The 271,677-nt window shown below is 40.8% G+C and overlaps 5 protein-coding genes and 3 long non-coding RNA genes across 9 annotated transcripts; 3 read left to right on the top strand and 5 right to left on the bottom strand.

The window, feature by feature from the left end:
• Positions 1-16,243: 16,243 nt before the first annotated feature.
• On the bottom strand, positions 16,244-51,189 carry PPA2 (inorganic pyrophosphatase 2). Its single transcript, XM_082760088.1, has 12 exons — positions 50,899-51,189; positions 49,137-49,201; positions 47,414-47,458; positions 39,534-39,587; positions 37,148-37,267; positions 34,708-34,794; positions 33,330-33,456; positions 25,731-25,858; positions 23,836-23,921; positions 22,387-22,456; positions 17,459-17,498; positions 16,244-16,414 (listed from the first exon to the last, which is right to left on the bottom strand). The coding sequence occupies exons 1-12, from the start codon at positions 51,041-51,043 to the stop codon at positions 16,386-16,388; spliced, it is 996 nt and encodes a 331-aa protein (XP_082616214.1). The 5' UTR covers positions 51,044-51,189; the 3' UTR covers positions 16,244-16,385.
• An 8,568-nt stretch (positions 51,190-59,757) lies between these two features.
• On the top strand, positions 59,758-93,467 carry ARHGEF38 (Rho guanine nucleotide exchange factor 38; the record flags this gene model as incomplete). The annotated part of the gene is made up of 14 exons (XM_082759405.1): positions 59,758-60,040; positions 68,509-68,696; positions 71,321-71,444; positions 75,174-75,321; positions 78,351-78,368; positions 82,126-82,325; positions 82,835-82,968; positions 84,607-84,711; positions 85,904-86,026; positions 88,490-88,810; positions 90,450-90,590; positions 91,780-91,978; positions 92,156-92,412; positions 93,282-93,467. The coding sequence occupies exons 1-14, from the start codon at positions 59,863-59,865 to the stop codon at positions 93,465-93,467; spliced, it is 2,322 nt and encodes a 773-aa protein (XP_082615531.1). The 5' UTR covers positions 59,758-59,862.
• Positions 64,941-80,549, bottom strand: LOC309877726. Its single transcript, XR_014317419.1, has 4 exons — positions 80,135-80,549; positions 78,947-79,088; positions 69,883-70,035; positions 64,941-66,041 (listed from the first exon to the last, which is right to left on the bottom strand). It is a non-coding gene; the product is annotated as an uncharacterized lncRNA (long non-coding RNA).
• Positions 93,468-97,522: 4,055 nt separating the features above from the next.
• On the bottom strand, positions 97,523-100,004 carry LOC309877727. The gene is made up of 3 exons (XR_014317420.1): positions 99,474-100,004; positions 98,686-98,818; positions 97,523-97,643 (listed from the first exon to the last, which is right to left on the bottom strand). It is a non-coding gene; the product is annotated as an uncharacterized lncRNA (long non-coding RNA).
• Positions 100,005-101,719: 1,715 nt separating this feature from the next.
• On the bottom strand, positions 101,720-117,626 carry INTS12 (integrator complex subunit 12). The gene is made up of 7 exons (XM_082760187.1): positions 117,453-117,626; positions 111,239-111,402; positions 109,081-109,233; positions 108,420-108,607; positions 104,817-104,976; positions 104,000-104,152; positions 101,720-103,080 (listed from the first exon to the last, which is right to left on the bottom strand). Exons 2-7 carry the CDS (start codon positions 111,392-111,394, stop codon positions 102,499-102,501), a joined length of 1,392 nt encoding a protein of 463 aa, XP_082616313.1. The 5' UTR covers positions 111,395-111,402; positions 117,453-117,626; the 3' UTR covers positions 101,720-102,498.
• Positions 117,627-117,715: 89 nt separating this feature from the next.
• Positions 117,716-187,600, top strand: GSTCD (glutathione S-transferase C-terminal domain containing). Its single transcript, XM_082758647.1, has 13 exons — positions 117,716-117,741; positions 118,307-118,441; positions 125,133-125,564; positions 127,897-128,355; positions 132,512-132,766; positions 133,450-133,543; positions 171,990-172,105; positions 172,754-172,798; positions 174,528-174,656; positions 178,111-178,244; positions 180,076-180,106; positions 184,199-184,268; positions 186,523-187,600. The coding sequence occupies exons 3-13, from the start codon at positions 125,154-125,156 to the stop codon at positions 186,657-186,659; spliced, it is 1,881 nt and encodes a 626-aa protein (XP_082614773.1). The 5' UTR covers positions 117,716-117,741; positions 118,307-118,441; positions 125,133-125,153; the 3' UTR covers positions 186,660-187,600.
• An 18,564-nt stretch (positions 187,601-206,164) lies between these two features.
• NPNT (nephronectin) lies at positions 206,165-254,593 on the top strand. 2 transcript variants are annotated; one of them, XM_082759771.1, is made up of 13 exons: positions 206,165-206,425; positions 207,387-207,487; positions 215,444-215,494; positions 222,731-222,823; positions 229,474-229,593; positions 230,267-230,386; positions 235,131-235,265; positions 236,287-236,409; positions 238,277-238,696; positions 246,447-246,542; positions 246,939-247,037; positions 250,070-250,326; positions 253,247-254,593. In XM_082759771.1, exons 1-13 carry the CDS (start codon positions 206,355-206,357, stop codon positions 253,340-253,342), a joined length of 1,782 nt encoding a protein of 593 aa, XP_082615897.1. In that variant the 5' UTR covers positions 206,165-206,354; the 3' UTR covers positions 253,343-254,593. The 2 variants fall into 2 exon arrangements, with proteins under 2 accessions (XP_082615897.1, XP_082615898.1); XM_082759772.1 differs by lacking the exon at positions 215,444-215,494.
• On the bottom strand, positions 251,356-253,298 carry LOC309877905. Its single transcript, XR_014317449.1, has 3 exons — positions 253,188-253,298; positions 252,953-253,044; positions 251,356-251,603 (listed from the first exon to the last, which is right to left on the bottom strand). It is a non-coding gene; the product is annotated as an uncharacterized lncRNA (long non-coding RNA).
• Positions 254,594-271,677: the final 17,084 nt, after the last annotated feature.

Raw genomic sequence — 271,677 nt, 5'->3', positions numbered from 1 at the left:
CAGGGACACGAGACACAGCCCAGGCCTCCTGGCAGAGAGCTCCTACAGCTCGTCCTGGGCCTTCAGGAGCTTATTAAGCCCTGGTTAATGAAGCACATCCTCAGGCTAAGAACAAGCACCCCCAGTCCTACTCTCAGAGCAGGACTCGCTTCCTTCAGCCCACAAATAGGGAGGCATTTAGCTGAAAGGTGGTAGATTAGGCCTGAAATCTGCTTCCTTTCTGGAGTCAATCCAAAATGTACCATTCTTAGTCCCCAAGAAAGCATCCTCAGGCTTGAGCTAACAGCATCCCCGAGCCTGGGCTTTCTCCTCTTCCAAGGGCTGCTCATGCGTTTATCACGAGGTGGGCAGGAGCACGAAACCCTAAAGCTTTGCTTTCTGCTTCAGATACTGGGACTACAACTCCAGCTCTCCCAGGCTGCAAGATTAACCCAGTGGGATGGATTGAAACTGCTTCCACCTCCCTGGGAGAGTCCTTTGCAAGGCGTGAGGTGGGGAATCCAAGCCCCCAGCCCAAGGAAGAGCTTGGAGTTGCTGCACCCTCACCCTTACCTTGTACCACAATCCCCTTTCTCCTATTAAATTTTGCATGTTGGTCCTGCTGGGAACTGCCTAGGTACAGCTGGCCTTTCAGGAGAGGAATCACACTGCCAGAGCACCACAGCACCCATCTGTGAGCAGGCCATGAGGAACTACAGCCCTGCTAAATCCCACGTGCCCAGTTGCTCTACAAGCCGATGCAGCACCCACTCTGAGTTGCAAACATGTGGGAAGGGCAGGAGGCAACACAGACAGCTGTTAGCCTCCCCAAATGCACACTTCAACTCCTGCACGTTGGGATTTCTGGCCAGTTAAGCCTCTTAACGCTTTCCAGGCACGCTCATAGTTCAGCCTCCCCCTTTTTAAAGCAAGCTTTAAGCTTGCCTCAGCTGAGATCTGTAGGAACCCAGTGTTACATTCAAACACGCTGAAGCTTCATCAAAGCCCGATGCAAAACCCAACTCACCTCATTAACTGGTTCCTCCCTACAGGCCGCTAAGATCTACCTTCAAAAGCGTCCTCTCCCCTCTTTGTCTCTGTTTTGGAACCTGCCATCAGAGGCAGCTGGCCTCTGCTGCAGCACCCTGGGAAGGGAATGCCCCACAGCTGTGGAGAGCAGGGAAGCAACCAGCCCCCGAAGCCAGCCCCGCTGCCAGAGCCGCCCACTGGGCTCAGCTGGGAGCTCCCAGCCAGCACAGGGAGCAGAGAGCAGGCCCTGGTGTGAGCACGTTGCTGCAGAGCTGCACCGCCCTGCCAAACCCTCAGCAGCTTCACCGGGGTGCTCTCCTCCCCGGCACTGCCTGGGTTTTCCACCTCCGAACTCGAAATCCTGCTCCCTGAAAAAAAGTTCTGTCTCGTAGGCACGCCAATTTGTCTTGAAAAAGTGGAAATGCCAGAAGCTGCTTTTGCGTTCCTCCTGGTTAATTGGATTTAGCTGGGCGGGGAGGAAGGGAGCTCTCACCGCTGGTTTGGCTGCCTGCTTTGCGAGGCTGTAATTCCCATTTTCTCTGGCACTATCCAACCCGGCCACCCCCTGCCCAGCAGCCATCTCCCGTTCCTGCAGTCCAGACTGCTGCTGTGGCTCCACGGCAGGCTGGCTGAGCTTTCTGTCTGGGACACAGAAGCATAATTATACTAATTATGAGAGAGAAAAGATAATAGATACAGAAGTTCTTTTCCCTAATCAGCTCTAGGTCAAAGCTCTACCTGCAGCTAACGAGGAAATAATCTATTAATGAGCCCACATCAGGAACCAGCACAGCCACAGCAGCACAAACATGGAAAGCCATAATTTGTGGTAAATGGGTTAGAGATACATTGAAAAAATGGTAGGGTCTTGGGTTTATTTAACTAAAGGCATTATTATCTTGAAACTAAATCACCTCAGTGCTTGGTCTTAGCTTAGAAAGGAAGTAGGCACCCATCCAGAGCAGGGAATGTGAAATATACCCAGAAACTTCCCAGATTAGGGGCTGCCAGCTGTTGAGCAGGTGCTGCAAGCCCAGAGCTACCTCAGAAGATGCCAAGGCGTTATCCCAGCCACTGGGAGAGCTGCTCTCTCCTTATTTCTCTTGCTCAGCATGCTGCTTGTTCGAGAGAAAGGTGCCATCGGTTCTGGAAGGACAGCAAGGCGTAGGGCACCAGGACTGCAGGTGTCAGACCACCCCCGGCACCTCAGAGCACTCCAGATGAACTGGCCTGTCTTTTCCTGCACCAATATTTCTTTGAATTGCTTTACGTGCGAGTGGACACTGAGAAATCAAATGTTAGGCCCAAGGAAACATCAGTGCGGGCTTTGTACGTGCTGGATTTTTACCTAGAGCCACCCTTTATGAAAGATTTCATTTCCAAAGCTAATGGGGAGCAGCTATCCCAAAGCAAGACAAGGCAGCAGCCCTTGTCTTCTATGAAGGAAAGCCTGACAACCTCACGGCAAAGACAGAGGTCATGGCTGTTTTGTTCACCACCACAGTTAAGAGCTGGGAGACAAAGAAGGAAAGCATTCACCCTAATGAAATCGGTAGGTTGAGTTGCGGGAAGAGGGAGAAGCAGCTTACACCCCAAACAGGATAAACCAGCTCGTGCTGGCTTACATGAAACACCCGCAACAACAATGCCAACACTGTGTGTCAGAGCACTGAGCCAGCAGAGCGTGAGATCAAATTGCTGGTGGGTAATCGAGCAGCCCTCCGGGACAGACCGTGCTTGTCTTCAGGGAGCTGGGAGTCGCCGACTGATTCTTCAAGGTGTCTCACCCTTACAGCACAGTTTTCTTTATAAAAACTTCCAACGCCAGAAGGAGGGTAAGGGACAAGCATGACAGAGAATCCCATCTCTTTTTAAATGCATCTTTTTAGGCTATGGCTATCGTACTCCTCTCAATGTGTAGAAGCTGGTGCAAGGCAGCACTCTCCTCCCGAGTCCCTTCCTCCTGACCCTGCTGCCTCCACTTCTGTCATCTTCCAGACGCCCATCGCATGCTGAAATGGCCTTGGCTGCTGCACGTGTGAGTAGAGACCCCACCCAGGAACGACTTGCTGTTGTTGCACACAGAATTTGAACAGGTTGGCAGTGCACCTGGTCTGGCTAGATCTGGCACTTCCACTTCGCCCCGGCCCCGTGCTTGTATTTCTGTAACGCAGCAACAATTCACCCACGGTTCTGATCTCAAATAGGATTCTTGCCTAGACGCAGCAGAAGTCCACTTTTATTTATCTGATCAGTTACAGAGCACAGCTGCCTGCTGCTCAGCTGTTGGGGAGGTTTGAAAGGCACCAAAAACCAAGGTACAGGCAGAGCTAGGGTTTTGATTTGAAAGCTGGAGGAGCAGGGAAAGTGATTGTTAGCCTTAAAAACCTGAACACAAAAGCCAAGTGTTCTCTTTCAAGAAATGCATGTTATTTCCTGCCTTTTTATTTGTGATTAGAATTATTTTTGTGTTGATAATGTTGGAGTCAGAGGGCTTTCAATGATGCTGACCACGCAAAGCAGATTTTAATCTGAACAACACGCAGATTCACGCCAGAAATAGACATATGAGCCTCCAAGTAAAGGAAGCCTATAGGATATTCTCAGAGTCAAATGTTTCAGGATTGGTTCCACTGATCCTGCAAACAGCCCCTTTACTGACCACGGCAAAAAAAAAATAAATAAATAAACCATAGCAATTATAACCAGGGTTTCTGAAGAAGTCCTAACACTTACACAGGCCATGGTTTTTGGCTTCTTAGAGTGACAGTTAAGCAGAGGACACAAAAAAGTATCCGCGCCCACTTCCCCCATTGCATCACTGCATTTCCCCTGCCCTGTTTATTTAAGTTGCAATCTTCTTTGTCCCTGTCTGAGCTTCTTTGACACTCTCTGGCCTCCTGCAAGCAGCTCTGATCCTCTCCGACGTTCTCTGGCACACTCTGAACTTCTCTTCCTTTGTCTTCCCAGACATTTTTTCTGACCTCAACAAAGGTCAGACAAGAGAAAGCCCGACAAGGTCAGAGAAGAGATGGTCACAGCTGGTCAGAAGAGGGTGTAAGAGAAGGTGAGATTAAAAAAAGAAGCCACCAGAAAAGACAAAAGACATCATCATAGGTCAGAGAAGGTCAGATAACACGGGGAAAAAGGTCACGGGGCAGAGGGGAGAAGGTCAGCGAGTAAGAATTTTATTTGCATACTTCAATAAATATTTTTCAGTGTTATTAGTCACAAAAAAAAAAAAAAAAAGGAAAACACTACAATTTAAGGTGGTGTTATTAAGCAGTCACTTGCATTGAAATGGGGAAAAAAAGATGTAGCATTTTTTAAAAAGGAAAAATATCTTCCAAATCGGTCACTTCCGAACACCCATTCTTTCCCGACAGCAACTTACTGTAGCTCCCACAATCTGTGAATGCCAAGGATGCACTTAGACTTCTGCAATTTCATTATTTCAGTTTTTGATATTCTTAGCTTACAACCCTGACGAGCCACTGTGCAGCTAACAAGTCGAAAAGTTGAGGATTACAGTTGCAGGACAAGCAATGAGCCCAGCTGTTCAACACATCCAAGAAAGGCTGTGACAGGTCACGACGGAGGATTTTCCTGCTGTTGTCTAATACCTGCAACAGCTGAAAACCCAGCTGCTCAGTATGAACATTTCAGAATTCCCCCATGGAAAAGTTTTTGCTTGTTTTAAGAAGAAAAAGCTGCAAGGCTCACAACCAACTTGTCCAGGATCTCTCAGATGCACATAATCCCACTCCTCTTCTACTAAAACATAGGGTTCTGTGAAAGTAGTCGAGTAGGCATGTTGTAACAGCCCCCAGACATAATCAAAGCTGTTTTAAGTATATTCAACACAAGGTACTGACGCCTTGGAGCATTTCCAGAGCAGCAGAGAAATATTGTAGCTGGTAGTGAAGAAGAGCTTCTCCTTCTGCCCTGCCACAGAAGCAGCCAAGGCCACCCTGAAGTGGTGGGGCAGCAGCTCCCTGCCCGACTGCCAGCCCAGCCCTGCCAGCCCTTTAGGATAGCCTTTGCCTGACAGAAGACACTCAACTGTAGCTGGGGTTTGACTTCCTACACTCGTTTCCTCCTTCTCTGTCATCAAGTGAAAAAAGGCTCATGTCCCAATGGCTCCAAGGCTTTGAGATTCACACTTTCTCCAGGAGTTGCTTCACCACATCCAGCCACGAGCACCTCTCCCGTCCCTCTCCCATGTGTTCAGAGGAGCCAAAGCAGCAGCAGAACTCCATCAGTCACCCCCCTGCCTGCTTCTCCCTCCTCTGCCTGTTTTTTTCCATTGTGTTGGATTAAGTTTTGAGAAAGCACAATACTGGGTCTGCTTCAGAAGTGCTGCTGGTTATCAGGTAAGTGCCACCACCAATTTGCTGCAGGCTCCCAGCAATGGCTCCTTTTAGAAGCAGCATCCACTTTGGGCACAGTAGTTTCGAACAGGCTTGAGAGCAGTCCCTACATCTAGGTCAGGACTTCCCAAACTGTGGTGTGCACGCCTTACGTGAGGTGCAAAGCGAGTTCAAAGTGATAGGTGATAAAACCAGGCCCGCCTACAGTCGTTTCTCCGGAGGAAATGGAGACAAGTAAATACTGCCCATGCAGCTGAACGTCTCTTCCTGTGACTGCCAGCAGCCCTACACCTGCCACCACGTCCTTTCGTGTAAGAAAAAGAATGCTGAAGGTGGAAACAAGCAACCCTTGAGCCCTTACTCGTTTGCACAAGGCTTCTTCGTGCTTTGCCCTGCAAGCCTGGGTTTTCAGGGAGGGTGCTTTGTGGCACATGAAGGGATTTCACTGTTTCCAGTGTCTTCTGAATGTTACAACATTCAACCAAGCGTCCTGCAGCAGGGCAAGAAAGGCAATGCCACAACTGCCACGTGCACGCCCGCATCCCTAGGAAGCAGCACGCTTCCAGGAAGGCAGCCCTCTGAGCTGCCGCGCTGCCCCACTTCCCCTTTCTCGTCCCTGTCTCCGTGCACGCAGAGAGAAGCTCTGTGGTTGCTCTTCTGCAAGGCAAGAAGCGAGGAAAGGGAAGGAGGAGGACTGCCAGAGAAGGCAGCTGCTGAGCTGCCCCTGCTGATGGCAGACAACAGCGTGGGGCGGCCGTCTCGGCCCCTCTGCGTGGGTCTCGGCCCCGCCGAAGCGCGGCGCCGGGAAGCCGTGGCAGTTTCTCACTGCAGATCGAGCTTCTGATGTAGGTGTTCAGCCCAGAGTCACCCAAAGGTCACCAAATGACTCAGTCTGCAATAAAAGCTGAAAGTCCTCATGCTGTAAATCTGTCACTTGCCATAACCCCTGAATCACGTATAGAAATCAACATCCGTAATAAGTCTCGGGAATCAGGTTTCATAAAGCAGGGCCGCACTTCCAGCTTGGAATTTGCGATGCAAGAGACAAGTTTCCAACTACTTCAAGAGGGAAAAAAATCAACTTAGACTTAAGCCCACTGTTTGCTTTGGATAACACTTTCATTTCAACTTAATCTTTATGTTTTGGGGGAGGGGGGAGACATATTTCAAGGTTTAAACTTATTTCCACGTGCCTGCATCACTGAGCCATGCTTTCCAGAAGACTTTCAGATGTAATCACCTTAATGAAGAAAACATTGTCTGTTCTCACTCATTACAAGAAATTGGACCAAGTCACTAACTACAGGCCAAAAGGAAGAAAGAAAAATCGGAAAACCGTGGTAAATGCATTACCAAACATTACAACTCCTGCAAATGTGGAAGTCCTCCTTCCGCTCCTCCTGACGCTCCCAACTACTGCTTTCCTCCTTGGGTCAGCGCCTGCATCAGACAGGATCTTCTCCTGAGAAGACGCTAACGAGGAAAATAAGACAAGATGACTTGAGGGCTTCATGGCCTGAGAAGTAAATCAATCAACTGCTCCCCCTCACCTTGTCCTCTTTTCAGGAGCGGCTGGTGCCTACAGGATCTGCCAAGGAACCGCAGCGTGTTCCCCCTCCCCTCGCTCTGTGTGCCCAGACAAGCCCAGCCCCAACGCCCCCTCCAACAAATCTGTGTGCTCCAGAAATGAGCGTGCGAGTCCTCACGTTGTCTGAATGGTCACCGTCCCCAGCCTCAAAGACAAAGCTGCCTGCGGTCTCTATTTCTGCCTCATGCCACGTGGCAGATTCATCTTCCCTCTCTGCAAGTTCCTCAGCTTTTCACTCCTCATTACGTGCCCCATCCGTCGCCTTCTTGTCTCAACAGAGGCAGAACTCCCCCGAGGGCAGGCCATATTGAGTAAAACATGCATATGGGATGCAGAAGCTCCATCTTCTGTAGAAATCACTTGTGTTTGGATCATAGCACGACGTTAACTCTCTGTCATTCCTTTCCAAGATCATCTAGAGTGGGCCTAACTAGAAATAACAAGTTTGGAAGGGAGACAGGGCGGGGAGGAAGAAAAATGGCCAAGTGGTTGCCAGCAAACCATAAAAGAGTTGGTTGAACTTCTCCTTTCTGTGCTCCTCAGATGGTTCTCTTTTTCAGATGGAAAGGGGAACTATAAAAAGACAGACTCTTCTCATCCTCTTTCCAAACTGGCATCAAAGCTTTTTTAGATGGAGATCCAGGGTTTGAGATTGCTGTGAGGGCATTTCTGGTTTTGAAGGCTGAACGCTTACGCAAAGTCTGAGCTTCGTGGCCAGAGCCTGGCAGCAGTTAGCTGTGACTCACTGGAGAGGCAACCACCTGCTCGCTGGTGTTTAACACAAAGCAGAGAGATTTTAGCCCCGCTTTACAGCCCCGGTTCTGGCGCTGCCTACAAACAGGCCATTTCCCCTGGCTGCAGCACTGCAGAGATGTCCACCCCTACCCGCTCGCACCCCCCCTCGCTGTGACCACTTCCTCAAACTTACTGACCCGAAACGCCTGCTTATCTGTCCAGCAGCCATTTCCATCCGAACGTCCTCGGCCCACTTATGCAATCAAAACATCAAATCTTCACAAGCCTGATCTGAGAGGCAGAAACCTCACGAGGCGTTGGCTATAGGCAGGCACGGCACCCATAGCCCTTTTGGGGTTAGTCCACTCAAGTGCTTCAGCCTCACCTGTAAAATCTCTCTTCCAGGACTGCTGCTTAATGTAACACAGCTAAATAGTGCCCCGTTGAAAGAAAGCATGCAACATTTCCTTACTCCCCTGACACAAGGCAGGGAGTATGGAATGAAACCCTGGATATGCTTATCTTCCTGTCCCCTCCCTTTCCAGGGTTTCGGGTCCAGCTGGAACGCCTCTTGGAACCCCCTACCCTGCTGCACGAGGACCTAAGACAGGAATTAGAGCACAACTTCCAACAAGGGCAGATCTGCCTGAGTTTGTTTGGAAAAAAAAGAGGAAAAAAAAAAAGCAAGAGATCATTCAATTGATTATCGCAGCTGCTTTTTGCTGATAATACTATAATCCAGTTAATAAAGCTGCAATCAAGTCTAACTTGGCTCCACATCTGTCAGTGTAAATATTCTGCTGCTGCCGGCGTTAAACGTGTTAACATTCCGGCATATGGTCCAAACGCCACACTTTTACTGAAACATCGTCAGCTTCAATGAAGAGCCAAACGCAGAGACAGCAGCGTATACACCAGAATCCCTAATAAATGGGAAGCTGCTAAGAAACGTGGCTGGTTGTTGTGACCGTACGAGGAGCTCGACTAAAATGGCTACGGTCTTTCACCTCCTACTCACGGCGCCAGGTGTAAGGTGACAGCTCTCTGCCAACAGTGTGAAAGTGTTTTACAGCAACGCGGGGTCGGTCAGTCATCTCCAAATGCCAGCTCAAACTATTTGCAAAAACAATCAAGGGATAGTAGCTGAACTCACAGAGGGCAGTAACTCTTCCCAGCTTGGCTGCACATCAGAGAAATGTATCTTGGCTGCTCTCATTCATGGGAGCTCTAGGATTCAGCTGGCAGAAGGACACAATGGGTAATTTTCAGCCCGGGGAAAAGTCCTTCCCCAAGGTGAGTCACACTCCGGGTACTTTTATCTCCCTTGTGAATACAAGGCTTCGCTTTCTGGGCCTCAGCAACACGTGGTGTGCAGACAAGTGAGAGGTTAACAAACAGCAGCGTGGATGTAAAGTCCCAATATCCTACATCTGTACTATTTAAGGCATGCTAAATTCATCAGCTTTAGTCCTTCTTAAATAGCTGTCTCGTGTTGCAGACAGCCACCAGTGCTCCACACAACTCTGTCAAACAGTAACACCACGCTATTACGCAGCACAGGTTGAGGAGTCAGGGTGTCCCAGTAAGCTTCACCGCCCTCGCTGTCCTGGGGTAACCCACTCAAGCTCCCTCAAGAGCAGAGCAGGAACAGCATTTAGCTCTTCTCCCACCTTTCATCTGTAGCCTCCACTCAGAGCATTTTCTCTTTGAGGGGCTATGTATATATGAAGTACCTACTACAATGGTCTCTGATCGTGATGACAAGTCCTAATAGACACAGAAGATACAGCTGCAAAAATATTTTTTTGTTGTTGTTATTCGTATTCTGAAAAATGGTGTCTTTAAAAATCAGGAAAAATAGCTTCCTCATTGTTATAGGGAATTTTTCTGGGTACTCTCTATCTTTTGGTGGATGAGAAGACTGCAGTGCAACGTTGACTCAGAATGAAAATTTTTAAAATGTGAATTTTTAAATAGGAAAAGTTACAATTTGAAAATTACATGGAAAATTCAGAGAACAATAACCAATTCTATTGAAGACAACTGAAAATGAGTCAGCTACTTCTATTCACTTCACAACTAACCATCAGAAACAATTTTGCTGAACTTGTTTTTAATAAATCTATATTTAGAAAGGAATTAGGCTTTTAAGTTAAAAGAAAAAAACACGTAAGCTTTAAGCACCGGTATGCACATATCCATTAACTGCTGCGTTTAGCTTGGTTCCTTCCTGGTAAAGAGCACTTCCCCCCTTCCCCTCCCCTTCATTTTTCTCCCTTCTCTCAAAACCCCACTTCAGTTTTTACATGAGATCACAAGATCGTTTGGTGACAAACACCCCATGCGATGCGACTTGCAGGCATTACACTTTCAGGCAGCCCATGCGCATATTGGTATGATTCAGATTAGCTACACGACACCCAGAATGAGGAGCTCGCATGTCACAGAAACATCATTATGGTATTTTCAAGAATTGTGTCACCTCTTCCAAGAAGTGCGAATCGAAGAGAGACATCTAAGGCTCATTTGCATTTCAGTTAGAGGTCCCACAAACTATTCCAGCTCGAGATAGAGAGCTCAGTGAATCAGAACGCTACTTTTAGAAAGCAGAGTATCAAAACTGAGGAGAAACAACTGTAGGTAACCAAAACAATTTGTAGGTAACCGACCAGGACGTTCAGATGACACTTGGGTTCCACAGAAACACGAAGCCCCGAGCTTTTCTAGTATTATGACAGGAGGTGACATTTCCTTCCCCCAGCTTCCCTACCAGCTACTGCTTTCTTTTCACGTGCACTTCACAAGGAACCTTGCTCAGCTGCCCTGCTCTTACCCTGACTCCTTTTCTCCTGCAGGACTTCCCTTCCACACACACTCAGCTACAGAAACTTGCTTTGACGCGATTCCAAGACTCCTCATCTGCAAGCTTAGAGGCTTTACGCCGCCAACCTATGGGGTCAGAGAGACATCTGTTAGTAATAAGCCTTCCTTGATGTTTGAAGTTTTCACGCAATTAATGCCCACAACATTACTGTAACATAAATGGACACTGTCCCATTTGTAAACACAGGAGAGAGAGAGGTTTATGTGATTTGTCTGAGCCACAAAACTGTCCAAGAGCTAGCAATTCCTAAATTCTTGGTTCCCAAATTATCACATACAAGGAACAAATCCAGATAAAGGAAAGCACTAACGAGAGGCAAGAAGTTAAGTTTCATTGGACAGCTCTGCCAGGGGAACTCTGTCCTAACCTGGCCGTGCCTTCCCTCTCACCTCAGCTCTCCAGGGACTGCAGGCTGCCAAATGCCACTCTGCTAGACGTGACTTACACACAGCGCACACCAGCAGGATATTTTCACTTTGACTCCTAAACCAGCTTTGCTCCCAGGCCTCCTACGATTTAGAGTTAAAACGCCCAGAACTCCCAGGTGGTCATGCGTTACACTTCCAAATTGGTTTTCCTGCACTCCAGACACACGGCGCACAGGCCATTAGGGGACTTAAAGACCAGCTTAAGAATTGCATCTCGTCTCCTACAGAATTTGCAGGACCAAGATGCCAATTTACACCTTGAACTTTCACCACCATCGATGCTCCCCTTGCTCTTAAGATAATTACGCCATCAGCCAGCCCTCGGGCAGATCAGCCTGACTAGCAAAAAACACATCTTCAGCCAGGTTCTTCAGAAAGCACGTCAGCTTAGCTAATCTTTCTGCAGTAAACAAAGCTGAACGTGCCCTACAGTTTCCTAGACACTGATAAGAATTCTTCTCAATATTGGAGACGTGTCAGGTCTGTGTTTGGTAAAAAAAAAAAAAAAAAAAAAAAAAAACAAGACCAGAAACTTTTCTGTTTCATGGACAGCATAAAGATTATGCGGTCTGCCTGAGCCCACAAGACACACGGAAGAAAAGCAGAACTTGTGTGCAAGCCCACAAGAGACACTGAAGAAAAGCAGTATGCCAACCCAGGCTTCTGACAACAGATAGATGTTTACTCTCCAGCATATTTAAAATGTGAAATAGAAAATGCTTTGAAAAGAACACACACACAAACTGCAGACAGCAGCAGCAGGTAGCAGTCAGATGCACAGAGCAGACAAATCAGTTTCTTAATGTTTCAGCATCCCTGGTTCTAATATATGCACCAAAAATGAGCATAAAGCTGCTAAGTTACAGAATGCAGCCATTGCAATGACTGTACTTACTCTCTTCACCCTGAAACAGAAGCTGGAGAGAGCACCCAGTAATCTATCAGCACTGAGCATTGCACGCTAACCTAAGGTTCTCAGGTGTGAACATATTTTCATCTCTGGACAGAAAAAAAGAATTATTTCCAGGCAAACATACTAAAAATACAGGAGCAAACGACCAGAAGGAATGCAACTGAACATGCAAATTTGTGTATGCGCTGCAATAGCTGGGTAGTGCACAAGTACATATTCTTCCAAAGACAATAAACAAAAAAGTTACTATTAAACTTGGTGACATCTGTAAAGAATCTACAAGTCTTATGAGGATGTTCTGGGGGAAAAAGCTAAGAGGCTTTATTCAGGCTGTATTCTGGCACACAAGGCGTATTCTTCATGCACAAAGTAGCACAATCCTTTTTGGCTTCTACATGCTCCCCTTACAAAAAGAACCCCCCTTTTGACCCATGAAATAGCCAAAATTACCAAAAATCTTCCTTCTGACTTGGCATAATGAATTGCTGCTAAGATTGATCCAGTTAAAACGTATCGTATCAAGAATGAGGGAAAACATGCAGCACCATCTCAGTTCAGCCTCCAGCTCTACAACACCTAAAAGCTTTTGCCACAAGAATTACCTACGGATTACTAAAGCAGAAAAGAAAACAGGCGATGATGAAGTGGCAATCCACTGCAGTGAAGGTGGCTTTTCATGGTCTACCCTCTAGATGCCACCTGCAGATTCAGGAAGAGCACTGCATACACCCAGCACCCTGCTGCACAGAAACGTCAGCTGTGAGGAACTGGAGACGGTGTGTGCATTAGTCAGTCAACCTTTACTAAGCACCTAGGTCATCTCTGCATGACCCAAGAGAAAGTCAATTCAACAATAATTGCAATTGTTGCCTTCTATTGTTTTTCCCCACCCAGGGAACCAAAGATTAAATGCCAACTTCCAGGCGCTTCAGGGAAGCAATTCCAACTGCTGTGCTGGAGGTCGATGTCCTTCTTCCTTGGCATACACATCCTACCGACCCCTCCAGCCACATGAAATCAGCCCTGTTACGTACTGCTGCAGTATTTAGGCATAATTGTTTTAGAGCATTTCATTTCAGTCACTCATCTTCAGTGCTTTAGTCACTACTTGCATTTGCCTGAGCTTTCTAGGTCCGGCTTTCACTTCTGTTCTCCTCCAGCTAATTTTTCCCCTTTGTTCTCTAAATCCCTGACCTCTTATCCTCAGGGGGTAGGACCCAAGTTATCAAATCCGCTAAGAAATCACCTTAAACTTTATGGCAAAGGCAGAAAAAAAAATCTAGCTTCTACTGACTCGATATTGCTTTTGCCTTGGAACTCAACTAAAATTGGAAATACAACCCGTTAAAAAGATTCATTCTCAGCAAAAGGAAAGGGAAGCATGAAATAGTGCTTTGATCAGTTTAGGAAAGCTTCATGCCTAACTCTCAGGCGTTAATACAAATAGCAACCACAGACACGTTACGGTAAGGCACTGCCCTCACACAGCCTCTATGAGCAGGTCTCCTAAACGCACCTCGCAATTACTTTCTGCTCTTTTGTGGATTTTCAGAAGCTGGCTGTTGTTCCTAACAGCATGAAAATAACAGCAGCATTGACAACAGCATCCCGTTTTCACAATCCTATTATTTTCCCACTTTGAAGAGTAATGTCCACTACCTTCCACACAGGTAAAACTCAAGCCCCACTCTTGACTGGGGGCTCCATGTCAGTAAAAGACACTACTTCGAGCGGTAGCTGATGTTTTACCTATGTAAGAACCTTAATGGCAGTAAGAAAAAAGAGAAAAAAAAAAAAAAGTTACCTCTTATTTCTTTCCAAATCTGAAAGAAGAGGAAATTGAGATGCACAGTTGTCCTTGAAATGGTTATATACATGTGTATTACACATTCAGAACAGAAAATCCAGGCAGGCTGTATTTATTTCCTGGGGAAAAGGTTTCTCTTCAAGGCATCTTTCCAGGAGATGCTAGTATCAGATATGAACAAGTTCTTTTCATAAAACTAGTGAGAAGTGGACACTGCTATGCTAAGCTTCCCACTACAATGAAACTACTTTTAAATACAATATATTGGCATATAAATATGAACAAACAGAAGACCTAGCCTGTTAAAAAGCCAGTACAAGAGTTATTGCAGTCTTTTTTCCTAAAGAGATCTGAAAAATATACTTGTGTTTCTCTGTCCCAGCCCCAAATCATCTTATTAGCAGACATTTTCTCTACTTAATTACGCTTCATTTCTGAAACCCAAGTCAGTAACATTCAGTACATTTTAGCAGCAAGGTTACACGTAAGCGTACAACTTTTATTCCACTTGGGAAAAATCTTTAGAAAATGTACATAAGCAGATGTTGAAAGCAGTGTGAAGACAAGATGGTCATCTGTTTATATACTCTGTGGAAGAAATATTTTGATGTTTTCCAATTTATCGTAGTACTGAACATTTCGGTTAACCTTCCCAAGTACTCTGTATTGCTATTTTCTTGCACAAAGTCTAATCTGATCTGGACACTTATTTCTGCTTAATTCCTAACCACATGCCATCAGTACAATTAGACATTAAAAACACTGCTAAGATTATTTGAATTAAAACGTGAAGTAACTTCTGATCTACTTTTGTAGTTCAGCATGGGTGTGTTTGTAATCAATACCCATTTTTCACACGTACAGCTTTTCATTCTACATCTCAAAAATCAACAAGTAGTACAGCAGAGACCAATGTATAGGGAATTTAATTTGATTTTACACAGTGCCCTTCGTTGCCCAGCTGTCCCTAAGCACTTCACAGAACAACAAGCCTTCTAGATGTACCACCATAGACAAACACCGCAGCTGCTCTGCATTCTGAGAAGAGCTTACCTGTAACCAGATTCATTTCACACTGAGAGGCTGCACATGAACCCAAGACAGGGAAATGTTTACTTTATTAAAAAAAAAAAAAAAAAAAAAAAAAAAAAAGGACACTGTATCTGTAGGTATAATGTAGCACGGTACCTTAGAATTCTAAAGTACACAAATAGTACTGTAAATGTAACTGTAAAAAAAGGAAAAGTTCTAAGTATCTGAGGTTTATGCTGCATTTCTTGATACCACAGCTTGTACCTAAGCCATGTGTATAAAACAATGCCAACCTCTATGCAGATGGGAGAAATCCACCTATGCACAAATGCTGAGGCACAAACTGAGATTCTGAGATTTCCCAAGTGAATGGCGTTTACACACTGGACAACATTCTACAGCAAGTTCTCTAATCCAAGAAAATGATCTCCTAAAAATCAAAGAGATATTCCCAAAAGTGAAGGTTTCCTTACTAGTAACTTATTCTTTGTAAATAAAAAAGTTAGCCCTCTATGGTAAGCCACAGACTATGTTTTTCAGTTCTCTATCTCGCAGTTTCATCACGTCAGCAACATTAACGTTTTGTTTCAGTCATTGTTCAAGTCAGACAATGCTCACCTTTGGTCTCAGTAACAAGCTGGATAAAGCTGTCTGTCTATATTATCATTTCCTTTCTTTCTACTTAACAGTTGGCTTTTTGTTTTTGTGGTGGTTGTTGTATTTTTTAAAGAACACCGTGGATACAGACTGGTCAGATTTAACCCTGCAGTAAAAAACATGGCAGATATTTTTAACATGAAAACACAAAGCTCAGTTCTATACAATTTATTAATCTTGTCCCACTGAATGAGGAATTATCAAAAGCCTTCAGGCATACACAATTCTAAAAATGGCAGTTTTCCATAAGGAAAGTCCTTCCTGTGTGATGAAACACACAACTTATCAAAACAGGATGCAGTACACAGAGCACATGTGCATCCTTACTTCAATTGTTACAGCATTAGCCCTGCCTAGTTGAATTACTCTTTGGAGTGCAGTTGTATTTGTTTTGGTGTTTTTTTCTCAAAGCAAATATGCTTTGTCCATAACTGTGTGAAGCAAGCAGAGACAACTGGTCACAGAAACGAATACAACTCAGGAAATCGTGCATGGTTGCATGTTAAAGAACACGGTAAACCGCTAAGCCTATTACATAAAGATTATTGTCTACTTGAAAAGGATTACAGTCAGGGTGGCCACACAAGCCCTGAGATACCATTTAACACAGTCTTTTATGCACCTGATGACTGGATTATTCCAAAACCTGGAGAGCAAGGTTGAAGACACCTTATCTCCCATCTCCTTCGATACTACGCTCCGTGAGTGGCTCAGAGCAATCCTGGAGGTCTGAGATTCAGAAACAAACAAGCAAGCAAACCCTCCTCTTCCCCTTGCTCCACCCTACACAAAGACAGACATAGAAAGAAAGGAAACATTAATTTATAATGCCAATGTTTATTTACATGAGAAAAGGTTTACACAATTTGAAAAGTTGTCTCAGCCAACAATTAATGCATTTGCCTGTCTTCAAAAACAGGATGACTTAAGATTTGGAGACGTGGCTTCAGAACGCTTCAATGATCACTTGGGGAAAAAGTACCAGGAATCAACTAAAACAAAAAATACACATTGAGATGACATTAATTCTGTACAACCAGCCAGTCACAAACTCTTCAACAAGCAACATGCTGCCCTTTCAACCATCTCCCCACCTAACAATACTTCTGAGTGAGCTCTCTCCCCAGCCTATGGAAAGCATGTCCTCACAGTAACTTTAAGAGTCTGCTGAAACAACTTTGCAACAAGTTTCAACGCTGACTGAACCATCCCTGGAAAAAAATCAAAGATTTGTTCAGTTGTTTGTCAAAGGTCTGAGATGCAATACTTCAGTAAATAAATGCTATTTATTGACAAGCCATATAAGGGCAAATGGAATGCAACTTGCTTTCCCATGACATGGACTACACAGATGTTACTTTGCAAACAATTTGGAACTCGACTCACAACTAAGTTTCTCTTAGTGTTTCCATAACTCCTTCCATCTCAAAAAGTGCATATGTCTTCTCTATAGTTCCTGCCAGTGGAGAAATCTCTTTTCTTTCTTTTTTTTTTTTTTTTTTTTAAAGTAGTTAACAAAAATGGAATTCTAGGATGCATTCTTATTTCTTGAGTGAAAACACATGTTCTATTAAAATGAAAACTGGTCATAAAAGAAAAAAGAATCTTGTCTTTAAAAATCACACTTGAGAGCTGTGGTTATGTCACTTGTAGGAAAAGGGGCTGATTACCTGATTAGCTGGCTAGTGTGAAAAGCAACAAAAGTAAGACAAAGCAACCTTTCTCCTTTAGAGAGAATAAATGTCACACATCTACCTTCCATGATCAAAGTGATGAAAGAAATATTTAGTCTTCTCATCTCTTTATGTGAACTACACTTTCACTTATCCTTAAAATCAACCTCCTCCCACAAGGTTGTTTGTGGGAGGAATTTCTGTCCATGTAATATTTAACAGAGGACAGGCATCACAGTGACAAACCACTATCACCATGCTTACGTGCATAAAAACACCCTTTTCAACAGTACGGTTTCTATGTTAATTTCTATAACAAATGATTAGAGGAATCAAATGGCATTTGGGGAAAAAAGAATATACCTTCTGGGGAAACAGGATCTCCATTCACAGGCACTGGTGCCTACAAAACAAACAAGAAACATCATCAGTGTTTTGTTTCACTGGTAGCACCCAAACCCAAAGGTATTTTACTGCTGAAGCTAAGAGGTACCAATAAAAACAGATCTTTCTGTTGCCCTCACAGGAGAACTTTCTACTTTACAAACTTCTTTTTTTTTTTTTTATAGGTACTGTACAAATGCATTTGTTGCTCATAACTGACAGAATAATAATGAGTGGCAGATTAACACCTTATGTAACATAAAGGGGGCATTCCTACCGCATTGTCTTTGAGGATAACAGGATTTTCTGTTTACATACTGAAGAGTAAAGAAAATGCCTTTCCAATTATGTTACTCTATGTTTCATTATAAGGTACACGTAAGAGAATACACACACAATTTACATTACATGCCTGCAAACATTTTAAATCAATAGTTATACTCTTTTACAACGACATTTTAACAGAGGAAGAGTCAGTTCTGTGGAGAGCAACAAACTGTTTTAAAACATAAGTCTGTCATTCTCACTCCAGGTCCATTTTAAAGCAGGACACACCACTACTCAGTAACAGTACTACACAGCACAGCCTGTCATATTACCTATAGGACAAGATTAAAGGCAGCTTTAACACCAGCTGGAGGCATGTTCCACACAACAAGGCTGTAGCTGCTCTTACAGTAACCATCCTCCACTGCCCATCCCTCAGCTCCTCACAAACAGGCAAATTCTCCAACTAACTGATGGAGAAGAAAGAGCATCTGGGCACCAGGAACACCACAACACTCACCCACACAAATGAAATGAAAAACCGGGAGGACATTGGCTTTTTCCATGACAGAAACCCACCCAAATTCGGCTCACCCAAGCACACAACCCCTGGACTAGACACTCGGGCGAGCCACGCAACATGGAGTGCCACAGCAGTGTGTGCAAAGCTTCCGGAGAACAAAGCTGCAAAGCCAACACACCTTCTCTGCTGAAAAGCAGAAATTCCTGCCTTGACTAAGAGCACAAGAAGGTGTTGGGGAGCACTTTGCAGGATTTTGGAGGACCCACAAGCTGGGCATGGTTTCGCATTCACACCACGCTGAGGTGAAGTCTCGCAGGCCTGGCTGCCCCCAAGCAGGCGCAGGGCCCACTCTGCCGAGCAGCAAGTCAAACCCTCTGAGGAGAAAAGGGAACCTACAGCGTTCTTTTTCTGCCTTTACCCAGGGCAACTGTGTGCACAGACGGGTTACAGGGCCTGGTGTGACAGGATGTGTCCGTATGACAAATTAACCCAGGATTTCCAGCAGACCACCCCACCTCTTCCCAGCAAAAACCAAAGCTTTATCTCAGGAGAACCAGCAGGAGCTTGCCACTTCTGGGAGAACTGCTCAGAAAGCTTGAGATAAGGACTCAGCACCTTCCCACCAAGAACAGCTCAAAGCTTCACCCGACTGAACCGGGAGCCTCTTCACGACAGAACGCTTCCATCTGGGACACTGCTGGAGGATCCCCCCCCGCCCCGTTCATCTGTTTCACAACTTGGCACTGAACAGAAAATTCTGCTTCTACTAAATCCCAAATGGAAAAGCCCTCAAAGGACAAAAAAAAAAAAAAAACGTAGGGAGAAAGGCAGTTAACAGACTTCCCTGCTTAGATCCGAATTATTCTAAACACACTAGTAAGCACACATGTTCAAATTCTGCTGGAGATTTTTTAAATTACCAGGAAAAGCCAAATATTTTCCCTTGCAAGACATTTTTCTGCATTTCATCAAGAGAGATCTCATCGAGCAAAGCTTTCCTAGTTCCTTTTCTTTCCAGTATTATAAGGGAAGAATTATGTGATAAGTCTGAGAAACAGCACGCTACTAACTATATATAGATTGTCTTGGAGATTTTCCAATTTAAAGAGTCCTCAGCGGCTTCTTCACAGAGCAAGGGAGCAAGCGGTTCTCGGGATTAATGTTAAACAAAGGTTTGGCTGTCCTGGTCAGTTTTACAGATGGCAACACTTAAAAGCCTGAAATAAACAGTCCATCTTAGCACTAACACATGCAGCTACAAAGCTCTGTTCCTCCTGGGTTTAGTTTTCAACACGTACTAACAGCGAAGCTGAGAAAAGATGAAACAATTTTCAGATGCAAGGGAACACCAGAAATTTTCATCACCTAAAGTGTTACTACTCGATGGGTTTGTAGTTACAGGGGGCTGGTATAATTCTGGCTGGCTCAAACGTTCTGAATGTGTTCCCACATGCACGGATCATCTTCTGATCTCTCTGGGATTGACTAGACACAGCAACTTCAGCAGCCGCAGAATTATTCCTAGTTTGCCACCAATGCAGATGACAGCACACATGCCCCCTGTCTGCAAACTGAGTCAGTGGAGTGGAAATTCCCCAAAGCCAAACCATTCTAGTCCCACACCTGTAAAAATAATGAAAGGTCAAATAACAGCAAAATAAACCCTATTGGTTTGAACAGGGCTACCTCGGAAACTGCCCCATCAAAAATATCTGATATTCTGCATAGAGCACTGATCCTTCCCACGGTAAGCACTTGGTACGGATTTGTTTTCTATTTGGTTCTGAGTTCGAGTTCCCTTGCTCACCATAAAAAGTGGTTTACAACAATACTTTCTGCTTTTTGTTGTTGTTTTAAAATTCAATATACCTGATTTGGGGCAATTATTACCCACGCAAAAAATGTCGTAATAGCGTGACCCAGGAAACAGAAGTGTAGGGAACCTGCCCTCGCTGCACAAGTAACTCAGAAATTTTGCAGTAGGCAAAATATCTTTCTCACTGTAATTGCATACAAAATCTCTACCTCTGCTTTCATCTAGAAGTTAATAAATGGACTCAAATTAGAAGGAAAATGTATCTGCTTTTAGTTTCAAAACAAAACAAAACAACAACAAACAAAAAACCCACAACCAAAAAAAAAAACCCAGACACAGGCAGCTTTCATTTAAAATTACCACAGCCATTAAAATTCTGCAGCCAACGCTCACGTACTTTCACTTGTGTTTGAAAGACATGAGTGCCTGACAACCAAAGTGGGCAGAGTAGTGTACCAGACAAAAGGGTATCTGCTTAAAATGTGCAAGTCAACTTCCCCGCTTGTACTTAGAGCTTGACTGTCCACCATTCATGTTTCAAGAGCATTTTACTTTTCTTAGTTACCAGAGATTGGAAGCTGCGTGTAGTAACACCAGTATTTAAACCAGCATTGCAGCTTTTTTCCCTGTCTGAGAAGTACCAAGAGAAAGTAGCCTAAAAAGAAAAAAAAATACTTAGAAGAAACTGAAATGGAATGATGGCAAGGAGTATGTGGTGACTTCAAAAACCAGTATCACTTCAAGAAAAACAATGCTGAGGCACAAAAAGGCAGGAAGTGATAACATTTGATAAAAAGCCAAGCGTTCAAAATAAATAAGACATTAAAGTTTGATGCAGAGTACTTATTTTATAAACTGGTTTTACTATCCCCATCCTCCCAAAAAGGAAAAAGATTTATTTTTAATTAAGAGACAGAATAATGGATACTGCTAATTTGAACAGATAATTATTTACCTACATGCCTCAAAAGTACAAACAGCACAGAAATCAAACACAAATATTCCTTTGAAAGTTTGTCACCATCCAAACTAAAAGTACATTTGCACTTGAAATTTCAGCTGCATTTCAAACACGCATGAAACATTGTGGTAAATTTTGATATAAGAGGCAAGTATTTGCTTACAGCTGTGACAGACATGTCTAGAAACAGGTTTCAATTCCAAAATCAATTTTTCTTTCATTGAAAGCTTACAGTCCCATTATTCAACATGGGTCCAAACACATTTACAATTACAAGTGCATAAATGTACTTTTAAAGAAATGCTGAAAGCAAGTGAGCTGAGCAGAAGTTAGGTCTGACACTTCTTTATGACTCAAACTGACTTTTCTGCAGCTGATTTTTTTTTTTTGCAGTCTTATTTGTGGCAGAATCCCACTTGAGACAACATCCTTACTAGAAGTTTTTTGTTGGAACGTTACCTGCACAGAAAGATGCCGTCTCCTTTAATATCTGAACTTCCCCTATCAGTGTGATTACCAAGGCAAAATACTGACCATGTACAGCCCTCATCAGTTAGCTACCCAGGCAGATAAGCACATGTGCACAGTATTTGCCATGCTGACAGGGTCATGAGCACAGACAGAATCACAGCATATGTTAAAAAGGAAAAGAAAAATAGAAGAAAAGTAGTACTTGGGGGTACTTCTCTCCATGTAATTTCTGGTAACTTTGTTTAAATTCCATCATCCAAAACAGCAAATTTTAAAGTGGAAGAAATTCTTCCCCATAACATTTGCACATGAAAGCATCAGATCTGCAGGACATTTTTCTCGCCTGAACAGAAAACCTGCATGTTTTAATTTTATGTTAATTTGCAAAATATGACAGGCATTCTTTAAGAAGCATTCAAAAAAAGCACCCCCCCTCTTTTACAGCAATGCATTTAATTATGCAAGTAGACAAACAAAGGATCCCTTTAGTGATTAGGGACTACAGTCAGCTAGTCAATGAGTTCTAACACTGGGTGGTAACTCATGGCAACAGGGGAGACAGAGAAGACAGCAGGCTAGATACAAATAGCAGTCCATCTTGCTATTCAGGATCAGAAGAAACAGTGCTGCAGAGAAAAAAAAACACACCAGAACGGTAATGAACCTGCCAGAAAATACAATTGGACCACTGCAATAGAAGGTTTATATTATAATGCTTACACTTCCCTCACAACCTTTGTGCTTTTCCTTTTACTTTATAGCTTACATTTTTACTTAATTAAAGAGCATTTCAGTTGTGGAGCTCTGAGTCTTCTTTCCTTTTTATCACTTTTGAAAAAGGGTGGAAAAAATCTAAGTATTATCCTTACCGACTGCACGATTGATCGGGCATCCTCCTCACTGCAACAAAACGGGCTGCCACTCACCAGAACATTCGTGCTGAAAAATAAAATTAAAAAACATTTTATCCATCAGTGGAAAGCAGCAGCACACAATTAGTACCTATGGAAAAAAAAAAACACCTTCACATACAGAGCTCAGATATGGATCCCTGTCATGAAACAAGGAAGTAAAAGACGCAAAGTAACAAGTAATGCTGGAAGGGAATGAGTGTTTGGAGTGCTGTTCTTTGTTTCTTTGGGTTTGGGGTGGATTTTAGGCTATAAATTCTGTGCTAATGTAAGCAGTACTCACAGTTACTTCTGGCAGCTCACTTGGGTACAGTTCAGAGGACCACAGTTAATAAACTAAATCCCCTCAAAAAGTCAACAGCAAAATTAACATTTGTAGGAGTTGAACACCACCTAGATGGCTAGCAGGAATGGTATGAATATCCCCTTGTCTCTTGTGCTTTAAAGGATGGTTAGATTCTACAGCAAGCCACCCTCGTGTTACAGTAACCCGCCTGCAGCATTTAGCAAGAAAAATAAACAAACAAGCTAAAAAAAACACAGAGGGAACTCCAGGACTAAACACTTCACAGGTAAGTTTCCCTACAGACTATGGGTATGCATCCTTTCACACCAAAAGTGAGTTTGGTCATGAGCTTTTAGGGTTCTACACAATAAATGGCATGAAGTTTAGTTTCTCAAAGCAAGTTTTTAATTATTTTTAAATTGCATCAACATAAAGCTCCAAGTACCCCTGAAACAATCAGGACCCAAGTTTGAGTACTATCCTGCAGTGTTCTTGCAGTGCTGCAGCAGAACTACCAACCTCTGCAACTGTTCAGGTGTTCCAACACTTGCAAGTCACATTTTTCCAGCACAGTAGAAGAGGAAAGTGACTATCTGAACACAGCCTTCCCCACAGCCTTCGCCCTCTGGTTTAGCCGATGGTAATCCACATCCCTTGGAAAGCATCACGCAGACACCTGCACACTCTTCAGGGCCTCTGGTGCCAGAAATGCTGATGCAAGCCCCTCCAGAGAGCTTCATGAAGCCCACTTTCACGTAGATGAGGCCAAAAGCTCGTAATGAACACCGATGTGGCATTCCCGAAAACAATTAAATCACAGTGACAAGGTTTGCACGGGATTCTGAGATACCCCCCAAATAGTACCAAACAAACTGGGAAGTTTAAGTAATCTGTGTCACTTTTATATAACCAATATATTTTCTGAACTGCTTACCAGTATATCATCATCATACAAGGTATAATTACTCAGTGACACTCAATTATTAATTAATTATCAATTAAACACATGGGTATTCCTGTTACCTCAAAGTAAAACCAAAGCAGCTCATGCACAGCTGCCACGTGTTGAATACCAACAGTCTAGCACAACACAAAGAGGAAAGATGTGCCTGGATACTTACCATTTAATGGTGCCTCCATCAGCTTTTTTATGAAGCAAAGCTTTCCAGTATTCATGAGTGGATTTAATAATTTCAACAGCAAAATCCTAGTTTACATCAAGGAAAAAAAATATGATTTAAAAGGTTATTAAACAGAAAAAAAAGACATACCTAGTTTATTAACACATGCTGTTTCATGTGTTACTTTAAGGTGCCTCCTTCGAGGCCTCATTAAATTTCTGGAAAATCTAACACCATTTTTTTTTTTTTTATGAAAAGAAACAAACTTCACTATCTGTCAAATACACTGGCAACACATTCAGGACTTTTCCTCAGTGTGCAGCCAGAAAACAGGAAGCCTGCATGAAAAAATGAAGCCTGCACTCGACGCTAAACAGACACCTACAGCTGTAGAAAACTGTACCACGTCTGAAATGGGACAAAGTGTGAGCTGTGCTCTTCTGTTACATGTGCACATCAGGGTCAGAGTTAAGGTTTCCCCTCTAGTGGCAAGATCTGCATTTACTTCATTAATTGCCCAATCATATACTTAAGCATTTGCAACAACATAACATGTCAGCTGCTTAATAGCTTTTGCTTCCTTAAAAACAAAAGTAATGGGGGGACAACAACAAAAAAGCTTTAAAAAATAAAAATAAAAAAGAGCCCTCAGTGTCCAGATGATGATATCTAGACTGGCTTGCAAAAAGCTGCCAGCAGAACACTCACATTTCCTAACAAGGAGTGACTTGGCAAAGCGCCCCTGGAACATTGTGAACTTCACCAGAGCTGCTGGAGCACAGCCACAGCCGCCTCACCACATCCTGGGTCTCCAGAAACACTTGGGAATTATTCAAGTGCTCCCAACCAGCTATGTCAGGGCATTTAGTGCCTCGAGCCTGAATGGGATATACCCTGTTAAAGCTGTCACTACAGCAGAATTACAGAGCAGGAAAATTTGAAAGAGTAGTTCCTGGGAGAACAAGGGAGAGATCAGGTTAGCCATCCTTAGAGCTTTGTGTTTGATTGATTTAAAAGACAGCTTTAGTGCAGAGGGGAGTCGGGGCATCTCTTTAACCAGACAAAACATGCAAAGTTGTCTGTGCTGGTTAGAAGGCATTTTACAACTTTGATAGCACGCTGCAAGCTGAACTAGCTGACACATGAACATCAGTCATTAGGAACCTGTGATTCTTCGCCAAAAAAAAAAAAAAAAAAAGCCTACAGTGTACAATACATGATTTGCAAAGCATTTTGACACAGATCACACACAATTTCCTCTGGAAAAATCCTGACATTTTCCTCAGCAAGGTCTATCCCCAGGCCCACTTTCGAACACTGGCCATTTTTCCTGTAGGATGTTTAAAAAGCCATTCATTTTTTCTAAAAAAAAAAAAGGTTAAAATATGTTTTAGCCTTCAAGCCAAAAGCAGCTCAAGTGGTCTTAAACAGAATTACCAGGAAAAACTATACCTTGAACAAATACCAAATATGAAAAGATCTGCAGCCTATTGTCTACCTTGAACTGCATAGCCTTGAAAAACGTCCAGAGAATTTATCAATCAAGACTCAAAAAAAGTATCTGAAAAGACTGTCTGTTGATTCCTCTGACAGGAAGAATGAAAATGCTGTGACAAGCACTACAAACCTACAGATGCACATGGAAGTCCTGTCAGGACTGGGGCTGCATGTTTGTCTGTTTTTTTACTGACTTGAATACCGTATGTATTTTCCCTGGTAAAGTGCAAGACAGTACACGTTATTTATTCCTATCCCAACACATTGTATTAAAAGATGCTTCATTTAAAAATTCTTTTTGTTCAAGGTTCTCCTCCTTTCCAGATCCAAGAACCCTACAATGTATCAAAGAGGCCATAGGACAGAAAGACGCGTCTTTAATTTTGAATTATCTTCACCTTGCCTTTAAATTCTCCATCGAAAGCAAACCCATTTTCTGGTTTACCATCAGGAACTTTATATAACCGGAACCACTCGATCGTAGCCTCAAGGTAACCCGGCTTGTGCTTCCTGACATCATCAATATCTGCAGGTTTGAAAAAACAAAACAACAACAAAAAGGTCATTTTTACTCTCAGTTTCTGTGACATTAATTTTTCAAAGTCTCATAAAGGATTTGCAAGCAATTTGGTTTCACTGAGTACTTTCAAAGTCATTGGGGAACTCCACTTTATTACATTAACTGCCCATAGCTGATATTTTATGATTTTACCACCGCACTAACCAGGTAAACCAGTTGCCTCCTGCTCTTCATTAATTAAAACCCAAAGGGACAATGAATAAAAGGGCCATAGTTATGGCAGGAAAAGGAAGAAAGTTCCATATTTATAGACTTTCATCTCAATAGCTACCTCTTGCAATACTTAAGATTATTTCATAAGATTTTTTTTTCCCCAGCTACTGTAGGGTCTACAGGCATTTTTTGATAATGGAAGAACAGCAGAGAAAAACAATTTCAACACACGGGTTTTAAACCAGTATCTCAAAACTAAATACAGGCTCGACTTCTCAAAGTTGTATTAAAGGCATACCTCTGCTCTTTAATTCCAAATTCAGCCCATTAGATACACGGAAGTTAAGTGCCAAGAGCGTTAAGCACTAAGTTTGCTGATAACCCCGTGATATCTGCATCCGTGCACAGTGATAAGCGAGCTCTGCCTTTGCCTCCACAGTCCTCCTGTGCAAAGATGGAAGAGGAGACCAAGAGGAACTCAGGCCATGTCGGGGGCACCCCTGGGGGTGCAAGATTAAAAGCTTGTGGTAACACTGCTCAAGGGCTGTATTTTTTGAGGCAAAGGTTCACTCTGTGATCTCAAACATCTCCTGCTGCTGCACATATTCCATGTTACTTGGTCGTCCTGTGAGGAGGCTACCACCACTCCCAGCACCTGCAGTAAGGTGGTCCTCGACTGTCTGAGTATCAGCCCCCTGGCAAATGAATCCTCTGGCACTGGGCTTTTCCATGTAACCATGAGTGCAATCTTACCTGATTCTGCTACAATAAAGCATTTTGCCCTGTCTAGAAGCCAAGTACTTTCTGCAGCTGGTGTAACCCTTCTCTCTGCGTTTATTTCCCTCTAACAGTCATTTCTGACAGAAATGGGAGCTTTTTATTGCTGTGCTTTGTATGCGGTCCTCCGTTTATTTTATAACCTCACTCTGCTCAGGCCACCTTCTACAGTGCTCTTCTCCTTCTCTAGTGTTCTGCAAGTTACTTGCTCATTTCTCCCTTCCTGTTTTCTTAGCATCTCACCATCTCTTGCCACACTGCTTGCCTGTTTCATGCTATTCTCCAGTAGACAAGCCTTGCTCACTGACAGCTCCTGGTTGCCAGCGTGACTGCTGATGGATGGTCTTCTGTCTACCCAGCTCCCTTCACTGCTAGAGGTTTTCCAAAGGCGCTCAGTCCATGGGATTAACACCCAGCTGTGCCCTTTCCATCTTCATGTGCCTAAATGCCTCCTTAAAATCTAGTCTGAGCCCAAACAAGGATATTCAAGTATTTCTAGAGACCAGCACAAGACTTTTTACCTTCCCTTACACACCGCTCAACTCTGTAGAGGCTGCTGAGGGAGATGACTTGTGGACTGAACTGTGAGACCAAACATCCACAAGAAGACAGGCTGAGCACACTCACACATCTTGTAGATGCCACTCCCGAATTCCACTGGATCATACATTACCCACAGAATAAAGCAGAAAACCTTGAAGAACCCTACGTAAATTTTTGCTTCTGCACACACTTAATAGAGCTACGTGTTTATGGACTCGGAGTAAAACACAGTTTGAACTTGGCTGCTGGCCATCTGCCTGTAGAAGATTAGGGAGTTGCACTGGCAGAATCCCAGAAGAAAAAAAAAAAAGCAAGGGCACATAAGGCTGTGCTGGAGGCAGGTCTTTTAGCTGGAATGCAGATTTAAGAGTACAAGAAGCCTTTCACAGAGGTCGGTAGAGGAGACCAACAAAGAAGGAATGACTTCGAAAAGGGTGGTCTTGGTTGGAGCCAGGCTGCTTCTTTTGGACCCTAATAAAACTACAGCTCCAATTCCCATCAGTTGCAGGGCTCCAGTGCATCATCCAGTTCTCTCCAAGCAAGGGAACTGCCCTCCTCCCATCGAGCCCTCGTGATCTCCTTCTCTTGTGAGGTTTGAACTCACGATTTCAAGTACTTGCTGAAGAGACAGTATCTCCTCAAGTCTGCAAAGCAAAGCAGGCTGCCGCAGCAATTTCCTTGACTCCCAGTGGTGGATGAACTCCAGGTTTCTGTCTCCGGTCACTGCTTAAATTCAAGCATACTTTCTCAGACTGCTGCTCTTTTTTTCTGGTTCCTGTTCCAATAAACCTCTCACCTAACTGTGCTTCTCCATTCCTTTGGCTTGGCTATTTGCCTCCCATTCCCATAAAAAATTGTTCATCAAAAGTGCTTGACTGTCTTCTAAGTGACATTTGAGCCCCTCCCCATCTGGCATTCCTTATTTACAGGCTTTGTTTATCATTGTTAAAAGGACCCAACTAACAGAATAAGGCTTCAGGACAGGCTTTCATTACCTCCTTCAGACAGGGACAATCACCTCCAGGGTCAGAATGATCTCTGATTTCACGTTCTTACTACTGAAAATATAGGTCTGATTCAGTTTACCTAAGTCAGGAATAGTGCTGTAGCATTATATGGCCCCTGAAATACTGACTGCTATATATTCTGAGGGCTTAAGAAGAAGGACAGTGGTTGCTTATGTTTCCCTGGCTCCTTGCAAGCTGTTCTCCTTCACCCGCCATGCTTCACTTCGCTTTTCCTTATTATGATGGCCAGCTACAGGACACCAAATGAAGCTTAAGCTGCTGACAAAACAAAAAAAAAAGAAACTGCATTATAATGGGAGCTGGTGGGCAAGCAGCAGGAAAAAGCACAACCAAAAAAAAAAAAAAAAAAAATCAATCCTGTTGCTGTGGAGTCAGCACACAGCACAAAATACACGGAAAACAGCAGCTCTGCCATCACTCAACAGCTAGCTCTTCAGTTTATTAAAAGGCACCATAGAAAAGCTTAGAAGACAGCTTGAAAGACACTTTCTTTGAAAGCCAAAAAGCATCTTAGGGGCATCAAGTGGAAGAAGAGAAAAATATCTGAAGATAACAGAACAAGCAAAGAAAGGTAGAAGAAAATATAATGATAAGCAGTATAGTAATATACCGCACTCCTACCTATAGAAGCAGTTGTGCATTATGAGGAGGAAGAAACAAGTCGGAGTTAGATGTCCTCTCCACAGCACACACTGACCCTGACTGCTCGCCCTTCCTCAGAGCTTGTGCTCCCACTGATGCAAAGGAGGCTAAGCGTGCACGGAAGCAGCAAGCCCGTAGCTAGTGTAGTACGGTTTCATCTCTGCAGGCAAGCCCTCAGAGTGGCAGAGACCAGCAAGGTCAGGCTCCTGCAGGTCCATTTTCAACGTGTGTCTGCTAGCTCTGCGTGGCAATTCCTTTCTATTGCCTACATACAACCATAGATCCCATTTTTCCGGGCACCAAAGTTAAGCAACAAGGGTTAAAAAGAATTGGCTAATCACTTGAAGGGTTGCAGTTGAGGCTCAATAAGGAAAATCTCAAGAGGCTGGCACGAACAACTGCTGCTAGCTCTCTGTCAAGGGAGCGAGCCAATGCAAACGCGGCTCCCAATTCTATCAGGCTTTACAAAAGGGAGCGACAAAAGCATTTGTACAAAACTACCATTTTTAGTACAACAGATGCTGCTTCTTGCAAGCAAAGCTAAAACAACATGCTTGCAGCAAGCTTTCTAAACAAGGTCTGTGGGAAGGGAGGACATATGTTTTTAATAACATCTTATAAACATTTACAGGAAGCAGCAGCTACATTCCATATAAAGGCATTTGGTGTATTTTGTGCAGCGTGGTGTGAGGGAGTAGGAGGGGAGCCCCAGCACAGATAATTAATTCCTTTATATTTAATGCTTACACAAATCCACAACAAAGGTTTTCAGGGCCTCTGCTGCTGCTCTGCATATAAATACACTAATATGCAAGGCTATATAACAATATATGGGACAAAGAGTGCAAGAGACTTCTTCCCCCATTGAGGGTTTGATCACGTAAACTCAAAAAGCCAATCTGGAGTTGGACACTGGCAAAGAAGCACAGTTAACTATAGCAGAGCTGGCAGAAATCGCCAACTGCTGCTGAACATATTCAGGGTTCTTCCCAGTGAGCAGCAGTGGAAAATGGTTGCTAAAATCCCAGGCAGGTAAATCACCTCGGAAATGCCATCCAGCATTCGGGATTTGTCTGATTCACCTCAGGCAGGTAAAACGACCTTTTGAGAGTCAGACCTTCCAGTCTCCAGTCTTTCTGCTTCAACTGTGGGTCACCTGCAAAACCTCTTGTCTGACACGAAGATGCTGCGCTCATTTAGACCAAATTACAGCACCAAAATATTGCTCGCCCTTCCTGAGCCCAATCTTGCGAAGCGCATCAGATATGTATGCGAATTTCAATGCCTTAAATTCAATCCAAATTATGAGATAAGCAGACAGGCAGCCTTTCCAGTCCAAGAATCTGTTTTTTCTCTTGGCCAGTATGCTACATTAAAAAAAAAAAAAAAAAAAACAGGCCTATTACACTGCCAAGATTTAGTGTTTCAGTGTGCTGGGAGCTTTTAGGCCCTCTCCCAGACCCTGGTCTGAAGTTACTTTGCTGGCCATCTGGCTAGCAACTGCCTGAGCAGAAAGACAGCGCAGTGGTTTTCAGGCAGATACAAAGGCAGATCTTATTGAAACAGATAAATCTGAACATGTCCAGGTATCGGTCTAAAAGGAGGTTTCTCATCCAGACACCTGCACCTCATGCACAGCTTGTATCTGGAGATCGTCCCTGCACCCAGCCACATTAAGTGCTCTAACAAAAAGCAGGTTACCTTCCAAAAGTCAGCCCAAAGACACCAAGTCTCTGCTATTCCCACCGACGACACCGTTCCCACTCGAGGAGGTGCTGAGCACTGCCTATCATTCCTCCGGGTTGTCACTATAAACCAGAGTTTTTCATTGCTCTGCGTGAAAGAGGGAGTTCTAGGCAGGGTTTCCAATTTAAAACAGTATTTATCAATAAATGCCTGCAGGACACAGTGCAGCGGAGTGCGATGAATAAACAATGAGGGCTGCTCAGAAGTTGGGACCGCTCAGTTTTAAGTTCTGTGAAGGCTCAGAAAAATCAATTGCACTTACGAGAACGATCACAATCCCAGAAGGAGAATATACAGAGTACCTGGGGTGTGCTTAAAGCAGCAAGAGGAGTTAACACACTGCGCGGGCTCAGGATGGGGTTTGCAAGTAATCACCACTCTGCTGCCTCGGAATTATCTTTTCCAAATGTTCACTGGGGGCTGTGCACATACTGAGCTGAAAGCAAATGTGAGGATTCTCAGTCTGATTCAAAATGTTTAGCAAATGATATAAAAACGAGTGGACAGACAGTAGGCGACACTTAGCCTCATCTTTCCCTAGGAGGCCACTACCGTAACATAGCAGCACATCAATTATTGACGGAGATAGCGGTTTCTTCCGTCGCTGCTGTCTGTCCCTTCTTGCTGAAATAATTAACATCTTTGGGAAGGGGGGAAAAACAAGTATAAAGGGACATATTGTACTGCCTACTTCAACAGATTTGTTTGTTTTCAGAGCGAAGAAGGACTGCTGTTAAACACTAAGCAGATGAGGGAGGCTTTTTTTTTTTTTTTTTTTTTTTTAACAACTCCAACCCTTCAGGGAAATCGTTTTAAACTGGATAAATATTTCTCCCATGTTCTGAAGCTCGTGAGGGCAGCTCTTTTCTTCAGGTTTTGCGTCTATTCTTTGATAAGAAAGGATGCACACAACAACCACAGGAAAGGGTTTCATTAAAAATAATAATAATAGCGAGACTCTTACTCCCTTCCCAAACAAACCAAAGCTGTATCATAGCTAACACATCAGTCGTTACCTTAAGAAAAAAAAAAAAGAAAAAGCATACACAAACCAGGGCTTTCAAATGAAGTTACTTAACCCAGTGATAGAAACTGTCTCAGTTTTACCTCTACTTACTTGACTCCTTTTCCTTTTAAATTCTCTAATCCAGTTTTCTGATAAAACTCTCACAAATTATTAAGGAAAAATAGGTTAAGAGTAAGCAGAACACCACGCAGAAATAGGATGCTAACTGCTTATCTTTAAACCACTAATGCTTATACCACATTATGGAGATTTAAATTGAAACTAACATTAACAGCAAACTATTACTATTTCCTTAAGCTGAACTTACTAATTTCTGCCAAATTAAAGAATCATAAATTTTATATTTTAAACATGCATCAACCCAAGAGTTTCTTTTTCCTCACTGCTTCTTCTCCCCTTCCCTCCCTACAACTCAAGCATTCCTCGTGCCAAAGCCACCTGCAAGAAAACTGCATGAAGGGCCAGCCCAGTGATATGCTTTATGTTCAGAAACCAGGAAAAAGTTCCACTGGTTGAGAAACATAATTCCTCAAAAAACTACAGGATACCCCTCCTGCTAGGGAAAGGCCGTTCTGTGCCTTGGAGACACCTGCCAACAAAGAACAGGCTCTGACCATACACACCTAATGCTATATATGAGATTTTTGGTCTCATAACAATCATTAACTCTCAGACAAAGCTCACTTCATTATCGTGATTCCCAGTATGACTGTATTTGAGAAAGTGAACCTCTGTTTATCCAGAAAAGAGTTGCATTTTACCTGTGCTGTAAAAACCTAACTCCCTCCAGGTTTACCATAATTGTATCTTTTTCTGAAAAAAAAAAAAAAAAAAAAAAAAAAAAGGAATATACCTCCCACTCTATTCACACATAAGCATTTTACTTCTTGAATTCCATTTGGATATCAGAAGCAAGGTCACAGGGAGGACTGCACAGGATATTTCACCCTGCAAAGCTGGTCATCATCAGGGCCGATACTAGGGTGATCTGCTTCAGCAGCTTATGCTGCAAATTTCCAAGCTAAAAGGTGAAACCTAATCGCTCTTATTAGGCAACAATCCCTGGAAGTAACCCAGTTACAAATGACAAAATGTTGAAAATGTACAGCCCTTCTCAGAATGCAATACAACGCCCACAAATACAAAAGGAAAAAAACACTTTCAGCAAGGAAAACAGTGTAGTACGTCATCTGAGTGAGTAAATATGTACTACTACAAAGGAAGTAAGGCTAATTTTAAGAGGTCACTTTCTAAGGGAATTGTGTTTATGAAGTCAAAAGACTTTCTGCCTGACACGCCCTCTTGAAAATCCCAGTGAACCGTTAGAATGAAAACACACATGCCCTTTGCGAAGGAAATATCTGAATTTAAACAATGAAAAAAAATAAAAGTTTTTGCTTCTTGCCTATCTACCTTTTCTTTTCCTCCGTGGCCCAAATTCAGGTACAACTGTTGCAGTTGCTTACACAACTTGCTCTAAGATAGGTGGAACTACACTTACTGTGGATATTCTGGGCTTCCGGGTCATCCACACCGATGGCAATTATCTTCCAATCTGTCTCTCCTTCATCAACCATACCTAAAACACCCAACACCTTCACTTTAACAATCTCACCAGAAGAACGAACCTGCAAAAAGAACATAATTTCAAAAAGGTTTGGAAAATGCTACACGAAATTCGTCTTTTATGTTGCAGACAACATGGCTTGCTACCTGTTCAGCCAGCAGCTACCAGAATTACAAGATCAATCTGTAAACGTGATACACATCACCTTCATGTTAGCAGCCTTTCTCCTACCTTTTCTATTCTTAAACCTTCTCTTCTCCCATCAGCATTTAGTTAAGGATACAACACAAGCTACAATATTTGTCCTTCTCTTCTACCCTACGTCCCCACACACTTTCTTGATCATCGCCCCACTCTGCAAGTCAGAAACACCTCTTATTCATTTTCTAGTTCTTTCATGCCTGTTGATTCTCTGCTTTCTCAACTCTTGGTCATCGTCTGTCTCTTGGACACACACACACACAGAGGCACCCACCCACCCCCAAAACATGAGCACAACTCTTTTTTGCATTCTCCTGGGGACCTTTTTCACACCAGGTAATATTTCCTTTCAACTCTTTCTGTCTCCCCTCAAATTCAGCTTTAGGTTCCTTCACTCAAGTGAAGCCACCTTTGCTAAGGTCACCAGTTAAATTCCTTACATAGTTCAAGAGATCCCTCATCCAAACTCATTAATTTCATTTACCCTATCTTTGGTACTGCAGAGGATTCTTTGCTGCCTCCAGATACATGCAAGTTTCTTTCAGTGAGCTAAACCTTTCCTTTACACCTATTATTGGTGTTTGCTGTGCCTCTTTTTCATCCACCTACTCCTTATCTCGTAACTTCAACAGGTTCCTCTTCTCCTCTAAAGAGGGATCTGTTTCTTTTTGCACCCATGGGAGAACTCAAACCTACCCCCTATGCGGATTTGACCTTACAATCTTACGTGCATGACACTGACATATTTCTTCATCTTTCAGAATGCCAGTCTTATCTCTAGTACTGCTAGTAGGGGAAAAAGAAGTCTTTTTTTTTTCCTTCCTGCAAATCTTAACCCTCTCATCCTCCATCCAAAACAGCTATACAACTTCAGTGTATTCATCTCCAGCTTTCTCTTTTATCCAGCACCCAGACTTTACAAGATCCTTTTTTTTTTTTTTTTTTTAAACTGTTGTTTTTAAATCCACCATTTTCTTATCTATTCTTAGACCCTCTGCTCATATTGTAGTCACCCCAAGACTGACTACTGCCACCTTTTCTTGTTTCCCACCTGCCATTCTCTTTCAAAAGCTATTACCAAATCATTAAATTAATCTTGATAAAAACCAACCTTTGAACCGATCTCACAAACGTCAATAGGATCATTATCCCCACAACATCCTGTAATGTCATCTTTATGGTTTGGATCTTCCCAGGTCTGTCAAAGGAAAGAGAACTACGAGTTACCAACTGGTCTGCAGTTACAATTCACCTAACCACTAAATTACTGAGATTAATAAAAACACCAACAAAAATGTCAACTTGCTGAGAATGGACTTGCTCAACAAAAAAAAGAAAAAAAAAAGAAAAAGAAACAGACTCCAAACAAACCATGGACTGTAACAAATGGATCAACTGCATCAAAGACACAGAAGACACTTTATGATATTGCAGTGATCAAGTCAAAGGAGCCAGAACATGTATTTTTCTAATTACCAACACTTGTGGGATTAAATTAGGATATTCTACAACAACATTTTTACTATACTCTTTAGATACACCCACACTAACTTAAGTTGCTTTCGAAATCATCTAGACTCTGAGCTTACCAAGCTCCTGGGTATGGAATTGTCAGTATCCAACTGACTTTATGAAGTTCTGAATTTAGGTCTGAAACTTTTCTGAGTGTTTTTGCATACAAAGATGCGCACAAGCCCAAGAACTGCCAGCAGCTTGAGACCAAACAAGGTTCCCTGAGATATAAGTTCAAATCCCTGCTCTAAGCTTCATATGAGCAAGGAATCACAGCCAGCTTAGTATAACTTTATAAAAAGGCCAGTACGTGTTTTGTCTCTTACTTGCTTGGAACGAAAGACATCATTCTACAGTTGAGAAGTTTTTCTGGTAAGAATTTTATGACCATTGAGGTTTTGTGGAAAAGATGTTAGAAAACCATCTACAAGGAGCTATACTGCTAGCTCCAGCTGTCCACGGTCAAGCCTCCAACTCATACTCTTGTTCTTGAGAACTTGACTGATGCTACAACTGTGAAAAGCAAATGGTCAGGTATTTAGATAGCAGCATCATTACCAGAAAAAAATGACAGAAGTGGAGTCAAGAGAGAATTTCAGCCTAAAACTTATTTTTCCAATATTCTTCCAAAGCACTCATTTAAGGCTTCATTCTATCAGTGCCATTCTCTAGCCCAGCTGCACCTCTCCACCTGTAGTTTCTGTAAGAATGGAAGGGAAGCTAGCTAGGAACGGTAGTGTTATCTAGACAGCACAGCAATTCCTGCAACAATTACACTCCTAGAGTAATTTTTCTTCTCTGTTCCAGAACATAGAACAGCCGCCACAAATATGTATCAGCCCTAGCATATAGCTAAAAGAATTTCTGGCAACTGCTGACCCTGATGAAAAGTCCTCTTGAGATAGTGGAGACCCAGAACTGGATCAGGCCCAGGGTTTGTGATAGTAGCTAGTAAGAATCTGGAGTATTGTTTAGACTTGGACAAGTATAATGATCCAAGTGACCTTTTAAAGTCATTACAGGAAAAAAAAAAAAAAAAGGAAAGACAATTATCTCCAGCTGCATGACTGACAAGGTAGTAAAGGGAGCTGAATGTATCTCTTGGGGAATGTGTCATCAGTCCAAAATAACGCCCTTTGTGCAGGAAGATATTTAAGTGTTCAATTTGGCTTTGTACGAAGGCACAAACAAATTTCAAAATATTAAATGGAACTCTTGGTTCCCAACAATGCCTACTTGGAAACTCGGACTACTCAGACTGCTGACTGGATAAAGACTTCACTGTCCTCCTCCACCACCTACCTGGTATCTCCTCTTCAGGGAGGAAATATGGAAGCAGATTTTCAGGAGTAAACTTTCAGTGCTCATGCATTTAAGTGTAAAGAAATATTTTTTTTAGTTTCATCTTGATCATAAATACTACTTTCAATCCAATGTGTTATTCAGAGTAATGAAAAAAAAGTTTTAAAACTTTAATTATGTTAAAAATTTCAGACATTAATTGTTTTTTTCTCCAAGACTCAAAGTTTTGAAAGTGCCATGATCAGTAAAGTCTCCAAATTCAGAGCAAAGTTAACTAAGGCAGTTGAGGTTTAATCTAAAGAAAAAGTCCTTGTGTTCCTCTTTCTTAAAGATATTAAGAAATAATATCAATTAACATTCGTGCTGCAATACACGAAGATCCTAACTGAGTTTAAAAATGTCTTGCTTAAACAGGAAGGGGCTACTTGAACAAATATTCTGAATGCCAGACCACAACAGTTTATTTTTCACTATGGTATATGGATGCAGGCTAAAGACTCAAGATTTCTTCATCATTTAAATCCTTCCTGAAACTGAGCTTGTATTTATACCCACACCCAAATTCTGATCCAAATTTACAGACGAAATAAAGCTTTAGATAAAAAAAATCCTAATTTACAAATTATCAAAGAGAACCATCTCTCTTGCAACTGATTTGCATTCTGGCAGTACTCAAGATTTACAAGGCAATTTCCACAGAAGACAGAAAACTTTCACCATTATAACAAAAATGTTACCTGAGGGAGAGCACCGTAATTCCATATATAACCCTTGTGAGGAAAGATATTTGCCACATATCGGAGCTTGTCTTTCTTTGTATCTTGCTTAATGGGATTCAACGGCTCCTCGGTGGCAATCTAAACAGATCGTGAAAGACAGAGAGAAAGGAAGAAGTGTCAGATGGAAAGCAATTCATCCCGTACCCAACCAGTTAGCTCCATCTGGGAGCACGTGCTTGTTGTTCGAGGAGTATTAAAAGCATGATGGCCTCGCTCTAAGTCTCGAGAGCCATGTTCAAAAAGCTGCTTATTAAGGTTTTAAATAATGCTGTGAAGTATGCAAGAAAAATGAATCCAGAAGGGAAAGTCATAAATTTCTGAGGAGACTGTCCCAGTCAAACAGAAATGCTGAAAGAAACTTAAGTCAGAGGCTCCTGCGCCTGAACTTTGGTACAAATTCAACAAAGATACAAATGGTGAAAGTTCTTCAGACAACAGGGGCTTTGACAGCAGCAGGGGAATTGTTTCAGCGTCATCTCACCCACCCCCCATTCATTGCTCTCCTACTGCATACACCCCTTCTCTCCATCACCTCTCAGCAAACAAACGCTTTTTTAGTAGGGCCAAGCTCTGAGTTACCACAGGCCAACGTGTGCTGGCTTGGGCCAAGTTCAATTAGCATTAGAAGGTGCTTTGACTCCTGCAGTAGTGCTTCCAGAAGGACTGAGCTAATTATTGCAAAGCAGCTTATTACTGTCATCATCCCCCCAAAACCTCAAATACCAACCCGCTGCCATGAGTTACCTACCACACATTACCTACTTCACCTGAACTGTGCTTTTGCCACTCCTCACCACAACAAAACCCCTGTTGGCTTGACTCATCTGAACCAGCTCACATTTGTTACAGATTTTGAGCACACCCTGGCTCAGGCCATACCAGCTTGTGCTCGCGTCCATTTTAAAACACCCTTGTCATTTAGCTAGAATAATAGCAGCAAAGTCATCCCAAATGAATTCTTTTTCAGACCACACTGTCCTGTCAACAGCAGGCAGTTACTCTGTAAGTAACCCCCCCACATTTCTGTTTTCACACCTGATGCTGCATGCTTCCTACGTTAATGGTAAAGACTCTGAATATGCCACCTGGGGTTTTGGCAGAAGTGGAGCTCAGCACTGTTTTCTCTTGACAAGAACTGGTGCAAAGATTAACTGACAACGGTGGGCAGGGACCAACACAATTTCATAAAGAGCACCTTGAATAAAATCTACGGAAGGACAAGAGAAATGCAACACATTCAAGGTTTCATTTCCTACAGTCTCCACTCCAAGCGAGGGAATCTCAGCACAAAGACACAGATAAGAGCTGGTGCTGGCACCACGAGTCTGCACTGAAGGGCTGTCAGGCCACGATGACAAGGCAAGGCAACTCTGCCTTACTTAACACAGGAACCTTATGTATTGCACCTGGGCTCCTACCAAGCCAGAAAATGTCCAAGCCCTCTGATTTCTGAACCTCACAGGACAGCAAACCTTCCTACCCTCAATGAAACATGCCAAGAAAAGAAGGAGAGCAACATGTGCTTTAAGCAATGGCTTCAATGGCAAAGGGAAACTCTGAAAAATAGAGCTCAGCTTCTGCAATAAACCATCCTAAAATACAAGCTGATTACCCAAAGTAGCCCTACTTCTGGAATTAAAACTCAGGCAACAAACGCAGTTCAAATGCTACTCCAGCATCAGGGAAAGGAGAAAAAGTTCTGAACCAAGAGGCCAGGAGGCTCCTTGGTATTATTTTTAGTAGTCGACGTAGCTTAACAGCTCAACCACAAAATTCCTTGAAAGCATCTGGAAAGCATTTCTAAAACTATTACAAATGTTCAGGAAGATAAGAAACATCCTGGTGAGGTCTGTTGTTTCACCAACTCTACAAATGAAGCATTACTCAGCTTCTACATTACAAGAGCAGAGGAACAACCACTGGGCTCTCCTTTCAAAACATCTTCCAGCAGGAGCAGATACTTCAAACGAGCAAGGCCCTGATGTAGTTTTTGTCACAAGGAAACCTTTTTTCATTTGCCACTCCATTTGTCAGGACGTAGCCTATCACAATACCATTTATATGCTGGAAGTGAGGATTTAGAGCCTCTGAACCGAATGTTTTACAAGCGAGCAGCAGGACGACTAAGCAGCAGAGCCCTAGAGTGCTGGGCTGCAGGTGTGCTGCACTCTGCTGTCTGGGGCTGGCAGGAAGCAGTGCTCACCTGCAAAGGGGAAACAATTACAACCTCAGCACCTTATGTGTAAAGAGCAATCCACAGCGATTAAACTCTGAATACTGAACCCCACCACGCTGCTGTAACTTCCATCAGTGCCCATATATTCAAGGTATTTTTCTTATTTACCTCCATTTTTGCGTTCGTCCAGCGAGGCACTTCCACGACCATATTAAACAGGACCTAAAACAGAAACAGGGAAAGAACTGAAAATAAAACCCACACGGTAACTAGCATTTTGCAGTAAGAAATTCTCTCTCCTGCATTCAGCTGCAGCAAATCTCACTTATTCCAGCTGCTTTTACATAAAGTACACTTCACGTTCCTCACAATAATATTCAACCTCCCCAGTTCATCCTCCACCCCCGTTCACCTCTGAGAATGCAAACAAGGAGCAATGGAGACACACGTGATGCTTTTTATTCCAGTATCAGTATTACCCTTCTCACAGCGTTCAATAAGCCTGTGGAATGGTTTGGTTCAAGATGAAGCAGTGCTCAGAGCAATTGGCAAAAAGGATTGGACATTTCTATAGGAAAGAGTCAGCTCCCCTCAGGCACTGGTAAGGGCAGTGTCTGCCCCCACCACGGGGATTTATTTCTTCAGGTCTTCCTTTTGTCACCATACAAAAAACATAACCGCTGACAACCCTCAGTCCAATCTGGTTGACGTGAGGCCAAATGAATCCAGAAGTGATGGCAGAGAAAGGACATGGACACAGGCACTTCGTGTTCGCATAAGCCTTCTTCCCAGCAGAAACAGAATGAAAATTGTTTAAGAATTTTTAAAAAGACACGAGAAAAGCAATGTGTAACTGCTGCAAGCTCTCTTCTGAAGCTGTCAGGGCCAAGCACTAAGGAGGACAGAGTATTAATCAAAATGGGTAACTAGGCCAAACCACCCAGCAATGCCTATGACCTATTTTCTTCACAATTATTGAAATAACCCCAAATATCCCACTGCCTGGGACATCTCTCCATACAGAAAGAAAACTTGTGTTGGTATTAAAGGATGGCACCAGCTCAGGAAATACTAAATATGGTTTTGAAGATGTAAGTAGGAAAAATAAAATCAAACCAACTGAAGAATGGCGCTGACTGGAACTACACTGCAATGAAGGCTGTAGCAGACACTTAAATACTTGGATTTTCCTCTTTGTATCCTACAGCTGCAACCAATACACACAATTAGGAGGGTCAATGCCACAGTCAATTGACTAATGTCAATCCAATGGTTCTGTGATCTCCTCTCCCAACAGGAATGGGGCAAGCGAGAAAGCAGAGGAAAAATCCCAGCTGTCCCTCACGGTTCCCCCCATGAGATCCCACGCTACGCACAATCCTGATGGCAAATTCCAAGAAATTTGAATGCAACCTGCCATCCCTAAGTACTGCGCCCATATTGCAATTTGTGGTGTCTAAGCACGTAAGATGGAATCACTTTTCCCTATTTGGTCATAACCAACTGCATTAAACAAGAGGAAAGAACAAAAAGGAGAAAGGTGCTTCGGATCGCTTGCACGAGGCACACCTTGTGTACATAAGCACAGCTGAAGCAGACAAATGCTCAAAAAGAGAGCTCAAAGACGTCAACACTAAGGCAGCAGACCCAGAACAAAGTACCGTGCGTGCAGCAGCAGGTAAGGGCAAGGCTGGAAAAGAGCCAAATAAAGTTTGCACATCCATCTCAGAAGCATTTGGAAAAAGAAATGCACGGCACAGAAGCCAGTGCTGACAAGAAGCTCTCAGAGAACTGCCAGCGGGTCAAAGAATTGTTCTGACTGGCAGCTACAGGCAGAAACTTACAGACTGCTCCGGGAATTAAACACAACAGCTCTCTCCTTCACTGACTGAGGTTTTTGCTGGGAAGATGTGACTGCACATTTTCCTCACCGCGTCAAACACAACGACCTGTAAATGTTGTTTTGAACTTTAATTGGCCGAGAGCTACGCCAAGTCCTCACCAGAGCAATACCATGGGACTGGACAACAGCTGGACTGAAGTGCACACAATGCTCTTCCAAAACGAATCTCTTGGATTTAACCCAGCTTTAAGACCAGGCCTCCATAATTTGTGTTATCAGTCAAATGGGAATTGTCAAGAGTCTTAAATGTGACAGCCTGACAGATTAATTCGTATGCAAAAAAAAAAAAAAAAAAAAGGAAGTACTCTTTCTAATGCTAAGCTGCCACAGGCATTTACAAGAGATTAAGTAACTTCATGCAGTGCTTACATTAAAAAATAAAAAGTTTTATTTATAGGGTAATCACATTTTCACGGTGATGAGGCAGGATTCACTGGGGTGGAAAGGAGAGCACGTATTAGACAGTTTTGACAGATGGAAAGAGAGGAGTGTATTTCTCCAGGTTTTCTTTCCTCTGCTTTCCTATCTTGTTTCCCTCCTTGCCTAAATGTCATCCAGCATTTTCTTCCAGCACGCTGACTTCCCCAGGCCAGGCACCTCTTCCTGCTGTCCACTCGCACAGTTTCCCTCAAGTCCTTGCTGCAAAACTCCTCGCCCCCGCTGCAAACAGAAAGGTGTCGCCCATCACATCTCCACACATCAACTGCTTACACAATCCAGCGGTGAGTTTTGGCTGGTCAGTGCACCTGGAAATTGATCTTATCTTCAATCAGCAAAAGGAAAAAAACTTCACCTCACCAAAAAGCCAAGTGAGTGCTTCTACTCCCTCAAGCCATGGTGAGACTGCTCCAACAACCCACTTGACACACCTTCCAGTGACAGAAAGAGAAGTCCCCAAAGTTAATTTTTCATTAAGAAAACTGTTACTTTAGGAAATTTACCATTTAACTGCTTGCCAAAGTCCAAACTTCATCTAGATTCAGAAGAAGGGACAGAACTTGGGAGCTAGGAAAAGTGCCCTGAGAGAGCCTGGAGGGATGCCTCACCCAGGGTATTACATAGCTGGTTTGGTTTGGGGTTAATGCAAGCAGAAGACAGACATTTGTACTTTTGCCCTATTATAGCTGGAGGAGGTAGGGGGGGGAAAAAATCCATTTGGTCAACACAGAGAGGTCAAAAGTATACTTCCCAATTCCTAAAACTGAATATGAACAGGGAACGACATCAGAAAAAAGGAACTCACTCCAAATGGTATCCTTTATCTCCTAGGAAAGACAGCCTAACTGCACCACATGGCAAATCACGCAGAACATAAATAAAATGTTTGCTTTAGCAATTTTATTTTTTTTTTAAACAAGTTTTGGCAACTTAGTGCATTCCATTTGAATTAAACAATTTTTAACATAATTATTTTGGCTGATATTTCACACAGACAACAGAAACAAGGTTTGTTGTTTTTTTTTTTCTTTTTCTTTTTTTAAAAGAAAACCACAGGAAGATAAAAAAGATCTAGAAATACACTTCAGCATGCTCATGCAGCAAGTGTTGAGAAAAGCAAGGAAAATACAGCCTGTTGTACCCAGGTAAACTGTGAGTCACACTTCTCTCCGCTGTGACCAGTGGCCAAAAATAACTGCTGGCTCTGGCTGTACAGATTCTTATAGAAGACAGCTCATTTTGATGGCAGCTGCTTATTACCAACTTGAGCATCACGTGTCACTAAAAAAGCGATGAAGCACATTTCTGACACTGAATTTTTGCCCTTCTGGATTCCCATGCATCCATCTCAGGAACAGTTCTTTCTTACCTGACTTACGCTTTTCTTATTCAACTATTTCCTTCCTGAATCTTCCCAAGTTCCCCAGGTGGTATATTTGAGGGGAGGGGTTTAAACAGGACTGCAATAGGTAAAGCTCAACTCTGAACTTTCAGCTAATTTTAAGCAGAAGTGGAGCAAGGTATGGAGAGTGAGGAGAGTGACAAAACAAGAAGAGAGGAACAGAAAGTCAGCATAATCTCATTGTTAAAAGTCACGTTTTAAGGCCCGATTGCCATTCACCATCAGCCTTGCGCAACAGGGAGAAGCAGTAAGCTGAAGCTCACATTTCCTTCAGCCATTTTTATAGCAGAGTGCTTTAAAAAAAATCTGGAAGTATTAAGGCTGCATTTGGGGGTTGTTGACCCTCCTCTTGGAGAAACTGAACTCACGAGACAGAGAAAAGAAACAAAAATATATATTTTTTTTATTTTTTGCCTGCTCATTTGCAATGTTAGAGGGAGTCTCACCAGCCATTCACTACATAGGGCCCCTGAGGACTAACGAGAACTGAAAGGACAAGCTGCAGTCCAGCAGCAGTCTGAACAAAGGGCGATGTTTTCACGAACAGAAGTTTAAAAGAAGGGAAAAAAAAGGGGGGAAAAAAAAAAGGAGAAAAAGAAGGACTGACATGAAATACGAGAAATACATCTTGAGGGGCTTGCTTATAAAATGAGTGCCTGTCTCATAAGCATTCCTGGTATAAGGCTTGATGTCAGGCACACGCTGATTAGTGGACACATCTATCTACCTGCACAGCTACTCAGGGGAGAGCCTTGGCAAGGACGAAAACTAAACACAGACTTTCTCAAGTTTTAAGGAACCATTTCTTTCATGTTCAGCTCGATCAAATCGCTGATGCAGCCTTCACAGTAAACCAACACTACTCCGGTAGATTTTAAGTGGAGAGCTGAGTGAAGATTAACAAACACTGAGAAGTAATCTACAAGAACACAAAGCAAAATTTGCAGCTACTGGACAGATCCACAGAAAAAGGCTGGGTGGCTTCATGCATCAGGATGAAACCTTCACTGATCTGCAGTACTGAACACGCACAACAGACACGCTACAGCCCAGCTTACACGTACCCAAAAAGTGTCTAATGACTGAAGGCTACAGAAGCTGTAGTTCGGAGAGAATACAGAGTTTGCACCTGCACCATGTGGGAACGATGCCAGCTCTTCCCTCCTTACGGAACAAGCTGACTTTATCATAAGACCACTCTGCCACCACAGCTCTGAACTGCGTTCCCAGCATGCGGCCCTTCACCTGATCACTTCTTCAGCGTGCATGACCACTGCGATGACCACTTGTACCTCACCTGACTGCCTAATTTATCAAAAGCTCCTGCCTAACAGGAAAAGTTCAAGTCCACAGGGGCATTCCAGCACTGTGCAATCCACAGGACACAACAACCAACGCTGTCTTACTTCCTCCTATTCTTTATCAACTGCTCTGGTGGGTGTCTGCAAGTTTGGAGTATAATCTCTACAAGCTTGGACAGATTTCTTTTTCTAAGGCCAATATTTTAAATAAACCTTTGTATTAAGAACACCTGAGCCCGCTGAATGAGATAACGTGAATACTTTACCCAAGACATATACATGACAAGCGGATTAGAACCTCTTTCATTACAGCAGGGAAGCAACACTTCACATTTGTCTTGAAAAGAAAACCATGACCTCTTCAGACCTTCTTGCTGCCAGACATGGAAGACCACGGTCAACAATCTGCCTCTGACAGGTCTGAGTGTAACCACAGCAGAAACATCCAGCCCCTCAGACACAGAGGGGAAACTTTTGATGCCTTTCAGAGAGATTTGCTTGGACAGAGCGGATCCCAAGTGCTTGCTGTGCTGAAGACAAAGCAGAGATTCAGACTGCAAGCTGACAGCAAGTTTGAGACTGACCTTGAACAATTTTGAAGCTGAATATGATTTCTTCCAACTACAGTTTCTCCCCGAAAGTAACTTCTCTCGAGTCTTAACCCAAAAAAATCCATGAAACACAGAAGTTCAGTTGTCAACAGTGGCTGCAAAGCTAAATTTATTTGAGTTTGGAAGGTCACAAGTCTTAAAGATGCCACTTGGTTTCTAGGGCAAGAGGAACCATCACCTTTGAATTCTGTCCAAACTCAGCAAGGATCAACTGAACGTCCAGGAGTAGCAGTAGCTTTTGCATCCCTAGACCAGAGTACTGATTACAGTGCTTCAAAGATCTTTAGCCATCAGTACATGGCACTAAATTCCTCGTTTCCCTTTATGCCCTGACTAAGCCACATTCTCCCTGAATACAAGCACGCATCGATACATTTCTCACCAGGCCAAGGTGACCCAAGCTGCTCAAGAACCCGGCGTAAGACACAACACCTCCCTGAACACAAATACCCCTCTCTTTTCTCCCCACCTCCCGACGATAATGATGAAATGGGGTTTTCTAAATGTTTTGCTTTCCTTTATTTTACCATCTAAGACCAAGCGTGTTTGGAAAGCCTATAAACTGCACATTCGCTTGCATACTCACATGAGATGCCTGAAGACCGAAACTGAAGTAATAATACAATACCATGACTCTTTCTAACAAAATAAAGTATTAACTTTCATCCACTTAAGCGTAAGAACACAGCCAAATCATACTAAATAATGCTGAGTGTGTTAAATTTTTTGCCGATGTATTTAAGTAGAAGTAAACCCAATTAGTTAATGAGGGAAAGGCTGTGGATATGGTCTACCTAAATGTTGGTAAGGCTTCTGATGCTGTTCCTTACAGCATTCTTCTGGAGAAACGGCCTCAACTTGTGCCAGGGGAGGTTTAGGTTGGATATTAGAAAAAAATCTTCACTGAAAGGGTTGCAAAGCTTTGGAACAGGCTACCCTAGGGATGTAGCTGAGTCACCATCCCTGGAGGTAATTCAAAAGATATGCAGATGTGGTGCTTAGGGACATGGCTGAGTGGTAGACTCGGTGGTGCAAGGTTAATGGTTGGACTCGATGATTTTAAAAGGTCTTTTCCAACCCAAGTGATGCTATGATTCTATGATTTGCCTTTGCTCCTTTTCCACAGTTCTGTTAAACCACAGCCCAGAGTTCTCTCCTATCAGGAGTTATGTGAAGCAACTATGGTGTGATACACTAGCCCGGGAAAGAAGAGCTGCTCAGCTTCACAGGCTTTTGTTGTTGTTGTTGTTTATAGACTGATCGAGAGATCTGAAAAAGGGAACTAGAAACAGTTTTACACAAGCCATCATACTTCCCACCACACAGAGAGAAGCAGTTTGAGATGCTGCAGAGAACAGGCTCTGCATCTTTGCAACCAGCTGATACTGACACAGCATTTAAGGCCAGTAGTTGGGAATTCATGATGCCAGGCTGTTAAGAAAGGCTCTTGGGACATACTCTTTCTCCTCAACAACTCATCTATCAGGCATGATCCTACATCTCACGCAGCACTTAAATGGGCACCAAACAGCAGAAAAACTGAAGTGTTATGGAAGCACCAGAGATTGAAAGAATCATGAGGCAGAGGAAATGCACAGAGCAAGATTGTGTTGGGGACTGGCGTACGGTATGAGAAGCAGTGTGCCACACAGTAGTTGCAAAACTGTGGGAATGCAGACAGTTGGGACACTTCTTTCACATTAGAGGGGCAGTTACAGTTTTGCAACATGACTGGCAAACAGATACTGAGAAGATGGGGGGTGGGGGGGGGCAAGGCAAACACTGCAAAAAAAAATTGCTACATTTTGGAAAGGGCGTTTGCATAAACAATTCTTGTTTCACAGAGAAAGCTCGAACAGACCTGCCATGTTCTCTGGGCTTCTAGGCTCAGCTTTAGCACTTGGTTAATGCTGAACCATCAGCAGATGTGATTTTCTCTCTTTGGGCTTTCCAAACGAGCACTGAAAGTGACACACCCCCAGGTGTGAAAAGCAGATACCAATTCTCATTTCTGTCCTAACATACTTGCCATCTCTGAAGTTTTGTATACATACCAAAATTAAAGCCCAGCCAGAGCATAATGAATATTTCATTAATGGACGTTTTTCACTGCAAATGTTTTTGCAAAAGAAAGATTACATATCTATGCTGCAATAGTCATAATGAACCTTTCAGAGAGTGGTATAAAAGTGTTTGTCTTTGAGAACATCTTGATGAATAAAAGAATTCTGACATTTGAGGCCCATTCAAAGGGAGAATATTAAATCCCTTTAAGCCTAAAAGACTTGCATTTGAAGATATGTCAACTAAATTCAGTGAAAGATCACTTTGCAGAACAGCAAAATGATGTGAAGGAGAGAAAAGAGGGAGAGAAAAGGAGAACTTAGCTGTACCTCGCTCGCTGTAGTCTTTGACCTCTTTGCAGGAATCTCTTTATCCTGTAGGGAAAGTACGAATAAGGAGCATTAGAGAACAATATTGTATTCACGTAAATACAGACATTACTAGTTTTAAATGCAAATTGAACATCCTCTTTCAAGTATAAAGGCCTGAACTATAACTTTTAAAAACAGGTAGTTGGTCCTGTTTGACTGTGAATTATAACCTTCCCAGTGTTGGCAGAGGAAGATAAAAACGCACATGGACACATCCACTTTCTCCCAGCTACTTAATTTCAAGCAGCAGTTTAGGCATCAGCTGGTTAAAAACACATCAGTCACCCTTTTGTTCATTTGAAAAAGATAAAAAACGGAACAGAGAATGGAAAATGGGCTTGGAGTTACCCACTATAAAATTAAAGTCCACAATGCTTAGATCAGAGGAGGGAAAGAATGTAACACACAAGGCCTTACCTCCTCCTCCTGCAAAGAAAGCAAAATTTATACACACCTTCATGATGACTCCCATTCATGCTCCCCCCTTACGTCCCACAGAAAGCTCTTTCCTTGCTCACACAGCCAAAATCAAAGGCTCTATGCCTTCATCAGACATCGCTGTGCTGTAATTTAATCCACAGAGAAGCCACAGACCATAATCCGTCCCTCCAAACCTTAAACTCTGGGCTTGGGGTCAGCCACCACGTAACACATGGGTGAAGACGCCCATTGCTCTTCCATCAACAGCACCAACTGATCAGAGCATCTCGGTAATGACTCTGAACGAGGCTCACATCTTCCGCCAACTACCATGCTTAGATCGGCTGCTCAAAAAGGTTTCATCCATACTTTTAAGCTCTCAGTTTAAATAACTGAAGAGATTGGTTCATTACTTCAGAACTCTAAATCTAACCGCAGTACAGCTGCTGACCTTTCACACCAGTCATGTCACCCATAGTGTCCCAGCAACAAGTGAAGGAAAGGGCCCAAACCCTCCCAAAATGTTTGTGTAACGAGCAAACCATAATAAGCAAACCCAAGGCTAACCCAAAGACTGGCAGTTCCCACCGGTGACATATAAAGCAGGCGTTTCATTATTGCTATAATGAAACTCCAGGGAGTGTGGCTAACAAGACGTGAAAGTGCTCAGCTGCACCTCACGCCTTGTAATTCTCCAAAGGTGCGATTACCACTTCTCTCTTGGGCATTGTTGTTGGCTTCCAATTACGCTCCCCCTTTTGGGAATTAAAAAAAAAAATACACCACAAGCCACAAAAGTATGTGCTGTAGATGTCCTACAGCGGGGAAACGCATACATTTAATTGCAGTTGTAGGAAAATGCCATTTTTAAAAAGTAACAATAAAAAGTGAGTTCTAGAGCACAAACACAAGCCTTAAACATAGAGAAGAATTATCACAAAATACCACGAGGGTTTACCCCACCCTCAATAACCTGGAGTCTTAAGAAGACACCTAGGGTCATTCACACCCTTATTATTATTACTACATTTTATTACAAGTTACTGAACTCAGCTGAGAAAGTTGGCTGGAGTTATATTGCTTGTGTTACACAGGAAATCAGCCTGGATTAAAATGGCCCCTTCTGATGCTACAGATTTTGTGTCTCAAATGCTCTAAATATTCTTTTTTAAAAGTGCGTTTTTACCTAGCGAGTACCAACAAAGCAGTTATCATTTCAGAAATGACTTTTGTCGCAAGGCAAATATACAAATATACATACCTCTTTAGCTCCAGCAAAAAGTGGAATGTCATGAAATGGGGAAATATATTTACCATCTCCATTCTCTGAAAAACACAACGAAAAAGTAGCATTACAAATCTAAATGCATGCCGTAAGACACCTGCATTGCTAAGAACTGTTATGCATTACACAAGGATAAGGAGTGACACAATACATCAATTAAACTTCTTTTTTTCTGAATTGTAGTTCTAAAGAGCAAAAAATAAGCTCCGTGCAGGACAATGTATTTGACTGCTTGACAATGACTCATTAGAATGAGAATTATTGCTTCGGTATACAATGCCATACTTTTCTGTCCTTCCTACCTGGCAATACAAGCTATGTAAAAGTTGAGAAGATCCTTTCATTCTCTTTTCTCCTCCTCCCTGGCAATACAGAACCATTAACAGGTGGAGAAAAAAAAAAAAAAAAAAAAAAGATAAAAAAAAAAAAAGGTGTGGAGTTCCATAAGCAATCAGTGAATTTACCTGGGCTTTCCGGCAGTGCAGCCCCAGTAACTTCACTGCGTTTCTATTAAGCTAAATTTCACAAAGAGACAATTGTCCAACATATTAGGCCCAAGTCTAACCAAGAGAATACGTGACAGATAGGATAATTGCAGAGGCCCTAGAAATGAAACGATACCTTAAAAAAATGAAAAAGCTGACAATAACTTAGTGCTTAATGGGGATCTGGTCTACACCTTAGCCTTGTTCTCACTGTAGGGAGGAACAAAACGCACGCTTAAACATTTCAAATTACTCAGAAACTTTTCAATGTACCAAAAGCCGAAGTACTGCAACAAATCGATGCATAAACAGAAGCAGCAGCAGCAACACAAAGTACTAACACTAATCTCAAGGAGTTCCCCCTTGTTAGCACCCCTTGTCCCAGTAAATGGAAAAACAAAGGACTTCTTTTAGCCTTGGACCACCTCAACACGGAGGAACACGCGATGGTGCTTCTCACAGCCCCTGGCAGCCTCCCAGACGTTCCTCCTAAATAAAACAAAGTTTAGTGGTGGGCTGCTTGCTTTTACTGGGGAACGTGACTTTCTGCAGCACACGAAAGCTCCATGCCTCGCACGCAGGGTGCGTGACGCCAGCGGACGTCAGATGTAACTCCCGAGAAGCTAATGGCCCAAAGATGTACCGAGAGGGTGCTTGCGAAACCAGGGGCATTCCAACAGCCAGCTTTATGACCCAAATGCGTAACGCCGAGGCCGCACGCCACCAGATTTCCCTGGGCTTTGAGCAGCCCCCAGGGGGCTGCTCTCCCAGAGCCCCTTAGTGATGTTGGCCTAGGAGGTCCCTCACGACTTGAGCCCTGAGATTTTTTTGTTTTTGTTTTTTGTTTTTTTGACATTTCTGAGAGAGGACTGGCTTCGTCACAGGGTGCAGGGAATGCTACCACGCTGCTTGCTGAGCTGAGGCTGCCATGGCCCCCGCCAGCCAGGCTGCCACAGGCACCCCCAGCACCTCTCCACCTTCTGCGGGGCTTCAGGGGCCCGGCCACGCAGCACACAGCGGCCCTCAAGGCCCAGCAGCCCCTCTAGAAGGAAACCATGACGGGAAAAGCCCTTCTTTTCCACACAAAATCTCCCCCCTCACGCACGGGGCGATGCCTCCTCCAGCCTGAGGGGTCTCTGCGGGGAACCGCCGCCGCCTCTCCCCCACCGCGCCCCCCTCCCGAGGCGGGCTAGGATGGAAGGAAGGAAGGAAGGAGAGGGGGTTTTACGGAGCCCCGGGGCGCTGCTACTTACTAAAGTAGAGGCGGTAATCGGGCGAGTTGGGCCGCCCCCGCTGCTCCGTGCCGTAGCGGGCCATGGCGCTGAGGCAGCGGCGCGGCGGCCGCCCCCACCCCCGCGCCGCCCGCAGCAGCCGCCCCAGCCCCGGCAGCACACGCATGATGGCGGCGGCCGCCTCCCTCCCCTTCCTGCGGCCGCCGGGGCTGCGCCTGCCCCCTCGCCCCGCCTGGAAGCCCTGGCACGGCGGGGCAGGGAGCCTCCGGGGCCGGGAGCGGTGCCCTCCTGCCCCGCCGGCGAGCGGGGAGAGCTGCGGGCGAGCGGGGGGAGCCGCCCCCAGCCGCGCCGCCGCCTGAGGGGAGCCATGGCCCCGAGCCCCAAAATGGCGGCGCGGCCCCGCACCAGCCTTGTGGTGAAGGCGGGCGGAGGCGGCTTGTCCCCAAGGGGGGTTGCCGAGTCCAGACGCTCCCCCCCCCGTTTACTTTGGGATTTACCTTGGGAATTTGTCACGTTTCGCTGTGGGGCTGCTTGTTCCCAGCCTCAGGGAAGAGGGGGACACGGGGGAAGGCAGGGACACGAAATGAGGGGTGACCCTGGCAGGGGTGCCACCCTCACCTGAGGTGTGAGGACCACCCCCTGCCCGCTCCTTTGGAGAAGAAGCGTTCATTTCACAGAATCACAGAATTATCTAGGGTGGAAGAGACCTCAAGATCATCGAGTCCAACCTCTGACCTAACACTAACAAGTCCTCCACTAAACCATATCGCTAAGTTCAACATCTAAACGTCTTTTGAAGACCTCCAGGGATGGTGACTCCACCACTTCCCTGGGCAGCCCGTTCCAATGCCTCACAATCCTCTCAGTAAAGAAGCTCTTCCTAATATCCAACCTAAAATCCAACCTTTCTTCTCAGCACAAACAACTCTCACCGGGCCGTCCACAGATGAGCTCCGACAGGTAGATAATACTTTTATATTGAACCTCACAATCACACAAAATAGACTCTCGTCTGTATTCAGGTTGTAGTGGTTCTGAAGCTTGCCCCATTATGTGCAGTCCGATTCCTGCAATACTGGTGGCTTTGGACACCGGTCTCTTTCTGTTGATCCTTGAGGAGGGTTTCATATGTGTTTCGCCTACCAGTATGGGTTCTTGGAGCGTTGCTTCTCTTCATGGATTTTTCAAAAATCCCCGAAAAGGGGCAGAAATCACTGCATTCGTTTTACTGATGGAGAAACTGAGGCAGGCCAATTTTTGTTACTGTTGTCGCTCATACATCCCAAGCCAATGTCTTTGGTGATTGATACTAATTTTGAATTTCAACTCCGATTTGAATTATTGTGGAATATTTGTGTGGAAGATTTATTTTATATGGTATTTAAAACTTTATTGGGAATTTTTCATTTGCAGCATTAAGGCTCAGACAATCTCTTCCATCCAATTTAAAAGGTATATAACTTCTTTTGGTCTTTCTTTGTCCCCTTTACTGTTGGGTAGGTAAGGTTTTACAAGCATCAGGATTGTTCTGCGTGCGTCCTAAGGATCCAGCTTTATTTTACAATGGAGTGGGAGACTTCCCCGACAGCTTCCATCACTGCTCCTGCCTGTACTCCTTAAACCTGTTAGTAGCTACTCCAGACCTCAGAGTTGTTTGCTAGTGGGTGGGTTTTTCCCTACTGTAAGGGCTCTGGATAAAAAGTTATGGTCTCCTTCCTTCTCTTTTTCTGAGCCATTGTTTGCTAAATTTGTCACAACAGGCTTATCTCCAGGAGAACAGAATGGCAGGCCAATTATCCACCTCCACAGAAGCTGCTAAATAGTTGTTGGTGTTTTGCCAGAGGTGTTGGCATCTTTCATCCCTGAGTTCACCGAATGCAAGGTTTTCCTGAATGGGACACTTGGGGGTTGAAATTCTTCATGTGTCCGTTTGAAGTTCTTAATGTTTTGGGTTTGTAAGAGGGCAAATCATCAGTTTTTCACATGGGAAAAAAAAAAAAAAAAAAGAGAGAGAGAGAGAAACTTTCTCTATTTTAAAAACCCTATTCATCATTTTCTTTGAGTTGGCCTGCTGCTGAAACATGCAAGGATAAAAACAAATGTGTCATGGGCCTAGCCTTCCACCTCTGCTTGGGTCTGAGGAATGCGGGTTTCATTTATGGAAGTTCAGAGCTTTTGAAAATCATTTACTGAGTGCACATGCAGTATTCACAGTATTTTTATTCTTGCAAAGTTGGCAGTTGGTTGTAGTGTTATTCTAGGAGAAACCCAACATATATTTATTTACTCGTACAAGTTAGGAAGTGAAATATGCAGCTGTGGTCAAGAGTCAGTGTAAGATGCCCAAAGTCTGAGTGCAGAGCTCTCCTTTGCCTAGTGTGGTCTTATCTAAAGCTTTCTCATCTGTAATGGGAAATCATCTGTGAAACACTTGGAATTTATGAAATATAAATGAGCTCCAGTGCAAGCGCTTTCTAGGTGCATAAACAGATGCCATCCTGTTACCTAGCAAGGGTGGATGATATGGTGGAAAAACATGTACAAACCCTGTTAACGTTGTGAAAGCAGAGAACTTGATGTTTTAGTACTCTAAAATTCTCTTAATTAAATTTCCCTACAGAAATAATAACAATAAAGCCCTGAACAGATTTAACTGTGTTTCTCAGTATTATGCATGATGGTACACAGAACATGGCAGAAGTACACGCAGTACTCCTGAAGTCAGATTTAGGTGATATTGCAGCTTCCTTGTTAAAACAAATTCACTTCATACTCTTAAATCTATTGAACAAATACATGTTTTGGTTCTGGTATCTACATGACTCAAATTCTCTTAAATCACTATGGTTTTTACTACCAAGGTCGTTTTTCACTTCTTTGTATTCCCAAACATTTTATGTCCAAATACTTCAAGTATCGTTCCAATTGGGCCAGCAAAAGGTGTATATAGGGCCGATCCCGTTTATTGACCTTGAAACAGCTTCCACTGAAAGATGATGAAAATATTGCTATTTATTTCAATGGAATTAGAATCAGGTCCATCAGACTTAAGTAGGGCTTACATGGTACTTAGGTTTTATGCTTGCCCTCTGCACAGGGGTGAATCTCATTCCACCAGAATACCAGTGGAGTATAGCAAAGACTCAGCAGCAGTATAATCACCTAAGCCTGAAGGACACCCTTACTTTAAGTTTGTACTCTGCAGTGTACGTTTACGTTCCTTTCTTTCATGTATGTATTATGAAACTGTGCGTATGTTTTGCCAGTGAAAATGCCGTGCAAATTAAATGCAGAAAACAGTTTATTATGTTATAAATAATCATAAAAAGAACAATTTCCCTTCCTCCTGAATGAAAATCATTTTCATCCTTTCAGCTAATAAGGCTTTGAAGAATGTCGTTAGTACCACTATGTGCTATTTCAGTGTGTTTGCTCTTGACTGGAGATTACATCACTCTCATTAACTTTGCTGCAATGTAACTTCTATCTCCATTGCTTATAAAACCATTAATCTGAAGGAATTGATTCCTGCCAGCCTTCTGCTTTACTGCTACCTACGTGCAAAAGGCCTGCGCTCGTGGACCGCTGTCCTCGTGCTCCAGCCACCCTGGTGCAGCAGGTAACTTGTATGTGCTGGCAAATACCTGATGGCAGCAAAAGACTACATTGTCTAAATAAGATGAAGAAATTGTGTATTTCAGTAAATAGAGTGAGCCTTATCAGGTTACATCACTTTCCATCTCGCTGTGAAGAAAGACCCAAAAAAACTGGGACAGATTGTGAACTCACCTCAGCTACCCTATTGCTGATCATCAACATTTATGCAAAGTTATTTTTTAGTCATAATATTCACTATGAGGTATAGGAAGATGACAAGTTTTCAGCCTATTTTTTTCTGAATAATTTGTTTCTCCAAGCTGCTAGTTTTTTTGTTTGTTTGCTTGTTTGTTTGTTTGTTTAACCATGCTTTTTGTTAGGCTGCTTATAACAGAGCGTAGGATTCCCGTGGCAGATTACAGTCTCTGTGAGTGGGCAGGGTTGCCAGCTCAGGCAGCAGTGTCTAATTGCAGCGGGTGCTGATGGCCAAGGCCAGCTGGGCAGGCATGCCACTGCTCTGCCTGGACTTATGCCTAGAAAGCCAAGTCCTCGAGAGGTGAGGACACTGTGCCCGTGTCAAGCTTTGCTGGATGCGCTCGTTTCTCCCTTCCTAGACATCTGTACTGTGTTCGTGTTACGCCCTGTGAAGCAGGGATTTTCAGCTACTGTAACTTCCACCCAAACGTGTTCGCAAGTATTGACTGAAACTTGATTTAAGATTTTAAAAATTTATCTTTGTTTACTGCAGAGCAACTTGCCTGTTGCAAACGAGAAATCACCAAATGGTCTTCCTTCCTTTTAATTCGTTCTTCCACATAGGTGGATGTACACAAAAAGGGAGAAACAGACAGGGGAAAAAAAGGTTCTAATTAAGCTCAAAAAGCATTGCCAGGAAACGTGAAGTTCCAGTGCAAGGCTGCAAGTCTATCAGCGTTCAAAATAGGGACGTACAATGAAAATTATGTCTTCTTAAGGCTCCTTTCCCCTCTCAATTTTTGAATTGTCAGACGTAAGATTCTCAAAGGATTCCTCAGAAACTATTTCATCTTTGGTAATTTCTACACCCCCTATTTTACATTAAAACATAATAATGAAGATTCCTCCTCCTGTACTTTTATCCTCCTCGTTCGTTTTCTCGCCTTTCCTCATTAGCTTTGATATCACAGTGCCATCTATTTGATCAACGGAGTCAGGTTATTTCCCTTCGAAAACCACCGCGTGGCTGTAAGGATCCGATGGCACGCCGAGAGCAATTCAAGCCCTGCTGACCCGTGGAGGCGTACGCTTTATTAATTTCTCCTCCAAATATTTAGACAAAAAACACTAGAGGCAGGGCTAAAAGAAACGATGGCTGCACACCTGCTTCCAAAGACCTGTTTCTCTACTGGAATCACCAGTCTGGCAGGATCAGCAGGCGGAGGGAAGGTGACACTGCCACACAAAATAACTTTCCACCTACAAGACAGGCTTTCTTCTCGCTCTATACTGTGGAAAGGTGTTTGAAGTTTTTTTTCCCTATGTATATTTCAAAGTAATTTTGAATCATTCATTGTGAAAAATCAATGTGTAGGCTCCAGTTTTACCTAGCCTGAAGTCTTCCATTTTTATTGCTTTCATCCTCATCTGTCATTCTGCTCTTATCTTACAATTATAGCCACAGACAGATAGGGTGAACGTACTCGCAACTTCCCAGTGCTCAAAGTCCTCGGTGGGCCTTTCACGTGATTGCTCTTATCACTATCTAAGCCTCCGCGTTTTGTCTCTCAAAAGATATCTTTGCTATGGCTCAACGCGTGCAGGCAGAGCGACAAGAGGCGCGGGCTGGCTTTTGTATGCACCTAGGTGTGCTTGTGGGGAGAGCCTAATGGAGACATCCGTGCCTGTCACTGTCACCTTCCTCCCGTGGAGGGGGTGTGAGGGCTTTCTGCAGCAGTACCCTTGCACCCTGCTGATCCTCTGCTGGCTGTAATTGCGTCTGGGAAGAGGAGAGCGGATTCCAAGGATGCAGGGAATCAGGGACGAGGAGCACCTGTGGACTCGTGTCATTAAACACAGTGATTAATCTACCGTTAATGACAGCGATGGTTCTTCAGCAGCAGACGGGCCCAGAAGGGAATGGGGCCACACCATGCTCCATCCTGGAAGGTTTCTGGTATTGGCCGTGTGCTAATAACACATCCTCTGCTTCTCCCTCGGCAGCAGTTCTGTCTTACCAGCCCCGAAAGGGGCGCAGTGAAACTTTCCCTCTGCCCTTTTCCCTGATTTTCCCCCTGCCGTGGAAAGCGTGCGCTCTGCTGGGCGGTTTGGCCACCGGTGCTCCTGCAGCACACGCAGGCTTTGGACCCGGGCAGTTCTCAGGAAATCCTTGCTGGCTGGTGCCATCCCGGTGCAGCCCCATAAGGAGGCTCTGTACACAGAGCCTTTTGCTGGGAGCAAACCTGAAGGGGCACCGGGGGTCACTGCAGCAGCAGGGGTGAGCACGGCAGTCAGCCCGCGCCAGCACCGTGCCCGTGGGCTCCGGGATACCCGGCTACAAAGAAATGTTTTCTAACAGCTGTGAGGAGCTGCAGCAAGCAAAACAAACAGCTGTTTGCCTGCCTAATGGCCATCGGTCTCGATGGCGTTCCTGGTTCGTTTATAGCTCAGGATGGAGATAAAGGTTAGCACTGAGCACTTAACAATAACCTCCTCTGTGTGTCTACCGCAGTTGCTTGGGAACGCAACGCCGATGTTTTCCATGTTGACACCAGCACCTGTGCTGCCCCTCGAGTGGAGTGGCTTCCATGTAAATACCTCGTACGTGAGTGCTAACATCCACCGCCTTCCGATTTGCTTAGGAGACCCAACTCAGCCCAGCGCACAGGGGTCAAAGGGGTGTTTGCGGTAGTTGTAAAAGAGCATTTGGCCCGCGCAGGTGCCAGGTATTCCCTCTTGTCTTACAGATTAGTGACGCCGATAGAGCTCGGCCCTAAGCTGTCACCATGGCTGGAAGGGAACGGGAGGCACCTGCGGATCGCGAGGTGGTTGCCAGCCCCAGACGAGACTCCGCTGGCACAGTCCACTTGTCTAAGCTCTCCCTGGCATTAATGTGAGAACAGATAAACCAAGATGCGCGTTAAAACTCACCTGGAATATGACTTCAGGCGTGCTGTTTTCAGCCTTCTCCACGCTGAGGGGCACAGAGGAGATATTTTGAGGTTCCAGGAGGGACTCCACATTTCCAGTCTGTGTTGCACGCTAGCTCTGGGCTCCTGGCTGCCCCCGAAACACTGCTGGCGCCTGAGGGTGGGCAAACCATTGCAGGCACGAAGAGAACAGCAAACCACATCCCTGCTGAGTGAACACAAACCGTGTCAGCCCCTGTAGTGTGTGGTGGAGCTAGAGGAAGGCAGCTTTCTGCACGTGGGCAGGTTGCTGTTGTAATAAACACCTGAGCAAACTATCCTATCCTAACTTGGCTGCAACTCTGCATACGTGGCACAGAGCCTGCAAAGCCCAGAATTTCACAGAATTTCTTCTTCCACCTTCACCCAGCCAAAGCTTGTTCCCCACTTTTCCCCAAAAGCAGTCTTAACAAACATAATAAAGCCTCATAGAAATGATGGGATCTGTGTCTGCGGAGAAGCACAACACGGGCTTCTCCAAATGATGTGGCCATGCCGTGCCAAAGACACAAGATCCTAGCAGGGGGAAAGGGTTTTTCGGGCACGCTGCTCACATGTACCCCTGCCGCAGCTGCTGGCATTGCTGCGTGAGGAACTAAAGCAGGAGAGCGGATCCAGATGGAAAATAGCCCAGGGGGAAGGGAGGGGGCTTTCAGCCTGACCAGCTCCTCCATCCAGCTTCAGATGCTCCCTGCCATGAATAATGGGAACAAGATTCCCCCGGGGAGGGGGGCAGGCAGGGTGGTGGCTGTTTAAACCAGTTTTACCACCCCCATGGCTCGGGGAAGGAAAAACAAACCAGCTCAGGAAGTCCCCCTGTAAGGAAACGGGGCAGCTGATTCCCCTCAGCTCCCACCTTCATCTGTTTACTCGCTGCCAGAGACGTGACGCTTGTCACGGGGTGCTCCCCGGGCGCTCCTCTCCCCACCACTGCTGTGCCTCTCGGGGAGCTTTTGTGCTGCGTCTTGCAAAACCGAAGGGTTTCTCGGGGAGTAGCAAAGAGGAGAGGGGACGCAACGTGGGGACCGCCTACGCAGCTCGTGACTTTTCTGCACGAGCTCTTCCCGGTATCCCCGTCGCTGCTTTAGTCCTCTGCCAGGTTGTGTTCGGAGCGGACACTTTGTGCAGCACTGGCACGGCGCTGCAGCTGGACACAGTAAATTGCACAACAGCTTCCTCATCTCATAGAAACAAAGGGCTTTGATCAGGAGGCGGCATCCCAGCGAGCCCCTTCCCCAAAAAACACACCCTGGAGATGAGTTCACGGCGCCGCATTGCATCTTTGCTCCACTTTCTCCCACGTGGCCCTCGTGGGGACGCCGTGTGGCAGTGACATGCTCGGCCAGGGCTGCCAGGTGTCCGTGAGCATCATCGCGTGGCGGCGAGCGTGTGGCAGCCCCGCAGCAGGGCAGCTGTGCCGTGGGGAGCCCGCTGCCGAGAGCAGAGGGGGCTGCGGGGCCTGGCATCACCGCGATGGCTGCTGACGGCTGCTGGGGCTCTTGCCAGGATAAAGGCAGCCCGAGCTGAGATGCCAGCAGCTCCTGCTGTTTTGACACGAGCTTGATTAGACCGGCACGACGCGGCATCCCCAGGCAGCGCCTGAGTGCCAGGGGCCACTGCTAGCAAATAGGATAATAAGGGCTCTCCCGGGGGCTGAGCCAGGGGGAGTGAGTGCGAGCAGCTGTTTCGCTGCCATCAGAGCGCAGCAATTTGCCACGACAGCCCCTGCGGGGCTTGCACGTGCTTCGGTGTCCCCCGGGTGTGTGCAGGAACGTCCCCGCTCTGCCCCAGGGCCCGAAGCAGCATCCCTGCACCGCAGAGAGCCATGAGCACTGCAGCTTGGCTTGGGGCAAAGGTGTCCTCAGGGGTTGTGACCTCTCTGTGGCCAGATGTGGCCATGCCGTGCCAAAGACACAGCTCTGTGTTGGGATGCCGGTACCCGAGGAGTGTCCCCTGGAGCAGGGGAAAGGGGCCTGGCAGTGCCTGTGGCATGGGGCTGGCTCTCAAACCGGCCCCGCAAGGCTCGCACATACACCCGCTGAATGCAAACACCGCCCGGGGCGTCAGCTTCCCGGAGGTGGAGCCGCACCGGCACAGGTGGCAGGGCCGAGCCCGGGTCCCACAGCGCTTGGGGAGCCCTGCTCAGGACCCCACAGCACCTGCCTTGCCCTGGGCAGGCAGCCCGCCTCCCCCAAATCCCCCCCTCGCCCTCCTGCCCCAAGCCATGGCGAGCACAGAGGGCGCAGGGGGCCGGAGGAGGAATCTGGCCCTGCTGCGGCACAAGCTGTACATGGGGGAGAGGAGGAGGACGGAGCCCGTGGTGGAGAGCAGCGCGGCCGGGAAGCACGGCGCCCTGCGAAGGAGTCAGTCCGACCGGAGCGAGTACAGCCAGAAACTGCAAGGTACCCCCGGGGAGCCGAGCTGGGTGCTGCTGGCTGTGCTCCAGGCTGGCTCCAGCCTGGCCCTGATCAAGGGCACAGCCCTCTGTGCCCGCAGCAGGACCCAGCACTCGTCCCCTTTCCCCTCCAAATTTTTTAAAGCCCACCGTGCGTGCGGCACAGCAGATGAAACGCGGTCGAGGCCACGAGCGGGGTTTGGGCGTGCTCTGCAAAATGGGATCCTTCTCCTGCTCTCCAGCAAAACGCGTCTGCAGGTGGTGGTGTGAAAAGATGATGCCTCTCTGCCTTTTCCTTTTGCACGAAGCGGGGCACGCACTAAGTAATTCCAAGCACCAAGGGCAGTTGTTTCTTCCAGTTGAGATTATCAGGGTCTCTAATGTGCTTGTCTGCTGCTTGGAGTGCGCGAGCCTGAACCGAAATACGTCCAAATAGGTGCTTGGATGGGTATGCTGATTCAAATTATACCATTATGAGGAGCGTTTCTTTTCAAAGAGCCGAATTGTGCCTGGGCCAGAAATTGGCAAATTATGTCAGTGTTGGGCCTGTCAATCAAAAATTAAATGCACCGCCACAAATGGAGGAAAAGCATGGAAAATGCGCATAGCTATTTCTGGGAGAGCTTGGGAGCACAAACGGATGCATTTCTGTGGGTTTTCAGGGTCTCAAACAACAGGATCCCATCACAAATGCGGGGTTTGAGTCTTATTCCAATATAAACATTTATTACTAATACTGATATAACTGCCTGTGGCAATCACTCTTGTGGCAGTAATCCTTTATGGGGAAATAAAATAGGAAAATACTTTAGGTTACTGTATTATGGTTTTGATGCATTTAATTAGGAAGCAGTATTCCTTCAGAGAGACAATAAAAGCAGAAAATAAAATAATAAACCAGAAAATAATAGGATTTATATGGGGGCTGCATACGCTGACAACAACAAAGAGGCCCATTGATTACACTCTTCCCTCCCAGTGATAGCTAATCGATGGGAAGATGAAAAATGTTCGGTTAAGCCAGGCACGGCTCCGCCAGGGGTGTTTCGGGGCACGAGCAGGGATCGATGCGGCCGGGCTGGTGAGCCCCAGGCACGTGTGCACGCGTGCTGCCAGGCCAGGTCGGGTTGTGACAGCGATACCCAGCAATGTACTGGGTAAGATACTCGTGTTCGCTGGAGAAAAATGTGGCTGGGTTAACGAGGGACCTGCAGGCTTCGTGCTGGGTAGAAGGCGCCTGTCCTCAGAGTAAAAATAGAGAGCGGGTGGAAATTCCTGTGAAGTGTGTTTCCAATATTGATAGAGATGCAGCTGCACACCAACACCTGATCTGGATGGAATTTTGGTGATCTAGATGTGCCTGGATCTGGTAGATCACGGGTCCCAGACCTAACTGGTTACCAACACCAATGTGCTATGATTGTACTCCTTTATATTCTTCATTGTTCTTACCAGTGCTGGGACGCGAAGCAGCTTACTCCAAGGTGAGGGAAGGGTTTTTGTTGGCACAAAACTTTCCAGTTCTCCTTTCTCGGTGAAAACACAAACAGCTCTGTTGGTGATGCAAACAGTCTGCTGTGTATCGCCAGGTCCGGCACCTCCGATCGCCCTGAAATGGTAAATGTTTTGCAAAAAGATTCAAATGGTAATAACTTGTGCTTGCTTCCCCCGTGAGCTGGAGGCACACAGCACACCCCGCTGCTGACAGGCAACCCGGACCGAGCACGGGAGCCAGGTGTGTGACACACGATGCGTGTGTCAGTGCTGCAGCACATCTGTGCAAGGAGAAGCACACGATCGTCTCCTGAGGCCCCTTTCAGCCCTCTCTGTGGTTTGTGGGGATCCCTGCGCAGAAGGCAGGCAGTTGCCCCCACCCCAGCCATTTCCAGCAGCTAGAAAAATGGGTCCCCAAAGAAAAGCCTATGGAGCCCCCCAAAAAACACAAACAAGCAAAGAAACAACAAGTGAACAAGCTGTCTGACGTAAACATCCTGAGAATTCACTTCCCACCTTTGGATTTCCCTTAAGTTTTGCCCTTTTATACAGAATCCCAGCTGTTTTCTAAAAAGGCTGAGAAAGGGAGCCCACCACCCAGTTCTCCAAGGCAATGAAGCTGGCTTGCCCTGTAGGTCTGCAAGCCTGAGAACAACCATAGCATTGTCAAAGGCACAAACCTTTTGCAAGGCTTTGTCACTTTACAATTAAGGATTCATTAAGAGCACAAGCAAGCATTTTCGTGGTTGATTATTACCCAGAGACGCATCCATTCAACGCCTTATCTGGTGTGAAGGCACACGCAACACCTCCCGGCCTTCCTTCTTTTGAAAAGCAAGCGAGGTGCAAAGTAACCATTTTATTCTCCAAGAGCTTGGCAAACCTGCATGTGCCTACTTCAGCTCATCCTGTGAGACAGCCAAGTGCCACCAGCCCCATTTTAGGCTCAGACCCAGCTCCCGTGGTATTTCTGTGCCATTTTCAATAGTGCAGGATTTTCTCCTGCAAGTATGTTCTTTCAGGCAGACTCAGGAACTTGCTACTATCCGTAAGTGGCACAAAATGCTATTTAGCAGCTCTGTTTTCAAAAGTATTATCATAGCTTTTTAGCTGGTAGGTGCTGGTCTCTCCTACAGCTGAAAATCCATCAGTAGCAGCTGGAAAAGTAATGATATCAATATCTGTGTATGGCATTAGAGTCGGGATCAATCTGTGAATTAACCTGGAGCTGCCATCCTGACAGCACCGATCTCAGCAGAGGAGGTTGCTTGATGTACTTATTGGCACATAAATGTTTGCAAGATCAGGGCAGGCTGAGAGGTGGTGAATCGGGAGGATAGACCCTATCAACCAAAAAGGGATTTAAAACGGATTTAAAACTCTGTCAGGTTTTGGACAGACTTGGATTTTTTTTTTTTAATTTGGTGGATGCCAAACTTGTGGTTGGTGTGAAAAATGAGCTATGGAAAACGGTGGCTTTCCAGAAAGAGCCAGAGATCAACGTCTGCAGTGTTCAGTGAGGTAGTCTGTGCTTTGGTAATGCTTCTTGTGTTACAGATCTATTACACATTAACTTCCTCCTAACTCTGGATGGGAACGGCTCAACCCTGCTATCAAATGATTTGCACATGCTTTAATTTCAGGTATATCTGTGCCATACCTGTACTAGCCACCCTGATGCAAATCACTCAGCTATCCCCAGCGTGTTGCCTCAGACCTCCTATCTGAACCCCAGATCTTGCATTTTGCCTGTGTCTGCTGTAGCTCTGAGAAATAACCACCACCACAAATGACGCAGAAACCCGCAAAACTGCACACATGCCTGGAAAGCTGCTCCCCCTTGGTACCCTGAAGCCCAGCAGGAGGAAACTCATCCCCTCCCTGCTCCATCATGAGCAGCGTGGACCCCATCACAACCTTCCTCTGCCCCATCCACCTCCCCTCCCTGCTTGGCTTGCAGCTTCTTCCCGCCCAGGCTACACATTTGCCCGGCCTCTGCATCTCCTGGCCGTGGTAAAGATCCTCCCCAGTTCCTTATTTGCTTTGCCCTGTACTTACTGATTAACTTTCCGCGTGCTACAATGCAGATGATATCCTATTTCGTTGCAAAATGTATTGATCTTTGGAGCAGCTGGGTGGCTGAAGTACAGCACAGAGTAGAAGTCTGGATTATTTCCTGATGTGCAGGAGGTGGCTTGATGGAAATGTACCCCTGGTGCCACGAGATGGAAAAATCACAATCTAACAAATACGTTATTTTCTCATGTGCAAATTTGAGCTCGGAGGATCTAATTCTGTTAACTTGCACCGTAATAAATCTGGAGTTATTTCTTGACCTCACTGCAGTGACAGCCAGGCTGGGAAGTGATCTCATCTTCTCAGAGCAGAATCCATTTTGTGCTGCTATGTTTGCACAGCACTTAGCACGATGAAGTCCTGCTGCATGGCTCAGGACTCTGAGGTGCTGCTACAGCCTAACTAGGAACTGGGATAAGGGAGGGAAGACAAGAGGAGTCTCATGGATCCCTTTCTGAGCGTATTATCTGACATTTATTAATAGGAATACCTTGCGTTGTGGGTTACAGGGCTCTCGATTTGTACAGCTAATCCACAACCCATCTCGAGGTGCACGTGCCCCAGGGGAAGCAGTTCAGGTGCAGCCCTTCCTCACTTCTCATGTTATTAACATACGAGCTCGATGCCAGGGGAGCGGTGTATTTCTATCGGCGTATGACACACTGGAAAGGTTTATTTGTAAGTATTGGTGCTAACAATAAGGGCATTCTGCTGTCACCTGATGATAAGCTTTCTTCCCTTCCACTGCGGTCACATGGGATCCCTCTGTAGTCCTGTCAGCACACATATAATTAAAGCAGTCTGCTGTCAAGGAATGGAAGAAAGAACTTGCATATGGAATGTAAATATTTTCTATACCTTACGGAACATGAAGTGATCAAAGGCGGAATGACCTAATTGCACCTAAGTCTCTGATGCTGGTTTAGGAGCAAACCTGTTGCCCAGGAAGCCAGCTGTGGGGTCACTGTGGTCCTGCAGCGTTCTCCCCCCGTCTTCAGTCACCTCGGGGGCTTCTTGCCTGTGTGCAACAGACCTGCTCCAGAGCAATGCTGCTGTGTGTGTGCATGTGAGGCAAACAGAAAGGCATTCTCCATAACCCTCTCCCAATCCTTCTGTGTTTCTGTGCCTAAACCGCCTCGCAAATCCAGCTGACAGAAGCTGGCGCAGATTCCTGTGTGCAATCTCTGGGTTATCTGAGGGCACAAGCTATCGGAGGGCTCGCTTTCACAGAAGAATAATTTTATCTAAGGTGGTGTGAGGTTCAGGTTTCACACGTGAAAGTACAGTGATGCTGTAATTTGTTTGCTGTACCGTGATAACTTATGCCTTCACTGCACAGTGTGGGAGCAGAACATACTTTGGAGTCCTCCAAAAGCTGCTTCAGCAATGGAAAGGCCTCTTTCCCACTCCATGCATTGACATTTGTGTACCTCTTGGTATTTTCTGTGCCTCACTTCTACCTTCACTTCACATTAGATGTGGAGAAACCTGGGTCCTGGCCCCAGGGGGAAACGTAATATCCGACCTGAGCATCTCACTTGGGGGGAACGAGATGGAGCAGACCTCTGGGAGCTGCTCACTCTACAGAGGGAAAAAGCCCAGGAAATTTGCGTGCATGCAGCTTGTCAGCCTGCCTTGCCTGCTCCTCCAGTCACCTTCCATGGGCCTCGAAGAGGGCTGCTGCACTTGCCCATTGCAGGCTCTCGCAGCGTTGCTGGATGTCTCCATCTGGGGGATATTTTTAGACTTCACACTTGCAGGAAACTGCTTCTGGTACACACGGAGCTGCTTTGTCCACGGCATCACACAATGAGCTTCTCATCTGGTATGACTAGAGCTGTGCACTTCAGTCACTCAGCTGAAAAACCAAAGTCATCACCTTCCTCACCACAGCAAAATCCTCCAGGAAGGCAACTCCTGCAGATATCTGGCATTGCAAAGCAACAGTTGCAAATGCTACATTCCGCTTTACATTTTTATGTCTACTAAAAGTACCAATTACATTGTTGTAAACTGATCTTAAACTGGTCTTAAAACATAACCTGTCTCATAAACCCTTTGAGAGGCATTTTTTTCTTTTCTTTCTTCCTCTTTTTTTTTTTTTTTTTTTTTTCCTACACCTGGCATCTCCAAAGACAAATGAGCCAAATTCTTACTGTAATTATTAATCCTCAGCAATGTCTCTTCTTGCTAATCCTCTCTCTCAAACTGTTCCAGGGCTGGTACACATTACCAGGTAGAAACAAGTCTGCTTATATTTTAAATGTGCGCTTTCTGTTTCTGCATTCATTAAACTTTTGCTTACTCCACAAGGATTCCAGCAGGCTTCTAATGTTCTCAAACTGGTCAAAAGCAATCAGCTGAACATAAATTCACAGGTTTGAGCTGTAATCATCTCTTCAGTACCTTGCTCTTGCATTCTACAGAGACAGACATGTCTAAAATGAAAAAGTGAACATATTGAGTGAAAATGGAAAATTATATTACTTTTAACAAAAGGATACATTTATTAAAAAACATGTTTTCTATAAGGAAACAGCATCTACCTGATATTTCTCGTGGTTATTTCTTCCTGTTGAGAATAGTTTTTATTTCCTGGCATTATTATCTATCATGCAATAAGGATAATAGATGAGCCCTGACATAATTCAAGAATCAAATTTGATCAGGGCAATCTAATGACATAAACTGAAAGAACAGCCTCTCTAGGGATCGTGACTTCAAGCCTGAGGTGGGATACAGTGGCTTTATTTTGTTCATATAATGCCTTCCCCTGCCACCAGTATAAAAGATTAGGAAGTTCTTCTGCAGAGCATCTCGTGTTTACCTTCAAATTCCATCTGATACTGTAATAGTGCTGTGTCTGAGACAAAACGACATCTCTAAGTGAGCTCTTCCAGGAAGCCTGCTCCTGAACTCTCCCGTACAGTCACACACACACAAACTATTTTGCCCAGTTTCGAGAGGAATGTTGGCTTGGTGCAGAACTGGAACTGAAATGGATTTTCGTGTGGCTCCTTGCGAATGTGTATGTTTGGTCACATACCTGTATGAGGAAAAGGTACCTGCCATTTTAGGCACATACATAAGCAGAAGCCACAGAGGTCTTATTCCACAAACTTAGCAGAAAATTGCTCAGAGGGAGCCATGAAGAGGTACTAGGACCTCTTCCACTCTCTTCCTCCCTGAAGTGAGGTGAACTCCTGTGCATGGGTTTGCTGGGGCAGAATTCAGCTTAAAATTCTTCCGATAGCCTCAGCCTTAGAGAGGGGAGACATCCTGCTCTTGTTTCCATTTCATTGTCTGTGTACAAACACGAGGACAAAATGTTTATGCCTGTGTTATACAGAGACTTAAATGTAAAAACTCAAAGGTAAATGGAGGAGTTGCTTTAGAGAAAGGAAGTACATTTAGATAGGAAAAAAAAATACTGGAGAAACAGCCCACCCCAGCTTTGTTCTGGTTCTTTGTCTTCCTTTTGCAGGACTATCAGTATGGAGGCAGAGATGCAGTCCCAAAAGCAGCTTTTTGAAGCAATAACAGTGGTCACATCAGTCTGACTAGAAGGTCTGACAGGAGAAGGATTAATAATAAAACTGTTCTTCCCTAATATCAGCGGTCAGTGTGGCTGTAGAAGGGCTTGAGGATGACGACACATTGCATTTGTAGGATTTTACATCTCCCAGTGGAAGTCAGCTCAAAGTCCTCTCCCCAGAAAGTTGCTTGGTTTCCTCACCAGTCCGGCTCCAGGTTATCTTCTACAGCCTTGAGCTGTGTTGTACAGGTGAGCTGGACCCTGGTGCTCACTCGAGCGCTCATGACCTCGCCCTTGACAATCAGTTCAAACAACTGCAATATATTCAGTGCTGGTTATCAGCCAGCAAAGCATCAGATGCAGCTCACTGTTGCCTTGTTAGACAGTACGCTTCCTACGAGGAGCTGACATCAAGGCGTAACAGCCTGATCCTCAGCAGAGATCCCTGTCCTCTGCTGCTGAGTGAGGAAATCCCATGCTGTCAAGCCACGACCTGGGTAATGCGGAGATGAGTGCAGTTATGACACGTCTGCCTTTGCTGGTACTCTGCACCATCTTGTGGCTAGCAGAAAAACATCAGAATACCCTCTGAAATCCTCCACTTGTGTTTTTCCTAATGAAAAATACAGACCCAGCTAAAATTCCGTGTCCTTTGTACAGCTGCCACCAATGTCTGCGGGTTGCCTTATGAACCAGCAGAAGGAAGACCATTGCTACATATGAGCAGGTTGTGTGCACATCCTGTAGCATACATAACTAAACCTGGCTGTAGAAGATTCCCTTGGATTTCCATGTATTTAGAAATAATTGGATGGTCTGGTCTTAAATTTGGAAAAATAGGAAAGAATCTCCTGATCCCAGTGATTTCTGCTGGCCCAAGAAATGTCTGTTATTGATCATTAAAGGTTTTCCCATATTCCCCTGTATAATTCCTTTGCCTCCTTCAAAGAACTTTTTAAAAACAGAATTCTGTGTTTCATCATCATCCTTAGGAACATTGTCTTCATTTGAAAGTCCATCTTCCAGCACCTACAGCTCTCAGCCTCCCATGAGCAGAGCACAGCTTTAGATTGTACAGAACAAAGGCTGTTCCAGTGAAACGTATGGTAAAACCAGAGCCTTTTCCTTCCCCAAATCTTATTAGACTTCAGGCTGAGACCATGTTTTCAGAGGAGTAGAAGGGCATCAGCCATACTTGGATTTTGGCGTGCCCAGGATGACATGGGACTGTGGTCAGTGGGGAAGCAGAGCAGTGGGAGAAGCACCTGGGGTATTTGGGGCCTCAGTGTGCCAGCCAGCAGAGGAAGCATGACAAGGGCAATGAAGAGACCATGCTGCTCACTAATCTCCCCCTGTGCTCTTTGAAACAGAAAAAATGGCCCCGCAGTCAGGGTCCTCATCCCCGGCCGCTTTGCCCCAGGAGGATGAGGAAGCTACCAGACGTATGATGGCCAAGAGAGTAAAAATCATCGCCGAGCTCATGCAGACAGAGAGGGACTATATCAGCGACCTGGATCTCTGCATCAAGGAAGTGATTCAGCCTCTGAGAAACAAGCAGGTAAGCACCGGGGGCGGAGGATGGGGGGGGGGGGGGGGGGGTGACGTCAAGGTCCAAATTCACCCACGGTCTGTTTGCAGATCATCTCAAGGCAAGCACAAATGTCAGCCTGAAGAGAGGCACGGTGCCAGGAGCAGCTCCAGAGCTGGCTTTCTGGAAAGGGGACGTGCCAGGACTCCAGTGAGCAGAGTGGGAAGTCAGATACACTTTTGGCACTTGGCACTGCATGTGCATAAAGCCTGAATCAGGGTGCTTGCCCAGAGGGCAGCTTAGATGCTATATCCCTGCTCCCAGGCTTGGGCTGGGATGGCAGCTTCCACCTCTCTGTACTGCTGTGCACATAACCCCTGGTACATGCCCTGGCAGACCTTTACTGGCACCTCTAAAAGCAGTAAAAGACAACAAGTATTTTCCATGGTAACAGCCTGGAATGGCTTGAACCTTCCCATCAAGGTTAAATTCTGTCTTAAAAATGACTTCAGCCAGCCTTTCTGACAGCTGTGGTGGAGAAACACCATGCATGACAGCCCAGCAAGCACTTTAGAAATTTGCATTCTACGCAGAAAAGCTAAATTTAAGCAGGAAGGCTCATAAACTATCTTTCAGGCAAAAAGATCTTATTAGGCCACTAGTACCCATTTTCCTTTTCAGCTGAGACTTCAAAGAGCACCTTTTCCTCAACAATATTTCAATTTTTTGAAAAATTGTGCAGTCTCAAGCTGGGAATAAAAGAGCTTGTCCAGAGAAAGATTTAAATTCGTGGGGCCTGCAACATAGCATTCACAGAGGCTGCACAAATGATATGCACTGCTAATATATCATAGAAGTAGTTTTAAACAGACCTTAACCCTGTGTTTTGTATGTATGGGTCCTTACAAAACTGGTCACATCATACGGGTGCAGGGGCCAAAGTGTCTTTAAACAGTGCTGACGCTGCTTCTTTGGGAAACTGTGTGGCCAACTGAAACTTGTGCTGCTTAAGCTCCTGCAGGACCATCTCTTTGTTTCCTAAAACTGTCAGAGTTTGTTCCAACCCATTTTTGGAAGAGCTGCCATCAGCTGGTGTAACTCCTTGGAGTTCTTGACTTCCTCCTCCCAATCATTCATCTGCTTACAAGTGGTCTCCACTCGGCTCCCTCCTCGGCCTGGCCAACACCCAGCAAGAGCACTCTCTGCTCAAACTCACCAAGATTTTTAACAAGCATGCTGTATTCCTCTTGCTAGCCAACTGGAAACATACATTTCGATTCTGTCCCTTGTCAGCGTGTTACCACGTGTCCAGGCACAGCATAGTTCCAAAGGCAATGCAGGCATTGCGCTGCAGCAGAGGTCAGAAGTCCTGTGATAGATGTATACAGGAAAAGTAATTTAGAAATTATAACTGTCTTAATTTAATAACCTCTGCATTTTTGAAAGGCTTTCAAGAATGTTATATGGTTTTAAGGCTACTTCTCGGATAAACTACCATATTTGAAAGTTTGTAATGCATTTAGAGAAGGATAACATTTAGAAAATTGACCTAGCAATGAATCTGTTTCGTATTTCCAAATGGATAAAAAATGCTTTATCCCCTAACAATTATAAAAAAAAATTAACTATGTTAGTACTGAGAGTATATTGCTGATTCTGTTACAATAGCACTCAATTTGATCCTCCCAGCATCTGGTGAGCTGCTGTGTAAGTAAGCAATTCCATTTCTAATGGAGAGACATTCAGAGAGCATCAATGTGGATGTCAAAGTCAGTCTTGTCTTTGTTCTCAGTGTTAGCATATTACCACTCTCTGTCTCTAATTGTTCCTGAATATTAACTCTTGCCCTGGTGTGTGAGGGCGTAAATAACTGCTATATGAAAGTATGTGCCCTGAAAATTCTTTATGTTTCATTGAAAAAAAAATATATATATATAAAATTCTGTAGTTATTCTAAAAGGAATAGGAACATGGAGCCAAATATTTTGCTGATGTAATCTGAACCAGTTCACTGAAGTCAGTGGTGTGCTCCCAGACGCTGTAGAAAGTATTTTTGGTTATCTGAATAATTTTTGATTATTTGAATACCCAGAACTGTAAATGTGTCTGTTCTAGTGGAAATGATACGATCTTGATTTCACTCTTCAGATATACAGGACCACTAAATGAAAATGGTGCCACCACTTGGAAGTCTTTGTACCTGACAGCTAGCACCAAAGCATCAAGGTCCCAGTTTATGTAGCAGCCTCTGCTAGCAACTAGAAATCAGGGAATCAAAACCACTGTCAACTATTCTTCTTCTCAATGGGAAAATAAACAAACATTTTAAAGGCTGCTAAAGATCTTTCCTCTATTCAGATGATAATGTTTATTTCCTTCCTAGGTAAACACTTTCAGATTAGGAACGAATAGTTCAAAATAAGGTTAAAAACACTTGATAAAATGCCCTTTGTTAACTGCGTCAACCCAATTATACTAATCCGAAAACTGTATATGTGTCCTTGAAGTCACAAGGAGGATGTTTATATGAGGTTTTACAGAAGCGATGCTTCCTGGAGTGTTGAACACACAGGGCTTAGCAAGAGAAGGTCTGTAAAATACAATGTCCTTCTTTATCCTTCCTTAGTAGCTGCTTAATATTTGTATTCCATTAGATTGTTCACTTTGACGTGGATGGCTTGTTTAGCAACATTGAATCGGTCCATCAAATATCAGCCAAACTGCTGTCACTGTTGGAAGAAGCCACGACAGATGTGGAACCACCCATGCAAGTAATCGGTATGTTTACTGTCCTCTTGAGTTCTACAAAGCCACGTGAAAGAATAAACATAACACTCTCCTGTCCTCTACCCTCATCAGACCTAACTAGTACTGCTCCCAGAGGCTAACTTGCTACAAGCTGTCCACGGTAATGCAGGCAAAAGGAAATGTGAAGCCTGTCCAGTGGCTCTGCTGGGCTCGTAACAGGCCTGGTCATGGTGCCCTCATTCCATCCTTCCAGATGTTGATGGGAAGAAAGGCTGGAGAGAGTGAGTTTAGAATGAGTAAATACCACAACACTGAGTTATGCTATATATTGATAACCTAATTTTCATCTAGCTTAGTGTTACCTACCTAACTGCTCATGCTCAGACCGACTCTTATATTGCATGCTCATACTGGTACCACTTGAGAAAAGCATTAAAATTGATTGGAATAATAAAAACATAAAAAACCCCACACATTGTAAGCATATTTACTGGCAATATAATTCACGTAAGAGGTGATTAAGTGCAATTAACAGGGACATGGTCAGTGAAAGAAAGAAAGCTGTAATTGATACAGAGCTTGTGGGAATCTGTGTAGGAATGCTTGTAGGGATCACAGGTATTTTTAGCAAATGGATTGTCCTTGGATATATCACAGCAATCATGTGTCCTGCAGCTCAGGTCACGACTGTTATGGCTGTGATCTATTCGCTTGACCTTCTGGCACAGCTGGAAAAAAATAAGAAGTTTCCATTCATCAGCTCTTCTGTAACTGCTTATTCAGTGCAGAGGCAGTAGGTGATCCAGCTTACGGGATCAGGTGAGAGATCTTAATTAGTTTCAGTGCAAAGTCAGCCAGTTTAGCTTAAAAAACTTTCAGCTATGATTCAGAGGTTCTCTTTTCCCTAAACTGACCACACACCACAGGTAACGTGTTACAGAAAGAACCCGTCTTCTCACAACTAATGGGGTAAAAACTTATTGGTTGACATTTGACTGGGAAACGTGGTATTAAAGCATACGAGGCTTGGGAAAAGTATTAATCCTAGTATGTCTCAATCTGGTTTGCCAAGGCAACAGCTTAACGTAGTTTGATGAGACTGTGTTGTTTGGCAGGATTTCAATAAAAGTGCATCATGATGAGTCATAGCCTTAATAAGCAATGTTCTATTCTAGCAGGAAGTGGCTTTCTCACAGCAAGGAGAATCATCCTTTTAGTTCTCTGCCATATCCAGAAGTAAAGACAAACAATTTCATCTATCTCTTAGGGTGTACTTCTCCAGAATCAGACAAAGAAACGTGAAAATATATGGGATTTTGGATCAGAGGACTGACTTAATTATGGCAGGGAAAAAGATGGAATGTAAGGTGAAAGCACTTCTTCCAAAGGCTGAGAGAAAAGCAGGGAGGATAATTGCATCACTATAAGCAATAAGTCAGTAAGTTTGCCATCCTTTAGAAGCAGAACAGATGATAATTGTGTCTTGAGGATCCTCATAATCAGTGTAAAAGTTGTTAAAGCCAGTCTGTGGAAAAAACAGGATGAGAATCTCTTTAGCACACCCATTATGTTCTATCGTGTTTATGGTATTTAAAGATCCTCCATCAGAACATCCTCCTTTGGAAGGCAACCCAGTCACAGTGAGGTTGAAGAGAACTGCTGTTTCACTGGTTTGAAACTAAAAAAATGCAGTTGCTTATATTTATGTCTTTTGATGACAGATTTGGATCTGTCAGAATGCACAAAAGACTCAGTATTTTCAAACCTGTGCCCAAATATGTATTTCTGGCCCCTAAATCAAGCTTCCACAATGATACGCTCAAAGATCAACTGATTCAATCCATACAACTCAACACCAAGAAGAGCTTTAAGCTTAGGAACCTTAGCTGCTTTTAAAAGATCCCATCCATGAAATCAGCACATCATATTTTTTCTCATCATTTAGCATCAACGAAAATACCTGTCGTTATGGCGCACTACGTCAATGAACAGATCTTGGTCATGTCTGTTTTGGAAAACAGAATGATCATTTCCAGGCTCTAATATATGCTGAAGGGAACTGTAAGTCTCTAGTTTGCATTTTTGCTACAGAAAACATGGCCTCTCTTGAGAGCTTAGCATTACTACAGGCTGTGCTAAGCACTTGGGGCTCTGCTTAAAGTTAGTGAAAAGTGTGAGAGCTCAGCATCTCTGTAAAGCAGGCACCGAGGGTGCAGAATCAGGAGAGAGCTTGTTAAGGTTTCCCCTCACACTGCTGGCTAGTAAAGGCCGCTATAGAGAGTTCACGGGAATGTCAGGAGGCAACGTGTCTTGCCAGCCATCAGCATCAGCATTTAACACGAGACAGAGAAAATAGGGATGACAGCACCTGAAGAAGATCCAAGTAGAGGATGCTGCTGCTTTTCTGACGGTGGCCTTACAGTAACTAAAATGAACTTCTGTGGTCTTAACTCAGTCATTGTTGTTCCCTTGTTCGCACCTTGAAACCAACATGCATTAGACAGCCCGGTTAACCTTCACTGCTAGGGGAAAAAACCCAGAGCTGTGTTACTGTGGTAACTGAATCATTTTTCACTTTACGACAGAGCAGTTCAATGCAATGTATTATGAAACAGCCCACTCCGGTCAGGATGAAACATGCAGGATGCCTGACAGCTTTGTGCTCGCTGTGAATGAACGGAGAGCTCCCAATTAACACGGTGTTCGGCTTTTAACTTTAATAATCATCGCTATAACTCAACAGGAATGTTTATAAAACATCGGACTGGTTGCCATGTAGATGCTATTTCTCCATAAATGCCCCAGACAGTAGTGTTCACCATCACTGTTGTTTATAATGTGTATTGCCAAGGATGCTGATCAGGGTGCTGCTACAGAAGTGTAGGAGCCAAATGAATATCTCAGCAGAAAAGATGAAGTGTGCCTTCTCCATTCGGATAATATTTCTTAGGTACACGGAAACGGGCAGGGGGGGCTTTAGACTGAGAGAATTACGCACCAGAATTAAATGGGAAATGAGTGCAGGACTACTTCAGTGCCTCTAAAATTCCCAACTGTTTGGGGGGCAAAATGGTGTCGTAGAGGACTGGAAATGTAAATGTTTTCCCCTTTCAGTTGTATATAAACCTAAGGGCTATATAGAAATGGCTGCAATCCACAGTGGTTTTATTTCATTAGGGGAGGGATGGAGGTTGTTCCTGTGTCATGTAAAGAAAAATCTCTACTCTAGGCCATAACAACTGCCATTTCAGGATGCTGCAAAACAGATAAACGTGAAATGGCTAATGGGAGATGGAGTCATTATTCCCGTTATAACCCATTTAAGTTCATATTCAGTTGAAAAAAAAAAGTCAAAGGGAAAATTAACATGGTTACATGCACTCCTCCTGCTGGCCCACACCACCACAATGCTCTCCCCTGAACAGCGAAGCTCTCCTGTTTGGTTTTCACTGAAGGGGTGTTGAGGTGGGGCAGTGAATCAGGGGGTTGTGTATGAAAGGGTGCAGGTGTAGAGGTTTCATCCCTTTTCCAGGGGGAATTTTTGTGCATTAACACTGATATAATGGTGCCCGGCTCTGACAAAGATAAGCAGCTGAGAAATACATGTAATAAATAATGCACATAAACACGCAAGATCGTTTCTAAGGGAAGTAAAGTGGAAGCCAGCCTTTTTAGCTCACGGCTAATGTGGTGGAATAATAAAACTCCTTCTGAGATGCCGTTGTCTGGCTTGACACGCTTTGTTTTTCTCTTTAACAGGGGAAGTGTTCTTGCAGATTAAAGGCCCACTAGAAGACACATATAAAATCTACTGCTATCGCCATGATGATGCACACACCATGCTGGAATCCTATGAAAAGGATGAAGAACTAAAGCAGCATTTAAGACACTGTGTACAGTCCTTAAAGTAAGATCTTTTCAAATGATGATTTCCGTCCATAGTCAGTTGCCTGGCAGGGAACATTTTAAATGGATGTAGATGAAAGGTCCCCTGTAAATCCAGAGTTTTATGAGGCTTGCTGGGAGCTCTGGCTTATGCTGCTTTCATGAAAAGATGACAAGCCAGGGGCCATGATTAGATTTCTTTCTCTCTAGGATGGCCAAAAATAGCACAAGAAAGGTTTCTCTTCCCTTAGCTTCAGTGCCCCATACTGGCAGAAGAAATGCTGCATCATATAATGGGCTGCTGGGAACACCTTGCCCTGCTCCTAGGAAACATACTGCCCCCATTTTCAGCACTTCTATTGCTCGAGTTAAAGCAGCGTGTGCTAGAGCAGTTCACACACTCAGGTGTTTCTGGGCCCCTGCTGTAAGGCCCCAGGGATCTGGAGCCTCGTGATGGGGATATTTGATAGTGGTCAGTGCTGAAGCAAGTTGTCAGGTCATCCCACCAGTGGAATTTGCTTCGTGCAGCACCAGCCCCTCAGGGAAATGTTTTGAGACCTTGGGGTGAAACACAATAAATACCTCTCTCTTTCCTTCCGTGTGGCTTCCTCCTGCACCCTGTCACGAGAAGCAGCTCACTTTCTCCATGGGGAGCGCTTCTTTTCCCACCCGCAAGCTCCCTTGCTCCCTCATTTTCTCAAAAATCTTGCAGAGAGCTGTCACGAGGGAGCATACCATGGTCCTTCAGATCATAGGTCTCTCAGGTCTCTCTCCAGCTCCAGAAAAGGCCCGTGCTGCATGCTTCCAGGAGAGATGTAAAGCTATCACAAATAATTAATGGCGTGTACATCAGCAACAGATATTTCAGCTATACCCCAGCTAATGATCAGTCGGCAGAGATGCCTTAAGACTTAGGAGATGGGAAGTATCCTGGAGTGAAATCTGGGAATAGTGGCAGAAGAAACCATTATCAAAATTAAAAGAGAAATGTTTCCTTTGAAGACAGTTTATACTGAAAATAAGGCTTACTTTGTGCAACATGGCCTGTTATTAAATAGATAGCAAAGTGTATGTGCAGGGTACTGAGGCTTTAACCACCCTGGAAGCTGAAAGAAATAGATTTTCATATAAACTCGGGCTTTCAGGCTAACGGACGGCCAGGTAACATCCCCTAAGGGGGTGTTTTAGTTGCTGACTCCTACAATATTCTTTTCCGGCTAATCAAGAGAAGTTGTTACTGTCATTCACTCATCCCTACTGCTGAGGCAAGAGGATATGGAAGGAAATAAAGATAAAAGATAGTGTCCATGTAGATGCTGGGGTGGAAGTTGCCACTTGAATTCCAGAGGCAGTAAGAGAAGCTCCTGTTCCATCATCACAGCTGGGATTTGTGAAGAGAAAGGATATTTTATGCTGAACCACTGTAGCCTTTGGTAGCAGGAAGTGACACCACCTTCCTCACAATGAAGCCTTGTTTTGTCTTGTTCTTTCCTGAGTAGCCTTTAAACAGGAACCAATGAAAAAAACACAACTGCAAGTATACTACGTTGTGCTTTTCTCCCAGTGGCTAGGGACTGCTGCCAATTCAAACACGAAGACCTGAAAGCGCACGCTCGGACGTGGAGCTGTGGTCACCTAAACCTTCTTACTTCTTATTAGAGAGCACTTGTCCTAGGAAGAAAACTACACAGCATTTTTACCAAATAAGTTGCAGACTGTTTTCTGGTGTGAGACATAAGATACATGGGGGGTGGTGACTGCTATTTTTGAAAAATGTTTACTTCTTAAATATTTTTTTTCCTTGGGAAGAATGTTGTTACATTTTAAAACATTTAAAAAGTTAAACTAGAGGCTTCTGTGCCTCAGCTGAGTAATATCTGCCATGCAAAAAACGACTTCTATATCAGGAGTAATTTGAAAGTGGCTCTGTGCACATCTGTACAGACAAATCAGATTAAATTAGCCATGCTTAGATTCCTACTCCTCCTGTTGACTGCAGAGGAGAAATTCCATCCCAAAATGTAGGTGTCTGCCTTGGAGACATGTGCAAATCCAAATTCTGTAGAATTCCGTGTTTAAGCAGCGATTATGCAAAACGGGGATGTTGTTTGCTAGCTTAGCCAAAGAAATGCATGCAGCTGGTAAAAATGAAAGGATGCTGGCAACTACCTGCTCTGCTTTCAGTCTGAAGTAGTTTGGTCAACTATTACGGGGGCAGAGGGACGTCACGAGCACTCAAAGAGCTGATGGTGCAGAAGCGATGAAAGCGGCAGCTTCCAGATGCTCGGTTAGCCACCGGTGGGCGAGGAGATAGGAGTGCAGGCAGGCAGAAAGCAGTGGCTGATGATGTGATGGCAGTGCTCAATAGCAGAAAAGCTTAATGCAGAGATGAAGCGACATTTTGGTTCCCTTGCATTGGGGTGAACTTTTTGAAGTTCAGTCGTACCAGAAGGAAAGTATTCTATGTGCATATTCGCATATTTCCAAATTACAGTCATATATCCCTGCTGCTTTCAGTATATATATTGACATTTTTCTACTCTCAAGAGGTTTCGATTGATATGTAGCCTCCCAAAAAATAGAATAATGTCATTGATTCTCTATCCTAAAAGGCTGAAATGTATTCTTTTGCATTTAGAAATATGTTTTTACTTAAAGAAAGTAGACAGTGATGTATTTAAAGTGTAAGAATAACATGCTTAATTTTGCTTTTTGTCTTAAGGACTTGATGATAGTTACTGTTACTAGCACAGTGACCCAAACTTCCTTCTCCAACAGTTTTAGAAGATGACTAGGCTTTACAGCTAAAGCCAGGTTTCTGACAATCCTTTTTCATTTGGGGCTGTCCTTTCAAAAAGATATAGGGCCAGATTCATTGGTACCCTCTGGCTGTTTTGTGCAGTTCTGCTGACACACAGCAGCCATAAACCTAAGTTAACTGGCCAGTTACAGCTGCTCTGTGTCACTGAGTGTATCTGAGAATCTGGCCCGTGATCTGTATAAATCCTTTTAAGAGGAAGCTAATATGTTTTGGTTTCTTTTCTTTTGCAGAAAGATGTACGAGGAAGAGTAAGTACTGTATCTTTTTTTTTTTATGTAAAATAATCTTGAAAATACCTTTTATTTATCTTATGCTTAAAACTGTACATGTAGAAATTTTAAGAAAACAAACCTGTTTCCGTATAATGTATAGATTTCTACAGGACATGTGTGATAAAGACTCTCAGTTTTAATTTCTCTAAGCCTGTCTGGTTTTCTAATTACTACTGCACCAGCTTTGTACTATTTTTCAAAACTTGTGGTTGATGAAGCTACTTAATTTGGTTGCCAACTCATTCAGAGCTCTTTATTACCACCTTGTTGTCTAATAAATGTCTTAGAGAGCTCCGAGGTCCTCAAGAGTGCTTGTCAACAACTTAATGTCAAACATGAAAATCCAGACACCCTTAAATCATTCTGCATTAGGCCCCTGTGGACCTGCTCAACACACACTAGGCTCACAGGTAAAGCTATTCCTAAGGTGATGGCACCTTTGGTAGCCCTAAATATGTAAGAAATCTGTCTTTCTCCAGAGCTTCCCTCTGGCAGTGGCTGGAGGGTCATCAAAACAGAACAAGCCGATGGCAACACTTTGCCAGAACACTCACCCAGCCTCTGAAACCTCATGGTTAAGGGACTTCTATGCTTAACGTGACATCTTTGAAAAGCTTAAGGTAGAATTTATCACTTCTGCAGTTTTGGACATCCAGCAGGCCAGGATCATTGAAATGCAACAACTCCTGAAGTTACCTGCAGGGAGAGGTCAGAGGAGGGGTTAGCCAAACTAAAGAAAATGATTGCAACCTAGACCAAAATGTTAAGGGAGAAAAGAGGAGTGGGCATGCTTTATACAGGTAGGAGAGGAACACCTGTAACATCAGAGAATTTGACAGTCAGTCAGACATCACAAGTAAAGTCAGTGTAAAATAGACTTTGAAGGATTTGCGTATTGAAATCCTAAATTGGGGTTTTCAAGATTTATTCTATGATTTGAAATAGTTTTGCTCCATTTGGTTTTGATGAAGGATGTTCTGTAATCCTTTCTCAAAAGGAGCGGGGTTCTTAAGAGGAACACAACATACCCAGAGAGTAACAATAAGCTCATGTGAGAGAGCAACGCATGTCGAAATAACGCAAGACTGGTTGCTCTAATAACTTTATCAGAAATTAACGTCCAGTTTTCTACGTTGAACAGTTTCTAGTGGACCATAGCTTACAACCCACTGGCTGAGTTGAAACTGGCTCTTGTAAAGCCTCATGAGGAGCGACGCTGGCTACCTCGCATGGCGTGGTGGCATTTCTGTTTGCCTCTGAAGGGCAGGGCACTCAGAAATGCCACGTCCTGCGATTCAGCGTAGAAGTTGTGGAGTCACAGCAGCCCTGGGGCAGGACTGCACCTGAAAATCTGCTTAATGGTGAACTGGAAAGCACGGTGTAACTCACCCCAAACCATCTCCCAGATTGCTTTTAATTCAAGCATGGTCAAGAAAACAATTACATACATAACAGACAATGCTGCCCTTTGCTATCAACTAGATGGGCTGAATTCTGCTTGGATTAACAACTGTGCAGCCTCAGTGAATTCCCTGGGTTTGCGTGAAAGCCCTACAGCAGAGAGCATTATTTGCCCTGCACGTTTTGTGCTAAGCTCTCACACAGTAAATCATAAAGCCCAAGTCTTTAAGACACGCTGCGGCCTGTGATGCACGCACACAAATTCAGAACTGCCAAGCCAAACACGACACTGTCCTCAGCCCTGTGACCATACTGGTTATCACGTTCACCACTGGACCTACCTGCGAGACACTGAGAGCACGTGAAACGAAATCCTGAATCACCTCTCTTTGCGTAGCTCGCCACCATGTATTTTTTAAAGCGGTGGCAGTCTTTCTGTGTTTGTGCTTGCTTTGTTGTGAGGAGGGAGGCAGGGCACGCTGCGAAGCTCGCCGCAGTGAAGCCAGCTGCATTTACTGCAGAGCTATGGTGATAATTTGCGATGAGATTAGAGCAGCTACTTACAACCCAGAGTTCTTGCTAAATTCACGATAAGACGGGGGAGAGGCTGAAGCAGCATTGCAAATGAATTATCAACTTAATTTTCTGCACAATGGATGTCACAAGCCTGTTTCAGCCGTGTGGCAAGGCCACGTCCTGCCTGGCTGCTGGGTGCATACTAACAGGGACACTGGAAACGGGGCTCATCCAGGGAGAGAGGTGATCATCAGATAATCTTGCTGGGGAGAATTAGACGAGTCGAACTTTGTGGCACTTCGTGCCCCAGGGAGTCATTATCTTATAACAAACCTACTATCTCTCAAACCATATTGCTAGACTGTGTCATGCAGATACGCAAACAGAGGGCTGTTTATCACTTGGGCAGCTGTCCAAAGTGCAACTGTATAAAAAGAAGACACTTGAAGATTTTTCCATTCATGAGGCAGCTTTTATAGAATTGCATTCATGGGGCTTTTCAGAGAAAACAATAACAATTTAAGATTTTTTTCTCCTTATTGCTGCCAGAAGCTGAAAGAAGGCAAAATAGCTCTATATATTTAATGTAGGATAGAGGGGAAATGAGGGGGATTGAAATGATGAGAAGGTTTGGGGACATCAAGAAGCTCTAAAAGGCATCTACTGTTAATTTTTTTCATGCAGAACTTTTCACAGATAATGCCTGTGCAAGAGAGATGGTTTAAATATGCAGATGTCTCTTCTCAAAGGCATTCAAATTGTTCGTTAATTAGTCAGCAGTAAGGACTGGCTGTTTTACTTTTTATACATATAAAAGTGGGAAAGAAAGCTTTTTTTTCTCTTTTACTCTTTCTGCTGAACAAAACAATAGACGTCAGCCTGCAAAACCAAGTGGATGTTCCCTGTTTTTTATACTTCTATGCTGTAACATTCCCTCTTCCCATATTCGGAAATCCTTCTTCCCCTGGCATTACCTCTTGCACAGTTAGTGTCAGACAACCTTTTTCCTTCCAAGACAGCCTTTTTGGGGCATGCAGATGGAAAGCCTGCTCTGCTTTACTGTCCTTCACTCTGTCACCTACTGCTCACTCATGGTTTCAAGGTGGGGGTCTGTGAGGCAGGGGCATTTCATGGCAGCACTGGTAGTGCCCTGTGCCAGCCCCGTGGAGGCTCAGGCATCATGCGATGTCACCTACTGGAAGCCAGCTCAGAAAAATAGCAGGTAAAGGATGGCAGAGCTTGCACTGGCAGGTTGAGAGGTGTTGTGAGAAGGGATGCAGCAGTGAAAGGGCATCCCTTTTACTCACAACATGGAGATGTTGCAATTTTAAGGCCGAAGGCCCAGAGCAGGATGTAATGGCTTCAGTCACATGCATTTCTCAAACTTCCTGTTATTTGCTCTTCCACCTACGTCTCCCTTCTTGGGTGTTGTGGTGTGCAACTTGTACCATACACGCCCCTCAGACTGAGTGGGCCAGTTTCAGAGGTAATGTCTAAGCAATAGTCTGGCAAGTTGCTGAAAATACAGAAAACTCAGACCTGGTGTGTATTTCTCACTGAGGGGGCGAGAGGATGGTTTCGTTTACAACGGCCCATGTTCCCTGACAGATGTATCTTATTTTTTGACTTAAGTGGTGATTGCACTTCTGTGACTCAGTGCAAAGCATTGCTCTGGTTTTGATATTTTCTGTAGTTGAAAGCTCAACTGAAGGATATAAAAGGCAGCAGCTTCAATGACTAGACAGAAATAATAAGATTTTTTTTTTGTCTTCAAGGAGTTTCTCCTTATGTGACTTTTTCTTGGTATAAATTATAGAGGGAAGCCAAATCTAATGGATATGGGATCCCTGATGATCAAACCAGTACAACGGGTGATGAAGTATCCCTTGTTACTCTGTGAACTCTTGAATTCAACTCCTGCTTCTCACCCTGACCACAAGGCTCTACAAGAGGCCCTTTTTGCTATGAAAAGCATTAATGTGAACATCAATGAACTTAAAAGGAGGAAAGATTTAGGTAAGAAAAAGGCACAGTAAATTCTTCTGTCTGTAGGTTTGGGCTGGCAGTTACAAGAGAGGTTTCAGCTCCAGTTACATTGCCACAACAGTTTTGGAAGCTTGTATTAACTTGTATAGTACACTGGGCTTCAAGAAAGTAACAGATGCCTTAATGTCACTTGTCCTCAGCAGCTATGCTATCTGACAAAGGATGCAGACTCCAGAAACATGAAAATGATGAAAGAATTCATGTCATATCCATGTTCATCGTCAGTTATGCAGTTGCAAGCACTGATAATAATTAAGACGCTGTGATAGCACTATTTCTTATAGACTTGCCATGCTGAAGCCTTAACTTCACTCTTCTCAAGGCTAGCATTGATAACAGGGTTTTCATCATTTTCACACAAGATTACAGCAAGTGACATCAAAGTGTCTGGTCTCAAATGGTTTCATATTTGTATCCCTATCCCTGTGAAAAGCCCTGTGAATACAGACTATTAGTGTCATGAAATTCTCTCTCTGCAGTGCTGAAGTATAAGAGGAATGATGATGATGAAACCCTTAAAGAAAAGTTTTCCCGACTGAATATTCACTCCATTAGCAAGAAATCCAAGAGGGTCACCAGCCATCTGAAAATACTGACGGGGGGAGAACCTCAGGTACTTACTCATCCAACTGCAGATTTGCATTGACAGCTTCAGTTCTGCTTTTGCACTGGGCATTTTTAAAGACATTTTGGAAATACAGTTTGTGGTGTTGCTTTTTTCCTGCATCATTTATAAAGTCCTTTTCTGAGTGTCACGTAAGACAGGAAAGCTCTTTGTGATTGAAACAGAAAATAGCATAATGTATTCTCTACCTTTTCCTCTTTTATCTAAGTTTCTCAAACTTCTGATCTTTAGCAGAGAGGAAGCGACCGGTAGTTTTGTGAAAATCAGCCTCTGATCAGCTCTTTGTGGATAAACTGGCAATCCTTATTGTTGTTGGTTTTGTGAACAAGTTCTGGCCGTTTTACTCTGCACCTAACATTCAGGTCCTGAGCCCTGCAAGGAAGATGAGCAATACTCCTGATTAGTAAAGGCCACGGCTTTTGCCTCCACATGCATAAGGATCTGTAACCATCAAAATTACCAGAGGCAAAGAACCCTGGGATAAATCCAATGGGGGTTGGGTGGCCAAAACCAAAATGCTCTTTCATAATTTCAAGGTTGTGCTTCAAAACCTACCAGGATAAACACATTCAGAAGAGCTCCAGTCTGAATCTCAAAGAAAATCAATTATAACTGACCTTGAAAATGGTATCTGGTGCACCTCCCTACAGGAGATAGCTGATCGTGGCAAGGTCACTTGCCTTTCTAGATGTGACTTTACAAGATTTGTGCCGTTTTTTTCCTGTTTTGTTTTTTATCAGTGGTTTCCCCCTTTCTCTGACGCAAATTACCCACATTTATTTTTTCTGCTTTTTTTATTTGCACAATGGAAATTTTTGTATTTTCACTGGTTTTCCCACCAAATCCCATGGCAGAGTAGAACACTGACAAGGCTATATAATCAAAGAAAACTATGGAATTAAACTTGATTAAGAGAAGGTGTGATTTTTTTAGATGCCTTTTTTTTTTTTTTAATTAACCTTAAAATATTGGAGAATTTAGAATAAGGAGATACGTGTTAAAGATTCAGCCCTCTCTTCTGCTTAAGTAAAGAAAGTCTTCAATTCACATCTCTGAAAAATGCTGTGACCCTTACAGCAACCCTCCTGAAAAACAGACCGGAGATTTCTCAATTTCCTTAACTAAAAGGTAGGCAGAAATAAATGTATTTTCAGGCTGCACAAGAAAAGTAGAGAAGCTCGTTTCCAGCTGCAGAGGTTACAAGCTGAAGGGCTGGCGTGGCTCTAGAGCTAACAGCTCCACCTACAGCCTGCCTGGGAGAAATCTCTCCATTACCCACCCGAATGAGCATGCAGGGAAATAATGCTATGACATAAAACTATATTATATTATCGCCACTGTTCCCCCAAATGGAGCAACAATATACAAAGAATTGAGAGTTTTACTGATGCATGTAGATGTGCAACTGTTTGCTTCCATTCGGTTTGGCCAAAATTAAAATCTGTCATATTGCCCAGTGTCTTTCACTTTTCTTGGATTAAAATTGGAGTTTGGGAGAATTAGGGACCAATCTGTTCTGCTTTCAAAGGGAGGAGTTCAGGGAAGGTTTGGGATTTTTCCAGCGGAGCCCTAGGCACTTCTTTAATTAGCCAGACTCCAAAATAACAGTGGAAACATCTATTTTAGGTGAAAGATCAAACCTTTAATAGGGAAGAAAAGCTGTTTCGAAGCTTAGAGAAGACTGTGAAATTGTGTGTGAAGAACATTTCATCCTCCTCGCAACATCTACAGGTGGGTACATGCCTTTATGAAATCCGTGGCCACAAACCACGTCCATAACCAGTTTAGCAGACATTTCTGCCCCTGGTTAGGCAACACCAAATTATTTATAAGCAGGCTTTTCTACATTACACTATTAAATAAATCAGCTCTGATTCTGCTGCATTACTGGGCAAAGAAGTTATGAAGCCCATTCTTCTGCTTTTTTTTTTTCCTCCATTTTTAGGAACCAGGCTCTGTGGAGACCCATGGATACAGTGCAGTAAAGAAAGTGCTGTCTGGTAGCACAGTTACTACTTTCAATCACTGTGCAAAGCTGTCATATATACCACATACAAACCCTGCAGTAGAGCACCAACTAGTTGTCATAAACAGTGGCAGAAATGAGTTGCAGCCACATGAATTAAAATGTCCTAAAATATGTGTTTTGGACATAAGGACTCCTTCCTTAATTCTCTTGCTAGGTGGTGTTGAGGGCTAGCATTAGATGGACACAGTTCTCAAGTGCTGTAAATGTTTTTGCTTTAATCCACCCCTCAGAAGATGTGGGTTTGCTGGTAACTTACCAGCTTTTTCCCTCTCGTGGGCAACTTGTCAACTTTGTAGAAGCTACAAGGTGTACGTGTGCCCAAGCTGGACCTGGAGTTTATTTGAGAGGTAGGCAAGATCAATAGCCAGCTGGCCAGAGCTTATCGCAAACACACCTTGTTTGGCTCAGCAAACAGGGGAAGGGCTGCGAGCTCAGCCGACAAAAGTTGTTGCCTGTAATGGTGTTGACAGTTCCTTATCCAAACGGATGCACACTTCATTAAGATTAAAATTCACTGTAAGTGAAACACACTGTAGTCCTACTTGGTCCTCCAAAATAGGCCTTTCAGGGTGCATGGTGCTTGAGCTGGTGTCTTGCCGAGAAGTAGTTAACTTCCAGTGGGACTTACATTAGATTGGAGCACAGTTTTTTTCCAGTTGAATATTAACAACTTTATTCTTCAGTAGTTTGCATTGAAAATAGGCAAAACACAGAAACGTATTTTTACAGTAAACAATCCCACAATGGGGGGAAACTGCACAGAAAAAAAGCAAATAGGTATGCAAGATGGAAAATATTTCTGATTCCATCAATAATATTGCAGTGAATGAGTGAATGCAGCACATTAAAACAAATTGTAATGTTTTTTCATCTTCCTACCATCTTCTCATTTAGGATTCCATACACCTGGCTGCACAGAACATAACTGGGCTTCAGGAAGTCTTGCAAGACAAAGAAGATGAAGTCAAGAGCCACTCGAAAAAACTAAACAATACTGCAAATCTCTGTGAAGACCTTGTAAGTTTATGCAACACCCAATGTCACACAGATAACTGCCTGTGAGTGAACAAATGTATGCAAGACAGACAAGACAGAAAAGAGCAAAAAAACCCCTTCAGGAATACGTTAGGAAAGATAGATGAGTGTTTGTTTGTTTGTTTGTTTGTTTGAGTTTCTGTAGGAAATCAGATAAAATTCAGTTCAAGTACATTGTGTTTCCCTGAAAGAGCTAAAGAAAACTTCTTAAGCTAAATTCCTGTGTTGAAGCTAAAGTCTTTGTGCTAAATTTGCATCTTTCTTCTGAGCTTCAGACAAGAGCAGCAGATCTCTGCTTTTACCAGTTTTGTTACCAATATTCAGAGTTTCACAGTGACTTTTGCAATCTTTGTTAGAGTCATGAATTATTATTAGCTCCTAGAATCACAGAGCCGTGAAAATCTCAGTTTTATTACTTTTTCAAGTAAGTTACCATGCTTCATATAGAGAAAAGTTGAACAATCTGGATATAGACCATAAACATTAAAAAAGAAAACAAATCACCCAATAAACTGTAAGATTTTTCACATATTCTCTGGCTTTCAGGGTCCAAAGGAACTCTAATGCCTGCCTGTACTAAGATCCACTAAAATGTCTCTTCAAACAGCTCAGGCTAGAAAAATTCAGAGGTGGAGGTTTTCTTATGCCTTCCTAGGTCTGTACTGACTAAAATGCAGCTATTCAATCCTTTCCAAAAAAATGAAAACAGCATCTGCCAAAAACCAAAAGGATTTTTGACAGACCACATCCTCCCAGATAATGACAGGGAAGTGAGATGGTGTATTTCCATTCCTTTGAAGTTCCAGAATTTAAAAAGAAACTCAAAAATTAGTTGCAATAATTAGATTTTTTTTTTCAATATCTTTAAAATGGATGAGTGCATGAAGTAAAGAAGAGGAACACCTCTATCATTGCAAAGATGAGTGTGTCCAGAACGGAAAATGTTCCTTCCCCCTCTCTGCCCCACCCCTCCCTTTACAGAACCATCAAAGAAAAGCAGAAGAAATTCCACAAGAGGTAGAACAGAAAACTTTTCTCAAAACTAAACTTCGTAACTCCTATTGACTCATAACCCAACTGCCCTGAAGGTCTTTGTACTTTACAAAAAGAAACCAACATTTTAATAGTATTTAACTGTGGACATTGTTTTAAACCATGTTTATTTCTATTTATTTTCTATTTGTTTGTCTGTCTTGGATTTAAAACAGACATATTTTATCTTCTATATAGTTAAAACAAACTAACAAACAAACAAAAAGCTGTTGTACTGATGTTGAAAAATGAATAGCTATTTGCATGTTTTCCTGAATCAGCACTGGGCTCAGAGTAGGACATTTCTATCCTTTTGTGCATTTGTCAATAATGAGTATATTCCTCTCATGTTTTAGGGAAAACTTTAGGGCAGAAATCCACAATAGCCTCTGCATTTCCAGAAATCAGGACCAGCAGTTTGGAAAAATTGTTTTCTTAACACAACAAAAATTGCTTCACTATACACAGCCTAGTTTTTCAAGTGGAAATGAAATGGAAACTACCTAGCCAGTGCACATCAACTTGGCCTTGGGAGAGCATTTCTGGTGCTAAAATGGATGTGCCCTCAACCGTGGGGTGCTACAGAGGGGAAGAGGGATGGTTGCTCTTTTATTCTCACAATCAACCCGACAAGTTATTTCACAAAAAACATCCAAGGGTTTTAACATGATGATGAGGTTTACTCAAGAAAAGCCTGTTCTATATTTGAACACATGGCTATCAAAAATAAATGTTATTTAGTGCGATATTAATCCTTTGAGACAATTAGAGGCTAATGGAAAGATCTAAGAAGGATTTTTTTACCAGTTATCTAGTTTTGCTGATTACTAGAGATAAAACCAACAAGCATAGCACAACTTAATCAAGTGATTGTGTTTGCTTAAAAAGGAATAGAGTTACGGCTATTTCTAGGAAAAAAAAAATAAATAAAAAAAATAAAAAAAATAAACCTTTGATACCATTCAAAACAAAGACTGCCATTTAACAAGATGTCAATGTCTCTAGACTACATGGGCTGGAAATCTCAGTTTTATTGGAGTGTAACACTACTAGGCACTAAAAAGCACACTCACCTGTTCTCCAACTTCAGTATTCATGGTTATCCTACACTGACCCTTGCCTCATTTTTTCCTCCATGGTAACACAAAGGGCAGTATCACCAGCTGCATGCCCCAAGGGACCATTTCCATTATCAGAGACTTTAAGAGGCAAACCTGTTACCCCTCCTTTGCAATGTTATGAAGGAACTTCTAACTCATGCTAGACCCTGTGTGAAGCTGCCCCTGACAGCAACACTTTGTGAAGAGCCAGTAACAGATTGCTTGTTAGGCTGCAGTCAGGCTTAACCTGTTACTGGGTCTGAAGAACTGTTGGAATGAAATAATCTGTAGTTCTGTTTTATTACCTTTCCAGATGGCTCAACTGGACAAGCTTGTTTTGATTCCTCTCTCAGCACTACAAGCCTTGTTTGCAGGCCCACAGAAGCTCATCCAGAAGCGCTACGACAAGTTGTTGGACTACAACAGCTACCTTCAGAGGTCAACAGGAGAAGAGCTGGACCTGGCAAAGAAAGACTATGAGGCTTTAAATGCACAGCTAGTGGAGGAACTTCAGGTATTCAACCAAGCAGCCAAAAAGATTGTGTTGAACTGCCTGTATTGCTTCATCACCCTCCTCAGGAATATTATGGCTGCAGCACTTCAATCAAATTCTTCTGTGGTGGTGCCTGTTCCAGTAAGTACATTAGAAATAGGCATAGCTCTGCGGATATGCCTCTTTCTGCGTGATTTGGGTAGAGATATGTAGGACACGTACCTACATGCTACACCAATTTTACTTGGTCTGCTAAGCAGTCAGGCGTTGGGATTTTTTTTTTTTTTGCAAGCCCAGCAAAGTTTTAAGTTTGCAGCTTACGTTTTGTCAGCCTGGACTTTTTGCTGAGAATGATCCTAATGCAGCTGTTCCAGCTATTGCAGCAAAGGTAATGGCGAGAACATGACAGTAAGGCAAAATGGAGGCGGTCTCTAGCATTTCACCTTGCTTTTTTTAGGGGGCTCTGCCCTGAACAGCCCAGAAAACAGGGCAAGAGAAATTCTAAGGAAGTTCATGAACACTTCTGGTAGTATTGGATCTGCAGACTCACACTGGTGACTGCAGAGAAGTGGCTTAGGAGATCTGATGAAATCATTTCTATGAAAGCAAATTGCTTTTAAATCCAAATATGCTGCAGAAGCTCCTGCACAGTAGGAATAGGCAGAAAGGAATAGCTTCGTCTATGCTGACATTTTTAGAAAGTTACAATCATTTCACTCATGGAGTCAAAGCCACAGCAAGGCAAGAATGCCTATCTGAGCTACACAGAAGTGCGTTAGTTCCTCCAGCCCACGTGACTCTTTCTGTGCAGTGTGAGCATTACCTTAAGATTGTGAAATTATTCTCAATTTGTGTGAAAATTACACAATGTTTGTTTTGTTGTATTTTTCCCTGGAAGACTTGAGCCCTCTTATAAACACACCTGTGACAATGCCTCCCCACCTCCAAACCCACTCACCTGAACTGCAGCCTAGTAACTGTATCTGGATAAGCCTCTACATGTGAAACACGTTGTCCTGAGGCCCTTCTGGAGTATCCCTTTCCACCCAGGGATGAACAAAGCACTTTATAGTCAGGGGCAGCTGAAAAATTGAGAAAGCGAGGTCAGGATCAAAAGATAGAGCTGCACTGTTTAATTGGAAAATGAAGGCTTTTCCTGCAGGAAAAAAATTGGATTCCTATAATTTGGCCATTTCATGCTTTGGAATACACACTATTGCATCAAGTGTTGCTTTCTATGATGCCTTTCCTACAAAATTACCTTTTTTTCTTTTCTGTTTACATCAGCAAATACATTTGGGGTTAGGCATAGACCAAAAGCACTTACCCAGTGCCACAGAGCTTCAGTTTACCCCTCTATCTTTAATCTGGTAGCAGCACACAGTTGCACAAATGCACAGCTGTGGGGTAAGCTACTCCAAGCCTTACAGCACATTGGCCACTCTGTGATAACTGCTGAGATGAGCATTTGCATCTGAAAGCAGGTGGCTCAGTACTGTAAATGCAAGGCTGTTCATTTACATTTTTGTTGCTGTTTAGAATATTTTTTAATGGTTAACTTAAATCTCTATGTCCTGTAACTCTAATAGTAATCATTTGAAACTTTTTTAAGCACAGATCTTTCTTTTCTTTCTGCCTAGTACACTATAGGATCTGCAGGAAATTGCAGTAACTTGTCAGGTTTTGTGATTCCTAGTGTTCAGCCCATTAAACCAAATCTGCTGTCTCAAATCTCCTTACCATTTTGTTCATGAGATCTAACCCACCTTTGTGTTTGCAGCTGTCTTCCTCAAGCATCTGTGAAGTGCAGAATCAGTTGATGGAGGAGGTTCACAAGCTGAATTTTGTAAAAGAAAACAGCAGCGCAACCTTTATTGAAAGAAAACTGAGCTTTGAAAAAAAGAAACCTGTCCCTTCTCCAGTGAGTATCATACATCTGAATTGTATATGAATCATCCGCTTTTGATCACTTTAGAGACAAATCCATATTTATGCCACTTAGAGGGCTTGCTCCCTTCATTGGGAATCTGAATTGGGTTATTGGAACAGAGCTGTTCTATTGACCAGTAGCTTCACAAGATTTTTGATGCTGTCTTCATGTTATTTTGAAAATCTGCTTGAAATCACCTTTGATTATCCTTAGGTCTTTAAGCACACGGTAAGTCCAAGGCTGCATATGCAAAATTGGATCATTTCTCTTGTTAAACACTTTTGCAGTGAATCTTATTCTTTGAATGCAGAACTTTTCCTGATTCTTAGCTGCAGTTCTGTTTATATTTGTGTTTACACATGTATGCCCACACATACACCCCCACAGCAGAAGACACATAAAGTCCAGCAGGAAATCTGCATGCCTGTGGTTCTCAACCTTCTCAGGTATTTACAGAGCTTTCAGGCATCCAGTTTACAGTACAATATAAAGCCATATATATATACAGTACAATATAAAGTCAGCTGCAGATTTACAGGAGAAGCCAAGGAAGTGGGAGGATTCACTTTTGCATCAGTAAGGCACACATACTCTTGTGACTGTGGTACATTGGAGTCACATTGATGTGCAGCACTTCCATCTCTGCCCTCTAACCAAACTGACCGAATATGCTTCCAGCAGTTAATAGCACCTTGCCCTTATATAGCAAAATAATTTTGTACCATTCGGTTTCTACGGAGTTTTTGCCTAGTGCCTTGTCGTGCAAGTTGTTATATGACCCTAGCATACCTCTGCTAATTTTATTATGCTTTTTGTAATTTTACATAGGAAATCAAAGATCATTGTTAGTAAAAACAATTAAAGCTGTTACAGTTCACATGCAGAACACAGGCTCTTGTGGAGTACTGGCTAAGAGATATTTCATTATATTCCTGTATTTCTTTCTTTGAAATCTGCCCTTTATTGGTCAGCTATTAATTAATATAACAGTTGGGCAGGCCCTGGCTGCATATGCAAAGGAGATTTGGTTACCTATAGCGGTGTAACTAACTCCTTGATCTGTGTGTAAGAAAGTAGTCAGCTGCCACATGCAGTGTACACTAGTTCCTTTTATGCATCTGTGCTGTTCTAGAAATGGCTTCAGCATTATTCCTAGTGAATAATTTTTTTTTCTTTTCAGCTCGAATCCCCACGCCAAACAGAAGCCGACAGGTCCAAGCTGCTGTCTACGTACAGCACGGAACTGCTGTATCAAGCTAAGCGCAAGTGCAATGCCACGCAGGAATTCGATATTGATTTGCATGAAGGAGAATTGGTGGCTGTCGTGGAGCAAAAGGACCCCTTCGGAAGTACGAGCAGATGGCTTGTTGACACAGGAAGTAAGTTCTTTGCACAAACATCCCAATAACAGCTTCCCTTTGGGCTATTGATTTCTTTTCGTTTTCGGCCCCATCTGTTTGCCTCTGTCATACTGACAGCTGCATAAAACAGTTGGTTTTGAAATCATTTAACTGTATTTTGCTGCTTATTTTTTCTCTTTCTATTCTGATATGTAGACTGTAAGGGGTACGTGTATTCCTCCTTCCTGAGGCCTTACAATCCAGCCAAAGTGCAGAAGGATGTAACAGAGAACAACTTCTGGGATGATGATTTTGATAATATCAGCCTCTTTGTCTCTTCACGGCCCTCCTCTGACAGCAGCACAAGTCCAGGGCACAACAAAAGTGACAGCAGCTCATCTCTTCACTTCTGTGAAAATCCGACAACTAATGGCACAGGGACTGGTACTTTTCCGGATATGGATGATCAGCAAGTAAGTATAATACCTGTTGTGCCTGTCTTCTTGTTTTTCTTATTTCAAATCCAGAATTATACTGATTATAATTTAAATAATTATTTAAATAATTTAAATAATTTCCTTTTGCACTGGAAAAGCCTTGCACTAATCTCTCAGTATGATGTAGGAATTTGATATCCTGTCTTCTCTGGCTTTCTTCAATAGCTACAAGGTAGGAAAAGATACACAGATAAACTGTGAATCACAGTCCTGTCTCACAGAAGACACACCTTTGCATCACTTCACCACACGTACAATGTCCCAGAGTTCTCCCTTTGCAATCAGTTTGGGGATTTTCCCACTTAACTTTGACAAGACAGATGGGGCAAAGCTGATCAGCAAGGCACAGAAGTACCCCGTTTTTACCCTCTCTAGATCAGATCGCTGCAGATAGGATCTCTGGCAGCTGAGAAGATGGCTTGAGGGATCCGTCCTAGCAGCTGCCACATTTAAGTGCGGGAGCTTTAGGAGAGGTGATTCTCTACATGGAAACCTTGCTGGAAATTCTTGGGCTTGTCCAAGGCTGCTTGGTGTGACAGCAACAAACACTTGGTATGAGCTGAAAACCTTACTGACATAGCGCTCTCTTTTGTTGATACCTCAGAGCTTGTTTTGTTCCTTCCAATGCAGAATTCCTCAGATCCTTCAGTTTTACTTTTTGTTTTGGCCCTGTTCTTTGTACTCTGCGCAGCAATTACAGACCATGCAGTTACGTAGTGGCTCAGATACGTTCTCACACATTTATATATCCAGAATTCATGCTAACACATGATGACAGGATAAAATGTGGCTACATTTCTGAATTCAAGTTTTGTTTTCTTTTTTTTGTGGCTTTCCTTTTTCAGACCTTCTACGCTGTTTATGCATTTCAAGCAAGAAATGATCAGGAACTCAGTCTTGAGGAGTACCAGAAGGTTAGGATACTTCGTTTTTCTGACCTGAGTGGCAATAAAGAATGGTGGCTAGCAGAAGCCAAAGGTCAGAAAGGATATGTACCATCTAATTATCTCGGGAAGATGACATACGCTTAGGAACAGAAAGGTCCATTCAGCGCGTTTCTCTGAAGTAGACAATAATAATCTATTACAGTTTGCAGAAAGCAAGGCAAACTCACAATTGACTGACAGAAGCCATGGCATCTGGTACAGTGCACACATGATATTGAGAACCTCCATTCTCCAAAAGCCATCACCTTGTCAAGACCTGAGGGAGAAAACATTTAATAGGAAGACTGATTCTGATTAACATCTCGAAGAGCTGGCTTTTCTATTACCCCATAATTTTCTCTTCTGTCAGTGTCCTACGTCAAAAGTCAACCTACAAGTACACATTGCAGCTAACGTTATGTTTTTCTTTCATGATATTCAGCAAATAATATTCAAGATGAAGACAAATAGCCTTGAAAAAGGACAAATCTAGTCTTCAGGGATTGTAGTTCAAAATGAATTATTCCTAAGCCCCTACCTTGATGAACATAGACAAATCTCAATACTCAGGGCTTTTCCATTGTCTTTTTTTATCCTCAGCCACATTTGTAATGAACCTTTTTCTCAGTGACAACAAATATTGAAGTGGGAAGAGAAAAAGGGTTTCATTTTCATAGGAAACATTTCAATTTAAAACATACTGAGTATGTTGGTGCTAGTGGCTGGTCTCAGGGAAGAAGGTATATTTAGTTAAATATGGAAATGCGTGGAGAGGAATAGCAGGCACAAGAAACAGGTAACGTGAAATAGGGAAGTTATTATTCTCAGAAAAAAAAATCACAACTACTTCATATGATTGGCAATAATTTGTAGCAATATGAATGTGCCTCTAGGTTTGAAATTACATGCCTCTAGACTAACTGTGTTATAGTGCAGGACGTGTGTAGTGAAACAAAACTTGTGTTATTAGGCTTGGGAATTTATTAAGCTTTGGGGAAAAAAAAGTGAAGCAGTGCCTTACCATGAATATTTACTGTCTATCTGACTCCTTAGGTCAGATACAGAGATCTTACTGTCTAGTGAATAAGCTAGGATTTAAGATGTGTCAAAATTTCTCTTCCAGAAAAAAAACACATTCTCATTTTGAAAGTGTCTAACATTAGAGTGAACAGTGAGTGAAGAACATATTAATGAGCCGATTTACAATTTGCAAAACTCAGGGTCAGAACCCCTGTATTTTGCTAAGGAATCTTAAAAACTGTCAAGGTTATTTTAATAAGTTAAAATGGTTCACATCATATCCTCAGTGAGCATGAGAAAACAAACAAACAAAAAAAACAAGGAGTGACATGATTTTCAAGTCGTGCTTCTTGAGGTTCACTGCCTGCAGCAATCCTTAGGTCAGGCTGGTGCCCTACACTTGAGCTAGACCGAATGGTGATCTAACGATACGTCATTACTATTACCATTGATAACTGAGTGTTCATCACAATCTATTTCGATACAGAAATGCCTAGCCCCTCTAGTGATGAATGAAGACCTTATTGTGCTAAGCACTGCATAAAAGGGGGGAAGAAGCAAGAGACTAGGCCTAAAGCAGTTAGTGTAAGAGAAAGATAAAACTCCTGTCAGGTATTTTCTGTATTGCTTCATAATTGCTTATTACTGACTGGCCATTAAAGTGACAACATTATTAAATTTGATGAGGGGATGTTGCTGATCAAGGGTGTGTGGATGAAGAAATTGTTCTAAAGCTATTGTGCAAGTTTCTACTTCCTGTAGCTGAAGTGCGGGGTATGAAGATAAAATGAACCCAAACCCTTCCTGAGATATAATAGGAAATAACCTGTCAGCAAAGAAAGGATGAGAGAAATTATGGTAGCTGATGCAAAAAATTGCTTTTGCTGCACAAATGAATCTAGTTGCATTTTCTTTAGAGTCCTGTATTTTTCTTTCATTTTACTGAAAAGGTGAAGTTCTCAGTTTTGCTCAGATGAATGTAGATCGCAGAGATAAGATCCTGAAATCTATGCTGGATTAAATCCTATGACAGAAACTTTTTGAGTTCTCTGAGATGGACATCCAGAAATCACTATGTGAAACACTGTGAACAATCCAATGACCAGTAATAATAGATATCATGTGGTTTTGCCTAACTTGTACATAACCTTATGCACTTCAGTCTTGCCGTTTGCAAGCAAAAAAGGTTCCTATCCCTTTTATTAATGGATGAAGCTGTTTTTACAGAAAACTTGTTATTATTTAAATGGAAAAAGTAAAGCTGGGGTGCAGGAGGGCAAGCATCAGCTTGGATGAATGAATTGAAACTACAATTGATTCTGCCCTACTGTGTTTTCCCTGCTTCAGTGCTTATATTTTAAGATTGTGGGGAAGATGTATACAAGAAGCTTTTCAGCATGCCTTATGTTTCAGAATATTTTATTTGGAGATGACCTATTTGCAATAGCTGAAACAGTTTTAGAAATGACTGAATTGTGTTTAATAGGTTCAGTGCAGTCATGTAAGCACAATGAAGAAGTTTAGCATTTCAGACAAGAAAATTAAGGGACAGAGTCAGAAAAAAAAAGTCTGAAGTGTTAGTTCTGAGAACTCAGCTTGAGTCATACGGAGGGCTCTGATTTTGAGTGTTATGTATATTCACGATGAAAAATCAGGCTCTGTGAAGGTGTCTCAAAGTATATTCAAATGCTGCTTTCCAAAATGTTTACTAAGGATCCTGAAGTAAAAAGAAATGAAGGATGAAATATAATGGAGCTGCCCACCTCTATTTCACTAAATTTTTACAGGATTTGGGAACTCCTAATAGGCTATGAAATCCTAGTCTATGGTTAGTACCCTTAATTTTATATTGTGGGCTAATTTATATGACTTCATTATATTCTTTTTATCTTTACAGTATCTTGGAATTTGCTAATTTCACTAATAATCACTTTATTAAGTATTCACATAGATTGGCTTATTTAATCATCTCAGGAAGTCAAAGTTTTGTGTGTTATGATTTGATATTACAGGTATATGGCAAGCTTTTATTTTTCTTTTAAACGAATTAATGCAAACTGCAATCACTGCAAAACATGAAGAGATGCTCTTTGAATCTAAAGCCTTCCTACATTAAGGAGATTTACAACAATTCAAATGAGACTTGCTTAGACACATTTTTGTTAAGGTCACGCTTTAAATACTAGGAACTGAGATATGTTAGTTCTCCAGAAATTCCTAAGAACTGTGTAATGTTTTTGCAGCAGTTTCTTTCATGTGAAGAAGGCTACAGTATTCTAAGAGCTTTCTTGTTCTCATTAATGACAGAACTAATCTATTTTGATTGAAGCAGGAACAGGCTACAGTTTTATTAGACTGACCTTGCATATATTCAAATATGCATTTTACTTACTTGAGCAGTTGTGACAGCAAGCATGTGCAAAAATTTCCAAGATTGGGTCCACACAAGCTAAAGTGTTTGTCAAATCAAGGGCAATTCACTTTAAGTGTTGACATTGACAGCCTGGAACCCAGCAAACGTACAAGCCAATGAACACAGCTTAGAGTCTTTGGCAACTGTGTGCTTCATTGCCTTCCCTCTGCTTGGAGGGTGCTTGTGCACTTTAACTAAGGAGTCACCTTTTCAGCACAAACACAGGTAGAAGAATTATTCCTTCTGACTTTGTGATTGAGTAATTAGCACCTTCGAATAGTAAAATACACTTCTGCTGTCATTTTAAAAGAGATTGTAAAAATACAGATGTGTGAAATGAACTAGACCTGTGAAAGAAAACACAGCCGTAACAATGCTTGTGCTTACAGATCTATTATTGATGATTCCTCTTACAGTACTGTTCATAAATGGTGAAAAATCTTCTTTTAAATTATTGTAATAATAAAAATTTATTTTTGTAAAGATACGTTGTCTTTTTGTTTTGTTAAAACAAACAATGAAAACAACATCAACGAGACTTTTTCCAGGAGCAAAGAGCTTTATATGCTACCCAAAGTCTGCCTCTTCTGTTGTGAACTATAAAAAGTGTCACTGCAAAACTAGCACAGCAGAGAAAACAGACAGTTGCCTCAAACAATATTCTGCATATTTGGTATACATCTTAGCTTATCTATTAATATGTTAGAACTTGCTCAGTACTTTTACAGCAGTGAGATCCAAAATACTCTTCAAGTTTGCAAATATCACATTACTTCTGTTCTTTTGTCGCTACTTCTGTGGTTGTGCCCGTTATTTTCTGTCACATCCAGCCAGAGTTCCATCACAAGCTGTAATAGAAAAGAGGTGTATTACTAACGTAACAGAGAACTGTGTGTTCGATGCCAGCATCTTTCCTCTTAGACCTAGATACCACCAGCAGTCCCTAGTCTAGCCAGAAGAAGTGTCATAGAAATAGTCATAGTCATAGAAGAAGTCTCATAGAAACACAAAATGGTTTGGATTGGAAGGGACCTTTAAAGACCACCCAGTTCCACCCCCTGCCATGGGCAGGGACACCTCCCACCAGACCAGGTTGCCCAAAGCCCCATCCAACCTGACCTCAACCTGGCATGTTCGTGCAACCAGAGCAAGTTCATTCACATTACTAAGGATGTCAAAATCTGGGCATCTATGAATAACATTCTATTTAAGTGGAAGTACAATATTGCCATACCAATTTATAAAATTGGTAAGAAAAGTCAAGTAGCCATTCTTACAGTAAGTCACAGAGCAATCTGGTTTAGGGACAGAAAACCACAGGACTGTTTTCCAATTCTTTTTTCTAAATAAATGAGATACACTTCTCAAAATCCAAAGGACCTTCCTTCTTTCTGCCCTACACTAGATTCTTCAATCTGAAGTGCAAATTCAGTTAACAGTCCTGTAGAACGGATCCCTCTCCTGAAAATACAGTTGTTAATTCCATCCTAACTATAACTTCAAGGCAGAAAGCAACTGTTCCCTTCAATCTACTCTGTTTTTCAACAGTGTCTATCTTACATATTCAAGCTAAACATTTGACTTAAAAGACGAGGTCTATGCTATAAATCCCTCCTGATCTAATACTTCAAAGAATCACAATCCTAATTGACATTTTTATACCAACAGAAGGAGACTTTATATTTCATTTAGGAATCAGGAAAAGTTACAATGGAAAAAAAGTCCTTTGCTGATACATGTTGCAGTTCTACTGCAGATTTTGCTAATAGAGCAGCATCAACAAGTCCAGCTAGACTTGGCTTTATTAGAAGAAAACGATGGGGATTCACAAAAGGTATAGCATATGTCATTGTATTCTAAATGAATAGATGACCTACAGCCAACTCATACCTGGGTTTTAGAAGTAAAATCATCAGGATGCACTCAAATCAGGTCTTAGAGGTATTTTAAATGGCACGAGCTACCACAGTTTGAAAACAAAGATCTTTTTTTTCCCTGCTTTTGTTCACCCCATACAGTGTACCTAAAGAGAAATGCAGAGTTCAGATGTAAGCTCCTGAACTCTCAAAAGGAAAACTGTATGTATATTCAGAGGCAAGATGGGAGCAGCTTACGTCTTGAACCTTCCTGTGGGAGCAGATTATACCACTAGAGTGAATACTTTACATAGTAGCACTCCAGCCATTAAAAGAATCAATCTTCATACTCTGCTTCATAGCACATGCAACATTCTTCAGACTAACATTTCACAAGAAAATTATGCCTCCTGTTCGCAAATGAAAACTGGTTCAACGTCTTTTCCTACTACACCACCATTAAAAACCTCCTGTGATAGGGAGCAGGAAAGATGGGCTGATCAAAAAGCACCAAATTCCAGAGCTGCTTTCTCTTCTTAATGCTGTTATTTTTAAGTTGTCCTGGAAGCTGCAGGCACTACAAAGACAAAACCTTCCTTTTTTACCCTACAGGAAATTATAGTTAAAAAAGAACAAAAGCTGTCAATGTAACCAAGGCTATCCTGAGTAAGTGAAGCTATTCCTTTGGATATTTAAGGAATCTTAGCCTAAAATCTTAGTTGCGGAGAGGGGAAAGGAGGTGAAGGAAGTAGCTGCATACTACAGTTATTTACACACACTTGAAACATAGAACAGGTAAGAAAAGCTGTAGTTTTCACCTACCTCTTAAACTCTGAGGTGCTTTCATAATTAGAAATGCTCCTCTCAACAGAGGGAACCGAGAAGGGATTGCTGCAGGCTGGTCACAGTCAGCAAGACTGAAGATCCTTTTCCAGTTCTCGAGAGCTGAACAAAACGTGGATCATCTGGGACAAACAGAGCGAGCACAGCTGTGAACAGTTCAGGGGTGTGAGTGGAGAGCTGGAAGATACGACACTTTCTCAAGTACCTGTGTCTTAATAGCAGCATATAAAGCATTATGTGTTGCCTGCATGTGGCTGGAACGGGTTCAAAGACGCGTAACAAAATCCAGCAGGATAAATGAAAAGAGCTGAAGGGAAGCTTGTGGGTGAGAGATCTAGGGTCTAGTCAGGAAAATTACACAAATGTCTCAGCAAGAAACTCCTGAGAAACAGTCACAGCGTGTACAAACCTTCCCTGTAACAGCAGCCAGGCTAAGTGCAAGGCTGTATTGGGGGCTTACGCTCTGCAAAGGGAAGGAGAGACCAAGCTGATCCCACCTAAGGCTCTGGACATGGGAATTTACCATACTGAACTTAAAGAATACCCCAACAGAGACAAATACTCTCTTTTTTTCCCTTCCCCCCCCCCCCCCACACACACAACCTTTTCAAGCTCTCAGCATTATTAACAGGTAGGCAGAGGCCCCAAGATGCTTGCAGGATACAAGTCACCTCTAACACTGCCAGTGCCTGGATGCATCCCAGCTCCTCTCTTGCAACAGTCCTGCAGCATCTGCTTCCTCTGCTCCTGGAACCGAGACACTAAGTAACAATGCAAGGTAAACACAGATATGACAGTTAACATGGAAGGTGTGTGGAATACGTCACTGGTTATAAAAAGGAAACTTTTCCTATGCAGTTTTTTTTTCATTATTCTTTATGAAAAAGTGTGAACATTCACTTCCATGATGGACTAAAGGAATACATTCAGATTTCTGAAAAACCCTTTTCTATTTGAAAATCTATGCTATTAGGAATATTTTGGACCTATTTTAACATCTAAAATACCATATATCACTTCTAAATACACAAGTAAATTAGAGTGGGAGAAAAAAAAAAAAAAGCAAGTTTGTGAGTTGGGAAGAAAGGAAAAAGGTTTCTGAATATCCCTACCCAAATCAAACAAACAAAAACCCCTTTGTCTCATGAATGCTATGAGATGGACAGTGGGGTGGCATATTAGGATCTCTGTTCTGGATTACATGGGTCCTAATACTTGGCCTCCTGAGTTCCAGATCCTGGCCCTAGCACCTTCAGGCAGTGTTGGCAGGCTAGCCAACCTGACATGCAAGCAGCAAGGTTGCCATGGGTCTTGACATTAATACACATCTGACACTGTGAAACACCAGAACTGGAGGTTGTTTTGTAGTTTTTCCTCCAGTTATAACTTAAGAGATAAAACAGGTGCCCTAGGCTAGCTGGGTGAGGCCTGTGTCCTTTCATTTCTTTGTGAATGCACTTCTACAGCCAGGAGATTGCAATCAAGTTCATACAAGCTTAAGATTCTTCTCCATCTCCAATATGCCCTGGCACCTCTCTCCAAACTGCACCTCCAAATCCAATACACCTTCCAATACATCTCCCTCGATATAAACCCATCTACCCATAAGCCTTGAAAGATGCAACATAGATATCCTATTAGGAAAAAAACCCGCAACATTTGCTAGCAAATTCAAACACAAAGTTTTCCAGCAGAAAGCACATCTGAGTAGCATTCATTTTAAAAACAAAATCACCGAGTGGAACAGGGAAAAGGAACCAAACTTCCATAACGCATGTGATCCATTTGCTACTTTGAGTAGCATGTAGAAAGACATGCACTTGCATGCATTTTTTCTTATTTCTACCTCCCCCAAAAATTACTAGAAAATATTTTCCTACTCATGCCATAACTGTAACAAACAGAGAGAGTGGTTTTATCCATACAACGTATTGAACAGTGACCAGTGCTGTTGCTAACTATTATTTCTACCTTTGCTCACTCCTTGTATCAGAAGGCAGTGATCTCACAGTAATCACACAGGCTATGCTGGAACAGTTAAGAATGTAAGCTTCATTTTCCAAGATAGGTTAGCAGGCACTACTACTTTGGTACACACAACATGATCAAAGGTGCACCAGAAAGGGAACTAACGCACTGACATAAACAGTGATTCCCTTCATGTTTTTCTGTTTTCCCTTCTCTCTCATATCAAAACAATGTGGTTCAATGGGATTGGAGATTTAATTATAAGATACACTGCCCAACACATATTTTCCATTCACATTATAACAGGAAAACCAAGGGTTTTTACAGGTTGAAAATGCTGTTTTGGCTCTCTTCCACTCTTCTGACAACTTCGGGACTCATTTATCATCTTCTACCCTTTCCTCGTCCCTCAGAGAACAGCAACAAGATGACAGATGAGGTTTCTCAGTGCACAAAAGCAAAATATGCCACTTAAAATTCTCATGATATAAAACAGAGTTAATTTTTTTGAAGTCAGTAAAAAGAAAAATCTATTTTTTCTTTAATGAAGTGTACAATTTGGGATAAACTTCATTAACAGCACAACACAGAACTCTGAAGAGAAGCAGCATTTTAAATATCAGAAAACAGGCTGAAAGAGAAGTGGTAGTGATTTCCCAGATTAATAATGCTTTTTATTAATAGTACTGCTTAAGATGACAGGTTCATTAAATCCAATTTATTAAGTGTCCACATAAATCTTTTTTTTTTTTTTTTTTAATACTCCAGAGGACCCGATGTTTACAACTTCACATTTCATTGCTTTGAGCTATAAAACAGGAGCATGTAATAGCAAATATCCCTCTAGCATATTCAATTCCTAATTTGTGAAGTCAGAAGGAATACTAGGATTACCTAAGCTTGGCCTCCTGTACATCAGTTTTGGGCTTCCCTGATTTAATTACTGGTTCAGTCCAGTAACCGTGATATTTTCTTTAAGAGAAACATAAACGCTGCTGCTTCACAGAACACAACCAACAGTCAGCCAGCAGCGGCACTACTTCTTGAGTTTCTTTTGAGCAGCCTTCTTCTTGACCATCTGTAGCCTCTTCATGGCATTGAGCTGCGATTCCTGAGAAGTCGGGCCTTTCAGGGAGGCTGACTGATTGCCGCTATCTGCTGTGGTTTTGCTTGCACTGCCCCCACTGTTACCCGCAGTCCCGCTGTTGCCATTCCCACCGCTCACCTGGATGCTGGTGCTCGGTGTGGTACTGCTGGGACTAGGGAGCCCTACTTTGCTGACGTTGTCGCTGCTTACCGAACGGCTAAGAGTGGTTTTCCCAAGCGTCAAAGGCGGAGGAGGTTTCAGCTGTACAGGGCTTGTGCTGTTGTTACCTGAAGCTATTTTTGACCCGAGTCCCGTTTTGGAAGTTGCCAACCCTGACAAACCCACAGGTTTCTGGTTGTTTGAAGAAGCTGCAGGTTTCCCGCTGGCGCTCTGTGCTGTTGATCCCAGTTTGGTAGTTGATGGATTGGCAGAGGAGGTTTTGGCTGCAAAGGCAGCCCATCCTGTAAGGCCACTGGTTGCTGAAGAGGAAACACTTGTACTGGCTGTGTTCCCCGAAACTGCTGCTGAGGTCTAAAATAAAGAAATCATTCTTATTATAGTAGCATTTATTTGTCTAACACATCACAGCAGGAATAGATTGAGCCCGTTTCAGTTCTTTTCCCAGGAACACCCAGTGGACAATATTTTGTCACTGGTCACTACAGTTAAAAAGCATTAACAGGAAAAGGAAAGGATGCAGATAAAGATAACTTTAAATTTCCCAGCCAAATAAAACCAGTAATACCTTCCTTCAGCCCCCTTTTTCTTTTTAAAATAAAGCTAGCAGCTTATCATATGGCATTGGGATCCCCCAACTTTTTTCACAGCTGTTCCCATCCAGGCAGCACAACAGCAAATACAACTTCAAACACAGATTAATTGCTTTGATTCCGAGTTACAGATGGGTTTTCCTAGGTAAGAGTCATCATTTGTTAGATTTGTTATTTATTATGCTGCTTCTGGTTTACCACCCTTAACCAACTTGCAACAACATCTATTAAATAACTTGGGGAATTAGAAGCATGAGACAACATATATTAGCCTCCTAAATTAGATCTCACAACATCAGCTGGGTTTCCCCGTTACCATAACAAGAAGCCTTCTAACTAACAAAAAATACAAATGGTACTTGACCACAAAGAGCAAATCATCTTTTATAGAATTATGAGGATTCCTACTTGTATAAAATACCATTAAAAAATTCCTGGAATAAATTCTGTTCACTGTTTTAACATAAAAGTACAGTCAACAGCTGGATGTTTTAGGGAGTTGATTTTTTCTTCCAGCTCTTTTAGGGCTAATGCAAAATCACTGTGCTATGGTACCACCTGCAGTATAGCAGACTTTCATTCATGGTTCCTGTGAGAAAAGATGGGTCTAACTTCAAAAAATATATGTAATCATGCAGTGGAATGTAAACTCTCCCTCTGAAAAATTTAAACTGCATTACCTTGACTTCTGTTCTCTTGAATGCCAGAAAAGTTGATGGGGTCTCAAGTTTCAACTTAATTTCTGGCTTCTTGACCAATGGATCTTTCACAGCTGGTGCAACTGAAACCACTGCTGGAGCGGGTTTTTGAGGTGGTTTTTGTGTCTTCTGAGCCTGTGTAGAAAAAAAAACAGCAACAACAGCTAGTTATAGGCTCCATAATGTAGACTGTTTTAAGAAAAAACACTAGCATTATCATATTGCAGTCTAGCCTTTACAATTTCAAGCCGAAAAGTGCCTCAGAAGTAAGGTAACAGACTAGAATTGTGGAGAACATAGTGAATACGGTACTGGGGACAGAATTCAGTCAAAAAGCCCTACTGAACAGGATTTTCAATTTCACTGTGGGGAGAGAGGCAGTGTTGATGCTTAGGGAACAGGAAAGCACTGTGCCATCACAGAAAGAAGGCAAAGACAGGGTGAACTTGAGGAAGACATGGACATGATCCAGCAGTATCGGGATGCAGGCTGTAGAAATTCTAAGAATTTGCAAGTAAAATGGTAGATTTCTTTATTATTATTATTATTATTATTTTTATTAAAAAAAAAGGATATGGGCATATGGAAGGAAAAATTTAAGTCACTGCAAAGGCTATCCTGTGCAATAATTGACCTCAAGCAAATACTCTGCTCAGTTCAGAGCCTGATGATAGTAGAATACTTTAGGTCCTCCAACATGCTTCCAAAGACATCTGCAGACTATAAGATATCCTCATGTATAAGAAATAACCTGCTCTGTTCAAATAGTGCTCATATTAGACAAAGAAATGACTCCTACCATTCTCTTCATCTGTCTGGTACAGCGGGCACAGTACCACACAAGTCGAGGATCATTCACTTCCTTGTCTGTCACCTGAGGTTTATGGCAATCCTGGTGGTAGAGATTATGGCACTCCTGACACTCCACTAGCTGATTCCCAGAAATAACTGTCATTTGCCTGCAGAGAAAATAGTTAAGAACAGATTATTGGAGAAAACACTTAAAGGATTATCCAATTGTTGCAAATGTTGCAAGGCTTAAGACGAAAACTAGAAGTATTTTTACTTTCACAAATATTTTGTGCCTGTGGCAAGTGAGCTACATCACCTTTTTTTCCCCTGTATGAGTAATAAATATTTTAGAAATTTGGAGTTTTTAGATTTTCACACAAGAATTTACATTAAAAAGTCCAGTATTATTAAACATGCATACATGACACTTCTTGTTTTCCTTTTTGATTTTTATATTAGAAATTAAAGTCTCACTGGGTTTTCTTCACCTAGGGATTTGAGATACCTCACTGTTTACCAATTATATGACTTCTTTATTATAGTAGCATCCAAAGGCCTAGCCTACTTTTGGATATTTTTGTTGTAAACTGTAGAGCAATACAGATAAAGAACAAATAATTTTGCACTGACAAGCATGTAAGAATGCTTTCTGCTAAAGGATTTTAAAGCATCACCATCCAAAATACACTACTTTGCAGGTGTTTTATTAGCCATCCTTTTGGTCCCTACAGACAGACACTTGGGATTTGAGATAATACCAGAATCATGGAAAGATGAAACAGAGAGGATTAACTGTGCAGCACTGCCTTGGAGCAAACACGTAAGCTGGTGATGAGGACTTAATTTTGCGTGGGTCTCTGGTGAAAGTAATCACGCTATATAAATGACAAATTAGTGATGTACACATGACTAGAAGTATGTCTGTGAGTTAGCCAAATACCAGTTTCCTAATGATTTCTTCTTTCAGATGACAAATCAGGCTATTTAATTGCTAAGCTGCTTTTGCTCATATCCCTGAGGAGCAGGTACCCAGGTAACCATGGAAACTCTATTTGTAGATGGGTACAGAAAGGTAATTCCTTATTTCTTTATATAACAGGAAAATGAAGTCTGAAGGTATTGTCCATATGGACACTAGAATGTTTTCTAAACATTTTTTCTCTTTTAAATGGGCTATTTAAAAAAAACAAAGAAAGAAACATTTCTGAAATTCCAGGGCCTATCATTTTAGATGCAGGATATTTCAAAAGCCATTTTGTTTGTTTATTATTCCTAAATAAATGGGGTCAGAACAAAGCTGTGATGTTTTAACCCCATGTCTCAAGGGATGAGACTTACCTTATTTGAAACTTACAAAGATAATCCCAGACTAAATAAAAAAACCTGAACTGTTCATGCCTGGAATCAAGTTAAACCAGCCTTGTTTTTAAATGATAGCTGTGAAACAAGCCTATCGACTTTTGACCTTCAGAAAACAAACAAGTATTCATAAAAATAAGGTTGTTCTTTCAATAACATTTAAAAAAAAATATATATATATATATAAAAAGAAGTTCAGTATTATCTGCAAATTGTTGTAATATTACTTCATATAACTGAGAATCCTTGTAGCTGTTGAGCCCTGTATTCCTATGATCTGCAAGCATTGAAGGGTGAAGTTATTTAAATATTCTCTCCTTCTTTGTGCCTACCTTGGTATAACAGAACAAGAAAAAATCACCATGGGCAAAGTTCAATACACCTGATAATTGTGCAAATACTTTTTACATTAGCAAATCCCAGAGAAATATTTAATGTCTTTACTTTGGTTTCTACATCTATTAAAAAAAGGAATAGTTAAAATTCAAATGCACTCTTTTGCATTTGTGAACTCACAGCTGGGGTCTTGTTGTCAACTTGTTTTCTTAAGCAATATAAGACATTTGGCTAAGAATAAAAAGAGAACCCCATGTACTCTACCACTGGACATGGTGTTTTCATTCACAACTGTTCACACACAAATATTAAAAGCTGTCAGTTTCCAAACGCTATTCATACCAGAGTTATTTTACAGAAGTATCTAGTGCTTTGTATATTTCATATGTACAGGGATGTCAGTATTTAGACTCGAGATGCACAGCCTCAGTAAGGGCTCCCATATTGACAGCTGAGAAGTAAGTAGTGGAATACAGTGGTAACAAATGTTGGATTTAGGAAGTATGAAGTGTGAGTGCTCTGAAAACAATCCTACCCAGCTTGAGCTGGAAATCAAGAACCAGAAGACATCAGTTCCAGCAGGTTTCACATAAAATGAAAACAAATCCCGAGTCTTGGATGACTGCTGCCATCCTTTTTCTATGGGTTGTTTTGTTCCTGCTGTGCTTCTCCCTTCCTCTGGCATCACCTTAATAGGAGCTATTTTATTAGTGCTATTGCAAGAAGGTAAAATTGAAAGATTTATTTCAGACTTCAAATGTTTGAACTGTTCTTCCTTTTTCAATGTCCATAATAAAAAGATTAAGAAATTGAACCAACACATGGGAATAAAGTGAAATCTCATCACTGCATAACTGGTTAACAGTATAATTAGCTGTAACAATGGAAATTTATCCTGTATGGACTGGATGCACCTCCTCATCTGCAAAACTGGAACAACCATGGAGATGACTGAAGAACAAAGTTAAACAGAACATGGCTTCCCAACTGGCTTAAGCTGAGCTAGAAAATAGTAATTAGTAATGCTACCAGGAATCTGGCCAGTCCCACCTTCTTCCTTGCCCTGGCCCCATGTTTTTGTATCCACATGTGTCAGCATAAGTACGCTCACTAAGTTGACTGAAATGTAAACCCACTGAAGAACCTGAGCGGAGAGCTGATCTAGAAGCTGATTCAGTTGATAACATGTTGGTGATACACCCCTAACTGGGACAAGGAAGGAGGTACAACTGGAAGAGCCAAACAGTTCCTTTTGGCAGCAGTGGGGATTTACGGGGATATAAATCATCTGTGAAACCAAATCCTGATTCAAGTTATTTGATCCCAGGGTGAATATTTGAAAGTGTATTTTTTAATATTTGTTAACATGAGATGTCTTGTTAAGAGAATGTTGCTATGATCCATTTTATAAGCCCTTGCTGAAAAGTGAAAAAGAACCCATCTTGATTGCAAGACTGAAGATATATTTACAGGGTTAACTGAAAAACATGGTCGTGTGTAAAGTAATGCCAAATTATTATGAAGATGGGAGCAACACATACAGAACTCATAACACCACCAAAAATACACTCAGAAGAGAACAGATTTTCTAGAATGTTGCTTGGTATTAGCTATTAATATTTGAACTTGTTTTCCAATACTTAAATCAGTATTTGTTATACTAGGTTTGATATCTTGTTTATTTATTTTTTTATTTCTCATGTCCTCTTTCCCAAAAAAGAAAAGTAGCTTCTCGTTACAGGCTCAATTTTCAAGCAACCATTCTTGTTCATAAAGGGTGCTTAAATGTACTAATTTTGCATATGTGCTTAAGCGATTTCCAGTACAAAATCTACAGGTAGCATTAACTAAATAGTACACAGACAAAACCAAACAGAAGCACAGACACAATTGCAATGAAGCAGTGTTGACTTACCTGCAAACAACACAGGCCAAACCCATTTCCATAGCAAAATCATCAGCACTGGTTTCCTCAAAGCTAGATAAGTCAGGCATGGATAAATCTTTACTCGTCTGAACTGTAATAGGAGAGGAACGAGCCTCTTGCTTCTCAAGCCTGGGCTTCTTTGGCATATCAGCTCCTTCCACAGTATCTGCTTTTACCTATCACAGACACAGAATGTGAAAACACAGAAACCTAATGGATCTTATTAAAATGAGAAAATGATTGGAACAATTAGCTTAGCAGTATAAGACAGGGTACTTTATACAGCACACCCAGAGCATGTTTTCTTTAGATACATTTTCTCCAAAATATTTATGACCTAGGAGCTCAAGTCCACTTTTTGTACTTCACCTCAAAATCCTCAAGAAATCCTCAGGAAACCCCCATTTCAGGTTGACACATTTTATTAACCTGTTATTATTGCTACATTTAAAACATTCACTTGTCCCAAGACCTATACTGAATTGCCTAAGTGACAACATGATTGGATAAGGCAGCTCCTAGGCTCATAGCTATGCACAATTACTGAGAGCTGAGTTACACAGATTACACAGAAAAAGGGAGTTTACATGTAAAACACTTCAAATTTGTTAGCGGAGTTATGTCAACAGGAAACAAAAATAAGACTCACTTTATCAGAAGATTTCTTTTCTGTTTCTTTCTTCACCTTTTCTGATGCAGTGGGCTTGCCATTGTTGTTGCCAGAAGGCAAACTAGAAGCAGCTTTAGGCTCTTGCTTACTGGAAATAGGTTTGGTAACAGATACTTTTGGTTGTTCTACTTCCTAAAAACAGAAACAAAAGTTGAAGGCAAGTTACTTGCAAGTTTGCAGTTAGTTACATCACAGTATCACACAATGCTGTTTACTCATACATTATTTTTTTTTTTTGTATAGCCAAAATTTTTTGGATATATCTTAAATCTTTTTATATCACAGCCACAAATTAATGTTTCAGCTGCAGTTAGTTACTAAACCACTCACCTTCCAGAGGAAAAGATGCTTCTTATCTAAAGACAGATCCTCTTTGGAACATTAATTATTTTTTTTTCTGTTTTTAAAATTCAAAGGGACAATGAACACAAAATTTAGGTAGTTCTGAAGACTGAATATATGCTGAAAACGTAAGTTGACATCTGATGTCACCAGATATCAATACTTCATTCCCTGATGAAGGAAAATCTTAATCTCAGTTCATATTCACCTACCAGGCTAATAATTTAGATCTCAACAGAAATCAATAGATCTTCTTCGTGATGCCTTCATGTGAGCAATGGATAATAAGTGAGCCTGTAAATGAGTGATTAATCACAGCAATGTGTATGAGAAAGGTATCCCTCCAGCTTGGTAAAAGTGAATAATTCTCTGCTGTGCGCTGGGATGAGCCCTGAGCTTAAGCCCCACAAAGCATACTGACTTTCTGTTGCATGCAATCAAACAGATTTCTTCCTCTGGCTGTCATAACCCCATGCTCCTTGCTCTGTTTTTGGACACCACTGTCAACCAGAAACTAATCCTACAGCCTGAGAATGCAGGGGAAGGAATTCTTGTACTTTTTTTTTTTTTCTCCATTTCTGAGCTTTGCGGTCCAGCTGATACTGGAGACACAAGGAAAAGAGGAGAACAAAAGATTTCTTTCTCTGGGCTGAGCCCCAGTCTCACCTGATGTTGGGTGACTGCCTGTTGAACTGTTATTAGAACTGGCTTTCCAACCCCATCTGCAGTATTGGGGCAGGCTGCACAGGGGAGAGGTGGAGTCCCCATCCCTGGGCATGCTTAAGAGATGGGTGGATGTGCCATTAACAGGTACGGTTTAGGGACGGTACCCAGTACATCAGGTTGGTGGTTGGGTTCCATCCTGAAGGTCTTTTCCAGCCCAGATGATTCTGTGATTATGCTCCCACTTTAAACTACAAACCAACGTATGCTGTAGCAGTAATAGTGCCTTTTAGATGTTTTGGAACCATGTACATGCAGAAACACAATATTCCTAGTGTACCAGCATACGGACCATCATTACAACACCCCAGGTTGACTTGTTGGCATCTTAAGGGTGAACACGCCCTCATTATCCATATGGCAGTACATGGCAACAGTAGGATGTCCCTGCTTGATTATTTTCATATGCTAATCTCAGATTCAAATATTCTCTCTAGCAGGTGTTTAGTGATTTTCAGTAGATGAAAAAATCATGCTTTTATATATGATGGTGATGCTTTTGGCCAACAAGTCATTTACACTTCAGACCATTTGGGATTTTTTTCACTCTTATATGACTTCATCAATAATATTGAGAAAAGAGATCCAGTTTTATCAGTAAACAGCTTTTTGTTTAATATTTATCTGTTTACAAAAATGTCTGCATTTTAAGGAGCTTTTAACTTTGATCATAACTGGAAAAATATAATTTTGATTCACCTTTGATAGCTTGTACAATAGCTTATCATGAAAAATGCCAAAGCCAACATAGAAGTAAACACAAGAAGTACCATTACAAAGTCATGACACTCGCGCTGTAGTACGGAATAGCCCTTTTACAGATCTGGATATACCAAGAAGGTAAAGAGATCTTTTTTCATTAACTGCAATTAATTAAATGAATTATGTTGTATAAAAAGGGAACAATGAATTTAAACATTATATAATTTAAACATTTAAACATTATATAATTACTCTTAATTTTTCCTTAGTTGCTGATTCTCTTAACTCTTCAGCTGTAAAAGGTGAACTAGGAATAGGTGGAGCTTTTACAAGGCATATAAAAATGACGCATGCTGTCTAATATTAATACCTTCTGAGATGGACGATAGCTTGAGTCTGTTCCTCTGGCCAAAGACTCATCAAGAAGCGCTTTCAGCTTTTCAGCAGAATCCTTACTCTTCGAATGCAAGAAGCCCAGGGCTTTCAGAAAAATAGGATCGAGCTCCAAGTTCACTGTAGCAGCCATAGTGTTGTCTTTGTAGGAAGGAAAAATAAAATAAAATAAAAAAAAGAACTTAATTCATACAGAGCATAAGTCAAACAGCATGTGGCTAACTATGTTGTGTAAGACTTTTTTTTTGTCCAAAATAAAATTATATTAAAACACAGCAAGGGTAATATGTGAATTAATTATCATTAGAAGATGACTGATTGTGAACTTAAGAGTTGCAGAACTTGACTTTGGCTTTATGTCTGAAGTGATGTCAGATTTCATTCTTTGCAATACCTGAGTTACAAAACCTAAACTCACCATCCTTACACAAATAGAGCAAGTATTCCTTATTCTTCATATTCCATACATGCAGAATATTGAAATGAATGCAAAATAAGCAAAAATTTCAAGAAAAGCAATTACTACACTTCTTGTTTGAAGATGCATATACAGGGAGTTTTATCTAATTGTTCACTTAAGAACAAAGAAAAATCTGACAGAATAATTCACTTCTGAAACTTCTGAGAACAGCTCACTATAACATACAACATAGAAATATAAAATAGCTTGCATGTAATGTTATTTATTTACTAAAATCTGAAAAATATACTGTCGATTTTTAAATTTAGTTGGAACAGATCAAAAATATAAACTTAAGTTGTGACTTAGCCAAGTTCCCTTGTGACAGCCTAGGTTTTCATATCAAGAAACTAGCCAGAGCTCTAAGATACCACACTGCCTATGTCTACATCAATGCCTATGCCAATAGAATAAAGTGAGGAAAAGGATAGAATGAATTAAAAAAAATAAAAGGTTGCTTCATAGCAATAGTATCTTGCACTCTGGAGCTTTGTCTGTCAATTTCTCTAACAAAAGGTCTAAGGGGACTGCACTTGCATCAGAAATTCTCCCTACAAAGAAAGATGCTTGCTAACTTAATTGGTAATTAACAATCATAAACTTGAGGAGAAAAACACTGAAAGAGAAGTTTCCTGCTGTTTTCCAAAACAGATACGCACAATTCTTATTAATCCCTTCAAATCTCACTTTGTCAGGGTATTTCATTTCTTATACAATAATCCAGAAGATGTTCTTGAAAGAACTTTCATCAGTTCTGCTCAAAAGCAGTGCCTGGACATTTTTTTCAGCTGGAGCCTCCAAGGTTTTGACTGAAGAATTCCTTTTGATATTCCAGGCAGTGAACTTTTACCTCTCTGGCCAATGCACCAGGCAGCAGCAGTCTGCTCCCTCAGCACTTGCCTAGAAGTCTCCAGGAACCTTTATCTCATGCTGGGCTTTCACGAGACACCAGAGAATCACTCTACTGAGATCATCAAGGAGTTCAACATACAGTAGACTTCATAGGGATTTTATCAATGGACCCAGCAGAGAGTTAAGAATCCTCTTCAAGAACCTGTTCTCTATTCCTTAATCTACTTGTCAAATCATTTTCCAGTGGCCGCAGAACTTCTACTAGAAAGTACTATACACCACTAACTGTTTTTCCACTGATCAAGCAGAGACTACAGTACATGCCTCATCGATACAACTCAGTCTCTCTCTGATGTTTACAAAAAGCAAAATCAGTGTGTGTGGAAAGCACGCTTTTTTTTTTTTTTTTTACGCATATACCTCTATTAAAATTTCTGGCTGTTCCTGAGCTCTGTGGTTAAGTTACCTGTTCCATTTCTCTGCTCTGCGAATACGGCTTCCAGATTTCAGTACCACAGTCTTAAATTAGGACTGCTACACCCTCTATTGTACATAAACTGTAGAATTAAGACACCAACTACAGATAATTAGAAAAATTCCCCGATTAAAAACAACAAAAAAAACACACAACCTTCAGCTACTTTTCTGGGAATATATACATGTACATAAGGAAGATGTAGCCTCAACAGTCATTAGCAGCCAATTCAGTACGCTTGTAGAATTTAGAGAACAAGAGTAAGCAAGACAATTCCATTATTATCTTTTGGAAGGTAATGCTTCCCAAATTTATTTTGAGCACTAGCTTTTTAAAGACTTCTGTTGTTAAGAAATGGTTGAAAACCAGATTTAAAAGTGTTTCTTGTACTTATTTTTTCATCGGTGTATGAAATTGCAACAATTCTTTCTCTGTTCTCAAGGGTAAATTATAATAACATCATAGGCCACCGCAATTATAACCAAAACATCAATAGAAATTTCTCATGAGAAGAGAGGGAACTGGGCTTATTAAACAGTTCAAATATGCCTTAATTTGAAATTTGGTATTCAGTTTAGGCAGATTTTTAAATTTGAAAATGTATATTTCTAAATTACAGATGGTAAGTGTATCTAATGGAAAGATGAACACACCAATAGCTGTCTTTAAAATGGAATAATTTGAAAAAAATGAATGGATAACAACTATCAAGGACTAACACTAGTGATTTCAAAAAATCTGCTTTGAAAGCAGCCCTTTCCAGTTATTTACACACAAGATCAGTAGTTTGATATTTATAAAGCTCAGATCCAATTACACTCATTCATGCTTTCTTTCACAAACTGCTGGTGAAGTCAGTATATAGCAACGTAATAGTTTTGGAGCAAGTAAAATGCAGCGTTTTATTAATAATGCCATAGGTGACTCTGGGCAAGAGCACTCTGACTTTCTTGCTGAAGTGGAATCTTTGTACAGAAAATAATTAAAATGCTGTTTCGGAGAAAGCAATAGGAAAGAAGTGAATATGACACTTTGCATAGCAGTTTAATTATGCTGCTGCAACATCAGAGGGCTTCGTTAAAATCCTTGGACCCAGGGCAGACATGGTTTTGCACATGCAGCAGGAACTGAACAGAACACGTAGGCGACCTGCAGAGCAGGGTCAAGAGCTCGAACGCACCCTCTAGCAAGCAAGCATTACACCATTAGTCTAGCCCTTAAACCACCCTTCTCAACTTATGTCTCACTATCCTGGAAGAGGTGTTTGATGACAGATGGAGAAGACCAAATGTACAGTAACAACATACTCCTGAGATATAAGAAACCCTTCTAGGGTGGATAATCACTGAAAACCTTCCAGTGTGGACTACACTAAATAGTTCTACGGGAAAAGCTCTATGGGGAAAAATGGCAATTGAGTAGGTTGTTATTCTCAGTGTCTAGGAATATTTTAATCTCTCATTTCTAGACTGAGCTATTGTCTTATGCCAAAAATCACAGAAAATTAATTGAGCACTATACAGAATACATGGTCTTTCAACTTAACAGTGAACCTTTCCGGGGTATTACAGCCCTTTCCTTTGTCACCTACTGTTTTGCGTGCCTATACACGTATTATTCATCGTCACTTTCAGTTAAATGGATCCGACTACATGACATTTTGAGGTACGGTCATATTGCCTTATTTTCGTCAGTCTGTTCTGAACTCCTATTTCTATTATTTTCTAAGACAATTGAGCACACTTTTCCATTCATTTTGCAGCGGTATTTTCAAACCCACTCTTTGTAAACTCAGCTATATTTACGTTTTCCACTGACACTGATTGCTAAAAGGAGGACTTTCACTCACATCCTTTTCAGCTACCTTCAACACCTGCAGTAGTTAACTTAAAACCCAATAATACGGAGCAGCAGCACAAAATCCCTTTCAGTGTGCTACTCTGTGTTTATCAATAATTAATTTTACACGCCACCAAAACATCAATTCATCCTTCCTTCCCGCCCTTGGATTTTTCTGTTCCTCAGGAATTTCTTTCTTCCTGCAGAAATCTAACAACTGTGACAGTGGCAGGTTTTGCATATTCACCAGCAATATTTTTTCAAATCACTCTCACATTTAATGCAGCTCTTGATGAAGTAGATCAAGGAAAGCAGGAAAAACTGAACTTCTATCTTCGGTTTTTGTTTCAGTATCTTAATCAGGATTTGATTCATGACAACATAATTTCACAGTCATCTCCCACGAGGGAGATTTCAAAACTCACACACTTTAGCAGTCCAGACAACTGTATTAATCAGAACACTTGGGTTAATCAGTTCTTATTTGTGTGACATCTTATCCAAAGAATTTTAGAAGGCTGGAATAAAGTCTTCCATTATGGAGTTAGTAGCACAGTGATCTTTCATTTTATATTCTATTCTACAGTGTGTTTTATATCGTACTTTTAAATTAATATTTCAATTTATCACAGTAACCTGCTTGTCTGACATTTCTATGATTACACCATTGCCTTATATTTACTGCTTCCTACTTCTCATAAACGATACATCAGTTAAGAAACAGAGAATGACATGGGTTTGGCTGGGTTAGAGTTAATTTTTTTTGGTAGAGGCTCTTGTGACGCCGTGTTTTGGATTTTTGATTAAAATAGCGGTGATAACACACCGATGTTTGCAGTTGTTGCAGAGCACTGCTCACCCAGAGCCAAGAGCTGTTCAGCTCCTTGCACTGCCCTGCCAGCGAGGGGCTGGGGTGCAGCTGGAGCAGCTGGCCAAGGCTGATCAAAGGGATGTCCCTTGCCACGTGGTGCCACGCTCAGCAGTAACAGTTGGCATAAAGAAGCAAGAAGGAGGGGATGTTCAGAGTGACCATGTTTGTCTTCCCAAGAAGCCGTTTCCCTTGATGAGCTCTGCTTTCCTGCAAGTGGCTGAGCACCTGCCAGCTGATGGGGAGTAGCGAATGAGTTCCTTGTTTTGCTTTGCTTGCGTGCTCGGCTTTTGCTTTATCTAGTGAACTATCCATACCTCAACCCGTGACTTCGTGCACTCCTACCTCTCTGATTCTCTCCCCGATCCCACCTGGGGAGAGCAAGCGAGCAGCTGGGTGGTGCTCAGCTGCCTGCTGGGCTAAAGCACAAAATTGAATCAATCCTTCTGCTTGGAAGGGGACCGATGGGGCCAGCCTGTGCAGCCCCCTGCTCTAAGCAATTCCAATAATGAATTCAGAGCAGCTCACTCAAGACATTGGCTTCCTTCATGGTCCTTCCATGGGTGGAAGGAGTGAGGCTGGCCAGCCTGTAGTCCTCTGAATTGTTCTTCTTGCCCTTTTTGCTAATGAATACAAGACTTGCCTTGCTCCAGTCTTAGGGAACCTTCCCCAGTCTCATGACCTTTCCAAGACAACAGTGAGTGGCTTCATTATGCTACCACCCGCTCTCAGCACCCCTCAATGCAGTGCATCCAGGTGCGTGGGCGTATCAGGCAATCAGTCCACACTTCAATCCTCTCCTAGTTCCTCTTCTCCTCAAACACTGCCTTGCTGCAGAAAGGCCTGGGAGGCCACACTGTAGTCTGGGGCACAGCTGACATTGATGCCTCTGCCTCACTTAAGTCTGCTGTCAGTGAGTCACCCACCCCGTTCAGCAGCTGCACCGTATTTAACTTGTGCATTCTTTTCCTGACAATCACACAAAAGCATCTCGTTGCCATTAATATTTCTTCCTAGTTTTGAATCTAGTTTAGCTTTGGCCTTCCTAGTACCATCCTCAAACACCTCAGCAAAATTTTTATATTCCTCCTTTGCAGCCTGTCTCCACACTCACCTCCTGTACATTTCCCTTTTTGCACTTGAGCCCTGTCATGAGCTCCCTGTTCAATAAAGTTCTTCTGTTGTATCTTCCCTTTCTACAAACTGCTTTTGCTCTCCAGGATAGTTCTGCTGCCACAAGAACCAATTTTATCAGAGCATTTATTCAAGTAGATGAGACACCCATACCTGTGGGACTGAAATACGCTCATCTCTGCTACCATGAGGCTTCAATACAGAAACAGCCTTGAGGATGCTGCTTAAACGGATGCCACTGCTCACTGATTCAAATTGCTGGCATAATGGTTATATCTATATTATTGTCTTTGCCTTTTCCTGTATCTCTGCTCACCGAGCCTCAGCAGGTGCGCAGACACCCGTGATCCCGGTGGCAGAGCCCAACTTTGGCTACAGCCCAACCTCTGAGCGGCTTCCACCGAAGCCCCAGCACCATAAACTTCTCCCTCACGTTCCCTTGAGGAAAGAAAGGGATCTCCCCGATCCACAGCGCCTCAAACCGCACCGTTTAACAGAATAAGCCCTCCCCCCACACACACAGCTGAGGCGCCTACCCCACAGCGCCCGCACCCCCATCCTACCTGCCGGGCCCCGCGGCCGGTCCAGCAGCAATTATAGACACCCCCCTTCTTCTCCTCCTTCTCCAGAGTCCTTGTGACACCCCCAAAAAACGGGAGGACCCCCCAAAAAAAAGAGAATGAGGGAGGCCGGGGCGGAGTGCGTGTGCGGGCGCCCCCTCAGCACCTCCCCTCCCCCCGCCCTCCCGTCAGAGCGCAGGGCCCGCTGCGCGCGCAGCGCGGGGAGGCGGGAAGGGGCGGGAACGCGCCTGAGGAGGAGGAGAGGGCGGGCACCTAATGGCGGCCGCCTGAGGTGGGCTGAGGGGGGCGGCTTATACGGGTTAAATACACACGTTAAATACAATGGTGGCCTTAAATACACAGCAAAGCTAAATTTAGCTCTGCTTCCTTAACCTTCTCCCTTAAGTGCGTTGCGTTAAGCTGAACCCTTGCTGGAGAAAAACGTGTTTTTTAAGTTACTCGTGGTGCTGAATGTTCCTCAGACGTTCGCGTGTTTATTAAAAACGTTTTACCATGTGGTAATAATTAAATAAACGAGATTTTTTTTCAGTAATGAAACGTTTGTGGGTTTGTTTACTCTTCGTTTTCCTGGGGAACATAATTTGAAGCCAGCACTTTATTGTATTGCTAACATGGAAGCAGAGTGAAACTAATTTAACTGCTATTTAACACACGTTAAAAGGGAGGAGAGAATAATAACAGTATAATTAGCGACAAGTATGCTTGCTTAATACTTACTATTTTTAAATGCTAAAGGTGATTCTTATGCAAAGGTAGACTATTATTTCTCTTATCTATAGGTGATGTTGCAAAACCCATTATTGCATTCAGCTGATTTCTCCCTTCTCTTTTAACAGTGGCTGCTGTAAATAAGGCCAGTATAGAACAGAAATCCATCTTTTCTCACACAATTTACAGTCCAATCAGAGAAGGAAAAGTGGCAGGAGAAACTATTATCCAGTCAGTGACCAGCGTGATGTCTTGTAGGTTTTGTAAGTACCACGTTTTGTTTTATTGTGTCTGTGGATGCTTCTGTCTTAATAAGCTGCTAGTGGATTTATAAATGTAATGTACAGGTGGTTGGTGTGTGAAAGTAAGTGGGAACAGGCAGCCAGGTGGGTTAGCAAGTCCTTCAGAGGTAAAGTTGTACCTAAACTGACAAGGAAGATACTCTACAGAGCTAAAATAGTGCAGATAAACATCTCAGAAACAAAATAACATAGGAAACAAGGCTTTTATAAATGTCTGTGCTTAGCGACAAGATGTTAGGAGGAATTCTCTAAAAGAAAAGATGTGAGGGGGTGGGATATGGCAGCGTAGGAGTCTACAGTTCTCTGAAGTGACTGTGCAGAAGGCCTTGCATATATTCTCACAAGAAACAATTTAAGGAAACGCAGGTAAAGTCACAGGACTCCAGACAGATTTATTTGGGTTTGCGTCTTGTGGGAGACTCATCTGGAATAAAATTTAGCCTGATTTTATTCATAAGACTGGACTTCATAACAAAAATCTTTTAAGAAAAATATTTTCTTAGGGTTGTTTTAGTACAGATTTCCTGCATGATGTTGAGCTACAAGCTGGTTATCCTCCAGGTTTTTTGCTTGTCCGATGGAAATACGTGACAATCCCACTTACAAGGCTATTGGGAAGAAAGTCTGAGACATTCAGTTACTGTTGTGATGATGGGATGTAGAAGTTTTTACAGTAACAAGCTATATAAATAAATTGGAACTTATACGTGTTTATGGTAAGCATCTGCTAGCGTCATGTAGAGCCGAATGTGAGAATGGACTAGGGCAGGCTTTGATGGTTAGATTCTTGAGTGCTTCATGCAGTTCAGCTGCCTGTGTGGCAAAGCTTGTTTCCAGGACAGAACTGTGGTTCCTGGTGCTGGCTAATGTGAATGCTGACAGTTTTGATGATTGCCTAAGCATCTCTGTTCTAATATTTTAAAAATGCTGCTTTCATCTTGGTAATTCTAGAAAATATTTAATGGAGACAGGAAATTTTCCATTTGAACCCCATAATAGAATATATAGGCCCTTTAACAAGCAGGTGGCTTGTCTTTGGTCACTGTGTATGAGGCTGAAAAGGAAAATTAACTAGATAAATGTTTGAGGTAGTCAGTGAGTGATCTTTTTTGTGTAGAAAATGAAGAGCAAGAGAAACTTCTGCATTAGGCTAAATCTTTTAACTTTAAAAATGAATTAAAAATAGAAATTTCTAAGTTACCAAGCTAGGTGTGTTATTTGGCAGTTGCAGAGAGCTTGTGACAGTCCAGAAATTACGGTGTCCATCTTCAGCTAAGCGTTTTGTGGAAAATAAGGGAACTTTTAGCACTGCTTTCTGAAGCTGGTAGAAAGAGACAACTGTGTATAGAAATCGGAAAATGGCAAAAGGTGACTTACAAAAGATTTCCTCACCAATTAGCCCATTTTATTCTTCATGGTGAAGTAAGAAGTTCCAAAAAGGTTAGCATTTCTTCTGTGTTTACCCTGTGCACGGTGAGCTCTGTGGTTGCAAAGAAACTGAATCTAATAGAGACTTAATTTATTCAGAATGCCATTTGGCTGTTCACATAGCTATGAGCAAAATTAACTCAATTGTTATTTTTTGGCCACCTGAAATATCTTATGTGCAATAGGCTGAACCTTTGGCTTAAAAAAAACACAAAACAAAATCTCCATAAGCTTTTGATTGTTTTTAAAGGAAGACTACAAGAAATCCCTTGCTCACTGGGATCTTGTAGGTGTTAAGAATTAACTTAGAAACAACTTCTAACTAATATAGTTGCAAAAAAATAACTTATAAGTAGTTCCTTTTTTTCTGCCCCACCATACCTGTACCTGTTGCAGTAAGAGTGTTTTCATGATGTATCCAATTCTGGCTTACTACTGTCTTTCTCAATGCGTGTTTCCTTTGTAGGGCAATACTTGGAGAATTTGAGATGTAGTGCAGTTGGAGAAAAAGCAGGAAGCTAAACAGGAGTTTAAGGGACAGAAGGGGAGGACATCTATTGCCTTTTATTCTTGATGCAGCTCTAGGAAAGTGGACTGAAAAAGACCAGGCAGATGAAATGATTATGAGGCCAGCTGTCAGTTCAAGAGAGAGTAGAATAAGTGACAAATGCCCATGGTATACTCAGTACTACACAGGAGGGGGGAAGAAAAGAAAAAGCTTAGCATTTCTTTCTGGAGACAGCTGATCTTCTAAGATTGAAACAAATGCAGTAGTTTGACAAAATAATTTGAGTAACTCTCCATGTTTAATAGTACAAATGAAATGTATGCAACTCTTGTCAATGATGAAGCTGGTGAATAGACAGGACCTGACTGGTGATAATAGTGTAAGAATGAAGTATTCATTACATCAGTGATGATAACTTTCCATGCACTTTCCAACTATTTCAGGAAACCTAGTGGTGAAATGGAACAGAAAGGAGAAGAGTTGCCAAAGGCAGTGTTTTTTGTTTTTCTCACTGTAGTGACTTTCCTCAGACCTTTTCCAGGTGCAGGCATGGAGAGTTTGAGTCAGACCAACCTCTGTTTCAATCATTGCATCCCTATCTTGTTTTGCGGATGCAAACAGGAGCTCTAAGTCCAATACTTCTTTTGTTTGTCCTGCTGTGTAGAGCTCATCATTTCATCCCTTGAAGGTTAGCTTCAGAAACAGGAAAGTATTATTGTCCTAAGTGGACCATAATTAGAAACGCAATCTGTTCCACTCCATGGAATAGGTCTAATAACTCGGATGTAAACTGACCATCTCAGCAACAGAACAGGGAGTGTGGTTCTGGGAAACCAATGTCCGTGCTTTAATACTTCCAGTTTGAGAAGAAAAAGGGACTTTGGTATGAAAAGTTGTAGGAGTGTGAAATGTGAGAAGTCGGGACTATATCTGAAAAAAACAGGACTGTATATTGTAAAGACTACTTAGGGCAGGTACTGTGAGTACCTGCAGCATCAGGGTCTTTAGCTGAATTACCAACTTGAATGATTAATTGTTGCTGTATTGTTACTGTCATTTTTTGTTGATGTGATTCCTTAAAAGGGAAGCTGTAATGTTGACTGTCATTTTCATCTTTGTCTTTCGTCTTACTTCTCCCACATGAGAAGAGTCAAACTAAATGAAACAGTTGAATTAGCTTAAAAACAAACAAACAAACAAAAAAACTTCATACAAGAATCTCTGTTTTTTTTATGGCTACTTTAAAAAAAAAAAAAGCTAACACATGCTTTTTATGAATAAGTGGTATTTAAAGTGTTTTGCTTTTCTGGATAAATGCAGCTATAGCGCATGCACAAAACCTAGTTAAAGGGGAATCTGTCTTTTGGAAAACTTGTTAAAACAACTGCCTGTCCACCTGGAAGCTTTATAGGTAAAAATTCAAAGCAGTGAATGTACTGTTTTGTCTGAGAGGGAAGTCTTGGCCCTTCATTTCTGCCCTCTACAAAATGATTTCTTCTCCGTCAATTCAGCAAACTGTTCTGTTTTTTACAGTTTGAGCACAGTGCTGCTAAGTTGATCATGAGCATCATAGTTTCTGTGATCTGTGTTCTGTTGGTCGTCATAAAAGTTCATTTAGGTTCAGAAAAGAGTAGTTCAGTCTCTGATATAGTTCACCGTGTTGTCACTGAGGAGTAAATTACTGGGGATGTTCATAAAAAAGTTGCTTCTGTTGAGTTTTGAAGAAGTTAATAACCACCCTCAAGCTGTCCTGTCCAGAGATATCCTCTTCAAGGTATTCAGAAAAACACACCTTTCCTGAGCATACCTTTGCTTCAGCACAAAATCCAGAGTTTTACCTCAAATGGTTAGGGAAGATGACTTAATTCAAATCCTGTGGATTAAGGTAAATTGGCTGCCTGCATATTCACCTTCTCTGACATTGTCCCAAGGATGTCAAGAGCACGGAATGGGTACCTCTGGATGGTGTCTGTTTATTCTGCTTCAGCAAGATTCACCAGAGTTGGCCTGTCTGGTTTGTGTGGCTTCTCCACCAAATAGTTCTGTACCTGAGGGTAAGAATAGTTGAATTTGATGGGTCAAATTTCAAGTTAAATTTCAAACTTCAAGGAGACAGATGGATTAATAGGATGGTGTCAGCTGTGGCATTTACAGGGTTGAATACGGAGCAGCCCAATACCCAACAAGTCATTATTTCCAATCAGTCGCTGTCTCTCGGACAGACTGACAGCTGCTATCTGTTACTGCTGCTGGGTAGAAGTAATTTTGTTCAAGGGATTGCAGGAGAATTCACTCTGACAGTGTTAACCCATTCATCCACCAATTTTCAAAGCAGGACATCTTTGTCATTTTAATCAGTAGTCTGATGTAGTAGTACCTCTAGTTTTGCATCTTTCAGGTATTTATTTTTAGTCTAATATTATCCTTTTTAAAGAAAGATGTGGGAAGACTTTTTACGAGGACACGTGGGGATAGTAGAAGGGATAATGCTTTAAAAGTGAAAGGGTAGATTTAGATTAGATATGAGGAGGGAATTCTTCACTCTGAGGGTGGTGAAGCACTGGCACAGGTTGCCCAGAGAAGCTGTGGCTGCCCCATCCCTGGAGGTGCTCAAGGCCAGGCTGGATGGGGCTTTGGGCAACGTGGTCTTGTGGGAGGTATCCCTGCCCATGGCAGGGGGGTTGGAATGGGAGGGTCTTTAAGGTCCTCTCCAACCCAAACCTTTCTATCATTTTGCGCTTCAGAGCTGCTGCTCTGGAGGTAAATGAGCAAGGGCATCAGTTTACGAGGTTTACTTATGAAGTTCTTAGTGCTGGATTTGAAATACCAGTTCTATAAGAACAGAAGGAAATAACAGAATAATGCTTTGGAACTGGAAACCTCATCAGAATTTACCAAAATATTCAGCAATTCTATACAGCAAAAAAAAAAATTATGTAAGAGTTTATAGAAGGATCCTGTGCAGTAAGGTGAACCAGAAATAATAAAATAAAATAAGAGAGGTGATTTGTAAGGTGAATGTGTATGTTTGAGTGGCTAGAGTGGCCAGGAAAAAAAGGGGTTTGTGTACTTTGTGAGTTCCCATGGAAAATAAAAATAACCCAAATGCATATCAAGGGTACCATTTAATAATGAAAGAAGTTTTTATAGTCATGTGTATGAGTTTAAATGCTTGTAACTATGGATTTAGCAAGTAAGACTAGCTCTTCTATAATCTCCTCAACAGTTATTTCACTATACCGTGTTCTCCACAGAGTTGGTTACAATATTGAATCCATCTCGATTTATATGCTGGCAAGGTTTAACCAAGTAAACTAGCCTTTAGGGAAGTAGATATTTAATTATTGTATTATTGTATTCTTCTTGTGGCAGGTGTGTTAATTAAAGACAAGCAACAGGATTTGTATGTTGAGCCACTGTTGGTTTGATACAAAGTTATGTGATGGAGCAGATGAAAAATCCTTCTGTGTAACCGTCATTATTATGATTTCCATTTAGAGTCAGGTGGACTTGATTTTATTCTTCAACTGCCTGTCTTTGAACAATTGGTTTGTCCCAGTGATAGTTGATATGAAATAATACATTTGATGCACATCTACAGGAAAAAAAAAATCTGATATTCTGAATATTTAAAACAAAAAAACTTTTTGCTACATAAATGATGACATCATATTCATGTAACTGTACAGAGACCTTATAAATCTATACAGTTATTTGAAAGATTGATTCTGTTCTGATGTCACTTGTGCTTTTTATATATGTATTTATATGTTCATAATTATATATATATATATAATATACTGGCATTTCTTAGCAACATTCAGATTTCTTTCTCTTATTAAAAATATAAAAATGAAGCTTTATTCTATATGATTGTTTTAAGAGTGCCACCTAGTGCCTAAAGCTTTTCAATATGATTTGTGGTGTATAAGTCAATGGAGAATTTCATTAGGTGGTGGTGCAGAAAAATGATTGCATCATTGCTTTTTGTTAAACTGGTATGGGATGGTTTAGTAAGAAAAATGTAACTTTAAACAAAGTACAAGAAAACTGAATTTAGGGTTTTTAATGTAATGACAAGACATTAATTTCAGCTATGTTACTATTGTATTTGACTTTTAAAGTAGTCTTGTATTTAAGGTGCTCAGATAGCATTCCTGATTTTTTTTTTCCTTCCTGCACGTCCTCTTGACCTTCACTTAATATCTCACTAGGCTAGGTTGATTTTTTGATGTAGAAAGCAATGTTATTTCCCATGGCCTAGATGGCCTGTGTGTGCACATGCTCTAACAGTTACAGAAAGATGTCTGTGTCTTATAAAACTGACTGGTTTAGGGAGGTGCTCAGGAATATGTTTTTTCAATAATGGATGGTTAATGTTATGGGAGACTGCTCAAAAAAAAGAAAAAGTTTGTTATAAAATGTTTATACACTTAAAAAGCTTAAAAGGAGATCTTTTTTTTTTCTTTTTGTATGTTTTGCTTGGTATCAGAAATCATTTCCCTGTTAGTGATTTGTATGTGAAGTGACAGCTTGTGTGTGAAACCTTTTCCTCTCGAGAAGGTCCTGCAGTCCATTTATTCAGGCAGGATGTCTTTAATGGTATTTTATGTTAAAGTCAGTTTTAGCAGATAGTGGAATGACCACTGTTTCAAACCCTCTTTTTTGTTCTCAATTGTGTATTCTTCTATGACTGTGTTCTGATTTCTGTTTCAGAAACTATAGCTCAGGAGGAAGATGAAAGATAGCGTCCCCGAAGAACATTTATATTTGGGTTTGTCTCATGAGTACAAAGATAGCATCTTTCCTCTTCATACATCTATTTCGCTGTTTTTGCTGTCCTACTGTGACTGCAAATTATTCAAAATTTTCTTAGTGCCGGCTGGTGAAGATGTGGACAATCAGTTTGTGACAAAAAACCTCCTTGGCGATCTCGAGGTCCATTTAATCTCCAGATGCCAGCTTCCTATGGTCGTGCAGAGCTGCTGTTTACCTGCTGTTGTCGCAAAAGATGGCAAGTTCTGTCGAGCTGGGCTTGCCGTTGTCTTAAGGCATATAATACAGAAAACATACGAGGCTGATCCATCTAAAAAGTATGTTTTGGAACTCCTGGGCTTTAAGAAGACCTGCTTAAAAGCCTGTGCTGAGGTGAGTGCGTCTCATTCTCTTAGTTATATTATTGGGGTTTTGAAAAAGAATGGAATACTCTGAAGTAGACTTTTAGTGTTGATGTAAATGAGATTTGCTCACAGGAGAAGCGTCTGTATTTTGGCATAAGGGTGAAGAATGATTCTTTTTAAAGATGTAGCTATTTAGCAGCACAAAAAGAACCTTAAGATTTAAATGGGGGCAGACCTTTGCTTGAATATGAATATTCTAGTCTGTGAATATTCTATGAATTCCTTCTTTTTGTCAGTGTAGTTTCAATGAGTTACACAGTATGGCTGTTCCAGTTTGAAGTAAATTTTAAAAATACCTAATGTAGTGTTAATTTGTCACAGAATGCCACGTTCTTTATCTACTCAGGTCAGATTTCTAAATGTGAGGTGTTCTGTGGAGTCATAGGTGTGGCTATTCTTGCAGCAACTACAAGTTCTTGAAGCATGTCATAAGGACCTGATCCTGTGTACTTTGCACATCATTAATTCTGTTTGAAGAATGTGGAATTTGAGAATTAAGTAAGTGGCAGTTCTGGGTTTATGGAGAGTGCAGGAATCAAATTGTAACTTTGCAAAGTTCGAGACTGTTTTCAGGTGTACTTATGTCTATTTATTAACATTAATGTAGGCAATTAAGAGCTTAAACTAGTAAAACACTTTTGAAAATTTTGCCCTGGATGCCAGCTTTGTCACAGCCCTACAAATACAAATTTATTGACAGTAGTCACTGCTGTATTTATCGCCTTCCTATGCTTGTTTTACATCTTATGAATAATCATCTTTTGACTTCAAGAATCTTGCCAATGTTTAGTGTTTCCTTGAAGAGTAAAGGGAAATTGGATTTAACTGAACTATGCTTGTTTGGGGAAAAATAGGAAAAGCAAAATAAAGATTCTGACTACAAATATTATGCATTTTTTTTTAAAGATGGTTATTTAGTTTAACTTATAATAATAACGTACTGTACTGACTGTGTCTGTGAGTTCAGTAGGTACTTGTGTAAAACATGCGATGTAAGATTGTGCAGCTGATTCCATGTGACTGGCTCAAATTACCATGAATGAAGATGATAAACTAGTACTTGTGAATTATCCAGTCTGGAAGGGACCTACACCTCAAACCAGGATCAATGCCAGATTCAGAGCAGGTTACTCAGGGCTTTGTCCAGTCAGTCTCAAAAACCTCCAAGGATGGAGGCTGCACAGCCTTTCCTAGCAGCCAGGTCTAACGCTCAGGATGGTGAAAAATACTTTCCTTGTGCCAATCTGGAACCTTCTCTGCTTCAGTCTGTGACATTTGTCTCTCATTCTCCTGCGGTGCAGTGCACAGAAAGCCTGTTTCTGTCTTCTCAGTAGAAGCCTGGTAGTGGGTGCCTAGCCTCAGCACAGGCCCCTAAAGAGCTCCGCCTGTCCTTGACCTTCAGGTAGAGTGTGAACCCGTAGCTGCTACTCCTTGAGTTGACATTTCAGCCTATTTATCACCTCACAGTCTGCTCATCTCTCTAGACTTGCCTTGCTCACTCCCTTCGGGGGGCTGAGCCCCACTATTTCACAGTCACTGAGGTCCATGATTGCATCTGATCGCTGCGCCTCCAGCCCAGTTCATCCCTGTTGGTGAGGAGCAGATCTGGGAGAGTGTATCCCTGTGTTAGCCCATTGGGTACTGGCATTTAGAAGTTGTCCTTGGCATATTCCAGAAACCTCTGGTTCTGATCTCTTCCTGGGACTGCTAGAAAACTTGGGTTCCATGTTTCAAGTTGCTGCTAAGTGGGTAAACTGAATAAGACAAAAATTTTATGGTTCTAAAACCTTTAAGTACAGATACTAAGACACAAAACAGGGCAATGATAATGTGAAAAAAAAAGGGGTATTGTTTGGTTAGACTAAAGTTTCTTGATGTTGCATGCTTAAAAAAAAAAAAAAGGTGCTAATAAAGAATTTCTGTAAAATAGAGGTGTTCAAAATCTGTTTTGTGTCATCTTCTGGTTCTATCACCAGCAGCTGGAGATGACCTCTATAAATTGCTCAGATCTTTCCTTCTCATGAGTTACACAGCCACCCTAATCTTATACCAATAATAAGGAATAAAAATCTGCTATACTGGATAACTGTTCATCCGGTTTTATATATAAAAATTAGCTTCCTAACTTGCTATTGCAGAAGTAACACAGTATCCTGGCTTCTAAGATTATCAAAGGATATATTTAAAGCTGGAGTTACTGCATTTGACTGGAGATTTTCTGTTTCAAATGGGCAAAAATGTACCTTATATTTTGTTTTCTCCACTTGTAGAGACATTAATTACGTAAATTTATCTGACAGGTTAGCCAGTGGACCAGACTTTGTGAGATCAGCATACCTCTGGCTGTTGAAGGATTTTTGACGGCAGCTCCCGAGCACTGTCAGGCTGTCCCTGCTGACATTTTACAGCTTGAAAGAAAACTTGGAGAACCTGTCCGAGTGCACAACGATGACAAAATTCGAAGGCAAAAACTTCAACAACAGAAGGCAGGTGCCAAGGCTGCGGTGCCTGGACTCAGTAAAGAAGCGACAGAGGAAGGAAAAACAGTGGAGGCAGATGATCATCAGCTTCCAAGTCTGGAACTGAGCGCAGCTTTCTCCAAGTTGCATGTCCAGGAAGCATCAAATGCGCTCCGAGAGGCCCCTGTCATCAGGAGAACAAAAACCTCTGACCTTCCGCCTTTGGACCACATTTTTGCAGAGGGGCTTTATTTTACCTTGGCGGATATAGTGCTTCTGCCGTGCATCCATCAGTTCTTGGTAAGACACCTGCTTCTGCAAACATGTAGTAGTGTATGTATTTTTGTAAGAATTGTAAGGGAGGCAGTGAATAGGAGGAGATTCAGAGCCCATGGTGGCTTTTTGGAGTTGTAAATCCTTGACTTCCTTACGTATATAGGAGCTGAGGAGGCACTCAGGTATTGCCCACGGTAGACTTCCAAAAACTCATTTGTTTATGTGATTGGTGTATAATTCCTTGAGGCTCTCTTGAGAGGGCTTTTGTCTGCCTGTATTTCCTTTTAAAATATGGGATGCAATGATTTCTGATTTACTGATTTTCTACATAGTATGCTGACATTCTTAATCTCTGGTGTTGTTTTCTTCTAGTTCCTAAAAATTACTCTTTCATTTGGGACGAAACATTCCTATGGAGACAGCACTGCTTTAGTCTGTCTCAAATGAATCCCTTTTTTATCAGGCCCTCCCATAAAACAAGCCAGCTTCTTTGCACATCTGTAGATAAAGATGAGTGTGTAGGACGGTATAGTACCTTCATGTCAGAAAACCTTTTATTCTTCTGTGCAGTTCCGTGGGGTTTTTATTTATTTATTTTTATTTTTATGAAGTTTGTTCTGTGTTCTTCTCCAAGTAAGGTCTGCTCACTGTGACCCTGCTCAGAAGGGAAATGTTTTGTCTAGGGATGCAGCTTCTTTGAGATGTGCCTCAGCACCTCAAACCTCAGTAATCTGTACTTTTGTCATTTGTCATTCATGGTATTGTTACTGCTAAATTGGTCTCTGCAGTTTGTGGAAGGTCCTTTGTTTACTGCAGTGAAAGGAGAAATTCCTTGGAAAACATGTTGCATAGCCCAGTAAATCAGAGAGATTTGATTATCTTCGCCCCACCTCCTTCTGCCCCAGCTTTTTCTCACCTCTGGAAAGAAGCTTAGTGCTGCAAGTGACTTCAGCTCAGCTTCGGAGTCGATTTTACAGTGCTGCAAGACTGTGTAAGGGTCTTGCTCAGCACAATCTGTGCACTTGGGTTTATGAGGATGTAAACACAGAAAAGAATTAAGGAAATAACAACTCTATTTCATATGACAATAAAAGGATGCGATGAAGTTGCCTACGACCACTATTCCTGCAGGTACTGTACAAGACTGATAGCAAAACACAGTGTCTGTTGCCAAGAAGAGCTCTGAATGAATTTAGTATTTGCATTTTGATACAAGTTGTTTTGCCAAATTTGCCTTATGGTGTTAAAAAAAACAAATGGAATTCCTGGAGAAGATGCTGTCGGTCTCTCTGAGGTAAAAAAAAAAAAAAAAAAGTCTCTAAAATCAAGACAATCACTAACAAACATTATTATGTTATTATGTGTTAAATGTCCCCTGTAACATCTTTCACCAAGGTCATTATCCTCAGTGGATTTCTGTATGATGGTCCTAATGTGGGAGTCCAGAAGTAGATCAACGTGTCCACCTGTGGATTAAGATGTTTAATTATTTAACAGAAATGATTATTAATTCATCTCTGCTTTGTGTATGTGTTTTGCAAATCACATAATTGAGGATTAACAGCAACTTCTGTATGGATGGTGCTAACCAAAACCATTAAGACAAAATGCTCTCCTACCTATTTGAAATGCTTTAAAGTATTTCAGATGTTTTTGGGGTTTTTTTTGCAAGGCCTTTTCTAACTAAGAAGAGTTGAATTTTTTTTATAGTAATGTTTGATTTACTGGTGCAGTGTATGAGAAGAATCCTGGATTGGGTGCTTGTTTGCAGCATCCAGCTGAACTCTTTCTGCAGATACATGAGCAGCTGAGAACGCCAGGTTTTTGTTGCTGTTCTCCTGTTATCCTTGAGCCTGGGTAGTCTGCAGCTTGTGAGCTGTATGAAACTTGCTGCAACAAGCGAGCCTGGGAAATCTCTAAAGCTCATTGAAGATGTTTTCATGTCACAAATACTGAATGAGCCAGCGCTGAGAGGTGCCCTTCTGGGTCTGCTGTTTGGGAGTAGAGGGGGCCTTGTGGGTGAGGTGACAGGAGGTGGCTGTTTTGGCCACAGAGATCGTGAAACAGTTGAATTCCAAGTTTTTGGAGTGATGCAAAATAAAGTCAGCAGGGTTGCTGCTGTGGGTTTTAAGCGAGCAAACTCCTTAAGCTTCTTAAGGATGACAAAAAGGTGGAGGCATTAAATGCCTTTTTTTGTCCCAGTTTTTATTATTAATGATAGAACTTGTGCTTCCTGGCTCTCTGTCAGCTTCCCAGAGAGGTGGTTGATGCCCCAAGCCTGTCAGTGCTCAAGAGGCATTTGGGCGACGCCCTCATTAATATGCTTTGGATTTTTGGTTAGCCCCGAAGTGGTCAGGGAGCTGGATCAATGATCTTTGAAGGTCCCTTCCACTGAACTGTTCTGTTCCTAGGTTGTCTTTAAAAAATCGTTATAGTTGCACTTCCACTTTGCTGTAAGGGTTTAAATAATGAAGTCTTCAATGGGTGTATGTCTGGAAAGTATCATGCAATAAATGTGAGGAAACCCATAGCTGATTGTAATTAGAATTACCAAAAGATAATGAAGCTGAAGAGTTGTTTTTCATTACCTCATTCCATTTCTGTTATCTTCCTGAGGTTAGCCTTGTTATGCTTCCTATTAGTTGTAACTGTTTAAAATTAATAGGAGAATAACAAAAGCTGGGCTCTCCATCTGGGAGAAACCACCATTCACTTTTTAAAATACAATGTAGAACACTTGTTATCGAGTGTAACAGTGCCTCTTGGAATTGCTTTCCAAAAGACTTCTTCCTTAACTGAATTAATATATTTCTGCCTCTGTTACCACTGCGATATTGCATTAGATATTAAAATTACAGTTCATCCTCCTTTTGTTCCTTTAGCTATTACTAATTACTGATGATTACCCTAAGAACATTATAAACACAGCATGCAAGAAAGCTGCTTAAATTTTTGTGTCATGTCAAGTGTTCTTTACCAATTCCTATTTCCACGCTGTGCAGATAGATGTGTGGAAGAATACCGTTTTTGCTTGGCCTTTTCGGACTTTTCATGTGAGCATGGTTTGCAGTTTTCTTTTTGAAGCATGCACAACATTACAGGATAGTTGAGGTCAGAAGGGACTTCTGAAGGTCATCTTGTCCAGCCCCCTGCGCAGAGCAGGGCCACCTGGAGTTGCCCAGGACCACGTTTAGTCAGGTTATGAGTACCTCCAAGGATGGGAGATAACCTGAAAAAAGCTTACCTACATTTCAGCTTTCATTTCCACGCAGTCATTTCATACTCCTGAAGTTTTACAGAATGAATTTCACTGCACAAGGTAACTTTTTCCTTATTTTTGAAATAAAGGAGTGTTGTTTTGATATGTTGATTAAGATACTCTTAGTGTCCAGCAGTAACTTCAGTTTTAGTCAATCCATGTGTGGGTTGTGGGTTCTCTGATCCAGCAAAGGTCTAAACAAATAACATTTCTCAATTGTTTTTTCTCAGTTTAGTCATGTATACAGGTAGGTGTGTGGAATTTTTTATTACAGCTGAGGGAAGGTGGGGACCAGAGGAATCCCAAACATTCATCTCTTTGGCCCTTTCATTTCAAAGCTACTGTTACCTTTTCAAAGTTTCTTTCCTCATCCTTCTTTTTAAGATTAGATGGTCATCATTTAAAATTGTGATATGAGTATCTTTTTTTTTTTTTTTTTTTTTTTTTTTGTAATATGTGTATCACATTCAGACTTAAGATATTACACTTTAGGATACACTTAAGATTTCAATTTCTGTTGAAGGCCACTTTGCTTTAAGTTCAGCATTCATTGCAATCATTTTGTTGGTGATTACCAACAAAAATGAATCAGTCCCTTGTTAGGAAATATCAGATAATCAATAATATTATTATAAATGCTGTTTTCCTGTTACTGACTTAAATTGTGATTAAAATCGGCCACGTAAGCACTTTCCCTCTACAAAGCACATGAGAATTATAGACATTTAAACGGCCAACTGGCATCTCCAGTGACAGGCCAGAGTTCTTAACTAGCTAAGCTTTTTCATTAGCAGCACGCTATGAGTAACCATGTTGAGTTTTAGCATGGAACTAAGCTCACTTCCATAGTTCATGCCTCCTGTTTGTGGCTTATAGGAAAAGTTGTACAATAGTAAGTGACCTTTCCATTTATTTTTCTAGGTTCACGGCAAAAAACAAGGAAAAAATCTGGGAAACTTGCCTCTGATATCCAGTTGGTATCGAAGAGTTCAAGAAGTACCTGGAATAAAGAAAGCTGCTGAGAAATGCAGTATGCAGCTTCTCCAGCTTCCAGAGTTGATGCCTGCTCCAGAGGAACAGCTACAAGACTTCTCTTCAGTTCCTGATGAATTAGAAGAGGAGCATGAAGACAGTCATTTTATAGGTGGTCCAAGGCCAACTATGACTAAGTTAATGGTAATTTAAGACTTTTTAATTAGTTAATTTCATGGTAATATTCAGCTTCATTCAAAGTAGATGGTTGTAGAGGCTGTCTTTGACAACCTTGAACAGTTTAATGAATTTTGTCTGATATGCGTTGGCTTGGAAGGGATTTTACTTTTTTTTGTTCAGTTAACAATATTTGATTGTTCAGGAGTCAAGCAAATATAGGTTGCTGGAAAGCTCTGTTAGTAATTCTTAGGAATCAAAGTAAGCTTTTGTTTAAATTGTGATATTATCTTCCTCTTTTAAAGGTATGTATAAAAAAAGATGACAAAAGATGTTGCTTTTATGTTTGGTTTAAGTATTCTATCATTTCTGCCTTTTTTTTTTTTCTTTGCTATTTCCTTTGAGCTTTGAACATCTGAGATCCATAATGAGTTTTGTTAAAGAAAAATCTCCATCATGTTCCATAACTCTCCATATTTCTTTGCACAGAGGCTGTCAGCCTCTTCTAAATAAAATGAACAGGGCTTTCCTGTGAAAATGAGAGAAATACATAATTTGAATCCCAAATAATGTAGTCATCTGCCTATTAAGTTTCACCTAGGGTGAAAGTGATACAGTTTGATCTGATTTCTTTAAGCTTGGTGGGAATTTTGCTACCAACTTCAGTAGATGAAAGATCAGAGCCTTATTTTTTGTTCTCTTTCACATAGGAAAGCGGTATCGAGGCAAAATTTTCTCCTCATCCGTGCCCTAACTGGACTATAGACTGGAGCAATCTCCCATCAGCAGTCAGTCCTGGAGAAGGTAAGGGTTTTTAGGTATGCATGTGTTTAACAGTGCCTTTTTCTGGTGTAGCTACTTAACTGTTTCAGAGGAATGTATGTCACTTCTCATCAGTGTATTTCAAAGCTATGTAAAACAGGTAAGCAGTTTCAAATCTGTTTTAAAATGCAAGCTGTTTATAACACATGGTAAGAGGACTTAGGTCATCAACAGATGACGACCAAACTGGGAATAAAAGCTTGACCTTGAATCCTCGGCTTTTTCCTCACTGCTTCACCCCTTTCCTGAACTTTTCTTCATATCTAGGGCAGTAAATTTTGGCTACACGATGTTAATATAATCAGCATGAATGTTATACGTGGACTACATCTCCCAAAGCAGTAGCAGCCGATTTCATTATGATGAAAATAATCTTACTTAGAAAAATTTGGAAGATACATATCAGTCTTCCCTTTTGTGGCAGTGTTCCTTGCCCTGTAGGGGTTGTTTTCTTTGCTGAATTGCAGAGCAGTCTGCTGCCCAGTGGCTGTAGTTCTACAGAGAACAAAGAGATTTACCACAGCATTTGTTGTTTTCATTGGTGTTGTGAATATTGAATACCTCTTCTACCACACAGTGCAGTTGCCTCTGAAAGGTCTTGTAGATACTGCCAGACCACAAGAACTTAGCGGACAGGAACTCCTTTCTACGAGGAACAAAAGGGTTTGTGTTCTTTAGCCGTAGAGACTTACACAAAATACTATTTATTTATTTTAATTTACCACTGTGTGAGAACAAGTGAGTATTCCCATCGATGATACAGGGTTTATAAACGTAAAATCAAATGTGAAGTTGGTTTCTTCTGTTTTGTATCTGTTTGTTGTTCACAAAACCATGACAACCCTCACTTGTACCATGAGTAGGTTCACAGTCTTATACAGAACTTCTCATGTTCTTCTAAAATGATTCTTCTGCTAGTAAAACCTAATTATTATTGCATGAATCAAATTCTCAGTGTTTTATTACTAAATCCTGCCCAATATGCTAAGAAAATAGTCACTGAACCTGACAGGGTTTTAAACTGGATTTGAGTACTGCAGTTCAAGTTTTTCAAGCAGATTACCCCTATGATTGGGAAATAAATTACCTTTTATTGATGTTCATAGAAGTTGAGACAAAATAATGAATATTTCAGTTAAAACTCGCATTGTTTTTTATCTACAGTAAGGTTGATTAGCTGGCAAATGATAATTTAGTATCATGCATGACGCTATTTCTTTGTTCTATCTCAGATTAAATAGTTATAATTTGTGTTATATGTATGTAAAAGTTCTTGGATTGAATAGTTCAGCCTGTCTGTAAGACTAATTAGACCACCTTGCTGTCACACCTGTTCACTACAGAAAAGAATTACTGATGATTGTCATTCTACTGTAGTCACGTAAATAAATTTTTTTCATTCAGTATTTTTGGTAGGGATCATTTATTGTGGCAAAACAACAGATTATGGCATCGTGATTTGCATTTCATTTACTTAGCAAAATAGAACTAAACCACTAGAACTAAGTGGTTTACCTGCTCCAGTTTTTAATAGTATTTGATTGATGACAATGCACTCGTGTTTACATTCTTTATATCCTCTAGCTTTCTAAATCGCTGCTATTATCTCAATTGCTTCTAAAATATTTGGCTTCAAAAATTGTGTGCATCAACCTTGAAACGTGTGAATCCATAGGCTTTTGTGAACACCTTGTTCTGTATTTATAATTTTGCAAATGCCCCAAAATGCAGTATCTTGGTGTCCTCTGTAGCTGTTGATATCCAAGGATACTGTACTTGTTACAAACTTTTTTCTTCTGGATGGAATTTAACATAAAACATTTATTTTAAAATGTATTGTAAACACTGGTTCTGTTCTAGTTAACTGTATAAAAGCTTGCTACTTTTATTTGTATTTTTTCTAAGGTCATTTTCCAAATCTGTGATTAGATCAGAAATATGTTGATATTATCTACAGACAATATTACATACAGAAGCAAAAACCTCTCATCACTTTGTTGTTTCTTCCATATAGTGTATAAAGATATTTCTTCAAGATCCCAAACCAAGTCTGTCTGCCTAATTGCATGTCTCGATACTGAAAAAATTTCTGCAAAATCTTGAAAGAAAATGCAGCATTTCTAAGGTAGATAGAAGAATAGAGGAATACTGGATGCTTGCGTGCCATTAAAATACACTGTGAAATAATTTGCAGTGTTTGCAATAATGGCTTCATTTGACAGGAGACATGAGTTAGGGGTCCAAACCAAGCTTGTGTTGAACTTTACAGAGAGGTAAAGATTGTTATGGTTGGAAATGTGAACAAATAGAAGAGTGTGGCAGGTCTGAGTGTAAAAGTACAATGGCAGAGTGAAGGAAAATGACATATTTGCATCAGTAGTAATGAGGAATAATAATATGACGTGTCAGCATAGCAAATGTTTTCTTTCTTTTCTTCCCTAACAAAGTGGTGGCTGAAATCCAGGGAGGAGGGGGCTATTGAAATGAGAATGCTGATTAGAAGTAATGTGCTACTGTTGATTAAGTGTGAGGTCTGGGAAAAAGGAGGTAGATTGTATGCGATGAGGTTTGTGACCAAGAAAGAAATAGAGCATCTTTCTGTGGTTTCATAGTTCTTACTAGGCAGCAGCAGCAACAATTTTCTCTCGTTTTTGGAACTTCAGTCAACACTGGAGTCTTTGTGTTGTTAGTTTGTGTTGCTGGTGCTGTCTATGTGTGGAACAGTTCCTTGTCTTCAGTTTAAGTTCTTATTATCTGCAGAGGCTTGGTGGATATCAAGATCAGTTTGCCTGGTTATGATTAGAGAAGATTCCTTTAGGTTCACCCGAAGCACATTAAGGGAGAGGGGAGAGTGTATGTGTGTGGGGGAGTGATGACCCTTGTCACTGGTTTATTATTCTGCTGATTTATGAGGATGTAAGTCTTTGGTCCTGTCATTTTTTTTTCCACTGAGTAATGAGTTCACTGTCAAAGAGGAGAAAAATTATTTTTTACAACAGAATCCTTTTTGAATCTTTTTTTTTTTTTTTTCTTTAAACCATCTTTTTATTTATTTTGCTTTTTTACCCAACTGTGAAATTCAAAGTGAGGAATAACTGACCCACAGTCACAAACCCTTACTTCTTCTCTCATGAGTTCAAATACTTGTAGAGCAGGAAGTATTTAAAAAAGAAAAATGCCTTATTTGTGAGATCTCACTGTGAAATTACCAGCTAGACTGAAAGTGTGCATGTAATAGGATTTACTTACAAAGGTGGTGGTTAGCTGGGAGAAAATTCAGACTGTTCTTTCCTAAGTGTCAAAGCAATCACAGTATGAACATAGCATGTATTAAACTGTATTGGGTAGGATTGTCAGTAATGCTGTCTTTCTGATGAGCTTTTTCTTCAATGAAGGAATTTTAGGAGGTCAGAAAAGAGCTCCTTAGCTGAAATACGACTTGGTATATTAGGTGGATGTGAAGGGACACCTGGTATCACTTTTAGTATGCTAAAAACTTGGAGTGCATGCACAGCAGAAGATGGAAGGGGCAGTTACAGAATCTGGAGTGAGTTTGAGGCGAAGAATGTTAATTTTAAAAGTGTAGGCAAATTAATAAAGCTAAATCAAAATAAACGTAATGCATTTTACAAGTGAAGCTTGCTCTTTCCAATTAATGGAAGACATATAGCCCTTTAATTGTCTAGTTGGTCCTACTCACAGGGCCAATTTTTCTGAAACAAGTGCATTTTAATGGATTGTCTATAAACATGACACCCAGAAAAGCATGTTAATTATTGTATGTACTTCCTTGTTGCTTGCTAGGAGTTGATTGATTCCTAGTGTTGAATTGATTTGAATAAGTGTTTGACTTACAGAGTTGAAGGTCACTGTGTATGAATTTAAAAAAGCCAATGCAGAAAAAGAAAAGGCCTTTCACATTTGCTGTGTCCAGCTCACAGCTGTAGGAGAGGCCATCAATCCATCGCAAGGCAATGCCTGCTGGCCTGGCTGAAGTGCAGTGACTCTCATCAAGTCTGTTGGTCTTATGCTTGATTTGTGATCAGTGACAAGCTGATGGCCTAATGGGAAGGGCTACATAAAACTTACTCACTTGATACTTGCCCCTCCATTTGCATTCAAATCTTCAGACATATGAGGAAGTCACTAGAGTTTTAGAAAACCTACTGAGTTTGTAAAGAACAAATTTGGAAAGCACAACATACAATATTCACGCTCTCCCTGACATGGTTACTGAGAAAAGAGATACGTTACCTTGATATATAAGCCACAGAATAATTCATACTGTGCTGTAAATGTTTCTCTTGGGGAGGGGGAAAACCCAAACAAACCACAAAACAGAATTCAGGAAATACATGTATATAATATCTAAAAGGTTGCCTTTGTTGTCTTCTTTACCTTAATAATTTATGTCAGCCCAGAATCTGATCCTTAGTGTTTTTACTTTGAGGGGTCTGCTCTTATTAATAGTCATATTTTGATATTTGCATGAATATAAATCTTACTAAAAGTGCCAAATTCAGTTGTTTATGTACATACAGAGTACAGAATGTTCACATTAGAAATAGAGTGCCTGTCTGAATTAGAAGAAAAAATTGTGACATGAGAAAGAAGCTGCTCTTACTGTGCCACCCTTCTTTGTTTGGTAGTGTAGTAACGATCATTTTTTCCCAGGAGGAAATGCTGCTACATTTTTTTTTCCTTTTTTCTTTTTGAGGTATCATGTTTTCTATTTTTATGAAGCAAAAACGTAAATGAAACACTTCGAATATAATTTCTGATGACTGATTATCTCAAATCATTTGAGTATGATAAGAAATTATGAGTTTACCTCACATTGATTTGAGAATTGACATCACGATAGTTATGATCAGATGACGAATATAACACTTCCTTAAAATTCTTTTTAAACAAACTCCTTACGAATTAAGAACGTGGAAAGAGAGAAATGTCTGTTTTCTTTATATGTCTCTCTGAAAAAATATTTTATGCTTGAGTGTATTTCTGCAGAGGAATTGTTTGTCAAAGTCTTACCCTCTTTAAAAACGTATCATTAAAAACCCAAGGTAGTGAAAGTTGCTTCCCTTTAGGAGAATCTTTGTGTTCCACAATTATTCCATAGAGTTGTTGCTCACATTTATGTCATTAATTAATTGCACACCAGGTTTTGTTTTTAACATACTGCCCAATATAACTTAATGGTTAATGCAATACAAATTTTTATTTTTTTTTTACCGGAAGAAAGGAAAATGAATTGCAGATATTTGGCTGACGCTTTGTTGCACTGACATTGTTAAAATATATCTTGCAAAGGCAAGAGTGAATTTCCTTCATTGGCAAAAATCTGCTAAATAAAAATTCATTGGAATGTGGATCTCGATGTTTTTTTTATAGCTGGACAGCCACTGATCTTGGAGATCCCACTTATGTGTGTTATTTCAAAGCAGTTTGGTTTGTTCTCTGAGGTCAGCTCTCAAGGACTGTGTTTACTGATCAATGTAAGTGCTTGGCAAATACTGAGTACTGTATCAGTAATTTGCTACTCTGCATATTCTCTCCCCTTACCTATTCTCTTCTGCTTTTCTAAAACACTAGTTTAAACACTAGTTTTATAGGACATTTTATAAGAAACTTACATTAGGCTTTTAGAAAGTATTAGAAAGCAAAGTATGTAGAAGAATTTATTTCAATAGTTTACTTCACCTGCTTTCTGTGAGACACAAATTAGAATTTTTTATTCATTTACAGATCAATAATACAAGGCTTAGGAGCTGCAGTCTTTGTCTATTAATAAATTAATGTAATCACAACAGGTTTCTCCATGAGGCTGTTTTTTCAGGTTTGATCTATGACACTGTTCAGTGCAATCTGTAGTCTAGGTTTCCAATGTGCATAACTCATGAGTTAAGGCATCGGATATTTTGGTGTCTACACTTGAGATAAACCCTCTGGTCTTTGAAGACTAAATATATGCACATAGATGTGATCCTGTTTGTAAAATTCCTTTACCTATTTGCTAAGAAGTTGCTTTGTAAAATGATTTCCCAGGTTTCAAAACTCCTCCGAGCTACCCCCATCCCCTACACCACTCAGTAACAATTCTTTCTTCATTTAGGTAGGATCTGAAATACTAATGGAGTAAGAAATGGCTTTGTGCTCTGTTTCCTCAGTTCAGTAAGACTCCTGAAATCCATCAATTCATAAATTTTAAGGCTAGAAAGACAGTATGATCATCTATACCTGTCTGCTGCCTGCTGCTGGCTATAAGCGAGATCTGTAATTGCTTGGACCATGCTGAATAGTTCACTGAATAATAATAATTTTAGAAAGACACCCAGCTGAAGGCAGAGCTGTGTTCACAGTACAATTTTATTTCTCTGAAGTGGAGATTAAACTATAAACCAGGTATTCAAGAGTGAAAGAGTATGTTGTGAAGGAGAGCAGCTTTAAAAAAGAACTTTGATTAAACTCATTGGGTGGGCTGACAAGAACAAAACATTGTTTACAATTTTAATTTAGAAACTTCTTCAAAAGTTAAGTACTTTCAAATAACACTGTCTAGACCAATAACAGTGTCACAGTTCTGTGGAATTAACTGATGTCTTGATTAGGCAGTCCTAGTGGTATACCAGGCGACAATCCTGAAGGATCATTGTTACCTTCCCTTCCAGAACTGATATTAAGTAAAAGATACTTACCTAATGTCAGACACTATGTTAAAGAAAGATAGCTAACTAAGGGTGATGCTGGTGGTTTACTTTTCAGCCAAAGAAAACTTCAAAAAATGTTCAGGCTTCATTTACAAAATTAGTGTTAATGAAAAGGGAGAAGCATCAATGAACTAAGATGAGATTCTTCATTTTGATCCATCAACCACTGTAAAGCTTAGCTTCCCACTGAGTTCCCTGTATTTTGGACAAAATGATGCTTTTTTCAGTTTTATGCTTATACCAAATGTGAATCATCCTCTAATTGGATTTTGAGTAGACATTACTAAAAGGTTTTAGCAGCAGCCTTTTTTTAATTTTTTTTTACTTTATTTTTTTAAATTTTAACTATGTTGAAGGGAAACAGCATGAAGTGATCTCATTATCTTTTAGCCATTTTATGTTTTTCACTTCAATCCATATTAAAAGTGTAATTGTTAGCAAAACTTGCTAACATTAACTTGTAGAATAAATGCTTTATAAGATGCAGAGCTGTTTGTTTTGAAATTGTTAGCAAGATTCATTCAATATATCCAAGTTGCTTCTAGGATTATTTTGTGAAGGTAGGTCACAGCTATTTTGTTTTGTTCTTTCTTTTATATTGGCATTACCCTTGGACTATTTTAGTCTCGAGAGATGCTTCTGAGGTGTGAATACGTGATGCTTAAAAATCAAAGCTGTTTTGGGGAATCTGATATTTTATTAAAATTCTTACTAATCAAGAGATGCAAATTCTGTGTTTTACTTTAAATGTTAAAAGCAACAGCATTTCTAAAATGAGATCCAGGCAGTCGTTTATTCCATAAAACAAAAAGTTGAAAGAAACACTTTAAAGTTCTCTATTTCCCTTCCAAGCCTGTCAGAACTTTTAGAAAGACTTTGAAGATTTTTTTTAAAATAGTTTTGTAGCCTATTTCAGTATCTCAAGCATCCTGAAGCAGGAACTCATCCTTCTTCTTCAACTGATTTTTCCATATCAGACAGCTCTTTGCCTGCAAGCCACATGGGTAACAATCCAAGTGAAGCTCAGCTGAAGCTGCTTCTCATTAACCTCTCCTTACAGCTATAGTTTAGCTGCACTCATTTAAAAGTTTAAACCACGTTTATGATGGCCTCGTACTTTGCAATTCAAGATCTGAAAAACCTGGGATGGTGATGGAGCTGTGTTGTCTCTTATTCTTAATAAATACTTGAGAAGTGAATGATTTTGAGAAACAAAAAGATGTAGACTAGAATATAGGTAATGTTGATATCGGAGGTGATAAGTGTATGAAAAACAAGCTTATTACTGCAATTTCACTATTTTATGTGGCTTAGCACCATAAGATTGTTCTTGCAAAACCTTAGACATCATGTGTGACTTTTTTGGACGTTTTGATTGCTCTGGGGTATAGCATTCCACAATTTTGATATGAGTTTGAGTTCACTAACTGATTTGTAGACCAAGAAAAAAAATCTTTATGTAGCTGGCAATTATAAATTGCCTGTGCCAATAAACCAGATGATTTGTCTGTGGCAATATGTACTCTTCCTTCCTACTATTACCATGCTCTTCCTCTGTTTTTCTTTTCTTCTCGTCTTGGTTGCCAAACTCCATAAGGGAAAGGAATGAATTATTTTATATTTTTAAGAAGCATACCTGGAGACAAGAGGCAATGCTATTATATGGCTAAGTTAAATTAATATGCAGTTATGAGCTTTTAAGTACCATGTTTCACTGAAATTGGTACTTCTTGAAAAATGTTGGCTTGTTTGTTTGCTCAAAGTCTGTTGTATTCTAAGTCCTGTTTTGAACTAAATGATATTATTCTTAACATCCTCTGAAATATTCAAAACCTGCAAAGAAAAAAAAAACAGCAGTTGCTAATGCACCTTATTGAAAATCATACTAGAAAGAAAAATACCAACACAGCTGTCTTTTGATCCTGTTACGGGTAAGAAGTTGTTATGGTGCAGGTGATTGACAGGCTTTCCATAAAGCTAATAATTGCGGTGTGAGGTGCTGCAAAGTGTCACCTTTGCTTTAGTGGCATGCTTTGTGGACTAAGTGTAAACCCTGGAGAATTCCTGAGGCCTTAGCCCTTCCTATAGAATATCCCCTGGAACATGAGTTCAATTTTGATCAAGTTTAATCCCTAGAGGTATAGTTTTACAATTCACAAGTCCTTCTTAAATGCGATTTAATTAGGCTTCTGAGAGATTTGTTTTATAGAGAGCAGTATATAAAGTTTAGTAGAGGCTTTTTTTTCAGCCCCTTTGTGGTTTGTGCTTATTTACTGAATGTATCTGGAGAAATAGAATTAAATGTTGCAATTTGCCAGTTGAAATGTTCTCGGGATTTACGACGTGGGAACCGAAGGCAATTTTTAATGACTTGTTTTTGTAAATTCACAGTAGCCTCAGTTCTGACAGTTAAATTAAAACATGGTCTTGACTAAACAAGAGTAAACTTCTGCGAAATGTCTGCACTTGACAGTCACTGGGTATGTGTAAGTAGAATTTGGGTGTGATCTGCCCTAGAAAGAACATGCAGCTTCTTTCATTACAGACTGTGATTTTTTTGTGTGTATTTTTAATCTCATCTAAAGTTCTCTGACACATGGAAGGACATAAAAAGCAAAAACATTAATACATAGGTAACTATCAGATATTTTATTAACATAACAGTTAAATTAACTGTCCATGTCTTCCTCAGCAATCTGTCATGAAACTTAAGTGGCCTGCTAAGAAGCTCTGGCCTTTGTTTTGTTTAAACTGTTTGGTCATATGCTTTTCTTGGTAGCATATTAGTAGAGTGTACTTGTTTCTTTGTCCAGATTATATTTCTAGGTTCCATGTTCCTGGGATAGAAAAGCCCCTGAATTATTTATCTCTTAAGCCAGAGGTCTAAAGGAGAAGGGTCTGCTATGTAGTCGATAGCATGGAATTGCAGGTCATTCTTTACAGAGTATTATTACAGAGGAAAGGATTGATGATACAGTCTAGAAATTTTGCCTGGGACAAAGGTCAGCATAAATCCAGGGCAGATGATTAATGTGATACAGAAAGACGTGGCTCAAAATCATAAGCAGGGGTATTTTGGGGGAAGACAGAATATATAGAAATTTATCACCTTTGATAGTCAGTAAAGGTGTATTCAAGAGTGATGCTGTGGTACACAGTGACACTTTGCAGAGAAGATTGTGGTGGCACCTTGTTTCCTCCTCTTTGTCTGGAAAATACATGCACTAACATTTTTTTAAGAGTCCCGTTCCTAGTATTTCCATTTCATACTGACTGATGCCGTGTATGCCATCCAGTCTAAATGGCACTGAGAATTACCCAGATGCAGACCATTCATGCTCTGCTGATCCTCACGAGGTTCTCATAGCAGCTGGATAAGTAGTTACCAAAAATACTTGCCTCTTTCAGAACTTCAGCAAAAATGTAAGCAGATAATTAGATAAGAAAATGCTATTTTTTGTTGTTATTGTTGTACGTGTTCCATTTCTTTTTTCTTGCATGGTTCTGAATAGTTCAAAATAGATTTTGTCTGCTGCTGAATAATAATTAATTGCCTATTTCATGAATCTTGCTCAATGTACTTAGTACATGTCAACTTTTCTACAGAGCACATATAGTGTCCAAACTTAGAGCAAATTTGTTTTGATATCTTCTCCAATTCTAAATCTGTACATTCCTGATTTTCAGCATTTTGCAATAATTCTTTAGTTAATACCATACACAGTTTTTGGAATGTGAATTCCTTAAAAAAAAAAAAAAAAAAAAGCCACAACCAAACAAACAACACAGCAAACTTTAGATATCTAAAAGTCTGTCCTATTTCTGCATAAGTGGAAAGATTGCCTTTACTTCTTTGGGGGCAATATTTTCCTTTTTGAAAGCTGTCTATCTAACTATCTAAATGTTTAATCAGATGTTGTGGTGATGAAATCTGTATGCATTAGTATATTTATATTAACAAGAAAGATATAGGGAGAGGGGGAATTGGTCCCTTTTTCTGTCTCCAAATACTCTGAATATGCTGCTGAAAAAAAGGCAACTTACAGATGAAATTAGTCTTATTTTTTTCTATAATATAGTAATATCTTAGTATTCCAGTTGCTGTGCATTTTAAATTGGTCTTTTATAGTACCAGCATTGTCTTTAAATGAGACATTTCAACTGCTTTGGTGTCCGTACTGTAAAATGTCTTCGCTGCTTCATTGAAGATTGTTCTGTAAGATTTCTTATTAGACTTAAATCCCTGCTACATCTGTAATAGGGTGTAACCACTGTACAGCTCAGCTCGTGTCCTTTAGCCATTTCATGTGCCATCCACTTGCCACACATGAGAATATGGAGGTTCATGATTTATAGATTAGCATGGCTATACACTGTAATCAATGCAAGGATTTAAAGTTATTTTTCCCTTTCTTTGCAGTATTTTTATAGCTCATTTACATTGTTTTCTCAGCATTGTAGCTGAGGGACATCTGGGTTTTAAATTTATCAGTCTAGCTGTGAAGTGAGCACGACTGATCCCTGTATTTCTGCTACAAAGCCTGTAGCAGTTCTTTCAAGCAGAGGTGTCAGGAGGCCTTCCTTACCTCTGCAACAGCATTTTGGCTCTCTTAATTTATTTAAAGTGTAGTGTTGGGCTCTGCAAATCTGTCTTTCAAGAGACAACTGTACTGGTAGAGCTGAACCAGAGTTTTTCGTAACTGTTTCTCCAGCCTGCTGGTGTGTGTCAGAGACTTCTGGAGCAGCAAATCTTCACTGGCCACAGGAGGGCAGCAAAATCTGTTTGGATAACAAACTGTACCTGTGCCCTGGGACTAAGGAGTCACCCAAGCGAAAGAGACCATTTTTATGTGGCAGTTCTCAGCCCTGGAACCCCTGATTCCACAGGTGGGGATGACCAGCTGGAAAACGCATTTTAAAACACTTTTACCTTCACATTAGATTTGACACTTTACCTGTTGAAACATTCATTGTGTTGCAGTCAGACTGAAAAGCTGTAAGTGCAGAGTAGTGTCTGTTTTACTAGGTGCTGTGTAAACACACAGCCCAGTAGTGCCTTTTGTCTTGAGTGTTTTCAAGGCTAAGAAAGAAAAGAGAACAGTTGAGCAGGGGGTGACAGGGGGCTAAAGTTGATCAGCTCAACCTCTTCTGCTGGAGTTTTGTATTTTTTTTTTTGTGAGACAGGAGACTGCTGGATTATACTTTCAAAACAAAGAGTAGCTCAATAGAAATTTCTGGGAGTTTTTGCCTCAGTGTATGTTTAACATGAGAAGAATTGTGCAAGATTTTTTTATTATTATTTTTTATTGATTAATAAATGCTGCCATAGTTCAAAAGCCAACATCTTGGTAATTGAAAAAGATGATATCATGGAAAGACAGCTATGGTCGGAATTCAGAGGAAAGGGAAATAGCTTGTTTGATAAGGTAGAAGAAAAAAGCAGACAAATAAAAAGGATGCAAAGAGGTGAATTTTTAAACAGCTTGATGCCTGTCTTTTTTTTTTTTTTTTTTTTTGGTAGCAGTACTTTTCATTAGGAAGGGAGAGCAACAGTCAAAATGTGAAAGAGCTGCCTAGCCTATGCAAGTGTTTGAAAACGTTCCCCAGAATCAAGTCAAAAAAGTTTTTCTTTCCTCTCAATTGGACCTCTCACAACTTCTTTTCCTAGCACAATCCTGCTTCCAAAAAAGGAAACGTAGGCGCTGAGAAGTTGAGATCAGGAGATTAACTAGACGTGAAAAGTAAGGTATAGTTTCTGTGCTTGGGTACAAAAAAGACTGCAGCCCAAAGAACAATTGAAACTGAGGAGGAATTTGTCTTTCTTCTCTTCCTCTGTCACTAAACACTGCAAACAGACCAAAAGAATTCTCATGTTGTTCTCACTTAAATTTATTGACATTCGTTCATATTTTGTTCTGGGGATAGATTCATTCAATAACAAAACATTATTTGTTATTGTTTTGGGAGGGAAAAAGCAGGGGAGTTGCTGCAAGTTGGAATGTTCCATAGATGATTTACATTATCTTTTTCATAATGTTCTTCAGAGATCCTATTAAATTATTTGTAGATGCAAAGAAAAAGAACCCAGCCCCTTTTCTTAGTTTGCAGCTTGGTCTTCTGACTTTGAGGTCAGCAATGGGGAATGAGAACAGGTGCTGTCATTTATAGTATTAGGCGTTTGTGGTTACCTTATTGTGAGGCTTTAAAAGCAATGTTAAAAAATTCTTATCCAAATGAGCAATTCCAGCACAGCTGTCAGTGTTTTAATTAGCAATCAATACTTCTAGCTGTTTGGTTTTCTTCTTTTAAGATCTTACTGAAGCATGGATGTGGGAGAGTAATTTGAAAGTTGGAAGGAAGCTCCATTGCAGTCTACAAAGAGAAATGGTAAATGTCAGTGCCTCTTCTGAAATTTACTGTGGTTTTACATTGCCTGAACTAGTGACTGTTCTGAGTCTAAGAGACAATTTCTGTGTTTCCATTAATTATATGAGCTAAATGACATAATTTAATTAAGTACAAGCAGAGCTGAAGAACTGTAGACTTAACTTTGTGAGTAAGTGATCATTGTGTAAAAAGTTGTGAGGCTTGAATGAGGCTTTATAACCTTTCACCCACCATTTTACAAGGTTGTCCATCATCTGTTTAACAAGATTAACACATCAGGTTGTTAGATAACTGCTGTTAGGTGTCTATTCTTGCCTTGGAACTTTCCTTTTCATCCCTTTCTGTTAGATACATTAGTGAAGTATTCAAAACCATGAGGAAAATGCAGTGCTGATGCCACTTAGTTGTTCTGGCATACCTAAATACACATCTTTATGCAGCAGACTGTATCATTTGAACTTAAAATAGCTGATAGACTTCTGGTGGCTTTTTTAGATTTCCTACATCAAAGTAAAAGAACGTAAACTTCAGAAAGCAATTTAAAAAGTTGTCAGACCATCACAGTTTTCTAAATCCGTAGTCTTTTATTTTGCTGGGCTCTGCATTAGATTCATGAAACTCTATGTAAGAGAATTAAATATCCTTAATGATAAATATCCTTATTGCTAAGGCTATTGGTTGCTTCCAGAGTTTGCGACTGCCTAGATTTTAGGTCAATTCATAATGATCACACTAAATAACATGGATGTTTATTTTATGGTTATTAAACTAGACAATTTCCTTCAGAAATGTGGGCAGACATATTTTGAACAACCTTCTTTTGCAGTGTAAGAGTTTTGTGTGGTGGGATGGGGGTGGAGGACCAACTCATTTTAATAGAAAAAGCTCATTGCTATTGAGGTACTGTCAAGTTTTGTGCACTTAGTGGATTTCTGTGAGTTCTGTATTGACATTTTATGATAAGTTTATGGATCACGACATATTTCATCATGGCAGTGCAATAGGTTTGTGTATGTAAAACATACTTTGAAACTAATATTTCTGTTGGAAACACAGTAGTGTGTACACTCTTAAAGGTAAGCGTTGTACAAGTGGCTGGACATGCCTTCTTCATCCATTCCCCAGTCTTTATCTTTTGTAGAATTTAGGTACAGGTTTTGTATCCAATCCATAAATCATTTGTGACAAAACATGAGGCAAGAAGGATTATTTTCTGTCTGTTGAGGTTGCTTATTGTTTCCATCTGCACTTGCAGTGGTTTTTAGATTTCCATGTAAGAAGCATGAACGTATTGCTTGATTTGGATACAGACCCATATTAGATAATGACAGGAGTTTCATTTTAGCTTTCCTGAAAGTGAGTTCTTAGGCTACAGTTGTGCACTTGAAGTTTTAATCAGCGATTTTGAGGAAGACAGCACTGCTATAAATTAAGGAAAAAAATTACTAAACCTAATAGATTGGAGGAAAAAAAAAATATTTTTATGAGCAATTCATAATCTGTTCTTATGAATGGTCTTATACTTTCTAAGTTTTTAATTATATGGAGGAAAGACCAGGCTACTGTATGTTTAGTATTTTAGTGAAGGTGGTATTAATTATTTTGTACTTGAAATGAATTTTCTCCAGATGGTCTGGAATAGCTTCTGAAAAGTTAATTTTTGGTGCATGTCTCTTGTCAAATTTCTGGCATCTTTTCATAGCAATATCAAAAGGAATTCATATCCTTTAAAAACTTAAAATACTGAAAAGCAAAAGCAAGTAGGAAATTCAGCTGTTTGTAGAATTGTCTTGTAAGCGTAGAAAAATTGGAGAATAATCCCAATGTTAAAATCAGTCAAATTAAATCTTAAAAAGTAAAACCTGTTCCCTGTTGTGGAATGTTGATGAGAGAGAGGGAATGCGTGTGGGTGTTGTGCTGGCAGGTTCCTTCAAAAACTGTTGCAGATCTCTCACTGAGCTGTTGGTCATCGTGTTGATGCTTTTACTTGCTTCTCTAAGCATTGGGAGTAGACCAGGTAAGAAAGTATTCACTTAACAGTTCCGTGAACTCACCCTACCTGGAATCTTCTGATGCGTCTGATTGTTGAAGTGCTCTTAAATCTGCTTCAAGTTTTTTGGATATCCCACTTGCAGATCTTTGCTGTATTCTTGCATTTTTAGTGATAAGAAACAAAAACAATGTTCCCCTCCCAAAGAGTGGAGTACCTTTTAGCAGTACAAACTTAGAACTGTTCCAAGCACTTCCATAAAGGAATGGTAAGGTGGAAATTTTTTTTTTTTTAACCTCAGCTTTCAGTTGCATTGCATGTTTTCTGCAATCCTCCTTTTGTTGGGAAGAATAGACCGAAAAACATAAAAACGAACTCATAAACTTCTCAGTGTTATACAAACACTGCTTGCTGTCCTAGACTTTGGACCTGATATTTTGGAAGGCTCATGGAAAGTAAGCTGAATTCGTAAGTGGTTCTAGGCTGTGTATGTGACATCAAAGGCTACATATGAAAGCTGGATGCTTCTTGGAAAAAGTGGAAAAACTGGAAAAAAAGTGCTGTTACTTGACTGTGACAGGTGTATTTTAGGCAAGAAAGAAGGAAATTTGTAGATATAACACTTTGAATCATGCCCCATATTTCATTCCTGCTCTATAGTCATTTTGCTTAAAATTGTATCTGTTTATATCATTCTTATGTTTCTATATCATCAACAGAATTTACTTGTATGTGTGTTATCTGCTATCAAAGTGCATGTTTCAATGATGTTAATACGGATTTAGTATTTATAGTTCATTTTCCCTCATACAGGGAAAACAGTCTGTTTTCCCAGTTTATAAGTCTTTTTTCAGAAGTAGTATCTATGAGAATGAACCAGGTTATTGCATATACATAAGAAAATCTGAGAAACCAGGCTTAGTACAAAAGCTAAATTGTGTGGATTTTAATGAAAAAATTGACATTAATACGGATAAAATTGCAATACCTGAAAATGGTTGTTCACAAATGATGTTGTTGAATGGAATTGAATTCTGAAAGTGGTACTTTTTCTCCTTACTGAGGGAAAGAGTGTAGTTCGTTCTGCATTGAGAAGTTAAATGAACTTCTTTGTTCTTAGTAGTCTATTATGAAGAGAATCCTACCAATCCTGAAAGGTTCCTTCTGTGTTCAGCAAAAAGGAAACAGGGATGAAGCAACAATGCTTACACCAAAGATGTTTGGTTAGTCGTGTTAATTTAATTTTATATTTCACGGAACTGTGGGATTCACAGATTTTGCTGCATGTGAAATGTCTAACTTTTCTTGTTCACAGTGAGCTCTCTGTTTGTTGTTGTTTTATGCATCTTGAATGCACTGCTTTGAAGTATCCTCTGTTGAAAAGAGCACTGCAATGTACTTCTACAGTATAATGCTGCAGGACAGTCCAGGTCAGTAAGTGTAACAGAGACTGCCTTAGCCATGTCACCATGACATTAGGTGTGGGTGGTTTTGGTGTGACTTCCTTCACTGCCAGCTGGTGAGTATTGGCTTATTTTGCGCTCTCTATTTGTAGTGGACATCCATTGGTCTGCGAAGGGCAGGGACTTCTCTGTTGTTCGTATTCCCCTTGTACTCAGCTCTGGTGAGGCCGCACCTCGAGTACTGTGTTCAGTTTTGGGCCCCTCGCTGCAAGAAGGACATGGAGGTGCTTGAGCGGGTGCAGAGAAGGGCGACGAAGCTGGTGAGGGGCCTGGAGAACAAGTCCTACGAGGAGCGGCTGAGGGAGCTGGGCTTGTTCAGCCTGGAGAAGAGGAGGCTCAGGGGCGACCTTATCGCTCTCTACAGGTACCTCAAGGGAGGCTGTAGCGAGGTGGGGGTTGGCCTGTTCTCCCACGTGCCTGGTGACAGGACGAGGGGGAATGGGCTTAAGTTGCACCAGGGGAGTTTTAGGTTAGATGTTAGGAAGAACTTCTTTACTGAAAGGGTTGTGAGGCATTGGAACAGGCTGCCCAGGGAAGTGGTGGAGTCACCATCCCTGGAGGTCTTTAAAAGACGTTTAGATGTAGAGCTTAGGGATATGGTTTAGTGGAGGACTGGTTAGTGTTAGGTCAGAGGTTGGTCTAGATGATCTTGGAGGTCTCTTCCAAGCTAGATGACTCTGTGATTCTGTAGTACTTAAATTTCTCAACAGAAGGAACGATTTCATTGACAGATTGCTTTGCAGTACAAGTCTAATCTGAATTGGCCATTGGCATGCTACTGTATCTGTGACAAATTAGCACACAAGTTGGATTTTTTGCCTAAATTCTGCTATGCTTGCTGTGATATGCTAACCTGAAACCTGACTTGGCTTGAAAGCTCAGTGCTATGGATAGAAAGTGTGTTACCTAGATTAAAGCTTTCCAGTACAAGTTAAACATCATAAATAAAAACTAAAAAGAAAAAGGAAAAAAAGTGCTGTTTGAAGCCCTCGGGGTAATATTAGGTCAGTGTGAGGAAGCTGCACTTTGGTGTGGTACTAGAAGTGCTCAAGCATGATTTAATAACTTGTTTAGCCTTGCCCTGATCTGGAATCCTTGGTTGTGCTTCATACTGCATGTACCCCTCATCAGTGTCCTTGTCCCAGAAGAGCTTGTTGTCTGGAGTCTGCCTGCCTTTCGTCCTCACAGGGTCTGAGTCTGCCACTTCCTCCATGTGTTGAGTTGCACTTAGATTTCACTTAGCTCATTTCCAGAGTAATTTCCTAAAGAAGAAAATAGAAGGTTGTGGAACTTGGCAGAGTTAGGGGTATCTTACTGCTAATATCAAGTCCTTCTTCACAGCGACTATTGACCATCTGAAGAGATGTATGGCTAGTCTTTGTTCATTTCCCCTTCTTACTACTATCAGATTTTTTTTTCCTTGGCAAACTATGAAAACCTTTTGAGCCCAGCTCTGGACTGACATAGAATTGAGGAGGTGTCTAACTGCTTTTGATGTAAATTCAGTGGTATGACTGTCTTTGGAATAATATGGTTGAGATGGCTGTATCTCTGATCACTGTAAATTGCCAAGTCCAAGGTCATACAAAGGATGTGCATTGATTTTTATTTATTTATTTAATAAAGTGTATGTATTAAGGCAACAGGTCTTCATTCTGTCTTTATTCAGGTAGTTGCAATTATTTGCAAGACAGTTACAGAGATATGTCTGTACATATTGATTTAATATAACTGTGGGGATGTACATTTTTGCCATCGTGCATTGTTGCCTTTTTGTTTTTCCTGAAAGTCTTGATTAGATTTGGCCTTGCAGTAGTTTGTGATGTTTGTGGCAGGAGGAGGAGATAGATTCATCTATGTATATATTTTTTACAATGAAATAAAAAAAATAAAAACAAAAGCAGCACAAGAAACATTTGTAACGTTCATCTTAATTTCTCTTCCTGTTTGCTTTGTGGAGTGAAATTGTTGTGTTCTTCCTCTAGTTTTGCAGCATCTGAAATGCTTTACACTGTCGGTACCTTAAAATCTATTTGGATGAATGGGTTGTTGCAGCATGATTGTTCCTTGGCATTTTTTTTTGTTTGTTTCTTTCATCGTAGCTCTTTCACAAATCTCTTCCAGAAAAGGGAGTATCCTTAATTGCATCCTTTTATCTCAGATGTTTATGTTGCTGCTGTTACTGTGGTTATCTAGTTTACAGTTTCTCAGCTGTTCCAAGTCAGAGCAGACTTTTGACATGGCACAGCAGGAATACCCATGTAACAGCTGAGGCACTGGGCTTAGCTGACTTGCCTAAGTAGGTCCACAGCAGAAAAGTGCAATAGCCTGAATCTCAACTCTGTTTCCATGCTAGTGTCCTAGCCAGTGGCCCATCTTCTTATGCTTCAAATGAAGTTGAAACTTTAGGTGTGATTTGTAGTAATGCAAGCATGAATACATCTTAATCATGCAGGACTCTGAATATCATGGCTGGGCTGGATTATGGGTTTTAACTGTTTCTGAAATAGTATTTCTTGTCCCTTCTCCCCGTTTCCTCACCTTTAAAGCTTAAGGGAAGGAGGAAGAAACGATAACATATAGTCAGCCCTGCTTTACCTGTAGTCCAGAAACTTGTTACTAACCAACGTGGTATTGTATTGAGAAAGCATGAAGAACTTTTAGTACCAAAGTGTATCTCAAGATGTTAATGACATGCTTTAAAATACTTATGTTTGATGTTCAGTACATATGGATGTTTCTTATTTATCATGGAAATAAAAAACTAGGCAAGTACTGTCAAAGGTCTTGTAGCCAGAGGGATTCTAGAGTTATTTTTTCCTGTGCAACTTTAGAATCAAGACAAAAGGTTAAGAAAGACTGCTTACCCTTGAGCAACTTCTGAGTTTATACTTGCAGCTGGTTTGGTTGTGTACTTGAACCATGAAGTAGCTGCACAGCTTTTCTGTGTGTACCAATCCTGAAGTTATTTGCATTCTTTCGCAGTTTCTCTAGTAGGCTGGAAGTAAGCAAAAATAAATATCACTGTGCTTTGAGTGTAGGAAATGTGGAAGCAAATGCCAAGTTTTAAACCCAGGTCCTGTTACTTCGGGCTGGTAGTTTCAAATAAATAAATTTGTTAATCAATAACCAAAAACATATTTCAAATTTATGTGTTTATGTGAACTAACCATAGCCTCTGCTAGGCATGCATTGGTTTTGAGGAATTTTGACAATGAAAATAAATGTTTGTTCATACGGTTCCTTTTAGTTTGTCTGATCTATAACGTGAAAGCCAATATAAATTGCTACTCAAAATTTGTCATTGTCCATATATTCTCTAATTTATTTTCAGAGCACAACCTGTTGCTGTGCAATTTTTGTGAAACAAGTTGATTGTGAAGCATGCCATAATTTCTTCACTCCAATTTCAGTCTTTTTTGAAAGACTGGAAATGAGTTATTAATTAAAATAATCTGTTACTCTTAAAAAGAAGAAAAAAATAGTAAACCCAATATGAGCTGACAGAACAATTCTTAATCCTGTGTTCTATGCTTTTCAAAAAACATCTGCCAAATGTTTTACTTTCCATCGTATCTGCAGCACGTATTTGACATTCCTCCTCTTCTGCTTGTTACCGGATGCTTTGGCCCAGTCATGATCCTACTTGATGGATATTAGAATTATGAGTTCTCTGTAAGTTATTTTAGATGAAGTTAAAAATAAATCATATCTTCAAGGATTCTTTTTTTTTTTTAACATTTTAAATCCTGGTTGCTTTGTAAACAAAGGTTAGATGATATTCTTCCTATATTTGCATCCCCCAAGCTTTTCTTGTTTTATGGTTCAAGCATCCTTTTTACATCTCTCTCTATATTTTTAACTGTGGCATAAGATTATAGCTGCAGACAAATCCTGCTTGTCAGGAGCAAGTAAAGCACATGGCAGACATTAATGAATGCTGAACTCCTACTAGAGCCTTAATGTCAGAAATTTTGTTTAAAAATTGGTTTGTAGCCATTGTAATGCCAGACAGTGGGGCTGAAAATCACCGGAGTAACTTTCCTCAAAACACATTGGTTGTTTGTGGATTCAATATCACCTGGCTCGTTGCTGAATTTGGAACATACAGGTCAACACAAATGTGTGTTTGTGTTTGCATTGTCAGAGATATGAGCTGGTTTTACACTGTATTTTATCCTGAAGATCTGGAAGGATAAGTTAATCTCTAATAATTAGCTGATATCTCAAATCTAGTTCAAGGCATTTTATGATCAGGGCTTTTTTCTTTTTGCATATGTTGTTCATCCTTTTGATAAATACCATAAGGAAATACTTCCTTATTTTCTTAAGTCATTTCTTAACCTATTAAAAAAAGATATAAGGAAACTTCCTATTGGCTTTGTTTGTTTTTAGTAAATTTTATTCTAACGGTGACTTGCAGAGCTTATTTTTCCCTACTGTGACCATGTGTCTAGCTTATTTAAATGTATGAGTAGTCCTTTTGAGGTCATGTGTAAAAACAGAGCAATAAGAACTTTTAGTAGAATCACTGCTTCAGTTTTATGATGTTCATTAACGTGTTTCAGTTAGTTGCTACTGCTCAAGTTGCTGTTGTGTAAGGTAAACAAGGCCACTGAAATAAATTTTAAGATTCTTTATCATATTCTTTCAGTTTTGTATCACAAATGTGCTGGATAGTAGAGTGTTCTGTAGACAGTATAAATTTCTACTTTGATTTAACCTCTCCATGTGTCAGAGAGGGAAAGAACATAGTGCTCAATTCATTTTTTTTTCAATTACTTTTTTGAAGGATTTTCAGCAATAATTAATAAAACAAACAAAAAAAACAAACACAATAACAACTAACGAAACACAACAACAACCCTGTAATCTCTTAGTTATGGACTCAAAACAGTTTTATGGGGAAGTCAAATCTGTAGGAATAAGTTCTGTAGCCCATTCATAAGGCATCTAGCTGTTGCTGCTTGAATAAAATTGGAATCGTATTTCATGATTATATTTTTAACAAATGGCTCATGGTAATAAAATGCACGTTTATCTCCTTTTACTCCTCTTGGAGTAAAAGGCAATGGCGATGTACATTGGCATAACAGACTTTAATTTATGTGAAGTATTTCAAACTTTTCTCCACAACATAAAGATAAGAAGAAATGAAATCAAAGTACTACAAGTAGTAAGCCTTCCTGGTTTTAGAAATATATTTTATTTTGCTTGGCTTTTCTAAGATTGTAGTTGTTCTGAGTTCTTTTAAAAAGGAACTTGTTCTTTCCTGCATGTAGATTTCAATTATATTTGGAACATTATATTAATGTAGTTCTCAGAGTGATTGTGCAAAGTATTTTTAATGTTTTTCTTATGTTGGATAGGAACTATTTTAATTGGATCAACAGGGCGATAATCACTTAAAATTCTTTTTTTTAAAATGTGGATTTTCCCAGAGATAGATGTTCTTGGAGATGGGATTAACTGGTTCAGAAAAAACAATCAGGAGATTAAATAGGTCCCAATTACGGTGGCACAAACAAGCCAATTAAGTGAGACTAAAAGGCATTTTTAGGGTTTCCCCTGGCAATTGCATCTAGTAATCAATGCCCTTCATCTTCTAACTTGCTGTACTCTCCCAAAGTTCAGTTGTCTTTGGTGTATCTCATTTGGAAATACTTTCCTTTGTTCTACATTCAGGCTAGGACCCACAGTAGGTGGAGTAGAAAGCCATGCTCTGCTTTGTATGAATACCTACATTCTGATACCCCGAGGTTTTGTCATCCACTAGATCAGGTTGCCCAGGGCCCCATCCAAGCTGGCCCTGAATAATGTAATCGTGCCCTGGAAATCAGTATTGTTTGGTGCATGGGTCAACCTTCAGCAAAGGTGGCTGTACAAAAACATGTAAAACAGCTGCCGGGAGCAGAGATTTCTTAATATAGAATTCCTGCTTTAAACAGAAAAGCTATACAGTATACCAAATGGGAAAAAAATTAGGTGTTATTGTGACGATCCTTGAAGCTTCCTGTGAACACTAAGGGGTCAGTCTATTTGTACTCCTAGCAGATATATATTTTCATGAAGCCAGAAATAAAGCTGATATTATAAAAGAAACTTTGTGGGTCCCAGTATTTTTATGGGATGTATTTTTATTGCCATTAATTTAATTGTTAAAAAACTTTAAAAAGACTCTTTTAATACCAGTTTCAGAGAAAAAGGTAAAAAGTTATCAGTCTTCCCTAGGTTAATAACCCTTTTATCATCATTGGTGGATCTGAGGAAATATTTCAGTCTTCAACTGTTTTCATGTTAAGGTACTACAGATAACCAGCACTCAAGAATCTAAAGAGCTAAATTTATTCTAAACACAGACAAGATGCTGATGATTCAAAATAACAGAGGAAAGGGATTGAAAGTAATGAAAGAAGGTGATTGCTTTCCCTGTTTAAACAGATCAGAGAGCATGATAATGTTAAAAAATTAAGAAAGTAGGAGTGAGTAGAGGCTGTTGATGAAATAACTCCCCTAAAATTCTTTAAAACAGGAACAAAAAAGTCAGAAAACACGATTAGCTTTCAAAAGAGTTTGGGTGTCTAACGTTAAGTGCACATATTGTAAGGAGTGAATAATCTGTAGCCAGATTCTCAACATAGTTTAAAATAAAGTGTTAAGATTATTTGGATGTCTAAATGAGGGGAGAACTCTTTTGAAGGTTATGGTATTCAGAAGTGCTGTCACTTCTGAATAATCACAAAGAATAAATCAATACAGAAAATGTGAGGTGGCTTTTTGGCATTGTTCAGTCAGCAGAACTTCCCATTAACCAAATGTCACCTGAATAAATGTTTGTCCTAAAAAACAGACTCAGATTTGATTGCAAAGAGACTGACTGATCTAAATGGGAACTAAAACTACTGTATGGCAAACTGTGAAACAATAAAGCTTGGTTCAAGGTTGCTCTAAGCATGTATGTCTGTGCAGCAGAGCTTTGAAAGCCCAATTTGTAATTGCGTTTCCTAGGCCATATCTCTAGAGTAAGCTCTTGAATTGCTTTTATAGGTTGTTTTAGGCATTTCTTTATAAATACAGTTCAAGCCAACTATGTATTTCTGCTTTGTTTTTGTTTCATCTGTTTTTACTGTTTTGACGGTTTGCCTGGCAGTCTTTACAGCTTTAAATGCTGTTTCAAAAGATGTTGGTTAAGCTTACTTAAGTTGTGTCATGGGTTATTAGAAATAATTTGTAGAAAAAGCGAATAGATTCGGAAAATCATTGTATATATTTATTGGAAACCATTATACAAATCTAAACTTGGAAATGTTTTCTCTGGATAGGTAGCAGAAATATGTGGGAATAAATGTTTGCTACTGAAGTTATACTTCAAAATATTTATGTTCACAGAATCATAGACAATCCCAAGCTGGAAGGGACCCACAAAGATCAGAGTCCAACTTGTGAATAATTTCTTCTTTAGAAATATGATGTGTGTAAGAATTAAAAGTGCTTCACTGAATTGCTTCAGATAAAGCTGAGCCCTGTATAGTTGAGCCTTGAATGCAAGGTCTAATGGTTATATGAGAGCAAGGGAACATTACTTATCTTAGTCACTTCAGTTTAATGTGTTAAATTACTAAGTAAAAAAAATATATTAAGGTCCTGGTCTCACAGACATTCCCCTGTGAAAAATCTTTTCACATTTCTTTGTATTAATCAGTACATAGTAGTTTGTAAACAGGTGCTTTGATAAACTCTTTATCTCTACATAGATGCTTCTACATACAGACATTTTTGTCATACTATAAGAAAAAAAAAACCACAAAACATTTTTCTTATAGTTGCAATGTAATTCACTGGTTGTTCTGGCCTTGTGCCTTTTCAGTTTGGTTTACTCAAGAAGTTGCTAAATCTAAATAAAATAATCCCGGTAAAATAATATCAAAATAATCCAACTCTTGTAACAGAAGTGCCCATTTAAAGGATTATATCTGTGTAACAGTATTGATCTGATCAATGACACTGTAGGTTGGGCTTTGTGCCATGCTGTGTCTGTAGTAGTTACTGTCAGACAGTTTTATGTCCTTGGCCTTGAGGGGACTGCTCACGATGTCTATTCACATCATTCTCCTTTCAGTGCTTGCTTTGTATTTTGTATACAAGGGCAGAGGCATTTGGAGAATTAGTCTCAGAAATATCATGGGAGCATGTGATATTAAATGTGATATACCTTAAAGGAGGCTATAGTGAGGTGGGCATTGGACTCTTCTCCCAAGCACCAAGTGACGGGACAAGAGGAAATGGCCTTAATTTGCTCCAGGGGAAGTTTAGGTTGGATTTAGGAACCCTTTCTTCACCAAAAGGGTTGTGAAGCATTGGAACAGACTGCCCAGGGAAGTGGTTCAGTCACCATCCCTGGAGGTATTCAGAAGATGTATAGATGTAGAGCTTAGTGACATGGTTTTAATGGTAGACTTGGCAGTGCTAGGTTAAAGGTTGGGCTAGATGATCTTAGAGGTCTTTTCCAAACGAAATGCTCCCGTAGATGTCCATGCAGAAGTAAAGCATCCCTATGCTACGGCAGCTTTTTTAAGCCTTACGTTGCCATCACTCTGGATTTTTTTCTTGATCTTAGCTGTGATAATGGGGGCATGGTTGAGGCTGAATATTCTGAATAGTTTGTATTCTTGTCTTTCTGACAAAAATGTGACTTGGTTTCCTTGATTCAAATAGTTACAAGTAGCTGGATATTATGTTATTAACTGTATTAGATCAATATTTGATGGCTGCTTCCCTGAGAAAATAAAAACTTAATAATTTAATGTTGTATATAAAGGAAGAAATTCTAAGGAGGAAGTGGTGCCCAAATGGCTTTACTTTTGTATAAGTTATCAGTATGTCTTTAAAAGTTAAGTAACTTCAAATAGTATCTTTTATTTTCCACTTATATATAGTGACTTTTGAGGGTCTTCATGTGTAAATGATGCAAAGCATTGCCACAGTTATCAGAAATATGTATATACACACATTATATATATAAATATATATAATATATATATATTAATAACAAGATTTAATGTCAAAGAATTAGTTTCTTAGCAGAGGCACTGCTGAGCCATTCTTTTAAGACCTGGTTTGGCTTGACCAGCTGTTGATGATAGCTCTAATTTGAGCAGGAGGTTGTACCAGAAGATCTCCAGAGGTCTCTTCCAAAAAGTTTTTGCTGTGATGATTTGTTGTGCTCTTTTTTTGGTGCATTTTTACAGCCTTTGACTCTTTTGACACTCTACCAACTTATAAAGTTTGTATGAGCGTACCATTTTCTATACAACTCCCTGCAAAGATTTGCCAGTTTTTCAAATGTTCTAGGTTTTTATCCTATGCTGCTCTTGAACTATCTCACATTTTTGTTATTTTCATCATACGTGTTTTGTTCAGTAAGGCAGATGTTTTGGTGAACCTGCCTTCTGGCAATTAGTTGGAGATATGTTTTCTTTTAAAGTTTTTGAAGGCAGATGTTACCTTAGCTTGGGTCTTTGTTTAGTTGACTGAAGTCTGAGTTGATGAGTTTCTGCTGGAAAGGAGTTTATAATTTTTTTTAGTTTCTGTTGGCTTCAGATCAAGTCCTAACGTATTTATAGAAATTCAGCAAGCTGTTTGAGTGCCTACAGTCCATGCTATCCACATTTTCTGTCTCCTTCCATCACCTTAAAACCCTTTGTCTCATTTTGTTCAAGTCTAATAAAGTAATTAAAATGCATTGGGATAGAGGAAAGGAACACACTGATGTTTGCACTTCTGCAAAGAATGTGGTGTTGACAGGAAGAGCAGGAAGATGCTATCATACGTTTCCTCCTCTAAATTAATTAATACAGAGTTTCCATGCTGAAGATAAGTTTATGGATGACCTTAGTGTTTAGTTTGATGGCCTTAAGTTTGGTGATAGTTTGTACAGTAAACAGACATGACGTCTGAAGTCAAGCTGAAAGTCCTACTGTTTGTCCAACAGCCAGCTGGTCAGAGTTGCTTGCTACACAAGGGCCAAATGAATCATGTCTTTGTTTCCTGATGTTCTTTAAAAGTAAGGCCTAGGGGATTGTAGTAGACTACTGGGCTGGTGCCCACAGTTTCATTAACTTCTTTTTCCATTTAAATTGCGGTCTCCGTTTCAAAGGTGGTTGAAGGGATTTATGGATTTTCCTGGCTATTTGCTGTCATAAACTATGAAAGAATAATACAGAAGGCCACCCTGCAAAAAGCTGCTTAACACACAAATAAATGGAGTTGTTTTTTGTCATTAGAATCATTGCTTGGGCAGGAAGTGCCTGTTGCAAACATTCATTGCCTTGGAAGCTTATTTTGCTGTTGCTTTGGATTTTAGGAAAATGAGTTAACTGTGACAGCCTTTGCAAACTGGAGTTGCATTTGTCCCATTTAAAATCTGTAGGGAAGGACTCTTTTTGTTCATTTGTCAATGAGGAAAATCTCAAACCTCAATTTTGGCATTTATGCTTGTATCGGAGAACTTAGATCTTCAGCAGTGTTTCTGAAGTGATCTTACACTGGATTAACTGGAGTTAAAATATTTTCTATCGTTAGACAGCTTTCTGAATTGATATACCCAAATTGTCTGAGTTTAACTGGTATTTTACATTTGCTCTGAAAATCTTCTAAGGATGCGTCTATTTGTGAATAAATGCTATGTAGCATAGCCCACTGCTTCTATGTTAATAGAGAGGCATTTTGCCTTATGTGTAGTACTTCCAAAATGCATTAAAATGGACTAAAGGTTCAGGCTAAAGGACTGGCATCTCCACCTGCTTTTGGTGTGCCTACTTTGAGCTCTTTATGTGAGAAAAGAGTGGAGGGAAAAGGCTATGGAAAGAGAAGTACTCATTGAAAAACACTTCTTATTTGTTTTTTTCCCCACAGTCTGTCAGATGTATTTCTTACAACAGTTTATTTCTTATAGAGTGCAGTTCTGGAGGGTATACAAATCTGAATGCTGGCGGTCAGTATTTACAGGCTGGCAACCTGGCTAAAGCGAATACTAACATTAGACACCAGAAATTCCAAGAACACTTATCCAAATCTGATGATCCACTTTAAAGCTGTATAGAAAACATTCTAATTCGGTAGTTAGTCAATGAATTTAATTGTGCTTACTGTCTGACCTGAAGATCATTTTGACTTTTTTTTCCCCAAACTGGGCTAAGACAAATGAAGTTTAAAAAAAAAAAAAAAAGAAATGAAAGGAGAACAGTTAAGTGGTCAAACAGTTACAATTACTGAATTAAAACCTTATGATGGAGTAGTGTAATTCCTGTATTTCCTATGAACTCATGAATTTTTTTTTCAGCCCTTTTAACTAACATAAACCACATGAACACCCAGAGGCATTCATTTTATGCGGTAAAATGGATTGAATTTACTAAAATTTTCATAAATTCCAGATTTATATAGGATCAGGCTATAAGTGCCATGGTAATTGCAGTGTAGATAAGACAAGGTAGAAATATAAATTTGACCTTTCCACGTGCAACTAGAATGGCTTATTTAGGATTCAGATCCAGTTGTTTTGAAATGTGGTTGCTTGTTTATTAAAATGTCAATGAGTTAAGAATTGGCCATCAAACCCTTTGCAGTACGGGAAATTCCTTATCAGGATAAGTGTTTTGGAGGGATTCCTAGAGACGTTAACCTCTGCACAGTAAACAGGCATGATGTGTAAAGTTGAGCTAAAAGTAATGCTGTTTGCCCAGCAGCCAGCTGTTCGGAATTGCTTGCCGCAAAGAGGCCAAATGACTCACGTCTGTCTCTTAAACCAACTTTTCCTGTTGCTGAATTATTACTTCAGGCTTTCTCCTCTTAGAGATAGGCAAATCAGCGACAAGCATCCAACTAATATTTATTTGCTTATTTAGAAGCTGTGGTGGTAATTAATGAGACAGTAGATACCAGAAGGTGTCTTTCAGCCTATGCTTCACGTACCTGTCTGTGTTTCACTGCTCCCTCAGTGGCACAGAGCCCCTTAGCTCTTACCTTTTCCAATATTCAGCATAAGGAGCTCAGAGAGGGCGATCTGCTGTGTTCCTGCGTGCACCGTGACTAGGCTGCTACTTAACATCCAAGAGTTGGCTCCCTGGAGGCAAGATCCTGCAGAACAGCTGTGAGGCTGAACGGCAGGGGCTTCTGGCCTTTGTTCTGCCCTCAGCAGGGGCCCTTCTCTGCTTCCTGCTGGGGAAGCAGCTCTCCAGTTTCTGCTAGAGACAGCCTCTCTTAGCCCCCGCTGAGCACTGAATTCAGCAGGAATTAGCAGCTCCCCCTTCTCAGCAAGACAGCAGCTGTCAATCAGGATATTAAGCTTGCAATAGATAAAGATACCACTTGATTCTTGTTTTATTGTCAGGCAGTGATGACTTAATCTGGAGACATTTTGCAGAAAGCAAGCAGCCCCTATCTTGTAAGTCTAGATGTCGCTGAGATTTGATATTATATTGTGTGTAGGCAAACCAGCATTCCTTTTGAGGTTAGAGACCTATTTACGCTATTAAGCAGAGTTTGCTTTTCCCGTTCCTCTATTCTCCCCTGAAAGTTTTATCATCTTTGAGTTCAAGGTTTGTACCACTGTGCTTTTCTTCCTTGGCACGTCTCTTACACAAGGTCTCTGCTGTAAGTGATAGGTGGGTTTAGACAGGTGAGGAGTGGAAGGTAAAGGCAAAAGGGCTGACAGCTTAGGAGTAGTAAGAGAATGGAAAAAGAAAGCAGCAACGGTGAGGACAGGAGAAATGTGATAAAATGAGATGCTGCGTGATGTGAGCAGGTGAGTTGAAGACACAAGGGAAGGTAAAGGGGTAAGGAAAAAAAATCTGAGGAAAGGTGGGTAAAGGGGAGACCATTTGGTGGAAGTGACATTCAGTAACGTGCAGAGGAAGGAGGGAAAGACAGTGGAAGTTAAAATATGAAATGAGTGAGTAGAGTAAACACAGGAGATGTAGTTAGTGCAAATAACCTGCATGTCACATGCTGTATGTAAGGTGCATAGAATAATACAGAAGGTGCATACAAACAATTGTTTCAGTGTGTTTGCTCGTGCTGATGTTGGTTTGGTTCTAATCATCAACAATTTTGATTTTTAGCTTCAGATTGTGCTGTTGTCATGCACAACCTTGGACAGTTTTGTAACCTTTACAACATAAAAATTAGGATGTTCTTTAAAAAAAAAAAAAAAGTGTCTTGTCTTCTATTGCTTTTACTCCTAGGGGCAGTAGTTGGTTGGTTTTGCTTGTTTCCTAACGTTGCTGCTGTTGCTGTTACTAGCGAAACACCTCTGGCCTTCCATATAAGCAGCAGTCAAGTTGTGGGTTATACAAATTTATATAGGATGGTACTTACATGGTTAATGCTGTTTGTGCCTCAAATACAAACCATCCTGCTCTTTCTATCACTGAAGGTAGTAAGCTGCTGTTAACTTATTAGTGAAGCTAATAAGGTCATCCAGTAATTTCGAAGAACAATATTTTCTTAATACATCCAATCAAGGTAATACCAATTTATTGAACTGTTTTTGTTGTTCCTTCAGTGAAAAATTACACAGCAGCGTTCCTGGTCTTGTCAGATATTAGTCTATACTTAAGAACAGGGAAAAAAAAAGTTGAATATATTTGATATTAAGTTAGCTAAACCTGGGGTGGATTCATGAGAGCTTGATAGGGAAGCATGAGGTTTATACACTGCTAAGTAGGGCATGATTACTGCGTAGGTTTTGTATACATACAGATGCATTTCACCGTAAGTATGAGAGTATTAAAAGCATATTTTCTTGCAACTACTTTTTTTTTGGTGCAGATCAGCAACACCATTTGATGCAGAATGTTCTGCCGGTGGTTGAAGTTGGAAAAGAAAAGAACAGTCGAGTGTATTGCTCTTAAGACTGCCAGTTTGTTTACAGCAGAGGTAGCTTACACCACGGACTTGGAATTTTCTCCTTAAAAAGAAGAATTAAATTAAAAGGTTTAAGAAATAGTAATAATTGAAGAGCTAGGTATCTTTCATTTTTATTTTTATTTGATTATCACAGAGCTGTTACGCTTACTTGTAAGGGCATTTGAATGTGAACGTTTTGTAGCTGTTTAGCATAACATTTGGAATACTTCCATTCTTATTTTTTAAACCAAAAATCAACTAATAAGTCTTATATATGTGTAATTTTTCAGTATTAGTTACTTCTGCTTGCCTGCTTGCTTGAACATGTTATTGCAGGTCCCAGTAGTTTATGGGTCTCTCTTTTAAAAAATTTGCTTTCTTTCCTAGAGCATAAGCTGATTAAAAACTAATACCCTTCTCAGTATTTAAAAGAAATGTGCCGTGGAGGGATTATTTATGACTTTGGAACTACTGTGACATGCGCGTTCAATTTTGAGTAACCCCAGCACGCACAAGTTCATGAATTACTTGGTTTGTTAACTTTTACAGTCTTGGTTGTAAGATCCTATGAAATTTAGGCAAATAAGAAGAGAGATGGACACGGTCTTGATATGGAAGTTGCATACCCGAGTCACTTAATTTCCTTCTGATCATATTTGCACAGATGTAAATTTAAAGTAAGGCTGTTACAAATCTGCCTCCCATACTGTGTTTGCTCTGACGCCCACTTTTTGAGCAAGACATTTAGCGTTGCTACTGCCACAGGTTGGAAAGGACTCAGGAGGTTATGCAGTCCCACAGGGGAAGCTTACAAAGTCTTGGAACTGCTGATGAATTCAGAAAACACTGAGTTCTCTTTATAGCATTTTGATGCTAAAGAAGTGAATGTAATGCAGAAAGATGGAGGAGAAAACATGGGAGTGAAGGAGAAGCGACATACGGGGAAAGGGGAGAAAAGGAAGTGGAGGAAGGGTAAATGCCGTGCATCTTCTCACAGTTCTGTCATGACACAGTGCTTGGCATCTTCCTTAAAATCCCATGGTTGTATAAAATTGCCTGCTTTCATTTTAAAACAAAGCCATTTCCTAACCTCTGGGATTCTGGAAAATTAGCTTGGAAAATTTGAATCTCAAGGCTTCAGAATGAGTAAACAGATGAACAGAGCGCACAGTCAGCTAGCTTAAATGTGTAGTAGCTCACCATTTTAGAACTGCCCTAGTGTTTTGGGAGAGGCAGTGATACTTGGTGTTTCTAAAGCATGCTGTTGGCAATGTTACAGTATGAAAAACTTAGCGGTAAGCATGGTTCTAACAAGTACATACTAGTGTGGATAACATTCATTAATTTGAGTATATCTAGAGCCTTCATAATCCCGTATAAAATAGTTTTTGAATAGCATAAATCCTAGATAAGATGTGTAAAATGTTAGCTGTCTGTGTCTGGATTCCTTTTAGTTGAATGCTCAGGTTATTTTAAATAGGCATTTAATAGGGCATTTAGTTTTAAATATACCAACTCACACACAAAAAACCACAACACCAACAAAAACACACATGCACATACACAACTTTTATAAATAGAACTGCTCTGCATTAATTTTCATTTCATTTTACTGACATCTGTTGACCTATATATATCTAAAAACTCCATATAAATATTACTTCTTTATGCCTGAAAGGATAAAACTGTTTTACAAAGCTTGCCTTAATAAAGAGCAGATAGCTTAGTACGATCAGGAGGAAGGTACTCTTATCTAAAAACCAATAAAATGTTCTTGTGGAGTTCAGCTGCCTTTCCTGTCCTTCTTGTTACTGCCCTCTATCTAAATATTTTAAACTATGCTTTGTTGCCTTCTCTTCTCTTACTCTCTTGACTGTAGCTAAAACATCACCACGCTTGATCATAAAAGCCTTTCTATAGTGGAAAAATGATGTACGCTCTGAGGTTATCTTTTCTGGCCTCATCTGTTGACTGAAAGTGCAAGCTATGCATTATCCAGGAGGATAGTTTGTAGACCTTATTTGTGACATTTGGGTTTGATGTTCGTTTTTCTTGTTTGGTTTGTTTTGTTTTCCAGTGAATGCCGAGGGCCCTATTGTACACACGTGTGCATTAGTTAACTTCATGAATGCTGTTAGTTCTCATGGACCTGCCAGGGACATTTGAGCCTGCAAAGTCTGGGCTTTGCAGAATGAAGAGTGACACTTTGTAAGCTGCACAGCACAGACCAGCTATCTACTCATGACAGTAGCTAGACTCTGGGCAATGAGTACTGATTTTTGTCAGCCTATTAGTCTCATCCTTCTCGGAAGTTTAAAAAACAAACACACACAAAAAAACCCACAGCTTTCCTGAAAAGCTGATTACTGTTGTGATGAACTGGAAAAGCAGAGACACAAAGTAACAATGAAAATATCCAAGATCTGATAGGAAAAGTTAAATAAACAGCATGCCAAGACTACCTAATTGCAATTCTCTTCCTTTTAACATGGATTGCTGCCTTTAGGAATGCGTGAAGGTGCTGAAGCAGCATATATACCTGTTACATCTTTTAAAAAGAAAGCACTGACATGCCCTGTTACCAGCAAGTAAAGGCATGCAAGTCTTACGGGGTGTTTCCAAACTTCATAGATCCAGAGTATGTTTTGATAAATATTCACTTGGGACAAAAATACAAGGGGCAAAAAAAAAAAACCCTGCATCAGCACTGGCTGCTGATTCCTTCTGTTGATTAAAACAAAAACAAAAAACACTCTGGGCAGTGGGATGACTTTGTGTGTTCGAAACAGGCATATTGAAGAACAAGTTAATTTATGAAACGTTAATAGTAAAAATAGAGGAAAATGTGTTTTTCTTCCATTGCAACCTGATCTGCAGTACAGTGCTCCCCTTGAATCCTTTAGTTTGTAGCTTATTTTTCCAAGTGAGAATGGAGAGGGAGTTCAGAAATGAAGGTGAGGTGTGTAAAACAGCAATAAATACTCAGTTTTTCAATGAATATTACTAGTTCTTTTTATTCACTCACTCTCTCTTTTGCTTGTCTGTGGTAAAGAAGTTCCTTGGACATTTCCTGGTAGGATTAATGCATTAAAATTCTGATGCAGAATTAAGGGCAGCGTGCAGTTAGAGTCAGATTTTATTTTTATGTTTAAATATTATAACTTGACCCAACTCAGTTAACTTTTGAAATTAAATCAGTGGGAAAACTATTTGAAGAGGAAATCAAGTTAAGCCTATGCAGGAAGTCCAAGCCGAAAAGGCATGAGACAGTGGAGTATTTCTAGTGTACCTCTGTTAACCAGTGTTGAATGTCTACATTATTTTTGCTTAAAGTATAATGCCTATATATAAACATCACACACATACATGTATCCAGTGTGTGGTAAGCAAAAAACAGAATAACAATTTCCATATGTTTATGTTGGGAAGAGCAAATGAGTCAATATTAACCCCAAGCTATCTGATCTTATATCTGATTGAACACAAGGTTTAACCTCTGAACAAGAAAGATAAATGAAATATAATAGAATGGACTTATAATTTTCTGAGAATTAAAAAAGCAACAGATTATGCTCCATCCTTACATAGAGAAGTGCTATAAACCTTATGCTTTACTCACATTTTGTATCAAAAGCTGTTCAGTGCAAAAGTTTTCAGCTCAGCTGCAATCTCCGTTTTGGCTGTACCTTACGATTCTCTTATGTTATCTCCAGAATTAGAGAAAAGGATTCCCAGTGTTATGCCTTGGTGATAAAAGTAGTAAAGTCTATCTTTTTCCTAGTCTGATTTTTATGTAAGAATTTCTACCTGGTTAATTAGAGGAAGTGATTTACACTTTGAGGACTTCGGTCATAGCCATATGGCAAACTGCCACAATGGTTACAAGCAGCAGTCTTTGTAAGTATGAGACAATTTTGTTCTGGGCTAAAATGCTCGTTATTTCTCTAGGTAGCAGGGAAATAACGAGCTAAAATGCTTTCTGGGCACTCTCACAGTGCCTGGAGAAAGTCAAGGAGGAATCGAGGCAGTCCTGTACTGGGTAAACATGGGATGCACCACTAGAGTATGCATGAATAAGCAGTAAAGGAGACCCCACTGCTTAATGCGGTGCAGTGTAGCACCTGACAAAGAAACTAGCTGAGGATCCCCAAAGCAGTATTAGAGACAAAGAAGCTTGGGTTTGGTGCTGTGCTATGGGGCTGTTACCACTTCAAGAGCCAGTTCAGGTGCCATCGCCTTGTATAACTGCATCTTTTTGCTGCAGCTTATGGATGTGCCTCCTGAAACTGCGTGTTTAGTTCTAGTCTGTGGAGATCTCGGGCCCATCTGTCTTCATATCTAATTATAGCTTGATGAGATGTTTTGCAGAACCAAAAAGCGTGTCCCCGCCTGCATGCTGCTTTGGAAAGGCAGCAAGATCAGAAAAACGAAATGGAAAAAAAATACTAAGGTTTGCTGTAGTTTTGCCTTCAATAAAACACCATTTCCAGCTTTGGATGCAGACCTATTTCATGCTTTGTGAGGCTTCAAAAACAGAAACTGACATTTTTCTATGTCCCCATCCAGCAGTTATTGTCTTTACGGATAGCATTTATTGCAGGATTTGGTAAGTTCTTTTAAGTAAGGTTAATACTATTGTGTACTACAACACTATTCTATACTATTCTATTACTATTTCTGGCTAGTAAGAACATTTCTTCATAAATAAATATTAGCTGAGCTGGCATCCTTCCTCTGTTTGAATTCTGCTTTTTCTAGGAGTTGCATGGAAACCACTATACAGTATATTAATCTTACAAGTACTATACTTTAAAAAAAAAAAAAAAAAAAAAAGGGGGGGAGGAAAAAAACCCACAAACATAATGTGAAAGCACGACAAGCATCCCCAAAACAAACAAGCAAACAGCCCCACCTTGTCCCCCAACAGGAACCAAAAATAGTATAGCAGGAGATGATAGCATCACCAAGGTGAAGGATGTAGGAGCTGAGTATTAAGAAACAATTAGAATATGCTGAATTATCATAAGTAACTGCCAGAAGAAAAACAACAACATTGGTTTCAGAAAAACTTGTTTCGATTAGTTACTGAGCCTTTTGGCTGTACTACGATCAAGTCTAGCTAAGCAATATAGCAATAAATATGCTCTATGCACTGTGTTTCAGTGAAAAGTAGGTTTTTGTATTATCATTTGAATTGGTTAGCTGAGGTTTGTGGAAAACCTCATTAAAATAACGTGCTAAAATGAGAACTATGTAACATTCTGCTACGTGTGATGGAATGTATGCATGATGTGTTTATATCTGTGTTTTGGTAGCTGTATGTTATGTCGTGCTGTGTTACAACTTCAAAGCTGAATCAGGATAAGGCCTTAGAGATGATCCTGGGATTTTGCTTGTTTGAGGAAACTTGAGTGGCTTTTCAAATTTAACTTGAGAAATAAGGAAGTATTATTTGAAGGCTGAAGGATTATATGAACTTGAACACTGACAAAAGGTAATGTAAAAATAGAGGAGTGTTTGCTGAAAAATTACATTTTTGTGTGCCAAAATGAAAGACCTGTACGTGCCATAGACACTTTAACACTCTGTTTGACAAGGGCTGAATTAAGGGTAATGCTGGATTTGTGAATTCAAATAAAGTATTTTTGTTTTGACAATTAATCACAAATGAGAATAAATCTTTCTGGGACTGTGTGGCAGTATGTCAGTTGAGTTCTTGCAAAGGGAACAAAACACTTTACAGTGGCCTTTGTTGTAGGAAAAGGTCACGTTGCTCAAGGTTTCGCCTTGTCAGGCTAAACTGTCAAGATACCTTCTTTCTTATTATTCTTGAAGGCAGCGATTAGCATTATTTACCATTGCAGGGCTTGAGAAATACACACGGAGTTGTAGTGTTTTTAGACATAGAAGTTTTAGTTGGATTTATTGCATGTTTGCCAAAATGAAGGACTGGTGTGCCCATGCTAACCTTCTCGACAGGCCACGTCACAGCTGGCTGGCTGGCTGGAATTCCAGCTACCACGTTCGAAATACAGAGCTAGACAAAAGGCCTATTGATTGCAGCTTGGTTTTCTGTCTTTCAAGGGAATGTATTCTACTTTGTAAGAATTTGTAGAGGAAGGATGAAGCCTTGTTTGTTGGTAACCATGAAGAGTTAATTTTCAGGGAGTTTTTAAAGGCTGTAGGCTGCTATTCTTTAACCTATTTCGTATTAACTTATTGCTTAAGAGGTCATCTAACTGAAGACTAAGCAATGGATCTGTTGCTGCTGGAGCCTGTTAGCATTTCAGGTTTTGACTTCAGTGACACCAGGACCTAATTGCTGACTTCGCATGGCATGAAAATTTGGTGGTGTTTTTCAGGAGGTACACTTGATACCGATGAATCCAGGCCTCTCAGGAAAACCTTGGGGTCAGGGAATAAGAACAGAGCAGCTGGATAAGGCAATTAAGAGCTTTTGTGTGCCTGGATTTTTGTGCTGTTTGTTGCTTGGCAGGTGTGGTCTGTCCTTCAGTCTCAGCAGCAAAATGGTTCAGAACATTTCTGCTAATGTGTGTTGAGACGCAGGAACTGGAAACAAAATTGTCTCCCCGGTCTCTCTGGCAATTAAGAAGATTTAAAGTTGCAAGCAGCTATAAGACAGTGTTATACAAAAGTTACCAAGGGAAAAAAGCATTTACAATGAACCCCATTACTTTAATTGCAGAGTTAACTTGAGCTCAGGGCGAGTTGAATTCTGAAAGCTTCCCACCGAGCGGACTTGCATCTTTGTATCAGGAATGAGCTTAAGTACTTTCATTGCTTATTTTCACCAAATAGAAGGAAAGAAAAACTGAATGTCAAAGTTAGTTGCGGTGGGGTTTTATTTATTTATTTTTATTATTTATGTATTTATTTATTTTTAAGATAAAGCTTGTAAGAACCAACCGTTGTTAAAACAAGCCTAATGGAAATGAAGCCACCTAGGCTTGTAAGGCAAACTTTGCTGTCTTCAAAGCCCTTTGGGAGGACAAGAGCTGACCTTTTTATCTTTGTGCTGTGTTTCGAAGGAAGGGACTGTGCTTTGAGGTTCAAAGGAAAAGCCCGTGCTGAAGTCTGTCAAACAGAATACTCTGATACTTTTACCATGCTCTTGGAAAACCTACTTTTCTCTTCTTAGCTGAACTTGAAATTGGATTCAGTATTGATCAGAAGTTATGTCCCTGCTAGCATTCTTCACCTTGGAAGGCTGGCCTGCCCTAAATGAAGAGCTGTCATGCCAACACTGGTTTGTGTCCACACTGAGCTGTTGGGGCAGCTCACTTTTACCAGCATGAGATGCAGTCCCACCTCTTGCTGCTGACTAGACAGTTTCATTACAACTAAGGAACTGCATTTTGGACTTTATCAAGCATATTTGAAAGAAATTAATATTTTTTCCGCTTCTGGTTGTGTTACAGATGCTATGAAAAGCTGTGCAGGAGTGGTCATTTTAAGAAGCACCTTGTTGCACAGATAGTCGTTTCAATAAACTGGGCTGCTTAATGTGAAAGTTAACAGGAGAAAGAGTGAGACTTCTTGAAACAAGATGCTTAAGGATAGTGTAGGGATTTATTTTGGCAACAACTACTGTGAATGGGTTTGAGCTCTCTTTCTGGGCATGATTGACAGGTTGGGAATATCACCATGCTGGAGCTTAGGCTCATTTGATTATTTCGTATGTACACTTCTTCCAGTTTACACAGGTCTGTTCCTAAGGATACATTAACAGCAAGAGCTGGAAGGTTTTAACTGTGCTCAACATGTTAAGAAAGTTCTATCTAATATTTTTAAATTTAGCTCAAAATGGATTTTTTTTTGGAAGCCCGAGTATTTATTTCTTAGTGTCCATCATACATTTCAGATTTCCAATGTTTAGCTGTTACCCATTTAAAATTATCAATGTTGAGAACTGTTTATCACTGTTTAAGTATTTGCTCTGTCATCCCCAGGAAAGATGTCTAGCGACCGGGCTCTGAGGAAACAGCAGCAATTGAATAATTTGGTAGCAGCAGTGACAAAGCTTGCTAAGCCTGGAGATGTGATTGTGGATTTTTGCAGTGGAGGGGTAAGGTGTATTTTCTTTACATTTCATTTGGCTTTCATCTTCAGATTTGTAGATAGATGCTGCCATGTCTCCTGTGAAGAAAGGCTGAGAGAGCTGGGGCTGTTCAGCCTAAAGAAGAGAAAACTTTGGAGTGACCTCATTGCAATTTTTCAATACCTAAAAGGGGCTTGTAAAAAAAAAAAAAAAAAAAAAAAAAAAAAAAAAAAGAGCGACTTTTTGCTCAGTCAGATAATGACAGGAGAAGAGGGAATAGCTTTAAACTAAAAGAGGGAAGATTTAGATTAGATGTTAGGAAGAAATTCTTCACTCAGAGGGTGGTGAGGCACTGGAACAGGTCTCCCAGAGAGGCTGTGGATGCCCCATCCCTGGAAGTGTTCAAGACCAGGTTTGACAAGACCCTGGGCAACCTGGCCTAGTGCATGGCATGCCTGCCCATGGCAGGGGGGTTGGAACTGGATGGTCTTTGAGGTCCCTTCCAACCTGACCCATTCTATGGTATGATTCTGTGATAAAGCAAAGCAAAAATACATATGCTGAAATTCTAACTGCTTTCAAAGGTTCTGTCAATGGTTAGGGAATAATCAATGTGAAATGAGTCAACAACAGGGGACACTGACAAGATTGTGTTGTTTGCTTTGGTTTTCACAGGGGCATGTCGGAATTGTTCTTGCTTACATGCTGCCATCGTGTCAGGTAAGCTCTAAATGAAGAGTATAAATGGTATGAGCTTTTTGTCTCTGATAATTACCTTAAAAAGATGTGCATCTGGGGAAGATAAACATGAAGACAAGACTGTTACTTTTGGGGAGAACTTATGCTCTAGAGAGAGATGTTTCATTAGTACCTGTAAAGGTATTTATCACGTTATTATTAGTGGGGGGGAAAAGGGTAGAAGTCATCCCTGGAAAGGAAAGTTTAGAAAAATTTCCTCCTATGATAAATGAAAGGGGGGAAAAAAAAAAGAAATGTAACTTTAGAGCACAAACATTGACCTGTGTATGCTTTGATTCAGCAAAGTAAGCAATTACAGTGCTAAAGTGCATAGATGATTTTACTGCTTTCTAACAAAGCATTTAAGCTTATGTTGTAAAGTGTGTATAGACATGAAGCCCTTGTTATGTGAAGAAGGTCTGCCAGTACCTCTGCCATATTTTACCCCAAGTGAGGAAACATACAGGCATAATGAGATAGCATTTTTTGCTGTTAGAAATCTTAGAGGTTATTGCTATACTTGTACACATACACTTTGCTCTGTCTGCAGCCAGTTGTGCCCAATTAAGAAATAAATTGGCAGAGGTAAACTTTTTTAGAAGAAAGGTTTCATATGTGAATACCAATTACAATATTTTCCTATTTCCAACATTGAACAATATGAGTATCTTTTTTTTCTTTTTTTTTTCACTCTGTTCCTAATTATGTTCTTAATTATATCACGTTGCTTTGGGAAATGACTGGGTGAGATGGAGCCAATGAAAGGAGTGAGAGACTGGCTCCTTCTATAGGTGTGCTGCTGGGTATGCTTCTGGGCTTGGCTTGGGCAGGACATCCATTTACAGACTAAGGCCATGAACCAGCAGAAAGAGTAAGGGAGTAACCTCCTCTAACAGGAGGAGAGCAAGAACTCTGGAAACATGGGGTCTCACTCAGTGTTTCGAGTTGGCTGGCAGCAAGCATCCTCGTGAAAGGACACAGAGGACAGGGAGAGTTACTTATATTATGTCTCGTTATTCTCTTCTCTGTCTCATCTAGTTACTTTAACTTATCTTTGTTTAAAAATTTAATTTTCTAGGTTATTTTAACCCTTAAAATACAACCTTTTGAGTCAAAAGATTTGGATTACTGTTGGAGTGCAGTGCAAAATTGTTTGGAAACATTTGCCTCAGAGGTCATGATCTGTCATGATGGGTGTCTACCATCCTTGTAAGCTCTACCTTAATTCTTGTCACTGATTAGGAGAAAAATGGTTCTTCGTTTTCATAACAAACTGGATGCAGAAGTCAAGAAACTGAGCTATCCGGTCTCACTGATGTGACCCAGACTTCCATCAAATATAATTGTGCAAAAAATATATATATTTTACAGCAGAGGTTTGAAATGTGCAAATTTTTAGTGTAATCACAGATGTGTGAGGTGCTTGCCTGAGAAAAGGGAAGTTCTAGACCTAATACAACAAATGAATAAATAAATACATTTGCCAGCTGATTGGTACTGGCAAGTTTTTAATGCCTTTCATTGTTGTTTTGTCATCTGCTAATCATTCTGTAGGTCTTATAAGTAACTTGTAGAGAACTTATAAGTAACTTAAAGAGTAACTTATAAGTAACTTGAGAAAACTTCTCTAAAGTTTTGTGCATGCTGGTAACGTTTGACTTTTATTTTTCAGTATTATTTTGCTTTACTCTGTCTTGTGTATGAAATCTAGGTGGTGCTCATAGAAAATAAGGAGTTATCTCTGATCCGTGCTAAAGACAGAAGTGATGAACTAGGTTTAAACAACATCTCATTCATTCAAGCAAATCTGGACTATTTTAATGGGTCTTTTAACATTGGGGTAAGTGTTTGTAACTTTTCAAGTTCAGAATTTTAATTTCTATGTCTGGTTAACTATTTTCTACAACTACTTAACTAAAATATCTGAGAAAAGGAAATTTTATGCTTATACAGCTTATTCTGATGCTACATGAAGCACCCTTGTTATATTAACCAATATTAGGTTGGTTTTGTGTTTATTATTTATTTATATGAGTCAATAAGGAAGCAGTATCTATTCTAATCAAATATGACAATATGGGTGCTGCTTGGCCGTTCTGAAGACAAATAGTGTGGTAGATTCTTGATTTAATGATATTATTTTAAGATTAGTTATTCACTGATGGAGGTATGCTGGGGAAGGTTTTGAAGACAGGAAGAAAAAGGCAGCTTGTGCTCAAAGTAAGCCTGGGTACAGGAAAGTGAGATCAGAGGTGTAGGTAGGTGACAGTAAAGGCATTTGCAGATAAAGCAAGCAACTCAAGACTTCACAACGCAAAACTGAGAAGGAACTTTAATGACAGGGAGAATGTTACACTAATGATCTGCGTGTGTATTCTTTGTGAAGGGTGTACTCGAGCTGTATTTTTAAAGGCAGAGTGAGATCTCAATTTTGTAGGACTCGTACTGAGCACTCCTGTTGCAGTCAGCGGGTGCTGGTCTGACTTTTGGTGACTGTAAATGAGCAGACCAAAGCAGGAATCACTTTTATAGGAACAAAGTAAATGATTTGAATACTGATTGAAAGTATCCTGAACTCTGCAGCCCTAGTGAAGAGTAAGGTACAAATAATCTCTTTTAATGCTGTAAAGATTGCTCTCTTCTGGTTTGATTTTATGTTAAAAGCATCTGAACTTTTACAGGAAGTTCCTAACTTTCAATGCAAGTCTGACTATTCCCTAAAGCATCCATCCAAGTGCCCGTTTGTCTGTAGCTTAGGGTGCTTAATGCTGAAGCTTTATGGCACATATTCTCCAGTTCTGTTTAACTATTTGGCTTGTTTAATAAGGGAATTGAAGCATAGAGCAGGAGAAAGAGGAGAGAATAAATTGTTTTATTTATTATTATCCTTCTAACTGTAAATTTCCGGTTCTCTAGCTTTATTTTCTGTGTTTTTTAAATCTCATTGGATGAACCAGAGATCTATTGCAAAAAATCAGAATCTCCAGAATAATTTAGTGAATACTGCGTGTGAGATGTGTCGTAGTTTGTTAGTGAAGTTAGTCTCCAGTGTTGCGGTCATGGGAGTTTTTCTTAATTTTTTTGGTCTGTTTTTAAGGTTAATACTAAGTTAAATATTTCATTGGAGTTTTTGTTTAATAAAATGGTGTTATATTCTCCCTTAAGTCTCATGACAAGTAAAATGCTAAAGTACATGTCTGGAAAAAATCACTTGCAAACTCTTCATTTCCAGGTCTGTGATTTCAGTTTGTTCGGCTTGATTCTGTACACTATTCCAGAGACAAACCTGGAGCTTTCCTTTTTTGGGAGACCTGTATCAATCTCATCTCAGAATTAGTTTGTTCCATATAACGATTCCCTCTCCAGGATGAACTCCTGTTTCCTCTGCAGCCACACGTAGGCCAGGAGCTAGCTGTTTAACTTAACAGTAGTGCAAGTGCTTGATGGTACATTGGAAGGTAAATAATGTAAAGTTTAGCTACCTTTGTATCGTTAGGTCATAAACGCTGGTCTGATACAAAAATCGCAATATGATGATGCACAGATGTGTACAGAGTTTGGTGATGCATCATTTCTAAACCCATCTTCTGTGGCTCGTAAAGCTATTCACTCGTTGCAAGACTGTGCCATTCTCAATGAAATAGTACAGCGTAAATGTGAGGGGGAACATGACAAATTCACTGGCTACGGTACGTGAAATTTAAAGAGATCTAGAAAAATGAACCTGACAAGTCTTCATCTCTCTAGTTTTGGTATTAATTTAAAACAAGTTTATATGCATTTTTAGTTACTATGAAATAAAAAACTGCACTACTTGGCTGTTTTCTTAAGTGCTATCTGAGAGGAGTTCAAAAGCAGGTTAAGTAGAATGTGTCAACCAGTTCCTTTTTTATTCCGCCAAAAGGCCAGAGGACTAATACAGGTCAATGGTCTCGTACTCAATTAGCTTTGTGGCTTTCCTCAGGGGACACTTTGTTTTCCTTCGTCTACAGATGTGTGAATTTGTGAATGAAATGCATTAACTGCGTTTGTCCTTGCTTTTTATTTCATTTCAGATAGTGAGCTTGACATATAGGATATCCTGAGAAAACCTTGCCTTCAATTTTATTTGTTGATTTTTCTCTTAACTACATTGACTTTGAGGAACACAAAGAATAAATCAAATGGCTTACAGTTCATACAGGCTCAACAAAGCTACTGTTTTTTTGTTTGTTCATTTACTTGTGCTTTATCCAGTACTTTAAGGTTTAAGGTATCTTTTCCAAACATGCAAGCAAAGCAGTTTTTAGTTTCTGCTTGGATAAAAAGGGAAGTAACTATAATTATATTCCACGATAATCTCATATTTTTCTGGTCTTAAACTAGTTTTATTTTTGTTGTTAAATTCGTAAAGACAGAAAAATTGCATTGTGAAATTACTACATATATTAGTTTTTAATGTTCTGCTTGAGACAGGAGTATTTGTTACCATCTGTATGCAGTTATAGTTCAGCTGCTGATTAATGGTCTGCTCAGCTGAGCTTACATCAAGCAGTCTGCAAACAAAAAAGTCTTTGTTTTAATCCACATCTGAGAGCAAAGTTTTTATCTCCCAATTGCTGTACCTTGAAAAACAGCTTTGAACCTTGAAATGTGAACTTTGCAGCTTTAAACCTTTTTCGTAAATTTACACTGAACCAAAAGCATAGAAAACAATGCAGTTTTACAAATCTGAACTGCTGCATAAAGCAGCAGGCACAATATTCAATTAGGGGTAAGGCAGACTGTGTTTCTCCTCCAGGGCTGAGAGGCTGTAGAAGCATGTTGCAGGAGGCGCGTTCTTGATTTTTGTTTGATGTTTGGGATTTTCTGGTATCTAATAAGGTACAAATGGGAACGAGAGGGGGTTTTTGTATTTCTAAATCCTTTTGGCTTGAACAAAAACTTTTGACTAATCACCATGGTAGCTTGTCTTTTAAAATTTTTCTGTAGCTTCATTTACAGTTGAGTTGATAGGACAATGCAGTGCACCTACGCACCTATCTTTTGAGTACTTTTGGTGAGTGACCCTTGTTCAGTGCTGATGACTCCCTTCTTAAGTGGAGTTAGGTCATAAAGTTTCCTCAGCATAGACATGAAAGAGAAAAATGCAAAGCCAAGGATTTAAGGACCAGGCCCTTGGCATAACAGCTTCATTGTTAAACTCTCTGCAAGGATTTAATTCAATCAATCAAAAATACTACAACAGGATTGTATGTAGAATATTGCTGTAAAGAATGTGCTTGTTTCTTTGTTTTCTGTTTTTAACATTGTAGGTGGCTCTGCATGCATGTGGAGTGGCAACAGACATGGTGATTGAACATTGCATCAAGGCGCGGGCAGCCTTTGTCATCTCCCCGTGCTGTTATGGCTTCATTCAGAACACTGTGAAGTGTAAATATCCACGAAGGTAAACTAAGACTAACAAGATAAACTTTAAAATAGCAATTCAAGTGAAAAAAGAAAGTGATAGAAGAGTACATAATTAATCAACTCAAGGTCAAGATTGTTGCACGTGTCCAGGTTCAATTGATTCATACTTACAGTGCAACCATCTCCTCCTTTTTCTCTTTGCAAATCCGTCTTGAAAGGGAGACAGATGGGTTATTCCTGGGTTATTTTTTCTGGATTTATCCAGGAAAAAAAATCACAGCAGTTCAAAAAAGACTCTATACCTTCAACACAGTAGATACAGTATGTGGTAATCTATGTAATATGCAGACCTCTTACCTTGAAATCACAAAGTTAATAGAAAACTCATGAAAAGTAATGTAAGAAGGGGAATTGACATTTTAATGTTGGAGAAAGATGTAAGCAATCGGTTTAAAGAAATGGGTCTGCTTTTATGCCACAGTTTACTGCTTGTGAAGCTGTTCTGATTTATTCCCAAGTAGACGAGCTCTCCTGTTTTTTGGATCCTAGTTTTAATACTTTTTCAGTGGACTGTGTAGGTATTTTGTTTCTCCAAATCTGCCACGTTGGAAATGCTTCTTTGTCTTAGGCTTAAGAATTTTTTAATGCCTTTGATACAAATAAAATGTGAAAGTTTGGCAAAAAGTAGCAGAAGATATGAGGCTAGCAGCTTTCTAAGGTAGAACTAGGTGGGGGAGAGGTTTTATTTTGTTTCATTTTATTTTCATAAAGCTGAACTTTGCCTTTTGGATGTCCAAGATGAATCAGATTTAATTATACTAGAAATTAAAGCATTGACTCAGCTATATATTTGCTAGAGTAGGAAGCTGAAACGTGCTGTCGTAAAAAGAATCAACAGATCTTAAAAACAAATAAATAAATAAATATGTTTCCATGGTAAATATTTTCCCTATCTTTCTCTGTTATTGAGGTGTGCTGTTACAGAAGTGCTTGGAGAGTAAATACTTAAAACTTAGTCAGTTTGCTAAACTTTGCATTTTACAGTCCTTTCTTAGTCAGTTTGATTCTTCCATCTCTTTAGAAGTGTCCCTTTTGTTTTCTCCTCTGACAGAGTAAAACATAGAAGTATTTTTAAGGAAGAGTCAATAAGATTTTAGGCTTTCTAAAGTTAACAGACATATAACTTTTCTCTGTTATTTTGTTGTAGGATCGACTAGATGCTGTTAACTTTTGCCAAGTTATATTTTAAATCATGAAGTCCAGAAATTCACACTACGTTAGGAATCTTTTGTTGCTGTAGATGCTGAAAAAATGTAAATTGTTGAGGTTTTGTGTTTGCTAAAATTATAAATCTGAGAGTGTAAGCCAATGTAGGAGTTGATGTGGTTCATAACATTGACCTTGGCTCAAGCTATATTTTAGGGTTTACTTCTTTTCCCTTAATTTTTAAGATTATGAAACGTGATAGACCTCCCATATCCCTATACTGCCCATATTCCCTATTCAGTTCCATCCTAGAAACACCTTACTCTTGTGATGCACAGAAAATGTGTGCCTCTAGAGGTTGTGTACCTGTAATACAAAGTATGTGAAAATGTGGAAAACCCAGTAAATCTGCATTAGCATTTTTGATAATTTAAAGAGTGGATCTGTATGAATAATTTAATAGAAGAATAAAAGACATCAAACGTACTTTTCCTTTATTAGTGAACAAACTGTCATGGTTTCTGTTTTTTTGAGTGCCTTTCTGTATTCTATGGATACTGCTGTTTTGCATAAAATGTGGTCAGGTATGTAAGAATTGCTTCTATTTTCCATCTTGGCTTTTTTAGATGTTCATTGAATTGGTCTTTTTTTTTTCTTTTCAGTAATCAGTTCAAAGAAATTTTATCCTACAAGGTATGTAAGCTAAACAGCTGTGGATAGTGGATGGAGGGGGTTTGGGGCTGTTCCATGCATTTCACTGAGTCTTATCAAATGAAATATAAGTGCTTATCTTTTAATTGTGAGGGGGTGCATGTGTTATGTGATCTGTTCATTAGTAATACAGACACAGTTGTGTTGTGTTCTCTCCACCAACCATTTTTTAAGGCTTTTTTTTTTTCCTTCCATAAAGTTTCATGGTATCTCCCCCCAGTTAATTCTTTTTCATCATAAGGTATAAAAGAGCCATTCCTAAGATATACCTGTTTCAACACTTAACAATTACAGGATACCAATTTATGTCTTAAATACTAATGCTCATACTGTAGAAATTTACTATCATTTTTTTAGGCAAAATGCTTACTTTTATAGATGGTATTTTATGACAAACTCAGATTTCCCCCTCTAATTTATGTCTAGAAGATTGGACATAATGAGTAGGAAGAACAAATACTCTTCATCAAGAATTCTGTACAGTGTTGTTTTAAAAACTTTTATTCAAAATTGTTTTAGAAGTATTCAAATGTGTTTCGATCTGGAGTCTGTGTGGAGATTGCTTGAGGGAAAAGTGGGAGAATGAAGCAATGAGGTGTGCAGATCGGACAGAATGAAGGTAACTGGGGCGTGGAAAAGGACAAGAGCAGAGAAGTGGTCAGGTGACAACTGGTACCAATTCATTAAGCTGTGTCTGGTGTGTTTAAACTTGTTAGTGATGAGCAGCCAGAATTTTGATGGTTAGGTGCGCTCAGTGTGGCACGGAAAGAGAGTATCTGCAATTAAGAAAAGAAAGGATGTATGGAAACTTTGCTAAGGTTACATGTCAAATCCTAGATAATTGTCTCAGTGTTTTTAATCCAGAAAAGCCTATGAATTCTGGAGATGCAGAATAATCCTCTATTCCTGAAATATGTGAGAAGGATGTTATTTCTAATTGCCAAATGTAATGGTGACAGTGTGCCTACTGATGATGCTGTATTTAGCAGGAAAATGGAGGTTGTCTTTTTAAATCCTCTAATTGGAGGTCATTTAAAAACATTAGAAAACTTCTCACTAGGGAGTTTCAGTTATTATAATCTTATCTTCATGACAGCTTGGTTTATGTACACTTCACTAATTTACATGGAAATAAATTTGTGTAGATTGAGATGATAAAAGTGGCATAGTGGATTTGGACCTGGAATGAGATTTTCCACTGATCAACATTCCTTCCATGTGCTTACATGTTCCTAACACATAATCACCAAGCACTCAGGTTTGAGTTTAGAAAAAGTTCATTTGCCAACGTGTTATTAAAAGTAGACCTGTGGACGTTACAGAGGGACAGGGTGACATAAAAAAAAAAATCAAGGAAGTCTTGGTTAGGATGGTGTGTGTAATCTTATTGGAGCTCTGACTTTTTCTTTTTTTTCTTTTAATCCATGGACATGTAGGTCCCAGGGATTATCACCACTTTAGAAGTTCCAGTGTCTTACTGTTCGTGTAGCAGAAGCACACAGGGGCCAATGGCAATACTTAATAACATAGTAGTCTATACAAATGATCTAGGCTCGATGGTGCCTCAGGTAATCCTAGATATAAATAACTTTCTGTTATACAGCTAGCTATATGCATTTTTTATATTTCATATTAATAAACTGTTAAAGGTTACTGGCTAGTCGCCAAAGCTGCCATGTGTTAGCCAGACATCGTCTGTGTCACCCCCATCCAGTTCCCATTTTAAATTCATTTCTCTTATCTTCCATTTTAGTGAGATCTAAAAAGACATCCAGAAGTCTGGCAATTCCAAAACTTTTTGTGATGAGAACATCGTGCTGTAATTCATTAGTTTATAGCTATAAAGAATAAGGTGACGGTAGCTGTAGATGCCTACTGTGATACGTTTTGAGACTCTGTTTTTCAAGACATTGTCCATGTAGGAAATTTGGAAAGTAAGAAGGAATTACTTTGGACATCCAGCTCTGAAAACTTACCGGGCATTTCTGTGGGTGTTCTAAAGGCAAAATAACTGCTTATACGTGCCCAACATTTATGCAGTTTATAATTATTGTCCTTGTTACTTTAAAACTACTTTTATCTTCATTTCTGCCAACAGGGAGTGTGACAATTTACTGGTTATATCATGGGAAAAAGAGATGGTTATGTCTTAGGCTCTAGTTTAGTTTGAAGGTTCATCTCTTGTAGGAAGCCAAGGCACTAGGGCCAGTTCAGATTTCCAGGTTGTGCGGCAAGTCTTACCTGGGCTCTGGTCTAGCTGAATGAGCTGAGATCCTGTTGTTGCAAAGAGCCAGGCTGTGCCGAGTGCCTAAAGACTGGTGAAGGGTTCTGGGCTATCTCTGACCTTCTTTCTCTCCTGTGAAACCCTTCTTTTTTTTTCTCAAGCTGCTTACCCCTAAGAACAGCCATGTTGCCTGTGGCATTACTACTCAATTCCCCAGTAGTTATATCTGGGTTAAAGGTTTTCAGCTCTTTTGTACTACCGAAATAGCCGTATTTAAACTGCACTGACTGATACAACATGTTGAGTCCTAAATATGTTATAGCATGTTCTCATTTTGCTTGCAAATTTGTTATGGAGCTGTGAGCTGAAAACCCTCATGTGAGTTATCTGTAGTAGGAAACAGACATCTCTGCCTCAGGATATTGTGTGTTTATTTAAATAACTAAAATTTGAGTTTAAAGTAGCAATAATGTCTTACTGTATTGTATTTGAAAATCTGCAAGTGAACTGTTTTGTGGTCAGGTGTCTGCAATTACATGAATTGGATGGAGTGCACTGTGGAGAGAGTTACCATCTTGATTTAATATGAAGATGGGATTTCATTCAGGTTTTTTTGTGTGTGTGAAATGAAGACTTTTGGATGTTTATGTTCCCCTTACTAAAAAGCTGAAGTATCCTTACTTCAGGATACTGAAGGAAGCTGAAGTATCCTTAGGTGAAGTCTCTCTCTCCATCTGTTACAGCAACCACGCCCTTAAAATCATCTTTTTGTATAAGTCAGGAATCAAAAAAAACATTTTCCTTTTGATGCAAGACACATGTTCATTTTCAGAAATGTAGCTGTGGAAGCTTTGTGTAGCAAAAAAAAAAAAAAATAGCTTCTGTTGTTGTCTGTTTCTGTTTTCTCCCCATCCCAGCATAGGAGACATGATAGGAACATGATAGGAGACTTGGGAATGTTGTGCAGTTCTTAACTGGTTCTGATTTACTCTGTCCTATACTTAATACTGCAGCTGTCCCAAATAGCACAGCTGTCAGCAGAGCATTAATTTCAGTGCTATACCTTCAAGGCTTTTTCTGTCACCATCTGGTTAGCTCACCTTCCTTAGCTAGGTTGATCTCTGAGAAACTGTTCTGCTAGCACAGCTGGCATTTCTTTTGAAGGCTGTTGAGGTTAGGGTTCTGGCCCCATCCAAGCAGACAGCAAGGTGGTGGCTTAACCCTCTACCACACCATACCCATGAGTGCCAAGACAGCAAAAACTCAGTGGCAGCTATCGTGGAAGCCTCTGCAGAAACTTTTAAGTTCCTTCACGACCTTTTAGGTTGATCCTGGATGGGTTTGGCAGAGCAAAGGAAGTTTGTCGCCACGAAGTGGTGATTCTTTGATTCAGAATTGCTGCTTAGGAGAAACAATCCAGTATTTCAAGTCACCTATGTAAGAATTTTGTCTTGACCCTTCGCTGATGCAGTCATGTTGCCCAGTGATGACTGTGCTAAAAGAAGGCTGTTTTTGATCTACAGTAGCTGAGGGCAAAATAAGTCTGACATATGCCTTTGAAAAATGCAGTCTTGCATACGTTACATCCAGTTCCACTGCTGCAGACGTTTGGAGGAATTTTAGCAAGAAACAAACCCTTCTGAGTAGGAATCTGCTTATGGTTACAAACATTTGATTTACAAATTTTTTTTACAAGCCAAAGCAATATCAAAATTAGGATTTACAGGCATTATTTTTCCAGAAACAGTCTTCTATGTGACAGAAGTTCTTAGTACTTACAAACATTTAATTAGATTTTTCTTGAAAGAGAGAAATGCTACTGGACCAAAGTTCTTTTCTTTTTCTTCCAGGAGCACATGATCCTTTGCAGGTTTGCAGATCAGACAGCTGTTCAGCTTCCACCCGAACGCAGGCTAGTAGGTATGAATTTCTGCAGCTGCTATGTAGACTATTGCAGTGTTATTAATATGTTGCTTTATGAAGAAATAGTTTAATGTTTTATGAAATCGGGGTTTCTTCACATTTCTCTCTATGCTGTTCTGAACTATGATACTGAAAATATTTTATTCATTCTGAATTATCAATATGAGCTAGAGGGTTTGCATTCCACTGAGTTTCATTGCCTTTCCACTTTCTCCTCCACTCCCAAATCATTCTATAAAAAGGGTGAGGTTTTTGTAAACTTTACTGAAGTCTTTCTGTTGCCAGTCCATCTTGCATTAAAAGCACTTCTGTAGGTAGTGATTTGCAGTCTGAACCCTTTGTCCTGCTTGCGATAACTTGTTTAGAAGGGCAAACATCCATGCCAACTGGAAACAACAAGGCTACACTGCAGAACGTGGGCTACTTTTGGTACAGACAGGCTTCAGAGCATACAAACCTATTTGTCCCACCTCATTACATTGGTAGAAATGTTAGGGAAAAAAAACTATAAAAAAATCTTTTGTGTCAGAAAAGACAGAAGAGGCTGGAAACTCTAAGGGTTTAACTCTCCATCCTTGGCTCACAAGAAACACTTCCTAAGTATATTAAAGCAGAAGGAGCAAATAATCACTGTGCTTTTTTTTTTTAAAAAAAAACTTCTTTTGAAGAATTTGAATTATCTCCTATATTCACTGCACAAAAAGAAAATAATACAGATACTAAGATAACAATATCTATTTTATAACAAACTTGTCAGCTCTTTTGCTATCATCACAATATTTGTGAACAAGAAATAAAGTCAGTCTTTAGTTACCAGCGTAGCACCCCATGTTTTTTCCTGATGCTTACCAGGTGTACTGAAAATTGGAAGAGGACTCAAACATTTTTGAAAGGTTGTAACTTTTGCCTACTCTCTCTTTGAAACTGCAGTTTTTCATCACAAATGCAACTTTGATGTGCTTTTCACTGACAAAAAACAACAACAACAACAAAAAAAGAACAACCGTAAATCCTATTCTTCCTTTCTGTACAGGAAATGTCATTGCTTTTTCTGTTCTAAAGAGTGTAATATTGTTTTTAGTTCCACATAACACTAGATTTCATTGAAGACCATTGAAGACCACTTTTCTGTTTCAGATTTGAAACTGCTGTTTCAAAACCTAAACCTTAAACTCCTACAGACACTTCCCAGGTGCATATCAGAGCTATTAATGATACATGCAACCAAGTTCTGTATAAATTCAAGGGAGAGAAATACACAATTACACAGGGTAGTTTAGGGTAGGGACAGGATATGAGTACTCTTGGGTATTATCTTCATCTCAGGCCAAAAATTATATTTAATTATGCAGTTCTTTCAAGGAAAAGACAGAAACATTGGCTTTGAGTCTGAAGCAGGACTGTGTCTTGTTCATGACTCAAGAGTGTATGACTATCAGCAATTAAAATGTTTCAGGGAGGTGCTAAATTTTTTTTGCAAGAGTTGCAAACTGCTGAAAACGTTATGTGACAAATTCTGTATTTCAAAACATAGAAATCAATTAAAATGAGTAAACAGATAAAACCAAATGGCCCTGTCAATTTATCATGGCTGTATCATAATTTTTTTAAGAAAAAAAACAAAAACAAAAACAAACAAACCAAAAAAAAACCTTGAATTTTTCCTTCCTCTTTCTTTGCAGATAAATCTGAGATAAGGTTAATTTCCATTAGTAATTCAGTATTTTTGTTTATAAACAGTTACCTTTGTGTGGTTTCAGATCAACTGGATCACTGTTCTGTATTTTATTCTTTCATTTGATAATCAGTATCCAAAGATTTTGAGATTTTAGATGAAACTACAGTAGGAAAACAGTTACAGTTATAAAGGAAGTAAATGCTTAGCAATTTTGAGAGCTAAGGGAAAAACTAGCCATTTTTTTCTTGTCACTTTTACGTTAATGCACACATTTTTCTGTAAGTTCTGGGAATACTTCAATAATTGTGCCTATTGGGTTTCTCTATGTGTATGTAAAGAGTTAATATTTTTTCTCAGGGTCATTGCTAAATAAGGGTTACAAGACACAGATGTGATTTAGGACTATTAATGACTGCCTATTTGAAGTACAGATTAACATAGATTTTTTTAAGTAGATTCGGAACTTGTTCTGTAGATAACATAGTGATGCGTTTTCCTGACATTGAAGTGCATGTTTCTGGTAATGTTTCTATATTTTTAGATTTTCCATGCTCTCCTTTGCTCTCATTTTAGGCAAGCAGTGTATGGGGCTTGTGGATCTCGATCGGGCCTGGGCTGCAGAAGGAAGCAACTACTCTGTCCAAGTTATATCTATGGAGCCAGAGAGCTGTTCTCCAAAGAACAATATGTTTGTGGGCACCCCGACTTAGAGTGTGAAGCTCATACTTGATTTGAAGTCGAACATAAATCCTCAGTGCGTAACAACATCCAGCAGATCCAAGCATAGCTGGGAAGCAGACATCATGCATCTTGAACCCATTGTGTTTGGAAAAGGAAGCAGCATGAAAAGTTTTAGAAAATGAACTGCATGCAGGGAATTATAGCTTGTAATGTGTCATTAGGCAACTTTTGGTGGTTCTTGCTGAGAAGTCTCTACAACTGTTGATAGTATCCCATCTGTCTGCAGAGGTTTAGAAAAAAGGTGGTCTTAGAGAAGGGAAGGTGATTCTCTTTGCAGTAGAGCTGTCTTGGCTGCTTCAAAATTGTATTCATGTTCAAACTTTCATTTGTGCTCATGGGCAGAGCAGTTATCAGCCAGTTATGCAGATCACTAGAGGAACAGATGGGATTTATGGTGTTAGTGAGGAAGGTTGTGCGACAGGTGGTGGCTTGATTTCACTAAAGAATTCCATCCTACTTCAGCAAGATTATTTTTTAGTAAAAGTTTTTGAGAATACTTTGATCATTGTTCTGTATATAGAAAAAATGTACTCTAACCTAATAATCCCTTTAAAAATGATTTAAAATTTTATCTTTGAATTTTACACAGTAATTCTGTAACCAGACAATTGAAAGTGAGTATTTAAAGAAAGAAAACCCTTATTTCTCCATCGACAAGATAATAGGAGCTAGTGATGATATCAGCAAACAGCTACTTCACTGCCACCTCTACTAGTTGAAGTGGATTGCTTTCCATTCTTAAGAGACTTGCTGTCAGATGCAATTTTTAAGACCAGCTTGTGTCTGTACACACATTCTTCATTTATTTTTATATTCAATTTAAATTTGAACGAAGTTGCAGTTGTGGAACCATTTGAAAAGGTCAACAACAGACTTGTTACTGTAAAATGAAAATAAATATTCTTCTGTGCTTTTACTAGTAAACAGTTTCCTACCCTAGTTTAAAATTGTCTGTTAACACTAGTACAATGGATAAGAGCTTATAACAGTATTTTCCCTGTATGATTGTGGGTTTCATACATTTGCAAATTTTGCCATGGAGTAATTTAAATGTATCTGAAGTTTGGTCAGCGTGTGTGACAAAAAAACAGCAACGGGTATTGGAGGGAGAAAAAAAAGGATCCCGAAATGCTTTATTCTTCATGAAAGTTCTCTCTCTAAAAGATCTATTTTTTTTTTGTTGTTGTTTTAATGTGAAGACTGAAGGAAGCTGCACACTTATTTGGAAGCACAAAGGTAAGCAAGTTTGTATTAAATGGTACCTTTAACCTGAGTCCTTGAGAACGATGCAGTACTTTTCCTGTAACTTTTTTAGTTAGCAGGAGGAGCTGGGAGCTGGAAGATTGCATAGCAACATAGCAAGTATAAAATACGTGGCAATACCAGGTGTTCCTGGAGGTTTCACCCGGAGATACGCTTGCTCAGTGAGAACTCAGGTTTTTAAGTCAGAAGTAAGTCAAATCTGAACATTATCCAGGTAGTATGTTTGTGAAGAAGGAAGAACTTATCAAGGTCAGATAGGTGATTGAATCTTTGCTGTTGATGGTAAGGATTTTCACAAAGCTTTACTCTGCTCTGGGCAATGGATACTAATGTGTGTCTTTTAGGTATGGTGGTGATGTGTATTTGACGTGTTCTATTATTATACAGTAATAATTAGCTTTCAGCAGAGCAAAAAACTGTGCTGTTACATGATTTGAAATTTCTACAACGTCCACCTCAATCATCTGTAATTTTTTTTGATCTACCAGAAATCAGAAAAGGAATGCACTTGGGATGTGCCATAGGAAATGTGTGCCGCTGAATACAAGATGAGGGAAAAAAAAATGATTTTTTTAAACAGGCAAAACTCTTTCTTGGAAGCAGAGGTGGTGCAGGAGCTTTATTAGGGCAGGTGTCCAGCAGGTTATTAGATGTTTAGGTCAGTTAGGAAAAATAGCTAAAGCTAAACAAGAATCCCAGTACCAATCTCGGTTATTTTTGTTTACTTTTTCTTTTTTTTTTTTTTTTTTAAATACCTATTTTCATGTTAGTGAGCTAATTTCCCATAGGTGTGCATACTTGTAACCTAAGTGAATTATTTTACATTGTGACAGCAGACTGGAAAAATCCCACTGATGCCATGAAAATCTGCCACCCCACATAGAATTGAGCTTCAGAGGGGAAAAAATAAAAAGGTTTATAGAAGAAAAAGTAGAAAGAACCGCAAAAGTAGCGTTGTGTTTTTATATAATGTGACGTTCTTGTGTGACCTTACCACTATGGGCATCAGTGGGCTCTTGTTTCCTTTTTTCTCAGGAGGACAGAATCTTCCTCATTTCTAAGGATGGAGTTACCTTACTACGGCTAGTAAAGTCTGATCTATGCTTGTGGTGCACTGATGCTTTGTTTATTGAAAACTGAAGAGAAGCAGATGACAAAAGTATGGAAAGGAGAGAGCATTTTTAACAGGTGTTAACAGGTATTTTGCCACAGATTAAATTACCACTCGGTGCCATCTTTTTGCTCTAGAAACGTGAACTCATATTAGTTTTTAAGGTACATTGATCTGTTACATTTCCATATACATAAAAGGTATAACATGAACAGAGGCCAAGAATTTCCTAAGCAGCATGACTGGACATCACAGTGCCAGGAAGTGAACAATCATTGTTCTTCCCACAACTTGTTGCACACACAGCTAGCTTAATGTCCAAGATGCAGGCCTGAATACTGTTTGGTCCCACTGGGATGAGCTGTAGGGTGAACAAAGTATTGTCCTAACATAGTCATAATTTTCTGTTGTCTCGCCTGTATTGTTTTACATTACCCTTGGAGCCAGTAATGCTGGAAAAAGCAAATTTGTAACATGAAGCTGATGACCAGATTGCACTGATCTCATCTGTATGTTAAAGTTAGTCATCTGTGTGTACATGCATCTTTATTTTTGTTCTTTCCTTTCTGTCTTTATCATATTATCTGCTTCCTTGGTCTTCTTCCAAGAGGTGTTAGAATTGCAGTCTTTGGCAGAGGTGGCAGTATACAAGGGGCACTCCTGGTAGGTACATTGTGCGCCCTAATTTCCTTGGCTTTATCTTAATTAGAAAAGAAAAAAAGATATGGTGTTGTTATTACTATGCTAAACCAGTCTTTTTTATTTAAATTAAAGTTGCACGTTGTCAGTATTACCCATCTATTGTTCTTGCCAAGATGCACGTAAAATGCTTAATTCAGAAGGTCAACATAAATCTTAGGTGGTTGTTTTCTGTTTCTGTTGCTTGATTTTCAGCTGCCTGCTGGATCTGTAGTTTGAAAAGGTAATGCTAATCAGATTTTTTTTATTTTATTGCTGCATTCCTAGGTGGCATTCTATGTTGATGTTTTCATTGAATAATTAGAACTGTGTAATCGTGTATATGCCTATATAAGTTTGTGGTCTCTAAGTAATCTGCAGCAAAATGCCATACAGTTGATTTTGAGTTTACATGGATAATCGTTTGGCTAGACACCATCAAGAAAAAAAAAAGCTAGAGGAGCATTACTTAACAAAAGATAACAGAACGTCTGAAGTGTTGGTTTAGGCACTCAGACTAAATAGTGTATTTGTCTGCAGAAAGCACAATTCAGATTTTCCTTTAAGCCTTCTCAGGTACTGCTTTCAGTGTTTTTGCCTAGGAGCATTTGACTGTCATACCAGACTCCTCATGTACAGTCTCAATCTAAGCTCCTGTCACTTTTATTACTTTTTTTTTTTTTTTGTAAAAAAAAGGTGTATTGGTGGGACAAGATATCAAGCATGTACCTGCATACGTATCTGGCGTCAAAAATGTTACTGATGCCTGGTGTCAAAAAATGTTATATGCCTCTTCAATAAAAGGAAGCCGATCTCAGAACTTTCTGTGCTCAGACTTGCATTTAAACTACCTGTCATGCTTTCAGTTCAGTGGCTGTTTCTTAGCAAACTTCAGTTTCCTACAACTATCATTAAAATACATTGCATTTCCTAAATGAATAATATACTGTGATTATATGCAAATGGTAAAACCGAAACTAAGTTCATTTTCTTTGATTCTAGCTTTTATTCACACATAAATTAAATGAATAATGAAGTGTCTTGTTGTGCACTCTTCTCCTAAAAGTGCATTTGTCAAACACCTAGACTTTCAAAATTCCTCTGATAAGCCTTCTGTGTAAGGAGAAGTATTTAGGCTAGTTGTATAACAAATCACTCAGGACATTTCTAAGTGAAAACAGAACAATTTTTATACTTTATATATGTCAAGTGATGTTTCCTAACTTGTGACTCAAAATTATTTTACTTGACTGTTTGAATTTCTTGCTCTTTTTTCAGCGGTGCTTGTAGAACACTTCAGTTTTTGCAAAGTGAGTGATAGTATTGGAGGTTTCCTTGTTAACTGATTAAATAATCAGTGATTTTTGGAGAAGAAATTATTGCTAATGCTGCGCTCTTTCCCCTTCAGACTATTTCACCTGACAGTTGCTGGTCTTTCATAAGTTCGTACAGCATCAGCTGTGATGAAGCCATTGAAACAGGTCTGCTAAATGATACAGTTACACTAATAAAGAATATAAATATTAATTTTAGCATTATTTTTTTTTAAGGAAAAAGCTTTTCAGTGTCATGTAGAAACACGAACCTGATATGTCAAATGAAATTTACTTTGAATTAGTCTTGTTTCTTGGTGACAGCCCAAGAGTAACTGTATCTCCAGTGCTCGTACGTTAAATCTTATTTCCAGGAGGTGACACTGCCTCTGACTTTGCCTGGTAGATTGCTCCAGCAGTTTTACTATCACATTGATTGTGATAAATTGGTCATTCTTCCTTGAGTGAAAGAGTTCCCTTGAATTCTAAGCGTTAGGATGACACTTACTCAAGATACATGAGGGCTGAAGCCACGGCTGTGCTGAAGATGGTAACTCTCCATGATGCATCTCCAAGATAATAGATTTTCATCCACTGACTTTAACGTGCATGACACCTGACTTATTATTTTTATGTGCTGAGACCTTTCTATATTTAGACCTCACTATTGCGGGTATTTGAAAAGCTTTAAGAGGCTGCTATTTTAAGAACATTTGAGCTAGTTTCATATGTTAATAGTAATCTTTTTTTTTGGGGGGGGGGTTAAAATGACGTTCTGAGGTTTACTGAGATTTGGCTAATAGAATCTGTATACTATACTGGAGTTGTGACATCCCAATGAAAAACTCTTCATCTATTTTACGTTTATTGGGTTTGAAAAACAGCAGAAATCTTCTGCAATTCTCTAAGCTGCTGAAGTAGACATTCACACAGCAGAACAGAAAATGGGCCCAGAATGCAGAACTTGAAGAAAATTATTCAGTGTGAGCTCTTTGTTCTTTCACAGACCCAATAGAGCTGGTAGTTGCAGAGCAGAGAAGACATGCAAGTGGCATGGGTCATAGTTTATGTAAGTACCAATGCATAATAAAGCAATGATGTCCTGAAGAGGTGTACCAAGTGTCCCCAGTCCAATAGGAAGCATGTTTGCAATGGATACATGATTATTTTAGCACTAAGGAAGCATTTCATGGGCATGAGATGCTGCACGTGTATATGGGCCAAAACCATGTAAGACGTATTGCAACCCAGTTTTATCAGATCTACCACAAAAATGTTAAAAAAAATAAAAATAAAAATTGAGCCACATCCTAATCAAAATACATGGATAAGCCACTTGCTGAGACCAACCTTTACTGTTTTTCACTTAACAAATCTGAATGTTGGATGCTGCTGCTGATGTGGTGATATCACATCAGCACGATGTCATTTGTTCACCTTTTCAAATCTGCTGTACCCACACAATTCTCTGCCACCTATGGTTTGTTTAATTCACAGCAAGTACACGGGAGCACAGAAAAAACTTTTGCCAATTTGTATCACGGCTGATACTGCCTTTTTTTTTTTTTTTTTTTAATTTTCCCTTCTTTGCCATGGGCATCTCTGAGTTTGAAATCCATTTGTTAACATTGGTGCCCAATATGGTATTAGTAAATTGCTGAAGATTGAGTTACATTTATTGAAACTTAGAAAAAAAATCTCTGTTCTGCACGTCTTCAGAATCAGAGTGCAACTAAATGAGTTTGAAGTCAGGAGAATCTTATGTATGTGAGAACTAAAATAATTTCAATAATTATGTTGTTATATGTGTGGTTGCAAAATTTGGGTAAACCACTGCAGGCTAGTTGTAAAAGGATTAGAAATAGATGCAGCATACAGACAAAAAGGCATTTTCACTTCTTAGCTGTGTTTCTTTCATATGCTGAAGCCAAGGTCTAATTTTAGAAAGTGTTATTAATATTTCTTTGAACTCTAATTCATCAAAAACATTAGTTCACATTAAAATGCTTACACTTCTTTCAGTCCTAAGTAATTATCACTTTATCTTTCTCTTAATGTGCTATCATAGCACTCATTTTTATTTCTCCCCCCTCTTTTAGTGCTAGCTTTCTAACCCAGATTGTTACTCTGGGTGTGTTGGAGCAGCATTCCGTGCATATTTTTAATTGTTAACTGCTTTTTCTGAGCATTAAAGTGTCAATTTAAAATAACATGCTGGTGTACTTAGTGCCCTTTTTTTCTAGTACATCATTGTTGTAATTTTTAACATTTTTATGAGAATTTGGTTGCTTTTGCTGCATTTGTAACCATAAATGTAATTTAGCATAACTAAAAATGGAGGGTTTTGAAAGAAATTTATTTCCAGATGTATGAAGATAAAGTGAGTTACTATGAACTGTTATGGGTATCACCCTGTATTTAGAGTTCAAACGCTTTCAAATATTGCAATATAATTCTCTTCTACATTAAAGAGATGCAGCCGCCCAGTAATGGACAGAAGAGGCGAAGTCAGCATCATAACGTGAAAGCAACAAAGAGGAAAAGGCAGATCTAGATAAAACAATGTGAGAGTAAGTTCATCTTTGCAATAGAACAGAAAACTTAAGTTAGATTTCCTTTATCCCCAGCATTGTCTTGATGCCCAGATTTTGATGCGTTTCTCAGTTTGTGTTTTTTTTTCCTTAGGATTTCAGTAATTTTCTTGACCCCAACACAGTAGCATATCAGAGACCTTGGCATGACTCCAGTTCGAGGTGTACCGGGCAGATATTTTGGAATGGTTAAGGATTGATATGCCAGAACAGTTGTTCCTAAAGTAATGCTGCAGGTAAGGAAAGGGAGAGAGAATTTTGGTGCTTTTAGAACTTGTGCTGAAAGACGATACCTGTTGTTTAAGGAGGCTACAAAGTTAAATGGAAATGATTGACTTGGCAGGTTTGAAGGCTTCCAAGAGGCCTTGCTCCATAATTTTCCCAGGGATGGAAGTGAGGGTGACCTGCCTGGAGCTGCTTGTGTTGTCCTTCTTGCTGTAAGAACTGTCTTTCTGAAGTCATTGGGGAAGCCAGCCCTCTGCTGGCTTCACAACCTGTCAAAAAGCAGCCTTGTGAAGATTTCAGCCAGCCTCTCAATACTCTCAGATGCATCCCATCTAGTCCTATAGACTTGCATGGGTTACAGAACAACTTCGAAGAAGGGGAGGCAGGTTGTGGCTACGGTATGATGGGAAATGTTAAACCTGGAGGAAATTAAATTTTCTGGTGTATGAAATAAACATGAACAAGTCTAGAATTCACTTTTAATTTACTCATTAAAACAAAAACACTACCACCAACAAAAAAAAAACACCGCAGAGTAGCTATGCCACTGAAGAACATCTGATTTTTATCAGATGTTTTAGCCTAATATTTTCAAGACAGCCAGGGTACGTTTGGTGCAAGCATGTGGAGAGGAGCAGTGGGGTGTAAAAGTGGAAAGGGAAGGCTGAGCTGAATGGAGGATGGTTATTTGAGATACTCCAGCTGTGGAACTCACTCCCTCTAGCAATTTTGTTTCACTCCCTCTCCTCCCCTCCGCCTGTTTCTAGAGAGGTTTTTCATCTGGTATTTCCTGGACTGTGGACCATTTCTGGGTTACCTATGGCTTTTTGAACTGCTAGATGTAAGAGCTGCCTGTGTTTTTTTTTTTGTTTGTTTGCCTTTGTGTGTTGTGTGTTTTTTTTTTTTTTTTTTTTTGATGACAAGCTGACCTACTACTTGGTTGCATTAAGTTTATATAAAAATACATACTAAACACATGCAGGAGGTCAAGAAAATCATGTAGGTGATTTTAACAGCTTACATACAAAGAATTGTATTGTTTTGCAAAGAAAATACAAAAGTGGTGGTCTAGGGTAATGTAACCAATTCAGGGCTTAGTGTAGAGCTGTGAGAGTACCAGTAAGTTTGCAAGCTTTGAGGTAAGAGTTTTTATAATGTGTGTGTTTCTTTGTGGCATCTCTGCTTAGCCAGTGGAATTCCCCATCGCAGACTCACCGAGCCAAGTTTTAAATCAGGGCTTTAAATAGCTTTTTTTTTTTTTTTTTTCTTTTTCTTTTTTATAATGAAGTTATCCATAGTTAAAATAGACAATAGTGAAGGATCATGGGGGATGGAAACCTCATGTTTTAGAACTTAGGCCAGAAACTTTGAGACAACTGCTGCTTGTTTAACAACACTGTCACTTCTTTCTCTGAGGCCTCCAGTCTGGACCAGTATTGGCAACCAGAAGAATCAAAGATCTGAATCCCTGTTGCAAATCCCAGGTGCCTTCCTTTCACCTGAGGTCTCCAGAGATTCCTTAAAATCAATTTTTATTCTTTCAACTTTATTTCTTTTGTGAATAGATACTTGATTTCATGCTCATGCTGTGTTACGTTTCCTGAGGTATAACGTGTATGTGTTGCTTGGCTGATGCGAGCTGGTAACTCCTGGTCTATCTGACTGACATTGCTTTCTTAAACAAAATCACGTAAGTTGCCTCTGAGGCCGGGAGTTGTAGTAGGTGTATGTATTTTTGCTCACTGGTTTTGCATGCTTTTAGCTAATTTTGTAGAAATAGCTAATGCTTGGCACCATGAAGGTTGTTTTTATTAATCTGGCGTGTTCCTATTCAAATACCCGTTTAATGTGGTCACCGACTATAGAAATAGTTAAACAATACTGTAAATGGCCATGTTGTCTTTGTTAGGATGATTGCTGACACACTGAATTCTTTTCATTAAGTAATTTGACCGCAACCATCTCTTTACTTTGGAAAAAGCAGAGGAAAAAGCTCTAGCAAATATATTTTTCTCCCAGTTTTCATATTTGCAGTGCTTGTATTGGGAGATATAATTAGAATTTCAGGATAAATTACCCAAGGTACTGGATGAAAATCAAGACTAAAATAAACATTTAATTCCTCTTTTTTGCCTTTGACCATTACACGCAAACATTTGGTTATAAATTGATGTCTCATCCGTGTTGGAGTAACATTTCATGTTCAAAGTAGGAATCTGGAAGAGAAACTTTTTAAAAGTGATTTAAAGCAATTATGCAATTTGAAACCTTCAGTTAGTTTCTGAATCTTTATTACAGTTGGATTACTTTTATATGCTCTGTAATAAATACCAAAAGGCCCTCAAAAATAAAACATGCTCCAGCTGAATAATCCTTACGGGGAGAATTTCCAATTTCAGCTCCTGATAATCTTACATTAGCAGGATATCTGTACACAATTAGTAAATATAACAGCTCCTGTTACAAGAATAAATACTATTGACATGTATGCTCTCAATCTGGAGGATGTCACTCCTGCAATTCATTCAATGTTAGCACTTACCTTGCTTGAAAGAAGAGGGAATGTTTAAGCTGTGAGGTTAACACAGCTCCACTCTGCATCCTAATTCAGAACTTGCTGCTGTATCACCAGAAAATTTAGTTTAAACATTTTTCAGGATAGTCAGTCTCGTGCATCTGATCTTGAAAAATGCTTTTGTCTTTTTCAAGATCATCTGTTAACCATGAAAATATAGGCATACATGTGCACAAAATCGTTGTGATTTAATACCTGCCTCCATCTACAGAGAGGAGTCAATGCAGTGCAGAAAGCAGTTAGAGGAAGTTGTTAGCTATTGCTCTCAGGCTCTGGTAGAACAGTAGCACTTCTGTGCCTAGATGATCAAATGTACTAGACTCGTGCCTTACCTGAAGCATAGCAGGGTTTCTGTAAGTGCTGTCTGTCTCCCCTATGTGCATTTTCCACATATTTAGGAAGGTTAAAAAAATGCCTTTCTTTGTTTAGTAATTTTCTGTTTTGAACCAAGCAATCTGAAGCTGCAGTTGACACCCTTGAAACTGAATAGAAAGAAATAATCCAGACCAGAAGATGCTAATTTAATTCCAAGCTGAACTTCAGAGCCCGTTGTGCTGTCAGCGTGAGAAAATCAGTCAGGCTCCTACATGCAGGAGGACTCTGTAGTATCTCCATGACCTGTCTGCTTAATGAAACATCTTTGTAGCGCACCGATGCAGTGTTCTTTGGGATTGCATATGATGTGTAGAATGGCCCTACAAATGTGCGCACACCTTACTTTTTATTCAAGTCAGCGATGCTGTTGATGTTGGAGAAACGATCCATAAAGTAAATGAACTAAAAGTTCGATACAGCTAGGTTTGGGCTCAAATATTTCTTGGTTTGAGCCCTAAAATGGTGACCTTCTGGGAGCCAAGAACCAGAGATTAGCATTTTTAATGTCATGTACAGTTCTAACAAATCTGATGTTTTAAGTGGACTTAATTTGATTGCTTCCTGATTTAAGATGCTTTAAAAGTGTTCCTTTTTTCTTTATATGGTCACTGCTTTTAGCTTCATTAAAAGCAACAACTGAGACATATGCAAGCTTGCCAGTCTAATTTTCTGGTGGGCAGCTGACATTCTTTATCTGCACTCACAGGAAAAATGACAGCTCATTTATCTCTGTAGCTTCCCTCTGCCATGGAGAGCTGGCAGTTTGTGAGTTTGAAGATTAACAATTACACTATTCAGATCATTGCAAAATATTTCAGAGTATTTTAGGCTATAGTTCTTGAAAGAAGGTAGAGCTTTTTATAGGCACTTTCTTCTCTGTCTTCCAGCTGTAATATTTCCCCTACTTGAGCAAGCACGGTTACCAGTCAGTTATTTATGAATTAGAAGTAAAGAGACAAGAACAAAATACTTTTTTGTTCAAGAGACAAGGAAGAAAACACTTTCTTAAATGTGGCAGAATTCAACTCTTACCCCTTTGTGCTAGCTTCATCTTCTGCCTGTCCATTAATTATGTCGTTAATTCTGTTACCTGTGGATTCTGCTATTTAAAGCTTTACAGGGCCCTCTAAATTTGGACTTTTTTTCGCTTGTCCTAGAACATTTCGATGTGGTCTGCAAGCCAGATCTAAAAACTGTCAGCAGATTTGCTCCAGCCTCTTTCTTAGGTTTTCCCTCTCCTTTCACACAAGCAGTCACATTTTGTTTTCTGTTCCTGAAATTTTCTCACTTTTTCTACTGCAGGATATCTTTATTCCTGACGAAAAAAAACTTTGTCTGCAGTTCCCAGTCCATCTCAGCCAGAACTACGGTACTTCTCTAGCTTATGGAGATCTCAGTTAAGGAGAATGCTGGCTCATTTCGACAGTTGAGGCACGTGTCCAATTGTATGTTAAAACTGAGCCCCAAATTTATCGTCTCCTCTCAAAAAGTATCAATACAAACCTGTAGAAATGTTCAGAAGTGTTGTTTAGAGATACTGTTTTTGAATATACAGCTTCAAAAACATACTACAAAGCAAATTTGAATGTTACTGCAGTGTTTTAGCAGAGTCAGTAACTGTTTACCAGACCTGTAGATAACCCAGAAACTGCTTCATTTCCTTTCATACTGAGCACTTAAACCCATCGTAAATCTTTTGCATCCTCTTGTCTCTCATAGCGTATTCTGAAGACAGGAATTCCATGGACATTTTGAAGTCTCTCACGTCCTACCTAATGAAAACCACAAATAAACCCTGTAATGCTGAAAAGCATTAAAAGGCTTGCAGCAGCTATACAATAATCACCATACCAGCCACGTGCTGTATGCAACTGTTGCTAGATTGTACTTCTATTGGATCTTGTTTTGGTTTTGACTTAAAACATATGAAAACTTTAATAATAAAAATGGTTAGTTTCACTGAGGTTAGTAGAGCTATGTATTTTACAGAATCTGGGGACCTGACCCAGGATTGTCCCAGTCCATTACCATTTAAAAACCTTTGCTGACATAATATTGAACTATTTATCTTATGTGAGGGATAGACTCTGCCTATCTCCATTGCAGTTGGGGCCTGGGGCTCTTGAAGCTCTTTTATATTGGAGAGGATCCTGTCTATCTCTTTCATTGCCTCTGATATTGCACAAATTGCTGACTTTGTGGTAACTCTTCCACTTGGTGGTGCAGCTCTTCAGCATCCACACGCCTCCTGCAGGAAAGAAAACCTCTCCCAGCCTTGGGGCATTCCCTGCAGCATGGGACTTCCAGAGCTGCATCTACTGTCCTAGGCTCTGTTTGGGTTGTATGCTGGCAGGGGCAGCTGCTCCAACAGCTGCTGGGGTTTTTCTGCTCATATTTGATGGGTTTTGAAAGGCGTCTCCATGGTATTTAAGTAGTTACAGCTGAATGAAAAATGACAGCCCAAATGAGAGCGGGGAGGATGCAGGGAGGACAGAGCCAGACTCTGTTCAGTGGTGCCCAGTGACAGGACAAGAGGAAGTGGGCACAAACTGAAATGCAGGTGGTACTGTGTGACTGTCAGGAAAATATATTTTTATTATTATTTTTTTTAAATCTACGAAGGTGGTGACTGAGCAGTGGCACAGGTTGAACGGAGAGGTAGTGAAGTCTCCTTTCTTGGAGATGCTCGAAAGTCCTCCAAACATGGACCCAGGCAAGCAGACCTATGCAGCAATGCTGGAGCAAGGGGGTTGGACCAGGTGACCTCCAGAAGTCCCTTTCATCCTCAACCATTCTGTGAAACAGCAGTAGAAATTATCGACTGTCCATCTTAATTGAACTGTTAAAAGTTCTTTTGGACACTGCAGTTGCATACAGTTGAACAGAGGAGCTTGGTCAATCGTTATTGTAATTACCTGAAAGCTTTCCCTTTGACTAGCTGTAATATGTTTCCTGCCTACTACCCCCACTTGCCCCACATCTCAGGAATTAGGAATTATGCCCCACATAGGAATTATCTGCATGGCAAAACAAGATGGAAATTAAAGAAGCAATTCAATGAATTAGACAAGCCCATTTTTTTCTGGAGAACAGCAATGTAAACGCCTTCAGGTCGGTAGGTCTAAGTCGATTTATCAGCAACCAATATGAGAAAATGCATCTCGCTACATAGCTACAGCTCAGGCAACTGAAGTTGCAACGCCTGAAACCAACTGAAACAGAAGGAATGCCAGAACCCAGAGTGATATATATATTTTAACCTAATTTATTCCATCTTTACTGGAGTTTACACAGCAATTCAGGTTCAGTATGAAAAAAGAAAAACAATCCAAAGAATCAGATGCAAATAGTGCTTGATCACTTTTTCCCTGGAAAGGCATTGTCAGACAGCGTACCTGTATTAGTGTATGGGTCTGCAACTTTTTTTTTTTCCCTTCCTGATATTGGCAATGAGTCTAAGACATGGAGAAAAACAAAGTTATAAAAACAGCGTGGTAGTCAAGGCTGTTTTCTTAGGCTACTGTAAATCATTTCCTTCTGGTTCTGCATCTACCACTGTATTTCTTGCTGTTAGGAGTGTATTTCATGGGCAGAATCAATTGAATCCATGCTGTGCCAGATTGATCTCATTTTCTTCTTTTGTCCAAAAGATGATTCTGATAACTTTTCAGGCTGATGTACGGCTGTTCTTTTATGTTAAAATTCTTAAGCAGTCGAAGAAGCCGTAGCTTGCAGTCTGGACACATGAAGGTTGAGCAGAAGGAGAAAACTCAAGTCTGTGATTATTTCAGGTAACCTACAAAACAGCCTGCTTGCTTTAAATTAGCTTACATTAGAACTGTGGTTGAGAACATGTCTTCATGGAGATCCCATCAGTTAACGTTGCCTTTTTCTTTTGTTAAAGTCACAGCAGAAAGTGTGAGGTTAAGTTTGGTTTCAGCTCACGTCCTTGTGGTTTTGGGATTCTTAACAGCTTTTTTATTGTTATCTTCTGTAGGACATCTGTGGCTCTTCCCCCGTTGTGTTATTCTTTATATTTTTACTTTGTTATAGATAGTAATTTGATGACTTGATTTTTGCTTTTTCTTTAAGAATCTGTCAGCAACCTTTAATATTGTTAAACAGAAAGTTTTTATCCACTTCATGCCCATGAAAAAGGCAGTAAACTGTTGATTAGGGGTGTTCCAGACTGTGTGTTTTTTACCGTGTAAGTAATATTTTTTAATTGCTTATCATCCTAAACAGCTCACTTGTGCCTCAGTTTTCTTCTCTCATTTTGACCACCAGGTTTGCATACATACAGCTCACAGAGGTGATAATGAAATATTTAGGTGATGATGCATTAGTGATGCATGGAACAGTTTTCTTGCATTGAAGTGTTTCCTTTCCAGAGGAAAGGAAACGGTGTCAGGCACTGGCTGCAGAGTTTAAAACTGGACATGGGTATCAGGGAAAGGTTCTTCACCAAGAGGGTGGTCGCGCACTGGAACAGGCTCCCCAGGGACGTTGTCACAGCACTAAGCCTGTCGGGGTTTAAGAAGCATTCAGACTGTGCTCTTAGTCATATGGTCTGAATTTTTGGGTAGACCTGTGTGGTGCCAGGAGCTGGACTTGATGACCTTTATGGGTCCCTTCCAACTCGGGTTATTTTATGATTCTATGGGGAGCTGTAGTACAATTTGCGTAACAAGCCGTAAAGCTATAGGAGTTGTGTTGAATTCATCGTGTTAAGGGAACAGTAGGGCCTTACAAAGATTGTTTGGAAAACCCCTTTACAGAAGTATGACAAAGCTGTGCTCCCTAGGAAACAGCCCTGCATCCTTATCACTGAGCCCAGCTGGTTTGTTGTGATGGCTTTCCCAAAGGCTGACTGAACTACAGCAGTGAGCGAGAGCTGACCCACCTGGAGCAGGCAGTAACGATGCTAATGTACTGTTGGAGGCATTTTATTCAGTGCTGACGGAACAAAATAGCGTGTCAATCACTTATTCAACAGATTTCTAACGCTTTCTTCTCTTCCTCTGTTTTTCAGACAGCATCAGAGGTCATATGCACGTTTTTCTGCTCAGTCTGTGAAGGCATTCACAATTGTTTCTCTTGGATGCAGAACTCATCCCAGTTCTGCCTTTGTGACAGCCTGCGAGTCTGGATCAATGGAAGGTAGTCCATAGTTTTGTTCACAAAAAAAAACAACACAACAAAACACAAAACTTCTCAAACCCATGTTCTCCAACAGTGGCATCCCATTCATTGCTAGCATTACTGAGAGCAGCAGGGTGCACAAGGCTGCTCTCAGTGCAGGCAGTTTGCCATAATTTTGTAAAGCTGGCTGTGCTGTCCCTCACTGTACTGATGAAGATGTCTCTTACAGAAAAATCTGCACTTGATGTATTCAATCATGGTGTGCTTCAAGCGAGGCTAAGTAGAACAAATTCCTAATAAATAGGATAACATTAAGTTTGGGGGATTATAATTCTTGTCCTCAATGAAAAACACCTTTGATACAAGAATTGATCAAGTAGCTGTATGTTCAAAAGATATATACAAAAGGGAATAAGGAATTTTACTGGGCTTTGAACAGAAAATTGTTTATTTATAGGGGAGAAGAAGTACAGCTCACGCTGTAATGAAATGCAGGAAACATCAACACAAATACCACTCACAGTTTTAAAGAAGGATTTTGTACAAACATGAGAAGGATGTGTTGAAAAAGCCTGTTTCAAAAAGCAAATAATTAGTAAGACAAGATGCAAGATCTGTACAGAAGGCAATTGATACTACAACATTTGATAGTTTTGATGACTTTACCCTTTTAGGTAAATTTACTGAGAAAGAGGTAGAGTACCAAGATTTAGCTGCAGTTACTGGATCTTCTTGATGCCTCACAGTTTTCTTATTAGGGTGGCACTGACAGAGGTTGTCACCTAGTGTATGCTTGAGATAATACTACTTTTAAGTATATTAAGTATTTATCATACTTAACAATGTTAAATTTGGTTGAAAAGCAGAATTTCATCACCCAAAAGAAAAGTAGTGACATTGAAAGTTTCATAGATAATTTGGACTTTTTTTTCCCTTTTTTTTCTTTTTTTTTTTCCCCCAAAAGAAGGCATGTTTTAGCATCACAAGTGGAGAATACGATAATGTATGCCATCAACTACAGACTAAGTACACCGTATTTTACACATGTGCCATAGTGTGATTTAGTGACTTGGGATAGCGTGGTATTTGTGGTTAACTTAGCCTCAGTGAGGCTGGAATACTTAGACAGAATGATGGATTTGTGGTTTAAATATGAAATTGGAAAACAGGAGGTCTGTTTCTGCTTTGATGACAGATGACTTGATTTGTGGGAAACATCACTTTCTGTTCCTTAATGTCTGCTTATGTAAACTGAGAGTCACAGAAAGTATGGCTTGATTCAGCTGAATAGAGGACTTCATTAATATTTGTAATGCATTTTAAGACACCAAAGAGGAAATTAATGTTTAAAAGGGCATTTTGCTAGAGGTAACTAATGCCTCCCTCAAAGAAAAGTTACTTGACCGTAGATTGGCCAAAGGTGGTGTCTGCTACTACTGCATTTATGTCTAATTTACAGCTGCCTGTAACAGTGAAGATGAAATTTGAAGTTGCTTCTGTATGACTTGTCCTATCAACCATATTCTACCATTCATAATCTCTACCAATATTTGTCATTCTAAAATACCCACCACTGGTATCTCTTCAGCTCTCTTTTCTTAATATTGCTTGTCTAGTCAATACCAGAGAGTATTCCAGAAGTTCCCCCCCAAGAAAAACCATCCACAAGGAATATCTTAGAAACCTCTATTTAGCTGAAGTTTTTAACCCTGAGACAGCCTGGACATTCAGCCTACTCCTACTGAATTAAAAGAAAGTGGTGTGCATGCGGAACAATTCCCTGGCATAGAAGGAAGTTCTCTCTAATGAAATGAACCTGTGTGAGCATCATTTAATTATAACTGGGTTTCTTGTTGCTTACATTCTTTCTTAGTTGATGGTACTTACAGTAGCAGTTAAATAATGCTGTAAGCAACTTATGTAATGAAGTTTAACACTGGTGTACTTTGGGGGGAGAAATACCAGCTACTCTACTATGTGGTATATTGAACATACTCCTGCATGCTTTGCATGACTGTACAGTAATGCTCACCATTCCAGAAGCAGTGGTTGTCACCACCACCTTTACCATCCCTAGGGCTAGCAAGCCCCACTCTTCAGAGCATTTCCCTACTTTCTGCTTTCTTATCACCAAGTGCATCAGACTCTTCCTCTGCTCTTAATGTAGTGTATCTTACCTTGTTAAGAAAACTTCCCTGACATTGATAAAGCATTGCCAAAATAAATGAATTCATAAATGGTTGGATATTAGTCCCATCGATGGGTATGGAAGTGTAACATGTGGTCTTCCAGCATCTGGTAATTTATTTTATTTTATTTTCAGGCTGATATTCCAAAACAAATTGTAAAGACGGCAGAAGTTAATCAACAGCAGACATGCCTAATTGAAGTAGGCACCACGTCCGACCAGCACACTAGTATTAACATACAAGAGTGCCAAACACTGCAGAGGAAATCTGAAATACTGAGTGCAGGCTGGAGAGATTAAACAATCTTATTACCATTTGTGAGTATATGCGCTTTAAAGGAGCAGCATGTGCTTAAAAGTTGCTTATTACTTAAGTACCACTACAAAATGCAGAGTAGTGTGAATGGATTTGACTTTGACATGTCCTTTTGGACATTTGAGGGAAAGTGTCAGGTTGCCCTAGACCTTTATTCACAATGAAGTTGAAATGTTGTTTTAGGCGCCTGTCCTGAATTTGGTTGCAGTGTAATTTGTAGGCATTTTCCTCCTGTGTGTTGGAGAGATGCAACCAGATGCTGGTACCAGAGAGAAATCCCTGTTGCTATCACATGTAGGATTTATTCCTTTTGCCCATAAAATCCTGACAATAAATTTATTCTGCAAGGGCTGTGGGATGATCCCACATCACGTATGTGAGTGGGGGAAAAATGTAATCAATCAGTCAAGAGCTGGAAATCAACTCTATATTTCAGCAAGGATCTAATCTCAGCCAGATGCTCTCCTGTCTTTCCCAAATGCTACTGCGTTATTGCCTTCAGTCTTTGGTTATCAGCTTCTCCTGATGTGGATGAAGGGAACAAAGTTTGGTCTCTGCTGTAGTTTTTGTCTCTAGCTAAGTCGTCCACAGGGGTTTGCTATCCAAGCACAGGTAACAAGCATCTTGCAGAATCATCAGTTCTTGACAGTTTTTTTTTTTTTCCTGTGTCTGAACAGTGTTGGGTTGAGACTGTGGACAGAAAGCTTAGCACAGGGAAAGTATGGTCCTGAAAAGATGACAAAGATTAAGTGAAAGAGAGGAGGGCGATAACCAGCGATAAGCGGTAAAACTGCTCTGAGAGAAGGTGTAATTTTACAAAGCTCACCAGCACAATTCATACTTTGTGCAAAAGCTCTGTACTGTTTCCGTGTCGCTTGAATATCTGTGTTTTGAAGGTGCAAAATGCTCTGAGCAGAACTCCCAGCTGGACCCTGAAGCCTGCAATCTTCTTTCAGGAAGCGGGCATCTCAGTGCTCTGTAAAGTGTTTGGCTTTGTGGTACAGCGCAAAGTGGAAGATCTTTCTTTTCGGGGTCTGAGCTGTAGCCTGACCCTTTGTGAGAACAGCTGATGAGCCTTATTAGCCCTGACTCGGGCACAAATCAAAACCACTGCTGCAATGTGGTCCAAGCTATTAGCCCGTCTGTCTGCGATCAGAGAGACCTCAGAGCAGCCTTGACCCTAAGTTGGTGACAAGTTTTCTTTAAAAGTGTCCCTCAGTAAGTCTCAAAAGTTCAGAGAAATGAACTGGCCCTGACTGCTGTATTTTAGGGTTTTTGTGTAGCACACAGCTGGAGTGACCACTGGTGGTGGTGGTGTGTGGGTCATGTGGAAACTTGTTGCTTGTTGGGACAGGGGCTGGGACTCTGTCACATGCCAATATCGGAGAGCTACAAAAAGTATTTAAGCCATAACAAAACACCACAAACCTTGCAATTCTCTTGGAAAGCATTTTACTAGGAGAACTTAGGCGGGCAAAAGAAGGCCACATCGTTACCCTTTAACATTCCCACACGGACTCCGCTCCGGGGGGGGGGCTGCCTGCCTCACCTCAGGACCCCAAAATCACCAACCTCTCCCCAACCCGTCCCCCTTTCTCCCCGTCCCCCCTCAGCCCCCTGGCTGCGGGTGTCCCCGGGGCCGGGCCGTGGAGGCGGGCGGCCCGGAGGCGGGCGGCCTGAAACCGGGCGCCCCCACCGGCTGCGGGCGGCGCCGCCGCCCCTCAGCAGCGCCTCCTCCGCACCCAGGGGCTCGCTGCCGCCGCTCCTCAGCTTTCCGCAGCCCGGCCGGGGTCGGCGGCAGCCGGAGCCCCCTCACGGTGCCGCTCCCGCTCCCCGTCCCCTCAGCGGCGCCGTCCCGGGGCGGCGCGGCGGGGAGCCCCGCCGGCCATGGAGCTCTCCCTGCGGCTGCTGCTGGCCTCCTGCCTCTCCCTGGGGGCTGCCGGGGAGTTTGACAGAAGGTAGGAGCCCCGAGGGCACGGGGCGGCGAGCGGGGGGCGCCTCGGGCACGGCCGAGCCGGAGCCGGAGCCCTGAGGGGAGCCGGGCGGCGGGGTGCGAAATGGCGGCGGGGGGCTCCCTCCGTCCAACCCGTCCCATAATCGGGATTAAAACCGAAGCGCCTGGCGTGCTGGGGAGATCAGATCGCTTTATTGACGCCTCGAGGCACTGGAAACGAGAGGCGGAGGAGGCTCGCAGCTCAAGTTTTAACGTGAAGCGAGGTGAAAGGGAAGGCTTGGCGAGGCTGCGCCCGGTGCCGAGCCGCGTCAGGTGTAGCGGGGGCGCCGCGCGGGATGCTCCGAGCAGGGCTGGGACCCTCCGCAAACCTTGCTCCCTCGGCTCTGCTCCGCTGCACTGCTGCTTCGCTCCGTGTGTCCTTAAAAAGCATTAACAACTCCCGACAATACTTTGGAAGTGCCTAGGACCATGCTCTCTCTTTCCTTGTTGCGTTTATTCGCTCTTGCGCTAGCTCTCCTTTTGCATTTATACGCTTTAACAGCACGAGAAGCTTTAGTTTTGGTTATATTTTTTTTCCTTCGGTGAGAAAATGTGACGATACGCTGCGAAAAATATCAATGCTGAAACTCTGTGATGGTGTTTTATTTCCCATCATAGATCCAAACTTCTGGGATTGCTTAGCCCTGTGAGCGGCAGCAGTGAGCATATTGCCAAACGTGAATTGGTTCAGGCTTTACAAACTTACCCGAATTATCTCTTCCTTGCCTATAGCTGTTTACAATTTCCGACCTACACGCTATTTTAATGACAGGAATATCACAGACTCAACTCAGAGCAGTTCTTGTTTACCACAAAAACCTCTGTGCAGGAAAGATTATTATTATTATTTTTTCTCATTTGTTTTTCTTAATATGGAACGGTTTCAAAACATTTCACCAGACTTTTTTTTGAAATGTCTCATTCAGGTGGCCCAGACAAATAGTCTCTTCCACAGGACTGTGCCGCTTTGGAAGTAGAATTGACTGCTGCTGGGGCTGGGCCCGTCTGGCTTGGGGACATTGCCAACGTGAGTACCATCGCTGCTGGGGCTTCTAGTCACTCCTAGGAAAGGCTTGTACACACCTAGTCCTATCTTTCACATGTTCACACACAGTTTTATACTGCAGGGCACAGGCTTTTGCATGTGTGAGTCTGATCTACTTGAAAGGATGTTGTCAGGCTAAAATTCAGTCTATTATTAACAGTTCTAAAACTGATTGCAATCAAGGAAGGTAAACTTTGCTTAAGGCAAGGAGAATGTGTGAATTTTTATTTTGTTTCTGTTTCGTTTTGTCCTCTGGCCTAATAGCATGACGTAACACCACAGTGTCATGTTACAAGCAATGCAGGCAGGAATATTTATATCCAAGAAGGAAATCTTGAATAATTGGCATTTCATTTAAAAAGTTAATGGAAATATTCAAATTGATGCTAAGTTCAAATGTTATTTCAGTAACTCCCAACTAAGGCTATATAAATCAGCCTGACAGCATCCTTTTATTGGGTCACACGTGAAGAGAGCATCTCTGAGATTTTCACATCTATTTAGAATCCTCAATATAATTGCAGGGTAGTGAGATAGATAAGCCCTCATCATTAACAGCATCTTCAAAAAGTATTCTACGGTGGCAGCTAGAACTGTGTAGAAGCAAAAAGTGTTAGGACTGTCACAGAGACCTCAGCTTGTTAAAATTATAAGCTTTGATTCTGGGAACACTGGCTCATGTGCCTAACAGTACATACATGAGTGATTTCCCCAAAGCTTTTGCAGGAGTAAACCTATAAATACTGGTTCTTGCTTTTCTGATTAAGATGCAACTGTCTGCTAACTAGATGATTTTCCGCCAAGCCATTTTTAAAGGAAAACAGGTATTGAATTATTAGCTGCATAGTCTGCAGGACAGTGATTATAGGCAGGCGGCTGATAGAAAGACAAAAGACAGAAGTAGCATTGGCAATGCAAATAGACTCTCAGCAAAGGTTTTGTTCAAATCTGTAAATAGCAAGACCATCTCCTTCCTTTCCAAGTGTGTTAGAAGCCCCCAGTGTTTAATAGGTATATAAGATGACTGGTTAAAAAAAAAATTAAAAAAGCTAGGCAAAGTACTTTTGGAATATAACATACCTGCTACCGTTTTCAGACGTGAAGTTCTCAGATCAGTATCTCAGCCTGTGTCATGAGTCATTTTGATTTTTAGAGCTGGGGTTGGTAGCAGAAATAGTCCTTTCACTAGCATGAACATTTATAGAGAAGGAAGGAGACTGTGAAGTAGGTTGATTGAAGCTGGTCCAGAGATAATAGAATTTATGTCTGTCTATTATAACACACATTTGAAAATTGTTAAGCATTTAAAGATTTGAGGCTACGAGGACTTATCTGACAAGTATCAATAATTTGCACTGAAAAAATGTTACAAAGGCTGTTACAAAGTCTGATTTGGAGTTGCAGTTTTTGTAGTCTTGGGAGATGGGAATAGCGTAAAGTGATACTAGCAAAAAAAAATCACAACTAAAAATCAAAACTGAGACATAACATCCAGAGAGTCTTTTTTTTATTTTTTATTTTTTAGTCTTTGAATTTTCTCAGTAAGGTCACTTGCAGTGATTTCCAACTTTTTCAGGTACCATAAATGTTCCTTTTTTAAGGCTAAAGCTAAGTGAATTCTCATCTCCTTCTACGGTGCCTAAGTTCATTACTTACAGATTTGTCCTCCATGCACTTTTCCAAGGAGTGCAAAGATGGATTTTATGTGGTCATCTCCAGTAGCCGGGACCAGACTTTGACAGGAATACAGTTGTCATTTAGGTGTACAAATATTTTTTTCCATTTTTCTTTCACCCAGGTGCTGAGATTTTTTTTTTTTTTTTTTTATCGGAACTTGCTGTTTTAGAGGAGTCCTAGACATCTGGGTGAAGACCTTACTCAAAACTTAGCTGCTCATTCTAGTTCTGAAACGGGAGCCAAGCTCCTAGAAAAATAAAGCAAGGAAGCCTGCCCCAGTTGTGGGTGGTGAAAATTCCAGTCATATCACAGAGGGGGAGATTACGCTAAATGAAAGTGAATCTTCCTAGTGCTGGCAGCCAAATAGAAAATCTGTAGTCAGCTCTCCACCTTGGGAATGTGGCAGTCAGTGTGAAGGATTAACCTCACACGCAAGGCGGCATTCGGCATTCCTGGCCTCAAAGGCAGCCTTGAGTGCTTTACTGTACAAAGGGATATCACTGAAAATTTTCCAGAAAGCCAAGTACACAATTGTTTCTCCTGCTCTATGGGGAAAGGCAAGCCTCTTAGTCCTGGCCCAAAGATAAATGGCGTAAATTTTAGACTTTCTGTACTAAGTATATGTTTCCTTTGCCATTTCTAGAATAAATAGTATTTATGCAATGAAAATAAGTATAGGGTCAGACTTAAAAATGATTAGTGAGACCCAGTTTAAAAGTGAGTCCAAAAATGAAGCAGTAAATATTTAGGCAACAATGCTGAGCTTTTTATTAGTGGGATTGAACTGCTATAATCAAACTAAGTGGTTTGAATCATCCTTGTTATACCTGCAAGTGTTGCAGCACATTTGCACTCTCACCTGTTTAGTCATTCATCATCTGCTGCGGATGCCCCAATCGCTTTTGAGTTTATCCTACCAAGAGCAAATGTAAGGTGAAAGCAGTGCTGGAGACAGCGAGTAGCAAGATTAGAGGCCCGATACATGGCGGAGTTGTCCCAGATTAGAGTTACCACACGGCCTCTGAGCCGTGATGAGCCACAGGCAAGCAGTTGCAAACACACTTGGACACATTTCCTGCTGCCCAGCTGAGCTGTGCTGGCTGCTCCACCAGGCACGCGTGGGCCTGCCGCATGCCCACGGCTATCGAGGAGAAAATTGTTAGCTTAGAGCATGGTGTAAGGTGATGGTTTAACTGTGAAGGAGGGTTAAGTCTGTGTACATCAGCTCTAACAGGATAGGAGTGTGGCTCAGCTGACGAGTGGTAACTCATTAATTAAGCCATGGTAATGCCACGCTCATGATCTGTAGCCCATCTGTAAAATTGCAAATTGAAGCTGAATTGTGCTAGGTAAACCTGCTTTGGTGAAGCCTGGCGTATTTCCTTTTATGTCCCTTTGACATATGGGTGTACATGCAGCGTAACTGTGCTTAGTGCTGCTTAGTAACATAAGTCAGCATAACCCAGCTGTCTGTTTCACTCTTACAAACATGCAGGAAGAAGTCAAAATCAGGCCCCTCCTTCCATTTATACTCCACCTTTAAAACATCCTCTCTCCTGTTAATAAATTATACCAGTCAAGACTTGTAGGTGTAAGGAAGTGCATGTAGATCTGATCTCTCTAACTCACTACCAAAGCCTGTCAGTATCAGCTGTAACAGCTCATAGAGATACTGCCTCTATGGTGATATAAAATTGCCTTCCCAAATGCTCCTGGCTGCTTCAGCAAATGCACTTAGAAGGTGTCCCTCCAACTGAAATAATCACAAATTTTGAAACATGTTGGATTTTTTCTTCCTTGTGGGTTATGAACACCAAGTGAGATCTGTGTTTAGGCAGCTAGATCCATTTTTAGATTGATATCAATATAGCCATATTTTCAAAGGTGCTGAACAAATGTATCTCAAATAACTTCACTGGGTTTTCTAAGTCCTTGTAAATCGAGTCCTTGTAAACCGCTGTAGCGAGGTGGGGGTTGGCCTGTTCTCCCACGTGCCTGGTGACAGGACGAGGGGGAATGGGTTTAAGTTGAGCCAGGGGAGTTTTAGGCTAGATGTTAGGAAGAACTTCTTCACTGAAAGGGTTGTGAGGCACTGGAACAGGCTGCCCAGGGAAGTGGTGGAGTCACCATCCTTGGAAGTCTTCAAAAGACGTTTAGATGTAGAGCTTAGGGATATGGTTTAGTGGAGGGCTGTTAGCGTTAGGTTGGAGGTTGGACTCGATGACCTTGAGGTCTCTTCCAACCTAGAAAATTCTGTGATTCTGTGATTCTGTGAAAAACCATCTACACTTACTTAGTGGCCTAAGCTAGAATTAGAATGGTGGATATATCCTATGACTTAATTGAGTAGCCTTTCTGAGATTTTGAATGGGTTTATTGATTAAACCTGGTGCGTAAAAAGGCTAATTTGGAAGCAGCAGCAATTTGAGCAACAACTCTGAGTTCATGTGAAGAAACCTCATCACTGATTCTGTGAGCCATCTGAGCTGATTCTGTGCACCATCGGACTTACGTCATCAGTGCTTTAAAGTCAGGTGTCAAATTTCCCCACTGAAATTAGTTCAAAAATCTCATATTGTTGCCCAGCTGATGGGATTTACTTGGGTAAGGGAAAACCAAGCTTTCTTCCCCCACAGCAGCAGAAAAAAAATGCCTTGGGAAGTTAGTTCAACTTTTTTTTTTTTTTTTTTAATGTGTTATTCAGCAGTAATTTTCATGGTTTGAAACACCCAGGTGAAGAGAATTTCCAGCAGTGGTAGGGCTGAAGCTCAGGTTCTTTGAGACAGATGAGAAATGTCAACTTCAGAAGGAAAACCAGTCCTTGGTAATTTCAGTAGTCTAGCCGCTGTAGTCTAGGAGCTCTGCTGAAGCCCATCATCTCGTCCCCCTAATCAACGTCCGTGACAGTTTTCTGTAAGGATGGCTCTCTCCCTGAGTGTTTCTCAAGGGCAGGATAATCCGGGCCTTTGTTGTCCAAGCGTCTGCCAGGTCAGAGGTGGGCCAAATAGCAGGAAAACCCTTGGACTACTGCTCGACTGACCCTGGCTGCCAGCCCACTGTAGGGAAATGACCTGTGAATTCACACACACACCCCACACACATATACTGGACTCTGGAACCTGGTTAGTTTATCAGGAAACTAAAATACGGGATAATAAAGACACTGATTTCATGCAGAGGTGTATGTGAGAAGGAATGTGATACTTTTTGTTCTTTAGTATAAGCTCTTCCCTTTAGTTCCCAAGAAGCTGTGCTAGGGGCTATTGGAAACATGTTAGTTCCTTGTGGATGTTTTTGCCACTGATCTGGCTGGGCTCCTTGAAAGTCATTCCTAGAACTAGTGGGCTACCTGCCTTGCTTTTAGCTGGCTTACAAGAAGTGCTGTAGCTCTTTCAGAAGCTATAAAAATGGTTTCCACATGTGCGTGCCTTTCGTGGACAAAATACACCTGCTTTGTACTTGGCTGCATGTCTGTTTGTAAGTCATTTGTGTGCTAGTTATATGTAGTCAAGCTGAACTAAGGATGTAAGCTGCCTTTTGCTTCACAATTTCACCTGCAGTTTAAGAGCCAAGAACTAAACTCATTTTATTAAATAAGACCTGGCAGAAAGAGATACTATTTCTTTAACATAGCTTTTAAAAGTTGAGTAAGATTTTTCAGAAAAACAATGGAAATCTACTCGAGTTCTTGTTCTAGCTTACAGTTTGGACAACTCCTTTGCTGGAGGCAATGGCGAATGTGGTTTCTTTTCCTGCATTCACACGTGTACAAAATAGAAGCTTGGATCTACAGCTTCCATAAACTGATGCTGACTTACTGTCAGATACTCTGCTGGCAAGAGTCTGCATGAGTGTTGAGGTCAACAGAGGTACTCTGAGAGTTTGTCCAGTGGACAGAAAGTTTGACCAGCAATAGATGTTTAACGGGAATAAAATCCCACTGAACATAGATGTAACAAATAGTGCTGTTATTTGATGACATTGTTGAAGTCTCCTTAAACATTAACAAAGTCAATAAAGCCCATCCTTAAAGGGGATCAAGAAGATGAGTGTGCTCTTTTAGAGAGTCCATGTTGTAACTCAGTCTGGTTATCTGCCTATGCTGAGGTTTGAGTCTTCTCCCCCTAGAACAGAGCCAGGATAGGTCAGCAAAGCAGTTTCCCACCACCTTACTATAAAACCACAATGAATTTTAAGAGCTCAGGGACAGAACAGTCAAGAAGCTATGCAATCCAATAGCCCATTAGTAAAAATAGAAGTCAAGCCATCAGTTTACACCTTGTTTAAGCATTGTGCTGTTAAGAAATGTCGACTGGAAGATGTCAGAGTAGCATTTAGATTTCGTCCAGCCCAGTGAAGTGCATGTTGCTGCAGGAAGTTCTTGCGAGAAAGAGGGGGGAGCTTGTACAAGCTGAAATAGCAGATGCAGGCATAACCAGATGCTTTGCTGGAAATTGTGCATGCTGCTGCCTTCTTGCAACTGTTGTGGAGAAATCTGTACTGTATTTGCTTCTGCTTCTGTCTTAATGAGCTTCCAGACTGTCTATCCGTGCTGTGCCATCTATTTACAGAGATGCAAGGCGCTGGGGAGGGGCAGGGGGAAGAGGTGGTTTTCTTCTCATTGATGCCTAGAAGGAGATTGTGTATAACCAACAGTAGTGTTGGTGGGAGTTTACTCATCTAAATCATCTCATACATCAATGGGAGAAGAGGCCATGAGTTGCTTAGGGCTTGTGTTTCTTGTATGTAACGATGCTTTAAGTGGAAATGGCAATTCTGTATGGTCCAAGCTGCACAAATCTTTAGCAAAAGAAAGCCATGATTTTGTCAATAATGAACCTTGACAATAATGGCTTCCAGGGGTTTGGCCCACTGGCTTAAGCCTCCTTAAATCCAGCAAGAGTTTCGTTACTAAATTTGTGGTTGTGAGAACATTAACACATCGTGTTGGCAATGTTTAATGAATATTGCTATGCTCAGATCTTACCGTATGACCGGTAACTTTGTGCATCTTTAGGTGTTTGTCAAAGAAAAGACATTTGTACAGAATTGCACTACCACTTTAATACTGTCATGCAAGAAAATAAAATGAGGTTTTGCTATTTTTATTCAGTGTTTGTGTTCACTTTAGAAGCTTTATGGTCCTAAACAGTGATGACTTTGCTATGTTAAAGATACAGTATCCTTTTCCACTCCCCCATTGCATCCCTCCTGCATAGAATCATAGTTTTGTGGTCCAGTTTGTCCCAGGGAAATATCACCAGTAACATGATTTGATCGTATTTGTACGTGGGGCTTCTCTCAAAGCCCATCAGCAACCTGGGGAAGCTCCCTCCACTATAATAAACACTAAGGGATTTTCTGTTGAAAACTGTTTTAAATTGATAAAAGTTGCAGTCACAGCAAACCTTTAAGTGTTGGACACACATTGCGTAAAACACAAAGAGCTACTGTTGCTTAAGCCCCCGTCTTTTATAATGAGGTTATGTAGCCTAACAAGCTGTGCTGCTACCTTTCATTTTATTGGCAAGTAAATTGATTGAGTATGAGCCCGAAACATAAATCTCTGTTTCCATCTTATTTAACTTTTGTAGTGTATTTAGTTTCATATGGCAGTACGAGCTGGAAAGGTCTCCAAGCATTAATTTTAATTTAGCTGACATTGAAAATTTAAACATTATAAAAATGACCAGTAAATCTATACGACAGCGTATTTATTGGTTGCAGATGTTCAGATACTTTAAAATGGGTGTAATTTTAATTATTCTCAAATTAGCATCCAGATGCAACCCTTCACGTTTGTTTTGTGGAGGTGCAGCATTGAGAATGTCCACGTGTATTTAAACGAAAGGATACTGTCTCTTTAAGAACAACATTTATGCTCTGGTGGAAACATGGAACATAAATTGTGAAACACGAGAATTTTTACAACTGTGTACCCTACAAAACATGACAAAATGTAGCTCCTTAGTTGACTGAATAAGAATAGCATCACATCATTATATTGAATTACTCTCATATATCAGAATGTGTTTGCTAAATCTCGTAATGAAAGACTGATGTAAGGTATTTCCATTTTTAAATGTGTACCAGAATTTTTTTTTTTATTTCAGAAAAGCTCTGAATGTTGAATGTGTGTAAGTCTCCAGGAATGTAACAAGTTGATAAAAGCCCCAGCCAAGTCCATCCTCCTTACAGGAAAAAATAATAATAATAAAAAAAAAGCTGGAATTTCTTTTTTTTTGGATATTTGTTTTGCAGCTTTCTACGTCTTAAGGCAGAGAATAGCCAGCCTAAGGTGCCAGCCCAAAGGTTAGCTGAACATATTTCTTGAAATAATTTTGGCAAGATTATGACTTGGAGTTATGGCCTCTAAGTCATAAGTTTATGAAAACTATAATACATGACAAGAAGATGTAGATTTTTCTTTTTTTTCTTCTCTCTCTCTCTTTCTTTCTTTCTCTCTTTCTCTTTTAAAGCACTGATTTTGGGGAAGATGAGGGTGGAAGGAAATGAAAAGGTTTTTTTTTTGTTTTTATTAATCCCAGTCACCTATCTAATGAGAATCTTATTTTCTAACCTATTTCACACTTCCGTTTTTCTCTTTCTCTTTTCAATTTCTTTATTTTATTCTCAAACTCCAAGCAATGTTTTTTCTCTCCTGAAAGTTATTTATACTCCCAGCATCACCTTTACAAGCTGCCAGATTTCTGAGGCCTGATTTTGCTTTCCCAGCATTGAATTGTGCAGTGGGAGGTTAGTTTGGGATGGCTGAAGCACTTACTGTTGTCTGCTTTGCACCTCCACGACAGGCTGGCATTCCCACTACAGGGAAATGTCACGGCCCCTGGTCTACAGCAATGTATGACCTGGCATATTAGAACAAAATGAAATCAGTTTAGATTCTGCTGCTTAAGAATTGCTTGCTTATTTTTTATTTTTTTATTTTTAATTTTTTATCTGTTTACTTATCCCTGTGGTGGGAGCACCAGTCTTTAGAAGAGGAGCAAAGCAATCGGCTGTTCATCTGGGCATAAAAGTCAGCTGTGTTACCGTGATATAGAGGTATCACTGAAGCCCCTGAGCGTTATATTGCTATAACCAAAATAGCACTAGGGCACCATTTCTACTCTGCCACCACACATAGTGACACCCGTGGTAGCCTGCTTCTGCCAGCTAGAGTTCAGTACACACACAGAAAGATTCAGGTATCAAACATGCATTTGAGATGATAAAGTGCAGGTCTTTAAGGAGGTGTCATGAACCAGTGGAAACGCAAACATGAAAAGCATGACAAAAAGTGAAATATTTCTGGCTTTTCTAACTTGCATTGTGTTAGATGGATTTTCACTGACGTTTAAAAAGTGTTTTAAGTGCATAAGCATCAGATTAACTTTCACTGACTTCATTAAATCCCTTTGATTTCAGTGTTACCCAAGCTAAAATTGTGTGTACTTTTAAGCACTGTTCTTAATAGCAAGGCACTCGTGAACCAGGGTCTGGATTTGCATATGCAGTTGAGAAACACATTTGGCAGCAAGCAAAGAATTCACTGCATGAATAGCCAGCCCCCTCTCCTCTGGTTGCAGTTTGTCATGTTAATGTGCCATTACCACAATCATATGTGCAAATTGAGTAACTGATTTATGCAGGCAAAGGTAGTAGCTCTGCATGTAAAATTAGGAGCCGCTTACTTAATAGCACTACGTGTTTCAGGTAGAAGCTCCCGCGTGCTATTTAACATGTTATCATGAATGCTACAAATAAATGCAAATCACTTTTGGAAAAATACTCAGGCATTATTTACTGCCATTTTATCTGGCGATATCGTCAGTCTCTGGTTACTGAAGTTGGTCAAGGACTTTTTTTGTCTTTCAAAAACTAGATTAAGGAACGTTTTGCATATGAAATTATCTGAAAGTTAAACCCCAGTTACCTTAATCAAGCCTACGAAACTCTACAGAGATGCGTGTTGGGACTGCTAGCACGCTTATCTGGGAAGCAAGGTTTTTTCAGAAGTAATTCTGTAATGTGAGGTATGGTAATCACATGTCTGTAGCCCCTACTGATAGCTGTGTGGTACGTTCAGCTTTCTGCATTCTTCTGCATTTGCGTGTGGTAGAGCAAAAAAGAAACATGTAACTTTGAAAGAGCTCCAGTGATTTATTGTGCGAGTTAGCTCATACCTTGGAGGAATCTCTAGATCAAAACAACTGTGAATGAGGTAGGTTTATTTTTCTGTGTGTTTATGACATTGCTACCTATGCCTGTGGGAGAAGCAGGTGGAGATACAAAGGCTAAACAGAAGTAGGCAGACACAAGCTGAAATTGGCTTTGAGGCAGATAAGTAGAGAACTTCAGGTCTGCTAACGCCACAGGAAAAAGGGAGACAGTTTCACGTGCATGAGGAAGCAGAGAAGAAAGCTTGTTTCACCAACACGCAAGTCTAGTTTTTAAGTTGGCACTGTGAGAACATAGTGATCGTAAGACTGGAAGCCTGTTCTGCGTTCGTCAGCATAAGAGAATCCAGTAGAGTTTTGTGAAGGTCAATAGTGTGTAATAATCCCTGGGCTGATACATTAATTACTTGCTGTGTTTGGGCAAACTGAATTTTAAGGAACTGGGATTTAGGGTCAGAATAAATCAGGGTCTATATGTTCCTTGGGAAGAGAGGACAGAAGCAAGACAGATGATCAATACAGTTTCAGATGCAGGTATTCTGAAGCAGTCTTAGACTTCAGAGCTGAAAATAGGTTCAAGGACAGATTGAACATTGGCATTTTGAGGCAGATTTGAGTGGAGGGATGCAGAAAGAGCAACTAAAGACTCTGAGGGCAACTTCTGTCAATGAAACCCTCTTGTGGGCATCACTCAAGAAGGCGTGCAAAATCAGAAATAACTATTATGGAACAAATTTAGAGGCAAAGCAGAGAAAAAAAATAGTATTTGGGAATGTCTCAGAGAATTCTACTTAAGGCTATTTTGATGGAAGACATAGCTAGAAGTGTTGGAAAACCAGATGGAGTTATATTGGTAAAGATAACTCCACTAAGGAAGCTCAGGAATTTCCACTGTTGACCACAAATGAAGTTAGGTAGGAACCAGGCAGTACAAGTGTCTGGTTAGGACTCCACCAGGCAGTGCTTGGTGATGGAGTAGTAAATCGTTAACATCACAGTTGCAGATGGGAGGGAATAGAGGTGACAGTAGATGCCACTGCCCTCCAAAGGTGGCTGGTTTAGTGACAAAACCTGAGGGGAACTTCCCGAGGGTGTCTGAGGGAACTGTCTGCAGGGAGAATACACAGATGGAACAAACAAACAAACAAAACCACCCAACAAGCACACAACAACAAAAAAAACCCAACCCCTGAACATTGCTGTTCCATAGCAAATTAATTGAATGTGTTTTTCACTTAGTGTACTTGCACAGCAATTAAAAAATAATAATTCAGAGTGATTTAGTCATGCTTAGACGCCACCAGCTGTTAGAAGTGGCTGGGAAGATGGGTGGCTTCTCGCTTTTACACAAGCGTAACACATGCTGACAACGTGTGCATTTCACCAGAAATTCTTTTTCTCACACACTTGAGGAAAAAAACTCTGACCCTAAACCCAAATGGTTCACTCATGTTTCGATTCTCTCCATTATTTTTACAGGAAGTTTAGTTTGTCCTGGAGTTTACGTGAAACTTAAAATGCACGGTATTTATCTTATTTTGGAGGGAAAAATAGTTCTTGCCAACCTTCAAAATAGGTACTTGGCTAGATTTATGGCCAAGTAAAAGTCTTTAGGATACGTACATCCTTGACTCCCACTGAAGTCAGGGGGAACTGAGGCAGAGCAAATCTTCATATCTGGCCCAAAAAATGATATAAAGTGTTCAGACTGAAATGAACGATCATGAGAGCAGTGTTCATTTTTTGATATCTCCTGAATGAACCAGGCAACAAAGTGAAATGCAAAGTTTAGTTGTAGTTTATTCACTGGCCTAGATAAATCAGCAACAGTTGATTGATTATGAAGGTAGCTGTGCTTAGGATTTCTTTCCATCTCGATCCACGTTACTGTCCTATAGGAGTGCCCATTTAAATGCTTTCAGAGAGGACTTCTTGGAGAAATCTACCACCTTTCTTGATGCTGATTCAACAGTAAATTAGCAATCTTGTTTTCAGTGGCAAGCTCGTCTATACAACAAGCATACCTATGTCCTCTTAACTTTTGTTTAAAACATTTGCTATTATAAAGACTTGTTTGCTCCTCTTTGGTAACCTCTCCAGATCCTTGTCTTTCGGATATTATTGTTGTAAGCCTGTAAGAGTGTGACTTTGTCAGCCTGGTGTAGCTCTTCAATGTCTGCATTTCCTCCTTGGCCAGTAAGGAAATGAGGTCAAGCAGCAGTCTGAAGTCCATGGACATGGCTTATTTCAGTCTTTTTACAACAGTCATTACAAGTTTGAGCTGATCTAATGTTCCGTTTGTTTTATTTTGGTTGATTGTGGGGGTCTCTGCATCTTTTACACGTCAAGATGCAGAGAATATTAGTTTGGGAGATGCTATTTTTCACTCTTTATGAGCCTAATTGTATTAAAAAAATTGATGCACTCAGTCTATTCATGTGTGAGCAGAGTACCTGGAACTATGCAAGAAAATAAATAGATTGGAAAATTGAAAACAAACAAACAAAAAACAAGTTACATCAACGTGCCATGTCCATCTAGAGATCTACCTGAGAGCTGAAATAATGGCCTGCTATTAAATGAAAAAGTCGGAAATCTGAAAGTCAGGCTCAGGTCTGTTTTTATACCTGGATTTCATTATTGACTTTGTGCAAATGGAACCCTAGGATGGGGCTAAGTTGGTTGAGGTGTATCGAACTAATGACTCCTTGAGGATGACATTGATCCCATTGTTTGTTATATACAAGCTATACAACTATGAGATCCCTCATGGTTGTTCTATATCATTTGCTTTAGATATTTAATTAATGCTAAGAGCTAATTATTCATAATTATAATTATTTATTAATGCTGCTACGTAATTTTTGGTGTAGTACAGATACCAGACCTTCCGAGTTAGAAAAAATTCCATTTCTAAATTGTGTAAGGCTTTTTGTCTTCAGGTGTAAGATCTTTTTTCTCAGTCTGAGCTGCTACTAATGTCTGCTTTATACATTTAAGGAGGGGGACTAAGACTTTTTAATGTCAGCTAAACTAAACTGTGTCCCACTTCACAATATGGATTTTTTTAAAGGATGGTTGAAATTTCATGGAAACATATTGGTAGTCATTTTTGTTTCTACACTAGTGTAATCACATCTGTTTGTTTTTTCCCTGGGGACTTCAGAGTCATGGACTTCGTCTACATAGTCTTCATTTTGCTATCATTACCTCTAGGGTCAGTGATATCAGGAAGATGAGAGTCACTGGGTCTAAATGAGTTCTTAATGCAGTGCACATATTTTTTTTTTTTTTCCCTGTTTGCTTCTAATGATTAAAAAAGCAGTAATTGTTTCCAACTACAGGGCTACAGAAGTTTTTCATGATATATCAGTTGTTCTTCAGTTGTCTGCCCATCACCCGAGGGCACACTTTTTGAAACAGAGCATTGAGCAGTCTACTAAACTACTACAGCCACTTTCTCTAATTGGGTGTTGTTTCTGTTTCTTTGTTTCTGACCAGTGTTTATAGGAAGAAAGCTTTTGCATTAACTAAAAACATCCCACTCTGTTGTCTTTTAAGATGTTCCTAAAAACAGATTTACAGAAGAAACTGCAGAAGTGTTAGGAAGATCCACAAAGAGCAGTGCTGAAGATTGAAAACAAAGCCTTGTGTTCTTGGGGATATGACTGTTCATATTTGTCCAATATTTAAACAAAAAAAATGCCCTGATAATAGTAGAGGGCAAATGCAGTCCTGAAACTGGAGCAAGCTCTTTCTGTGCTAACAGTTGCTTCTGTGGATGCAGTTGTGGGAACTGCTAATTCTGGATGCTTTCCATCTTATGGAAAAGATTTTAGAACATCAGAGATGTATTTGCATAGTTCTTTCATAACCATAACTAATCTCTTCTTTCTGTTTTAATTATGTTTAATTCAACCCTGTTGAACAGCCTGGCTATAACGCAAGCTGCATTTGTGAGTGCATTCTGACAGATTTCTATTAAATTAGATCCTTAATACATGCAATTTTATGATATAGGCTGTTGTCAGATTAATGAGTATTACAGCTGGGTTTAGTTAGTTACTTTGCAAATTCCAAATGATACTGTTAGCTTAGAAAATGAATGTAAAGCTAGAGTAAATAATAACTCCTAATTACAGAGTACTTGAGTTATGCCACCCTCTGATTTCTTTCTCATTTGTGTCTGTCTTGCTTAAGCAGTAAGCTCACTAGAATTGTACATCTGCATCCTGTCATAGAATGATAAACATAATTTTAGAGCTTATTAAATATTTCAGTTTTCCACTAGCTTGAAACAATAAGTTTAGTAAAAAAGGCTTGGAAATATTTAAAATTTTCAGCAATGAAATGGTTTCCAGAGTTATGCAGGATTCCTAGCACTCTGTAAATATTCCTGTTAGCATCTAAGAAATAATCCTAGCTCAGCAGAAATAAATTTGTGGATGAATTCTTACGTTTCTTCAAAAGCAGTGCTTATGTTATTTTAAAAGTTTAGGCATTCTATTTGTGTTATGTTGAGGGAGGTACCAAAGATGGTGTCCTAACTATTGCTTCTTGGAGTTCTGTATTTGTGCTCCATCTGGGGAATTAGAAATTACCTGGCAAACTTGACTTTGGAAGCAAATAGAACATAAATTCACATTCTGTGAGTGTATTTATACAGCAGGATTGGTAATAAATGCATGAAATGTTCAGAGTGAAAGTGACTCGGATGCATGCAGTGATAAAGCAGCATATTATAGGTTTTTTTACCCAGTCCATTTTTTTCTCCAAAAGAAGAAAAATAAAAGTAATTCCCATGCCAGAATCCAAACACCTGAGAGGGACAGATTCAGGCAAAACATTTGTTAATAAGTGGACAAAGGATGTTGCTTAGAAGTCTCAGAAGAATCTTACCTGTGAATGCTAGGACCTGTGCTGTTGCTACTGGTGACTGAACCATGGCTCGGTTTGCATGTCAGCTTTGACATTGATGCACACATTCCTGTATAGCCAGGGCATATTCCAGGCTTACCAAATGTAGCGACGTGAATCACAGCACACAAACACGCAGCACAAGTGAAGGCACGCTGTCTGCGAGCTGATGAGGTACTAAAAGAGTTTAATATCCCAGAAGGAGCACAACCTCCTGCTGTACAAAAATCGAATACTAATGAGGATCTCGTTCTTCCCACGTGTATTGGGGTGGCAATTTTTTTTGAAAGTGCATCTGTTGTTTGAACAGTGGTATTTGAGACACATAATGATGCTCAAGGGAGGAACATAAATGGTACAATTTTTGTTAGGTCGTTGCCATTTGTTTTAAAGTAATGCACTGTCAGTCGGGACTGGAGTGGAAAAGTAATGAGTGTTCTTCTGTTTGCAGCTATATGCCAGCCAGGGTGCAAACATGGTGAATGCGTTGGGCCAAACAAGTGCAAGTGCCACCCAGGATACACTGGAAAAACCTGCAATCAAGGTAAGAAAGTGAAGTCCAAGAAAGAGAATTTATTTGTGAAATCACAAAGGTATTGTTGACTCCCACCCCCACGAATGCTGTGTGTGTTGCCTGCAGGCAGAGGGTAACAAACTCATACACCAGCTCTGTTATTGCTGTATAGTTTTCTGATACGGGGCTTGTGTTTGTGGAGAAGATGACATCTTCAGTGGGATAATCCAAGGAAAGCAGTTGCTTTTGTTCATGTGAAATTAATGTGATTAACATCAAGTATGTATCTACCTGCTGCCATGAATCTGAATCAGGTAATTTGGTAATCTTGTGTTCAGAACTGTTATTTCTTGAGGTCACAATGCTCAGGTTTGGATAGTGAAATAACATTTCTTTAATTAAAAAATATTTCCTGGATTCATTCTCATTTTTTGTGTTTGTAATCCTGAATGAGGTAGCTAGCAATAAATTGCATTGTGTAAATAAAAGTTGGAAGGGTGAAGTGTTATCTTATTGACTTATCACCTTAGTTTCATTGTGTTTTTTTTTTGTTTGTTTTTTAACAATCAATTTTTGGAAAAAAAACATGTAGCAGTATAAGGATTATATAGCATAAAGCAAAACTGTAATACAGAATTGGATTTTGTTGCCTAAGACTTGCTCACATACACGGTTATCTCATTAAGACGCTTTTCTTTTTCGTTTGTCCCAGCCCACAGAAAATGTCCATATGTTTTCTGACAGTGCTGAGGAAGTATGGTAGAAAAATCTTACCTGAAGAACTAAAACATTTTTTGTTTAAAAATGTACCCTGGTGTTGCTAACCTTCTTTTGATGTGTTGATTTTATATTGTTTTCTTTAAAAATAGTTATATGTTTGTTTTCAGATTTACTAATCCTTCAAAAAAAGATTATTTGAAGATTCGTTTATTTTGTCATCTATCAAGTTATTTTATCTCCCTTTACTCTGGACTGACTGTAAAGGATAGGATTATATGATTTTATTCTATGCCTGTTTCAGTCAGTCTGGAACTTTTTCAGAAAACAGTGCTGTTGTTACATGTATATGTAACCATTTTTATAAGTATGGATTGCTTTAACAATATCAAAAGAATGCTGTGCAAATTGGTTGACTATGTAGGCTTGATCTATTCACTTTCCATTGAATGCCAAAGACAGAAAAGTGTGATAAATGATTAAAGTTTTTTAGCCAGTATTGATTGAATATTCTTGCATATATCAAGTCTTTCTAGGATATGCGAATGGCATTGGGCTTTAAAGTGTGCTCAGATTCTTGGTGAGAGACATTCTTTGAGTATGAGTGCTGATGAACAGGCACAGGCCTCGAAGATAAAGCCATATTCCATGGATCAACCCAAAAGAACTACACAGCCTCACAGCAGGACTCTTGAACTTGGACAGTGTGATGGTGCCTGAAGGCTTGTCCTTTTCCAGTGGCAATCTAGACCTCACTTTAGGTCACTCAGGAATTAGGATCATCTTTCTTATTACATTGTCATTGTCAGCAGTTTATTGCAGTGACTTTGTACAATAGATAACCATGCTCTCACCCCTGTGCTTTCACATCTAAGTGACTTCAGGGTTTCCCTTCTGGCTTTTTAATCCCAGGTTAACAGCTCTAACCAATTAAGAAAAAGGCTGAGCCTTCTGAAAGAAAATACCCTCTGCCAGCTCTCTAGTTTATAGTAATAACGGGGGGACTAGTACTTCTTCCAGAACGTGTTCACCAGAAAATTAATACCAACTCCTCAATAAGATCTATATTCACAGACAAATATGAGCAGTTGAAAACTTGCAATTTTTACCAATATTTGGAAGCATGTGTAGGTTACTTCCTGTGGTAGGGAAAGGTTGTCTTTATATAAAGAATATAAAGTATCTTTTCTGCAACTTACTATCTTCTTATTCTGTTTGTTCCAGAAACACAGTGCAAAAGTTTACTTCTTTGTAATTTTTTTTTTGTAAAGCAATTCTTGTCGTTGCCTTTTTTTTTCCTTTTTTTTCTTTTTTTTTTTTTTTTTCCTTAATGACAAAGTAATGCATATGACAAAGATTTGGTCACTTCATTTTTATTACGCCTTCCTCCCACCCTGTGAAGGTGAGCAACCACACACAAGTCCACCTGCTCAGAGCAGTGAAGCGCGTCTGTTCCACCCCCTGGATCAGCATGCAAGAAATACACCTTCAAGGGGTGAGATGGTCCCGGAGCTCAGGCGGCCTGCTCCTTCTCCCTGCACGGCTTGAAACAATAACAGAATTTCTTGCAAAGGGGTTGGAGGCTGACAGACCGATGGCTGTGATGCGAAAGCTGAACCTGCCGTGTCATTAGCATGCAGAGCAAATAACTGATTGTATTTCCTTGGTACTGCGTGCCTGCAGTCTGAAAAGGCTTGACTCTCCACTCTGCTCACTGTTGTATCCTGCTTTTGTTTCTTTTCCCTGCTCTTCTTTCAGGACCTGCACTTTTTAATTTATTTCTAAGTTCCTTCATAGACTGAGAACAATGGAAAATGTTTATCGGGTCAGATAAAGACAAAACTGTGATTTATATAAGGCTAGAAGTTGAAGAAAATGGCAATCATTAACTTCTGCATTTGGCAGCTGTTGATTAATCAGTCTAAGAGATGAGAGGAAAACTCTTCAGTGTGATACAAATGTGTCATAAAGACATTTAATGTGGTAGTGTGTTGATACTTGCTGGGAATGAAAGCTGACCCACTATTTTTGTAGTATGGGTGACAGATTATTTTTTCGACTTTGTTTCTGGCTGGTGGCTTTCTTCTGTCTCAGCCTGAGTAAACTTGGTATTGAATACTTGACTTCTGTGTTTACTGATTTGAGGTAGCTAATATGGATAAAAATGCAGAGAGAAGGTTTGAGTGTTGGAGTCTACTGCAGAAACTAATTAAAGATAATAGTAGAGCATGCTGTGTCTTCCTAGAAAGATGTGCTTAAGCACTCCAGTGCTGGGTGTGCACCAAAGCTGGTCGTTGTCCAAGATCATGTGCGACACAGTGGTCAGAGAAGTCCCATCTGGATGTTCCAGCACAGAAATGTTGTCATTTCCTTGCATTCGTATTTTTCTTTCTCTTCTTTAAAAATGAAATACTTGTGCTCAGCTCCCCATGCTTCTGTTACGGACCTGCCTTCCATAGTGCCAACAGGGTGGTGAATTCCTGCAAAGGAATTAAAGGAATTTGTTAAACGCTTTAATAGTGTTGGTCTTTATGTTCTAAATTCCAGGGTGAAAATTGATCTGTACATTTGAGTTTATACATTTTAGTTTCCAAATTGTTTTTCTTTAGAGGAAACTTCTAGTGTTTTCTCTTTTCCTCTCTTGATGCATAGCCATTTATACTGAGGTATCTTTATATATAATGTTGTTTGAAGTATGCAATCGATGTCTTTGGGTAAGTAACCCGACCTTTTTAAAACCAGCATGTGTTCAAGAGGTATGCTGCTATAGCTGGCTTCCTGACTGCTAACATTAGCCTGAACCTGTTCTTGAAAAAAGCAGACCTTCCTTAAGGAACGAGAAACACATCTGAAGCAGATAGAGTATATTAATAGCAGGAATGTTTCAGTGCTCCCCCATCCACGTGCAGTATATCCGGCCTGTTCTGCGGGAAGCACGCTGTCACGGATTATGGGAGCACGGGGGTAGATGGAGGGAGCTGTCAGCATGTTCACACGGGCCTTTAGAGAGAACCAAGAAGACCTACCGGTAATTATATAGCGTGCCTGCTGGAGACTGAGCGGTGCTCACTGTGTGCTCTCAGAGTACGTGCCTGTCTTGGCTGCTGAAAAGGAGAAAAAGACAAGTTGCACGTCAGGGAAAATAAAGTGGGCTGAGCAGTGTGCTCTAACACAGCCAGTTTGGAGGCTGGCTTTGGTTTTCAGCAGCCAGGGCGCTGCCAGTATGTGTTTTCCCGAACAGCAGCATTTCTTCTGACTCCATAAGGTTAAAAACATCATCCTCCCAATAGCTAATGTCAAAGGCAGAAGTGAAAACCCATGACACATGAGTTTTAGATTTAGTGTGGAGCTGTGCTAACAGCTTATTTCTGATGCCTTGTGACCTTAGCCTTCTGTGATGGCAGCCAAGGTTAAAAAATTTGACTGTTCAAAGGTGCAGGCGTTTTATTCACAGCCATGTATTTTAAGTTCTGAATCAGAGGAGTAAAAAACTGATGAGACAGCATTTATTTACAGGCAGAAATAGAATGTGAAGAGAACAAATAATTTAGTCAAAATTTCACAAACAAAATGCATGCGATGTGATATCCTAATACAGTTGATGCATCTACCTTTTCAGATCAGGTTGTTCTCAGAGTATGTTACTAATCGTCATCTATTTGTCAACACCTCAGCTTTCATTTCCACACTAAGAATATTTTGTACCAAATTACGTAGTATTCGGAGTACTGTGGGACTCCAGTTATTTAGGGGTTATGATGTAATCTATACTTTATGGAAGATGCCAGATTTAAAACTGAGAACAGCCTTTAATACTTACGTCTTGCAACTTTGAATCTGTGGTAATAGCTCTAAGTGAGAGACAGCTCTTAAGGGTAGCATCTTTGGGAGTTTCTCAACTTAGAGCTGAAGTGCAGTGGGATGTAAGCACTTGCAGATCATACAGGTACCATTAAAATCCTGCCCTGCAGCTTCATTTCAGCATTACTTTCCTCATCCTGTCCCAACTTCTAGTAAAGTATTTCGTACTTATCTCTGTTACGTATTCATTTTGTGAAGTAATGGGTTTTGTACAAAGCAGGAAAAATATATGTATTTGAGACTTAAGAAATTTCCTTTTTCTTAATTCAAAATTATTCTTGAGCTTGAACCTCAATCAATGGTGTAGGCTCAGTGCAGATACTTCCATGAATTGCAAGTCAAACTCTGGCAATATTATTCCATTTAATAATAACTTTTTAACAGAAGTTTTGGATATGTAGGAAATACTTTAGTGCAATTGTAATATTTATCAGGAACAGTAATTTTTACAAAATTCAAAATAAAAAAAGCCTTTTGTGCTGCCTAGAGAAGTTTGCCTCCCAAAATGCAAACTTCCTCCAGTTTATTATAAGCGTTTTATATATCTTTTTTCTGTAAAGATTTTCACAATAATAACTTGTCCTCCACTTCCATCATCATCTGCTTTCCAGTTTGGCCTGTGCACACACTTTACTGACGGTCAGCACTCTTAGCTGAAGGTCCCGGTTTCACAGTAGAAAACGTCCGTCTCTTCCACAGCTGTTTCTCTCTAACACTGCAGGTGCATTTTATGATTCTGGTATCGGTGCCTGCTGAGAGAAGTATGTTCTGGAGATGCTTGGAGAAATGTTTTTAACCTCCTGAAGAGTGAGAGAGTTTGAAAGGGATGCTTTTTGTGCAACGTGTGCTCTGCAGAAAGACTGCAGAGAAGGTCACCTCTCCTCATTTCCAGGGCACAGGTCCAGCCCTCATTTTGGCAGCTTTTCCTCTCTGAAGTCCTGCCTATGTTCACCTGGTCTTCCTCGCAGCTGTAGGAGCGAACATTCTCCTTTGATAAAAACAAAGTAACTCCAAAGATGATAGATTTTGATTTTCTAACACTTTTGGAGCTCTCGGGACCAACCGTGACATCACAGAGTGCTCATTTACAGGTACCAGCAAAATCCTTGAGGATGCTTTTGGGTCACAGTGGTGACACTTCATGAGAACGTGTTTAATAGTAGCTCTTTGAAAAGTTCCTGGAAATACCACTCTCTGTTACTGTAACAGCACTCCAGGCAGCATTATGCAATGCTGGAGTTGAGGACCAGTAATTCAGTTAAGTACTTGCTGGATGGATTTGTGAATGCATTTATCATGTTCACCTGTATTTTCATCTTTACTTGTCAATATACAAATAACTAAGTTCTGTGGAGAATTATTCTGTTGTACCCAATTAAATTAACATATTCTTGGAAGAGAATTCTGAAGGGTTTCCTGACAATCTTGTTAGAAGCCCTGTCAACTGATACAAAAATCATGGGCTGAATATTTACAAGTTAAGTCATGAATTCTGTATTAAACTGTAAATCTGAAATACTAGCCCTTAGGCATAGTCCTTGAAAATATCCCTGGTGTCAGGTAGTTTTATCAGTCTTTTGTAGACGGTAAGGAAAACGTTTTCTCCATGAGATTGTTTTAAGTAGCTTCAAATCGGTTTTCCTGCCTTCCTCTGCAACTAATTCTGAAGCATGATAGCAAATCACTGAATCACTATCAGCCTCGCTGATAGCGATTGCAGCAGTGACGTTTGCTTTCTCCTCCTCTGGAGTTCTGGCTGGTCCGAGTCATCAGATCAACATGGATAGTGGCAAGATCTGGGCAGCCTGAGCTTGTACACTTGCTAATGAAACTTCTGTCAGTGCTTAATTTAATGCTAGTACTGCTATTTTTAAAATATATATTTTTTTTTCTGAAAAGGTGAAACAGAAAAACATATTCCACTTGGCAGGAGGACTGAACAGCGCTTCGTGCAGTTTGTTCTGAACACTTGCTATCAGCTGGACTGCATCTAAAAAGCTAATTGCTGCATTTTTCCTTCTTCCTCCAGGAATTTGATCTCGTATTTCTTTTCACACATCCTTACTATGCTTTTGTTTCTCGTCCCCTTCCCTTTGTTGCAGATCTAAACGAGTGTGGACTGAAGCCCCGGCCATGCAAACACCGGTGCATGAACACCTACGGCAGCTACAAGTGCTACTGCCTGAACGGCTACATGCTGATGCCAGATGGAACGTGCTCCAGTACGGCAAGGCTTCTTGCTTTCTTTTTGTAGTCTCCTCGAGATCCCTGCTTGGGCTTCCCTGGGCAACTTTTATGAAATTAAGATGAGTCCTGCAGTAAAAGATTAATCTTGCTGGAAATCAGGCAATTGCATAAAACGAGCTGGTTTTTTTTTTTTTTTTTTTTTTTTTTTTTTTCCTAATGAAATTAGGCTGAACAAAACACGAGCAAATAGTTTGATTTTATTAGTTTTATTACAAGTTTTCCCAGAAGCATTCTTCAATGCTGTAAATCACTGGTAATTGTCCTTCAGAGGCAAGTGCTTGCTGTTTTCATTGCAGCAAGACACCTGCAGTTCTGTTGTATTATGTCCTTATAAATGTAAAATCATTAAAGCTGCAGCTGTTGGTTGTCTGACTGGTATCAAATTGTACTGTCATCTCTCTGGAGATGAGGTTCCTACTTTTCATGCTCTACTTTCCATGACACAACTTACTACAACTGTGGCGTTTTGGTTTTTGTCTTTCTTTTTTGCAGTTGCGCTTTTAAGGCAAGAATGACTACCTGTCAAATTCTACAGGTGTTTCTCCATTTCTATTATACCTGTACTGTGTCTTACTTCTCCAAAGATTGCAGTGACTTTCTGGTTCTGGTCAGATTCCTTATCTAACAGGTTCAATTGTTTTCCCCTAGATGCCCTTTCTTGCTCAATGGCAAACTGTCAGTATGGCTGTGATGTGCTGAAAGGAGAAGTGCGCTGCCGCTGTCCTTCTCCAGGACTGCAGCTGGGGCCTGATGGTAGAACCTGCATAGGTAGGTGATCAGATGCACGTTTCTTTTTTTCTTTTTTTTTCCCAAGATTGTTTTCAGCCTTACCCTAAATGCATTTCAAGAGTTTATCAGGTGTATTTTTGAAAGCATTATCCATGCAGTTTAAAGACATTGCTGATAAGGATTGGGATAACCAAGGTAAAGGTCTCTGAACACTCTCAGTATAGAGAGTTCAATTTAGGCTCCTGTCTTTCTTGCCTAACTGTGAAAACTCCAAGTTAAACTCAGGAATTCGTACAGTGTGGAAGTGAAATACACTTCCCACATTTTTGAACATGGAAGAGGTGCTCGTGGTTAATCAGACTGCATTGTGCCACATGTTACTATGGTCTGAAGAACAGCGTGACGTGATTTCTTTAGTCATTAACTGTACATCCTGAGTAGGCGTGATGCTCCAGTGATTTTGCTATTTATATCCTACGCAGTGCTACTGTTCCATAACCTCTAGCAACCATGCAGAATTGTACTGAAAGAACGTAAGAGAGTATGGATGCCCTCATTATTCACTCAGGTGCCATGGCTATCCACAGGGGAGGTGAAAGTCACTTCTGAAAGTGACTTACCCATGCCGACCGAGAACTTGGTGGCAGAGCAAGGGACAGAATCTAGATCTTCTGATGTGAGGAGCAGGCTCAGCTGTAAGAGTGTAATTGGCATGTCTATGCATGCAAAAGAATGGGTATAGCAATCAGAAAAAAAAATAAAGACCATTGTCACATGCTGAAGAGATTGTACTGTGATTAGTCTCACTGTAGACATGGCAGATAGAGATCTTTGCAAAAGACTTGTACCATGTTGTAGTAAGCTGAGTGATTTTAAGTAGGAATTCAAGCAGATTGTACCAAATGTAGGAACTTGCTAGAAAAAATACTTGAGGTTCTCCTAGTGGGTGCATTTCTCTGAGAAGTTAAAACAAACTTCATACTTACTTTGAAATAAACAAAATACACTTGTAATCCAGAAGTCTAATACTCTGACCAGCACCATGACACTAGTTGTTTAGTGTAGATTAAAAAAAAAAAAAAAAAAAAAAAAAAGACATTTTTTTTCTATTAAGGTGAAGAACTGTGTACCCACATTGCAATTTGTATGCATCATTCAGATTGACCTTGTATCCTGTTTTTAAAATCTACAAAAATTTCAGAGCAGGCTTACACAACGCAGAGAAGGTAGTCATAGCAAGAAACTACCAATGTCCTTCATGGGTCATACACACAATGCTGAGCTCTTTTTTGGTAAGAAATGACTGTGACGTGCATTCAAGTGCAATTGCTCTGTCAAGTTTGAGTTGCACTAAACCAGTAAATACCACGAAGAATCAAAGTTATTTAGGGCTAGAACTTCATTTTTTTCCTCAAATGTGTACAACCCCATCATTGCTGGGGTGCACATCAGTTCCAAGGAGTGTACAGATACTACCAGTGTAGAAGCAGTAAGGAAATAACAATGTAGATGATGGTAAGAAAATGGAAGTGTCTATCGGCTGCAGCTTGTGAAATCCTAGTTTGAATGGAATTTGAAAGACAGCTGGGAATTTAATGCTTATTTTTAGCACAGGTGGAAATTCCTCTAGGCATTATTCTATTCTTAGTTTAACCCATGCTGATCATTCTCTTGTTAAAATGATCCTTCCAGACAGTAAAGAGCAACCGAACAATTTGCCCATGAAGGTAAATCACTGAAACTAACAACAAATTGAAAAAGAATTCAGCAAAATGTTCAGTGAAGCTAGGGATTAATTGACTAATTAAGGATTCTTCAATCAATAAATGAGCCATCAAATTATGTTGTCAGCTCTTTTGACTGGGTTTTTCATTTTATGAAATTAGCAATATATACATTGCAGCTTTAGAAGGTCTGTAGTTATTTGAGGGCTGAAAATAATAACTTTCACTGCAATATAAAGTCTTTCTAGTTGCTTTGTTTGTGAATAGGATCTTGAAAATATACTCTTATAAACTTAAAAACCAAATTATTTTAAAATCAGCCTCATAGTTTTTTTTGGGGTTGGTAATATGGCCTTATTCACAGCGGGATCGAAGCAAGTCTGCTTGTAATTCTGCTTCTCTATCGAGCTCTGACTATGACAGTTGTGAGGTTCTGTCTGCACCACTTGCCTTTGAAGCAGCTCCCTGATGCTAGGTCTGGGCACGCGCCTCCATTGCAAACCAGGCTGATCAGAATACAAATCACCCCCTCGTGCCCTGGTTTTCATAGGAAGCACAGGAGCCACAGGGCGTTGCAGCAGGTAAAGGGAAACAGCCCTTGCACCATTTGGCCCAGGTGTGAATTGGCACAGCTCTGTCGGTTTGAGGGAAGCGACAGTCTGTGCTGTTTGAGAGCTGGAGGAGACTAACCGTAAGCACTTACGTGCCATCTTCTAGCTAATGGTCAAAACATGTTTTTGCCACCAGTAAAGAGCAAATGACTACATACAATACGACTACAGCACTCTCAGCACGCTTCTTACCATACGTGAATTTGCAAAAAAAACGGGTTTGTACAGAAAGAGAGGCAGGACATGCTCCATTAGGTTTTAAAGAACATAATCCATGCTATCATGAAATACCCTCAGTGACTAATATTTTTTCCTACTGCATTGTTTTTTGAAGCTGTGGTTTAAAAATAAATAGTAATTAAAAAACACCATAGTAATCAGGAGTCTGAAATACGCAGCATTGAAATAATATTTGAATAAAGGGTAGAAAATTGTGGCTCGTAAATTAAATGGTGGTAAGGAACATGGTAGCATTTGTAAAAATGTTAACAATACCCTCAGAGCCTAGAATGTTAATCATACATTTAAACCAAGAGGCAGATTTATAGGGAGGTTCAGGCGTGTGCCCTGTGTTGGCTTCATTTTCTTTCCCGTTTGGCCCTTTCCTGAAGCATTGCAGGCGTGCTCCAGTCTGAGAGTAGTGCAGAGCTGTGTCAGAGCAGCCTGTGGGCCAGGAGGATGGGAGCTGAGGGGCTGCATCCTTCTGTCCTCACTAATTCCTTATGCAAGGTGGGACGGTGCCAGCAGTTGCTGCTGGGAGAGCCCATCCAGGCAGTAATTCATGGCTTGAGGTTACTTTTTGGTTGTGGGAAACAGCTCGGAGAACCTGGAGCTACATCTCACCTGTCCCAGGTAGCTGCCCTAATTAACCAGCAGATTTATTTCTCTTAGTTCCCTGTTTGAGCCATTCTTTATTAATCACGAATCCTTGAGTGTGTCAGAGCAACCGTTTATCAGTGGTAACATTTCTTCCGTGCTGTGTAAGAGATTCAGGCTTCTCTCTGCCTTGCTCAGGCCTCTTTCACAAGCAGCAAGGCATCAATCACTCAGCTTTGTTTTGCACTCTTGACACCTGCTGCTGAAGTGCTCCTTTTTGGAAAAAGAATTGCGTGGAGAGCAAAAGCTTGCTTTCCCATAGATGAAGAGCCCGATAGAGCTGCAGAGCAGAGGCTTGAACTGTGCCCTGCAGATAACCAGCGAACGTCAGAAGTGGTGTGCGTCAGAGGCAGCTGTGCATTGCAGGTCCCTACCTCGGTGCAGAATTAAGCTTCAAGTACTTAGCAGGCTGCAGCTCGGTTTCCAAGGGCTACAGAGTGAGTGGCTGTGCGTGGCTTTTGTGTCTCAGCCTGGTCTCCTGCCGAGAGCTCTGCAGACAGCAAGAGCAGACCTGGGTGAGTGCTGGCTGCTCCCCGGGCCTCAGCCCGGCGTACAAAGCCTGAAGAACAGCAGCTTCAGGGAGCTGGGAGGCATCAGACGTTGGCTGAGCATCACACGGCTTCCCAGTCCTCTCTCCTTGCCTGGATGTTGCTTCATCTCCCTGGCAGGGCAAACGGAGCCACGTACCTCAGCACTTCTGAGACCTGAGGGTCACTTCACATAGCCAGCATCCCCATGACAGAGGGGTCAGCTACAGTGCAGGTACTGCAGGGAAAGGCATTCAGCCTGTGGGGACTACATGTAGGTGACCCAGAAATACTGCATCCCGGGCATTAGCCTGCCCTCTTTGCTTAGAGCAAGTCCTGAACAGATGAAGATTTCTGATAGGCTTGGTGTGCAGGTCATGGATGAGGGATGCCTGAGATTTTTATAAAAGCAAATTACTTTCTACTGCATGGTAATGTGTTTCGAGTGGGTACACATCACCCGTGCTACAGGAGCAATGTTTCAGGCACGTTTCAGATAAAGAATAACTGGGGTATTTTTTTATTATTTCTCACCTGTAAATCCAGATTCTATCTTTATAACTTTGCAGGGCTTAGTGAGAGAAAAGAAATTTATACAGGTAGCATGAAATAGCTTTTATTCAGAAAAATGTCAGCACAGTTCTAAGGATGAGTGCTTTGAGGCCTCAAAGAAGGCATCCTGTGGGGAGTTAGAGAACATCTCCTTTCCAAGGGGAAGGGCACCAGGATGCAAGACTACAGAGCAAGTGCTGAGACTTTGGTAGTGGTGCCCATGGTGCCTCTCTTGTCATTCACAGCATTTGTAAAGGCTTCTGGCATGGGAAGCATAAAAATGTGGGCATGTGACCAGGAGCTGAGCTGAGGTGACACAGCCAGAAGTGCTCAGGTGTTACTGCTGGCTGTAGCCAGCACGACCTTTTCAGAAGGAAGTTCTTTGGCTATTCTTCTTCATTTTTTGTTTGTTATGTGTAACCAGTTTAATATAGATAGTATAGATTGTATTTTAACTGTTATGAAAAATAATGCAGTTCCTTTGTTTCCACAGATATTGATGAATGTGCTACTGGAAGAGTCATCTGCCCACGATTTAGGCACTGTGTCAATACTTTTGGAAGCTACATTTGCAGGTGTCATAAAGGCTTTGATCTAATGTACATCGGAGGCAAATACCAATGCCATGGTAATAACGTATTTCTTATGTGCATGTAACAGAGACACATATTCTAAACTGAAATTAATGGTTTAAAGAGGAACGTTTGCTTATTATGGCAGAAGTGTTGAAGCAGGTTGTTTTAGGTTGCTCTGCACCTGCATTTTAGGAAAGAATGGGTCATAGAAATAGATTGAATGTGAAACTGAAAGCATGTTTGGCCCCAATTCTTATAACTGGTTCTCTTGTGAAATCTGGTGGGAGAGCAGACCTTGTGTTCCACTAATTCGTTTCCAAAACCTTTGTGTCCACAGGCTTCACAGGGCACAGGCAGTTGTAGGTTTGGAGCGCTCTGTTAGCTTATGCTATGTCTGAGCTCTAACACAGGTGTGCTCTACTGCTTGCCCCAAGATCCAAGATAAGAAAATGTGGCAAGGGTACAACCCAACTCCTTCCAACCCAGGCTGCACAACCTTCCTTCCCTGAGGACGGGGGGAAAAGGCAAGGGTTGGGAAATAACCTGTCTTTGTCTGGACATGAGACTGGAATGCAGCTGGTGTATGCCCTTCAACAGAGATGTTCCCAGATCCCACTGTCTTAGTTTCCCATGGCCTCAATGGTTATGATCCTTTCACTGAAAAAAGGATCGTGTGGAGATAATGAGGTATTGGTTTATGTTTAAGTATGCTTTTTTGAGAGAAATCTCTGTGCAGAGCACTAGAATTTGGAGATTTTAGTCATACTACTAGCAACACGGAAATGTCGTATAGGCAGTTTCTACCTAGATCTATAATAAAGAAGAAGCATTTTATGAAAAAAAATAAAACATTTTAATACCTGGGTGATTGGGAATGTGCATATTCCTAAACTCACCACATTAATTTGCAGCTGCTTTCCTTTTTCTACTGCCAATTCAGTTTTATTGAATTTTCTGAAATTTGTATTTTTCCTAATGATCATACCACTGTTCATGTTTTTGCAGGGTTAAGCAGAAAGTCAGATTTCTTTAATGCAAATGATTTTTTTTTTTTTTTGTAACTTTCTGTTGCAGATATAGATGAATGTTCCCTTGGCCAGCATCAGTGTGGTAGTTTTTCACGATGTTACAATACACCAGGATCGTACAAATGCAAATGTAAAGAAGGGTACAGAGACAACGGAACAAACTGCATACGTACGTAACACTGCTTTTAAAAAAGCAATTCTAAAAGCAAATGTGTCCATGAATCCTGTGCTGGAAATTTTGAGATATCCCACTATCAGGCTCAGTCTCTTCCAACTATTTTTAATACTTTAAGAAAGGCCAGGGAATGTAGTCTGAGTTTTCTGAGTCTTTGCATGCTTTGATAAAAATACCTCTCTCTCAGACATTTTCATAATTAGAAAGAAATTCACCTCACCCTATTCACAGCTTCATTCTAGAGATTGCTTCAGAATGAGGACAAGTGAGTAAGCAGGGTAGGTCTGGTCAAACAGAGCATATTACTCATACGCTGCTATTATGTTTGTCCTGCAACATGCCCGTTTCAGCAGCTTACCACATCCACTCCCCGCTGCTCCCCAGATCTGAGCACAGCTGAGAGAGAGGATTTCTTTAGATGAGTGCCCTGCAAGAGAATTCCCATCCTCATGTCCCTGCTGGGAGCAGCAGTCATCCCCTTTGGTGCTGAACAGGCCGCTGGAGCTCTCCCGAGTCCTCCCTCAGGACTGTGCAGCTCTATGACAGATCTGCAGAACCTTTTTGAGGACCCTGTGTTTGTATGTGGGTTCTGGTCGTTGGTGACTCACCCATCTCTTTATGGAGCAGTACCACTGCAGCTGCGACGGTTTTAGCCATCGTGGTTTTGTGGTCTTGCCAAGGTGATCTGTCACAACCTGAATGGTTACAACTGTATGTGGACACGCTTAGTCCTAACGTGTATTTGATATTTTAATGCACCATAATGTAAAATCTTTTCCCTGATATCATCAAACAGTTCATTGTTTAACAAAGAGTCGTTCTTCATTTTAACTCTGTTATACTTGAAACACTTGTACACATAATATGTGACTGGAATTCTTACTGGGGCTTTTAAGAACTCCAGTGAGATATAAAGGTTTATTAACAAAGCGTAGATTATAAATAACAAAACAGATGTCATTGCATTTCGTGTCTATAGAAACTCCCTTTGTGAAACAAAATTAAAATCTGTTGTCCTTTCTTTATGAAATATTAGGGAGGTGGTATTAATAGCAGGCAATGCCACTGTGTTGTAGGTGGTGCTCGGTTTACCTCTTCTTTTTTGTGGAGGCTGAGAAAAAAACATTTACATGTACTTACTTTCCTGGTGTTCAGCAAAGAGAAGGATTAAAATGAAAGCTAGTTGGTTTAGGTTCAATGTCTGTAATGTGATTAATGCTTGTTGACAAGGAGAAGTGTTGTGAGGAAGCGGAGAGGCCTGGAAGATACTTTCTTAAGCCAAAGGTATGTGCCTGTTCATGACCAAAATGGTGGTAACATTGGAGTGTTACTAAGTTTTGCTCTGCTCCTGAGTAAAAACTTGTCCAGTTTTACAGCATGGCTTAAGATCTACCCTTCCTGTCCATGCTTTTTCACTTCCAGCTCTTTTGGGTACGTTTTGACAATTCTGATAGCGTTGATGCTTGGGAGGAGGTGGGGATGGAAGTCACTGTGTGCCTTCAGTGATCCTAAAGCATCTCTAAAATACTGTAATGAGAAGTACAGAAAATTTGGTAGTGTTGATGCTAAAGTATGTGTCTAATTAGTGGAAACATTCAGAAGAAGAGAAATTATTTCAGCAAAGACTCTTCATGTCAATGAACTATATTCTGAAGTTTCTGGAGCGAGAGACTCAGATGTGCATTTTGGTCCCTTTTTGATTCTCTCTGCGGTTATTCCTAATACTATGATTGAGCCACCTGGTCTGTAGCATACATTCAAGAACAACAGCATGCTTCCTAAGGGAGGCCCTGGTGTAGCCAATAGCATTCCTGACGTTGGAGGCACAAACCAACCCCTCAAACCATTTGTATCATTACAGAAAGGCCAATGACCAGACCAACAACTCGACCAACAGCTCGGCCAACAACTCGATCCACAGCAAGGCCAACAACTCAACCCACAGCAAGGCCAACAACTCGACCAACAGCCGGGCCAACAACTCGACCAACAGCCGGGCCAACAACTCGACCCACACCAAGGCCAACAACTCGACCCACACCAAGGCCAACCACGAGGTACGTGCCTGTGACGACACGGCCAGTAACAAAGCCAGTGACAAGGCCTCCACCTCCAACACCACCTCAGCCTACAACGTTAAGACCCACGCTACCACCACAAAGACCTCCTGTGATAACAACCCAATATCCTTCACATATTCCCATTGAAACAACATCTCAAGGAGTTACAGATGACAACAGAATCCAGATAGATCCTCAGAAACCCCGAGGAGATGTGTTCAGTAAGTAAATTTACATAGCCTTTCATTTATTGGAACTGTAGATGTGGGAAAGTGAAAGCATTCACTGTACTATTTTGTGGGTTGTTTTTTTTTTTTTTTTTGAATATTTTATGAATGAGAACAAAGACATGGAATTGAAACTGATCATGTGGTAAAGCTGCACAAATAATTGTTTCTATGACAACAAAAATGTGGGAAAAAATTCTCGATGAATTCAACCAAAAATTTCAGTTTTCCTTCCTGAATTATTTGTGAGTATACTGTCCTTTGTAAGTGCTTAACCTATTTACATTTTCAGATGAAAGTTTTGGAGGGAGAAAGGAAAGGCATTTTATTGAAAAATAATTGAAATGCAACATAACTTACACTCAGAAGATTCAAAAATCGGGGATTTGAGAGTTGCTCTCTGACAGCATATTTCCTTAGCTTTAAGAATGGTAATGGTAAAATGGGACCATTTCGTAAAGGCTCTGTTATGTTGCCTGTATTATATGAATCCAAATAGCCTTGGATGATTATGACTAAGCGAATGTAGCATTGCATGAAAATATCGTGGAGGCTAATTTTATGGAATGCATCTCTGAAAGTGGATATGTAAAAGGTGAGGATACTAAAGATTCCCCTAGCACGAGGACATGTCATTTTAAGAACTGCTCTGAAAGACACAGCACTGTTTCTACGCCAGCTTTAGTGCGTGCCTCAGATGGCTCTGCTGGCACATGCAGAGTTGCATACAGCTGCCAAGAAACATTCAACACCCAATTTTATCTTTAGTTCTGTTGCAAATTTTAGAGATGGGGAGGGTGTGTTGGATCAGCCCTTTTCCCTCAGCGTGACGTACAATGAAGCTGCAGGAGTGATGGAGGAGGAGGAAGAAATTTGCTGTCTCAGAGAAGGTGTACAAGCAATGTGGGAGTTTTTTCTGGTTGCTTTGGCATCTATGAAATAACTTGTTGGGCTGTGTTCCCTTAGACCATGACGTAGTGAAATAATTTCTTCCTCATAAAAAAAATGTTTTGTTTTCTCTGTTGGTATTTTGTCTGCTGTAGACAATTTGATAAATTCAAAGTAGAGACAAAAACTGACTAACAGTCTGGGAAGATAAATCCTGTTCTGGCTTTTTCCAGACTGTTTTTAAAGAATTCAAATAATATATTCAGTTAAATAATGTTTTAATATAAAATTAAAAAACAAAACAAAAAAACAAACAAATAGTAAAGGCTCCTGAACATTAATATAATGGGAACCAATAGTTAAAAATGCTAGGTTCTGTGAAAATTAGTCTAGGCTGTGGCGCTGTGCTTCCCAGGCTGTCTTGTGCTGTGAGTACTCTCTGGAATTCCCAAGCAGGGGGATAACTTTCAGCTATTTTCATGAGGCAAAACCAATCACTTGCATAAAGCTTATTTTTAATTAGTGTTTGCTCTAATCTCTCCAAAGGGCTAGATTTCGAAGCTAGTGCTTTCCATATGAATGTTTGGGATATAGGAGTTAGGAAAGTAGGCAAGTAAAAATGTTCAAGTTTGTTTCCTAACTGTAAGCTTACGCTATTTTCCATATAACAGACATGGGAGAGGGAAAAGTTAATCTTTGAAAAGTATTTTTTAGTTTTTTATATAGGTTAGCTGCTACCCTTTGAGGTCTGTGGTGTCCATACATCGCTTCAAAGGCTTCAGTGCACAGTAAGCAGGATTCCCAGAGGCATCAAGCACAGCAATTGTTACTGGCTTCAGCAGGCAGTATAGGGACAGATCAAGTCAGTGTCTTTAAGCTCATGTTATTTCTGGCTCTATCCCCTGCTAAAGAAATCCTTGATACACGTAGGTGTGTGACATAACTGAGTGACTGGAATACTCTAGATGTGCTGTAGGGTGTAGGAATTTGTGTGGCACTAGAGGCATGATCCTTAACAAAGCTGGTACCTTTCTTTCCCCCAATTATGCTACCTTGCAGCAGTCACCTAGGTGGGAGATGCTGATGTCCCCTCCCACCTTCTCTGTCCAAAGAGATTTAATCAGTGAGTGCACAAAAGCATTTGTCTAGGATTGGGAACCTACAGTCGAGTGCAAAGCGGTTCTAGTGCTGCCTCATAAAGGAAAGTGTTTCTTGCAGAGTAAGGTGTGGCTTGCCTCCCGAGTCCCATTACTGTAGGATTTTGGGAGAAGGGGAGAAGTTATGGGGCTGTGCTGCCGGCCAGCCCCGTGGGAGAGCAGCACCCAGCTGCAAGGCTGCAGCACAGGGATCATCCTGATGTGAACCGCTCTGCGTGAGGCACCACGAGCTCAGGACAGCAGTGCTCCCACATCACACAAGCCAGGGCCTCTCCAAAAGTATTCCTCTGGGCCAAACACAACACGAATGGCTGGAATGTTACCACAGTACAGAACTTTAAACTGAACTAATTAGTAACATTTAGCTGACCTCTGATGTGCTTCTTATCTGCCATGTGGATGTGCCAGATGCTCCCCACCTCCAAAAATGTTTGTGCATATCTTTTTCTTTTCACTATCCCGTGTATTTCCTCAGGGAAAGGGCTTTTACAACTGCTTCCTTCACCTTCTTTAAACTTTACTAACCTCATCTGTGTCAGACATCTTTGCAATGTTCTTGGATCGGGGATTTGAGCTAATTTAATTTGGCTTGTACTGAGGCTCCTGAGGTTCATTTCCCCTACATCTTCTACTTCTGCAGTCGAGGCAGCTAAGAAACAAGTTCTCAAAAAGGAGTTTGTGCTCTGGTCCATGCGCCAGCCTGAAAAGAGAAGAGCAAGCCTCGCTCTTGCCTTCTTTATTTCCCAGGGGGGAATGCAGGCAGCCGTTCAGTCATTTCCTAACACTTGTTGGCTTGGGCAATGGAGGAGGAAATTCATGCTAGATCCACTCAGAGCAAGAGGTAGGATTTAGGGTTTCGATGGCCACTTCCTTGCTTGTCACTGCAGGCTGTTGTATCCTGACGAGTCGCAAAAGGTGGTGCTTTATCACGAGGAGGGGCAAAACCCAGCACGGAGAGCAGTGCAGCCAACAACCCCTGTTGGTGCAGAGCTTCCAGCCCTTAGCATAAGACCTCCATCTTTAAAGTTGTGCTTTTAAACGAGGTTACCTTGTGATAGATGAACTTCTATTTTTTTTTTTGGTCAGGCTCTGAAGCCTTAGCCAGACTTTGGTAAAGCAGCATGACAGTAACCGCTGCCTTGGTTGGCCGTCTGACTACGTGGTACTTCTGTTAGGCAGTCTGTGGCAGAAGGGGTGGCTGCTGTGCTGTACGCTGGGAGATGGCCTCGTGCACTGCACCAAATCCTGCAAATACTCTGGTGGTCTAGTCCAGGAGAGGAAATGTGCCTGGGCAAGTGTACTTGCTTTCCATAAGCATCTTTCAAATCGTAATTTTTCATTACTTTACATTTTCCAGAGCTTGCTCTTGGTGACTCGCTCTCAGTTTTCTCCCTTTGTTGTTACGGGACCTGTCATCTCACGCCGGGCAAACCTCTCCTAAGCTTTCACTTCTCAACACTCTCGAATGTGCTGCTCAGCTTGAAATCAGCTGGGGACCAGGGAGATTGGTGTGTTCGGTGGTAACAAAGAGCACAAAGCACTCTGCTGATAATGCTATTTAAATACCTTTGCAGTTTTTGACAGGTACTGGGTTGCTGCATTTCCTTAGACGCTTTACCCCTTTTCTAAAAGTGCCTGTAATGAGTGTGCCGAGCTGCTTTTGCAGAGAACAAAAAATGAGTATTTTTTAAAATGGAATTCCTACACTTGGCCTTTGAACCACTCTGTGAGATGCAGACAGTGGAATCTGGCACCAAGGATAATCTTCTGCTGATATGGATACGGGGGGAATGGCAATGAGGGAGGAATGCAGCGATGGCTTAATATTTAACTATTTCAGGGCTCATACAAACTGCCGTGAAATACAGAGGAATCTCCTCTGTTTACTGAGATGGCTGAAGTCTAAGAAAGAGAACATAATTCTCAGTAAGGCCAGGAATTTCTGCTACCCTTGGGATCTGGGTGACAAGTGTTAAAAGCATAAGCTTAAAGACAAAGCATAACACTGGGTATCAGCAGAGCAAGAACAAAACCCCTTATCTGCATTAAAGATAGTTCAGCAATTTTCCTTCTTAGCCCTTAGTGGAGCCGAAAGGATCGGAATTGGGAGTCTTTTCTCATAACAGCTATTAAAAAGATCTCAAGATAGGAGTAAAACGATTCTTTTTGCTGCCCCTTTCAATGGCTGAGAAGTTTTTAGTGCAGTAAATGCAGCTACATGATCCTCGAAACCGTTGAAATAAGGGAAGTGCTAAAAGCAAGAACGTGGCTCTTGTTACTCCCTGCTATCACTGGAGCAGCATCATTTTGCAATAGCAGCTAATTTGTCCTCACTGTTCTGGCACCCGTTAAAATGTATTCATCTTCATATTTAAGCAATTAAGACAGGCCCTTTGTTCCTGTTTGTACTCTGGAGCTCAACCCTAAGATTTGGGAGTCTTGCAAATCACACCCTCCATCCCTCTTCCACCTAGCTACATCCCCAGATCTGATGTGCGAGCTGCCGTAGGCTAGTTATTTTAGCTGTGTTTCCCACAAACTGAGTTGTCACTCATAGAAAAGCAGGTTACTATTCACAGGACCTTACGGAAACATATACAAAAAGATGTTTGACTTAGGCCAGAGTTAACGAGCCTTCTCACTGCCTCAGCAATGCAGGACTGGACTTCAGAGCGGGCACACAGCAGCACCGTCTCTCACCATTATGCAAGTGGTCATACAGAGGTGGGGCAACACAGCCAGGACACTGAGGATATCTGAATAAAAAGGGTGAAGTGCATCTCTCTGCTGCCCCTTCTCTTTAGCCCAGCATGAATCTAAGTGTTCCCTGGGGGAAACGAGGCTGTGCTCTGTGCTGAACGGCTGAGGAGCCTGGCTGACCTTTGGGCTACCCTTTCTCTTAGCTGCTCTCTGCTAGTTCTGCATGTGAGCTCCTCACTTGTGGGGACTTTCAGAAGTGGAATTTAACAACTCTTAATCGTAGCAACTACTCAGTCAAAAAAAAATATATCTTTTTGCTCGTTTTGCTTTGACCAGAAGTGGGAAGCTTGGTCATGCTCGTTGTGTGGAATGGGATTGTGTAAGAGCACAACGTTTGCTGTAAGGCAGAGCACAGCACTACTGACAGTCATAAAAATTATTAGTAATGTGGAGCTGCACTCCGTGGTTTGTTTTGGTTTTGTAACACCAAAACAGTGATTATTCTATAATTATAAACAGCCTGGCGTGCACACACCATCTCTTACACTCCCAAACTCAGCAATTAACAAGTAATGAAAAAAAAAAAAAGTCCTACTGTTTCCCCAGGGATTAAAAAGCTGAAAAGAAATCAGTCTTAAGCAGTTATTAAATGTTGCCCCCCACACACGTGCATCCATGAAGAGCTCACGCTAATTAACTTTGAGAATATGGTGGTGGTGATGTATTGGCTCGCTCACAGCGAACAGCGTTCTCCAAGAAAAAGAAGCCAAGTTTATATTTAACAAGCTTTATCAAACCATTGGAGTAAAGTGAAAAGCACACTGATATGCTATATAAAGTACACAGAAAGGGCTTGGAAAGCTTGCAGAGAATAACTGTGCCAAATACTTTCTCCCAGGATGGCCACTCAGCATACGAGTTGTCGTAGCAAGAAGTGTACACACGGATCGTGTTTGGAGCCCTGCATCTCCTGGGGTAACTTGTTTCATACCGTGTGCACATTCCTCTCATGGGGGCTGAGCACAGAAAGGGCTGTTTTAAAGCCCCGCAACCTGTTTTTCTAGAAACCTATGACAACAGCGTTTGGAGAGGACTTTAGGGAAAAGTTTTGAAAAAATATTCTTTGTAGAGCTTTAATTATTGGTCAGTGACACCAGCTTCAATTTGGAGAATGCCTATACGTGCACACAGGTGTAACTCTGATTTTTATAGACTAACAGTGCGCTAGGAATGGTATTTTACTGAACGAGAGGAGAGGTGGAGGTGGGCTGGGGCTGCTGGCAGCTGCAGGGGACATGGGGCTGAGGATCTGCCTCCTGTGTGGTGACTGCCACGTGCCTGGGGGTGAGCGGGGTGCAGCACGACTGTAATGCCAAGTGGGTCCTCACTGCGGGGGCCTATCGAAATAGCCAAAATATTAGTACAAACTGTGTAAAAATTAACAGGCCTGCACTCCCCAAACCAACCTGAAGCCCTTGAGGCTGTGTGTGTGTTAATATCCTAGACTGCAAATAGATGTATTCTAAAATCTACAGTTTTTTTTTTTTTTTTTTTTTTTAAAGTAGGAATAATTCCAAAAATGACTGCAATATTGAGGAATTAATAAGCAATATTGAGGAATTAATACAGACTTCAAGCTTCTTCATTTTGCTATACAGAATTTGTAGCATGTAATACTACTTTAAAAACACATTTGCATTTGGTCAACCTGTTACCAGGCTGCTTATTTTGTCCCAGTTGTAAAAAGCAGGCAGCTACCTCATTCTTATTTTTCGTTTTGCTCTGTCTTCTGGATTTAGAAGGCTTGTTGCAAGATCCTATGTACATATTGTCCTAGTGTAAAAGTTCCTTCTTACCTTTGATTTCCTGAAAACATGGTTGTTTATTTTATTATAAATCACCTCAATTCTTGTTCTCACTTGCCTAAAAAGCATATGCAGACATTTAGATACTTCTTTGAGCGCTGAGTATGGAAAATGTGTCAAGTTTTTAAAAGATAAAGCTCTCACAAATACTGTAGGTGTCAGAGGTGTCTGCAACATCTCAGGACGCGCCTGAAACCCACTGCTACTGTTATTAATTACGTGGGAGACCTGCCTCTCAGAGAGGAACTTTCCCAGACAGCTCCAGCCAGCGCAATCTCTTTATCTCTAGTTTCAGCTGTCTCTCAGGTTTGACACCCGAGTGTTATTTCGGGAGACGTACACAGCCTGGCACTCTTCAGAAGTAAGTGGAAGTCTTTGTAGCCCCCTGAATATTCTGCAGCCGCGGCTCTCCCGAAGACTTCTTAAATTTCAGGCTGTTGTGGCTGCAGCTCAGTGTCTAATAACCTGTAAACGACCAAGAGCATTCCTTCCCCTTGCAGCTGAGAACAACTGAAGGACAGACTTTATCGGAAAGTAAAAAATTGAATTACACTTGAATAGAAAACTCCTCCTTTTCAACTTGAGTCTAATCCTGATAATTGTTCAGGGAACTCTAATCCTTTGCAGGGGCATGGTAATACCCTCAGCTGTGTTTCTGAGTTTGGCTGCATAGGGTATCTCGTGTGGGGCCTCTTCCAAGTACCAGTGCTTTGTGTTGAAATTCTCTTATAAAACAGCTGTGGAAGGTGAGTGCATCGGAAAATTTGAGAAAGGGCTTTCATGTGGCTTCATTTTATTGAGAAACCACTAGCTTAAAAAGTGCCTTTGGAGTTTTTCTCTAAGCATGTGCTTCAAGGTTAAAGATTTTTTTTTTCTTGTTGAAAAAGCAGGTTTTGTTAGAAGAGCCTTTAGCAGATTTGCAGTCACCTTTTATGGAGTTCAGATAAATGTTACAGCGTAAATCACCTAGGCGTAGAGTTTATGAATCTTCATGTCAACTATAATTAAGTATATTGAATTTTCCAAGAAAAGCACAATGCCCAGAGCTGCTCTGCCGTTTTTTATTAAAGATAAGGAAGTAGGTCACTAACTAGCTTTATCTCATTCATTTCTGAAAAACCACTTTTCTCACAGTTCCACGCCAGCCTGGAGTGAGCAATAATCTGTTTGAAATACTTGAAATTGAAAGAGGGATTACCGCTGATGAATTCGAAGCCAACGATGACCCAGGTAAGATCACATCTCCTGTTTGGGGCCTGGGGTTTAGGATTTATTTTGATTTTTTTTTTTGTGGTGCATTTATACATTTTACAGGACTCCTGCACCTTATGCTCCTTGTTTAGGCTACGCTTTGTAAAAAGAAAACAAAAAACACAAAAGTGAACCTTTATAGTTTCTTTTCCTAACAGACTAAGCACAAAAATAGCATGAATTGTTAGTAGGAATAAGAGCAGCCCTTTTATTGTTTGTTTTAGTACTTTTACATATTCTTTTTCTAGTGCTCTTTCTGCTGCATTTTATTTTCATGTTTATGTGCCAGTGTCAGCCACAAGGGCAATTGCTATAGTTCCTCAGCCAGTGGAATTAAAACCTCTTTCTTTTGCCTTCCTGCTCTGTTCTGCCTAGGTCTGCTGGTACACAGCTGTAATTTTGATAGCGGCCTGTGTGGATGGATCAAGGACAAAGATGATGACTTGCACTGGGAACCCATTAGAGATGCATCAGGTAAGACACACGTGTACGAGCAGATCCTGTAGTTGAAGAGCTACCCAGGCTTGAGGTTGGTGACAGTTCTCTCATTTGCACAGATTCTGTATCCCTGTAGTTATAGGATATGTTTCACAACCACACCTCTTCTGCGTACAAAAAATGAAAAAAAAAAAAAATCATTGAAAGGTGTTTTGTGTTGGACTTTTAGCTGATATCTTTACAGTACAAATGTATCTAAAAGACTAATAAGTGTATTTAGTAAAAGCTGTCTTAAAAGAATCAGAAAGAACAAAAATGTGGAGTAGAGAACAACTTTTATTTATGGAGAAACAAAGCTTATTTTTCAAACCACCACGCGAACATAATTATTTCCATATTAGTAGTCAAATTAAAGAAAGTGCTGGGACTAGTCTTTGTTCTGCTGCCAAATATAATGTTCTTGGGTTAGTTTAATCTCTCAGCTTCATTTTATTAAATTCAACGCTAAATTACAGAAACCAATGTATAGGAAAATTGTTAAGTAGCTGGAAGGAAGGAAGACTGGGCTGGCAATGGGCAGCAATTTCTGAGTAAAAGCACACGTCTAAGCATGTGCTTGGGGTGGACAAAAGTGACCTTGAAATGAGTTTTTAGAGGGGAGCGTGCGCCAGCCACCTGCAGGCCCTACAGGGGAGTGGCAGCGTTAGGTGAGACCCTTTCAGTCGCACACCTCCGGGTGTGCTCCCAGCAGACGGGACACTGCAAAGCCACCGGGGAGCTGGGAGAGGCCCCTGGAGGTGTTACCTGTGGGCACCCTGCCCCTGGCTTACATTGCCATGATGAGACAGTCGTTTGCCACCAGGGCAGGTGTGCCCAGCAGCTTTTTTTCAGGCTGTTTGGATGGCTAAGTGGAAGTGCCTCCTGCCCAAGGCATGCTCTTGTGTTCTGTAGCTTGTTATGATGCTTCAAGAGTCTCATGGATGACTCAAAGGGCAGAGCTCCCTCCTCCTGCAGAACAGAAAACGGAGCCGTGGTCTGCATGCAGGCTGGCATGTTTGAAAAGACCACCCATAACTTCCCCATTGTTTTAAACAATGGACTCAAACCCACTCTATTTCTGAGGCAGTATATAAAGCATATCAATAATCTGTATTCAAAAATTGTTAATACGTACTAAGTTCCAGAGCCATGATTTTTAACTGGCTTTTTCTTAGACCTTTTTTTCCCTGGTGTTGCTTCCCAGTCAGGGACACTCAGCTTTTTGTTTCCTGTGCCTGTTCTGTTGCTGTTGACACAACCTGTTAAAACTAGTCCCTTGAAGTCACCCACCCCACTCCCTCCTGGCTGGAATACCTTGTTTCAGAGATTTATTTTCACAGCTTGCGCCTGAGTGTTTGCTTTCACCTTTCAAAGTTTGGCATTTATTGGTTTATCAGAATCTGTATTTTGAAAGGTGCCATGCTGAAGCCTTATAAGCTTATCTTGCGTGCAGAAAATGCTGCTTTGAGGGGACCTTTTCCTGTAGGGGCATGCCTACAGCTAAGTTGGCTTTGTGCTTACTAAATCTGTTTCCTATTGATTGGGTTCAGTCACTGTAACTATCTGAAACACATGCAGGTAACAAGTCAGGTCACTATTTTCAGAGTGAAATAATTGTATCTACAACAAACAGGTGCAGCTATTTGAATTCTCTTAGCAGTTAGTGACTTTGATGCAAAAACAATGCATTAAAAAAAAAAGAAAGAAAGCTTTAACAGATACTTGGATAAATGGATCCCACTTCACGCCCAAATGCAGACGTGTGACCTTAGCAGAAAAATACTTGGCTTAGTTAAATCTCACTGAGGCCAAAGGAACTTTAAAACTGGTGTAGAAGTAGTGAATTGGAGACATCATTTGCTTTACTTTTAAGTGTTTGACAAGTCCTGGTAGTAGCATGGCAACTACTTCACTGTTAGGAATATAGTCTTATTAATATGCAATATTTAGAAAAAAAATCAAAACCTATAGCATTGGTTTCAATTAAGAAGGCTGTCTGGACCCTTTACCTTAACTTAGATCCTTTGATACTCTGCTCTCATATATTAAAAATAGATTCTTAGGTTGAGAGTAAAATAAGAATTTTTCTTTTTTCCCTTTTTCTCTTTTAAGAGTGCTCCCTCCCTCCCCCCTTGGTCAGTTTAAATTTGAAAGTTATCCTTGAAAATGTTTTAATGAAAAGTTCAAAGATAAAAGACAGGTGTGAGTTTTCTGCAGGATTTGAAGTTCAATTTATTGTAGTTCTAAGTACCTACATGAAAAGGTGTATGGGATTTATGGATCTAAAAAAAACATTTAATGGCTGTTGCTGTATCCATGAGATCCTCTACTTCTTCATGTACTGGGTGTTTTTATGAAGGTACTTCAAACATGATCAGAGATAATGATGGTGTTTTGAATTAAGTGCTTGTGTTCAGTAGCAGCTTCCTACTGTTAGAGAAGACCAGCCCTTTGGAAATCGTAACTAACTGTTTCTAACTTTCTGTATCTCAGCTAGATTAAGAGTTTAAATTATGGTTAAATGGAAACGCTGGGCTTATTTGCAAGTGGATACACCTTGAGACTTAACCTGTTAACACAGTTTCCAAACAAAAAGCAAGGTACAGAGCTGTAACGGCATAACATTTATGCTGGCCTTCTACTAGCAAACATGCACAGCTTACAAGATACATAAATTTACACGGTAGCTTTGGTGTCACTGTGGTTTTAAAATAAGTCACCAAGGGGATGTCCGGAATGAAGAAACAGATGAACTTCATTTTCAACAGCTGTAGTATTTGCTGTGTAAAAAAGAGATTAGATAAGAAAGCCCTAACCTGGCACGCTGTAAATAGAAGCCCAGCACTGTAAACCTTACCTTGCAGGGGAGATGTGTCAGTTCTGGTTCTCAGTCTAGCACCAATATGCTTTATTTACCACTCACTGGACCTGATGGAGTCCTTTTTAATTTATTTGATAATGCTTCTGCATTTGGTCCTGAAATTTTAGACAGCAGAATTTTACCAAAGTAACTGCTTTCTCTTTTGCAGGGGGACAGTACCTGACCATCTCTGAAGCCGAAGGCAAAGAGGGAAAAGCAGCGCATCTTATCCTGCTGCTGGGACACATGGCTCAGGCTGGGGACTTATGCCTGTCGTTTCGGCACAAGGTGCCCGGCCTGCACTCTGGTGCCCTCCAAGTCTTTGTGAGGAGAAACGGTGCTCACGGCCCAGCTGTCTGGGGGAGAAACGGTGGCCATGGCTGGAGGCAGACACACATAACTTTGCGAGGACCGGGCACCAAGAGTGTGAGTACAATTGCATTTACTGCCTTTTTTTTAATTTGCATGAGACTCTGAAGACATTTAGGTGGTGTAGCACTTAATCATTTGCCTTCCGGGTCCAATGTCTGCCTGTTTTTTAATTCTCCATTTATCCTTGCCAATGGAATCACATTTCTAATTAGTTCTCTGTAGAACAAACTACAACACCCATAGTAATAGACAGATGGAAAACTAGAAAATAGCTTGTACTGAGCTACTATCAGGGACTCACTTATCATGTAGGAAAGAGCAACCTAAAGGACAAGAGCATACTGTACTTGTTTTGTAAAAAAAGCAAGTACAAATTTTCCAAATAGCCCGTATCGAGATTAGTTGTGAAGTATGCTTTAAAAAACAGTGTCATGCAAAAGGAAGGATCATCCCCCATGGATTAAGAAGTGGTTAAACAGATATTGATTATGTCTGTTTATATTACATACTATAGCGTATATATAACATATTATATATTTTATATATACTATATACACATATAGTATATAGTGTATATACACACTATATATGTATATATACTATAATAGTATACATAGTATAATAGTACACTATTATAGCATATATTATTGTGTGTATATACACTATATACTATATATACTATAATATACTATACTAATATAATATATATTAGATCTATATAATATATAGTATAAATATACTAAAAATATATAGTGTGTATATAGTATATATTATCTGTTTACATTATATAGTAGAGTATATAATATATACTATATAATCTATATAGTATCTATTTATATTATATACTGTAGTATATAATATATAATATTAAAATATATAATATAGTATATATTATATACTATAAATATACTATAATAGTATATATAGTATATATAGTGTGTATATAGCGTATAGTATATACAGCATATATTACATATTATGTACTATTATATATATAATATCCCATATATATTAATATATGGGATATTGAGAACAGTCATTTCTGACACTGCAGGGAGGTTACCTGTGCTATTGCACATGTTTTTACATTCTTCAGCATACCTGCAGCTGACCTGGATGAGGAGGTAACTGATAATCTAGGTATGCCAGTAAAACAAAATTGTTTAACATAATCGGAAGCAGCTCTATGAAGTCCCATGGAGAGTATTTTTAATACCTGGAAATCTTAGAAGCATTGGGTGATTAAAATGATGCATCAAAAGCTCAGCATTTTTCTTCAGTCTCTGCTTTCAGCAGAGAAATAATAAAAAAGATGCCTGATGTTCTGTTAGCTGTAAACGAATGTCAGACTGAGAATGTGGACATTTATAGCAGGTGAGCAATATATTCATCCCATTCTTACAATTTTTGCTAGGTTTAACACTGATCCTCAGAGGTAGGGTGCTGTGTTAAACAAGGTCTCTATAAGAACACTTTTACAGTAAGTATGTATTACTGATGTATTTACTGGCAGACAAGTAAATGCGTTTTAGGGACCCCCAAAGCTTTTAAACAAGAATAACAGCCCCCCTTTGCACTGTTCCCTTCCTCAGCAGTAGCTGTCAGCGTGGCTTGCAAACCGTAACTGATCACTGCCTCGCAGGACCCTGCAGAATTGTCAAGTTTGGGAACTTTTCCAGCCAGGCTGGGTAGCCTAAAGCATTTGTGACATTTATTCCAAGGATCAGGGAGTGAGAGAAAACTCTAGATGAGCAGGGAAGACCCTAGCACAGAAAAATCTGTAGGAAAAATGGACACTTAATTTTCTAGCTAATTAAAAAGCAAAAGCAATTAAATACTAGCGCTTTGGGGGGGGTTGCTTCTGAAAACCTGAGAATATGAATAGAGACCAGAATCCTTTATCAGACTTTCTAATGACTTTGCTTTGTGTAAACTATTTCTACAGCATATCCAATATCATTTATTTCTAAACAAGTATTTCAGCATATTCAACATAGCTTCTCTGACTTCCCTTGTTCCTATGCTTTATTTAAAATGTTTGTTTTCAGCAAGCATCCAAACTATTTTTTAACTACACAGGTGAATTTCTGAGCTGTGAGGCTGTATTAACTCTTTCCAGCTGAGTGATAACAACAGACGGTTACAAAGTTTTGCTGTAGACTTTGGATCGTTTTTAAAACCTGGTCAAAAATACCATATTAAAGCCATTCAGGTTTCTGCTTCCAAGGCAGTAATACTGGTGAGCGACACTGGTTTATGGCAAGTCAGCTGGCCATTCTGTAAATCATCCCTGCCCTGATTTATGCTACAGGTCTTCTAGTTGAGCTTTATGTTTGATGAGTTTCTTCTATGCAGGCTAAATCTGGACTGCTAATGGTCTCCGTAAATCCATGCCCAAACTTCCACTGCCATTTTGCAAGCGGTCAGTGCTTCTCTAGATTACCACGGCTCTGCAGGAGCCAGGATTTGTTAAATAGAAGTTGGGGGTTTCCAGTTCCAACTGTGTTTGGCATTTGGACTAAGTCAGCTGTGAGGTGTTTTAGGGATGGAAAGCTCCTCCATTAGACAGGATTTTGTTAGACTAGGCAGGGTGTTGTGTGTTTGCCGTGAGGGACAATGAGAACAGTGCAGCAGTGAGCTACAGAAAGCACAACAGATTCTCCTGTGTGGAAATTCTTACCTCAGATCTGGCAGCTGGAGCAGGGCTTTAATCACCTCCTTGATTTGTGCCATAGCTCCATCCTGAACTGCTGGCTCTTCACAAAGATCCTGCTAAAGTGAAAAAAGAAGGAGACGATCAGGAAAAGAAAAACAATACGTAATTCTCAGCAGAATTATATAGGCATTTTTGAGTCAGTTAAGACTGGTTGTGCTTTCTTATGCTTTTGCTTTCTTATCATTACCCAGTTACTCACACAAGCAAAGATTCTTTCATTTCATTCTTGCACTCCAATTGTTCTTTTTCTTTTCCCAGGTTATTTTCAGAGGGGAGAAGGGGAAAGGAAGAACTGGGGACATTGGACTTGATGATGTGATCTTGAGGCGAGGACGCTGCTCTGAAGAACATTAGCAAAGACGGGGGACTAGCACAGTCATCTCCTCTAGCCCTTCTCCTACTATTCCTACCGAGCTTTGAAACAGAGCTGCAAGAAAAAGAAGAACCAGTTGGAGAGTGACAACTTCTTAGTGGTCTGCTAAGTGCAATCTCACTGAAACTTCCCTTAAAAACATGAAGAGCACCTCCCCGGGTTCAGGAGCTCCAAACTCCACGCTGGTTGCTTCTATTAAGCCTTACCCCTAAATCATATTTTGTATGTAATAACTTTATCCTCTCTTAAGCCTAATGAGCGCTCACACAAAGAGCACTTGTGAAAAAGGGAGAAATAATTACAAATGGCGTGAAAAGAAAGCTCCGGCTCAGAAAGTTAACATACTCGTTACGTTGCCATAGTGCTACTCTTCTATTAATTAGAGTTGACAGACGGTGGGATTGAGCTAGCTGCAGAGCCAGCTCAGCCTGGCTGAAGCCTGGACTTGACCTTTGGCGTGCTGCCATTGACCTTCGAGGAGGGGTTGTTTCATATTAGACAGCATTTACGTGGGTGTTGCATCTGTATTAAAGAGCAGTTACATAGAGTAGGCTCTGCATCCTGTAATATTGCTACTGCTGCGGTTTGTGTATATGTGTATGGTTATGAACATATTTATGTTTTGAATACTTACAGACTCCAGTTATGAGGTAGTTGGCAGCTGTGCTTTCCTGTTACACGAGGCAGGAGTTCAGCACATGGCGTGATCCTACTGGGCCTGCCAACGGATACGTTACCAAAGTCAGTTAATGGTGCTCATTGAGAAATGCTGGTACAGTTCTTTGCGTTGTAATACGGTGAAGGCAAAAGACCAAATCCTAACCTGACGTAAACTGGCATCTGATCATGCTGTCCAGGTTTGCTTTTAGCTCAGGAGCCAGCCCTAACGGGCTCTCAGTCCTGCAAGAAACTCCTGGTTGAGCTGAAGATCGCGCAGCCAGGAGAAGGCAACTTGCACCTTGTGTGACTGAGCCCTCTGCAATGCTGAGGGCCTTCCCCTTCCCAGGCCTGGCACGAGCCCATGCCTAAACAAAAAAGGGCAGCTGCCTCATGGCCGTGCAAGCAATTCAGACCGTGAAATGCCTTGAGCCACCCTTGTCAAATGTCCATATTCCATCCAACTGTTCTGTATATAATAAGCATTTTACTGTTTAGAACTAGACCAAATATTAGCTCTAGCTGGCACTAAATGTTTATCAGAACTTTGGACTCATTTTTTACTTACGTATCATGCATGTGGTCTGCAGTTTCCCAGGGAGTTGTTCGAATTGGTTTGGGATTTTTGGACAAGGAACGTCATCATCATTGCTGTTAGTAAGTCAAAATTTGACAAAGTATTAGTAACATTTCAGAAAATGACAAAAGACAGATAAAGTGTTAATAGTGGCACAGTCTTAAAGCTTCAAAAATGTATACATAGAAGAAATAGGTATTGGCTCTTTTAAATACATAAAATGTAAAACAAACATCAGCTTCATGTCATTTTATAAAAATACCATTAAAAAGAAAAGAAATTAAACCTTGCAGACAGTCCACAGAGATGAGAGGCCATGTTCTGAGTGCCTGGTTCTGACACAATACCTTCCTGAGGATACTTTTCCAATTTGTCCCCTAGCACTGTATGTAGAAGAGAAGTTTATTTCACCAAACAGATACTCTCCTGCAAAAGTGTGTCAGCAAAAATCTTGAAATGGAAGAACAATGACTTTGTAAAAATTCTTTAACCTATTTTGCTTTGGATATGATCATGATCTTTTTTCTCTTATGTTATTTTGCAATCTGTCAGAAATATTTGTGAATAGTTGAAATGCCTTGTCTTTATTTTAAAGTAATCAGTAAAGGAGGCTGTTACTACTAATTGGAATATCTTGTTTTCATTTCTGGATCAAAAGTCTCATTTTTAGTGCAATGAAATGAACCAAAACATGACAATTCAACAACAATGAGGTAGCTAATTACTTAACTATTACCGAATTTAAAATTAAAAGTGCATTTCACTATAATATGGTAAGAGCTGTATATATATATATTATTCAAAAGGAAGTATATATATATTATTTGAAGCAAAGTGTGACAATTTTCAAAATAGCTTTTAGAACAGTTTCATGGGTAAATTAAGAGTTTGAGATATAAAATGTCCTTTTTAGAAGAAAACCCAGCAACCACAGCACACTACTGAGCCTGCACAAATTGTATTCTGTGACGTTTACCATAATTAACACATTTTGATCTGCTTCATATGCAGTGGAAGAAGAAAGGTCTTATATTACCATGGTTCTCTTAGAGTGAGACTCCTTGGTTAAAACTAAAACCTTCTAAGTACGACCAAGTGGGTTTTTGCCCCTTTACAAACAGGCCGTAGAAGCCAGAATCTCACTGAATACAGATGGCGAGCAGAAATAAGTACTCAGATGGCAACAGGAGGATTTGGTGTTTCTGACTGCCCTTCATCCGCACAATCAGACAGGTGACAAACCCCGTAAAGCCCTGTAACCACCGATGGTGGGCACCGGGATGGCCTTTGGGAGCCTGGCTCTGTGCTAGCTGTCACGGCTGTCGGTCACTCACCTCTGGAGCTGGTTGTGCAGTGACACTGTGTCTGCGTGCGTCCCCTCCTCTCTTCCACGTTCACATGGTGTTTCCAAGGAGGTGAGGCTGGTTCGTGGGGCTGTTGCGATGCTCCTCTGCTAGCTCCCACTGGACATCTCAGCCAGGATGGAGCCGATGCTGCCATTCTCACGCGAGCCTCAAGAAAGATCAAAATGTGGCCTGAGGGCTTCCTATGCGGTGATTTATAATTCTGGTTAGAGCATAGTAAATAGATTACTAACTGTGCCAAAAAAATGCCTGCTTAAACACTTAGGCAAGTGGAGAAATTGCACTAAACGCACATGAAAACAGTTATCAAATGTACTGTACAGCTTTTTACCAACTTACAATTTTATGTGTTAAAAAGACATGCTAATCTCCCCCCCAGTATTAAAAATAAAGATTATTCTTAAATTACAGATCCCAGTGACAGTGTGCATTTTCTGATACTAAAGTAAGTACAATGGACAGGACAGATCCCAAATTTTTGTTTCCTGTTTCTATGCTGTACTGTCACCTCATGTCTCATAAAAGCCATGTCATTAACTCACTACTGTGTGCTTTCAATAAACCCCATTCCTTCTGGTGTTAGGCCTCCCTAGGTTTCCCTCATAAATCATCCTAGAGGTGGAGGTTGAAGCACTGTTTTTCTCACAGTTTGAAAATGCAACAATCACCTTAATAAGATTTCACCCGACTCAGCTTAGCCATGAGAAGCCGACCCTGAGCAGAAGGCTGCTTGTGCCAGCAGTCTCCATCCTCCTCCTCTGTCCTCGAAGAGGAAAATACATTTTTAGAATTGAATTTTAGAAAGCTGGAGTCATTAATTGTCAGTTGATGTTAACTTCTATGCAATTTTAACTTCTATGCAAATTAACTTCTAAGTTAACTTCTATGCAATTTTTTCTACTTTCATTTATATACACGTGTAAAATTAACTATACATAAACTAACAACTAGGAAATCTATATAATGGCATATATTTGTATAGTAGTATGTAAAAAGTAGTAAATATATATATATATATATATATATATGCGCATCTATCTGAAACACAAAATGATTAAAGTTTTCCTGGCAGTTAAAACCCACTTGCTTACCTGCTGCTTTATCCTGACATAGAATCATAGAATCATAGAATATCCTGAGTTGGAAGGGACCCTTAAGGATCATCAAGTCCAACTCTTGACACCGCACAAGTCTACCCAAAAGTTCAGACCATGTGCCTAAGTTCACAGTCCAATCTCTTCTTAAATTCAGACAGGCTCGGTGCAGTGACCACTTCCCTGGGGAGCCTGTTCCAGTGTGCAACCACCCTCTCTGTGAAGAACCCCCTCCTGACGTCCAGCCTAAATTTCCCCTGCCTCAGCTTAACCCCGTTCCCGCGGGTCCTGTCACTAGTGTTAATGGAGAAAAGGTCTCCTGCCTCTTGACAACCCCTTGCGAGGAAGTTGTAGACTGCGATGAGGTCCCCCCATCCTGTAGTTGTGCAGGGTTTGAGGACTTCCACACCAATTAAAGAGGACTGAGCTGAGCACCATGCACGGGAGTGAACCTGCAGAGCTGGGAAGAAGCACTAATTTTAGTGGCAGGCTCTGGTGGTGATTTAGAAGAGCACCAGACTGTTTCCCTTAGGTTCCCATTCTTTTCCCAAGAAATTTCCAATTTAGCTCTGGAGAGTCAGATGGGATATCACGCTTACACATGCTTGATAGACATGGATCGTGTAGCTCTAGCCCTCATTTTCTTAAAACACACATCAAGCAATGAAGCAAAGTGGGCCTGAATTTTCTGGCGAGAAATAATTCCCTGTTCCATACGCAAGGCACTCTCCCCATCGTTACTTCTCCTCATGTTGCTTCCCTGTGTCTGTTAAGAATCAATCAGTTCTTTCTTTACTCTTAGCAATATTTAACCTCCTGTAGTACACGGGCAGGTTTTTGTCCCTTCCCTGTTTTAATCCAGCCACTACCAATTCCCCAAGACCCAGGAACAGGTTTCCATTGCTATCAAACCGCTCTTCCACAGGTCCCTTCTGCAGACACCATGGTTGGAGAGCAGAAGGGCCATTGCTAAGGCATCCCCACGCAGGCTGTACCAGGAGCATTCTGCGTAAAGGCACACACTGCGTGCCTGTTGCACCCCACAGGCTGAGGCTGAGAAAGCACGCCAGGGATTTGCCCGGCACCCAGAGTAAGGATGCCCCTTTCAGTGTGATACAGCCAAATCCTGCCTTTCTCTGGCACTTCCCCAGGGACTTCTGTTACCCTGCTGTCTGCTGGCCTCTTACCTTCTGCTCAAGCCAGGAAGCCGTCACCTTCTTCTCCTGAGGCTTTCCTCACGGCACATTTCAGCAGCCCGGTGTCTCATTTCAGACTTCCATCCAGGATTGTTTCGATTCAGTGCACGTTTGGCAAACACCTGGCACAGCAAGGTGCAGCGTGTGCTCTGAGAGACGGATTTTACTGCGTTTCCTTGCAGCACCGGTACCAGAGTTTGGGGTTGCCACTTCCAGGGTATCTGACGGAGACCACAGTTGCTCTGACACCACTGGTGCCCCAGCAGAAGGGGGGACCATGTCACCTCTCCCCTTGCCTTTTGCCCCTGCCCTCCTTTAGGTCAAAAAGCCAAAGAAATGGATCCACCAGATTTCTCCCCCTCTTGGGATGGTCCAAAGCAGAATCTCCCCATGTATGATGCAGCATTACTGTGGCAAGCATCAACTCTGGTACAGTGGTACCATGGCTTCTTACTGCAAACAATATTAAAAAAAAGAAGCGCACCTTTTAAAGAAAACCAATTTTGAAACAGCTTGCTGTGGTTTAACCCGGCAGGCAGCGAAAGGAGCTGAGCAGCCCTTGGCTCTAGGTGGGTGCTGCTCTGCAACAACCGACACCTCAGTGTGTTGTCAGCATTGTTCTCATCCCCAATCCAAAGCACGGGCACATATCAGCTACTAGGAAGAAAATTAAATCTATCCCAGCCAAAACCAGGACACGGAAAAAGGACTGGATGTGTACCTTAAGCAGCGTCCATCTGTCTTCTCTACACATGTGGTAGTGTTGAGCTTCCACAGACACTGTAGAGCCTCTAGTGGCACAGCCACAAAACATTCCTCTTGGTTTAAGAAAGATTCTTTCAAAGTGGCTCAGTTTGTACTAATATCACTGAGCATAAATCAAGTCTTCACAAATCCTTCAAAGGCCACCACTTTCTCAGCCCATTCACATGCCTGGCTACAGCCCTCAGGTCTCACCTGGTGACACCACCGGGCAGAGCTGCACCATCCACCCCTGAAAGGCTTTCTCCTCATGTCCTTTGTCTGGGGCTGTCGTGCTGCAGCTCCACAGAGGCTCCACCAAGCACAGAAAGGCTGCTGATTTCACGTGTGGTTTTATGACTCTGCTCCCTGATGAGCACAGTCATACACACGCAGCACAAGTGCTCAGAGAAGAAGATCAGCAGACAAAAGAACACCCTGAAACATGATCAGTCACAGAGCAAAGGCAACATCCAAACTTAAAATTAAGAAAAAGTTGGCCAACTTAACAAGTCTCTTGACTATTACTTCGCTCCAGCAAATGTTGGAACTTACTCACTGGATGTTAATCTCAGTGACTGAGGATGCCAAGCACAAGTAAACTTTCTCCTTTTCCCAGGCTCTTCCATCCAGATAACAACACGAGGGGTGGCACCGTGACACACCGGGCTCGGCAACGCTTCCATGCCCAGCTGGGATGCTCTCCCTGCAATACCAAACACGCATGATTCACGTTCCCATCGAGGGATCTTTCCAGTCATTGCACTTTGGAATGTATAAACAGTGCTCTACGACACAAAAACCGCTCGCTGGTATTAAAACCAACGATTCTATGGCGTGCAACAATTTACATAGAAACCAGACACCTTTACGGCACAGTTAGAGGTGTCATTAAACCGTGAGCAATTCGGTCACCCTCCTGTCATATGCCACCAGTTTTATCCCGGTTATAAAAAAAGCTATTTTAATTGGCTGAACTCCATTACTGAAGGCTGATTACTAAAGCTGAGTGACGTTTAATTACCCACAAGGTACATTAGGCAGTTTTGTGGGGTGTTACACGACCTCAGCATTCTGGCAGCTCAGCTGTGTATTAGCAAGCAGCCCTGGCACACGCACGGGCTCACTGTGAAGCTTGCTGTGAGCTACTCTGCCAGCTTTTATGGGAGTAATTTGTTTCCCAAATGAAGATGTGCGAGTGGGGCTTGAAAAAAACCATTTCATTAATACAAAAAGCAGGCAGAGAAAGTACATGGTACATCAAGGGATGCCTTCAGCATCACATGGCCTTTGATCACCTAAATAGGCGGTTAGAGGGCTAGGCAAAAATTTGTAAGGGTTAAATACAGCACAGCCCCTGTCGAACTGGCCTCGTGTCTCAGTGACAGGGCGGCAGTTCCCGTAGGGGATGCATGTGGACGGCACAAACTGGCTGTTGGAAGGAGTCTGTGCACCTCTCCACACCTTTATTTATTATTGCTGAAAATCAGGAAAGTAAACTCACCCACGTGGGAGAGAAGAGAAGCGGGGAAATGCTTACACCGTGCACCCAGAAGGAGCTGAGCCCCATTTACTTGGCCAGGACCCTGCTGCCAATGGCTTCTGCAGAGCAGGATCAGGTCCTTCCTTCACACCCTGCAGAACACCTTGCTCGTGGTTACAGTGAGTCCTCTCAGCTGTTCAGAGAAACTCATCTGCCCTCCTGTCCTGGTGGAACGGCTGAGCAGGGCGTCTAGAAGGCTGCAGGGCAGAAAGCAGAGAAAACCTAAAACATTCAAAAGAACTTGGGTAGCTCTGAGACAAACACGTAGATCAGATACTGATGAAATCACCACGCTGCCGGAGCTGTTTATATGCGGTTTATCTCAGTTGCTAGTTAATTTTTAACAGACGTTGCTCCTCTCCCGTGCCAAGCAGTTCGGAAACTCACTGCAGAAGATCCACACGTGCTCCAGTAACAAATATCCGAGAGCGTTTCAAAGCAGATGTAGTAAATGGAGCTCTTACTCAGTGTAGGAACTGTTGTTTGTCCTATTTCTCCTGCACCTGAAAATGAACAAACTGTTTTTTGCTCACAGAAAAGAAATTAAATGCTACAGGCAATGTCCCTCCCACCTTCACTGTGTCCTGCTTTGTGCCACTGATTTTCTATTTTTTTTTCACCTCGGTAAGACATGGCATTACCAACTACTCAGAGCTCTCTGCAAGGCTCCAAAGCGGTTTCTTCACTGAGACAACCTTTACCAACGCTCAAAGTCTTTCACGATGTGCACTTGCACCAACCCTACACCAGGGCGACATCGGGACGAGACCAGGAGAGTGCCCCTGGAGCATTTCAGCAGCTTTGCTACAGAGCCTCCAGCCCAGCCCACACTGATACCAATTTAGGCAAAGCTCCTGGACAGACCTACCGGTAACTGTACCAGCCTCACTGTAGGTACCTGAAACACCTTTTTTTGATGAAAAACAGGCTATCAAAGCCTTTACCCTCAGCTGCATACTTTAAAGTTTAGGCCCCCATCTACCAGGAAGATTCAAGTTAGGTATAAAGCACTGCACCTGGCAGTGTTTGCCAGATCCTGCCCAAACAATAATAAAGTTTCTTTGCCTCAGGACCTGCTGAACCCAAACTGTTTTCTCTGGCACGAGAGGCCAATTTACTCCTCGAGATAAATATTAAGCAAAGAGGAATTTTTTGACTTTAGGAACTACGAAGTTGAACTTTTTCCTGCAGCCACAGTCACGCCCCTCGTGCCTCCAACGCTGAGCTATTTTAAATAAAAAATAATTCCTGTGGTATTTTCCTAATAGCCATAAAGCAGCAGGGCATTCTGTCAGACACACGTCGCTATTATTACTCCTCCTGACTACTTCCAAATTCAGAAAGATTAGCCAGCTGTCAAAAGAAGATTAGAAAAAAGCAGGAGTGCTTCCCTCTGTAAGCCTTACTTCATCACTTGTGTTCCCTGGGCAGCAGCTCCGGCCTGGCAGAGAACCACCCTTCAGTTCTTGCCTTGAGGCTCTGTCACATCTTGGAAATGTCCAAGCCCTGTGTGTTCGTGTGTCGCAACTCCGGCCTTCTGCATGCTAAAAAAAGAAAAGACAAGCAAACACAGTGAGACAAAGCACAAGTGAAGTACTGCTGCCCATCCGTGTAGTGATGACATTTTTTGTACCTGAAAAGACAACGTTAGTTACTTAGAATGAGCAAGGGGCACCAACATCAGCCACCCCAACGATCTTGCTGTTCCCTTCACCTGAGGAGATGGCAGACACCCTGGGTGTGGGACTTTGCTCCTAATTCTAAGGAAAGCCCCATGCCCTTCTCAGCCTGGGGGCCTCCTGCTGCAGCGCGGTGTCCAGAGGCACAGACCAGCTCCCTGTTCCCTCTCCTCTGCCCTTGGTCCCTGGTTTAGAGCCCAGAGCAACAATTTTTCTAAGAATATGTAAAGATAAAGAAAGATGAAAATTAGGGCAAATACCTCCTTCCACTGACTTCGCCCCCTGAACCCTCATCAACTCCTCAGCAAGCAAGGTCAGACCCCATCTATTTTCTATTCATGAGCACAGTTTATTTCTGCTTGCCCACGGTTTCTGCCTGGGGAGGGCACTCCCAAGCAATCAACCTTTCACACCCAGCTCCTGACCCCATTCCTTTTCTCCCCTCCTCTTATGCCTCCCAGCCTCCTGCCCATTTCCAGCTTTTTGCTGCCTGAGCCACGAGAAGAGGCGGTGGCATCGTGCCATTATGCAGAAGAAATTGCCTCCTGCCCTGGCTGCTACCTGCCAGAGCACGTCTGCAGCTGTCTGCCCTCCTGGAGCAAGGCCACGGGATGCACGAGCTCCAGAGCAGCCCCTCCTGGCTTTTGTTTGTATCTTGCCACGCTCCTCCTGTTACTGCAGGGGAGCCAAAAAGCCTCTTTTAACTCAAAACCTAACTTACCGACACAAAAACGAGCACAGCAACTGGAAATAGTGCAGTGCTCATCTGTATTTTGGAAAGTTAAGAGACCTCCTGAATGTTTCTGCTCTTTTCCCTTCATGTGATGAGTCCATCTTCAAACTCTGACCTAAGAGATACAGTGAGAGCCATGGAAATCAGAACTTCACCCTCCCTCCTGGAGCTCAGCTACTGGCTTCAGAGACGGCAGGACTGAGCCTGGTGTTACTGCTGTGCTAGAAAACACATTTAGCTATTAGCAGAGTAAAGGTTTTAGTTCAAACGTCTCTCTGCTGGTTTTTCACCAGTTGATGAATTCCAGCTTCATTCCTTTACTCAGAAGTTACATTTAGTCCTTACCTGTATTAGAATTACAAATTTTACTGTTTCTTCCACATCAGACTTAAGGTGAAGACAGGGTTGTAGAGCTCTCTAAAGCTCAGCATTAGTAATTGCTGCAGGAGGAAACAACAAACTAACAAAATTGTCCACAGCTTCAGGGTTCGGAGGGCATGAGGGAAGGACTACATTCAACAAAAAAGCCCAAAATTCCTAGAGAGAGAAGTAAACATTTTTTTTTCCTTGAGTCAATATTGCTTACAATATTTCCTGTGATTTGTCTACATTTCTAGACCCTTCATTTGTTCTCCTGGACATTGGGAACAAAACCCCAAATCATCTCTTGCCCCTCTGAGCAAGCTACAGTGAGGCACAGCAGACAGCAAACTGAACGTGCCTCTCTATTTGTATGGAAGAAACCTCATAAAAATGACATAGATATATTCATGTATGCGAGGGCAAGGAGGGCAGGCTTGCCCTGGCAGCTAGCAGACACAGCAGGATGTGCAATTTCTTCTTCAGAGCAGCACGGTGCAGCCTTACCCATGCTCAAAGATTGCTGGAGGAGCGCTGCCCCAAGGAGCAACCTCCTCCTGCTGCACTTTCCCCCGTGCCACAGGTGCAGTCCCTGCTGCTCACACGGGAGTACTTCTCCTGACATTTGGCCAGAAATTTTGCATCAGCTAATTTGAAGCCCGTTCTCCTGGGAGAACACAACTTTGTACGGTTCAGGTCCCATCGTAATAGCCTGGCCAAATATAATTCCTGCGGCTCTTTCCATCTCCCCCGGTTAATCAAACATCTCGGTTTCCATGCCGTTTCAATGCCTCTCACACCCAGCAACCTCCAAATGTGAAACTTCCCAATTTCCCCTATTATTATACAGTTGCACAGTGACATTTGGTATTAAAAAAAGTAACGTAAATCGTATCACGGCTGGTACTGTATAATTTAACAGAACGTCTCAGACTGCACGACGACTAGCCAGGCAATGACTTCTTGCGTGACACTTCAGCAGTGTTTTGACAACGTGCCAAAGCCTGACAGTAGCCCTGGATTACTGCCTTTGAGCGCTGCCTCTAGGCTGCTCTTCTTGCACACTATTCATGGCTGTCCTATTGTTAGCACCAGCAAGCTCTGAATGCCACACGCTGAGCTTTGGATCGGGGTGTGTTTCACAGTAGCTTTGCAAGTGATGGCACACAGCAGAGGGAGAGGAGTCATCTGGCTAAAAAACTCACCTAAAAACAATGATGGAGGAAATCCCGTGCCACTATAATAAACCAATTGCTTTTGAAAAGTTGATAGTGTCCAAATAGATGATGCTATAATAAACTCTTGTACCGTGCCTTATTGATCCATGAGCTACCTTATACCAGCTGCTGTACAGACAGAGATTTCTATTCAGAGGGATCCCACTTGCTATGTCAGTTGCTTAAACAGACAAAAAACCCCACACTGTGTTTTCATCTCTTCTCAGGCTGTTTCAGCTGAACAGGCTCCTCCTCAAACAGCTGTGTTAGAAGCTACTTGAACCTTGCAACAACCTCCTAACAGTGGCAAAATACCCACATGAAATAACAGCAAAATATCCACACGAAACTTCTCTCTCTGACAAATTTAGCATAGACTGCTGACAACGCTTGTGGTAATGCTCTCTTCATTCATCATTATAAAATTGTTTGTCTCCAGAGTGGAAGTTTTATTTCAGGTCCTGCCAAGGCTAATAGGCAGGATAAATACTCTCCTCGCTCATGGCCTAGTGGGAACTCTCTTAAGCACCTCGTGTTTACTATGTGATACCTAGGAAAATGTGACAACCGACGTACCATATGCTAAATGTCACTCTTCAGAATGAAAGCAGGATTTGACTTCAGCTGCTCACTGTTCTTACCCTCCTCTGATCCTGGAGAGGAGTGATCCTCTGTAAACCTGAGACGCTTTGACTTGAGATACTAGAAAAAAGAAATCAGTATTAGAGGAGTTGTTGTCAGCAGAGTTTTAGATGTACATGTAATGTCACACCAACCTCCTCCAAGAAGGGTTAAGTGCCAGGAAATGAAAAGGAAGGGAGAGAGACAGAGAGAGAAGGAGAGGAAGATGAAGAGAAAGCTGAAAAAACCCCAAACCCTCCACTCCCAGAAAAACTTAACCACTATTTTTTTAAGATCAATTTTCATAATGTTATCCTTCAGAATACATTCCCTAAGAACTATTTTTCACTTAAAAACGGATATATATTTAATAATAACAACAACAGTATTTATCTTTGTTATCACTTTGCCAGGGAAACTCTGGGCCACTCCAAACGGATCTGTAAGTTTTCATTGTGGTTGGCCTGAAATGAGTATCTGCCCTGATAAAGTGCAACAACGTATTTTGTGGAAATTTAACTACTGCACATTTTACTTGGCAAAAAGGTGGAATCTCCTAGCAGTAACTGTTTGTAATTCAGTAATCTCCATACTCCTGAAAAAGCCTTTGTTACTCAGGTAAGTTCATAATGAAAGAGAGCCCATAGAAATAATCTGTTAGAGAAGAAAATTAGTCTCTGAAGACACACATCAATGCAGGCATGAAAAGACGCTGTGAGTTTACCTCGGATGGACTGTATCTGTCGAGGTTTCTGTCAGTCTCTAGAGTTTCACCATCACTACATCTGGTCCAGCTACTGCTGCCTGCACTGCAGAGCTAGAACAGACTAATTATGCCTAGTAAACTCCGAATCCTGTCCTCAATGTGTCCAACAAACCTCTAGTTAGGGAAGAACTTGCCCGTTTTCATTTTCAGCTACAGTTCGTGTTATTGAAACTTGACAGAGATGCTGACATCTAAATATGCTTCATATGCCTCTGAGCTCTGCCTGCTTTGCTGTGTTTCCTGAATACATTATGCCTGCAGTTTTCTCCCTGTGAATCACACGCACCATCCATGTCAAAATAAATTTAGCACCTATTAATTTCCATTCTTCTGCTCATGAAGTTATTCCACACCTCTAACAGACAAGGGCAATGCGCTGGCAGGGCATCAGGTTGCTAATCCAGTATCACAAAGGTGGTTACAGCATTTCCCCTTTGTGCTGTGTGCAATCAGCACTCTTCTGACTGCAGGTTTCTGTTGAAATATAAAGCAGGTATATTCTCCTCGTCTTGAAAGAGCTCTTCCCCGAGTTCATGGACTTATGAACTCATTTCTTCCAATTTCAAGAGAGCTGCAGTTTTCCTTGTTCTGCTGTAATTGATGAAGTGTTTTTACCCCCAAGAACATTTCACAGGGAAGTGAAACCCTGCATAGAAAACATTTCATAAATGTTGAAAAGCTGTCGCCTTTGATAATTCCCTTTTCAAGAGAAAACTGCAAAACAAGCATACTTTAAAGGTGCAAAAGACAATTCTCAGGGAAACTAAATCCAAGGATCTGACACAGCAGCGGTACAGCTGGCTAGAGCTCCACTTTTTGACTATCCACTTAAAAATATAAAATAAAAGAAAAAAAACACAAGATGTTTTCTAGTGCGAAGTAACTCAGTCTCACAGGAAGGCTTTCCACTTGTACAAAACCATTGCATCCTGTCTCTCAGCCAAATTAAACTCAGCTTCACTTTAACTGTAACTGTGATTTACGATGCCTCCTTATTACAATCAGAGTGGGTGTATTTTTTGACGAGGAAGTACTGGCACAGCCACAGAGAAAATGCACTTATCATCACACTTCCACCCTGACACCTGATTAAAGCAAAAGCTGGATCAATTAGTCGTCATCTTGTTTGGGAAACCAGGTGGTCAGCACCAGCTCTCGAGCATCCAGGCATCATTTGACACCGCCACTGCTTGCCGTGAGAGGCTCTCTCTGCAGGGAGAGGCTCCTGATCTTGCCCAGTGCATGAATGATACTTAACTTCTTCTGCAAGAGAGGCTCTTAATTTAATTAAAGTATCTTAAAACAGACACAAGGCAAGAATAAAGCCTGTCTGTCATTGTATACAGATTCCCACTCAGCCTTCCTCGAAGGAAAGTGCTCCAGGAGACCCTCTGATGTAGGCGATTCCCAGTCAGCAGCTCTGTGAGCATTACAGGGGTAGGTACTGGGTTTATATCGTCAGATATTTTAACACACAGGTAGATGCATAGTTCTGGATCCCCACAGAAACCACAGGATAATTTAATAATTAGCAGTACTCCAGTTCTCTGCCTACAAACCATGATACTTGCAGAGTACGAAGCAATGAGTAGACAGTGCTTATATTCTCCATTTCCTGAAGATAGCAGGTTACAGGTTTATCCCAGAAAAAAATAATGCATTGCATTTAGCACAACAGGATTCTCACAGCTCACACAAACATCAGTTCGGAGCACATGAGGAAACTTCAACATTGCTCTTTAATACCCAATCCTTTATATTTCATGCTCAGATAGCTCTGTCAAAACCCTGGTATCAAATGGCAAACTATTACACCTTCCCACTGACTCGCACTGTAATACACTCCCTGAAATGTATTCAAGAAACGTCATACATGTGTGTACCCAAAAGCTACAAAAATAATAACCCCAGGAAACAAAACAAAGAGATAACAATAGCAGAATTCACTGCAGGAGCAGCAGCTTATCAGAGCAATGACAGAAAATCAAGTCCCAACAAAGTACAGAAGTCATGCAGAACAAACACGACTGCTATCATTGTATTAAAAAAGCAGGAAAGAGACAAATCAAACACTGGAGCATGTAGTCAAGTTTCCTCCTACAGTTCAGTCCTGAAGTTCCTGGTGAAACCCAGTTATTTTCCTCCTGCTTCAGAGTCTCATCTCCTAGTGTTCATACAGGGGCAGATCAGATTCAGACAGTTTTCTGTCTGACAATGTTTTAGTTACCATTAATGCTAATAAGAAACACAGGGAATGAGACACATCCAGAAAAATCCCAGTCAGGAATGCTTCATTTCCCTTTTCTCCTAGGTCCAAATCTACACTACTGTGCTTGGCATAAGCATTTACCAAGAGGAGACAGTGACCAATTTGGTTCTCAGCTAAAAACGTGTACTTATCTTCATTGAGGAAGACCATCAGATTCTCTCCAATGTTTCAGTAGCAGAATGAACGAACTCTTTTGGAAATACTGTAAACATTTTTGCAGCTATTCACTATCAAGCTTGCTGCACTAAAGACAGAAGATTTCCTGCACTCAGTTTTAACTGTAAATAAATTATCAAGCTTGATCGTAGGCCGAGAACCACATTTATATCCTCAGAGGTGGCAAAAGAAGAGAAGAGAGGAAATAACACGCATATTTGGAAAGAGAATTTGAGGCTCAGGTGAAAACTGGAGACCTGCACCTCCCACGTTCCTAGTTAGCACCTGGCTTTCAGCTCCACTGCTGCCAGAAAATACTGAAGTCTTGCTCAGGAGTTGGATGTGAGTCTCAGAGATGGTAAGGGAAACAGGAGGATATGAAAGCTGGATAAAACCAAGAACCCTAGGCCTGACACAAGAATAAAATGCTGCTATCTGTGATACACCTGGTAATAATAATTTATATGTATAAAAATAATAGCCAAATAATAAATGAAATAGTTGATGGTTGCAAAAATGGAGGCAAAGAAACTGGAAGAGAGACTATGCTACATCACATCAAATACACTGCTTATTCCTCAGGACATCCGTATGTAATGAGCGCGCTACGGTACACTCGTCACGTTAAACCACTGTCCACACAGGCATAAGTACGTACCTGATAATCTTTTCTTGTGCATGAAATGTTCTGCACGGGGTTTGCTGAATGGTTTCTGAGAATCCAAGCTGTTGGCTCACCGACTGTGCCTGAGGTTTCACAGAGAGGCCATACCTACCTGCGGGTCTCTGCAAAGCAAACATCAGCTTCAGCGAAGGCAGTAAACACAGGAATACCTCTTAAACAAATAATTACACTGGCGCAATACTGGGAGAACGGATGCATTCCAGACTTGCACTCAGTTGAGAGTTTCTGGATAACAAATTTGTTCAGCAACACTTGACATTAATCCCTTTGTTCTTGGTACATATTAAGTTGCTCCCATTTGTCTTCCACAGTTAACAGACTGTGGGGACCCGTCTATTATTACACTTATTTTTTTTAATGTTAGAGAACCTTCCATACTGACTGTACACTCTGAATGCCTACACAAACATTTTGCTGGACTTTGTAGGTCTCGGGTTTTCCCTTAGGCTTTCTTTCCCTTTGAATGGGTCTGAAGGTCAAACTCTTCCAGGAATACCCAACCATACCTCCCGCCAGCCCTGCCAATATTCTCCAGCCCTACTGATATCTTGAGAGGCCCATGGGGAGCCTGAAAATTCTGCATCTTTAGGATTAAGCTACAATAAACTACCCCCTTTAATTAAGCGTAATTTTGTATAATTAATCCATACAGAAAGCATTAATTTTCCTTGCTATCTCAGATTTCCCCTGAGAAAAGCTTTACAGTTCTGATGATGCCAACGTCTATCGCTATAAATCATCGTGCCTTAATAATGCAGCCTGCGAGTACAAAGAGCTTCCCACACACTCCTTCTAATCAAAACAGAAACGCTGCCATACACAGCGTACACACCAATCCCAGCCTTAAGCAAAAACAAATCCTGACACAAGACGCTCTGAACAGCCAATCTGTCAGCATCACTGAGGCCTTCTCCATTCACTGCTTCGGCGTTTCGCGCGTGTCAGCAATCCAGAAATCATCCGTACAAGCCAGCTCAACCGCAACCCCAGTGACTAGGCAGCCTCGTTTCCTAGACTTGTCCTGTTTGGAAAACCATTCCTCATGTTCCTACCTAATAAAATAAAGGCTGTCTTCCCCTTTCATTAAGTCTGTGCAGGATTTTGCCTGGCATGCTTAGAGCCATGCAACAGAGTGTGTGCAGAGATGCTCACCTGAGCACCAGCCTTCTTAATGTACCTTGAGGGAAGAGAAGTCCTCAACCATAGCAGCAACTTGGGGATTTACTTCATGAAGCAACACCTGCCCTCCCAGTTTTGCTGCTGTGTTGATAACTGTTGCATCAGAGGAGAAAGACAATTGAGAAATAAATCTAAAATAAAGAAAAAGTCATCTCAGGTCTTTAGCCCATGCCACGCACCAAACATTTGTGCATTTTTAGGTTGTCTTTACCCTGCAGTCAAAGCCGAACATGTGCACACAAGGCACAGTCAGAGGCTTTCACAGTTCCCATAAGCAATGTTCCCTCAGTAGCTGATCTTCATGAGACAAGAAATGGACAGACACCTCCAGAAAGATGTCTTCTTCAGATAAACAGAAATTAACTTTGGTCTGTGCTGAAACGCTTCTTTGTTCTTGCCTCTTGAGTCATGAGTTCTGGATAACCCTAAACCATTTTCCCACAAAGTAAGTCTGGTTTATTTCACACGGCCTAGCAGCATAACGATGTTACCATTCCCTGTAGCAATGTGTGCTCCAAAAAAGTATAGGAATTACTGCTGATCTGCTCAATATTTGCTCTTACTAGCTGCCATCCATGCAGGTGAGAGAATCTTTGAGCAGGACTGTGTGCACAAGGCTAGTTGTTTTAGAGGAGACTGCCATCCATGGCCGTGCTACTACATTGCAGGAGGAATTGTGTTAGGAAATGTACAGAAAGAGAGAATCTTTTTTACCACTACCTGGTTTGGCGAGGACACTGCCATTAGCAGAGATCAGCAAGGTTCACATCCTTCAGTTCGGCCAGGAAATGGAGTTCCAGCATTGACGGGACAACCTGAAGAAATGCAGATATGAAGTTTGGATTCTCCCTCCCTCCTTCTCCTGCATGAGAGTTTCAAATAGTCCTTTGATTTCAAAGAATTTGCCATTTCTGGTTAATTGTTATTATGTCTGGAAGTATGCACTTATAAAAAGCTTTTGGTCCAAATACTCTGTCCAAATACTCTTTTAAATATTTCAACGTATGCTTGGATAACTGTTACTGCAAGCAAGCGTGGCACTATACTGGATGTACCTACGTGCGAGAAATTCCACTGTTGTCCAATCTCCATGGTTAGCATTAAAAAAAAAAAAAAAAAAAAGAAAAAAAGGAGGCCACTAAAAAAAGCGTAAAAAAAAAAAAAAAGAGAGAAAAAGAGGAGGGAAAAAACATTTCTGAAATGTATGTACTCATGCACAGAATCTAACTAGAAGGATGATCCTTCAGCAACCTGATTTATAGCTTTGGAAAGTTGTATATGGCCAAAGGTTATGAACCTCTCCTGCAGTGAGACTTTACTGTCTCTACTGCGGAGCTCGTGCTGAACTAGACTGGAGATGGGGGAGGATGATAACTCACTGCTTTGCACTCTAGGTGGGGATTGACAGGCAGGCTTTCAGCATCAGCCAAAAAGCAATCAGCGATTACAAATTGTATTGTGTGACGAAGACCATGCTGT

Source organism: Aythya marila (assembly GCF_965140915.1).
Source record: "Aythya marila genome assembly, chromosome: 4".
NCBI lineage: Eukaryota > Metazoa > Chordata > Aves > Anseriformes > Anatidae > Aythya > Aythya marila.
Note: the sequence above shows the minus strand (reverse complement) of the source record. Positions and strands in the feature narration are given on the sequence as shown.

Bases quoted from the DNA above. Each gene is read 5' to 3' on its own strand.
- NPNT (XM_082759771.1), top strand. From the start codon at position 206,355: ATGGAGCTCTCCCTGCGGCTGCTGCTGGCCTCCTGCCTCTCCCTGGGG. The intron at 229,594-230,266 runs GTACGGCAAGGC...GTTTTCCCCTAG, and splicing joins GCCAGATGGAACGTGCTCCA to ATGCCCTTTCTTGCTCAATG. The intron at 235,266-236,286 runs GTAATAACGTAT...TTTCTGTTGCAG, and splicing joins AGGCAAATACCAATGCCATG to ATATAGATGAATGTTCCCTT.
- GSTCD (XM_082758647.1), top strand. From the start codon at position 125,154: ATGAAAGATAGCGTCCCCGAAGAACATTTATATTTGGGTTTGTCTCAT. The intron at 128,356-132,511 runs GTAAGACACCTG...TTATTTTTCTAG, and splicing joins CGTGCATCCATCAGTTCTTG to GTTCACGGCAAAAAACAAGG. The intron at 184,269-186,522 runs GTATGAATTTCT...CTCTCATTTTAG, and splicing joins ACCCGAACGCAGGCTAGTAG to GCAAGCAGTGTATGGGGCTT.
- PPA2 (XM_082760088.1), bottom strand. From the start codon at position 51,043: ATGCGTGTGCTGCCGGGGCTGGGGCGGCTGCTGCGGGCGGCGCGGGGG. The intron at 23,922-25,730 runs GTGAAGATAATT...GATGTAAACTAG, and splicing joins ATGGAGAATTTAAAGGCAAG to GATTTTGCTGTTGAAATTAT. The intron at 16,415-17,458 runs GTATATTCTTTT...TTTTTGTTTTAG, and splicing joins AGATCCTGTTTCCCCAGAAG to TTGATTCCTGGTACTTTTTC.
- INTS12 (XM_082760187.1), bottom strand. From the start codon at position 111,394: ATGGCTGCTACAGTGAACTTGGAGCTCGATCCTATTTTTCTGAAAGCC. The intron at 108,608-109,080 runs GTGAGTCTTATT...TGTCTGTGATAG, and splicing joins AAAAGAAATCTTCTGATAAA to GTAAAAGCAGATACTGTGGA. The intron at 104,153-104,816 runs GTAGGAGTCATT...TTTTCTACACAG, and splicing joins CCAGACAGATGAAGAGAATG to GCTCAGAAGACACAAAAACC.